The sequence below is a fragment of the Lepisosteus platostomus genome, chromosome 4, assembly GCF_059453375.1.
Source record: "Lepisosteus platostomus isolate fLepPlt1 chromosome 4, fLepPlt1.hap1, whole genome shotgun sequence".
In the NCBI taxonomy this organism is placed as follows: Eukaryota; Metazoa; Chordata; class Actinopteri; order Semionotiformes; family Lepisosteidae; genus Lepisosteus; species Lepisosteus platostomus.
The window spans coordinates 35,496,209-35,784,566 of record NC_142614.1 but is presented as its reverse complement, the minus strand read 5'-3'; positions in this window follow the sequence as shown (position 1 = coordinate 35,784,566).

The window sequence follows — 288,358 nt, the reverse complement described above, 5'->3', positions numbered from 1 at the left end:
TTAACCCCAGTGTGCAGAAAGTGTCAAAACATGATTTTCAGCAGAAATAAACATGTTTCTGCAAGTTTGGTCACCCCCATGTAAGTTATGGGGCAGTAACAGCACACTTTTGAAAACGTGTTTTTCAGCCCGAAATAAACGCGTTTTTTCAGACAACTGAATCCCTATGTAACTGCAAGACTCAGAAGAGCCCACACACTCAGCTCTTAACCCCAGTGTGCAGAAAGTGTCAAAACATGTTTTTCAGCAGAAATAAACATGTTTCTGCAAGTTTGGTCACCCCCATGTAAGTTATGGGGCAGTAACAGCACACTTTTGAAAACGTGTTTTTCAGCCTGAAATAAACACGTTTTTTCAGACAACTGAATCCCTATGTAACTGCAAGACTCAGAAGAGCCAACACACTCAGCTCTTAACCCCAGTGTGCAGAAAGTGTCAAAACATGTTTTTCAGCAGAAATAAACATGTTTCTGCAAGTTTGGTCACCCCCATGTAAGTTATGGGGCAGTAACAGCACACTTTTGAAAACGTGTTTTTCAGCCTGAAATAAACACGTTTTTTCAGACAACTGAATCCCTATGTAACTGCAAGACTCAGAAGAGCCCACACACTCAGCTCTTAACCCCAGTGTGCAGAAAGTGTCAAAACATGTTTTTCAGCAGAAATAAACATGTTTCTGCAAGTTTGGTCACCCCCATGTAAGTTATGGGGCAGTAACAGCACACTTTTGAAAACGTGTTTTTCAGCCTGAAATAAACACGTTTTTTCAGACAACTGAATCCCTATGTAACTGCAAGACTCAGAAGAGCCCACACACTCAGCTCTTAACCCCAGTGTGCAGAAAGTGTCAAAACATGTTTTTCAACAGAAATAAACATGTTTCTGCAAGTTTGGTCACCCCCATGTAAGTTATGGGGCAGTAACAGCACACTTTTGAAAACGTGTTTTTCAGCCCGAAATAAACGCGTTTTTTCAGACAACTGAATCCCTATGTAACTGCAAGGCTCAAAAGAGCCCACACACTCAGCTCTTAACCCCAGTGTGCAGAAAGTGTCGAAACATGTTTTTCAGCAGAAATAAACATGTTTCTGCAAGTTTGGTCACCCCCATGTAAGTTATGGGGCAGTAACAGCACACTTTTGAAAACGTGTTTTTCAGCCCGAAATAAACGCGTTTTTTCAGACAACTGAATCCCTATGTAACTGCAAGACTCAGAAGAGCCCACACACTCAGCTCTTAACCCCAGTGTGCAGAAAGTGACAAAACATGATTTTCAGCAGAAATAAACATGTTTCTGCAAGTTTGGTCACCCCCATGTAAGTTATGGGGCAGTAACAGCACACTTTTGAAAACGTGTTTTTCAGCCCGAAATAAACGCGTTTTTTCAGACAACTGAATCCCTATGTAACTGCAAGACTCAGAAGAGCCCACACACTCAGCTCTTAACCCCAGTGTGCAGAAAGTGTCAAAACGTGTTTTTCAGCAGAAATAAACATGTTTCTGCAAGTTTGGTCACCCCCATGTAAGTTATGGGGCAGTAACAGCACACTTTTGAAAACGTGTTTTTCAGCCTGAAATAAACACGTTTTTTCAGACAACTGAATCCCTATGTAACTGCAAGACTCAGAAGAGCCCACACACTCAGCTCTTAACCCCAGTGTGCAGAAAGTGTCAAAACATGATTTTCAGCAGAAATAAACATGTTTCTGCAAGTTTGGTCAACCCCATGTAAGTTATGGGGCAGTAACAGCACACTTTTGAAAACGTGTTTTTCAGCCCGAAATAAACGCGTTTTTTCAGACAACTGAATCCCTATGTAACTGCAAGGCTCAAAAGAGCCCACACACTCAGCTCTTAACCCCAGTGTGCAGAAAGTGTCAAAACATGTTTTTCAGCAGAAATAAACATGTTTCTGCAAGTTTGGTCACCCCCATGTAAGTTATGGGGCAATAACAGCACACTTTTGAAAACGTGTTTTTCAGCCCGAAATAAACGCGTTTTTTCAGACAACTGAATCCCTATGTAACTGCAAGACTCAGAAGAGCCCACACACTCAGCTCTTAACCCCAGTGTGCAGAAAGTGTCAAAACATGATTTTCAGCAGAAATAAACATGTTTCTGCAAGTTTGGTCACCCCCATGTAAGTTATGGGGCAGTAACAGCACACTTTTGAAAACGTGTTTTTCAGCCTGAAATAAACACGTTTTTTCAGACAACTGAATCCCTATGTAACTGCAAGACTCAGAAGAGCCCACACACTCAGCTCTTAACCCCAGTGTGCAGAAAGTGTCAAAACATGTTTTTCAGCAGAAATAAACATGTTTCTGCAAGTTTGGTCACCCCCATGTAAGTTATGGGGCAGTAACAGCACACTTTTGAAAACGTGTTTTTCAGCCTGAAATAAACACGTTTTTTCAGACAACTGAATCCCTATGTAACTGCAAGACTCAGAAGAGCCCACACACTCAGCTCTTAACCCCAGTGTGCAGAAAGTGTCAAAACATGTTTTTCAGCAGAAATAAACATGTTTCTGCAAGTTTGGTCACCCCCATGTAAGTTATGGGGCAGTAACAGCACACTTTTGAAAACGTGTTTTTCAGCCCGAAATAAACGCGTTTTTTCAGACAACTGAATCCCTATGTAACTGCAAGGCTCAAAAGAGCCCACACACTCAGCTCTTAACCCCAGTGTGCAGAAAGTGTCAAAACATGTTTTTCAGCAGAAATAAACATGTTTCTGCAAGTTTGGTCACCCCCATGTAAATTATGGGGCAGTAACAGCACACTTTTGAAAACGTGTTTTTCAGCCCGAAATAAACGCGTTTTTTCAGACAACTGAATCCCTATGTAACTGCAAGACTCAGAAGAGCCCACACACTCAGCTCTTAACCCCAGTGTGCAGAAAGTGACAAAACATGATTTTCAGCAGAAATAAACATGTTTCTGCAAGTTTGGTCACCCCCATGTAAGTTATGGGGCAGTAACAGCACACTTTTGAAAACGTGTTTTTCAGCCCGAAATAAACGCGTTTTTTCAGACAACTGAATCCCTATGTAACTGCAAGACTCAGAAGAGCCCACACACTCAGCTCTTAACCCCAGTGTGCAGAAAGTGTCAAAACGTGTTTTTCAGCAGAAATAAACATGTTTCTGCAAGTTTGGTCACCCCCATGTAAGTTATGGGGCAGTAACAGCACACTTTTGAAAACGTGTTTTTCAGCCTGAAATAAACACGTTTTTTCAGACAACTGAATCCCTATGTAACTGCAAGACTCAGAAGAGCCCACACACTCAGCTCTTAACCCCAGTGTGCAGAAAGTGTCAAAACATGATTTTCAGCAGAAATAAACATGTTTCTGCAAGTTTGGTCAACCCCATGTAAGTTATGGGGCAGTAACAGCACACTTTTGAAAACGTGTTTTTCAGCCCGAAATAAACGCGTTTTTTCAGACAACTGAATCCCTATGTAACTGCAAGGCTCAAAAGAGCCCACACACTCAGCTCTTAACCCCAGTGTGCAGAAAGTGTCAAAACATGTTTTTCAGCAGAAATAAACATGTTTCTGCAAGTTTGGTCACCCCCATGTAAGTTATGGGGCAGTAACAGCACACTTTTGAAAACGTGTTTTTCAGCCCGAAATAAACGCGTTTTTTCAGACAACTGAATCCCTATGTAACTGCAAGACTCAGAAGAGCCCACACACTCAGCTCTTAACCCCAGTGTGCAGAAAGTGTCAAAACATGATTTTCAGCAGAAATAAACATGTTTCTGCAAGTTTGGTCACCCCCATGTAAGTTATGGGGCAGTAACAGCACACTTTTGAAAACGTGTTTTTCAGCCCGAAATAAACGCGTTTTTTCAGACAACTGAATCCCTATGTAACTGCAAGACTCAGAAGAGCCCACACACTCAGCTCTTAACCCCAGTGTGCAGAAAGTGTCAAAACATGTTTTTCAGCAGAAATAAACATGTTTCTGCAAGTTTGGTCACCCCCATGTAAGTTATGGGGCAGTAACAGCACACTTTTGAAAACGTGTTTTTCAGCCTGAAATAAACACGTTTTTTCAGACAACTGAATCCCTATGTAACTGCAAGACTCAGAAGAGTCCACACACTCAGCTCTTAACCCCAGTGTGCAGAAAGTGTCAACACATGATTTTCAGCAGAAATAAACATGTTTCTGCAAGTTTGGTCAACCCCATGTAAGTTATGGGGCAGTAACAGCACACTTTTGAAAACGTGTTTTTCAGCCCGAAATAAACGCGTTTTTTCAGACAACTGAATCCCTATGTAACTGCAAGGCTCAAAAGAGCCCACACACTCAGCTCTTAACCCCAGTGTGCAGAAAGTGTCAAAACATGTTTTTCAGCAGAAATAAACATGTTTCTGCAAGTTTGGTCACCCCCATGTAAGTTATGGGGCAGTAACAGCACACTTTTGAAAACGTGTTTTTCAGCCCGAAATAAACGCGTTTTTTCAGACAACTGAATCCCTATGTAACTGCAAGACTCAGAAGAGCCCACACACTCAGCTCTTAACCCCAGTGTGCAGAAAGTGTCAAAACGTGATTTTCAGCAGAAATAAACATGTTTCTGCAAGTTTGGTCACCCCCATGTAAGTTATGGGGCAGTAACAGCACACTTTTGAAAACGTGTTTTTCAGCCCGAAATAAACGCGTTTTTTCAGACAACTGAATCCCTATGTAACTGCAAGACTCAGAAGAGCCCACACACTCAGCTCTTAACCCCAGTGTGCAGAAAGTGTCAAAACGTGTTTTTCAGCAGAAATAAACATGTTTCTGCAAGTTTGGTCACCCCCATGTAAGTTATGGGGCAGTAACAGCACACTTTTGAAAACGTGTTTTTCAGCCCGAAATAAACGCGTTTTTTCAGACAACTGAATCCCTATGTAACTGCAAGACTCAGAAGAGCCCACACACTCAGCTCTTAACCCCAGTGTGCAGAAAGTGTCAAAACATGATTTTCAGCAGAAATAAACATGTTTCTGCAAGTTTGGTCACCCCCATGTAAGTTATGGGGCAGTAACAGCACACTTTTGAAAACGTGTTTTTCAGCCCGAAATAAACGCGTTTTTTCAGACAACTGAATCCCTATGTAACTGCAAGACTCAGAAGAGCCCACACACTCAGCTCTTAACCCCAGTGTGCAGAAAGTGTCAAAACGTGTATTTCAGCAGAAATAAACATGTTTCTGCAAGTTTGGTCACCCCCATGTAAGTTATGGGGCAGTAACAGCACACTTTTGAAAACGTGTTTTTCAGCCTGAAATAAACACGTTTTTTCAGACAACTGAATCCCTATGTAACTGCAAGACTCAGAAGAGCCAACACACTCAGCTCTTAACCCCAGTGTGCAGAAAGTGTCAAAACATGTTTTTCAGCAGAAATAAACATGTTTCTGCAAGTTTGGTCACCCCCATGTAAGTTATGGGGCAGTAACAGCACACTTTTGAAAACGTGTTTTTCAGCCTGAAATAAACACGTTTTTTCAGACAACTGAATCCCTATGTAACTGCAAGACTCAGAAGAGCCCACACACTCAGCTCTTAACCCCAGTGTGCAGAAAGTGTCAAAACATGTTTTTCAGCAGAAATAAACATGTTTCTGCAAGTTTGGTCACCCCCATGTAAGTTATGGGGCAGTAACAGCACACTTTTGAAAACGTGTTTTTCAGCCTGAAATAAACACGTTTTTTCAGACAACTGAATCCCTATGTAACTGCAAGACTCAGAAGAGTCCACACACTCAGCTCTTAACCCCAGTGTGCAGAAAGTGTCAACACATGATTTTCAGCAGAAATAAACATGTTTCTGCAAGTTTGGTCAACCCCATGTAAGTTATGGGGCAGTAACAGCACACTTTTGAAAACGTGTTTTTCAGCCCGAAATAAACGCGTTTTTTCAGACAACTGAATCCCTATGTAACTGCAAGGCTCAAAAGAGCCCACACACTCAGCTCTTAACCCCAGTGTGCAGAAAGTGTCAAAACATGTTTTTCAGCAGAAATAAACATGTTTCTGCAAGTTTGGTCACCCCCATGTAAGTTATGGGGCAGTAACAGCACACTTTTGAAAACGTGTTTTTCAGCCCGAAATAAACGCGTTTTTTCAGACAACTGAATCCCTATGTAACTGCAAGACTCAGAAGAGCCCACACACTCAGCTCTTAACCCCAGTGTGCAGAAAGTGTCAAAACGTGATTTTCAGCAGAAATAAACATGTTTCTGCAAGTTTGGTCACCCCCATGTAAGTTATGGGGCAGTAACAGCACACTTTTGAAAACGTGTTTTTCAGCCCGAAATAAACGCGTTTTTTCAGACAACTGAATCCCTATGTAACTGCAAGACTCAGAAGAGCCCACACACTCAGCTCTTAACCCCAGTGTGCAGAAAGTGTCAAAACGTGTTTTTCAGCAGAAATAAACATGTTTCTGCAAGTTTGGTCACCCCCATGTAAGTTATGGGGCAGTAACAGCACACTTTTGAAAACGTGTTTTTCAGCCCGAAATAAACGCGTTTTTTCAGACAACTGAATCCCTATGTAACTGCAAGACTCAGAAGAGCCCACACACTCAGCTCTTAACCCCAGTGTGCAGAAAGTGTCAAAACATGATTTTCAGCAGAAATAAACATGTTTCTGCAAGTTTGGTCACCCCCATGTAAGTTATGGGGCAGTAACAGCACACTTTTGAAAACGTGTTTTTCAGCCCGAAATAAACGCGTTTTTTCAGACAACTGAATCCCTATGTAACTGCAAGACTCAGAAGAGCCCACACACTCAGCTCTTAACCCCAGTGTGCAGAAAGTGTCAAAACATGTTTTTCAGCAGAAATAAACATGTTTCTGCAAGTTTGGTCACCCCCATGTAAGTTATGGGGCAGTAACAGCACACTTTTGAAAACGTGTTTTTCAGCCTGAAATAAACACGTTTTTTCAGACAACTGAATCCCTATGTAACTGCAAGACTCAGAAGAGCCAACACACTCAGCTCTTAACCCCAGTGTGCAGAAAGTGTCAAAACATGTTTTTCAGCAGAAATAAACATGTTTCTGCAAGTTTGGTCACCCCCATGTAAGTTATGGGGCAGTAACAGCACACTTTTGAAAACGTGTTTTTCAGCCTGAAATAAACACGTTTTTTCAGACAACTGAATCCCTATGTAACTGCAAGACTCAGAAGAGCCCACACACTCAGCTCTTAACCCCAGTGTGCAGAAAGTGTCAAAACATGTTTTTCAGCAGAAATAAACATGTTTCTGCAAGTTTGGTCACCCCCATGTAAGTTATGGGGCAGTAACAGCACACTTTTGAAAACGTGTTTTTCAGCCCGAAATAAACGCGTTTTTTCAGACAACTGAATCCCTATGTAACTGCAAGGCTCAAAAGAGCCCACACACTCAGCTCTTAACCCCAGTGTGCAGAAAGTGTCAAAACATGTTTTTCAGCAGAAATAAACATGTTTCTGCAAGTTTGGTCACCCCCATGTAAATTATGGGGCAGTAACAGCACACTTTTGAAAACGTGTTTTTCAGCCCGAAATAAACGCGTTTTTTCAGACAACTGAATCCCTATGTAACTGCAAGACTCAGAAGAGCCCACACACTCAGCTCTTAACCCCAGTGTGCAGAAAGTGACAAAACATGATTTTCAGCAGAAATAAACATGTTTCTGCAAGTTTGGTCACCCCCATGTAAGTTATGGGGCAGTAACAGCACACTTTTGAAAACGTGTTTTTCAGCCCGAAATAAACGCGTTTTTTCAGACAACTGAATCCCTATGTAACTGCAAGACTCAGAAGAGCCCACACACTCAGCTCTTAACCCCAGTGTGCAGAAAGTGTCAAAACGTGTTTTTCAGCAGAAATAAACATGTTTCTGCAAGTTTGGTCACCCCCATGTAAGTTATGGGGCAGTAACAGCACACTTTTGAAAACGTGTTTTTCAGCCTGAAATAAACACGTTTTTTCAGACAACTGAATCCCTATGTAACTGCAAGACTCAGAAGAGCCCACACACTCAGCTCTTAACCCCAGTGTGCAGAAAGTGTCAAAACATGATTTTCAGCAGAAATAAACATGTTTCTGCAAGTTTGGTCAACCCCATGTAAGTTATGGGGCAGTAACAGCACACTTTTGAAAACGTGTTTTTCAGCCCGAAATAAACGCGTTTTTTCAGACAACTGAATCCCTATGTAACTGCAAGGCTCAAAAGAGCCCACACACTCAGCTCTTAACCCCAGTGTGCAGAAAGTGTCAAAACATGTTTTTCAGCAGAAATAAACATGTTTCTGCAAGTTTGGTCACCCCCATGTAAGTTATGGGGCAGTAACAGCACACTTTTGAAAACGTGTTTTTCAGCCCGAAATAAACGCGTTTTTTCAGACAACTGAATCCCTATGTAACTGCAAGACTCAGAAGAGCCCACACACTCAGCTCTTAACCCCAGTGTGCAGAAAGTGTCAAAACATGATTTTCAGCAGAAATAAACATGTTTCTGCAAGTTTGGTCACCCCCATGTAAGTTATGGGGCAGTAACAGCACACTTTTGAAAACGTGTTTTTCAGCCCGAAATAAACGCGTTTTTTCAGACAACTGAATCCCTATGTAACTGCAAGACTCAGAAGAGCCCACACACTCAGCTCTTAACCCCAGTGTGCAGAAAGTGTCAAAACATGTTTTTCAGCAGAAATAAACATGTTTCTGCAAGTTTGGTCACCCCCATGTAAGTTATGGGGCAGTAACAGCACACTTTTGAAAACGTGTTTTTCAGCCTGAAATAAACACGTTTTTTCAGACAACTGAATCCCTATGTAACTGCAAGACTCAGAAGAGTCCACACACTCAGCTCTTAACCCCAGTGTGCAGAAAGTGTCAAAACATGATTTTCAGCAGAAATAAACATGTTTCTGCAAGTTTGGTCAACCCCATGTAAGTTATGGGGCAGTAACAGCACACTTTTGAAAACGTGTTTTTCAGCCCGAAATAAACGCGTTTTTTCAGACAACTGAATCCCTATGTAACTGCAAGGCTCAAAAGAGCCCACACACTCAGCTCTTAACCCCAGTGTGCAGAAAGTGTCAAAACATGTTTTTCAGCAGAAATAAACATGTTTCTGCAAGTTTGGTCACCCCCATGTAAGTTATGGGGCAGTAACAGCACACTTTTGAAAACGTGTTTTTCAGCCCGAAATAAACGCGTTTTTTCAGACAACTGAATCCCTATGTAACTGCAAGACTCAGAAGAGCCCACACACTCAGCTCTTAACCCCAGTGTGCAGAAAGTGTCAAAACGTGATTTTCAGCAGAAATAAACGTTTCTGCAAGTTTGGTCACCCCCATGTAAGTTATGGGGCAGTAACAGCACACTTTTGAAAACGTGTTTTTCAGCCCGAAATAAACGCGTTTTTTCAGACAACTGAATCCCTATGTAACTGCAAGACTCAGAAGAGCCCACACACTCAGCTCTTAACCCCAGTGTGCAGAAAGTGTCAAAACGTGTTTTTCAGCAGAAATAAACATGTTTCTGCAAGTTTGGTCACCCCCATGTAAGTTATGGGGCAGTAACAGCACACTTTTGAAAACGTGTTTTTCAGCCTGAAATAAACACGTTTTTTCAGACAACTGAATCCCTATGTAACTGCAAGACTCAGAAGAGCCCACACACTCAGCTCTTAACCCCAGTGTGCAGAAAGTGTCAAAACATGATTTTCAGCAGAAATAAACATGTTTCTGCAAGTTTGGTCACCCCCATGTAAGTTATGGGGCAGTAACAGCACACTTTTGAAAACGTGTTTTTCAGCCCGAAATAAACGCGTTTTTTCAGACAACTGAATCCCTATGTAACTGCAAGACTCAGAAGAGCCCACACACTCAGCTCTTAACCCCAGTGTGCAGAAAGTGTCAAAACGTGTTTTTCAGCAGAAATAAACATGTTTCTGCAAGTTTGGTCACCCCCATGTAAGTTATGGGGCAGTAACAGCACACTTTTGAAAACGTGTTTTTCAGCCCGAAATCGCGTTTTTTCAGACAACTGAATCCCTATGTAACTGCAAGGCTCAAAAGAGCCCACACACTCAGCTCTTAACCCCAGTGTGCAGAAAGTGTCAAAACATGTTTTTCAGCAGAAATAAACATGTTTCTGCAAGTTTGGTCACCCCCATGTAAGTTATGGGGCAGTAACAGCACACTTTTGAAAACGTGTTTTTCAGCCCGAAATAAACGCGTTTTTTCAGACAACTGAATCCCTATGTAACTGCAAGACTCAGAAGAGCCCACACACTCAGCTCTTAACCCCAGTGTGCAGAAAGTGTCAAAACGTGATTTTCAGCAGAAATAAACGTTTCTGCAAGTTTGGTCACCCCCATGTAAGTTATGGGGCAGTAACAGCACACTTTTGAAAACGTGTTTTTCAGCCCGAAATAAACGCGTTTTTTCAGACAACTGAATCCCTATGTAACTGCAAGACTCAGAAGAGCCCACACACTCAGCTCTTAACCCCAGTGTGCAGAAAGTGTCAAAACGTGTTTTTCAGCAGAAATAAACATGTTTCTGCAAGTTTGGTCACCCCCATGTAAGTTATGGGGCAGTAACAGCACACTTTTGAAAACGTGTTTTTCAGCCTGAAATAAACACGTTTTTTCAGACAACTGAATCCCTATGTAACTGCAAGACTCAGAAGAGCCCACACACTCAGCTCTTAACCCCAGTGTGCAGAAAGTGTCAAAACATGATTTTCAGCAGAAATAAACATGTTTCTGCAAGTTTGGTCACCCCCATGTAAGTTATGGGGCAGTAACAGCACACTTTTGAAAACGTGTTTTTCAGCCCGAAATAAACGCGTTTTTTCAGACAACTGAATCCCTATGTAACTGCAAGACTCAGAAGAGCCCACACACTCAGCTCTTAACCCCAGTGTGCAGAAAGTGTCAAAACGTGTTTTTCAGCAGAAATAAACATGTTTCTGCAAGTTTGGTCACCCCCATGTAAGTTATGGGGCAGTAACAGCACACTTTTGAAAACGTGTTTTTCAGCCCGAAATCGCGTTTTTTCAGACAACTGAATCCCTATGTAACTGCAAGACTCAGAAGAGCCCACACACTCAGCTCTTAACCCCAGTGTGCAGAAAGTGTCAAAACATGATTTTCAGCAGAAATAAACATGTTTCTGCAAGTTTGGTCACCCCCATGTAAGTTATGGGGCAGTAACAGCACACTTTTGAAAACGTGTTTTTCAGCCCGAAATAAACGCGTTTTTTCAGACAACTGAATCCCTATGTAACTGCAAGACTCAGAAGAGCCCACACACTCAGCTCTTAACCCCAGTGTGCAGAAAGTGTCAAAACATGTTTTTCAGCAGAAATAAACATGTTTCTGCAAGTTTGGTCACCCCCATGTAAGTTATGGGGCAGTAACAGCACACTTTTGAAAACGTGTTTTTCAGCCTGAAATAAACACGTTTTTTCAGACAACTGAATCCCTATGTAACTGCAAGACTCAGAAGAGCCAACACACTCAGCTCTTAACCCCAGTGTGCAGAAAGTGTCAAAACATGTTTTTCAGCAGAAATAAACATGTTTCTGCAAGTTTGGTCACCCCCATGTAAGTTATGGGGCAGTAACAGCACACTTTTGAAAACGTGTTTTTCAGCCTGAAATAAACACGTTTTTTCAGACAACTGAATCCCTATGTAACTGCAAGACTCAGAAGAGCCCACACACTCAGCTCTTAACCCCAGTGTGCAGAAAGTGTCAAAACATGTTTTTCAGCAGAAATAAACATGTTTCTGCAAGTTTGGTCACCCCCATGTAAGTTATGGGGCAGTAACAGCACACTTTTGAAAACGTGTTTTTCAGCCTGAAATAAACACGTTTTTTCAGACAACTGAATCCCTATGTAACTGCAAGACTCAGAAGAGCCCACACACTCAGCTCTTAACCCCAGTGTGCAGAAAGTGTCAAAACATGTTTTTCAGCAGAAATAAACATGTTTCTGCAAGTTTGGTCACCCCCATGTAAGTTATGGGGCAGTAACAGCACACTTTTGAAAACGTGTTTTTCAGCCTGAAATAAACACGTTTTTTCAGACAACTGAATCCCTATGTAACTGCAAGACTCAGAAGAGCCCACACACTCAGCTCTTAACCCCAGTGTGCAGAAAGTGTCAAAACATGTTTTTCAGCAGAAATAAACATGTTTCTGCAAGTTTGGTCACCCCCATGTAAGTTATGGGGCAGTAACAGCACACTTTTGAAAACGTGTTTTTCAGCCCGAAATAAACGCGTTTTTTCAGACAACTGAATCCCTATGTAACTGCAAGGCTCAAAAGAGCCCACACACTCAGCTCTTAACCCCAGTGTGCAGAAAGTGTCAAAACATGTTTTTCAGCAGAAATAAACATGTTTCTGCAAGTTTGGTCACCCCCATGTAAGTTATGGGGCAGTAACAGCACACTTTTGAAAACGTGTTTTTCAGCCCGAAATAAACGCGTTTTTTCAGACAACTGAATCCCTATGTAACTGCAAGACTCAGAAGAGCCCACACACTCAGCTCTTAACCCCAGTGTGCAGAAAGTGACAAAACATGATTTTCAGCAGAAATAAACATGTTTCTGCAAGTTTGGTCACCCCCATGTAAGTTATGGGGCAGTAACAGCACACTTTTGAAAACGTGTTTTTCAGCCCGAAATAAACGCGTTTTTTCAGACAACTGAATCCCTATGTAACTGCAAGACTCAGAAGAGCCCACACACTCAGCTCTTAACCCCAGTGTGCAGAAAGTGTCAAAACGTGTTTTTCAGCAGAAATAAACATGTTTCTGCAAGTTTGGTCACCCCCATGTAAGTTATGGGGCAGTAACAGCACACTTTTGAAAACGTGTTTTTCAGCCTGAAATAAACACGTTTTTTCAGACAACTGAATCCCTATGTAACTGCAAGACTCAGAAGAGCCCACACACTCAGCTCTTAACCCCAGTGTGCAGAAAGTGTCAAAACATGATTTTCAGCAGAAATAAACATGTTTCTGCAAGTTTGGTCAACCCCATGTAAGTTATGGGGCAGTAACAGCACACTTTTGACAACGTGTTTTTCAGCCCGAAATAAACGCGTTTTTTCAGACAACTGAATCCCTATGTAACTGCAAGGCTCAAAAGAGCCCACACACTCAGCTCTTAACCCCAGTGTGCAGAAAGTGTCAAAACATGTTTTTCAGCAGAAATAAACATGTTTCTGCAAGTTTGGTCACCCCCATGTAAGTTATGGGGCAATAACAGCACACTTTTGAAAACGTGTTTTTCAGCCCGAAATAAACGCGTTTTTTCAGACAACTGAATCCCTATGTAACTGCAAGACTCAGAAGAGCCCACACACTCAGCTCTTAACCCCAGTGTGCAGAAAGTGTCAAAACATGATTTTCAGCAGAAATAAACATGTTTCTGCAAGTTTGGTCACCCCCATGTAAGTTATGGGGCAGTAACAGCACACTTTTGAAAACGTGTTTTTCAGCCTGAAATAAACACGTTTTTTCAGACAACTGAATCCCTATGTAACTGCAAGACTCAGAAGAGCCCACACACTCAGCTCTTAACCCCAGTGTGCAGAAAGTGTCAAAACATGTTTTTCAGCAGAAATAAACATGTTTCTGCAAGTTTGGTCACCCCCATGTAAGTTATGGGGCAGTAACAGCACACTTTTGAAAACGTGTTTTTCAGCCCGAAATAAACGCGTTTTTTCAGACAACTGAATCCCTATGTAACTGCAAGACTCAGAAGAGCCCACACACTCAGCTCTTAACCCCAGTGTGCAGAAAGTGTCAAAACATGTTTTTCAGCAGAAATAAACATGTTTCTGCAAGTTTGGTCACCCCCATGTAAGTTATGGGGCAGTAACAGCACACTTTTGAAAACGTGTTTTTCAGCCTGAAATAAACACGTTTTTTCAGACAACTGAATCCCTATGTAACTGCAAGACTCAGAAGAGCCAACACACTCAGCTCTTAACCCCAGTGTGCAGAAAGTGTCAAAACATGTTTTTCAGCAGAAATAAACATGTTTCTGCAAGTTTGGTCACCCCCATGTAAGTTATGGGGCAGTAACAGCACACTTTTGAAAACGTGTTTTTCAGCCTGAAATAAACACGTTTTTTCAGACAACTGAATCCCTATGTAACTGCAAGACTCAGAAGAGCCCACACACTCAGCTCTTAACCCCAGTGTGCAGAAAGTGTCAAAACATGTTTTTCAGCAGAAATAAACATGTTTCTGCAAGTTTGGTCACCCCCATGTAAGTTATGGGGCAGTAACAGCACACTTTTGAAAACGTGTTTTTCAGCCCGAAATAAACGCGTTTTTTCAGACAACTGAATCCCTATGTAACTGCAAGGCTCAAAAGAGCCCACACACTCAGCTCTTAACCCCAGTGTGCAGAAAGTGTCAAAACATGTTTTTCAGCAGAAATAAACATGTTTCTGCAAGTTTGGTCACCCCCATGTAAATTATGGGGCAGTAACAGCACACTTTTGAAAACGTGTTTTTCAGCCCGAAATAAACGCGTTTTTTCAGACAACTGAATCCCTATGTAACTGCAAGACTCAGAAGAGCCCACACACTCAGCTCTTAACCCCAGTGTGCAGAAAGTGACAAAACATGATTTTCAGCAGAAATAAACATGTTTCTGCAAGTTTGGTCACCCCCATGTAAGTTATGGGGCAGTAACAGCACACTTTTGAAAACGTGTTTTTCAGCCCGAAATAAACGCGTTTTTTCAGACAACTGAATCCCTATGTAACTGCAAGACTCAGAAGAGCCCACACACTCAGCTCTTAACCCCAGTGTGCAGAAAGTGTCAAAACATGATTTTCAGCAGAAATAAACATGTTTCTGCAAGTTTGGTCAACCCCATGTAAGTTATGGGGCAGTAACAGCACACTTTTGAAAACGTGTTTTTCAGCCCGAAATAAACGCGTTTTTTCAGACAACTGAATCCCTATGTAACTGCAAGGCTCAAAAGAGCCCACACACTCAGCTCTTAACCCCAGTGTGCAGAAAGTGTCAAAACATGTTTTTCAGCAGAAATAAACATGTTTCTGCAAGTTTGGTCACCCCCATGTAAGTTATGGGGCAGTAACAGCACACTTTTGAAAACGTGTTTTTCAGCCCGAAATAAACGCGTTTTTTCAGACAACTGAATCCCTATGTAACTGCAAGACTCAGAAGAGCCCACACACTCAGCTCTTAACCCCAGTGTGCAGAAAGTGTCAAAACATGATTTTCAGCAGAAATAAACATGTTTCTGCAAGTTTGGTCACCCCCATGTAAGTTATGGGGCAGTAACAGCACACTTTTGAAAACGTGTTTTTCAGCCCGAAATAAACGCGTTTTTTCAGACAACTGAATCCCTATGTAACTGCAAGACTCAGAAGAGCCCACACACTCAGCTCTTAACCCCAGTGTGCAGAAAGTGTCAAAACATGTTTTTCAGCAGAAATAAACATGTTTCTGCAAGTTTGGTCACCCCCATGTAAGTTATGGGGCAGTAACAGCACACTTTTGAAAACGTGTTTTTCAGCCTGAAATAAACACGTTTTTTCAGACAACTGAATCCCTATGTAACTGCAAGACTCATAAGAGTCCACACACTCAGCTCTTAACCCCAGTGTGCAGAAAGTGTCAACACATGATTTTCAGCAGAAATAAATATGTTTCTGCAAGTTTGGTCAACCCCATGTAAGTTATGGGGCAGTAACAGCACACTTTTGAAAACGTGTTTTTCAGCCCGAAATAAACGCGTTTTTTCAGACAACTGAATCCCTATGTAACTGCAAGGCTCAAAAGAGCCCACACACTCAGCTCTTAACCCCAGTGTGCAGAAAGTGTCAAAACATGTTTTTCAGCAGAAATAAACATGTTTCTGCAAGTTTGGTCACCCCCATGTAAGTTATGGGGCAGTAACAGCACACTTTTGAAAACGTGTTTTTCAGCCCGAAATAAACGCGTTTTTTCAGACAACTGAATCCCTATGTAACTGCAAGACTCAGAAGAGCCCACACACTCAGCTCTTAACCCCAGTGTGCAGAAAGTGTCAAAACGTGATTTTCAGCAGAAATAAACATGTTTCTGCAAGTTTGGTCACCCCCATGTAAGTTATGGGGCAGTAACAGCACACTTTTGAAAACGTGTTTTTCAGCCCGAAATAAACGCGTTTTTTCAGACAACTGAATCCCTATGTAACTGCAAGACTCAGAAGAGCCCACACACTCAGCTCTTAACCCCAGTGTGCAGAAAGTGTCAAAACGTGTTTTTCAGCAGAAATAAACATGTTTCTGCAAGTTTGGTCACCCCCATGTAAGTTATGGGGCAGTAACAGCACACTTTTGAAAACGTGTTTTTCAGCCTGAAATAAACACGTTTTTTCAGACAACTGAATCCCTATGTAACTGCAAGACTCAGAAGAGCCCACACACTCAGCTCTTAACCCCAGTGTGCAGAAAGTGTCAAAACATGATTTTCAGCAGAAATAAACATGTTTCTGCAAGTTTGGTCACCCCCATGTAAGTTATGGGGCAGTAACAGCACACTTTTGAAAACGTGTTTTTCAGCCCGAAATAAACGCGTTTTTTCAGACAACTGAATCCCTATGTAACTGCAAGACTCAGAAGAGCCCACACACTCAGCTCTTAACCCCAGTGTGCAGAAAGTGTCAAAACGTGTTTTTCAGCAGAAATAAACATGTTTCTGCAAGTTTGGTCACCCCCATGTAAGTTATGGGGCAGTAACAGCACACTTTTGAAAACGTGTTTTTCAGCCCGAAATAAACGCGTTTTTTCAGACAACTGAATCCCTATGTAACTGCAAGACTCAGAAGAGCCCACACACTCAGCTCTTAACCCCAGTGTGCAGAAAGTGTCAAAACATGATTTTCAGCAGAAATAAACATGTTTCTGCAAGTTTGGTCACCCCCATGTAAGTTATGGGGCAGTAACAGCACACTTTTGAAAACGTGTTTTTCAGCCCGAAATAAACGCGTTTTTTCAGACAACTGAATCCCTATGTAACTGCAAGACTCAGAAGAGCCAACACACTCAGCTCTTAACCCCAGTGTGCAGAAAGTGTCAAAACATGTTTTTCAGCAGAAATAAACATGTTTCTGCAAGTTTGGTCACCCCCATGTAAGTTATGGGGCAGTAACAGCACACTTTTGAAAACGTGTTTTTCAGCCTGAAATAAACACGTTTTTTCAGACAACTGAATCCCTATGTAACTGCAAGACTCAGAAGAGCCCACACACTCAGCTCTTAACCCCAGTGTGCAGAAAGTGTCAAAACATGTTTTTCAGCAGAAATAAACATGTTTCTGCAAGTTTGGTCACCCCCATGTAAGTTATGGGGCAGTAACAGCACACTTTTGAAAACGTGTTTTTCAGCCTGAAATAAACACGTTTTTTCAGACAACTGAATCCCTATGTAACTGCAAGACTCAGAAGAGCCCACACACTCAGCTCTTAACCCCAGTGTGCAGAAAGTGTCAAAACATGTTTTTCAGCAGAAATAAACATGTTTCTGCAAGTTTGGTCACCCCCATGTAAGTTATGGGGCAGTAACAGCACACTTTTGAAAACGTGTTTTTCAGCCTGAAATAAACACGTTTTTTCAGACAACTGAATCCCTATGTAACTGCAAGACTCAGAAGAGCCCACACACTCAGCTCTTAACCCCAGTGTGCAGAAAGTGTCAAAACATGATTTTCAGCAGAAATAAACATGTTTCTGCAAGTTTGGTCAACCCCATGTAAGTTATGGGGCAGTAACAGCACACTTTTGAAAACGTGTTTTTCAGCCCGAAATAAACGCGTTTTTTCAGACAACTGAATCCCTATGTAACTGCAAGGCTCAAAAGAGCCCACACACTCAGCTCTTAACCCCAGTGTGCAGAAAGTGTCAAAACATGTTTTTCAGCAGAAATAAACATGTTTCTGCAAGTTTGGTCACCCCCATGTAAGTTATGGGGCAGTAACAGCACACTTTTGAAAACGTGTTTTTCAGCCCGAAATAAACGCGTTTTTTCAGACAACTGAATCCCTATGTAACTGCAAGACTCAGAAGAGCCCACACACTCAGCTCTTAACCCCAGTGTGCAGAAAGTGACAAAACATGATTTTCAGCAGAAATAAACATGTTTCTGCAAGTTTGGTCACCCCCATGTAAGTTATGGGGCAGTAACAGCACACTTTTGAAAACGTGTTTTTCAGCCCGAAATAAACGCGTTTTTTCAGACAACTGAATCCCTATGTAACTGCAAGACTCAGAAGAGCCCACACACTCAGCTCTTAACCCCAGTGTGCAGAAAGTGTCAAAACGTGTTTTTCAGCAGAAATAAACATGTTTCTGCAAGTTTGGTCACCCCCATGTAAGTATGGGGCAGTAACAGCACACTTTTGAAAACGTGTTTTTCAGCCTGAAATAAACACGTTTTTTCAGACAACTGAATCCCTATGTAACTGCAAGACTCAGAAGAGCCCACACACTCAGCTCTTAACCCCAGTGTGCAGAAAGTGTCAAAACATGATTTTCAGCAGAAATAAACATGTTTCTGCAAGTTTGGTCACCCCCATGTAAGTTATGGGGCAGTAACAGCACACTTTTGAAAACGTGTTTTTCAGCCCGAAATAAACGCGTTTTTTCAGACAACTGAATCCCTATGTAACTGCAAGACTCAGAAGAGCCCACACACTCAGCTCTTAACCCCAGTGTGCAGAAAGTGTCAAAACATGTTTTTCAGCAGAAATAAACATGTTTCTGCAAGTTTGGTCATACCCCATGTAAGTTATGGGGCAGTAACAGCACACTTTTGAAAACGTGTTTTTCAGCCCGAAATAAACACGTTTTTTCAGACAACTGAATCCCTATGTAACTGCAAGACTCAGAAGAGTCCACACACTCAGCTCTTAACCCCAGTGTGCAGAAAGTGTCAAAACATGATTTTCAGCAGAAATAAACATGTTTCTGCAAGTTTGGTCAACCCCATGTAAGTTATGGGGCAGTAACAGCACACTTTTGAAAACGTGTTTTTCAGCCCGAAATAAACGCGTTTTTTCAGACAACTGAATCCCTATGTAACTGCAAGGCTCAAAAGAGCCCACACACTCAGCTCTTAACCCCAGTGTGCAGAAAGTGTCAAAACATGTTTTTCAGCAGAAATAAACATGTTTCTGCAAGTTTGGTCACCCCCATGTAAGTTATGGGGCAGTAACAGCACACTTTTGAAAACGTGTTTTTCAGCCCGAAATAGACGCGTTTTTTCAGACAACTGAATCCCTATGTAACTGCAAGACTCAGAAGAGCCCACACACTCAGCTCTTAACCCCAGTGTGCAGAAAGTGTCAAAACGTGATTTTCAGCAGAAATAAACATGTTTCTGCAAGTTTGGTCACCCCCATGTAAGTTATGGGGCAGTAACAGCACACTTTTGAAAACGTGTTTTTCAGCCTGAAATAAACACGTTTTTTCAGACAACTGAATCCCTATGTAACTGCAAGACTCAGAAGAGCCCACACACTCAGCTCTTAACCCCAGTGTGCAGAAAGTGTCAAAACATGTTTTTCAGCAGAAATAAACATGTTTCTGCAAGTTTGGTCACCCCCATGTAAGTTATGGGGCAGTAACAGCACACTTTTGAAAACGTGTTTTTCAGCCTGAAATAAACACGTTTTTTCAGACAACTGAATCCCTATGTAACTGCAAGACTCAGAAGAGCCCACACACTCAGCTCTTAACCCCAGTGTGCAGAAAGTGTCAAAACATGATTTTCAGCAGAAATAAACATGTTTCTGCAAGTTTGGTCAACCCCATGTAAGTTATGGGGCAGTAACAGCACACTTTTGAAAACGTGTTTTTCAGCCCGAAATAAACGCGTTTTTTCAGACAACTGAATCCCTATGTAACTGCAAGGCTCAAAAGAGCCCACACACTCAGCTCTTAACCCCAGTGTGCAGAAAGTGTCAAAACATGTTTTTCAGCAGAAATAAACATGTTTCTGCAAGTTTGGTCACCCCCATGTAAGTTATGGGGCAGTAACAGCACACTTTTGAAAACGTGTTTTTCAGCCCGAAATAAACGCGTTTTTTCAGACAACTGAATCCCTATGTAACTGCAAGACTCAGAAGAGCCCACACACTCAGCTCTTAACCCCAGTGTGCAGAAAGTGACAAAACATGATTTTCAGCAGAAATAAACATGTTTCTGCAAGTTTGGTCACCCCCATGTAAGTTATGGGGCAGTAACAGCACACTTTTGAAAACGTGTTTTTCAGCCTGAAATAAACACGTTTTTTCAGACAACTGAATCCCTATGTAACTGCAAGACTCAGAAGAGCCCACACACTCAGCTCTTAACCCCAGTGTGCAGAAAGTGTCAAAACATGATTTTCAGCAGAAATAAACATGTTTCTGCAAGTTTGGTCAACCCCATGTAAGTTATGGGGCAGTAACAGCACACTTTTGAAAACGTGTTTTTCAGCCCGAAATAAACGCGTTTTTTCAGACAACTGAATCCCTGTGTAACTGCAAGGCTCAAAAGAGCCCACACACTCAGCTCTTAACCCCAGTGTGCAGAAAGTGTCAAAACATGTTTTTCAGCAGAAATAAACATGTTTCTGCAAGTTTGGTCACCCCCATGTAAGTTATGGGGCAGTAACAGCACACTTTTGAAAACGTGTTTTTCAGCCCGAAATAAACGCGTTTTTTCAGACAACTGAATCCCTATGTAACTGCAAGACTCAGAAGAGCCCACACACTCAGCTCTTAACCCCAGTGTGCAGAAAGTGTCAAAACATGTTTTTCAGCAGAAATAAACATGTTTCTGCAAGTTTGGTCATACCCCATGTAAGTTATGGGGCAGTAACAGCACACTTTTGAAAACGTGTTTTTCAGCCCGAAATAAACACGTTTTTTCAGACAACTGAATCCCTATGTAACTGCAAGACTCAGAAGAGTCCACACACTCAGCTCTTAACCCCAGTGTGCAGAAAGTGTCAAAACATGATTTTCAGCAGAAATAAACATGTTTCTGCAAGTTTGGTCAACCCCATGTAAGTTATGGGGCAGTAACAGCACACTTTTGAAAACGTGTTTTTCAGCCCGAAATAAACGCGTTTTTTCAGACAACTGAATCCCTATGTAACTGCAAGGCTCAAAAGAGCCCACACACTCAGCTCTTAACCCCAGTGTGCAGAAAGTGTCAAAACATGTTTTTCAGCAGAAATAAACATGTTTCTGCAAGTTTGGTCACCCCCATGTAAGTTATGGGGCAGTAACAGCACACTTTTGAAAACGTGTTTTTCAGCCCGAAATAGACGCGTTTTTTCAGACAACTGAATCCCTATGTAACTGCAAGACTCAGAAGAGCCCACACACTCAGCTCTTAACCCCAGTGTGCAGAAAGTGTCAAAACGTGATTTTCAGCAGAAATAAACATGTTTCTGCAAGTTTGGTCACCCCCATGTAAGTTATGGGGCAGTAACAGCACACTTTTGAAAACGTGTTTTTCAGCCTGAAATAAACACGTTTTTTCAGACAACTGAATCCCTATGTAACTGCAAGACTCAGAAGAGCCCACACACTCAGCTCTTAACCCCAGTGTGCAGAAAGTGTCAAAACATGATTTTCAGCAGAAATAAACATGTTTCTGCAAGTTTGGTCACCCCCATGTAAGTTATGGGGCAGTAACAGCACACTTTTGAAAACGTGTTTTTCAGCCCGAAATAAACGCGTTTTTTCAGACAACTGAATCCCTATGTAACTGCAAGACTCAGAAGAGCCCACACACTCAGCTCTTAACCCCAGTGTGCAGAAAGTGTCAAAACGTGTTTTTCAGCAGAAATAAACATGTTTCTGCAAGTTTGGTCACCCCCATGTAAGTTATGGGGCAGTAACAGCACACTTTTGAAAACGTGTTTTTCAGCCCGAAATAAACGCGTTTTTTCAGACAACTGAATCCCTATGTAACTGCAAGACTCAGAAGAGCCCACACACTCAGCTCTTAACCCCAGTGTGCAGAAAGTGTCAAAACATGATTTTCAGCAGAAATAAACATGTTTCTGCAAGTTTGGTCACCCCCATGTAAGTTATGGGGCAGTAACAGCACACTTTTGAAAACGTGTTTTTCAGCCCGAAATAAACGCGTTTTTTCAGACAACTGAATCCCTATGTAACTGCAAGACTCAGAAGAGCCCACACACTCAGCTCTTAACCCCAGTGTGCAGAAAGTGTCAAAACATGTTTTTCAGCAGAAATAAACATGTTTCTGCAAGTTTGGTCACCCCCATGTAAGTTATGGGGCAGTAACAGCACACTTTTGAAAACGTGTTTTTCAGCCCGAAATAAACACGTTTTTTCAGACAACTGAATCCCTATGTAACTGCAAGACTCAGAAGAGCCCACACACTCAGCTCTTAACCCCAATGTGCAGAAAGTGTCAAAACATGTTTTTCAGCAGAAATAAACATGTTTCTGCAAGTTTGGTCACCCCCATGTAAGTTATGGGGCAGTAACAGCACACTTTTGAAAACGTGTTTTTCAGCCTGAAATAAACACGTTTTTTCAGACAACTGAATCCCTATGTAACTGCAAGACTCAGAAGAGCCCACACACTCAGCTCTTAACCCCAGTGTGCAGAAAGTGTCAAAACATGTTTTTCAGCAGAAATAAACATGTTTCTGCAAGTTTGGTCACCCCCATGTAAGTTATGGGGCAGTAACAGCACACTTTTGAAAACGTGTTTTTCAGCCCGAAATAAACGCGTTTTTTCAGACAACTGAATCCCTATGTAACTGCAAGACTCAGAAGAGCCCACACACTCAGCTCTTAACCCCAGTGTGCAGAAAGTGTCAAAACATGATTTTCAGCAGAAATAAACATGTTTCTGCAAGTTTGGTCAACCCCATGTAAGTTATGGGGCAGTAACAGCACACTTTTGAAAACGTGTTTTTCAGCCCGAAATAAACGCGTTTTTTCAGACAACTGAATCCCTATGTAACTGCAAGACTCAGAAGAGCCCACACACTCAGCTCTTAACCCCAGTGTGCAGAAAGTGTCAAAACATGTTTTTCAGCAGAAATAAACATGTTTCTGCAAGTTTGGTCACCCCCATGTAAGTTATGGGGCAGTAACAGCACACTTTTGAAAACGTGTTTTTCAGCCTGAAATAAACGCGTTTTTTCAGACAACTGAATCCCTATGTAACTGCAAGACTCAGAAGAGTCCACACACTCAGCTCTTAACCCCAGTGTGCAGAAAGTGTCAAAACATGATTTTCAGCAGAAATAAACATGTTTCTGCAAGTTTGGTCAACCCCATGTAAGTTATGGGGCAGTAACAGCACACTTTTGAAAACGTGTTTTTCAGCCCGAAATAAACGCGTTTTTTCAGACAACTGAATCCCTATGTAACTGCAAGGCTCAAAAGAGCCCACACACTCAGCTCTTAACCCCAGTGTGCAGAAAGTGTCAAAACATGTTTTTCAGCAGAAATAAACATGTTTCTGCAAGTTTGGTCACCCCCATGTAAGTTATGGGGCAGTAACAGCACACTTTTGAAAACGTGTTTTTCAGCCCGAAATAAACGCGTTTTTTCAGACAACTGAATCCCTATGTAACTGCAAGACTCAGAAGAGCCCACACACTCAGCTCTTAACCCCAGTGTGCAGAAAGTGTCAAAACGTGATTTTCAGCAGAAATAAACATGTTTCTGCAAGTTTGGTCACCCCCATGTAAGTTATGGGGCAGTAACAGCACACTTTTGAAAACGTGTTTTTCAGCCTGAAATAAACACGTTTTTTCAGACAACTGAATCCCTATGTAACTGCAAGACTCAGAAGAGCCCACACACTCAGCTCTTAACCCCAGTGTGCAGAAAGTGTCAAAACATGATTTTCAGCAGAAATAAACATGTTTCTGCAAGTTTGGTCACCCCCATGTAAGTTATGGGGCAGTAACAGCACACTTTTGAAAACGTGTTTTTCAGCCCGAAATAAACGCGTTTTTTCAGACAACTGAATCCCTATGTAACTGCAAGACTCAGAAGAGCCCACACACTCAGCTCTTAACCCCAGTGTGCAGAAAGTGTCAAAACGTGTTTTTCAGCAGAAATAAACATGTTTCTGCAAGTTTGGTCACCCCCATGTAAGTTATGGGGCAGTAACAGCACACTTTTGAAAACGTGTTTTTCAGCCCGAAATAAACGCGTTTTTTCAGACAACTGAATCCCTATGTAACTGCAAGACTCAGAAGAGCCCACACACTCAGCTCTTAACCCCAGTGTGCAGAAAGTGTCAAAACATGATTTTCAGCAGAAATAAACATGTTTCTGCAAGTTTGGTCACCCCCATGTAAGTTATGGGGCAGTAACAGCACACTTTTGAAAACGTGTTTTTCAGCCCGAAATAAACGCGTTTTTTCAGACAACTGAATCCCTATGTAACTGCAAGACTCAGAAGAGCCCACACACTCAGCTCTTAACCCCAGTGTGCAGAAAGTGTCAAAACATGTTTTTCAGCAGAAATAAACATGTTTCTGCAAGTTTGGTCACCCCCATGTAAGTTATGGGGCAGTAACAGCACACTTTTGAAAACGTGTTTTTCAGCCCGAAATAAACACGTTTTTTCAGACAACTGAATCCCTATGTAACTGCAAGACTCAGAAGAGCCCACACACTCAGCTCTTAACCCCAATGTGCAGAAAGTGTCAAAACATGTTTTTCAGCAGAAATAAACATGTTTCTGCAAGTTTGGTCACCCCCATGTAAGTTATGGGGCAGTAACAGCACACTTTTGAAAACGTGTTTTTCAGCCTGAAATAAACACGTTTTTTCAGACAACTGAATCCCTATGTAACTGCAAGACTCAGAAGAGCCCACACACTCAGCTCTTAACCCCAGTGTGCAGAAAGTGTCAAAACATGTTTTTCAGCAGAAATAAACATGTTTCTGCAAGTTTGGTCACCCCCATGTAAGTTATGGGGCAGTAACAGCACACTTTTGAAAACGTGTTTTTCAGCCCGAAATAAACGCGTTTTTTCAGACAACTGAATCCCTATGTAACTGCAAGGCTCAAAAGAGCCCACACACTCAGCTCTTAACCCCAGTGTGCAGAAAGTGTCAAAACATGTTTTTCAGCAGAAATAAACATGTTTCTGCAAGTTTGGTCACCCCCATGTAAGTTATGGGGCAGTAACAGCACACTTTTGAAAACGTGTTTTTCAGCCCGAAATAAACGCGTTTTTTCAGACAACTGAATCCCTATGTAACTGCAAGACTCAGAAGAGCCCACACACTCAGCTCTTAACCCCAGTGTGCAGAAAGTGTCAAAACATGATTTTCAGCAGAAATAAACATGTTTCTGCAAGTTTGGTCAACCCCATGTAAGTTATGGGGCAGTAACAGCACACTTTTGAAAACGTGTTTTTCAGCCCGAAATAAACGCGTTTTTTCAGACAACTGAATCCCTATGTAACTGCAAGACTCAGAAGAGCCCACACACTCAGCTCTTAACCCCAGTGTGCAGAAAGTGTCAAAACATGTTTTTCAGCAGAAATAAACATGTTTCTGCAAGTTTGGTCACCCCCATGTAAGTTATGGGGCAGTAACAGCACACTTTTGAAAACGTGTTTTTCAGCCTGAAATAAACGCGTTTTTTCAGACAACTGAATCCCTATGTAACTGCAAGACTCAGAAGAGTCCACACACTCAGCTCTTAACCCCAGTGTGCAGAAAGTGTCAAAACATGATTTTCAGCAGAAATAAACATGTTTCTGCAAGTTTGGTCAACCCCATGTAAGTTATGGGGCAGTAACAGCACACTTTTGAAAACGTGTTTTTCAGCCCGAAATAAACGCGTTTTTTCAGACAACTGAATCCCTATGTAACTGCAAGGCTCAAAAGAGCCCACACACTCAGCTCTTAACCCCAGTGTGCAGAAAGTGTCAAAACATGTTTTTCAGCAGAAATAAACATGTTTCTGCAAGTTTGGTCACCCCCATGTAAGTTATGGGGCAGTAACAGCACACTTTTGAAAACGTGTTTTTCAGCCCGAAATAAACGCGTTTTTTCAGACAACTGAATCCCTATGTAACTGCAAGACTCAGAAGAGCCCACACACTCAGCTCTTAACCCCAGTGTGCAGAAAGTGTCAAAACGTGATTTTCAGCAGAAATAAACATGTTTCTGCAAGTTTGGTCACCCCCATGTAAGTTATGGGGCAGTAACAGCACACTTTTGAAAACGTGTTTTTCAGCCCGAAATAAACGCGTTTTTTCAGACAACTGAATCCCTATGTAACTGCAAGACTCAGAAGAGCCCACACACTCAGCTCTTAACCCCAGTGTGCAGAAAGTGTCAAAACGTGTTTTTCAGCAGAAATAAACATGTTTCTGCAAGTTTGGTCACCCCCATGTAAGTTATGGGGCAGTAACAGCACACTTTTGAAAACGTGTTTTTCAGCCCGAAATAAACGCGTTTTTTCAGACAACTGAATCCCTATGTAACTGCAAGACTCAGAAGAGCCCACACACTCAGCTCTTAACCCCAGTGTGCAGAAAGTGTCAAAACATGATTTTCAGCAGAAATAAACATGTTTCTGCAAGTTTGGTCACCCCCATGTAAGTTATGGGGCAGTAACAGCACACTTTTGAAAACGTGTTTTTCAGCCCGAAATAAACGCGTTTTTTCAGACAACTGAATCCCTATGTAACTGCAAGACTCAGAAGAGCCCACACACTCAGCTCTTAACCCCAGTGTGCAGAAAGTGTCAAAACATGTTTTTCAGCAGAAATAAACATGTTTCTGCAAGTTTGGTCACCCCCATGTAAGTTATGGGGCAGTAACAGCACACTTTTGAAAACGTGTTTTTCAGCCTGAAATAAACACGTTTTTTCAGACAACTGAATCCCTATGTAACTGCAAGACTCAGAAGAGCCAACACACTCAGCTCTTAACCCCAGTGTGCAGAAAGTGTCAAAACATGTTTTTCAGCAGAAATAAACATGTTTCTGCAAGTTTGGTCACCCCCATGTAAGTTATGGGGCAGTAACAGCACACTTTTGAAAACGTGTTTTTCAGCCTGAAATAAACACGTTTTTTCAGACAACTGAATCCCTATGTAACTGCAAGACTCAGAAGAGCCCACACACTCAGCTCTTAACCCCAGTGTGCAGAAAGTGTCAAAACATGTTTTTCAGCAGAAATAAACATGTTTCTGCAAGTTTGGTCACCCCCATGTAAGTTATGGGGCAGTAACAGCACACTTTTGAAAACGTGTTTTTCAGCCTGAAATAAACACGTTTTTTCAGACAACTGAATCCCTATGTAACTGCAAGACTCAGAAGAGCCCACACACTCAGCTCTTAACCCCAGTGTGCAGAAAGTGTCAAAACATGTTTTTCAGCAGAAATAAACATGTTTCTGCAAGTTTGGTCACCCCCATGTAAGTTATGGGGCAGTAACAGCACACTTTTGAAAACGTGTTTTTCAGCCCGAAATAAACGCGTTTTTTCAGACAACTGAATCCCTATGTAACTGCAAGGCTCAAAAGAGCCCACACACTCAGCTCTTAACCCCAGTGTGCAGAAAGTGTCAAAACATGTTTTTCAGCAGAAATAAACATGTTTCTGCAAGTTTGGTCACCCCCATGTAAGTTATGGGGCAGTAACAGCACACTTTTGAAAACGTGTTTTTCAGCCCGAAATAAACGCGTTTTTTCAGACAACTGAATCCCTATGTAACTGCAAGACTCAGAAGAGCCCACACACTTAGCTCTTAACCCCAGTGTGCAGAAAGTGACAAAACATGATTTTCAGCAGAAATAAACATGTTTCTGCAAGTTTGGTCACCCCCATGTAAGTTATGGGGCAGTAACAGCACACTTTTGAAAACGTGTTTTTCAGCCCGAAATAAACGCGTTTTTTCAGACAACTGAATCCCTATGTAACTGCAAGACTCAGAAGAGCCCACACACTCAGCTCTTAACCCCAGTGTGCAGAAAGTGTCAAAACGTGTTTTTCAGCAGAAATAAACATGTTTCTGCAAGTTTGGTCACCCCCATGTAAGTTATGGGGCAGTAACAGCACACTTTTGAAAACGTGTTTTTCAGCCTGAAATAAACACGTTTTTTCAGACAACTGAATCCCTATGTAACTGCAAGACTCAGAAGAGCCCACACACTCAGCTCTTAACCCCAGTGTGCAGAAAGTGTCAAAACATGATTTTCAGCAGAAATAAACATGTTTCTGCAAGTTTGGTCAACCCCATGTAAGTTATGGGGCAGTAACAGCACACTTTTGAAAACGTGTTTTTCAGCCCGAAATAAACGCGTTTTTTCAGACAACTGAATCCCTATGTAACTGCAAGGCTCAAAAGAGCCCACACACTCAGCTCTTAACCCCAGTGTGCAGAAAGTGTCAAAACATGTTTTTCAGCAGAAATAAACATGTTTCTGCAAGTTTGGTCACCCCCATGTAAGTTATGGGGCAATAACAGCACACTTTTGAAAACGTGTTTTTCAGCCCGAAATAAACGCGTTTTTTCAGACAACTGAATCCCTATGTAACTGCAAGACTCAGAAGAGCCCACACACTCAGCTCTTAACCCCAGTGTGCAGAAAGTGTCAAAACATGATTTTCAGCAGAAATAAACATGTTTCTGCAAGTTTGGTCACCCCCATGTAAGTTATGGGGCAGTAACAGCACACTTTTGAAAACGTGTTTTTCAGCCCGAAATAAACGCGTTTTTTCAGACAACTGAATCCCTATGTAACTGCAAGACTCAGAAGAGCCCACACACTCAGCTCTTAACCCCAGTGTGCAGAAAGTGTCAAAACATGTTTTTCGGCAGAAATAAACATGTTTCTGCAAGCTTGGTCACCCCCATGTAAGTTATGGGGCAGTAACAGCACACTTTTGAAAACGTGTTTTTCAGCCTGAAATAAACACGTTTTTTCAGACAACTGAATCCCTATGTAACTGCAAGACTCAGAAGAGTCCACACACTCAGCTCTTAACCCCAGTGTGCAGAAAGTGTCAAAACATGATTTTCAGCAGAAATAAACATGTTTCTGCAAGTTTGGTCACCCCCATGTAAGTTATGGGGCAGTAACAGCACACTTTTGAAAACGTGTTTTTCAGCCCGAAATAAACGCGTTTTTCCAGACAACTGAATCCCTATGTAACTGCAAGGCTCAAAAGAGCCCACACACTCAGCTCTTAACCCCAGTGTGCAGAAAGTGTCAAAACATGTTTTTCAGCAGAAATAAACATGTTTCTGCAAGTTTGGTCACCCCCATGTAAGTTATGGGGCAGTAACAGCACACTTTTGAAAACGTGTTTTTCAGCCCGAAATAAACGCGTTTTTTCAGACAACTGAATCCCTATGTAACTGCAAGACTCAGAAGAGCCCACACACTCAGCTCTTAACCCCAGTGTGCAGAAAGTGTCAAAACGTGATTTTCAGCAGAAATAAACATGTTTCTGCAAGTTTGGTCACCCCCATGTAAGTTATGGGGCAGTAACAGCACACTTTTGAAAACGTGTTTTTCAGCCCGAAATAAACGCGTTTTTTCAGACAACTGAATCCCTATGTAACTGCAAGACTCAGAAGAGCCCACACACTCAGCTCTTAACCCCAGTGTGCAGAAAGTGTCAAAACGTGTTTTTCAGCAGAAATAAACATGTTTCTGCAAGTTTGGTCACCCCCATGTAAGTTATGGGGCAGTAACAGCACACTTTTGAAAACGTGTTTTTCAGCCTGAAATAAACACGTTTTTTCAGACAACTGAATCCCTATGTAACTGCAAGACTCAGAAGAGCCCACACAATCAGCTCTTAACCCCAGTGTGCAGAAAGTGTCAAAACATGATTTTCAGCAGAAATAAACATGTTTCTGCAAGTTTGGTCACCCCCATGTAAGTTATGGGGCAGTAACAGCACACTTTTGAAAACGTGTTTTTCAGCCCGAAATAAACGCGTTTTTTCAGACAACTGAATCCCTATGTAACTGCAAGACTCAGAAGAGCCCACACACTCAGCTCTTAACCCCAGTGTGCAGAAAGTGTCAAAACGTGTTTTTCAGCAGAAATAAACATGTTTCTGCAAGTTTGGTCACCCCCATGTAAGTTATGGGGCAGTAACAGCACACTTTTGAAAACGTGTTTTTCAGCCCGAAATAAACGCGTTTTTTCAGACAACTGAATCCCTATGTAACTGCAAGACTCAGAAGAGCCCACACACTCAGCTCTTAACCCCAGTGTGCAGAAAGTGTCAAAACATGATTTTCAGCAGAAATAAACATGTTTCTGCAAGTTTGGTCACCCCCATGTAAGTTATGGGGCAGTAACAGCACACTTTTGAAAACGTGTTTTTCAGCCCGAAATAAACGCGTTTTTTCAGACAACTGAATCCCTATGTAACTGCAAGACTCAGAAGAGCCCACACACTCAGCTCTTAACCCCAGTGTGCAGAAAGTGTCAAAACATGTTTTTCAGCAGAAATAAACATGTTTCTGCAAGTTTGGTCACCCCCATGTAAGTTATGGGGCAGTAACAGCACACTTTTGAAAACGTGTTTTTCAGCCTGAAATAAACACGTTTTTTCAGACAACTGAATCCCTATGTAACTGCAAGACTCAGAAGAGCCAACACACTCAGCTCTTAACCCCAGTGTGCAGAAAGTGTCAAAACATGTTTTTCAGCAGAAATAAACATGTTTCTGCAAGTTTGGTCACCCCCATGTAAGTTATGGGGCAGTAACAGCACACTTTTGAAAACGTGTTTTTCAGCCTGAAATAAACACGTTTTTTCAGACAACTGAATCCCTATGTAACTGCAAGACTCAGAAGAGCCCACACACTCAGCTCTTAACCCCAGTGTGCAGAAAGTGTCAAAACATGTTTTTCAGCAGAAATAAACATGTTTCTGCAAGTTTGGTCACCCCCATGTAAGTTATGGGGCAGTAACAGCACACTTTTGAAAACGTGTTTTTCAGCCTGAAATAAACACGTTTTTTCAGACAACTGAATCCCTATGTAACTGCAAGACTCAGAAGAGCCCACGCACTCAGCTCTTAACCCCAGTGTGCAGAAAGTGTCAAAACATGTTTTTCAGCAGAAATAAACATGTTTCTGCAAGTTTGGTCACCCCCATTTAAGTTATGGGGCAGTAACAGCACACTTTTGAAAACGTGTTTTTCAGCCTGAAATAAACACGTTTTTTCAGACAACTGAATCCCTATGTAACTGCAAGACTCAGAAGAACCCACACACTCAGCTCTTAACCCCAGTGTGCAGAAAGTGTCAAAACATGATTTTCAGCAGAAATAAACATGTTTCTGCAAGTTTGGTCAACCCCATGTAAGTTATGGGGCAGTAACAGCACACTTTTGAAAACGTGTTTTTCAGCCCGAAATAAACGCGTTTTTTCAGACAACTGAATCCCTATGTAACTGCAAGGCTCAAAAGAGCCCACACACTCAGCTCTTAACCCCAGTGTGCAGAAAGTGTCAAAACATGTTTTTCAGCAGAAATAAACATGTTTCTGCAAGTTTGGTCACCCCCATGTAAGTTATGGGGCAGTAACAGCACACTTTTGAAAACGTGTTTTTCAGCCCGAAATAAACGCGTTTTTTCAGACAACTGAATCCCTATGTAACTGCAAGACTCAGAAGAGCCCACACACTCAGCTCTTAACCCCAGTTGCAGAAAGTGACAAAACATGATTTTCAGCAGAAATAAACATGTTTCTGCAAGTTTGGTCACCCCCATGTAAGTTATGGGGCAGTAACAGCACACTTTTGAAAACGTGTTTTTCAGCCCGAAATAAACGCGTTTTTTCAGACAACTGAATCCCTATGTAACTGCAAGACTCAGAAGAGCCCACACACTCAGCTCTTAACCCCAGTGTGCAGAAAGTGTCAAAACGTGTTTTTCAGCAGAAATAAACATGTTTCTGCAAGTTTGGTCACCCCCATGTAAGTTATGGGGCAGTAACAGCACACTTTTGAAAACGTGTTTTTCAGCCCGAAATAAACGCGTTTTTTCAGACAACTGAATCCCTATGTAACTGCAAGACTCAGAAGAGCCCACACACTCAGCTCTTAACCCCAGTGTGCAGAAAGTGTCAAAACGTGTTTTTCAGCAGAAATAAACATGTTTCTGCAAGTTTGGTCACCCCCATGTAAGTTATGGGGCAGTAACAGCACACTTTTGAAAACGTGTTTTTCAGCCCGAAATAAACGCGTTTTTTCAGACAACTGAATCCCTATGTAACTGCAAGACTCAGAAGAGCCCACACACTCAGCTCTTAACCCCAGTGTGCAGAAAGTGTCAAAACATGTTTTTCAGCAGAAATAAACATGTTTCTGCAAGTTTGGTCACCCCCATGTAAGTTATGGGGCAGTAACAGCACACTTTTGAAAACGTGTTTTTCAGCCTGAAATAAACACGTTTTTTCAGACAACTGAATCCCTATGTAACTGCAAGACTCAGAAGAGTCCACACACTCAGCTCTTAACCCCAGTGTGCAGAAAGTGTCAAAACATGATTTTCAGCAGAAATAAACATGTTTCTGCAAGTTTGGTCAACCCCATGTAAGTTATGGGGCAGTAACAGCATACTTTTGAAAACGTGTTTTTCAGCCCGAAATAAACGCGTTTTTTCAGACAACTGAATCCCTATGTAACTGCAAGGCTCAAAAGAGCCCACACACTCAGCTCTTAACCCCAGTGTGCAGAAAGTGTCAAAACATGTTTTTCAGCAGAAATAAACATGTTTCTGCAAGTTTGGTCACCCCCATGTAAGTTATGGGGCAGTAACAGCACACTTTTGAAAACGTGTTTTTCAGCCCGAAATAAACGCGTTTTTTCAGACAACTGAATCCCTATGTAACTGCAAGACTCAGAAGAGCCCACACACTCAGCTCTTAACCCCAGTGTGCAGAAAGTGTCAAAACGTGATTTTCAGCAGAAATAAACATGTTTCTGCAAGTTTGGTCACCCCCATGTAAGTTATGGGGCAGTAACAGCACACTTTTGAAAACGTGTTTTTCAGCCCGAAATAAACGCGTTTTTTCAGACAACTGAATCCCTATGTAACTGCAAGACTCAGAAGAGCCCACACACTCAGCTCTTAACCCCAGTGTGCAGAAAGTGTCAAAACGTGTTTTTCAGCAGAAATAAACATGTTTCTGCAAGTTTGGTCACCCCCATGTAAGTTATGGGGCAGTAACAGCACACTTTTGAAAACGTGTTTTTCAGCCTGAAATAAACACGTTTTTTCAGACAACTGAATCCCTATGTAACTGCAAGACTCAGAAGAGCCCACACACTCAGCTCTTAACCCCAGTGTGCAGAAAGTGTCAAAACATGATTTTCAGCAGAAATAAACATGTTTCTGCAAGTTTGGTCACCCCCATGTAAGTTATGGGGCAGTAACAGCACACTTTTGAAAACGTGTTTTTCAGCCCGAAATAAACGCGTTTTTTCAGACAACTGAATCCCTATGTAACTGCAAGACTCAGAAGAGCCCACGCACTCAGCTCTTAACCCCAGTGTGCAGAAAGTGTCAAAACGTGTTTTTCAGCAGAAATAAACATGTTTCTGCAAGTTTGGTCACCCCCATGTAAGTTATGGGGCAGTAACAGCACACTTTTGAAAACGTGTTTTTCAGCCCGAAATAAACGCGTTTTTTCAGACAACTGAATCCCTATGTAACTGCAAGACTCAGAAGAGCCCACACACTCAGCTCTTAACCCCAGTGTGCAGAAAGTGTCAAAACATGTTTTTCAGCAGAAATAAACATGTTTCTGCAAGTTTGGTCACCCCCATGTAAGTTATGGGGCAGTAACAGCACACTTTTGAAAACGTGTTTTTCAGCCTGAAATAAACACGTTTTTTCAGACAACTGAATCCCTATGTAACTGCAAGACTCAGAAGAGTCCACACACTCAGCTCTTAACCCCAGTGTGCAGAAAGTGTCAAAACATGATTTTCAGCAGAAATAAACATGTTTCTGCAAGTTTGGTCAACCCCATGTAAGTTATGGGGCAGTAACAGCACACTTTTGAAAACGTGTTTTTCAGCCCGAAATAAACGCGTTTTTTCAGACAACTGAATCCCTATGTAACTGCAAGGCTCAAAAGAGCCCACACACTCAGCTCTTAACCCCAGTGTGCAGAAAGTGTCAAAACATGTTTTTCAGCAGAAATAAACATGTTTCTGCAAGTTTGGTCACCCCCATGTAAGTTATGGGGCAGTAACAGCACACTTTTGAAAACGTGTTTTTCAGCCCGAAATAAACGCGTTTTTTCAGACAACTGAATCCCTATGTAACTGCAAGACTCAGAAGAGCCCACACACTCAGCTCTTAACCCCAGTGTGCAGAAAGTGTCAAAACGTGATTTTCAGCAGAAATAAACATGTTTCTGCAAGTTTGGTCACCCCCATGTAAGTTATGGGGCAGTAACAGCACACTTTTGAAAACGTGTTTTTCAGCCCGAAATAAACGCGTTTTTTCAGACAACTGAATCCCTATGTAACTGCAAGACTCAGAAGAGCCCACACACTCAGCTCTTAACCCCAGTGTGCAGAAAGTGTCAAAACGTGTTTTTCAGCAGAAATAAACATGTTTCTGCAAGTTTGGTCACCCCCATGTAAGTTATGGGGCAGTAACAGCACACTTTTGAAAACGTGTTTTTCAGCCTGAAATAAACACGTTTTTTCAGACAACTGAATCCCTATGTAACTGCAAGACTCAGAAGAGCCCACACACTCAGCTCTTAACCCCAGTGTGCAGAAAGTGTCAAAACGTGTTTTTCAGCAGAAATAAACATGTTTCTGCAAGTTTGGTCACCCCCATGTAAGTTATGGGGCAGTAACAGCACACTTTTGAAAACGTGTTTTTCAGCCCGAAATAAACGCGTTTTTTCAGACAACTGAATCCCTATGTAACTGCAAGACTCAGAAGAGCCCACACACTCAGCTCTTAACCCCAGTGTGCAGAAAGTGTCAAAACGTGTTTTTCAGCAGAAATAAACATGTTTCTGCAAGTTTGGTCACCCCCATGTAAGTATGGGGCAGTAACAGCACACTTTTGAAAACGTGTTTTTCAGCCTGAAATAAACACGTTTTTTCAGACAACTGAATCCCTATGTAACTGCAAGACTCAGAAGAGCCCACACACTCAGCTCTTAACCCCAGTGTGCAGAAAGTGTCAAAACATGATTTTCAGCAGAAATAAACATGTTTCTGCAAGTTTGGTCAACCCCATGTAAGTTATGGGGCAGTAACAGCACACTTTTGAAAACGTGTTTTTCAGCCCGAAATAAACGCGTTTTTTCAGACAACTGAATCCCTGTGTAACTGCAAGGCTCAAAAGAGCCCACACACTCAGCTCTTAACCCCAGTGTGCAGAAAGTGTCAAAACATGTTTTTCAGCAGAAATAAACATGTTTCTGCAAGTTTGGTCACCCCCATGTAAGTTATGGGGCAGTAACAGCACACTTTTGAAAACGTGTTTTTCAGCCCGAAATAAACGCGTTTTTTCAGACAACTGAATCCCTATGTAACTGCAAGACTCAGAAGAGCCCACACACTCAGCTCTTAACCCCAGTGTGCAGAAAGTGTCAAAACATGTTTTTCAGCAGAAATAAACATGTTTCTGCAAGTTTGGTCACCCCCATGTAAGTTATGGGGCAGTAACAGCACACTTTTGAAAACGTGTTTTTCAGCCTGAAATAAACACGTTTTTTCAGACAACTGAATCCCTATGTAACTGCAAAACTCAGAAGAGTCCACACACTCAGCTCTTAACCCCAGTGTGCAGAAAGTGTCAAAACATGATTTTCAGCAGAAATAAACATGTTTCTGCAAGTTTGGTCAACCCCATGTAAGTTATGGGGCAGTAACAGCACACTTTTGAAAACGTGTTTTTCAGCCCGAAATAAACGCGTTTTTTCAGACAACTGAATCCCTATGTAACTGCAAGGCTCAAAAGAGCCCACACACTCAGCTCTTAACCCCAGTGTGCAGAAAGTGTCAAAACATGTTTTTCAGCAGAAATAAACATGTTTCTGCAAGTTTGGTCACCCCCATGTAAGTTATGGGGCAGTAACAGCACACTTTTGAAAACGTGTTTTTCAGCCCGAAATAGACGCGTTTTTTCAGACAACTGAATCCCTATGTAACTGCAAGACTCAGAAGAGCCCACACACTCAGCTCTTAACCCCAGTGTGCAGAAAGTGTCAAAACGTGATTTTCAGCAGAAATAAACATGTTTCTGCAAGTTTGGTCACCCCCATGTAAGTTATGGGGCAGTAACAGCACACTTTTGAAAACGTGTTTTTCAGCCTGAAATAAACACGTTTTTTCAGACAACTGAATCCCTATGTAACTGCAAGACTCAGAAGAGCCCACACACTCAGCTCTTAACCCCAGTGTGCAGAAAGTGTCAAAACATGATTTTCAGCAGAAATAAACATGTTTCTGCAAGTTTGGTCACCCCCATGTAAGTTATGGGGCAGTAACAGCACACTTTTGAAAACGTGTTTTTCAGCCCGAAATAAACGCGTTTTTTCAGACAACTGAATCCCTATGTAACTGCAAGACTCAGAAGAGCCCACACACTCAGCTCTTAACCCCAGTGTGCAGAAAGTGTCAAAACGTGTTTTTCAGCAGAAATAAACATGTTTCTGCAAGTTTGGTCACCCCCATGTAAGTTATGGGGCAGTAACAGCACACTTTTGAAAACGTGTTTTTCAGCCCGAAATAAACGCGTTTTTTCAGACAACTGAATCCCTATGTAACTGCAAGACTCAGAAGAGCCCACACACTCAGCTCTTAACCCCAGTGTGCAGAAAGTGTCAAAACATGATTTTCAGCAGAAATAAACATGTTTCTGCAAGTTTGGTCACCCCCATGTAAGTTATGGGGCAGTAACAGCACACTTTTGAAAACGTGTTTTTCAGCCCGAAATAAACGCGTTTTTTCAGACAACTGAATCCCTATGTAACTGCAAGACTCAGAAGAGCCCACACACTCAGCTCTTAACCCCAGTGTGCAGAAAGTGTCAAAACATGTTTTTCAGCAGAAATAAACATGTTTCTGCAAGTTTGGTCACCCCCATGTAAGTTATGGGGCAGTAACAGCACACTTTTGAAAACGTGTTTTTCAGCCTGAAATAAACACGTTTTTTCAGACAACTGAATCCCTATGTAACTGCAAGACTCAGAAGAGCCCACACACTCAGCTCTTAACCCCAGTGTGCAGAAAGTGTCAAAACATCTTTTTCAGCAGAAATAAACATGTTTCTGCAAGTTTGGTCACCCCCATGTAAGTTATGGGGCAGTAACAGCACACTTTTGAAAACGTGTTTTTCAGCCTGAAATAAACACGTTTTTTCAGACAACTGAATCCCTATGTAACTGCAAGACTCAGAAGAGCCCACACACTCAGCTCTTAACCCCAGTGTGCAGAAAGTGTCAAAACATGTTTTTCAGCAGAAATAAACATGTTTCTGCAAGTTTGGTCACCCCCATGTAAGTTATGGGGCAGTAACAGCACACTTTTGAAAACGTGTTTTTCAGCCTGAAATAAACACGTTTTTTCAGACAACTGAATCCCTATGTAACTGCAAGACTCAGAAGAGCCCACACACTCAGCTCTTAACCCCAGTGTGCAGAAAGTGTCAAAACATGTTTTTCAGCAGAAATAAACATGTTTCTGCAAGTTTGGTCACCCCCATGTAAGTTATGGGGCAGTAACAGCACACTTTTGAAAACGTGTTTTTCAGCCTGAAATAAACACGTTTTTTCAGACAACTGAATCCCTATGTAACTGCAAGACTCAGAAGAGCCCACACACTCAGCTCTTAACCCCAGTGTGCAGAAAGTGTCAAAACATGATTTTCAGCAGAAATAAACATGTTTCTGCAAGTTTGGTCAACCCCATGTAAGTTATGGGGCAGTAACAGCACACTTTTGAAAACGTGTTTTTCAGCCCGAAATAAACGCGTTTTTTCAGACAACTGAATCCCTATGTAACTGCAAGGCTCAAAAGAGCCCACACACTCAGCTCTTAACCCCAGTGTGCAGAAAGTGTCAAAACATGATTTTCAGCAGAAATAAACATGTTTCTGCAAGTTTGGTCACCCCCATGTAAGTTATGGGGCAGTAACAGCACACTTTTGAAAACGTGTTTTTCAGCCCGAAATAAACGCGTTTTTTCAGACAACTGAATCCCTATGTAACTGCAAGACTCAGAAGAGCCCACACACTCAGCTCTTAACCCCAGTGTGCAGAAAGTGTCAAAACGTGTTTTTCAGCAGAAATAAACATGTTTCTGCAAGTTTGGTCACCCCCATGTAAGTTATGGGGGCAGTAACAGCACACTTTTGAAAACGTGTTTTTCAGCCCGAAATAAACGCGTTTTTTCAGACAACTGAATCCCTATGTAACTGCAAGGCTCAAAAGAGCCCACACACTCAGCTCTTAACCCCAGTGTGCAGAAAGTGTCAAAACATGTTTTTCAGCAGAAATAAACATGTTTCTGCAAGTTTGGTCACCCCCATGTAAGTTATGGGGCAGTAACAGCACACTTTTGAAAACGTGTTTTTCAGCCCGAAATAAACGCGTTTTTTCAGACAACTGAATCCCTATGTAACTGCAAGACTCAGAAGAGCCCACACACTCAGCTCTTAACCCCAGTGTGCAGAAAGTGACAAAACATGATTTTCAGCAGAAATAAACATGTTTCTGCAAGTTTGGTCACCCCCATGTAAGTTATGGGGCAGTAACAGCACACTTTTGAAAACGTGTTTTTCAGCCCGAAATAAACGCGTTTTTTCAGACAACTGAATCCCTATGTAACTGCAAGACTCAGAAGAGCCCACACACTCAGCTCTTAACCCCAGTGTGCAGAAAGTGTCAAAACGTGTTTTTCAGCAGAAATAAACATGTTTCTGCAAGTTTGGTCACCCCCATGTAAGTTATGGGGCAGTAACAGCACACTTTTGAAAACGTGTTTTTCAGCCTGAAATAAACACGTTTTTTCAGACAACTGAATCCCTATGTAACTGCAAGACTCAGAAGAGCCCACACACTCAGCTCTTAACCCCAGTGTGCAGAAAGTGTCAAAACATGATTTTCAGCAGAAATAAACATGTTTCTGCAAGTTTGGTCACCCCCATGTAAGTTATGGGGCAGTAACAGCACACTTTTGAAAACGTGTTTTTCAGCCCGAAATAAACGCGTTTTTTCAGACAACTGAATCCCTATGTAACTGCAAGACTCAGAAGAGCCCACACACTCAGCTCTTAACCCCAGTGTGCAGAAAGTGTCAAAACATGATTTTCAGCAGAAATAAACATGTTTCTGCAAGTTTGGTCACCCCCATGTAAGTTATGGGGCAGTAACAGCACACTTTTGAAAACGTGTTTTTCAGCCCGAAATAAACGCGTTTTTTCAGACAACTGAATCCCTATGTAACTGCAAGACTCAGAAGAGCCCACACACTCAGCTCTTAACCCCAGTGTGCAGAAAGTGTCAAAACATGTTTTTCAGCAGAAATAAACATGTTTCTGCAAGTTTGGTCACCCCCATGTAAGTTATGGGGCAGTAACAGCACACTTTTGAAAACGTGTTTTTCAGCCTGAAATAAACACGTTTTTTCAGACAACTGAATCCCTATGTAACTGCAAGACTCAGAAGAGTCCACACACTCAGCTCTTAACCCCAGTGTGCAGAAAGTGTCAAAACATGATTTTCAGCAGAAATAAACATGTTTCTGCAAGTTTGGTCAACCCCATGTAAGTTATGGGGCAGTAACAGCACACTTTTGAAAACGTGTTTTTCAGCCCGAAATAAACGCGTTTTTCAGACAACTGAATCCCTATGTAACTGCAAGGCTCAAAAGAGCCCACACACTCAGCTCTTAACCCCAGTGTGCAGAAAGTGTCAAAACATGTTTTTCAGCAGAAATAAACATGTTTCTGCAAGTTTGGTCACCCCCATGTAAGTTATGGGGCAGTAACAGCACACTTTTGAAAACGTGTTTTTCAGCCCGAAATAAACGCGTTTTTTCAGACAACTGAATCCCTATGTAACTGCAAGACTCAGAAGAGCCCACACACTCAGCTCTTAACCCCAGTGTGCAGAAAGTGTCAAAACGTGATTTTCAGCAGAAATAAACATGTTTCTGCAAGTTTGGTCACCCCCATGTAAGTTATGGGGCAGTAACAGCACACTTTTGAAAACGTGTTTTTCAGCCCGAAATAAACGCGTTTTTTCAGACAACTGAATCCCTATGTAACTGCAAGACTCAGAAGAGCCCACACACTCAGCTCTTAACCCCAGTGTGCAGAAAGTGTCAAAACATGTTTTTCAGCAGAAATAAACATGTTTCTGCAAGTTTGGTCACCCCCATGTAAGTTATGGGGCAGTAACAGCACACTTTTGAAAACGTGTTTTTCAGCCTGAAATAAACACGTTTTTTCAGACAACTGAATCCCTATGTAACTGCAAGACTCAGAAGAGCCCACACACTCAGCTCTTAACCCCAGTGTGCAGAAAGTGTCAAAACATGTTTTTCAGCAGAAATAAACATGTTTCTGCAAGTTTGGTCACCCCCATGTAAGTTATGGGGCAGTAACAGCACACTTTTGAAAACGTGTTTTTCAGCCTGAAATAAACACGTTTTTTCAGACAACTGAATCCCTATGTAACTGCAAGACTCAGAAGAGCCCACACACTCAGCTCTTAACCCCAGTGTGCAGAAAGTGTCAAAACATGATTTTCAGCAGAAATAAACATGTTTCTGCAAGTTTGGTCAACCCCATGTAAGTTATGGGGCAGTAACAGCACACTTTTGAAAACGTGTTTTTCAGCCCGAAATAAACGCGTTTTTTCAGACAACTGAATCCCTATGTAACTGCAAGGCTCAAAAGAGCCCACACACTCAGCTCTTAACCCCAGTGTGCAGAAAGTGTCAAAACATGTTTTTCAGAAAAAATAAACATGTTTCTGCAAGTTTGGTCACCCCCATGTAAGTTATGGGGCAGTAACAGCACACTTTTGAAAACGTGTTTTTCAGCCCGAAATAAACGCGTTTTTTCAGACAACTGAATCCCTAAGTAACTGCAAGGCTCAAAAGAGCCCACACACTCAGCTCTTAACCCCAGTGTGCAGAAAGTGTCAAAACATGATTTTCAGCAGAAATAAACATGTTTCTGCAAGTTTGGTCACCCCCATGTAAGTTATGGGGCAGTAACAGCACACTTTTTAAAACTTGTTTTTCAGCCCGAAATAAACGCGTTTTTTCAGACAACTGAATCCCTATGTAACTGCAAGGCTCAAAAGAGCCCACACACTCAGCTCTTAACCCCAGTGTGCAGAAAGTGTCAAAACATGATTTTCAGCAGAAATAAACATGTTTCTGCAAGTTTGGTCACCCCCATGTAAGTTATGAGGCAGTAACAGCACACTTTTGAAAACGTGTTTTTCAGCCCGAAATAAACGCGTTTTTTCAGACAACTGAATCCCTATGTAACTGCAAGACTCAGAAGAGCCCACACACTCAGCTCTTAACCCCAGTGTGCAGAAAGTGTCAAAACGTGTTTTTCAGCAGAAATAAACATGTTTCTGCAAGTTTGGTCACCCCCATGTAAGTTATGGGGGCAGTAACAGCACACTTTTGAAAACGTGTTTTTCAGCCCGAAATAAACGCGTTTTTTCAGACAACTGAATCCCTATGTAACTGCAAGGCTCAAAAGAGCCCACACACTCAGCTCTTAACCCCAGTGTGCAGAAAGTGTCAAAACATGTTTTTCAGCAGAAATAAACATGTTTCTGCAAGTTTGGTCACCCCCATGTAAGTTATGGGGCAGTAACAGCACACTTTTGAAAACGTGTTTTTCAGCCCGAAATAAACGCGTTTTTTCAGACAACTGAATCCCTATGTAACTGCAAGACTCAGAAGAGCCCACACACTCAGCTCTTAACCCCAGTGTGCAGAAAGTGACAAAACATGATTTTCAGCAGAAATAAACATGTTTCTGCAAGTTTGGTCACCCCCATGTAAGTTATGGGGCAGTAACAGCACACTTTTGAAAACGTGTTTTTCAGCCCGAAATAAACGCGTTTTTTCAGACAACTGAATCCCTATGTAACTGCAAGACTCAGAAGAGCCCACACACTCAGCTCTTAACCCCAGTGTGCAGAAAGTGTCAAAACGTGTTTTTCAGCAGAAATAAACATGTTTCTGCAAGTTTGGTCACCCCCATGTAAGTTATGGGGCAGTAACAGCACACTTTTGAAAACGTGTTTTTCAGCCTGAAATAAACACGTTTTTTCAGACAACTGAATCCCTATGTAACTGCAAGACTCAGAAGAGCCCACACACTCAGCTCTTAACCCCAGTGTGCAGAAAGTGTCAAAACATGATTTTCAGCAGAAATAAACATGTTTCTGCAAGTTTGGTCAACCCCATGTAAGTTATGGGGCAGTAACAGCACACTTTTGAAAACGTGTTTTTCAGCCCGAAATAAACGCGTTTTTTCAGACAACTGAATCCCTATGTAACTGCAAGGCTCAAAAGAGCCCACACACTCAGCTCTTAACCCCAGTGTGCAGAAAGTGTCAAAACATGTTTTTCAGCAGAAATAAACATGTTTCTGCAAGTTTGGTCACCCCCATGTAAGTTATGGGGCAGTAACAGCACACTTTTGAAAACGTGTTTTTCAGCCCGAAATAAACGCGTTTTTTCAGACAACTGAATCCCTATGTAACTGCAAGACTCAGAAGAGCCCACACACTCAGCTCTTAACCCCAGTGTGCAGAAAGTGTCAAAACATGATTTTCAGCAGAAATAAACATGTTTCTGCAAGTTTGGTCACCCCCATGTAAGTTATGGGGCAGTAACAGCACACTTTTGAAAACGTGTTTTTCAGCCCGAAATAAACGCGTTTTTTCAGACAACTGAATCCCTATGTAACTGCAAGACTCAGAAGAGCCCACACACTCAGCTCTTAACCCCAGTGTGCAGAAAGTGTCAAAACATGTTTTTCAGCAGAAATAAACATGTTTCTGCAAGTTTGGTCACCCCCATGTAAGTTATGGGGCAGTAACAGCACACTTTTGAAAACGTGTTTTTCAGCCTGAAATAAACACGTTTTTTCAGACAACTGAATCCCTATGTAACTGCAAGACTCAGAAGAGTCCACACACTCAGCTCTTAACCCCAGTGTGCAGAAAGTGTCAAAACATGATTTTCAGCAGAAATAAACATGTTTCTGCAAGTTTGGTCAACCCCATGTAAGTTATGGGGCAGTAACAGCACACTTTTGAAAACGTGTTTTTCAGCCCGAAATAAACGCGTTTTTTCAGACAACTGAATCCCTATGTAACTGCAAGGCTCAAAAGAGCCCACACACTCAGCTCTTAACCCCAGTGTGCAGAAAGTGTCAAAACATGTTTTTCAGCAGAAATAAACATGTTTCTGCAAGTTTGGTCACCCCCATGTAAGTTATGGGGCAGTAACAGCACACTTTTGAAAACGTGTTTTTCAGCCCGAAATAAACGCGTTTTTTCAGACAACTGAATCCCTATGTAACTGCAAGGCTCAAAAGAGCCCACACACTCAGCTCTTAACCCCAGTGTGCAGAAAGTGTCAAAACATGTTTTTCAGCAGAAATAAACATGTTTCTGCAAGTTTGGTCACCCCCATGTAAGTTATGGGGCAGTAACAGCACACTTTTGAAAACGTGTTTTTCAGCCCGAAATAAACGCGTTTTTTCAGACAACTGAATCCCTATGTAACTGCAAGACTCAGAAGAGCCCACACACTCAGCTCTTAACCCCAGTGTGCAGAAAGTGACAAAACATGATTTTCAGCAGAAATAAACATGTTTCTGCAAGTTTGGTCACCCCCATGTAAGTTATGGGGCAGTAACAGCACACTTTTGAAAACGTGTTTTTCAGCCCGAAATAAACGCGTTTTTTCAGACAACTGAATCCCTATGTAACTGCAAGACTCAGAAGAGCCCACACACTCAGCTCTTAACCCCAGTGTGCAGAAAGTGTCAAAACGTGTTTTTCAGCAGAAATAAACATGTTTCTGCAAGTTTGGTCACCCCCATGTAAGTTATGGGGCAGTAACAGCACACTTTTGAAAACGTGTTTTTCAGCCTGAAATAAACACGTTTTTTCAGACAACTGAATCCCTATGTAACTGCAAGGCTCAAAAGAGCCCACACACTCAGCTCTTAACCCCAGTGTGCAGAAAGTGTCAAAACATGTTTTTCAGCAGAAATAAACATGTTTCTGCAAGTTTGGTCACCCCCATGTAAGTTATGGGGCAGTAACAGCACACTTTTGAAAACGTGTTTTTCAGCCCGAAATAAACGCGTTTTTTCAGACAACTGAATCCCTATGTAACTGCAAGACTCAGAAGAGCCCACACACTCAGCTCTTAACCCCAGTGTGCAGAAAGTGTCAAAACATGATTTTCAGCAGAAATAAACATGTTTCTGCAAGTTTGGTCACCCCCATGTAAGTTATGGGGCAGTAACAGCACACTTTTGAAAACGTGTTTTTCAGCCCGAAATAAACGCGTTTTTTCAGACAACTGAATCCCTATGTAACTGCAAGACTCAGAAGAGCCCACACACTCAGCTCTTAACCCCAGTGTGCAGAAAGTGTCAAAACATGTTTTTCAGCAGAAATAAACATGTTTCTGCAAGTTTGGTCACCCCCATGTAAGTTATGGGGCAGTAACAGCACACTTTTGAAAACGTGTTTTTCAGCCTGAAATAAACACGTTTTTTCAGACAACTGAATCCCTATGTAACTGCAAGACTCAGAAGAGTCCACACACTCAGCTCTTAACCCCAGTGTGCAGAAAGTGTCAAAACATGATTTTCAGCAGAAATAAACATGTTTCTGCAAGTTTGGTCACCCCCATGTAAGTTATGGGGCAGTAACAGCACACTTTTGAAAACGTGTTTTTCAGCCCGAAATAAACGCGTTTTTCCAGACAACTGAATCCCTATGTAACTGCAAGGCTCAAAAGAGCCCACACACTCAGCTCTTAACCCCAGTGTGCAGAAAGTGTCAAAACATGTTTTTCAGCAGAAATAAACATGTTTCTGCAAGTTTGGTCACCCCCATGTAAGTTATGGGGCAGTAACAGCACACTTTTGAAAACGTGTTTTTCAGCCCGAAATAAACGCGTTTTTTCAGACAACTGAATCCCTATGTAACTGCAAGACTCAGAAGAGCCCACACACTCAGCTCTTAACCCCAGTGTGCAGAAAGTGTCAAAACGTGATTTTCAGCAGAAATAAACATGTTTCTGCAAGTTTGGTCACCCCCATGTAAGTTATGGGGCAGTAACAGCACACTTTTGAAAACGTGTTTTTCAGCCCGAAATAAACGCGTTTTTTCAGACAACTGAATCCCTATGTAACTGCAAGACTCAGAAGAGCCCACACACTCAGCTCTTAACCCCAGTGTGCAGAAAGTGTCAAAACATGTTTTTCAGCAGAAATAAACATGTTTCTGCAAGTTTGGTCACCCCCATGTAAGTTATGGGGCAGTAACAGCACACTTTTGAAAACGTGTTTTTCAGCCTGAAATAAACACGTTTTTTCAGACAACTGAATCCCTATGTAACTGCAAGACTCAGAAGAGCCCACACACTCAGCTCTTAACCCCAGTGTGCAGAAAGTGTCAAAACATGATTTTCAGCAGAAATAAACATGTTTCTGCAAGTTTGGTCACCCCCATGTAAGTTATGGGGCAGTAACAGCACACTTTTGAAAACGTGTTTTTCAGCCCGAAATAAACGCGTTTTTTCAGACAACTGAATCCCTATGTAACTGCAAGACTCAGAAGAGCCCACACACTCAGCTCTTAACCCCAGTGTGCAGAAAGTGTCAAAACGTGTTTTTCAGCAGAAATAAACATGTTTCTGCAAGTTTGGTCACCCCCATGTAAGTTATGGGGCAGTAACAGCACACTTTTGAAAACGTGTTTTTCAGCCCGAAATAAACGCGTTTTTTCAGACAACTGAATCCCTATGTAACTGCAAGACTCAGAAGAGCCCACACACTCAGCTCTTAACCCCAGTGTGCAGAAAGTGTCAAAACATGATTTTCAGCAGAAATAAACATGTTTCTGCAAGTTTGGTCACCCCCATGTAAGTTATGGGGCAGTAACAGCACACTTTTGAAAACGTGTTTTTCAGCCTGAAATAAACACGTTTTTTCAGACAACTGAATCCCTATGTAACTGCAAGACTCAGAAGAGCCCACACACTCAGCTCTTAACCCCAGTGTGCAGAAAGTGTCAAAACATGTTTTTCAGCAGAAATAAACATGTTTCTGCAAGTTTGGTCACCCCCATGTAAGTTATGGGGCAGTAACAGCACACTTTTGAAAACGTGTTTTTCAGCCTGAAATAAACACGTTTTTTCAGACAACTGAATCCCTATGTAACTGCAAGACTCAGAAGAGCCCACACACTCAGCTCTTAACCCCAGTGTGCAGAAAGTGTCAAAACATGTTTTTCAGCAGAAATAAACATGTTTCTGCAAGTTTGGTCACCCCCATGTAAGTTATGGGGCAGTAACAGCACACTTTTGAAAACGTGTTTTTCAGCCTGAAATAAACACGTTTTTTCAGACAACTGAATCCCTATGTAACTGCAAGGCTCAAAAGAGCCCACACACTCAGCTCTTAACCCCAGTGTGCAGAAAGTGTCAAAACATGTTTTTCAGCAGAAATAAACATGTTTCTGCAAGTTTGGTCACCCCCATGTAAGTTATGGGGCAGTAACAGCACACTTTTGAAAACGTGTTTTTCAGCCCGAAATAAACGCGTTTTTTCAGACAACTGAATCCCTATGTAACTGCAAGACTCAGAAGAGCCCACACACTCAGCTCTTAACCCCAGTGTGCAGAAAGTGTCAAAACGTGTTTTTCAGCAGAAATAAACATGTTTCTGCAAGTTTGGTCACCCCCATGTAAGTTATGGGGCAGTAACAGCACACTTTTGAAAACGTGTTTTTCAGCCCGAAATAAACGCGTTTTTTCAGACAACTGAATCCCTATGTAACTGCAAGACTCAGAAGAGCCCACACACTCAGCTCTTAACCCCAGTGTGCAGAAAGTGTCAAAACATGATTTTCAGCAGAAATAAACATGTTTCTGCAAGTTTGGTCACCCCCATGTAAGTTATGGGGCAGTAACAGCACACTTTTGAAAACGTGTTTTTCAGCCTGAAATAAACACGTTTTTTCAGACAACTGAATCCCTATGTAACTGCAAGACTCAGAAGAGCCCACACACTCAGCTCTTAACCCCAGTGTGCAGAAAGTGTCAAAACATGTTTTTCAGCAGAAATAAACATGTTTCTGCAAGTTTGGTCACCCCCATGTAAGTTATGGGGCAGTAACAGCACACTTTTGAAAACGTGTTTTTCAGCCTGAAATAAACACGTTTTTTCAGACAACTGAATCCCTATGTAACTGCAAGACTCAGAAGAGCCCACACACTCAGCTCTTAACCCCAGTGTGCAGAAAGTGTCAAAACATGTTTTTCAGCAGAAATAAACATGTTTCTGCAAGTTTGGTCACCCCCATGTAAGTTATGGGGCAGTAACAGCACACTTTTGAAAACGTGTTTTTCAGCCTGAAATAAACACGTTTTTTCAGACAACTGAATCCCTATGTAACTGCAAGACTCAGAAGAGCCCACACACTCAGCTCTTAACCCCAGTGTGCAGAAAGTGTCAAAACATGATTTTCAGCAGAAATAAACATGTTTCTGCAAGTTTGGTCAACCCCATGTAAGTTATGGGGCAGTAACAGCACACTTTTGAAAACGTGTTTTTCAGCCCGAAATAAACGCGTTTTTTCAGACAACTGAATCCCTATGTAACTGCAAGGCTCAAAAGAGCCCACACACTCAGCTCTTAACCCCAGTGTGCAGAAAGTGTCAAAACATGTTTTTCAGCAGAAATAAACATGTTTCTGCAAGTTTGGTCACCCCCATGTAAGTTATGGGGCAGTAACAGCACACTTTTGAAAACGTGTTTTTCAGCCCGAAATAAACGCGTTTTTTCAGACAACTGAATCCCTATGTAACTGCAAGACTCAGAAGAGCCCACACACTCAGCTCTTAACCCCAGTGTGCAGAAAGTGTCAAAACATGTTTTTCAGCAGAAATAAACATGTTTCTGCAAGTTTGGTCACCCCCATGTAAGTATGGGGCAGTAACAGCACACTTTTGAAAACGTGTTTTTCAGCCTGAAATAAACACGTTTTTTCAGACAACTGAATCCCTATGTAACTGCAAGACTCAGAAGAGCCCACACACTCAGCTCTTAACCCCAGTGTGCAGAAAGTGTCAAAACACGATTTTCAGCAGAAATAAACATGTTTCTGCAAGTTTGGTCAACCCCATGTAAGTTATGGGGCAGTAACAGCACACTTTTGAAAACGTGTTTTTCAGCCCGAAATAAACGCGTTTTTTCAGACAACTGAATCCCTGTGTAACTGCAAGGCTCAAAAGAGCCCACACACTCAGCTCTTAACCCCAGTGTGCAGAAAGTGTCAAAACATGTTTTTCAGCAGAAATAAACATGTTTCTGCAAGTTTGGTCACCCCCATGTAAGTTATGGGGCAGTAACAGCACACTTTTGAAAACGTGTTTTTCAGCCCGAAATAAACGCGTTTTTTCAGACAACTGAATCCCTATGTAACTGCAAGACTCAGAAGAGCCCACACACTCAGCTCTTAACCCCAGTGTGCAGAAAGTGTCAAAACATGTTTTTCAGCAGAAATAAACATGTTTCTGCAAGTTTGGTCACCCCCATGTAAGTTATGGGGCAGTAACAGCACACTTTTGAAAACGTGTTTTTCAGCCCGAAATAAACACGTTTTTTCAGACAACTGAATCCCTATGTAACTGCAAGACTCAGAAGAGTCCACACACTCAGCTCTTAACCCCAGTGTGCAGAAAGTGTCAAAACATGATTTTCAGCAGAAATAAACATGTTTCTGCAAGTTTGGTCAACCCCATGTAAGTTATGGGGCAGTAACAGCACACTTTTGAAAACGTGTTTTTCAGCCCGAAATAAACGCGTTTTTTCAGACAACTGAATCCCTATGTAACTGCAAGGCTCAAAAGAGCCCACACACTCAGCTCTTAACCCCAGTGTGCAGAAAGTGTCAAAACATGTTTTTCAGCAGAAATAAACATGTTTCTGCAAGTTTGGTCACCCCCATGTAAGTTATGGGGCAGTAACAGCACACTTTTGAAAACGTGTTTTTCAGCCCGAAATAGACGCGTTTTTTCAGACAACTGAATCCCTATGTAACTGCAAGACTCAGAAGAGCCCACACACTCAGCTCTTAACCCCAGTGTGCAGAAAGTGTCAAAACGTGATTTTCAGCAGAAATAAACATGTTTCTGCAAGTTTGGTCACCCCCATGTAAGTTATGGGGCAGTAACAGCACACTTTTGAAAACGTGTTTTTCAGCCCGAAATAAACGCGTTTTTTCAGACAACTGAATCCCTATGTAACTGCAAGGCTCAAAAGAGCCCACACACTCAGCTCTTAACCCCAGTGTGCAGAAAGTGTCAAAACATGTTTTTCAGAAAAAATAAACATGTTTCTGCAAGTTTGGTCACCCCCATGTAAGTTATGGGGCAGTAACAGCACACTTTTGAAAACGTGTTTTTCAGCCCGAAATAAACGCGTTTTTTCAGACAACTGAATCCCTAAGTAACTGCAAGGCTCAAAAGAGCCCACACACTCAGCTCTTAACCCCAGTGTGCAGAAAGTGTCAAAACATGATTTTCAGCAGAAATAAACATGTTTCTGCAAGTTTGGTCACCCCCATGTAAGTTATGGGGCAGTAACAGCACACTTTTTAAAACTTGTTTTTCAGCCCGAAATAAACGCGTTTTTTCAGACAACTGAATCCCTATGTAACTGCAAGGCTCAAAAGAGCCCACACACTCAGCTCTTAACCCCAGTGTGCAGAAAGTGTCAAAACATGATTTTCAGCAGAAATAAACATGTTTCTGCAAGTTTGGTCACCCCCATGTAAGTTATGAGGCAGTAACAGCACACTTTTGAAAACGTGTTTTTCAGCCCGAAATAAACGCGTTTTTTCAGACAACTGAATCCCTATGTAACTGCAAGACTCAGAAGAGCCCACACACTCAGCTCTTAACCCCAGTGTGCAGAAAGTGTCAAAACGTGTTTTTCAGCAGAAATAAACATGTTTCTGCAAGTTTGGTCACCCCCATGTAAGTTATGGGGGCAGTAACAGCACACTTTTGAAAACGTGTTTTTCAGCCCGAAATAAACGCGTTTTTTCAGACAACTGAATCCCTATGTAACTGCAAGGCTCAAAAGAGCCCACACACTCAGCTCTTAACCCCAGTGTGCAGAAAGTGTCAAAACATGTTTTTCAGCAGAAATAAACATGTTTCTGCAAGTTTGGTCACCCCCATGTAAGTTATGGGGCAGTAACAGCACACTTTTGAAAACGTGTTTTTCAGCCCGAAATAAACGCGTTTTTTCAGACAACTGAATCCCTATGTAACTGCAAGACTCAGAAGAGCCCACACACTCAGCTCTTAACCCCAGTGTGCAGAAAGTGACAAAACATGATTTTCAGCAGAAATAAACATGTTTCTGCAAGTTTGGTCACCCCCATGTAAGTTATGGGGCAGTAACAGCACACTTTTGAAAACGTGTTTTTCAGCCCGAAATAAACGCGTTTTTTCAGACAACTGAATCCCTATGTAACTGCAAGACTCAGAAGAGCCCACACACTCAGCTCTTAACCCCAGTGTGCAGAAAGTGTCAAAACGTGTTTTTCAGCAGAAATAAACATGTTTCTGCAAGTTTGGTCACCCCCATGTAAGTTATGGGGCAGTAACAGCACACTTTTGAAAACGTGTTTTTCAGCCTGAAATAAACACGTTTTTTCAGACAACTGAATCCCTATGTAACTGCAAGACTCAGAAGAGCCCACACACTCAGCTCTTAACCCCAGTGTGCAGAAAGTGTCAAAACATGATTTTCAGCAGAAATAAACATGTTTCTGCAAGTTTGGTCAACCCCATGTAAGTTATGGGGCAGTAACAGCACACTTTTGAAAACGTGTTTTTCAGCCCGAAATAAACGCGTTTTTTCAGACAACTGAATCCCTATGTAACTGCAAGGCTCAAAAGAGCCCACACACTCAGCTCTTAACCCCAGTGTGCAGAAAGTGTCAAAACATGTTTTTCAGCAGAAATAAACATGTTTCTGCAAGTTTGGTCACCCCCATGTAAGTTATGGGGCAGTAACAGCACACTTTTGAAAACGTGTTTTTCAGCCCGAAATAAACGCGTTTTTTCAGACAACTGAATCCCTATGTAACTGCAAGACTCAGAAGAGCCCACACACTCAGCTCTTAACCCCAGTGTGCAGAAAGTGTCAAAACATGATTTTCAGCAGAAATAAACATGTTTCTGCAAGTTTGGTCACCCCCATGTAAGTTATGGGGCAGTAACAGCACACTTTTGAAAACGTGTTTTTCAGCCCGAAATAAACGCGTTTTTTCAGACAACTGAATCCCTATGTAACTGCAAGACTCAGAAGAGCCCACACACTCAGCTCTTAACCCCAGTGTGCAGAAAGTGTCAAAACATGTTTTTCAGCAGAAATAAACATGTTTCTGCAAGTTTGGTCACCCCCATGTAAGTTATGGGGCAGTAACAGCACACTTTTGAAAACGTGTTTTTCAGCCTGAAATAAACACGTTTTTTCAGACAACTGAATCCCTATGTAACTGCAAGACTCAGAAGAGTCCACACACTCAGCTCTTAACCCCAGTGTGCAGAAAGTGTCAAAACATGATTTTCAGCAGAAATAAACATGTTTCTGCAAGTTTGGTCAACCCCATGTAAGTTATGGGGCAGTAACAGCACACTTTTGAAAACGTGTTTTTCAGCCCGAAATAAACGCGTTTTTTCAGACAACTGAATCCCTATGTAACTGCAAGGCTCAAAAGAGCCCACACACTCAGCTCTTAACCCCAGTGTGCAGAAAGTGTCAAAACATGTTTTTCAGCAGAAATAAACATGTTTCTGCAAGTTTGGTCACCCCCATGTAAGTTATGGGGCAGTAACAGCACACTTTTGAAAACGTGTTTTTCAGCCCGAAATAAACGCGTTTTTTCAGACAACTGAATCCCTATGTAACTGCAAGGCTCAAAAGAGCCCACACACTCAGCTCTTAACCCCAGTGTGCAGAAAGTGTCAAAACATGTTTTTCAGCAGAAATAAACATGTTTCTGCAAGTTTGGTCACCCCCATGTAAGTTATGGGGCAGTAACAGCACACTTTTGAAAACGTGTTTTTCAGCCCGAAATAAACGCGTTTTTTCAGACAACTGAATCCCTATGTAACTGCAAGACTCAGAAGAGCCCACACACTCAGCTCTTAACCCCAGTGTGCAGAAAGTGACAAAACATGATTTTCAGCAGAAATAAACATGTTTCTGCAAGTTTGGTCACCCCCATGTAAGTTATGGGGCAGTAACAGCACACTTTTGAAAACGTGTTTTTCAGCCCGAAATAAACGCGTTTTTTCAGACAACTGAATCCCTATGTAACTGCAAGACTCAGAAGAGCCCACACACTCAGCTCTTAACCCCAGTGTGCAGAAAGTGTCAAAACGTGTTTTTCAGCAGAAATAAACATGTTTCTGCAAGTTTGGTCACCCCCATGTAAGTTATGGGGCAGTAACAGCACACTTTTGAAAACGTGTTTTTCAGCCTGAAATAAACACGTTTTTTCAGACAACTGAATCCCTATGTAACTGCAAGGCTCAAAAGAGCCCACACACTCAGCTCTTAACCCCAGTGTGCAGAAAGTGTCAAAACATGTTTTTCAGCAGAAATAAACATGTTTCTGCAAGTTTGGTCACCCCCATGTAAGTTATGGGGCAGTAACAGCACACTTTTGAAAACGTGTTTTTCAGCCCGAAATAAACGCGTTTTTTCAGACAACTGAATCCCTATGTAACTGCAAGACTCAGAAGAGCCCACACACTCAGCTCTTAACCCCAGTGTGCAGAAAGTGTCAAAACATGATTTTCAGCAGAAATAAACATGTTTCTGCAAGTTTGGTCACCCCCATGTAAGTTATGGGGCAGTAACAGCACACTTTTGAAAACGTGTTTTTCAGCCCGAAATAAACGCGTTTTTTCAGACAACTGAATCCCTATGTAACTGCAAGACTCAGAAGAGCCCACACACTCAGCTCTTAACCCCAGTGTGCAGAAAGTGTCAAAACATGTTTTTCAGCAGAAATAAACATGTTTCTGCAAGTTTGGTCACCCCCATGTAAGTTATGGGGCAGTAACAGCACACTTTTGAAAACGTGTTTTTCAGCCTGAAATAAACACGTTTTTTCAGACAACTGAATCCCTATGTAACTGCAAGACTCAGAAGAGTCCACACACTCAGCTCTTAACCCCAGTGTGCAGAAAGTGTCAAAACATGATTTTCAGCAGAAATAAACATGTTTCTGCAAGTTTGGTCACCCCCATGTAAGTTATGGGGCAGTAACAGCACACTTTTGAAAACGTGTTTTTCAGCCCGAAATAAACGCGTTTTTCCAGACAACTGAATCCCTATGTAACTGCAAGGCTCAAAAGAGCCCACACACTCAGCTCTTAACCCCAGTGTGCAGAAAGTGTCAAAACATGTTTTTCAGCAGAAATAAACATGTTTCTGCAAGTTTGGTCACCCCCATGTAAGTTATGGGGCAGTAACAGCACACTTTTGAAAACGTGTTTTTCAGCCCGAAATAAACGCGTTTTTTCAGACAACTGAATCCCTATGTAACTGCAAGACTCAGAAGAGCCCACACACTCAGCTCTTAACCCCAGTGTGCAGAAAGTGTCAAAACGTGATTTTCAGCAGAAATAAACATGTTTCTGCAAGTTTGGTCACCCCCATGTAAGTTATGGGGCAGTAACAGCACACTTTTGAAAACGTGTTTTTCAGCCCGAAATAAACGCGTTTTTTCAGACAACTGAATCCCTATGTAACTGCAAGACTCAGAAGAGCCCACACACTCAGCTCTTAACCCCAGTGTGCAGAAAGTGTCAAAACATGTTTTTCAGCAGAAATAAACATGTTTCTGCAAGTTTGGTCACCCCCATGTAAGTTATGGGGCAGTAACAGCACACTTTTGAAAACGTGTTTTTCAGCCTGAAATAAACACGTTTTTTCAGACAACTGAATCCCTATGTAACTGCAAGACTCAGAAGAGCCCACACACTCAGCTCTTAACCCCAGTGTGCAGAAAGTGTCAAAACATGATTTTCAGCAGAAATAAACATGTTTCTGCAAGTTTGGTCACCCCCATGTAAGTTATGGGGCAGTAACAGCACACTTTTGAAAACGTGTTTTTCAGCCCGAAATAAACGCGTTTTTTCAGACAACTGAATCCCTATGTAACTGCAAGACTCAGAAGAGCCCACACACTCAGCTCTTAACCCCAGTGTGCAGAAAGTGTCAAAACGTGTTTTTCAGCAGAAATAAACATGTTTCTGCAAGTTTGGTCACCCCCATGTAAGTTATGGGGCAGTAACAGCACACTTTTGAAAACGTGTTTTTCAGCCCGAAATAAACGCGTTTTTTCAGACAACTGAATCCCTATGTAACTGCAAGACTCAGAAGAGCCCACACACTCAGCTCTTAACCCCAGTGTGCAGAAAGTGTCAAAACATGATTTTCAGCAGAAATAAACATGTTTCTGCAAGTTTGGTCACCCCCATGTAAGTTATGGGGCAGTAACAGCACACTTTTGAAAACGTGTTTTTCAGCCTGAAATAAACACGTTTTTTCAGACAACTGAATCCCTATGTAACTGCAAGACTCAGAAGAGCCCACACACTCAGCTCTTAACCCCAGTGTGCAGAAAGTGTCAAAACATGTTTTTCAGCAGAAATAAACATGTTTCTGCAAGTTTGGTCACCCCCATGTAAGTTATGGGGCAGTAACAGCACACTTTTGAAAACGTGTTTTTCAGCCTGAAATAAACACGTTTTTTCAGACAACTGAATCCCTATGTAACTGCAAGACTCAGAAGAGCCCACACACTCAGCTCTTAACCCCAGTGTGCAGAAAGTGTCAAAACATGTTTTTCAGCAGAAATAAACATGTTTCTGCAAGTTTGGTCAACCCCATGTAAGTTATGGGGCAGTAACAGCACACTTTTGAAAACGTGTTTTTCAGCCCGAAATAAACGCGTTTTTTCAGACAACTGAATCCCTATGTAACTGCAAGGCTCAAAAGAGCCCACACACTCAGCTCTTAACCCCAGTGTGCAGAAAGTGTCAAAACATGTTTTTCAGCAGAAATAAACATGTTTCTGCAAGTTTGGTCACCCCCATGTAAGTTATGGGGCAGTAACAGCACACTTTTGAAAACGTGTTTTTCAGCCCGAAATAAACGCGTTTTTTCAGACAACTGAATCCCTATGTAACTGCAAGACTCAGAAGAGCCCACACACTCAGCTCTTAACCCCAGTGTGCAGAAAGTGTCAAAACATGATTTTCAGCAGAAATAAACATGTTTCTGCAAGTTTGGTCACCCCCATGTAAGTTATGGGGCAGTAACAGCACACTTTTGAAAACGTGTTTTTCAGCCCGAAATAAACGCGTTTTTTCAGACAACTGAATCCCTATGTAACTGCAAGACTCAGAAGAGCCCACACACTCAGCTCTTAACCCCAGTGTGCAGAAAGTGTCAAAACATGTTTTTCAGCAGAAATAAACATGTTTCTGCAAGTTTGGTCACCCCCATGTAAGTTATGGGGCAGTAACAGCACACTTTTGAAAACGTGTTTTTCAGCCTGAAATAAACACGTTTTTTCAGACAACTGAATCCCTATGTAACTGCAAGACTCAGAAGAGTCCACACACTCAGCTCTTAACCCCAGTGTGCAGAAAGTGTCAAAACATGATTTTCAGCAGAAATAAACATGTTTCTGCAAGTTTGGTCAACCCCATGTAAGTTATGGGGCAGTAACAGCACACTTTTGAAAACGTGTTTTTCAGCCCGAAATAAACGCGTTTTTTCAGACAACTGAATCCCTATGTAACTGCAAGGCTCAAAAGAGCCCACACACTCAGCTCTTAACCCCAGTGTGCAGAAAGTGTCAAAACATGTTTTTCAGCAGAAATAAACATGTTTCTGCAAGTTTGGTCACCCCCATGTAAGTTATGGGGCAGTAACAGCACACTTTTGAAAACGTGTTTTTCAGCCCGAAATAAACGCGTTTTTTCAGACAACTGAATCCCTATGTAACTGCAAGGCTCAAAAGAGCCCACACACTCAGCTCTTAACCCCAGTGTGCAGAAAGTGTCAAAACATGTTTTTCAGCAGAAATAAACATGTTTCTGCAAGTTTGGTCACCCCCATGTAAGTTATGGGGCAGTAACAGCACACTTTTGAAAACGTGTTTTTCAGCCCGAAATAAACGCGTTTTTTCAGACAACTGAATCCCTATGTAACTGCAAGACTCAGAAGAGCCCACACACTCAGCTCTTAACCCCAGTGTGCAGAAAGTGACAAAACATGATTTTCAGCAGAAATAAACATGTTTCTGCAAGTTTGGTCACCCCCATGTAAGTTATGGGGCAGTAACAGCACACTTTTGAAAACGTGTTTTTCAGCCCGAAATAAACGCGTTTTTTCAGACAACTGAATCCCTATGTAACTGCAAGACTCAGAAGAGCCCACACACTCAGCTCTTAACCCCAGTGTGCAGAAAGTGTCAAAACGTGTTTTTCAGCAGAAATAAACATGTTTCTGCAAGTTTGGTCACCCCCATGTAAGTTATGGGGCAGTAACAGCACACTTTTGAAAACGTGTTTTTCAGCCTGAAATAAACACGTTTTTTCAGACAACTGAATCCCTATGTAACTGCAAGGCTCAAAAGAGCCCACACACTCAGCTCTTAACCCCAGTGTGCAGAAAGTGTCAAAACATGTTTTTCAGCAGAAATAAACATGTTTCTGCAAGTTTGGTCACCCCCATGTAAGTTATGGGGCAGTAACAGCACACTTTTGAAAACGTGTTTTTCAGCCCGAAATAAACGCGTTTTTTCAGACAACTGAATCCCTATGTAACTGCAAGACTCAGAAGAGCCCACACACTCAGCTCTTAACCCCAGTGTGCAGAAAGTGTCAAAACATGATTTTCAGCAGAAATAAACATGTTTCTGCAAGTTTGGTCACCCCCATGTAAGTTATGGGGCAGTAACAGCACACTTTTGAAAACGTGTTTTTCAGCCCGAAATAAACGCGTTTTTTCAGACAACTGAATCCCTATGTAACTGCAAGACTCAGAAGAGCCCACACACTCAGCTCTTAACCCCAGTGTGCAGAAAGTGTCAAAACATGTTTTTCAGCAGAAATAAACATGTTTCTGCAAGTTTGGTCACCCCCATGTAAGTTATGGGGCAGTAACAGCACACTTTTGAAAACGTGTTTTTCAGCCTGAAATAAACACGTTTTTTCAGACAACTGAATCCCTATGTAACTGCAAGACTCAGAAGAGTCCACACACTCAGCTCTTAACCCCAGTGTGCAGAAAGTGTCAAAACATGATTTTCAGCAGAAATAAACATGTTTCTGCAAGTTTGGTCACCCCCATGTAAGTTATGGGGCAGTAACAGCACACTTTTGAAAACGTGTTTTTCAGCCCGAAATAAACGCGTTTTTCCAGACAACTGAATCCCTATGTAACTGCAAGGCTCAAAAGAGCCCACACACTCAGCTCTTAACCCCAGTGTGCAGAAAGTGTCAAAACATGTTTTTCAGCAGAAATAAACATGTTTCTGCAAGTTTGGTCACCCCCATGTAAGTTATGGGGCAGTAACAGCACACTTTTGAAAACGTGTTTTTCAGCCCGAAATAAACGCGTTTTTTCAGACAACTGAATCCCTATGTAACTGCAAGACTCAGAAGAGCCCACACACTCAGCTCTTAACCCCAGTGTGCAGAAAGTGTCAAAACGTGATTTTCAGCAGAAATAAACATGTTTCTGCAAGTTTGGTCACCCCCATGTAAGTTATGGGGCAGTAACAGCACACTTTTGAAAACGTGTTTTTCAGCCCGAAATAAACGCGTTTTTTCAGACAACTGAATCCCTATGTAACTGCAAGACTCAGAAGAGCCCACACACTCAGCTCTTAACCCCAGTGTGCAGAAAGTGTCAAAACATGTTTTTCAGCAGAAATAAACATGTTTCTGCAAGTTTGGTCACCCCCATGTAAGTTATGGGGCAGTAACAGCACACTTTTGAAAACGTGTTTTTCAGCCTGAAATAAACACGTTTTTTCAGACAACTGAATCCCTATGTAACTGCAAGACTCAGAAGAGCCCACACACTCAGCTCTTAACCCCAGTGTGCAGAAAGTGTCAAAACATGATTTTCAGCAGAAATAAACATGTTTCTGCAAGTTTGGTCACCCCCATGTAAGTTATGGGGCAGTAACAGCACACTTTTGAAAACGTGTTTTTCAGCCCGAAATAAACGCGTTTTTTCAGACAACTGAATCCCTATGTAACTGCAAGACTCAGAAGAGCCCACACACTCAGCTCTTAACCCCAGTGTGCAGAAAGTGTCAAAACGTGTTTTTCAGCAGAAATAAACATGTTTCTGCAAGTTTGGTCACCCCCATGTAAGTTATGGGGCAGTAACAGCACACTTTTGAAAACGTGTTTTTCAGCCCGAAATAAACGCGTTTTTTCAGACAACTGAATCCCTATGTAACTGCAAGACTCAGAAGAGCCCACACACTCAGCTCTTAACCCCAGTGTGCAGAAAGTGTCAAAACATGATTTTCAGCAGAAATAAACATGTTTCTGCAAGTTTGGTCACCCCCATGTAAGTTATGGGGCAGTAACAGCACACTTTTGAAAACGTGTTTTTCAGCCTGAAATAAACACGTTTTTTCAGACAACTGAATCCCTATGTAACTGCAAGACTCAGAAGAGCCCACACACTCAGCTCTTAACCCCAGTGTGCAGAAAGTGTCAAAACATGTTTTTCAGCAGAAATAAACATGTTTCTGCAAGTTTGGTCACCCCCATGTAAGTTATGGGGCAGTAACAGCACACTTTTGAAAACGTGTTTTTCAGCCTGAAATAAACACGTTTTTTCAGACAACTGAATCCCTATGTAACTGCAAGACTCAGAAGAGCCCACACACTCAGCTCTTAACCCCAGTGTGCAGAAAGTGTCAAAACATGTTTTTCAGCAGAAATAAACATGTTTCTGCAAGTTTGGTCACCCCCATGTAAGTTATGGGGCAGTAACAGCACACTTTTGAAAACGTGTTTTTCAGCCTGAAATAAACACGTTTTTTCAGACAACTGAATCCCTATGTAACTGCAAGGCTCAAAAGAGCCCACACACTCAGCTCTTAACCCCAGTGTGCAGAAAGTGTCAAAACATGTTTTTCAGCAGAAATAAACATGTTTCTGCAAGTTTGGTCACCCCCATGTAAGTTATGGGGCAGTAACAGCACACTTTTGAAAACGTGTTTTTCAGCCCGAAATAAACGCGTTTTTTCAGACAACTGAATCCCTATGTAACTGCAAGACTCAGAAGAGCCCACACACTCAGCTCTTAACCCCAGTGTGCAGAAAGTGTCAAAACGTGTTTTTCAGCAGAAATAAACATGTTTCTGCAAGTTTGGTCACCCCCATGTAAGTTATGGGGCAGTAACAGCACACTTTTGAAAACGTGTTTTTCAGCCCGAAATAAACGCGTTTTTTCAGACAACTGAATCCCTATGTAACTGCAAGACTCAGAAGAGCCCACACACTCAGCTCTTAACCCCAGTGTGCAGAAAGTGTCAAAACATGATTTTCAGCAGAAATAAACATGTTTCTGCAAGTTTGGTCACCCCCATGTAAGTTATGGGGCAGTAACAGCACACTTTTGAAAACGTGTTTTTCAGCCTGAAATAAACACGTTTTTTCAGACAACTGAATCCCTATGTAACTGCAAGACTCAGAAGAGCCCACACACTCAGCTCTTAACCCCAGTGTGCAGAAAGTGTCAAAACATGTTTTTCAGCAGAAATAAACATGTTTCTGCAAGTTTGGTCACCCCCATGTAAGTTATGGGGCAGTAACAGCACACTTTTGAAAACGTGTTTTTCAGCCTGAAATAAACACGTTTTTTCAGACAACTGAATCCCTATGTAACTGCAAGACTCAGAAGAGCCCACACACTCAGCTCTTAACCCCAGTGTGCAGAAAGTGTCAAAACATGTTTTTCAGCAGAAATAAACATGTTTCTGCAAGTTTGGTCACCCCCATGTAAGTTATGGGGCAGTAACAGCACACTTTTGAAAACGTGTTTTTCAGCCTGAAATAAACACGTTTTTTCAGACAACTGAATCCCTATGTAACTGCAAGACTCAGAAGAGCCCACACACTCAGCTCTTAACCCCAGTGTGCAGAAAGTGTCAAAACATGATTTTCAGCAGAAATAAACATGTTTCTGCAAGTTTGGTCAACCCCATGTAAGTTATGGGGCAGTAACAGCACACTTTTGAAAACGTGTTTTTCAGCCCGAAATAAACGCGTTTTTTCAGACAACTGAATCCCTATGTAACTGCAAGGCTCAAAAGAGCCCACACACTCAGCTCTTAACCCCAGTGTGCAGAAAGTGTCAAAACATGTTTTTCAGCAGAAATAAACATGTTTCTGCAAGTTTGGTCACCCCCATGTAAGTTATGGGGCAGTAACAGCACACTTTTGAAAACGTGTTTTTCAGCCCGAAATAAACGCGTTTTTTCAGACAACTGAATCCCTATGTAACTGCAAGACTCAGAAGAGCCCACACACTCAGCTCTTAACCCCAGTGTGCAGAAAGTGTCAAAACATGTTTTTCAGCAGAAATAAACATGTTTCTGCAAGTTTGGTCACCCCCATGTAAGTATGGGGCAGTAACAGCACACTTTTGAAAACGTGTTTTTCAGCCTGAAATAAACACGTTTTTTCAGACAACTGAATCCCTATGTAACTGCAAGACTCAGAAGAGCCCACACACTCAGCTCTTAACCCCAGTGTGCAGAAAGTGTCAAAACACGATTTTCAGCAGAAATAAACATGTTTCTGCAAGTTTGGTCAACCCCATGTAAGTTATGGGGCAGTAACAGCACACTTTTGAAAACGTGTTTTTCAGCCCGAAATAAACGCGTTTTTTCAGACAACTGAATCCCTGTGTAACTGCAAGGCTCAAAAGAGCCCACACACTCAGCTCTTAACCCCAGTGTGCAGAAAGTGTCAAAACATGTTTTTCAGCAGAAATAAACATGTTTCTGCAAGTTTGGTCACCCCCATGTAAGTTATGGGGCAGTAACAGCACACTTTTGAAAACGTGTTTTTCAGCCCGAAATAAACGCGTTTTTTCAGACAACTGAATCCCTATGTAACTGCAAGACTCAGAAGAGCCCACACACTCAGCTCTTAACCCCAGTGTGCAGAAAGTGTCAAAACATGTTTTTCAGCAGAAATAAACATGTTTCTGCAAGTTTGGTCACCCCCATGTAAGTTATGGGGCAGTAACAGCACACTTTTGAAAACGTGTTTTTCAGCCCGAAATAAACACGTTTTTTCAGACAACTGAATCCCTATGTAACTGCAAGACTCAGAAGAGTCCACACACTCAGCTCTTAACCCCAGTGTGCAGAAAGTGTCAAAACATGATTTTCAGCAGAAATAAACATGTTTCTGCAAGTTTGGTCAACCCCATGTAAGTTATGGGGCAGTAACAGCACACTTTTGAAAACGTGTTTTTCAGCCCGAAATAAACGCGTTTTTTCAGACAACTGAATCCCTATGTAACTGCAAGGCTCAAAAGAGCCCACACACTCAGCTCTTAACCCCAGTGTGCAGAAAGTGTCAAAACATGTTTTTCAGCAGAAATAAACATGTTTCTGCAAGTTTGGTCACCCCCATGTAAGTTATGGGGCAGTAACAGCACACTTTTGAAAACGTGTTTTTCAGCCCGAAATAGACGCGTTTTTTCAGACAACTGAATCCCTATGTAACTGCAAGACTCAGAAGAGCCCACACACTCAGCTCTTAACCCCAGTGTGCAGAAAGTGTCAAAACGTGATTTTCAGCAGAAATAAACATGTTTCTGCAAGTTTGGTCACCCCCATGTAAGTTATGGGGCAGTAACAGCACACTTTTGAAAACGTGTTTTTCAGCCTGAAATAAACACGTTTTTTCAGACAACTGAATCCCTATGTAACTGCAAGACTCAGAAGAGCCCACACACTCAGCTCTTAACCCCAGTGTGCAGAAAGTGTCAAAACATGTTTTTCAGCAGAAATAAACATGTTTCTGCAAGTTTGGTCACCCCCATGTAAGTTATGGGGCAGTAACAGCACACTTTTGAAAACGTGTTTTTCAGCCTGAAATAAACACGTTTTTTCAGACAACTGAATCCCTATGTAACTGCAAGACTCAGAAGAGCCCACACACTCAGCTCTTAACCCCAGTGTGCAGAAAGTGTCAAAACATGTTTTTCAGCAGAAATAAACATGTTTCTGCAAGTTTGGTCACCCCCATGTAAGTTATGGGGCAGTAACAGCACACTTTTGAAAACGTGTTTTTCAGCCTGAAATAAACACGTTTTTTCAGACAACTGAATCCCTATGTAACTGCAAGGCTCAAAAGAGCCCACACACTCAGCTCTTAACCCCAGTGTGCAGAAAGTGTCAAAACATGTTTTTCAGCAGAAATAAACATGTTTCTGCAAGTTTGGTCACCCCCATGTAAGTTATGGGGCAGTAACAGCACACTTTTGAAAACGTGTTTTTCAGCCCGAAATAAACGCGTTTTTTCAGACAACTGAATCCCTATGTAACTGCAAGACTCAGAAGAGCCCACACACTCAGCTCTTAACCCCAGTGTGCAGAAAGTGTCAAAACGTGTTTTTCAGCAGAAATAAACATGTTTCTGCAAGTTTGGTCACCCCCATGTAAGTTATGGGGCAGTAACAGCACACTTTTGAAAACGTGTTTTTCAGCCCGAAATAAACGCGTTTTTTCAGACAACTGAATCCCTATGTAACTGCAAGACTCAGAAGAGCCCACACACTCAGCTCTTAACCCCAGTGTGCAGAAAGTGTCAAAACATGATTTTCAGCAGAAATAAACATGTTTCTGCAAGTTTGGTCACCCCCATGTAAGTTATGGGGCAGTAACAGCACACTTTTGAAAACGTGTTTTTCAGCCTGAAATAAACACGTTTTTTCAGACAACTGAATCCCTATGTAACTGCAAGACTCAGAAGAGCCCACACACTCAGCTCTTAACCCCAGTGTGCAGAAAGTGTCAAAACATGTTTTTCAGCAGAAATAAACATGTTTCTGCAAGTTTGGTCACCCCCATGTAAGTTATGGGGCAGTAACAGCACACTTTTGAAAACGTGTTTTTCAGCCTGAAATAAACACGTTTTTTCAGACAACTGAATCCCTATGTAACTGCAAGACTCAGAAGAGCCCACACACTCAGCTCTTAACCCCAGTGTGCAGAAAGTGTCAAAACATGATTTTCAGCAGAAATAAACATGTTTCTGCAAGTTTGGTCAACCCCATGTAAGTTATGGGGCAGTAACAGCACACTTTTGAAAACGTGTTTTTCAGCCCGAAATAAACGCGTTTTTTCAGACAACTGAATCCCTATGTAACTGCAAGGCTCAAAAGAGCCCACACACTCAGCTCTTAACCCCAGTGTGCAGAAAGTGTCAAAACATGTTTTTCAGCAGAAATAAACATGTTTCTGCAAGTTTGGTCACCCCCATGTAAGTTATGGGGCAGTAACAGCACACTTTTGAAAACGTGTTTTTCAGCCCGAAATAAACGCGTTTTTTCAGACAACTGAATCCCTATGTAACTGCAAGACTCAGAAGAGCCCACACACTCAGCTCTTAACCCCAGTGTGCAGAAAGTGTCAAAACATGTTTTTCAGCAGAAATAAACATGTTTCTGCAAGTTTGGTCACCCCCATGTAAGTATGGGGCAGTAACAGCACACTTTTGAAAACGTGTTTTTCAGCCTGAAATAAACACGTTTTTTCAGACAACTGAATCCCTATGTAACTGCAAGACTCAGAAGAGCCCACACACTCAGCTCTTAACCCCAGTGTGCAGAAAGTGTCAAAACACGATTTTCAGCAGAAATAAACATGTTTCTGCAAGTTTGGTCAACCCCATGTAAGTTATGGGGCAGTAACAGCACACTTTTGAAAACGTGTTTTTCAGCCCGAAATAAACGCGTTTTTTCAGACAACTGAATCCCTGAGTAACTGCAAGGCTCAAAAGAGCCCACACACTCAGCTCTTAACCCCAGTGTGCAGAAAGTGTCAAAACATGTTTTTCAGCAGAAATAAACATGTTTCTGCAAGTTTGGTCACCCCCATGTAAGTTATGGGGCAGTAACAGCACACTTTTGAAAACGTGTTTTTCAGCCCGAAATAAACGCGTTTTTTCAGACAACTGAATCCCTATGTAACTGCAAGGCTCAAAAGAGCCCACACACTCAGCTCTTAACCCCAGTGTGCAGAAAGTGTCAAAACATGTTTTTCAGCAGAAATAAACATGTTTCTGCAAGTTTGGTCACCCCCATGTAAGTTATGGGGCAGTAACAGCACACTTTTGAAAACGTGTTTTTCAGCCCGAAATAAACGCGTTTTTTCAGACAACTGAATCCCTATGTAACTGCAAGACTCAGAAGAGCCCACACACTCAGCTCTTAACCCCAGTGTGCAGAAAGTGTCAAAACATGTTTTTCAGCAGAAATAAACATGTTTCTGCAAGTTTGGTCACCCCCATGTAAGTATGGGGCAGTAACAGCACACTTTTGAAAACGTGTTTTTCAGCCTGAAATAAACACGTTTTTTCAGACAACTGAATCCCTATGTAACTGCAAGACTCAGAAGAGCCCACACACTCAGCTCTTAACCCCAGTGTGCAGAAAGTGTCAAAACACGATTTTCAGCAGAAATAAACATGTTTCTGCAAGTTTGGTCAACCCCATGTAAGTTATGGGGCAGTAACAGCACACTTTTGAAAACGTGTTTTTCAGCCCGAAATAAACGCGTTTTTTCAGACAACTGAATCCCTGTGTAACTGCAAGGCTCAAAAGAGCCCACACACTCAGCTCTTAACCCCAGTGTGCAGAAAGTGTCAAAACATGTTTTTCAGCAGAAATAAACATGTTTCTGCAAGTTTGGTCACCCCCATGTAAGTTATGGGGCAGTAACAGCACACTTTTGAAAACGTGTTTTTCAGCCCGAAATAAACGCGTTTTTTCAGACAACTGAATCCCTATGTAACTGCAAGACTCAGAAGAGCCCACACACTCAGCTCTTAACCCCAGTGTGCAGAAAGTGTCAAAACATGTTTTTCAGCAGAAATAAACATGTTTCTGCAAGTTTGGTCACCCCCATGTAAGTTATGGGGCAGTAACAGCACACTTTTGAAAACGTGTTTTTCAGCCCGAAATAAACACGTTTTTTCAGACAACTGAATCCCTATGTAACTGCAAGACTCAGAAGAGTCCACACACTCAGCTCTTAACCCCAGTGTGCAGAAAGTGTCAAAACATGATTTTCAGCAGAAATAAACATGTTTCTGCAAGTTTGGTCAACCCCATGTAAGTTATGGGGCAGTAACAGCACACTTTTGAAAACGTGTTTTTCAGCCCGAAATAAACGCGTTTTTTCAGACAACTGAATCCCTATGTAACTGCAAGGCTCAAAAGAGCCCACACACTCAGCTCTTAACCCCAGTGTGCAGAAAGTGTCAAAACATGTTTTTCAGCAGAAATAAACATGTTTCTGCAAGTTTGGTCACCCCCATGTAAGTTATGGGGCAGTAACAGCACACTTTTGAAAACGTGTTTTTCAGCCCGAAATAGACGCGTTTTTTCAGACAACTGAATCCCTATGTAACTGCAAGACTCAGAAGAGCCCACACACTCAGCTCTTAACCCCAGTGTGCAGAAAGTGTCAAAACGTGATTTTCAGCAGAAATAAACATGTTTCTGCAAGTTTGGTCACCCCCATGTAAGTTATGGGGCAGTAACAGCACACTTTTGAAAACGTGTTTTTCAGCCTGAAATAAACACGTTTTTTCAGACAACTGAATCCCTATGTAACTGCAAGACTCAGAAGAGCCCACACACTCAGCTCTTAACCCCAGTGTGCAGAAAGTGTCAAAACATGATTTTCAGCAGAAATAAACATGTTTCTGCAAGTTTGGTCACCCCCATGTAAGTTATGGGGCAGTAACAGCACACTTTTGAAAACGTGTTTTTCAGCCCGAAATAAACGCGTTTTTTCAGACAACTGAATCCCTATGTAACTGCAAGACTCAGAAGAGCCCACACACTCAGCTCTTAACCCCAGTGTGCAGAAAGTGTCAAAACGTGTTTTTCAGCAGAAATAAACATGTTTCTGCAAGTTTGGTCACCCCCATGTAAGTTATGGGGCAGTAACAGCACACTTTTGAAAACGTGTTTTTCAGCCCGAAATAAACGCGTTTTTTCAGACAACTGAATCCCTATGTAACTGCAAGACTCAGAAGAGCCCACACACTCAGCTCTTAACCCCAGTGTGCAGAAAGTGTCAAAACATGATTTTCAGCAGAAATAAACATGTTTCTGCAAGTTTGGTCACCCCCATGTAAGTTATGGGGCAGTAACAGCACACTTTTGAAAACGTGTTTTTCAGCCTGAAATAAACACGTTTTTTCAGACAACTGAATCCCTATGTAACTGCAAGACTCAGAAGAGCCCACACACTCAGCTCTTAACCCCAGTGTGCAGAAAGTGTCAAAACATGATTTTCAGCAGAAATAAACATGTTTCTGCAAGTTTGGTCACCCCCATGTAAGTTATGGGGCAGTAACAGCACACTTTTGAAAACGTGTTTTTCAGCCCGAAATAAACGCGTTTTTTCAGACAACTGAATCCCTATGTAACTGCAAGACTCAGAAGAGCCCACACACTCAGCTCTTAACCCCAGTGTGCAGAAAGTGTCAAAACGTGTTTTTCAGCAGAAATAAACATGTTTCTGCAAGTTTGGTCACCCCCATGTAAGTTATGGGGCAGTAACAGCACACTTTTGAAAACGTGTTTTTCAGCCCGAAATAAACGCGTTTTTTCAGACAACTGAATCCCTATGTAACTGCAAGACTCAGAAGAGCCCACACACTCAGCTCTTAACCCCAGTGTGCAGAAAGTGTCAAAACATGATTTTCAGCAGAAATAAACATGTTTCTGCAAGTTTGGTCACCCCCATGTAAGTTATGGGGCAGTAACAGCACACTTTTGAAAACGTGTTTTTCAGCCTGAAATAAACACGTTTTTTTCAGACAACTGAATCCCTATGTAACTGCAAGACTCAGAAGAGCCCACACACTCAGCTCTTAACCCCAGTGTGCAGAAAGTGTCAAAACATGTTTTTCAGCAGAAATAAACTTGTTTCTGCAAGTTTGGTCACCCCCATGTAAGTTATGGGGCAGTAACAGCACACTTTTGAAAACGTGTTTTTCAGCCTGAAATAAACACGTTTTTTCAGACAACTGAATCCCTATGTAACTGCAAGACTCAGAAGAGCCCACACACTCAGCTCTTAACCCCAGTGTGCAGAAAGTGTCAAAACATGTTTTTCAGCAGAAATAAACATGTTTCTGCAAGTTTGGTCACCCCCATGTAAGTTATGGGGCAGTAACAGCACACTTTTGAAAACGTGTTTTTCAGCCCGAAATAAACGCGTTTTTTCAGACAACTGAATCCCTATGTAACTGCAAGGCTCAAAAGAGCCCACACACTCAGCTCTTAACCCCAGTGTGCAGAAAGTGTCAAAACATGTTTTTCAGCAGAAATAAACATGTTTCTGCAAGTTTGGTCACCCCCATGTAAGTTATGGGGCAGTAACAGCACACTTTTGAAAACGTGTTTTTCAGCCCGAAATAAACGCGTTTTTTCAGACAACTGAATCCCTATGTAACTGCAAGACTCAGAAGAGCCCACACACTCAGCTCTTAACCCCAGTGTGCAGAAAGTGACAAAACATGATTTTCAGCAGAAATAAACATGTTTCTGCAAGTTTGGTCACCCCCATGTAAGTTATGGGGCAGTAACAGCACACTTTTGAAAACGTGTTTTTCAGCCCGAAATAAACGCGTTTTTTCAGACAACTGAATCCCTATGTAACTGCAAGACTCAGAAGAGCCCACACACTCAGCTCTTAACCCCAGTGTGCAGAAAGTGTCAAAACGTGTTTTTCAGCAGAAATAAACATGTTTCTGCAAGTTTGGTCACCCCCATGTAAGTTATGGGGCAGTAACAGCACACTTTTGAAAACGTGTTTTTCAGCCTGAAATAAACACGTTTTTTCAGACAACTGAATCCCTATGTAACTGCAAGACTCAGAAGAGCCCACACACTCAGCTCTTAACCCCAGTGTGCAGAAAGTGTCAAAACATGATTTTCAGCAGAAATAAACATGTTTCTGCAAGTTTGGTCAACCCCATGTAAGTTATGGGGCAGTAACAGCACACTTTTGAAAACGTGTTTTTCAGCCCGAAATAAACGCGTTTTTTCAGACAACTGAATCCCTATGTAACTGCAAGGCTCAAAAGAGCCCACACACTCAGCTCTTAACCCCAGTGTGCAGAAAGTGTCAAAACATGTTTTTCAGCAGAAATAAACATGTTTCTGCAAGTTTGGTCACCCCCATGTAAGTTATGGGGCAGTAACAGCACACTTTTGAAAACGTGTTTTTCAGCCCGAAATAAACGCGTTTTTTCAGACAACTGAATCCCTATGTAACTGCAAGACTCAGAAGAGCCCACACACTCAGCTCTTAACCCCAGTGTGCAGAAAGTGTCAAAACATGATTTTCAGCAGAAATAAACATGTTTCTGCAAGTTTGGTCACCCCCATGTAAGTTATGGGGCAGTAACAGCACACTTTTGAAAACGTGTTTTTCAGCCCGAAATAAACGCGTTTTTTCAGACAACTGAATCCCTATGTAACTGCAAGACTCAGAAGAGCCCACACACTCAGCTCTTAACCCCAGTGTGCAGAAAGTGTCAAAACATGTTTTTCAGCAGAAATAAACATGTTTCTGCAAGTTTGGTCACCCCCATGTAAGTTATGGGGCAGTAACAGCACACTTTTGAAAACGTGTTTTTCAGCCTGAAATAAACACGTTTTTTCAGACAACTGAATCCCTATGTAACTGCAAGACTCAGAAGAGTCCACACACTCAGCTCTTAACCCCAGTGTGCAGAAAGTGTCAAAACATGATTTTCAGCAGAAATAAACATGTTTCTGCAAGTTTGGTCACCCCCATGTAAGTTATGGGGCAGTAACAGCACACTTTTGAAAACGTGTTTTTCAGCCCGAAATAAACGCGTTTTTCCAGACAACTGAATCCCTATGTAACTGCAAGGCTCAAAAGAGCCCACACACTCAGCTCTTAACCCCAGTGTGCAGAAAGTGTCAAAACATGTTTTTCAGCAGAAATAAACATGTTTCTGCAAGTTTGGTCACCCCCATGTAAGTTATGGGGCAGTAACAGCACACTTTTGAAAACGTGTTTTTCAGCCCGAAATAAACGCGTTTTTTCAGACAACTGAATCCCTATGTAACTGCAAGACTCAGAAGAGCCCACACACTCAGCTCTTAACCCCAGTGTGCAGAAAGTGTCAAAACGTGATTTTCAGCAGAAATAAACATGTTTCTGCAAGTTTGGTCACCCCCATGTAAGTTATGGGGCAGTAACAGCACACTTTTGAAAACGTGTTTTTCAGCCCGAAATAAACGCGTTTTTTTCAGACAACTGAATCCCTATGTAACTGCAAGACTCAGAAGAGCCCACACACTCAGCTCTTAACCCCAGTGTGCAGAAAGTGTCAAAACGTGTTTTTCAGCAGAAATAAACATGTTTCTGCAAGTTTGGTCACCCCCATGTAAGGTATGGGGCAGTAACAGCACACTTTTGAAAACGTGTTTTTCAGCCTGAAATAAACACGTTTTTTCAGACAACTGAATCCCTATGTAACTGCAAGACTCAGAAGAGCCCACACACTCAGCTCTTAACCCCAGTGTGCAGAAAGTGTCAAAACATGATTTTCAGCAGAAATAAACATGTTTCTGCAAGTTTGGTCACCCCCATGTAAGTTATGGGGCAGTAACAGCACACTTTTGAAAACGTGTTTTTCAGCCCGAAATAAACGCGTTTTTTCAGACAACTGAATCCCTATGTAACTGCAAGACTCAGAAGAGCCCACACACTCAGCTCTTAACCCCAGTGTGCATAAAGTGTCAAAACGTGTTTTTCAGCAGAAATAAACATGTTTCTGCAAGTTTGGTCACCCCCATGTAAGTTATGGGGCAGTAACAGCACACTTTTGAAAACGTGTTTTTCAGCCCGAAATAAACGCGTTTTTTCAGACAACTGAATCCCTATGTAACTGCAAGACTCAGAAGAGCCCACACACTCAGCTCTTAACCCCAGTGTGCAGAAAGTGTCAAAACATGATTTTCAGCAGAAATAAACATGTTTCTGCAAGTTTGGTCACCCCCATGTAAGTTATGGGGCAGTAACAGCACACTTTTGAAAACGTGTTTTTCAGCCCGAAATAAACGCGTTTTTTCAGACAACTGAATCCCTATGTAACTGCAAGACTCAGAAGAGCCCACACACTCAGCTCTTAACCCCAGTGTGCAGAAAGTGTCAAAACATGTTTTTCAGCAGAAATAAACATGTTTCTGCAAGTTTGGTCACCCCCATGTAAGTTATGGGGCAGTAACAGCACACTTTTGAAAACGTGTTTTTCAGCCTGAAATAAACACGTTTTTTCAGACAACTGAATCCCTATGTAACTGCAAGACTCAGAAGAGCCAACACACTCAGCTCTTAACCCCAGTGTGCAGAAAGTGTCAAAACATGTTTTTCAGCAGAAATAAACATGTTTCTGCAAGTTTGGTCACCCCCATGTAAGTTATGGGGCAGTAACAGCACACTTTTGAAAACGTGTTTTTCAGCCTGAAATAAACACGTTTTTTCAGACAACTGAATCCCTATGTAACTGCAAGACTCAGAAGAGCCCACACACTCAGCTCTTAACCCCAGTGTGCAGAAAGTGTCAAAACATGTTTTTCAGCAGAAATAAACATGTTTCTGCAAGTTTGGTCACCCCCATGTAAGTTATGGGGCAGTAACAGCACACTTTTGAAAACGTGTTTTTCAGCCTGAAATAAACACGTTTTTTCAGACAACTGAATCCCTATGTAACTGCAAGACTCAGAAGAGCCCACACACTCAGCTCTTAACCCCAGTGTGCAGAAAGTGTCAAAACATGATTTTCAGCAGAAATAAACATGTTTCTGCAAGTTTGGTCAACCCCATGTAAGTTATGGGGCAGTAACAGCACACTTTTGAAAACGTGTTTTTCAGCCCGAAATAAACGCGTTTTTTCAGACAACTGAATCCCTATGTAACTGCAAGGCTCAAAAGAGCCCACACACTCAGCTCTTAACCCCAGTGTGCAGAAAGTGTCAAAACATGTTTTTCAGCAGAAATAAACATGTTTCTGCAAGTTTGGTCACCCCCATGTAAGTTATGGGGCAGTAACAGCACACTTTTGAAAACGTGTTTTTCAGCCCGAAATAAACGCGTTTTTTCAGACAACTGAATCCCTATGTAACTGCAAGACTCAGAAGAGCCCACACACTCAGCTCTTAACCCCAGTGTGCAGAAAGTGACAAAACATGATTTTCAGCAGAAATAAACATGTTTCTGCAAGTTTGGTCACCCCCATGTAAGTTATGGGGCAGTAACAGCACACTTTTGAAAACGTGTTTTTCAGCCCGAAATAAACGCGTTTTTTCAGACAACTGAATCCCTATGTAACTGCAAGACTCAGAAGAGCCCACACACTCAGCTCTTAACCCCAGTGTGCAGAAAGTGTCAAAACGTGTTTTTCAGCAGAAATAAACATGTTTCTGCAAGTTTGGTCACCCCCATGTAAGTTATGGGGCAGTAACAGCACACTTTTGAAAACGTGTTTTTCAGCCCGAAATAAACGCGTTTTTTCAGACAACTGAATCCCTATGTAACTGCAAGACTCAGAAGAGCCCACACACTCAGCTCATAACCCCAGTGTGCAGAAAGTGTCAAAACGTGTTTTTCAGCAGAAATAAACATGTTTCTGCAAGTTTGGTCACCCCCATGTAAGTTATGGGGCAGTAACAGCACACTTTTGAAAACGTGTTTTTCAGCCCGAAATAAACGCGTTTTTTCAGACAACTGAATCCCTATGTAACTGCAAGACTCAGAAGAGCCCACACACTCAGCTCTTAACCCCAGTGTGCAGAAAGTGTCAAAACATGTTTTTCAGCAGAAATAAACATGTTTCTGCAAGTTTGGTCACCCCCATGTAAGTTATGGGGCAGTAACAGCACACTTTTGAAAACGTGTTTTTCAGCCTGAAATAAACACGTTTTTTCAGACAACTGAATCCCTATGTAACTGCAAGACTCAGAAGAGTCCACACACTCAGCTCTTAACCCCAGTGTGCAGAAAGTGTCAAAACATGATTTTCAGCAGAAATAAACATGTTTCTGCAAGTTTGGTCAACCCCATGTAAGTTATGGGGCAGTAACAGCACACTTTTGAAAACGTGTTTTTCAGCCCGAAATAAACGCGTTTTTTCAGACAACTGAATCCCTATGTAACTGCAAGACTCAGAAGAGCCCACACACTCAGCTCTTAACCCCAGTGTGCAGAAAGTGTCAAAACGTGATTTTCAGCAGAAATAAACATGTTTCTGCAAGTTTGGTCACCCCCATGTAAGTTATGGGGCAGTAACAGCACACTTTTGAAAACGTGTTTTTCAGCCCGAAATAAACGCGTTTTTTCAGACAACTGAATCCCTATGTAACTGCAAGACTCAGAAGAGCCCACACACTCAGCTCTTAACCCCAGTGTGCAGAAAGTGTCAAAACATGTTTTTCAGCAGAAATAAACATGTTTCTGCAAGTTTGGTCACCCCCATGTAAGTTATGGGGCAGTAACAGCACACTTTTGAAAACGTGTTTTTCAGCCTGAAATAAACACGTTTTTTCAGACAACTGAATCCCTATGTAACTGCAAGACTCAGAAGAGTCCACACACTCAGCTCTTAACCCCAGTGTGCAGAAAGTGTCAAAACATGATTTTCAGCAGAAATAAACATGTTTCTGCAAGTTTGGTCAACCCCATGTAAGTTATGGGGCAGTAACAGCACATTTTTGAAAACGTGTTTTTCAGCCCGAAATAAACGCGTTTTTTCAGACAACTGAATCCCTATGTAACTGCAAGACTCAGAAGAGCCCACACACTCAGCTCTTAACCCCAGTGTGCAGAAAGTGTCAAAACGTGATTTTCAGCAGAAATAAACATGTTTCTGCAAGTTTGGTCACCCCCATGTAAGTTATGGGGCAGTAACAGCACACTTTTGAAAACGTGTTTTTCAGCCCGAAATAAACGCGTTTTTTCAGACAACTGAATCCCTATGTAACTGCAAGACTCAGAAGAGCCCACACACTCAGCTCTTAACCCCAGTGTGCAGAAAGTGTCAAAACGTGTTTTTCAGCAGAAATAAACATGTTTCTGCAAGTTTGGTCACCCCCATGTAAGTTATGGGGCAGTAACAGCACACTTTTGAAAACGTGTTTTTCAGCCCGAAATAAACGCGTTTTTTCAGACAACTGAATCCCTATGTAACTGCAAGACTCAGAAGAGCCCACACACTCAGCTCTTAACCCCAGTGTGCAGAAAGTGTCAAAACGTGTTTTTCAGCAGAAATAAACATGTTTCTGCAAGTTTGGTCACCCCCATGTAAGTATGGGGCAGTAACAGCACACTTTTGAAAACGTGTTTTTCAGCCTGAAATAAACACGTTTTTTCAGACAACTGAATCCCTATGTAACTGCAAGACTCAGAAGAGCCCACACACTCAGCTCTTAACCCCAGTGTGCAGAAAGTGTCAAAACATGATTTTCAGCAGAAATAAACATGTTTCTGCAAGTTTGGTCAACCCCATGTAAGTTATGGGGCAGTAACAGCACACTTTTGAAAACGTGTTTTTCAGCCCGAAATAAACGCGTTTTTTCAGACAACTGAATCCCTGTGTAACTGCAAGGCTCAAAAGAGCCCACACACTCAGCTCTTAACCCCAGTGTGCAGAAAGTGTCAAAACATGTTTTTCAGCAGAAATAAACATGTTTCTGCAAGTTTGGTCACCCCCATGTAAGTTATGGGGCAGTAACAGCACACTTTTGAAAACGTGTTTTTCAGCCCGAAATAAACGCGTTTTTTCAGACAACTGAATCCCTATGTAACTGCAAGACTCAGAAGAGCCCACACACTCAGCTCTTAACCCCAGTGTGCAGAAAGTGTCAAAACATGTTTTTCAGCAGAAATAAACATGTTTCTGCAAGTTTGGTCACCCCCATGTAAGTTATGGGGCAGTAACAGCACACTTTTGAAAACGTGTTTTTCAGCCTGAAATAAACACGTTTTTTCAGACAACTGAATCCCTATGTAACTGCAAGACTCAGAAGAGTCCACACACTCAGCTCTTAACCCCAGTGTGCAGAAAGTGTCAAAACATGATTTTCAGCAGAAATAAACATGTTTCTGCAAGTTTGGTCAACCCCATGTAAGTTATGGGGCAGTAACAGCACACTTTTGAAAACGTGTTTTTCAGCCCGAAATAAACGCGTTTTTTCAGACAACTGAATCCCTATGTAACTGCAAGGCTCAAAAGAGCCCACACACTCAGCTCTTAACCCCAGTGTGCAGAAAGTGTCAAAACATGTTTTTCAGCAGAAATAAACATGTTTCTGCAAGTTTGGTCACCCCCATGTAAGTTATGGGGCAGTAACAGCACACTTTTGAAAACGTGTTTTTCAGCCCGAAATAGACGCGTTTTTTCAGACAACTGAATCCCTATGTAACTGCAAGACTCAGAAGAGCCCACACACTCAGCTCTTAACCCCAGTGTGCAGAAAGTGTCAAAACATGTTTTTCAGCAGAAATAAACATGTTTCTGCAAGTTTGGTCACCCCCATGTAAGTTATGGGGCAGTAACAGCACACTTTTGAAAACGTGTTTTTCAGCCTGAAATAAACACGTTTTTTCAGACAACTGAATCCCTATGTAACTGCAAGACTCAGAAGAGCCCACACACTCAGCTCTTAACCCCAGTGTGCAGAAAGTGTCAAAACATGTTTTTCAGCAGAAAAAAACATGTTTCTGCAAGTTTGGTCACCCCCATGTAAGTTATGGGGCAGTAACAGCACACTTTTGAAAACGTGTTTTTCAGCCCGAAATAAACACGTTTTTTCAGACAACTGAATCCCTATGTAACTGCAAGACTCAGAAGAGCCCACACACTCAGCTCTTAACCCCAGTGTGCAGAAAGTGTCAAAACATGTTTTTCAGCAGAAATAAACATGTTTCTGCAAGTTTGGTCACCCCCATGTAAGTTATGGGGCAGTAACAGCACACTTTTGAAAACGTGTTTTTCAGCCTGAAATAAACACGTTTTTTCAGACAACTGAATCCCTATGTAACTGCATGACTCAGAAGAGCCCACACACTCAGCTCTTAACCCCAGTGTGCAGAAAGTGTCAAAACATGATTTTCAGCAGAAATAAACATGTTTCTGCAAGTTTGGTCAACCCCATGTAAGTTATGGGGCAGTAACAGCACACTTTTGAAAACGTGTTTTTCAGCCCGAAATAAACGCGTTTTTTCAGACAACTGAATCCCTATGTAACTGCAAGGCTCAAAAGAGCCGACACACTCAGCTCTTAACCCCAGTGTGCAGAAAGTGTCAAAACATGTTTTTCAGCAGAAATAAACATGTTTCTGCAAGTTTGGTCAACCCCATGTAAGTTATGGGGCAGTAACAGCACACTTTTGAAAACGTGTTTTTCAGCCCGAAATAAACGCGTTTTTTCAGACAACTGAATCCCTAAGTAACTGCAAGGCTCAAAAGAGCCCACACACTCAGCTCTTAACCCCAGTGTGCAGAAAGTGTCAAAAACATGATTTTCAGCAGAAATAAACATGTTTCTGCAAGTTTGGTCACCCCCATGTAAGTTATGGGGCAGTAACAGCACACTTTTTAAAACTTGTTTTTCAGCCCGAAATAAACGCGTTTTTTCAGACAACTGAATCCCTATGTAACTGCAAGGCTCAAAAGAGCCCACACACTCAGCTCTTAACCCCAGTGTGCAGAAAGTGTCAAAACATGATTTTCAGCAGAAATAAACATGTTTCTGCAAGTTTGGTCACCCCCATGTAAGTTATGGGGCAGTAACAGCACACTTTTGAAAACGTGTTTTTCAGCCCGAAATAAACGCGTTTTTTCAGACAACTGAATCCCTATGTAACTGCAAGACTCAGAAGAGCCCACACACTCAGCTCTTAACCCCAGTGTGCAGAAAGTGTCAAAACGTGTTTTTCAGCAGAAATAAACATGTTTCTGCAAGTTTGGTCACCCCCATGTAAGTTATGGGGGCAGTAACAGCACACTTTTGAAAACGTGTTTTTCAGCCCGAAATAAACGCGTTTTTTCAGACAACTGAATCCCTATGTAACTGCAAGGCTCAAAAGAGCCCACACACTCAGCTCTTAACCCCAGTGTGCAGAAAGTGTCAAAACATGTTTTTCAGCAGAAATAAACATGTTTCTGCAAGTTTGGTCACCCCCATGTAAGTTATGGGGCAGTAACAGCACACTTTTGAAAACGTGTTTTTCAGCCCGAAATAAACGCGTTTTTTCAGACAACTGAATCCCTATGTAACTGCAAGACTCAGAAGAGCCCACACACTCAGCTCTTAACCCCAGTGTGCAGAAAGTGACAAAACATGATTTTCAGCAGAAATAAACATGTTTCTGCAAGTTTGGTCACCCCCATGTAAGTTATGGGGCAGTAACAGCACACTTTTGAAAACGTGTTTTTCAGCCCGAAATAAACGCGTTTTTTCAGACAACTGAATCCCTATGTAACTGCAAGACTCAGAAGAGCCCACACACTCAGCTCTTAACCCCAGTGTGCAGAAAGTGTCAAAACGTGTTTTTCAGCAGAAATAAACATGTTTCTGCAAGTTTGGTCACCCCCATGTAAGTTATGGGGCAGTAACAGCACACTTTTGAAAACGTGTTTTTCAGCCTGAAATAAACACGTTTTTTCAGACAACTGAATCCCTATGTAACTGCAAGACTCAGAAGAGCCCACACACTCAGCTCTTAACCCCAGTGTGCAGAAAGTGTCAAAACATGATTTTCAGCAGAAATAAACATGTTTCTGCAAGTTTGGTCAACCCCATGTAAGTTATGGGGCAGTAACAGCACACTTTTGAAAACGTGTTTTTCAGCCCGAAATAAACGCGTTTTTTCAGACAACTGAATCCCTATGTAACTGCAAGGCTCAAAAGAGCCCACACACTCAGCTCTTAACCCCAGTGTGCAGAAAGTGTCAAAACATGTTTTTCAGCAGAAATAAACATGTTTCTGCAAGTTTGGTCACCCCCATGTAAGTTATGGGGCAGTAACAGCACACTTTTGAAAACGTGTTTTTCAGCCCGAAATAAACGCGTTTTTTCAGACAACTGAATCCCTATGTAACTGCAAGACTCAGAAGAGCCCACACACTCAGCTCTTAACCCCAGTGTGCAGAAAGTGTCAAAACATGATTTTCAGCAGAAATAAACATGTTTCTGCAAGTTTGGTCACCCCCATGTAAGTTATGGGGCAGTAACAGCACACTTTTGAAAACGTGTTTTTCAGCCCGAAATAAACGCGTTTTTTCAGACAACTGAATCCCTATGTAACTGCAAGACTCAGAAGAGCCCACACACTCAGCTCTTAACCCCAGTGTGCAGAAAGTGTCAAAACATGTTTTTCAGCAGAAATAAACATGTTTCTGCAAGTTTGGTCACCCCCATGTAAGTTATGGGGCAGTAACAGCACACTTTTGAAAACGTGTTTTTCAGCCTGAAATAAACACGTTTTTTCAGACAACTGAATCCCTATGTAACTGCAAGACTCAGAAGAGTCCACACACTCAGCTCTTAACCCCAGTGTGCAGAAAGTGTCAAAACATGATTTTCAGCAGAAATAAACATGTTTCTGCAAGTTTGGTCAACCCCATGTAAGTTATGGGGCAGTAACAGCACACTTTTGAAAACGTGTTTTTCAGCCCGAAATAAACGCGTTTTTTCAGACAACTGAATCCCTATGTAACTGCAAGGCTCAAAAGAGCCCACACACTCAGCTCTTAACCCCAGTGTGCAGAAAGTGTCAAAACATGTTTTTCAGCAGAAATAAACATGTTTCTGCAAGTTTGGTCACCCCCATGTAAGTTATGGGGCAGTAACAGCACACTTTTGAAAACGTGTTTTTCAGCCCGAAATAAACGCGTTTTTTCAGACAACTGAATCCCTATGTAACTGCAAGACTCAGAAGAGCCCACACACTCAGCTCTTAACCCCAGTGTGCAGAAAGTGTCAAAACGTGATTTTCAGCAGAAATAAACATGTTTCTGCAAGTTTGGTCACCCCCATGTAAGTTATGGGGCAGTAACAGCACACTTTTGAAAACGTGTTTTTCAGCCCGAAATAAACGCGTTTTTTCAGACAACTGAATCCCTATGTAACTGCAAGACTCAGAAGAGCCCACACACTCAGCTCTTAACCCCAGTGTGCAGAAAGTGTCAAAACGTGTTTTTCAGCAGAAATAAACATGTTTCTGCAAGTTTGGTCACCCCCATGTAAGTTATGGGGCAGTAACAGCACACTTTTGAAAACGTGTTTTTCAGCCTGAAATAAACACGTTTTTTCAGACAACTGAATCCCTATGTAACTGCAAGACTCAGAAGAGCCCACACACTGAGCTCTTAACCCCAGTGTGCAGAAAGTGTCAAAACATGATTTTCAGCAGAAATAAACATGTTTCTGCAAGTTTGGTCACCCCCATGTAAGTTATGGGGCAGTAACAGCACACTTTTGAAAACGTGTTTTTCAGCCCGAAATAAACGCGTTTTTTCAGACAACTGAATCCCTATGTAACTGCAAGACTCAGAAGAGCCCACACACTCAGCTCTTAACCCCAGTGTGCAGAAAGTGTCAAAACATGTTTTTCAGCAGAAATAAACATGTTTCTGCAAGTTTGGTCACCCCCATGTAAGTTATGGGGCAGTAACAGCACACTTTTGAAAACGTGTTTTTCAGCCTGAAATAAACACGTTTTTTCAGACAATTGAATCCCTATGTAACTGCAAGACTCAGAAGAGCCCACACACTCAGCTCTTAACCCCAGTGTGCAGAAAGTGTCAAAACATGTTTTTCAGCAGAAATAAACATGTTTCTGCAAGTTTGGTCACCCCCATGTAAGTTATGGGGCAGTAACAGCACACTTTTGAAAACGTGTTTTTCAGCCTGAAATAAACACGTTTTTTCAGACAACTGAATCCCTATGTAACTGCAAGACTCAGAAGAGCCCACACACTCAGCTCTTAACCCCAGTGTGCAGAAAGTGTCAAAACATGTTTTTCAGCAGAAATAAACATGTTTCTGCAAGTTTGGTCACCCCCATGTAAGTTATGGGGCAGTAACAGCACACTTTTGAAAACGTGTTTTTCAGCCCGAAATAAACGCGTTTTTTTCAGACAACTGAATCCCTATGTAACTGCAAGGCTCAAAAGAGCCCACACACTCAGCTCTTAACCCCAGTGTGCAGAAAGTGTCAAAACATGTTTTTCAGCAGAAATAAACATGTTTCTGCAAGTTTGGTCACCCCCATGTAAGTTATGGGGCAGTAACAGCACACTTTTGAAAACGTGTTTTTCAGCCCGAAATAAACGCGTTTTTTCAGACAACTGAATCCCTATGTAACTGCAAGACTCAGAAGAGCCCACACACTCAGCTCTTAACCCCAGTGTGCAGAAAGTGACAAAACATGATTTTCAGCAGAAATAAACATGTTTCTGCAAGTTTGGTCACCCCCATGTAAGTTATGGGGCAGTAACAGCACACTTTTGAAAACGTGTTTTTCAGCCCGAAATAAACGCGTTTTTTCAGACAACTGAATCCCTATGTAACTGCAAGACTCAGAAGAGCCCACACACTCAGCTCTTAACCCCAGTGTGCAGAAAGTGTCAAAACGTGTTTTTCAGCAGAAATAAACATGTTTCTGCAAGTTTGGTCACCCCCATGTAAGTTATGGGGCAGTAACAGCACACTTTTGAAAACGTGTTTTTCAGCCTGAAATAAACACGTTTTTTCAGACAACTGAATCCCTATGTAACTGCAAGACTCAGAAGAGCCCACACACTCAGCTCTTAACCCCAGTGTGCAGAAAGTGTCAAAACATGATTTTCAGCAGAAATAAACATGTTTCTGCAAGTTTGGTCAACCCCATGTAAGTTATGGGGCAGTAACAGCACACTTTTGAAAACGTGTTTTTCAGCCCGAAATAAACGCGTTTTTTCAGACAACTGAATCCCTATGTAACTGCAAGGCTCAAAAGAGCCCACACACTCAGCTCTTAACCCCAGTGTGCAGAAAGTGTCAAAACATGTTTTTCAGCAGAAATAAACATGTTTCTGCAAGTTTGGTCACCCCCATGTAAGTTATGGGGCAGTAACAGCACACTTTTGAAAACGTGTTTTTCAGCCCGAAATAAACGCGTTTTTTCAGACAACTGAATCCCTATGTAACTGCAAGACTCAGAAGAGCCCACACACTCAGCTCTTAACCCCAGTGTGCAGAAAGTGTCAAAACATGATTTTCAGCAGAAATAAACATGTTTCTGCAAGTTTGGTCACCCCCATGTAAGTTATGGGGCAGTAACAGCACACTTTTGAAAACGTGTTTTTCAGCCCGAAATAAACGCGTTTTTTCAGACAACTGAATCCCTATGTAACTGCAAGACTCAGAAGAGCCCACACACTCAGCTCTTAACCCCAGTGTGCAGAAAGTGTCAAAACATGTTTTTCAGCAGAAATAAACATGTTTCTGCAAGTTTGGTCACCCCCATGTAAGTTATGGGGCAGTAACAGCACACTTTTGAAAACGTGTTTTTCAGCCTGAAATAAACACGTTTTTTCAGACAACTGAATCCCTATGTAACTGCAAGACTCAGAAGAGTCCACACACTCAGCTCTTAACCCCAGTGTGCAGAAAGTGTCAAAACATGATTTTCAGCAGAAATAAACATGTTTCTGCAAGTTTGGTCAACCCCATGTAAGTTATGGGGCAGTAACAGCACACTTTTGAAAACGTGTTTTTCAGCCCGAAATAAACGCGTTTTTTCAGACAACTGAATCCCTATGTAACTGCAAGACTCAGAAGAGCCCACACACTCAGCTCTTAACCCCAGTGTGCAGAAAGTGTCAAAACGTGATTTTCAGCAGAAATAAACATGTTTCTGCAAGTTTGGTCACCCCCATGTAAGTTATGGGGCAGTAACAGCACACTTTTGAAAACGTGTTTTTCAGCCCGAAATAAACGCGTTTTTTCAGACAACTGAATCCCTATGTAACTGCAAGACTCAGAAGAGCCCACACACTCGGCTCTTAACCCCAGTGTGCAGAAAGTGTCAAAACGTGTTTTTCAGCAGAAATAAACATGTTTCTGCAAGTTTGGTCACCCCCATGTAAGTTATGGGGCAGTAACAGCACACTTTTGAAAACGTGTTTTTCAGCCTGAAATAAACACGTTTTTTCAGACAACTGAATCCCTATGTAACTGCAAGACTCAGAAGAGCCCACACACTCAGCTCTTAACCCCAGTGTGCAGAAAGTGTCAAAACATGATTTTCAGCAGAAATAAACATGTTTCTGCAAGTTTGGTCACCCCCATGTAAGTTATGGGGCAGTAACAGCACACTTTTGAAAACGTGTTTTTCAGCCCGAAATAAACGCGTTTTTTCAGACAACTGAATCCCTATGTAACTGCAAGACTCAGAAGAGCCCACACACTCAGCTCTTAACCCCAGTGTGCAGAAAGTGTCAAAACGTGTTTTTCAGCAGAAATAAACATGTTTCTGCAAGTTTGGTCACCCCCATGTAAGTTATGGGGCAGTAACAGCACACTTTTGAAAACGTGTTTTTCAGCCCGAAATAAACGCGTTTTTTCAGACAACTGAATCCCTATGTAACTGCAAGACTCAGAAGAGCCCACACACTCAGCTCTTAACCCCAGTGTGCAGAAAGTGTCAAAACATGATTTTCAGCAGAAATAAACATGTTTCTGCAAGTTTGGTCACCCCCATGTAAGTTATGGGGCAGTAACAGCACACTTTTGAAAACGTGTTTTTCAGCCCGAAATAAACGCGTTTTTTCAGACAACTGAATCCCTATGTAACTGCAAGACTCAGAAGAGCCCACACACTCAGCTCTTAACCCCAGTGTGCAGAAAGTGTCAAAACATGTTTTTCAGCAGAAATAAACATGTTTCTGCAAGTTTGGTCACCCCCATGTAAGTTATGGTGCAGTAACAGCACACTTTTGAAAACGTGTTTTTCAGCCTGAAATAAACACGTTTTTTCAGACAACTGAATCCCTATGTAACTGCAAGACTCAGAAGAGCCCACACACTCAGCTCTTAACCCCAGTGTGCAGAAAGTGTCAAAACATGTTTTTCAGCAGAAATAAACATGTTTCTGCAAGTTTGGTCACCCCCATGTAAGTTATGGGGCAGTAACAGCACACTTTTGAAAACGTGTTTTTCAGCCTGAAATAAACACGTTTTTTCAGACAACTGAATCCCTATGTAACTGCAAGACTCAGAAGAGCCCACACACTCAGCTCTTAACCCCAGTGTGCAGAAAGTGTCAAAACATGTTTTTCAGCAGAAATAAACATGTTTCTGCAAGTTTGGTCACCCCCATGTAAGTTATGGGGCAGTAACAGCACACTTTTGAAAACGTGTTTTTCAGCCTGAAATAAACGCGTTTTTTCAGACAACTGAATCCCTATGTAACTGCAAGACTCAGAAGAGCCCACACACTGAGCTCTTAACCCCAGTGTGCAGAAAGTGTCAAAACATGATTTTCAGCAGAAATAAACATGTTTCTGCAAGTTTGGTCACCCCCATGTAAGTTATGGGGCAGTAACAGCACACTTTTGAAAACGTGTTTTTCAGCCCGAAATAAACGCGTTTTTTCAGACAACTGAATCCCTATGTAACTGCAAGACTCAGAAGAGCCCACACACTCAGCTCTTAACCCCAGTGTGCAGAAAGTGTCAAAACATGTTTTTCAGCAGAAATAAACATGTTTCTGCAAGTTTGGTCACCCCCATGTAAGTTATGGGGCAGTAACAGCACACTTTTGAAAACGTGTTTTTCAGCCTGAAATAAACACGTTTTTTCAGACAATTGAATCCCTATGTAACTGCAAGACTCAGAAGAGCCCACACACTCAGCTCTTAACCCCAGTGTGCAGAAAGTGTCAAAACATGTTTTTCAGCAGAAATAAACATGTTTCTGCAAGTTTGGTCACCCCCATGTAAGTTATGGGGCAGTAACAGCACACTTTTGAAAACGTGTTTTTCAGCCTGAAATAAACACGTTTTTTCAGACAACTGAATCCCTATGTAACTGCAAGACTCAGAAGAGCCCACACACTCAGCTCTTAACCCCAGTGTGCAGAAAGTGTCAAAACATGTTTTTCAGCAGAAATAAACATGTTTCTGCAAGTTTGGTCACCCCCATGTAAGTTATGGGGCAGTAACAGCACACTTTTGAAAACGTGTTTTTCAGCCCGAAATAAACGCGTTTTTTTCAGACAACTGAATCCCTATGTAACTGCAAGGCTCAAAAGAGCCCACACACTCAGCTCTTAACCCCAGTGTGCAGAAAGTGTCAAAACATGTTTTTCAGCAGAAATAAACATGTTTCTGCAAGTTTGGTCACCCCCATGTAAGTTATGGGGCAGTAACAGCACACTTTTGAAAACGTGTTTTTCAGCCCGAAATAAACGCGTTTTTTCAGACAACTGAATCCCTATGTAACTGCAAGACTCAGAAGAGCCCACACACTCAGCTCTTAACCCCAGTGTGCAGAAAGTGACAAAACATGATTTTCAGCAGAAATAAACATGTTTCTGCAAGTTTGGTCACCCCCATGTAAGTTATGGGGCAGTAACAGCACACTTTTGAAAACGTGTTTTTCAGCCCGAAATAAACGCGTTTTTTCAGACAACTGAATCCCTATGTAACTGCAAGACTCAGAAGAGCCCACACACTCAGCTCTTAACCCCAGTGTGCAGAAAGTGTCAAAACGTGTTTTTCAGCAGAAATAAACATGTTTCTGCAAGTTTGGTCAACCCCATGTAAGTTATGGGGCAGTAACAGCACACTTTTGAAAACGTGTTTTTCAGCCCGAAATAAACGCGTTTTTTCAGACAACTGAATCCCTATGTAACTGCAAGGCTCAAAAGAGCCCACACACTCAGCTCTTAACCCCAGTGTGCAGAAAGTGTCAAAACATGTTTTTCAGCAGAAATAAACATGTTTCTGCAAGTTTGGTCACCCCCATGTAAGTTATGGGGCAGTAACAGCACACTTTTGAAAACGTGTTTTTCAGCCCGAAATAAACGCGTTTTTTCAGACAACTGAATCCCTATGTAACTGCAAGACTCAGAAGAGCCCACACACTCAGCTCTTAACCCCAGTGTGCAGAAAGTGTCAAAACATGATTTTCAGCAGAAATAAACATGTTTCTGCAAGTTTGGTCACCCCCATGTAAGTTATGGGGCAGTAACAGCACACTTTTGAAAACGTGTTTTTCAGCCCGAAATAAACGCGTTTTTTCAGACAACTGAATCCCTATGTAACTGCAAGACTCAGAAGAGCCCACACACTCAGCTCTTAACCCCAGTGTGCAGAAAGTGTCAAAACATGTTTTTCAGCAGAAATAAACATGTTTCTGCAAGTTTGGTCACCCCCATGTAAGTTATGGGGCAGTAACAGCACACTTTTGAAAACGTGTTTTTCAGCCTGAAATAAACACGTTTTTTCAGACAACTGAATCCCTATGTAACTGCAAGACTCAGAAGAGTCCACACACTCAGCTCTTAACCCCAGTGTGCAGAAAGTGTCAAAACATGATTTTCAGCAGAAATAAACATGTTTCTGCAAGTTTGGTCAACCCCATGTAAGTTATGGGGCAGTAACAGCACACTTTTGAAAACGTGTTTTTCAGCCCGAAATAAACGCGTTTTTTCAGACAACTGAATCCCTATGTAACTGCAAGACTCAGAAGAGCCCACACACTCAGCTCTTAACCCCAGTGTGCAGAAAGTGTCAAAACGTGATTTTCAGCAGAAATAAACATGTTTCTGCAAGTTTGGTCACCCCCATGTAAGTTATGGGGCAGTAACAGCACACTTTTGAAAACGTGTTTTTCAGCCCGAAATAAACGCGTTTTTTCAGACAACTGAATCCCTATGTAACTGCAAGACTCAGAAGAGCCCACACACTCGGCTCTTAACCCCAGTGTGCAGAAAGTGTCAAAACGTGTTTTTCAGCAGAAATAAACATGTTTCTGCAAGTTTGGTCACCCCCATGTAAGTTATGGGGCAGTAACAGCACACTTTTGAAAACGTGTTTTTCAGCCTGAAATAAACACGTTTTTTCAGACAACTGAATCCCTATGTAACTGCAAGACTCAGAAGAGCCCACACACTCAGCTCTTAACCCCAGTGTGCAGAAAGTGTCAAAACATGATTTTCAGCAGAAATAAACATGTTTCTGCAAGTTTGGTCACCCCCATGTAAGTTATGGGGCAGTAACAGCACACTTTTGAAAACGTGTTTTTCAGCCCGAAATAAACGCGTTTTTTCAGACAACTGAATCCCTATGTAACTGCAAGACTCAGAAGAGCCCACACACTCAGCTCTTAACCCCAGTGTGCAGAAAGTGTCAAAACGTGTTTTTCAGCAGAAATAAACATGTTTCTGCAAGTTTGGTCACCCCCATGTAAGTTATGGGGCAGTAACAGCACACTTTTGAAAACGTGTTTTTCAGCCCGAAATAAACGCGTTTTTTCAGACAACTGAATCCCTATGTAACTGCAAGACTCAGAAGAGCCCACACACTCAGCTCTTAACCCCAGTGTGCAGAAAGTGTCAAAACATGATTTTCAGCAGAAATAAACATGTTTCTGCAAGTTTGGTCACCCCCATGTAAGTTATGGGGCAGTAACAGCACACTTTTGAAAACGTGTTTTTCAGCCCGAAATAAACGCGTTTTTTCAGACAACTGAATCCCTATGTAACTGCAAGACTCAGAAGAGCCCACACACTCAGCTCTTAACCCCAGTGTGCAGAAAGTGTCAAAACATGTTTTTCAGCAGAAATAAACATGTTTCTGCAAGTTTGGTCACCCCCATGTAAGTTATGGTGCAGTAACAGCACACTTTTGAAAACGTGTTTTTCAGCCTGAAATAAACACGTTTTTTCAGACAACTGAATCCCTATGTAACTGCAAGACTCAGAAGAGCCCACACACTCAGCTCTTAACCCCAGTGTGCAGAAAGTGTCAAAACATGTTTTTCAGCAGAAATAAACATGTTTCTGCAAGTTTGGTCACCCCCATGTAAGTTATGGGGCAGTAACAGCACACTTTTGAAAACGTGTTTTTCAGCCTGAAATAAACACGTTTTTTCAGACAACTGAATCCCTATGTAACTGCAAGACTCAGAAGAGCCCACACACTCAGCTCTTAACCCCAGTGTGCAGAAAGTGTCAAAACATGTTTTTCAGCAGAAATAAACATGTTTCTGCAAGTTTGGTCACCCCCATGTAAGTTATGGGGCAGTAACAGCACACTTTTGAAAACGTGTTTTTCAGCCTGAAATAAACGCGTTTTTTCAGACAACTGAATCCCTATGTAACTGCAAGACTCAGAAGAGCCCACACACTCAGCTCTTAACCCCAGTGTGCAGAAAGTGTCAAAACGTGATTTTCAGCAGAAATAAACATGTTTCTGCAAGTTTGGTCACCCCCATGTAAGTTATGGGGCAGTAACAGCACACTTTTGAAAACGTGTTTTTCAGCCCGAAATAAACGCGTTTTTTCAGACAACTGAATCCCTATGTAACTGCAAGACTCAGAAGAGCCCACACACTCAGCTCTTAACCCCAGTGTGCAGAAAGTGTCAAAACGTGATTTTCAGCAGAAATAAACATGTTTCTGCAAGTTTGGTCACCCCCATGTAAGTTATGGGGCAGTAACAGCACACTTTTGAAAACGTGTTTTTCAGCCCGAAATAAACGCGTTTTTTCAGACAACTGAATCCCTATGTAACTGCAAGACTCAGAAGAGCCCACACACTCAGCTCTTAACCCCAGTGTGCAGAAAGTGTCAAAACGTGTTTTTCAGCAGAAATAAACATGTTTCTGCAAGTTTGGTCACCCCCATGTAAGTTATGGGGCAGTAACAGCACACTTTTGAAAACGTGTTTTTCAGCCTGAAATAAACACGTTTTTTCAGACAACTGAATCCCTATGTAACTGCAAGACTCAGAAGAGCCCACACACTCAGCTCTTAACCCCAGTGTGCAGAAAGTGTCAAAACATGATTTTCAGCAGAAATAAACATGTTTCTGCAAGTTTGGTCACCCCCATGTAAGTTATGGGGCAGTAACAGCACACTTTTGAAAACGTGTTTTTCAGCCCGAAATAAACGCGTTTTTTCAGACAACTGAATCCCTATGTAACTGCAAGACTCAGAAGAGCCCACACACTCAGCTCTTAACCCCAGTGTGCAGAAAGTGTCAAAACGTGTTTTTCAGCAGAAATAAACATGTTTCTGCAAGTTTGGTCACCCCCATGTAAGTTATGGGGCAGTAACAGCACACTTTTGAAAACGTGTTTTTCAGCCCGAAATAAACGCGATTTTTCAGACAACTGAATCCCTATGTAACTGCAAGACTCAGAAGAGCCCACACACTCAGCTCTTAACCCCAGTGTGCAGAAAGTGTCAAAACATGATTTTCAGCAGAAATAAACATGTTTCTGCAAGTTTGGTCACCCCCATGTAAGTTATGGGGCAGTAACAGCACACTTTTGAAAACGTGTTTTTCAGCCCGAAATAAACGCGTTTTTTCAGACAACTGAATCCCTATGTAACTGCAAGACTCAGAAGAGCCCACACACTCAGCTCTTAACCCCAGTGTGCAGAAAGTGACAAAACATGATTTTCAGCAGAAATAAACATGTTTCTGCAAGTTTGGTCACCCCCATGTAAGTTATGGGGCAGTAACAGCACACTTTTGAAAACGTGTTTTTCAGCCCGAAATAAACGCGTTTTTTCAGACAACTGAATCCCTATGTAACTGCAAGACTCAGAAGAGCCCACACACTCAGCTCTTAACCCCAGTGTGCAGAAAGTGTCAAAACGTGTTTTTCAGCAGAAATAAACATGTTTCTGCAAGTTTGGTCACCCCCATGTAAGTTATGGGGCAGTAACAGCACACTTTTGAAAACGTGTTTTTCAGCCTGAAATAAACACGTTTTTTCAGACAACTGAATCCCTATGTAACTGCAAGACTCAGAAGAGCCCACACACTCAGCTCTTAACCCCAGTGTGCAGAAAGTGTCAAAACATGATTTTCAGCAGAAATAAACATGTTTCTGCAAGTTTGGTCAACCCCATGTAAGTTATGGGGCAGTAACAGCACACTTTTGAAAACGTGTTTTTCAGCCCGAAATAAACGCGTTTTTTCAGACAACTGAATCCCTATGTAACTGCAAGGCTCAGAAGAGCCCACACACTCAGCTCTTAACCCCAGTGTGCAGAAAGTGTCAAAACATGATTTTCAGCAGAAATAAACATGTTTCTGCAAGTTTGGTCACCCCCATGTAAGTTATGGGGCAGTAACAGCACACTTTTGAAAACGTGTTTTTCAGCCCGAAATAAACGCGTTTTTTCAGACAACTGAATCCCTATGTAACTGCAAGACTCAGAAGAGCCCACACACTCAGCTCTTAACCCCAGTGTGCAGAAAGTGTCAAAACATGTTTTTCAGCAGAAATAAACATGTTTCTGCAAGTTTGGTCACCCCCATGTAAGTTATGGGGCAGTAACAGCACACTTTTGAAAACGTGTTTTTCAGCCTGAAATAAACACGTTTTTTCAGACAACTGAATCCCTATGTAACTGCAAGACTCAGAAGAGTCCACACACTCAGCTCTTAACCCCAGTGTGCAGAAAGTGTCAAAACATGATTTTCAGCAGAAATAAACATGTTTCTGCAAGTTTGGTCACCCCCATGTAAGTTATGGGGCAGTAACAGCACACTTTTGAAAACGTGTTTTTCAGCCCGAAATAAACACGTTTTTTCAGACAACTGAATCCCTATGTAACTGCAAGGCTCAAAAGAGCCCACACACTCAGCTCTTAACCCCAGTGTGCAGAAAGTGTCAAAACATGTTTTTCAGCAGAAATAAACATGTTTCTGCAAGTTTGGTCACCCCCATGTAAGTTATGGGGCAGTAACAGCACACTTTTGAAAACGTGTTTTTCAGCCCGAAATAAACGCGTTTTTTCAGACAACTGAATCCCTATGTAACTGCAAGACTCAGAAGAGCCCACACACTCAGCTCTTAACCCCAGTGTGCAGAAAGTGTCAAAACGTGATTTTCAGCAGAAATAAACATGTTTCTGCAAGTTTGGTCACCCCCATGTAAGTTATGGGGCAGTAACAGCACACTTTTGAAAACGTGTTTTTCAGCCCGAAATAAACGCGTTTTTTCAGACAACTGAATCCCTATGTAACTGCAAGACTCAGAAGAGCCCACACACTCAGCTCTTAACCCCAGTGTGCAGAAAGTGTCAAAACGTGTTTTTCAGCAGAAATAAACATGTTTCTGCAAGTTTGGTCACCCCCATGTAAGTTATGGGGCAGTAACAGCACACTTTTGAAAACGTGTTTTTCAGCCTGAAATAAACACGTTTTTTCAGACAACTGAATCCCTATGTAACTGCAAGACTCAGAAGAGCCCACACACTCAGCTCTTAACCCCAGTGTGCAGAAAGTGTCAAAACATGATTTTCAGCAGAAATAAACATGTTTCTGCAAGTTTGGTCACCCCCATGTAAGTTATGGGGCAGTAACAGCACACTTTTGAAAACGTGTTTTTCAGCCCGAAATAAACGCGTTTTTTCAGACAACTGAATCCCTATGTAACTGCAAGACTCAGAAGAGCCCACACACTCAGCTCTTAACCCCAGTGTGCAGAAAGTGTCAAAACGTGTTTTTCAGCAGAAATAAACATGTTTCTGCAAGTTTGGTCACCCCCATGTAAGTTATGGGGCAGTAACAGCACACTTTTGAAAACGTGTTTTTCAGCCCGAAATAAACGCGTTTTTTCAGACAACTGAATCCCTATGTAACTGCAAGACTCAGAAGAGCCCACACACTCAGCTCTTAACCCCAGTGTGCAGAAAGTGTCAAAACATGATTTTCAGCAGAAATAAACATGTTTCTGCAAGTTTGGTCACCCCCATGTAAGTTATGGGGCAGTAACAGCACACTTTTGAAAACGTGTTTTTCAGCCCGAAATAAACGCGTTTTTTCAGACAACTGAATCCCTATGTAACTGCAAGACTCAGAAGAGCCCACACACTCAGCTCTTAACCCCAGTGTGCAGAAAGTGTCAAAACATGTTTTTCAGCAGAAATAAACATGTTTCTGCAAGTTTGGTCACCCCCATGTAAGTTATGGGGCAGTAACAGCACACTTTTGAAAACGTGTTTTTCAGCCTGAAATAAACACGTTTTTTCAGACAACTGAATCCCTATGTAACTGCAAGACTCAGAAGAGCCAACACAGTCAGCTCTTAACCCCAGTGTGCAGAAAGTGTCAAAACATGATTTTCAGCAGAAATAAACATGTTTCTGCAAGTTTGGTCACCCCCATGTAAGTTATGGGGCAGTAACAGCACACTTTTGAAAACGTGTTTTTCAGCCCGAAATAAACGCGTTTTTCCAGACAACTGAATCCCTATGTAACTGCAAGGCTCAAAAGAGCCCACACACTCAGCTCTTAACCCCAGTGTGCAGAAAGTGTCAAAACATGTTTTTCAGCAGAAATAAACATGTTTCTGCAAGTTTGGTCACCCCCATGTAAGTTATGGGGCAGTAACAGCACACTTTTGAAAACGTGTTTTTCAGCCCGAAATAAACGCGTTTTTTCAGACAACTGAATCCCTATGTAACTGCAAGACTCAGAAGAGCCCACACACTCAGCTCTTAACCCCAGTGTGCAGAAAGTGTCAAAACGTGATTTTCAGCAGAAATAAACATGTTTCTGCAAGTTTGGTCACCCCCATGTAAGTTATGGGGCAGTAACAGCACACTTTTGAAAACGTGTTTTTCAGCCCGAAATAAACGCGTTTTTTCAGACAACTGAATCCCTATGTAACTGCAAGACTCAGAAGAGCCCACACACTCAGCTCTTAACCCCAGTGTGCAGAAAGTGTCAAAACGTGTTTTTCAGCAGAAATAAACATGTTTCTGCAAGTTTGGTCACCCCCATGTAAGTTATGGGGCAGTAACAGCACACTTTTGAAAACGTGTTTTTCAGCCTGAAATAAACACGTTTTTTCAGACAACTGAATCCCTATGTAACTGCAAGACTCAGAAGAGCCCACACACTCAGCTCTTAACCCCAGTGTGCAGAAAGTGTCAAAACATGATTTTCAGCAGAAATAAACATGTTTCTGCAAGTTTGGTCACCCCCATGTAAGTTATGGGGCAGTAACAGCACACTTTTGAAAACGTGTTTTTCAGCCCGAAATAAACGCGTTTTTTCAGACAACTGAATCCCTATGTAACTGCAAGACTCAGAAGAGCCCACACACTCAGCTCTTAACCCCAGTGTGCAGAAAGTGTCAAAACGTGTTTTTCAGCAGAAATAAACATGTTTCTGCAAGTTTGGTCACCCCCATGTAAGTTATGGGGCAGTAACAGCACACTTTTGAAAACGTGTTTTTCAGCCCGAAATAAACGCGTTTTTTCAGACAACTGAATCCCTATGTAACTGCAAGACTCAGAAGAGCCCACACACTCAGCTCTTAACCCCAGTGTGCAGAAAGTGTCAAAACATGATTTTCAGCAGAAATAAACATGTTTCTGCAAGTTTGGTCACCCCCATGTAAGTTATGGGGCAGTAACAGCACACTTTTGAAAACGTGTTTTTCAGCCCGAAATAAACGCGTTTTTTCAGACAACTGAATCCCTATGTAACTGCAAGACTCAGAAGAGCCCACACACTCAGCTCTTAACCCCAGTGTGCAGAAAGTGTCAAAACATGTTTTTCAGCAGAAATAAACATGTTTCTGCAAGTTTGGTCACCCCCATGTAAGTTATGGGGCAGTAACAGCACACTTTTGAAAACGTGTTTTTCAGCCTGAAATAAACACGTTTTTTCAGACAACTGAATCCCTATGTAACTGCAAGACTCAGAAGAGTCCACACACTCAGCTCTTAACCCCAGTGTGCAGAAAGTGTCAAAACATGATTTTCAGCAGAAATAAACATGTTTCTGCAAGTTTGGTCAACCCCATGTAAGTTATGGGGCAGTAACAGCACACTTTTGAAAACGTGTTTTTCAGCCCGAAATAAACGCGTTTTTTCAGACAACTGAATCCCTATGTAACTGCAAGACTCAGAAGAGCCCACACACTCAGCTCTTAACCCCAGTGTGCAGAAAGTGTCAAAACGTGATTTTCAGCAGAAATAAACATGTTTCTGCAAGTTTGGTCACCCCCATGTAAGTTATGGGGCAGTAACAGCACACTTTTGAAAACGTGTTTTTCAGCCCGAAATAAACGCGTTTTTTCAGACAACTGAATCCCTATGTAACTGCAAGACTCAGAAGAGCCCACACACTCGGCTCTTAACCCCAGTGTGCAGAAAGTGTCAAAACGTGTTTTTCAGCAGAAATAAACATGTTTCTGCAAGTTTGGTCACCCCCATGTAAGTTATGGGGCAGTAACAGCACACTTTTGAAAACGTGTTTTTCAGCCTGAAATAAACACGTTTTTTCAGACAACTGAATCCCTATGTAACTGCAAGACTCAGAAGAGCCCACACACTCAGCTCTTAACCCCAGTGTGCAGAAAGTGTCAAAACATGATTTTCAGCAGAAATAAACATGTTTCTGCAAGTTTGGTCACCCCCATGTAAGTTATGGGGCAGTAACAGCACACTTTTGAAAACGTGTTTTTCAGCCCGAAATAAACGCGTTTTTTCAGACAACTGAATCCCTATGTAACTGCAAGACTCAGAAGAGCCCACACACTCAGCTCTTAACCCCAGTGTGCAGAAAGTGTCAAAACGTGTTTTTCAGCAGAAATAAACATGTTTCTGCAAGTTTGGTCACCCCCATGTAAGTTATGGGGCAGTAACAGCACACTTTTGAAAACGTGTTTTTCAGCCCGAAATAAACGCGTTTTTTCAGACAACTGAATCCCTATGTAACTGCAAGACTCAGAAGAGCCCACACCCTCAGCTCTTAACCCCAGTGTGCAGAAAGTGTCAAAACATGATTTTCAGCAGAAATAAACATGTTTCTGCAAGTTTGGTCACCCCCATGTAAGTTATGGGGCAGTAACAGCACACTTTTGAAAACGTGTTTTTCAGCCCGAAATAAACGCGTTTTTTCAGACAACTGAATCCCTATGTAACTGCAAGACTCAGAAGAGCCCACACACTCAGCTCTTAACCCCAGTGTGCAGAAAGTGTCAAAACGTGATTTTCAGCAGAAATAAACATGTTTCTGCAAGTTTGGTCACCCCCATGTAAGTTATGGGGCAGTAACAGCACACTTTTGAAAACGTGTTTTTCAGCCCGAAATAAACGCGATTTTTCAGACAACTGAATCCCTATGTAACTGCAAGACTCAGAAGAGCCCACACACTCAGCTCTTAACCCCAGTGTGCAGAAAGTGTCAAAACATGATTTTCAGCAGAAATAAACATGTTTCTGCAAGTTTGGTCACCCCCATGTAAGTTATGGGGCAGTAACAGCACACTTTTGAAAACGTGTTTTTCAGCCCGAAATAAACGCGTTTTTTCAGACAACTGAATCCCTATGTAACTGCAAGACTCAGAAGAGCCCACACACTCAGCTCTTAACCCCAGTGTGCAGAAAGTGACAAAACATGATTTTCAGCAGAAATAAACATGTTTCTGCAAGTTTGGTCACCCCCATGTAAGTTATGGGGCAGTAACAGCACACTTTTGAAAACGTGTTTTTCAGCCCGAAATAAACGCGTTTTTTCAGACAACTGAATCCCTATGTAACTGCAAGACTCAGAAGAGCCCACACACTCAGCTCTTAACCCCAGTGTGCAGAAAGTGTCAAAACGTGTTTTTCAGCAGAAATAAACATGTTTCTGCAAGTTTGGTCACCCCCATGTAAGTTATGGGGCAGTAACAGCACACTTTTGAAAACGTGTTTTTCAGCCCGAAATAAACGCGTTTTTTCAGACAACTGAATCCCTATGTAACTGCAAGACTCAGAAGAGCCCACACACTCAGCTCTTAACCCCAGTGTGCAGAAAGTGTCAAAACGTGATTTTCAGCAGAAATAAACATGTTTCTGCAAGTTTGGTCACCCCCATGTAAGTTATGGGGCAGTAACAGCACACTTTTGAAAACGTGTTTTTCAGCCCGAAATAAACGCGATTTTTCAGACAACTGAATCCCTATGTAACTGCAAGACTCAGAAGAGCCCACACACTCAGCTCTTAACCCCAGTGTGCAGAAAGTGTCAAAACATGATTTTCAGCAGAAATAAACATGTTTCTGCAAGTTTGGTCACCCCCATGTAAGTTATGGGGCAGTAACAGCACACTTTTGAAAACGTGTTTTTCAGCCCGAAATAAACGCGTTTTTTCAGACAACTGAATCCCTATGTAACTGCAAGACTCAGAAGAGCCCACACACTCAGCTCTTAACCCCAGTGTGCAGAAAGTGACAAAACATGATTTTCAGCAGAAATAAACATGTTTCTGCAAGTTTGGTCACCCCCATGTAAGTTATGGGGCAGTAACAGCACACTTTTGAAAACGTGTTTTTCAGCCCGAAATAAACGCGTTTTTTCAGACAACTGAATCCCTATGTAACTGCAAGACTCAGAAGAGCCCACACACTCAGCTCTTAACCCCAGTGTGCAGAAAGTGTCAAAACGTGTTTTTCAGCAGAAATAAACATGTTTCTGCAAGTTTGGTCACCCCCATGTAAGTTATGGGGCAGTAACAGCACACTTTTGAAAACGTGTTTTTCAGCCTGAAATAAACACGTTTTTTCAGACAACTGAATCCCTATGTAACTGCAAGACTCAGAAGAGCCCACACACTCAGCTCTTAACCCCAGTGTGCAGAAAGTGTCAAAACATGATTTTCAGCAGAAATAAACATGTTTCTGCAAGTTTGGTCAACCCCATGTAAGTTATGGGGCAGTAACAGCACACTTTTGAAAACGTGTTTTTCAGCCCGAAATAAACGCGTTTTTTCAGACAACTGAATCCCTATGTAACTGCAAGGCTCAGAAGAGCCCACACACTCAGCTCTTAACCCCAGTGTGCAGAAAGTGTCAAAACATGATTTTCAGCAGAAATAAACATGTTTCTGCAAGTTTGGTCACCCCCATGTAAGTTATGGGGCAGTAACAGCACACTTTTGAAAACGTGTTTTTCAGCCCGAAATAAACGCGTTTTTTCAGACAACTGAATCCCTATGTAACTGCAAGACTCAGAAGAGCCCACACACTCAGCTCTTAACCCCAGTGTGCAGAAAGTGTCAAAACATGTTTTTCAGCAGAAATAAACATGTTTCTGCAAGTTTGGTCACCCCCATGTAAGTTATGGGGCAGTAACAGCACACTTTTGAAAACGTGTTTTTCAGCCCGAAATAAACACGTTTTTTCAGACAACTGAATCCCTATGTAACTGCAAGACTCAGAAGAGTCCACACACTCAGCTCTTAACCCCAGTGTGCAGAAAGTGTCAAAACATGATTTTCAGCAGAAATAAACATGTTTCTGCAAGTTTGGTCACCCCCATGTAAGTTATGGGGCAGTAACAGCACACTTTTGAAAACGTGTTTTTCAGCCCGAAATAAACGCGTTTTTCCAGACAACTGAATCCCTATGTAACTGCAAGGCTCAAAAGAGCCCACACACTCAGCTCTTAACCCCAGTGTGCAGAAAGTGTCAAAACATGTTTTTCAGCAGAAATAAACATGTTTCTGCAAGTTTGGTCACCCCCATGTAAGTTATGGGGCAGTAACAGCACACTTTTGAAAACGTGTTTTTCAGCCCGAAATAAACGCGTTTTTTCAGACAACTGAATCCCTATGTAACTGCAAGACTCAGAAGAGCCCACACACTCAGCTCTTAACCCCAGTGTGCAGAAAGTGTCAAAACGTGATTTTCAGCAGAAATAAACATGTTTCTGCAAGTTTGGTCACCCCCATGTAAGTTATGGGGCAGTAACAGCACACTTTTGAAAACGTGTTTTTCAGCCCGAAATAAACGCGTTTTTTCAGACAACTGAATCCCTATGTAACTGCAAGACTCAGAAGAGCCCACACACTCAGCTCTTAACCCCAGTGTGCAGAAAGTGTCAAAACGTGTTTTTCAGCAGAAATAAACATGTTTCTGCAAGTTTGGTCACCCCCATGTAAGTTATGGGGCAGTAACAGCACACTTTTGAAAACGTGTTTTTCAGCCTGAAATAAACACGTTTTTTCAGACAACTGAATCCCTATGTAACTGCAAGACTCAGAAGAGCCCACACACTCAGCTCTTAACCCCAGTGTGCAGAAAGTGTCAAAACATGATTTTCAGCAGAAATAAACATGTTTCTGCAAGTTTGGTCACCCCCATGTAAGTTATGGGGCAGTAACAGCACACTTTTGAAAACGTGTTTTTCAGCCCGAAATAAACGCGTTTTTTCAGACAACTGAATCCCTATGTAACTGCAAGACTCAGAAGAGCCCACACACTCAGCTCTTAACCCCAGTGTGCAGAAAGTGTCAAAACATGATTTTCAGCAGAAATAAACATGTTTCTGCAAGTTTGGTCACCCCCATGTAAGTTATGGGGCAGTAACAGCACACTTTTGAAAACGTGTTTTTCAGCCCGAAATAAACGCGTTTTTTCAGACAACTGAATCCCTATGTAACTGCAAGACTCAGAAGAGCCCACACACTCAGCTCTTAACCCCAGTGTGCAGAAAGTGTCAAAACATGTTTTTCAGCAGAAATAAACATGTTTCTGCAAGTTTGGTCACCCCCATGTAAGTTATGGGGCAGTAACAGCACACTTTTGAAAACGTGTTTTTCAGCCTGAAATAAACACGTTTTTTCAGACAACTGAATCCCTAGTAACTGCAAGACTCAGAAGAGCCAACACAGTCAGCTCTTAACCCCAGTGTGCAGAAAGTGTCAAAACATGATTTTCAGCAGAAATAAACATGTTTCTGCAAGTTTGGTCACCCCCATGTAAGTTATGGGGCAGTAACAGCACACTTTTGAAAACGTGTTTTTCAGCCCGAAATAAACGCGTTTTTCCAGACAACTGAATCCCTATGTAACTGCAAGGCTCAAAAGAGCCCACACACTCAGCTCTTAACCCCAGTGTGCAGAAAGTGTCAAAACATGTTTTTCAGCAGAAATAAACATGTTTCTGCAAGTTTGGTCACCCCCATGTAAGTTATGGGGCAGTAACAGCACACTTTTGAAAACGTGTTTTTCAGCCCGAAATAAACGCGTTTTTTCAGACAACTGAATCCCTATGTAACTGCAAGACTCAGAAGAGCCCACACACTCAGCTCTTAACCCCAGTGTGCAGAAAGTGTCAAAACGTGATTTTCAGCAGAAATAAACATGTTTCTGCAAGTTTGGTCACCCCCATGTAAGTTATGGGGCAGTAACAGCACACTTTTGAAAACGTGTTTTTCAGCCCGAAATAAACGCGTTTTTTCAGACAACTGAATCCCTATGTAACTGCAAGACTCAGAAGAGCCCACACACTCAGCTCTTAACCCCAGTGTGCAGAAAGTGTCAAAACGTGTTTTTCAGCAGAAATAAACATGTTTCTGCAAGTTTGGTCACCCCCATGTAAGTTATGGGGCAGTAACAGCACACTTTTGAAAACGTGTTTTTCAGCCTGAAATAAACACGTTTTTTCAGACAACTGAATCCCTATGTAACTGCAAGACTCAGAAGAGCCCACACACTCAGCTCTTAACCCCAGTGTGCAGAAAGTGTCAAAACATGATTTTCAGCAGAAATAAACATGTTTCTGCAAGTTTGGTCACCCCCATGTAAGTTATGGGGCAGTAACAGCACACTTTTGAAAACGTGTTTTTCAGCCCGAAATAAACGCGTTTTTTCAGACAACTGAATCCCTATGTAACTGCAAGACTCAGAAGAGCCCACACACTCAGCTCTTAACCCCAGTGTGCAGAAAGTGTCAAAACGTGTTTTTCAGCAGAAATAAACATGTTTCTGCAAGTTTGGTCACCCCCATGTAAGTTATGGGGCAGTAACAGCACACTTTTGAAAACGTGTTTTTCAGCCCGAAATAAACGCGTTTTTTCAGACAACTGAATCCCTATGTAACTGCAAGACTCAGAAGAGCCCACACACTCAGCTCTTAACCCCAGTGTGCAGAAAGTGTCAAAACATGATTTTCAGCAGAAATAAACATGTTTCTGCAAGTTTGGTCACCCCCATGTAAGTTATGGGGCAGTAACAGCACACTTTTGAAAACGTGTTTTTCAGCCCGAAATAAACGCGTTTTTTCAGACAACTGAATCCCTATGTAACTGCAAGACTCAGAAGAGCCCACACACTCAGCTCTTAACCCCAGTGTGCAGAAAGTGTCAAAACATGTTTTTCAGCAGAAATAAACATGTTTCTGCAAGTTTGGTCACCCCCATGTAAGTTATGGGGCAGTAACAGCACACTTTTGAAAACGTGTTTTTCAGCCTGAAATAAACACGTTTTTTCAGACAACTGAATCCCTATGTAACTGCAAGACTCAGAAGAGCCAACACAGTCAGCTCTTAACCCCAGTGTGCAGAAAGTGTCAAAACATGTTTTTCAGCAGAAATAAACATGTTTCTGCAAGTTTGGTCACCCCCATGTAAGTTATGGGGCAGTAACAGCACACTTTTGAAAACGTGTTTTTCAGACTGAAATAAACACGTTTTTTCAGACAACTGAATCCCTATGTAACTGCAAGACTCAGAAGAGCCCACACACTCAGCTCTTAACCCCAGTGTGCAGAAAGTGTCAAAACATGATTTTCAGCAGAAATAAACATGTTTCTGCAAGTTTGGTCACCCCCATGTAAGTTATGGGGCAGTAACAGCACACTTTTGAAAACGTGTTTTTCAGCCCGAAATAAACGCGTTTTTTCAGACAACTGAATCCCTATGTAACTGCAAGACTCAGAAGAGCCCACACACTCAGCTCTTAACCCCAGTGTGCAGAAAGTGTCAAAACGTGTTTTTCAGCAGAAATAAACATGTTTCTGCAAGTTTGGTCACCCCCATGTAAGTTATGGGGCAGTAACAGCACACTTTTGAAAACGTGTTTTTCAGCCCGAAATAAACGCGTTTTTTCAGACAACTGAATCCCTATGTAACTGCAAGACTCAGAAGAGCCCACACACTCAGCTCTTAACCCCAGTGTGCAGAAAGTGTCAAAACATGATTTTCAGCAGAAATAAACATGTTTCTGCAAGTTTGGTCACCCCCATGTAAGTTATGGGGCAGTAACAGCACACTTTTGAAAACGTGTTTTTCAGCCCGAAATAAACGCGTTTTTTCAGACAACTGAATCCCTATGTAACTGCAAGACTCAGAAGAGCCCACACACTCAGCTCTTAACCCCAGTGTGCAGAAAGTGTCAAAACATGTTTTTCAGCAGAAATAAACATGTTTCTGCAAGTTTGGTCACCCCCATGTAAGTTATGGGGCAGTAACAGCACACTTTTGAAAACGTGTTTTTCAGCCTGAAATAAACACGTTTTTTCAGACAACTGAATCCCTATGTAACTGCAAGACTCAGAAGAGCCCACACACTCAGCTCTTAACCCCAGTGTGCAGAAAGTGTCAAAACATGTTTTTCAGCAGAAATAAACATGTTTCTGCAAGTTTGGTCACCCCCATGTAAGTTATGGGGCAGTAACAGCACACTTTTGAAAACGTGTTTTTCAGCCCGAAATAAACGCGTTTTTTCAGACAACTGAATCCCTATGTAACTGCAAGGCTCAAAAGAGCCCACACACTCAGCTCTTAACCCCAGTGTGCAGAAAGTGTCAAAACATGTTTTTCAGCAGAAATAAACATGTTTCTGCAAGTTTGGTCACCCCCATGTAAGTTATGGGGCAGTAACAGCACACTTTTGAAAACGTGTTTTTCAGCCCGAAATAAACGCGTTTTTTCAGACAACTGAATCCCTATGTAACTGCAAGACTCAGAAGAGCCCACACACTCAGCTCTTAACCCCAGTGTGCAGAAAGTGTCAAAACATGATTTTCAGCAGAAATAAACATGTTTCTGCAAGTTTGGTCAACCCCATGTAAGTTATGGGGCAGTAACAGCACACTTTTGAAAACGTGTTTTTCAGCCCGAAATAAACGCGTTTTTTCAGACAACTGAATCCCTATGTAACTGCAAGACTCAGAAGAGCCCACACACTCAGCTCTTAACCCCAGTGTGCAGAAAGTGTCAAAACATGTTTTTCAGCAGAAATAAACATGTTTCTGCAAGTTTGGTCACCCCCATGTAAGTTATGGGGCAGTAACAGCACACTTTTGAAAACGTGTTTTTCAGCCTGAAATAAACGCGTTTTTTCAGACAACTGAATCCCTATGTAACTGCAAGACTCAGAAGAGTCCACACACTCAGCTCTTAACCCCAGTGTGCAGAAAGTGTCAAAACATGATTTTCAGCAGAAATAAACATGTTTCTGCAAGTTTGGTCAACCCCATGTAAGTTATGGGGCAGTAACAGCACACTTTTGAAAACGTGTTTTTCAGCCCGAAATAAACGCGTTTTTTCAGACAACTGAATCCCTATGTAACTGCAAGGCTCAAAAGAGCCCACACACTCAGCTCTTAACCCCAGTGTGCAGAAAGTGTCAAAACATGTTTTTCAGCAGAAATAAACATGTTTCTGCAAGTTTGGTCACCCCCATGTAAGCTATGGGGCAGTAACAGCACACTTTTGAAAACGTGTTTTTCAGCCCGAAATAAACGCGTTTTTTCAGACAACTGAATCCCTATGTAACTGCAAGACTCAGAAGAGCCCACACACTCAGCTCTTAACCCCAGTGTGCAGAAAGTGTCAAAACGTGATTTTCAGCAGAAATAAACATGTTTCTGCAAGTTTGGTCACCCCCATGTAAGTTATGGGGCAGTAACAGCACACTTTTGAAAACGTGTTTTTCAGCCCGAAATAAACGCGTTTTTTCAGACAACTGAATCCCTATGTAACTGCAAGACTCAGAAGAGCCCACACACTCAGCTCTTAACCCCAGTGTGCAGAAAGTGTCAAAACGTGATTTTCAGCAGAAATAAACATGTTTCTGCAAGTTTGGTCACCCCCATGTAAGTTATGGGGCAGTAACAGCACACTTTTGAAAACGTGTTTTTCAGCCCGAAATAAACGCGTTTTTTCAGACAACTGAATCCCTATGTAACTGCAAGACTCAGAAGAGCCCACACACTCAGCTCTTAACCCCAGTGTGCAGAAAGTGTCAAAACGTGTTTTTCAGCAGAAATAAACATGTTTCTGCAAGTTTGGTCACCCCCATGTAAGTTATGGGGCAGTAACAGCACACTTTTGAAAACGTGTTTTTCAGCCTGAAATAAACACGTTTTTTCAGACAACTGAATCCCTATGTAACTGCAAGACTCAGAAGAGCCCACACACTCAGCTCTTAACCCCAGTGTGCAGAAAGTGTCAAAACATGATTTTCAGCAGAAATAAACATGTTTCTGCAAGTTTGGTCACCCCCATGTAAGTTATGGGGCAGTAACAGCACACTTTTGAAAACGTGTTTTTCAGCCCGAAATAAACGCGTTTTTTCAGACAACTGAATCCCTATGTAACTGCAAGACTCAGAAGAGCCCACACACTCAGCTCTTAACCCCAGTGTGCAGAAAGTGTCAAAACGTGTTTTTCAGCAGAAATAAACATGTTTCTGCAAGTTTGGTCACCCCCATGTAAGTTATGGGGCAGTAACAGCACACTTTTGAAAACGTGTTTTTCAGCCCGAAATAAACGCGATTTTTCAGACAACTGAATCCCTATGTAACTGCAAGACTCAGAAGAGCCCACACACTCAGCTCTTAACCCCAGTGTGCAGAAAGTGTCAAAACATGATTTTCAGCAGAAATAAACATGTTTCTGCAAGTTTGGTCACCCCCATGTAAGTTATGGGGCAGTAACAGCACACTTTTGAAAACGTGTTTTTCAGCCCGAAATAAACGCGTTTTTTCAGACAACTGAATCCCTATGTAACTGCAAGACTCAGAAGAGCCCACACACTCAGCTCTTAACCCCAGTGTGCAGAAAGTGACAAAACATGATTTTCAGCAGAAATAAACATGTTTCTGCAAGTTTGGTCACCCCCATGTAAGTTATGGGGCAGTAACAGCACACTTTTGAAAACGTGTTTTTCAGCCCGAAATAAACGCGTTTTTTCAGACAACTGAATCCCTATGTAACTGCAAGACTCAGAAGAGCCCACACACTCAGCTCTTAACCCCAGTGTGCAGAAAGTGTCAAAACGTGTTTTTCAGCAGAAATAAACATGTTTCTGCAAGTTTGGTCACCCCCATGTAAGTTATGGGGCAGTAACAGCACACTTTTGAAAACGTGTTTTTCAGCCTGAAATAAACACGTTTTTTCAGACAACTGAATCCCTATGTAACTGCAAGACTCAGAAGAGCCCACACACTCAGCTCTTAACCCCAGTGTGCAGAAAGTGTCAAAACATGATTTTCAGCAGAAATAAACATGTTTCTGCAAGTTTGGTCAACCCCATGTAAGTTATGGGGCAGTAACAGCACACTTTTGAAAACGTGTTTTTCAGCCCGAAATAAACGCGTTTTTTCAGACAACTGAATCCCTATGTAACTGCAAGGCTCAGAAGAGCCCACACACTCAGCTCTTAACCCCAGTGTGCAGAAAGTGTCAAAACATGATTTTCAGCAGAAATAAACATGTTTCTGCAAGTTTGGTCACCCCCATGTAAGTTATGGGGCAGTAACAGCACACTTTTGAAAACGTGTTTTTCAGCCCGAAATAAACGCGTTTTTTCAGACAACTGAATCCCTATGTAACTGCAAGACTCAGAAGAGCCCACACACTCAGCTCTTAACCCCAGTGTGCAGAAAGTGTCAAAACATGTTTTTCAGCAGAAATAAACATGTTTCTGCAAGTTTGGTCACCCCCATGTAAGTTATGGGGCAGTAACAGCACACTTTTGAAAACGTGTATTTCAGCCTGAAATAAACACGTTTTTTCAGACAACTGAATCCCTATGTAACTGCAAGACTCAGAAGAGTCCACACACTCAGCTCTTAACCCCAGTGTGCAGAAAGTGTCAAAACATGATTTTCAGCAGAAATAAACATGTTTCTGCAAGTTTGGTCACCCCCATGTAAGTTATGGGGCAGTAACAGCACACTTTTGAAAACGTGTTTTTCAGCCCGAAATAAACGCGTTTTTCCAGACAACTGAATCCCTATGTAACTGCAAGGCTCAAAAGAGCCCACACACTCAGCTCTTAACCCCAGTGTGCAGAAAGTGTCAAAACATGTTTTTCAGCAGAAATAAACATGTTTCTGCAAGTTTGGTCACCCCCATGTAAGTTATGGGGCAGTAACAGCACACTTTTGAAAACGTGTTTTTCAGCCCGAAATAAACGCGTTTTTTCAGACAACTGAATCCCTATGTAACTGCAAGACTCAGAAGAGCCCACACACTCAGCTCTTAACCCCAGTGTGCAGAAAGTGTCAAAACGTGATTTTCAGCAGAAATAAACATGTTTCTGCAAGTTTGGTCACCCCCATGTAAGTTATGGGGCAGTAACAGCACACTTTTGAAAACGTGTTTTTCAGCCCGAAATAAACGCGTTTTTTCAGACAACTGAATCCCTATGTAACTGCAAGACTCAGAAGAGCCCACACACTCAGCTCTTAACCCCAGTGTGCAGAAAGTGTCAAAACGTGTTTTTCAGCAGAAATAAACATGTTTCTGCAAGTTTGGTCACCCCCATGTAAGTTATGGGGCAGTAACAGCACACTTTTGAAAACGTGTTTTTCAGCCTGAAATAAACACGTTTTTTCAGACAACTGAATCCCTATGTAACTGCAAGACTCAGAAGAGCCCACACACTCAGCTCTTAACCCCAGTGTGCAGAAAGTGTCAAAACATGATTTTCAGCAGAAATAAACATGTTTCTGCAAGTTTGGTCACCCCCATGTAAGTTATGGGGCAGTAACAGCACACTTTTGAAAACGTGTTTTTCAGCCCGAAATAAACGCGTTTTTTCAGACAACTGAATCCCTATGTAACTGCAAGACTCAGAAGAGCCCACACACTCAGCTCTTAACCCCAGTGTGCAGAAAGTGTCAAAACGTGTTTTTCAGCAGAAATAAACATGTTTCTGCAAGTTTGGTCACCCCCATGTAAGTTATGGGGCAGTAACAGCACACTTTTGAAAACGTGTTTTTCAGCCCGAAATAAACGCGTTTTTTCAGACAACTGAATCCCTATGTAACTGCAAGACTCAGAAGAGCCCACACACTCAGCTCTTAACCCCAGTGTGCAGAAAGTGTCAAAACATGATTTTCAGCAGAAATAAACATGTTTCTGCAAGTTTGGTCACCCCCATGTAAGTTATGGGGCAGTAACAGCACACTTTTGAAAACGTGTTTTTCAGCCCGAAATAAACGCGTTTTTTCAGACAACTGAATCCCTATGTAACTGCAAGACTCAGAAGAGCCCACACACTCAGCTCTTAACCCCAGTGTGCAGAAAGTGTCAAAACATGTTTTTCAGCAGAAATAAACATGTTTCTGCAAGTTTGGTCACCCCCATGTAAGTTATGGGGCAGTAACAGCACACTTTTGAAAACGTGTTTTTCAGCCTGAAATAAACACGTTTTTTCAGACAACTGAATCCCTATGTAACTGCAAGACTCAGAAGAGCCAACACAGTCAGCTCTTAACCCCAGTGTGCAGAAAGTGTCAAAACATGTTTTTCAGCAGAAATAAACATGTTTCTGCAAGTTTGGTCACCCCCATGTAAGTTATGGGGCAGTAACAGCACACTTTTGAAAACGTGTTTTTCAGCCTGAAATAAACACGTTTTTTCAGACAACTGAATCCCTATGTAACTGCAAGACTCAGAAGAGCCCACACACTCAGCTCTTAACCCCAGTGTGCAGAAAGTGTCAAAACATGTTTTTCAGCAGAAATAAACATGTTTCTGCAAGTTTGGTCACCCCCATGTAAGTTATGGGGCAGTAACAGCACACTTTTGAAAACGTGTTTTTCAGCCTGAAATAAACACGTTTTTTCAGACAACTGAATCCCTATGTAACTGCAAGACTCAGAAGAGCCCACACACTCAGCTCTTAACCCCAGTGTGCAGAAAGTGTCAAAACATGTTTTTCAGCAGAAATAAACATGTTTCTGCAAGTTTGGTCACCCCCATGTAAGTTATGGGGCAGTAACAGCACACTTTTGAAAACGTGTTTTTCAGCCTGAAATAAACACGTTTTTTCAGACAACTGAATCCCTATGTAACTGCAAGACTCAGAAGAGCCCACACACTCAGCTCTTAACCCCAGTGTGCAGAAAGTGTCAAAACATGATTTTCAGCAGAAATAAACATGTTTCTGCAAGTTTGGTCAACCCCATGTAAGTTATGGGGCAGTAACAGCACACTTTTGAAAACGTGTTTTTCAGCCCGAAATAAACGCGTTTTTTCAGACAACTGAATCCCTATGTAACTGTAAGGCTCAAAAGAGCCCACACACTCAGCTCTTAACCCCAGTGTGCAGAAAGTGTCAAAACATGTTTTTCAGCAGAAATAAACATGTTTCTGCAAGTTTGGTCACCCCCATGTAAGTTATGGGGCAGTAACAGCACACTTTTGAAAACGTGTTTTTCAGCCCGAAATAAACGCGTTTTTTCAGACAACTGAATCCCTATGTAACTGCAAGACTCAGAAGAGCCCACACACTCAGCTCTTAACCCCAGTGTGCAGAAAGTGACAAAACATGATTTTCAGCAGAAATAAACATGTTTCTGCAAGTTTGGTCACCCCCATGTAAGTTATGGGGCAGTAACAGCACACTTTTGAAAACGTGTTTTTCAGCCCGAAATAAACGCGTTTTTTCAGACAACTGAATCCCTATGTAACTGCAAGACTCAGAAGAGCCCACACACTCAGCTCTAAACCCCAGTGTGCAGAAAGTGTCAAAACGTGTTTTTCAGCAGAAATAAACATGTTTCTGCAAGTTTGGTCACCCCCATGTAAGTTATGGGGCAGTAACAGCACACTTTTGAAAACGTGTTTTTCAGCCCGAAATAAACGCGTTTTTTCAGACAACTGAATCCCTATGTAACTGCAAGACTCAGAAGAGCCCACACACTCAGCTCTTAACCCCAGTGTGCAGAAAGTGTCAAAACGTGTTTTTCAGCAGAAATAAACATGTTTCTGCAAGTTTGGTCACCCCCATGTAAGTTATGGGGCAGTAACAGCACACTTTTGAAAACGTGTTTTTCAGCCCGAAATAAACGCGTTTTTTCAGACAACTGAATCCCTATGTAACTGCAAGACTCAGAAGAGCCCACACACTCAGCTCTTAACCCCAGTGTGCAGAAAGTGTCAAAACATGTTTTTCAGCAGAAATAAACATGTTTCTGCAAGTTTGGTCACCCCCATGTAAGTTATGGGGCAGTAACAGCACACTTTTGAAAACGTGTTTTTCAGCCCGAAATAAACGCGTTTTTTCAGACAACTGAATCCCTATGTAACTGCAAGGCTCAAAAGAGCCCACACACTCAGCTCTTAACCCCAGTGTGCAGAAAGTGTCAAAACATGTTTTTCAGCAGAAATAAACATGTTTCTGCAAGTTTGGTCACCCCCATGTAAGTTATGGGGCAGTAACAGCACACTTTTGAAAACGTGTTTTTCAGCCCGAAATAAACGCGTTTTTTCAGACAACTGAATCCCTATGTAACTGCAAGACTCAGAAGAGCCCACACACTCAGCTCTTAACCCCAGTGTGCAGAAAGTGTCAAAACGTGATTTTCAGCAGAAATAAACATGTTTCTGCAAGTTTGGTCACCCCCATGTAAGTTATGGGGCAGTAACAGCACACTTTTGAAAACGTGTTTTTCAGCCCGAAATAAACGCGTTTTTTCAGACAACTGAATCCCTATGTAACTGCAAGACTCAGAAGAGCCCACACACTCAGCTCTTAACCCCAGTGTGCAGAAAGTGTCAAAACGTGTTTTTCAGCAGAAATAAACATGTTTCTGCAAGTTTGGTCACCCCCATGTAAGTTATGGGGCAGTAACAGCACACTTTTGAAAACGTGTTTTTCAGCCCGAAATAAACGCGTTTTTTCAGACAACTGAATCCCTATGTAACTGCAAGACTCAGAAGAGCCCACACACTCAGCTCTTAACCCCAGTGTGCAGAAAGTGTCAAAACATGATTTTCAGCAGAAATAAACATGTTTCTGCAAGTTTGGTCACCCCCATGTAAGTTATGGGGCAGTAACAGCACACTTTTGAAAACGTGTTTTTCAGCCCGAAATAAACGCGTTTTTTCAGACAACTGAATCCCTATGTAACTGCAAGACTCAGAAGAGCCCACACACTCAGCTCTTAACCCCAGTGTGCAGAAAGTGTCAAAACATGTTTTTCAGCAGAAATAAACATGTTTCTGCAAGTTTGGTCACCCCCATGTAAGTTATGGGGCAGTAACAGCACACTTTTGAAAACGTGTTTTTCAGCCTGAAATAAACACGTTTTTTCAGACAACTGAATTCCTATGTAACTGCAAGACTCAGAAGAGCCAACACACTCAGCTCTTAACCCCAGTGTGCAGAAAGTGTCAAAACATGTTTTTCAGCAGAAATAAACATGTTTCTGCAAGTTTGGTCACCCCCATGTAAGTTATGGGGCAGTAACAGCACACTTTTGAAAACGTGTTTTTCAGCCTGAAATAAACACGTTTTTTCAGACAACTGAATCCCTATGTAACTGCAAGACTCAGAAGAGCCCACACACTCAGCTCTTAACCCCAGTGTGCAGAAAGTGACAAAACATGATTTTCAGCAGAAATAAACATGTTTCTGCAAGTTTGGTCACCCCCATGTAAGTTATGGGGCAGTAACAGCACACTTTTGAAAACGTGTTTTTCAGCCCGAAATAAACGCGTTTTTTCAGACAACTGAATCCCTATGTAACTGCAAGACTCAGAAGAGCCCACACACTCAGCTCTTAACCCCAGTGTGCAGAAAGTGTCAAAACGTGTTTTTCAGCAGAAATAAACATGTTTCTGCAAGTTTGGTCACCCCCATGTAAGTTATGGGGCAGTAACAGCACACTTTTGAAAACGTGTTTTTCAGCCTGAAATAAACACGTTTTTTCAGACAACTGAATCCCTATGTAACTGCAAGACTCAGAAGAGCCCACACACTCAGCTCTTAACCCCAGTGTGCAGAAAGTGTCAAAACATGATTTTCAGCAGAAATAAACATGTTTCTGCAAGTTTGGTCAACCCCATGTAAGTTATGGGGCAGTAACAGCACACTTTTGAAAACGTGTTTTTCAGCCCGAAATAAACGCGTTTTTTCAGACAACTGAATCCCTATGTAACTGCAAGGCTCAAAAGAGCCCACACACTCAGCTCTTAACCCCAGTGTGCAGAAAGTGTCAAAACATGTTTTTCAGCAGAAATAAACATGTTTCTGCAAGTTTGGTCACCCCCATGTAAGTTATGGGGCAGTAACAGCACACTTTTGAAAACGTGTTTTTCAGCCCGAAATAAACGCGTTTTTTCAGACAACTGAATCCCTATGTAACTGCAAGACTCAGAAGAGCCCACACACTCAGCTCTTAACCCCACTGTGCAGAAAGTGTCAAAACATGATTTTCAGCAGAAATAAACATGTTTCTGCAAGTTTGGTCACCCCCATGTAAGTTATGGGGCAGTAACAGCACACTTTTGAAAACGTGTTTTTCAGCCCGAAATAAACGCGTTTTTTCAGACAACTGAATCCCTATGTAACTGCAAGACTCAGAAGAGCCCACACACTCAGCTCTTAACCCCAGTGTGCAGAAAGTGTCAAAACATGTTTTTCAGCAGAAATAAACATGTTTCTGCAAGTTTGGTCACCCCCATGTAAGTTATGGGGCAGTAACAGCACACTTTTGAAAACGTGTTTTTCAGCCTGAAATAAACACGTTTTTTCAGACAACTGAATCCCTATGTAACTGCAAGACTCAGAAGAGTCCACACACTCAGCTCTTAACCCCAGTGTGCAGAAAGTGTCAAAACATGATTTTCAGCAGAAATAAACATGTTTCTGCAAGTTTGGTCAACCCCATGTAAGTTATGGGGCAGTAACAGCACACTTTTGAAAACGTGTTTTTCAGCCCGAAATAAACGCGTTTTTCCAGACAACTGAATCCCTATGTAACTGCAAGGCTCAAAAGAGCCCACACACTCAGCTCTTAACCCCAGTGTGCAGAAAGTGTCAAAACATGTTTTTCAGCAGAAATAAACATGTTTCTGCAAGTTTGGTCACCCCCATGTAAGTTATGGGGCAGTAACAGCACACTTTTGAAAACGTGTTTTTCAGCCCGAAATAAACGCGTTTTTTCAGACAACTGAATCCCTATGTAACTGCAAGACTCAGAAGAGCCCACACACTCAGCTCTTAACCCCAGTGTGCAGAAAGTGTCAAAACGTGATTTTCAGCAGAAATAAACATGTTTCTGCAAGTTTGGTCACCCCCATGTAAGTTATGGGGCAGTAACAGCACACTTTTGAAAACGTGTTTTTCAGCCCGAAATAAACGCGTTTTTTCAGACAACTGAATCCCTATGTAACTGCAAGACTCAGAAGAGCCCACACACTCAGCTCTTAACCCCAGTGTGCAGAAAGTGTCAAAACGTGTTTTTCAGCAGAAATAAACATGTTTCTGCAAGTTTGGTCACCCCCATGTAAGTTATGGGGCAGTAACAGCACACTTTTGAAAACGTGTTTTTCAGCCTGAAATAAACACGTTTTTTCAGACAACTGAATCCCTATGTAACTGCAAGACTCAGAAGAGCCCACACACTCAGCTCTTAACCCCAGTGTGCAGAAAGTGTCAAAACATGATTTTCAGCAGAAATAAACATGTTTCTGCAAGTTTGGTCACCCCCATGTAAGTTATGGGGCAGTAACAGCACACTTTTGAAAACGTGTTTTTCAGCCCGAAATAAACGCGTTTTTTCAGACAACTGAATCCCTATGTAACTGCAAGACTCAGAAGAGCCCACACACTCAGCTCTTAACCCCAGTGTGCAGAAAGTGTCAAAACGTGTTTTTCAGCAGAAATAAACATGTTTCTGCAAGTTTGGTCACCCCCATGTAAGTTATGGGGCAGTAACAGCACACTTTTGAAAACGTGTTTTTCAGCCCGAAATAAACGCGTTTTTTCAGACAACTGAATCCCTATGTAACTGCAAGACTCAGAAGAGCCCACACACTCAGCTCTTAACTCCAGTGTGCAGAAAGTGTCAAAACATGATTTTCAGCAGAAATAAACATGTTTCTGCAAGTTTGGTCACCCCCATGTAAGTTATGGGGCAGTAACAGCACACTTTTGAAAACGTGTTTTTCAGCCCGAAATAAACGCGTTTTTTCAGACAACTGAATCCCTATGTAACTGCAAGACTCAGAAGAGCCCACACACTCAGCTCTTAACCCCAGTGTGCAGAAAGTGTCAAAACATGTTTTTCAGCAGAAATAAACATGTTTCTGCAAGTTTGGTCACCCCCATGTAAGTTATGGGGCAGTAACAGCACACTTTTGAAAACGTGTTTTTCAGCCTGAAATAAACACGTTTTTTCAGACAACTGAATCCCTATGTAACTGCAAGACTCAGAAGAGCCAACACACTCAGCTCTTAACCCCAGTGTGCAGAAAGTGTCAAAACTTTTTTTTCAGCAGAAATAAACATGTTTCTGCAAGTTTGGTCACCCCTATGTAAGTTATGGGGCAGTAACAGCACACTTTTGAAAACGTGTTTTTCAGCCTGAAATAAACACGTTTTTTCAGACAACTGAATCCCTATGTAACTGCAAGACTCAGAAGAGCCCACACACTCAGCTCTTAACCCCAGTGTGCAGAAAGTGTCAAAACATGTTTTTCAGCAGAAATAAACATGTTTCTGCAAGTTTGGTCACCCCCATGTAGGTTATGGGGCAGTAACAGCACACTTTTGAAAACGTGTTTTTCAGCCTGAAATAAACACGTTTTTTCAGACAACTGAATCCCTATGTAACTGCAAGACTCAGAAGAGCCCACACACTCAGCTCTTAACCCCAGTGTGCAGAAAGTGTCAAAACATGTTTTTCAGCAGAAATAAACATGTTTCTGCAAGTTTGGTCACCCCCATGTAAGTTATGGGGCAGTAACAGCACACTTTTGAAAACGTGTTTTTCAGCCTGAAATAAACACGTTTTTTCAGACAACTGAATCCCTATGTAACTGCAAGACTCAGAAGAGCCCACACACTCAGCTCTTAACCCCAGTGTGCAGAAAGTGTCAAAACATGTTTTTCAGCAGAAATAAACATGTTTCTGCAAGTTTGGTCACCCCCATGTAAGTTATGGGGCAGTAACAGCACACTTTTGAAAACGTGTTTTTCAGCCCGAAATAAACGCGTTTTTTCAGACAACTGAATCCCTATGTAACTGCAAGACTCAGAAGAGCCCACACACTCAGCTCTTAACCCCAGTGTGCAGAAAGTGACAAAACATGATTTTCAGCAGAAATAAACATGTTTCTGCAAGTTTGGTCACCCCCATGTAAGTTATGGGGCAGTAACAGCACACTTTTGAAAACGTGTTTTTCAGCCCGAAATAAACGCGTTTTTTCAGACAACTGAATCCCTATGTAACTGCAAGACTCAGAAGAGCCCACACACTCAGCTCTTAACCCCAGTGTGCAGAAAGTGTCAAAACATGTTTTTCAGCAGAAATAAACATGTTTCTGCAAGTTTGGTCACCCCCATGTAAGTTATGGGGCAGTAACAGCACACTTTTGAAAACGTGTTTTTCAGCCTGAAATAAACACGTTTTTTCAGACAACTGAATCCCTATGTAACTGCAAGACTCAGAAGAGCCAACACACTCAGCTCTTAACCCCAGTGTGCAGAAAGTGTCAAAACTTTTTTTTCAGCAGAAATAAACATGTTTCTGCAAGTTTGGTCACCCCTATGTAAGTTATGGGGCAGTAACAGCACACTTTTGAAAACGTGTTTTTCAGCCTGAAATAAACACGTTTTTTCAGACAACTGAATCCCTATGTAACTGCAAGACTCAGAAGAGCCCACACACTCAGCTCTTAACCCCAGTGTGCAGAAAGTGTCAAAACATGTTTTTCAGCAGAAATAAACATGTTTCTGCAAGTTTGGTCACCCCCATGTAGGTTATGGGGCAGTAACAGCACACTTTTGAAAACGTGTTTTTCAGCCTGAAATAAACACGTTTTTTCAGACAACTGAATCCCTATGTAACTGCAAGACTCAGAAGAGCCCACACACTCAGCTCTTAACCCCAGTGTGCAGAAAGTGTCAAAACATGTTTTTCAGCAGAAATAAACATGTTTCTGCAAGTTTGGTCACCCCCATGTAAGTTATGGGGCAGTAACAGCACACTTTTGAAAACGTGTTTTTCAGCCTGAAATAAACACGTTTTTTCAGACAACTGAATCCCTATGTAACTGCAAGACTCAGAAGAGCCCACACACTCAGCTCTTAACCCCAGTGTGCAGAAAGTGTCAAAACATGTTTTTCAGCAGAAATAAACATGTTTCTGCAAGTTTGGTCACCCCCATGTAAGTTATGGGGCAGTAACAGCACACTTTTGAAAACGTGTTTTTCAGCCCGAAATAAACGCGTTTTTTCAGACAACTGAATCCCTATGTAACTGCAAGACTCAGAAGAGCCCACACACTCAGCTCTTAACCCCAGTGTGCAGAAAGTGACAAAACATGATTTTCAGCAGAAATAAACATGTTTCTGCAAGTTTGGTCACCCCCATGTAAGTTATGGGGCAGTAACAGCACACTTTTGAAAACGTGTTTTTCAGCCCGAAATAAACGCGTTTTTTCAGACAACTGAATCCCTATGTAACTGCAAGACTCAGAAGAGCCCACACACTCAGCTCTTAACCCCAGTGTGCAGAAAGTGTCAAAACGTGTTTTTCAGCAGAAATAAACATGTTTCTGCAAGTTTGGTCACCCCCATGTAAGTTATGGGGCAGTAACAGCACACTTTTGAAAACGTGTTTTTCAGCCCGAAATAAACGCGTTTTTTCAGACAACTGAATCCCTATGTAACTGCAAGACTCAGAAGAGCCCACACACTCAGCTCTTAACCCCAGTGTGCAGAAAGTGTCAAAACATGTTTTTCAGCAGAAATAAACATGTTTCTGCAAGTTTGGTCACCCCCATGTAAGTTATGGGGCAGTAACAGCACACTTTTGAAAACGTGTTTTTCAGCCCGAAATAAACGCGTTTTTTCAGACAACTGAATCCCTATGTAACTGCAAGGCTCAAAAGAGCCCACACACTCAGCTCTTAACCCCAGTGTGCAGAAGTTATGGGGCAGTAACAGCACACTTTTGAAAACGTGTTTTTCAGCCCGAAATAAACGCGTTTTTTCAGACAACTGAATCCCTATGTAACTGAAAGACTCAGAAGAGCCCACACACTCAGCTCTTAACCCCAGTGTGCAGAAAGTGTCAAAACATGTTTTTCAGCAGAAATAAACATGTTTCTGCAAGTTTGGTCACCCCCATGTAAGTTATGGGGCAGTAACAGCACACTTTTGAAAACGTGTTTTTCAGCCTGAAATAAACACGTTTTTTCAGACAACTGAATCCCTATGTAACTGCAAGACTCAGAAGAGCCCACACACTCAGCTCTTAACCCCAGTGTGCAGAAAGTGTCAAAACATGATTTTCAGCAGAAATAAACATGTTTCTGCAAGTTTGGTCACCCCCATGTAAGTTATGGGGCAGTAACAGCACACTTTTGAAAACGTGTTTTTCAGCCCGAAATAAACGCGTTTTTTCAGACAACTGAATCCCTATGTAACTGCAAGACTCAGAAGAGCCCACACACTCAGCTCTTAACCCCAGTGTGCAGAAAGTGTCAAAACGTGTTTTTCAGCAGAAATAAACATGTTTCTGCAAGTTTGGTCACCCCCATGTAAGTTATGGGGCAGTAACAGCACACTTTTGAAAACGTGTTTTTCAGCCCGAAATAAACGCGTTTTTTCAGACAACTGAATCCCTATGTAACTGCAAGACTCAGAAGAGCCCACACACTCTGCTCTTTACCCCAGTGTGCAGAAAGTGTCAAAACATGATTTTCAGCAGAAATAAACATGTTTCTGCAAGTTTGGTCAACCCCATGTAAGTTATGGGGCAGTAACAGCACACTTTTGAAAACGTGTTTTTCAGCCCGAAATAAACGCGTTTTTTCAGACAACTGAATCCCTATGTAACTGCAAGGCTCAAAAGAGCCCACACACTCAGCTCTTAACCCCAGTGTGCAGAAAGTGTCAAAACATGTTTTTCAGCAGAAATAAACATGTTTCTGCAAGTTTGGTCACCCCCATGTAAGTTATGGGGCAGTAACAGCACACTTTTGAAAACGTGTTTTTCAGCCCGAAATAAACGCGTTTTTTCAGACAACTGAATCCCTATGTAACTGCAAGACTCAGAAGAGCCCACACACTCAGCTCTTAACCCCAGTGTGCAGAAAGTGTCAAAACGTGATTTTCAGCAGAAATAAACATGTTTCTGCAAGTTTGGTCACCCCCATGTAAGTTATGGGGCAGTAACAGCACACTTTTGAAAACGTGTTTTTCAGCCCGAAATAAACGCGTTTTTTCAGACAACTGAATCCCTAAGTAACTGCAAGACTCAGAAGAGCCCACACACTCAGCTCTTAACCCCAGTGTGCAGAAAGTGTCAAAACGTGTTTTTCAGCAGAAATAAACATGTTTCTGCAAGTTTGATCACCCCCATGTAAGTTATGGGGCAGTAACAGCACACTTTTGAAAACGTGTTTTTCAGCCTGAAATAAACACGTTTTTTCAGACAACTGAATCCCTATGTAACTGCAAGACTCAGAAGAGCCCACACACTCAGCTCTTAACCCCAGTGTGCAGAAAGTGTCAAAACATGATTTTCAGCAGAAATAAACATGTTTCTGCAAGTTTGGTCACCCCCATGTAAGTTATGGGGCAGTAACAGCACACTTTTGAAAACGTGTTTTTCAGCCCGAAATAAACGCGTTTTTTCAGACAACTGAATCCCTATGTAACTGCAAGACTCAGAAGAGCCCACACACTCAGCTCTTAACCCCAGTGTGCAGAAAGTGTCAAAACGTGTTTTTCAGCAGAAATAAACATGTTTCTGCAAGTTTGGTCACCCCCATGTAAGTTATGGGGCAGTAACAGCACACTTTAGAAAACGTGTTTTTCAGCCCGAAATAAACGCGTTTTTTCAGACAACTGAATCCCTATGTAACTGCAAGACTCAGAAGAGCCCACACACTCAGCTCTTAACCCCAGTGTGCAGAAAGTGTCAAAACATGATTTTCAGCAGAAATAAACATGTTTCTGCAAGTTTGGTCACCCCCATGTAAGTTATGGGGCAGTAACAGCACACTTTTGAAAACGTGTTTTTCAGCCCGAAATAAACGCGTTTTTTCAGACAACTGAATCCCTATGTAACTGCAAGACTCAGAAGAGCCCACACACTCAGCTCTTAACCCCAGTGTGCAGAAAGTGACAAAACATGATTTTCAGCAGAAATAAACATGTTTCTGCAAGTTTGGTCACCCCCATGTAAGTTATGGGGCAGTAACAGCACACTTTTGAAAACGTGTTTTTCAGCCCGAAATAAACGCGTTTTTTCAGACAACTGAATCCCTATGTAACTGCAAGACTCAGAAGAGCCCACACACTCAGCTCTTAACCCCAGTGTGCAGAAAGTGTCAAAACGTGTTTTTCAGCAGAAATAAACATGTTTCTGCAAGTTTGGTCACCCCCATGTAAGTTATGGGGCAGTAACAGCACACTTTTGAAAACGTGTTTTTCAGCCTGAAATAAACACGTTTTTTCAGACAACTGAATCCCTAGGTAACTGCAAGACTCAGAAGAGCCCACACACTCAGCTCTTAACCCCAGTGTGCAGAAAGTGTCAAAACATGATTTTCAGCAGAAATAAACATGTTTCTGCAAGTTTGGTCAACCCCATGTAAGTTATGGGGCAGTAACAGCACACTTTTGAAAACGTGTTTTTCAGCCCGAAATAAACACGTTTTTTCAGACAACTGAATCCCTATGTAACTGCAAGGCTCAAAAGAGCCCACACACTCAGCTCTTAACCCCAGTGTGCAGAAAGTGTCAAAACATGTTTTTCAGCAGAAATAAACATGTTTCTGCAAGTTTGGTCACCCCCATGTAAGTTATGGGGCAGTAACAGCACACTTTTGAAAACGTGTTTTTCAGCCCGAAATAAACGCGTTTTTTCAGACAACTGAATCCCTATGTAACTGCAAGACTCAGAAGAGCCCACACACTCAGCTCTTAACCCCAGTGTGCAGAAAGTGTCAAAACATGATTTTCAGCAGAAATAAACATGTTTCTGCAAGTTTGGTCACCCCCATGTAAGTTATGGGGCAGTAACAGCACACTTTTGAAAACGTGTTTTTCAGCCCGAAATAAACGCGTTTCTTCAGACAACTGAATCCCTATGTAACTGCAAGACTCAGAAGAGCCCACACACTCAGCTCTTAACCCCAGTGTGCAAAAAGTGTCAAAACATGTTTTTCAGCCGAAATAAACATGTTTCTGCAAGTTTGGTCACCCCCATGTAAGTTATGGGGCAGTAACAGCACACTTTTGAAAACGTGTTTTTCAGCCTGAAATAAACACGTTTTTTCAGACAACTGAATCCCTATGTAACTGCAAGACTCAGAAGAGTCCACACACTCAGCTCTTAACCCCAGTGTGCAGAAAGTGTCAAAACATGATTTTCAGCAGAAATAAACATGTTTCTGCAAGTTTGGTCAACCCCATGTAAGTTATGGGGCAGTAACAGCACACTTTTGAAAACGTGTTTTTCAGCCCGAAATAAACGCGTTTTTTCAGACAACTGAATCCCTATGTAACTGCAAGACTCAGAAGAGCCCACACACTCAGCTCTTAACCCCAGTGTGCAGAAAGTGTCAAAACGTGTTTTTCCGCAGAAATAAACATGTTTCTGCAAGTTTGGTCACCCCCATGTAAGTTATGGGGCAGTAACAGCACACTTTTGAAAACGTGTTTTTCAGCCCGAAATAAACGCGTTTTTTCAGACAACTGAATCCCTATGTAACTGCAAGACTCAGAAGAGCCCACACACTCAGCTCTTAACTCCAGTGTGCAGAAAGTGTCAAAACATGATTTTCAGCAGAAATAAACATGTTTCTGCAAGTTTGGTCACCCCCATGTAAGTTATGGGGCAGTAACAGCACACTTTTGAAAACGTGTTTTTCAGCCCGAAATAAACGCGTTTTTTCAGACAACTGAATCCCTATGTAACTGCAAGACTCAGAAGAGCCCACACACTCAGCTCTTAACCCCAGTGTGCAGAAAGTGTCAAAACATGTTTTTCAGCAGAAATAAACATGTTTCTGCAAGTTTGGTCACCCCCATGTAAGTTATGGGGCAGTAACAGCACACTTTTGAAAACGTGTTTTTCAGCCTGAAATAAACACGTTTTTTCAGACAACTGAATCCCTATGTAACTGCAAGACTCAGAAGAGCCAACACACTCAGCTCTTAACCCCAGTGTGCAGAAAGTGTCAAAACTTTTTTTTCAGCAGAAATAAACATGTTTCTGCAAGTTTGGTCACCCCCATGTAAGTTATGGGGCAGTAACAGCACACTTTTGAAAACGTGTTTTTCAGCCTGAAATAAACACGTTTTTTCAGACAACTGAATCCCTATGTAACTGCAAGACTCAGAAGAGCCCACACACTCAGCTCTTAACCCCAGTGTGCAGAAAGTGTCAAAACATGTTTTTCAGCAGAAATAAACATGTTTCTGCAAGTTTGGTCACCCCCATGTAAGTTATGGGGCAGTAACAGCACACTTTTGAAAACGTGTTTTTCAGCCTGAAATAAACACGTTTTTTCAGACAACTGAATCCCTATGTAACTGCAAGACTCAGAAGAGCCCACACACTCAGCTCTTAACCCCAGTGTGCAGAAAGTGTCAAAACATGTTTTTCAGCAGAAATAAACATGTTTCTGCAAGTTTGGTCACCCCCATGTAAGTTATGGGGCAGTAACAGCACACTTTTGAAAACGTGTTTTTCAGCCTGAAATAAACACGTTTTTTCAGACAACTGAATCCCTATGTAACTGCAAGACTCAGAAGAGCCCACACACTCAGCTCTTAACCCCAGTGTGCAGAAAGTGTCAAAACATGATTTTCAGCAGAAATAAACATGTTTCTGCAAGTTTGGTCAACCCCATGTAAGTTATGGGGCAGTAACAGCACACTTTTGAAAACGTGTTTTTCAGCCCGAAATAAACGCGTTTTTTCAGACAACTGAATCCCTATGTAACTGCAAGGCTCAAAAGAGCCCACACACTCAGCTCTTAACCCCAGTGTGCAGAAAGTGTCAAAACATGTTTTTCAGCAGAAATAAACATGTTTCTGCAAGTTTGGTCACCCCCATGTAAGTTATGGGGCAGTAACAGCACACTTTTGAAAACGTGTTTTTCAGCCCGAAATAAACGCGTTTTTTCAGACAACTGAATCCCTATGTAACTGCAAGACTCAGAAGAGCCCACACACTCAGCTCTTAACCCCAGTGTGCAGAAAGTGACAAAACATGATTTTCAGCAGAAATAAACATGTTTCTGCAAGTTTGGTCACCCCCATGTAAGTTATGGGGCAGTAACAGCACACTTTTGAAAACGTGTTTTTCAGCCCGAAATAAACGCGTTTTTTCAGACAACTGAATCCCTATGTAACTGCAAGACTCAGAAGAGCCCACACACTCAGCTCTTAACCCCAGTGTGCAGAAAGTGTCAAAACGTGTTTTTCAGCAGAAATAAACATGTTTCTGCAAGTTTGGTCACCCCCATGTAAGTTATGGGGCAGTAACAGCACACTTTTGAAAACGTGTTTTTCAGCCCGAAATAAACGCGTTTTTTCAGACAACTGAATCCCTATGTAACTGCAAGACTCAGAAGAGCCCACACACTCAGCTCTTAACCCCAGTGTGCAGAAAGTGTCAAAACATGTTTTTCAGCAGAAATAAACATGTTTCTGCAAGTTTGGTCACCCCCATGTAAGTTATGGGGCAGTAACAGCACACTTTTGAAAACGTGTTTTTCAGCCCGAAATAAACGCGTTTTTTCAGACAACTGAATCCCTATGTAACTGCAAGGCTCAAAAGAGCCCACACACTCAGCTCTTAACCCCAGTGTGCAGAAGTTATGGGGCAGTAACAGCACACTTTTGAAAACGTGTTTTTCAGCCCGAAATAAACGCGTTTTTTCAGACAACTGAATCCCTATGTAACTGAAAGACTCAGAAGAGCCCACACACTCAGCTCTTAACCCCAGTGTGCAGAAAGTGTCAAAACATGTTTTTCAGCAGAAATAAACATGTTTCTGCAAGTTTGGTCACCCCCATGTAAGTTATGGGGCAGTAACAGCACACTTTTGAAAACGTGTTTTTCAGCCTGAAATAAACACGTTTTTTCAGACAACTGAATCCCTATGTAACTGCAAGACTCAGAAGAGCCCACACACTCAGCTCTTAACCCCAGTGTGCAGAAAGTGTCAAAACATGATTTTCAGCAGAAATAAACATGTTTCTGCAAGTTTGGTCACCCCCATGTAAGTTATGGGGCAGTAACAGCACACTTTTGAAAACGTGTTTTTCAGCCCGAAATAAACGCGTTTTTTCAGACAACTGAATCCCTATGTAACTGCAAGACTCAGAAGAGCCCACACACTCAGCTCTTAACCCCAGTGTGCAGAAAGTGTCAAAACGTGTTTTTCAGCAGAAATAAACATGTTTCTGCAAGTTTGGTCACCCCCATGTAAGTTATGGGGCAGTAACAGCACACTTTTGAAAACGTGTTTTTCAGCCCGAAATAAACGCGTTTTTTCAGACAACTGAATCCCTATGTAACTGCAAGACTCAGAAGAGCCCACACACTCTGCTCTTAACCCCAGTGTGCAGAAAGTGTCAAAACATGATTTTCAGCAGAAATAAACATGTTTCTGCAAGTTTGGTCAACCCCATGTAAGTTATGGGGCAGTAACAGCACACTTTTGAAAACGTGTTTTTCAGCCCGAAATAAACGCGTTTTTTCAGACAACTGAATCCCTATGTAACTGCAAGGCTCAAAAGAGCCCACACACTCAGCTCTTAACCCCAGTGTGCAGAAAGTGTCAAAACATGTTTTTCAGCAGAAATAAACATGTTTCTGCAAGTTTGGTCACCCCCATGTAAGTTATGGGGCAGTAACAGCACACTTTTGAAAACGTGTTTTTCAGCCCGAAATAAACGCGTTTTTTCAGACAACTGAATCCCTATGTAACTGCAAGACTCAGAAGAGCCCACACACTCAGCTCTTAACCCCAGTGTGCAGAAAGTGTCAAAACGTGATTTTCAGCAGAAATAAACATGTTTCTGCAAGTTTGGTCACCCCCATGTAAGTTATGGGGCAGTAACAGCACACTTTTGAAAACGTGTTTTTCAGCCCGAAATAAACGCGTTTTTTCAGACAACTGAATCCCTAAGTAACTGCAAGACTCAGAAGAGCCCACACACTCAGCTCTTAACCCCAGTGTGCAGAAAGTGTCAAAACGTGTTTTTCAGCAGAAATAAACATGTTTCTGCAAGTTTGATCACCCCCATGTAAGTTATGGGGCAGTAACAGCACACTTTTGAAAACGTGTTTTTCAGCCTGAAATAAACACGTTTTTTCAGACAACTGAATCCCTATGTAACTGCAAGACTCAGAAGAGCCCACACACTCAGCTCTTAACCCCAGTGTGCAGAAAGTGTCAAAACATGATTTTCAGCAGAAATAAACATGTTTCTGCAAGTTTGGTCACCCCCATGTAAGTTATGGGGCAGTAACAGCACACTTTTGAAAACGTGTTTTTCAGCCCGAAATAAACGCGTTTTTTCAGACAACTGAATCCCTATGTAACTGCAAGACTCAGAAGAGCCCACACACTCAGCTCTTAACCCCAGTGTGCAGAAAGTGTCAAAACGTGTTTTTCAGCAGAAATAAACATGTTTCTGCAAGTTTGGTCACCCCCATGTAAGTTATGGGGCAGTAACAGCACACTTTTGAAAACGTGTTTTTCAGCCCGAAATAAACGCGTTTTTTCAGACAACTGAATCCCTATGTAACTGCAAGACTCAGAAGAGCCCACACACTCAGCTCTTAACCCCAGTGTGCAGAAAGTGTCAAAACATGATTTTCAGCAGAAATAAACATGTTTCTGCAAGTTTGGTCACCCCCATGTAAGTTATGGGGCAGTAACAGCACACTTTTGAAAACGTGTTTTTCAGCCCGAAATAAACGCGTTTTTTCAGACAACTGAATCCCTATGTAACTGCAAGACTCAGAAGAGCCCACACACTCAGCTCTTAACCCCAGTGTGCAGAAAGTGACAAAACATGATTTTCAGCAGAAATAAACATGTTTCTGCAAGTTTGGTCACCCCCATGTAAGTTATGGGGCAGTAACAGCACACTTTTGAAAACGTGTTTTTCAGCCCGAAATAAACGCGTTTTTTCAGACAACTGAATCCCTATGTAACTGCAAGACTCAGAAGAGCCCACACACTCAGCTCTTAACCCCAGTGTGCAGAAAGTGTCAAAACGTGTTTTTCAGCAGAAATAGACATGTTTCTGCAAGTTTGGTCACCCCCATGTAAGTTATGGGGCAGTAACAGCACACTTTTGAAAACGTGTTTTTCAGCCTGAAATAAACACGTTTTTTCAGACAACTGAATCCCTATGTAACTGCAAGACTCAGAAGAGCCCACACACTCAGCTCTTAACCCCAGTGTGCAGAAAGTGTCAAAACATGATTTTCAGCAGAAATAAACATGTTTCTGCAAGTTTGGTCAACCCCATGTAAGTTATGGGGCAGTAACAGCACACTTTTGAAAACGTGTTTTTCAGCCCGAAATAAACACGTTTTTTCAGACAACTGAATCCCTATGTAACTGCAAGGCTCAAAAGAGCCCACACACTCAGCTCTTAACCCCAGTGTGCAGAAAGTGTCAAAACATGTTTTTCAGCAGAAATAAACATGTTTCTGCAAGTTTGGTCACCCCCATGTAAGTTATGGGGCAGTAACAGCACACTTTTGAAAACGTGTTTTTCAGCCCGAAATAAACGCGTTTTTTCAGACAACTGAATCCCTATGTAACTGCAAGACTCAGAAGAGCCCACACACTCAGCTCTTAACCCCAGTGTGCAGAAAGTGTCAAAACATGATTTTCAGCAGAAATAAACATGTTTCTGCAAGTTTGGTCACCCCCATGTAAGTTATGGGGCAGTAACAGCACACTTTTGAAAACGTGTTTTTCAGCCCGAAATAAACGCGTTTCTTCAGACAACTGAATCCCTATGTAACTGCAAGACTCAGAAGAGCCCACACACTCAGCTCTTAACCCCAGTGTGCAAAAAGTGTCAAAACATGTTTTTCAGCAGAAATAAACATGTTTCTGCAAGTTTGGTCACCCCCATGTAAGTTATGGGGCAGTAACAGCACACTTTTGAAAACGTGTTTTTCAGCCTGAAATAAACACGTTTTTTCAGACAACTGAATCCCTATGTAACTGCAAGACTCAGAAGAGTCCACACACTCAGCTCTTAACCCCAGTGTGCAGAAAGTGTCAAAACATGATTTTCAGCAGAAATAAACATGTTTCTGCAAGTTTGGTCAACCCCATGTAAGTTATGGGGCAGTAACAGCACACTTTTGAAAACGTGTTTTTCAGCCCGAAATAAACGCGTTTTTTCAGACAACTGAATCCCTATGTAACTGCAAGACTCAGAAGAGCCCACACACTCAGCTCTTAACCCCAGTGTGCAGAAAGTGTCAAAACGTGTTTTTCCGCAGAAATAAACATGTTTCTGCAAGTTTGGTCACCCCCATGTAAGTTATGGGGCAGTAACAGCACACTTTTGAAAACGTGTTTTTCAGCCCGAAATAAACGCGTTTTTTCAGACAACTGAATCCCTATGTAACTGCAAGACTCAGAAGAGCCCACACACTCAGCTCTTAACCCCAGTGTGCAGAAAGTGTCAAAACATGTTTTTCAGCAGAAATAAACATGTTTCTGCAAGTTTGGTCACCCCCATGTAAGTTATGGGGCAGTAACAGCACACTTTTGAAAACGTGTTTTTCAGCCTGAAATAAACACGTTTTTTCAGACAACTGAATCCCTATGTAACTGCAAGACTCAGAAGAGCCCACACACTCAGCTCTTAACCCCAGTGTGCAGAAAGTGTCAAAACATGTTTTTCAGCAGAAATAAACATGTTTCTGCAAGTTTGGTCACCCCCATGTAAGTTATGGGGCAGTAACAGCACACTTTTGAAAACGTGTTTTTCAGCCTGAAATAAACACGTTTTTTCAGACAACTGAATCCCTATGTAACTGCAAGACTCAGAAGAGCCCACACACTCAGCTCTTAACCCCAGTGTGCAGAAAGTGTCAAAACATGTTTTTCAGCAGAAATAAACATGTTTCTGCAAGTTTGGTCACCCCCATGTAAGTTATGGGGCAGTAACAGCACACTTTTGAAAACGTGTTTTTCAGCCTGAAATAAACACGTTTTTTCAGACAACTGAATCCCTATGTAACTGCAAGACTCAGAAGAGCCCACACACTCAGCTCTTAACCCCAGTGTGCAGAAAGTGTCAAAACATGATTTTCAGCAGAAATAAACATGTTTCTGCAAGTTTGGTCAACCCCATGTAAGTTATGGGGCAGTAACAGCACACTTTTGAAAACGTGTTTTTCAGCCCGAAATAAACGCGTTTTTTCAGACAACTGAATCCCTATGTAACTGCAAGGCTCAAAAGAGCCCACACACTCAGCTCTTAACCCCAGTGTGCAGAAAGTGTCAAAACATGTTTTTCAGCAGAAATAAACATGTTTCTGCAAGTTTGGTCACCCCCATGTAAGTTATGGGGCAGTAACAGCACACTTTTGAAAACGTGTTTTTCAGCCCGAAATAAACGCGTTTTTTCAGACAACTGAATCCCTATGTAACTGCAAGACTCAGAAGAGCCCACACACTCAGCTCTTAACCCCAGTGTGCAGAAAGTGACAAAACATGATTTTCAGCAGAAATAAACATGTTTCTGCAAGTTTGGTCACCCCCATGTAAGTTATGGGGCAGTAACAGCACACTTTTGAAAACGTGTTTTTCAGCCCGAAATAAACGCGTTTTTTCAGACAACTGAATCCCTATGTAACTGCAAGACTCAGAAGAGCCCACACACTCAGCTCTTAACCCCAGTGTGCAGAAAGTGTCAAAACGTGTTTTTCAGCAGAAATAAACATGTTTCTGCAAGTTTGGTCACCCCCATGTAAGTTATGGGGCAGTAACAGCACACTTTTGAAAACGTGTTTTTCAGCCCGAAATAAACGCGTTTTTTCATACAACTGAATCCCTATGTAACTGCAAGACTCAGAAGAGCCCACACACTCAGCTCTTAACCCCAGTGTGCAGAAAGTGACAAAACATGATTTTCAGCAGAAATAAACATGTTTCTGCAAGTTTGGTCACCCCCATGTAAGTTATGGGGCAGTAACAGCACACTTTTGAAAACGTGTTTTTCAGCCCGAAATAAACGCGTTTTTTCAGACAACTGAATCCCTATGTAACTGCAAGACTCAGAAGAGCCCACACACTCAGCTCTTAACCCCAGTGTGCAGAAAGTGTCAAAACGTGTTTTTCAGCAGAAATAAACATGTTTCTGCAAGTTTGGTCACCCCCATGTAAGTTATGGGGCAGTAACAGCACACTTTTGAAAACGTGTTTTTCAGCCTGAAATAAACACGTTTTTTAAGACAACTGAATCCCTATGTAACTGCAAGACTCAGAAGAGCCCACACACTCAGCTCTTAACCCCAGTGTGCAGAAAGTGTCAAAACATGATTTTCAGCAGAAATAAACATGTTTCTGCAAGTTTGGTCAACCCCATGTAAGTTATGGGGCAGTAACAGCACACTTTTGAAAACGTGTTTTTCAGCCCGAAATAAACGCGTTTTTTCAGACAACTGAATCCCTATGTAACTGCAAGGCTCAAAAGAGCCCACACACTCAGCTCTTAACCCCAGTGTGCAGAAAGTGTCAAAACATGTTTTTCAGCAGAAATAAACATGTTTCTGCAAGTTTGGTCACCCCCATGTAAGTTATGGGGCAGTAACAGCACACTTTTGAAAACGTGTTTCTCAGCCCGAAATAAACGCGTTTTTTCAGACAACTGAATCCCTATGTAACTGCAAGACTCAGAAGAGCCCACACACTCAGCTCTTAACCCCACTGTGCAGAAAGTGTCAAAACATGATTTTCAGCAGAAATAAACATGTTTCTGCAAGTTTGGTCACCCCCATGTAAGTTATGGGGCAGTAACAGCACACTTTTGAAAACGTGTTTTTCAGCCCGAAATAAACGCGTTTTTTCAGACAACTGAATCCCTATGTAACTGCAAGACTCAGAAGAGCCCACACACTCAGCTCTTAACCCCAGTGTGCAGAAAGTGTCAAAACATGATTTTCAGCAGAAATAAACATGTTTCTGCAAGTTTGGTCACCCCCATGTAAGTTATGGGGCAGTAACAGCACACTTTTGAAAACGTGTTTTTCAGCCCGAAATAAACGCGTTTTTTCAGACAACTGAATCCCTATGTAACTGCAAGACTCAGAAGAGCCCACACACTCAGCTCTTAACCCCAGTGTGCAGAAAGTGTCAAAACGTGTTTTTCAGCAGAAATAAACATGTTTCTGCAAGTTTGGTCACCCCCATGTAAGTTATGGGGCAGTAACAGCACACTTTTGAAAACGTGTTTTTCAGCCCGAAATAAACGCGTTTTTTCAGACAACTGAATCCCTATGTAACTGCAAGACTCAGAAGAGCCCACACACTCTGCTCTTAACCCCAGTGTGCAGAAAGTGTCAAAACATGATTTTCAGCAGAAATAAACATGTTTCTGCAAGTTTGGTCAACCCCATGTAAGTTATGGGGCAGTAACAGCACACTTTTGAAAACGTGTTTTTCAGCCCGAAATAAACGCGTTTTTTCAGACAACTGAATCCCTATGTAACTGCAAGGCTCAAAAGAGCCCACACACTCAGCTCTTAACCCCAGTGTGCAGAAAGTGTCAAAACATGTTTTTCAGCAGAAATAAACATGTTTCTGCAAGTTTGGTCACCCCCATGTAAGTTATGGGGCAGTAACAGCACACTTTTGAAAACGTGTTTTTCAGCCCGAAATAAACGCGTTTTTTCAGACAACTGAATCCCTATGTAACTGCAAGACTCAGAAGAGCCCACACACTCAGCTCTTAACCCCAGTGTGCAGAAAGTGTCAAAACGTGATTTTCAGCAGAAATAAACATGTTTCTGCAAGTTTGGTCACCCCCATGTAAGTTATGGGGCAGTAACAGCACACTTTTGAAAACGTGTTTTTCAGCCCGAAATAAACGCGTTTTTTCAGACAACTGAATCCCTAAGTAACTGCAAGACTCAGAAGAGCCCACACACTCAGCTCTTAACCCCAGTGTGCAGAAAGTGTCAAAACGTGTTTTTCAGCAGAAATAAACATGTTTCTGCAAGTTTGATCACCCCCATGTAAGTTATGGGGCAGTAACAGCACACTTTTGAAAACGTGTTTTTCAGCCTGAAATAAACACGTTTTTTCAGACAACTGAATCCCTATGTAACTGCAAGACTCAGAAGAGCCCACACACTCAGCTCTTAACCCCAGTGTGCAGAAAGTGTCAAAACATGATTTTCAGCAGAAATAAACATGTTTCTGCAAGTTTGGTCACCCCCATGTAAGTTATGGGGCAGTAACAGCACACTTTTGAAAACGTGTTTTTCAGCCCGAAATAAACGCGTTTTTTCAGACAACTGAATCCCTATGTAACTGCAAGACTCAGAAGAGCCCACACACTCAGCTCTTAACCCCAGTGTGCAGAAAGTGTCAAAACGTGTTTTTCAGCAGAAATAAACATGTTTCTGCAAGTTTGGTCACCCCCATGTAAGTTATGGGGCAGTAACAGCACACTTTTGAAAACGTGTTTTTCAGCCCGAAATAAACGCGTTTTTTCAGACAACTGAATCCCTATGTAACTGCAAGACTCAGAAGAGCCCACACACTCAGCTCTTAACCCCAGTGTGCAGAAAGTGTCAAAACATGATTTTCAGCAGAAATAAACATGTTTCTGCAAGTTTGGTCACCCCCATGTAAGTTATGGGGCAGTAACAGCACACTTTTGAAAACGTGTTTTTCAGCCCGAAATAAACGCGTTTTTTCAGACAACTGAATCCCTATGTAACTGCAAGACTCAGAAGAGCCCACACACTCAGCTCTTAACCCCAGTGTGCAGAAAGTGACAAAACATGATTTTCAGCAGAAATAAACATGTTTCTGCAAGTTTGGTCACCCCCATGTAAGTTATGGGGCAGTAACAGCACACTTTTGAAAACGTGTTTTTCAGCCCGAAATAAACGCGTTTTTTCAGACAACTGAATCCCTATGTAACTGCAAGACTCAGAAGAGCCCACACACTCAGCTCTTAACCCCAGTGTGCAGAAAGTGTCAAAACGTGTTTTTCAGCAGAAATAAACATGTTTCTGCAAGTTTGGTCACCCCCATGTAAGTTATGGGGCAGTAACAGCACACTTTTGAAAACGTGTTTTTCAGCCTGAAATAAACACGTTTTTTCAGACAACTGAATCCCTATGTAACTGCAAGACTCAGAAGAGCCCACACACTCAGCTCTTAACCCCAGTGTGCAGAAAGTGTCAAAACATGATTTTCAGCAGAAATAAACATGTTTCTGCAAGTTTGGTCAACCCCATGTAAGTTATGGGGCAGTAACAGCACACTTTTGAAAACGTGTTTTTCAGCCCGAAATAAACACGTTTTTTCAGACAACTGAATCCCTATGTAACTGCAAGGCTCAAAAGAGCCCACACACTCAGCTCTTAACCCCAGTGTGCAGAAAGTGTCAAAACATGTTTTTCAGCAGAAATAAACATGTTTCTGCAAGTTTGGTCACCCCCATGTAAGTTATGGGGCAGTAACAGCACACTTTTGAAAACGTGTTTTTCAGCCCGAAATAAACGCGTTTTTTCAGACAACTGAATCCCTATGTAACTGCAAGACTCAGAAGAGCCCACACACTCAGCTCTTAACCCCAGTGTGCAGAAAGTGTCAAAACATGATTTTCAGCAGAAATAAACATGTTTCTGCAAGTTTGGTCACCCCCATGTAAGTTATGGGGCAGTAACAGCACACTTTTGAAAACGTGTTTTTCAGCCCGAAATAAACGCGTTTCTTCAGACAACTGAATCCCTATGTAACTGCAAGACTCAGAAGAGCCCACACACTCAGCTCTTAACCCCAGTGTGCAAAAAGTGTCAAAACATGTTTTTCAGCAGAAATAAACATGTTTCTGCAAGTTTGGTCACCCCCATGTAAGTTATGGGGCAGTAACAGCACACTTTTGAAAACGTGTTTTTCAGCCTGAAATAAACACGTTTTTTCAGACAACTGAATCCCTATGTAACTGCAAGACTCAGAAGAGTCCACACACTCAGCTCTTAACCCCAGTGTGCAGAAAGTGTCAAAACATGATTTTCAGCAGAAATAAACATGTTTCTGCAAGTTTGGTCAACCCCATGTAAGTTATGGGGCAGTAACAGCACACTTTTGAAAACGTGTTTTTCAGCCCGAAATAAACGCGTTTTTTCAGACAACTGAATCCCTATGTAACTGCAAGACTCAGAAGAGCCCACACACTCAGCTCTTAACCCCAGTGTGCAGAAAGTGTCAAAACGTGTTTTTCCGCAGAAATAAACATGTTTCTGCAAGTTTGGTCACCCCCATGTAAGTTATGGGGCAGTAACAGCACACTTTTGAAAACGTGTTTTTCAGCCCGAAATAAACGCGTTTTTTCAGACAACTGAATCCCTATGTAACTGCAAGACTCAGAAGAGCCCACACACTCAGCTCTTAACCCCAGTGTGCAGAAAGTGTCAAAACATGTTTTTCAGCAGAAATAAACATGTTTCTGCAAGTTTGGTCACCCCCATGTAAGTTATGGGGCAGTAACAGCACACTTTTGAAAACGTGTTTTTCAGCCTGAAATAAACACGTTTTTTCAGACAACTGAATCCCTATGTAACTGCAAGACTCAGAAGAGCCCACACACTCAGCTCTTAACCCCAGTGTGCAGAAAGTGTCAAAACATGTTTTTCAGCAGAAATAAACATGTTTCTGCAAGTTTGGTCACCCCCATGTAAGTTATGGGGCAGTAACAGCACACTTTTGAAAACGTGTTTTTCAGCCCGAAATAAACGCGTTTTTTCAGACAACTGAATCCCTATGTAACTGCAAGACTCAGAAGAGCCCACACACTCAGCTCTTAACCCCAGTGTGCAGAAAGTGTCAAAACGTGTTTTTCCGCAGAAATAAACATGTTTCTGCAAGTTTGGTCACCCCCATGTAAGTTATGGGGCAGTAACAGCACACTTTTGAAAACGTGTTTTTCAGCCCGAAATAAACGCGTTTTTTCAGACAACTGAATCCCTATGTAACTGCAAGACTCAGAAGAGCCCACACACTCAGCTCTTAACCCCAGTGTGCAGAAAGTGTCAAAACATGTTTTTCAGCAGAAATAAACATGTTTCTGCAAGTTTGGTCACCCCCATGTAAGTTATGGGGCAGTAACAGCACACTTTTGAAAACGTGTTTTTCAGCCTGAAATAAACACGTTTTTTCAGACAACTGAATCCCTATGTAACTGCAAGACTCAGAAGAGCCCACACACTCAGCTCTTAACCCCAGTGTGCAGAAAGTGTCAAAACATGTTTTTCAGCAGAAATAAACATGTTTCTGCAAGTTTGGTCACCCCCATGTAAGTTATGGGGCAGTAACAGCACACTTTTGAAAACGTGTTTTTCAGCCTGAAATAAACACGTTTTTTCAGACAACTGAATCCCTATGTAACTGCAAGACTCAGAAGAGCCCACACACTCAGCTCTTAACCCCAGTGTGCAGAAAGTGTCAAAACATGTTTTTCAGCAGAAATAAACATGTTTCTGCAAGTTTGGTCACCCCCATGTAAGTTATGGGGCAGTAACAGCACACTTTTGAAAACGTGTTTTTCAGCCTGAAATAAACACGTTTTTTCAGACAACTGAATCCCTATGTAACTGCAAGACTCAGAAGAGCCCACACACTCAGCTCTTAACCCCAGTGTGCAGAAAGTGTCAAAACATGATTTTCAGCAGAAATAAACATGTTTCTGCAAGTTTGGTCAACCCCATGTAAGTTATGGGGCAGTAACAGCACACTTTTGAAAACGTGTTTTTCAGCCCGAAATAAACGCGTTTTTTCAGACAACTGAATCCCTATGTAACTGCAAGGCTCAAAAGAGCCCACACACTCAGCTCTTAACCCCAGTGTGCAGAAAGTGTCAAAACATGTTTTTCAGCAGAAATAAACATGTTTCTGCAAGTTTGGTCACCCCCATGTAAGTTATGGGGCAGTAACAGCACACTTTTGAAAACGTGTTTTTCAGCCCGAAATAAACGCGTTTTTTCAGACAACTGAATCCCTATGTAACTGCAAGACTCAGAAGAGCCCACACACTCAGCTCTTAACCCCAGTGTGCAGAAAGTGACAAAACATGATTTTCAGCAGAAATAAACATGTTTCTGCAAGTTTGGTCACCCCCATGTAAGTTATGGGGCAGTAACAGCACACTTTTGAAAACGTGTTTTTCAGCCCGAAATAAACGCGTTTTTTCAGACAACTGAATCCCTATGTAACTGCAAGACTCAGAAGAGCCCACACACTCAGCTCTTAACCCCAGTGTGCAGAAAGTGTCAAAACGTGTTTTTCAGCAGAAATAAACATGTTTCTGCAAGTTTGGTCACCCCCATGTAAGTTATGGGGCAGTAACAGCACACTTTTGAAAACGTGTTTTTCAGCCCGAAATAAACGCGTTTTTTCATACAACTGAATCCCTATGTAACTGCAAGACTCAGAAGAGCCCACACACTCAGCTCTTAACCCCAGTGTGCAGAAAGTGACAAAACATGATTTTCAGCAGAAATAAACATGTTTCTGCAAGTTTGGTCACCCCCATGTAAGTTATGGGGCAGTAACAGCACACTTTTGAAAACGTGTTTTTCAGCCCGAAATAAACGCGTTTTTTCAGACAACTGAATCCCTATGTAACTGCAAGACTCAGAAGAGCCCACACACTCAGCTCTTAACCCCAGTGTGCAGAAAGTGTCAAAACGTGTTTTTCAGCAGAAATAAACATGTTTCTGCAAGTTTGGTCACCCCCATGTAAGTTATGGGGCAGTAACAGCACACTTTTGAAAACGTGTTTTTCAGCCTGAAATAAACACGTTTTTTCAGACAACTGAATCCCTATGTAACTGCAAGGCTCAAAAGAGCCCACACACTCAGCTCTTAACCCCAGTGTGCAGAAAGTGACAAAACATGATTTTCAGCAGAAATAAACATGTTTCTGCAAGTTTGGTCACCCCCATGTAAGTTATGGGGCAGTAACAGCACACTTTTGAAAACGTGTTTTTCAGCCCGAAATAAACGCGTTTTTTCAGACAACTGAATCCCTATGTAACTGCAAGACTCAGAAGAGCCCACACACTCAGCTCTTAACCCCAGTGTGCAGAAAGTGTCAAAACGTGTTTTTCAGCAGAAATAAACATGTTTCTGCAAGTTTGGTCACCCCCATGTAAGTTATGGGGCAGTAACAGCACACTTTTGAAAACGTGTTTTTCAGCCCGAAATAAACGCGTTTTTTCATACAACTGAATCCCTATGTAACTGCAAGACTCAGAAGAGCCCACACACTCAGCTCTTAACCCCAGTGTGCAGAAAGTGACAAAACATGATTTTCAGCAGAAATAAACATGTTTCTGCAAGTTTGGTCACCCCCATGTAAGTTATGGGGCAGTAACAGCACACTTTTGAAAACGTGTTTTTCAGCCCGAAATAAACGCGTTTTTTCAGACAACTGAATCCCTATGTAACTGCAAGACTCAGAAGAGCCCACACACTCAGCTCTTAACCCCAGTGTGCAGAAAGTGTCAAAACGTGTTTTTCAGCAGAAATAAACATGTTTCTGCAAGTTTGGTCACCCCCATGTAAGTTATGGGGCAGTAACAGCACACTTTTGAAAACGTGTTTTTCAGCCTGAAATAAACACGTTTTTTCAGACAACTGAATCCCTATGTAACTGCAAGACTCAGAAGAGCCCACACACTCAGCTCTTAACCCCAGTGTGCAGAAAGTGTCAAAACATGATTTTCAGCAGAAATAAACATGTTTCTGCAAGTTTGGTCAACCCCATGTAAGTTATGGGGCAGTAACAGCACACTTTTGAAAACGTGTTTTTCAGCCCGAAATAAACGCGTTTTTTCAGACAACTGAATCCCTATGTAACTGCAAGGCTCAAAAGAGCCCACACACTCAGCTCTTAACCCCAGTGTGCAGAAAGTGTCAAAACATGTTTTTCAGCAGAAATAAACATGTTTCTGCAAGTTTGGTCACCCCCATGTAAGTTATGGGGCAGTAACAGCACACTTTTGAAAACGTGTTTTTCAGCCCGAAATAAACGCGTTTTTTCAGACAACTGAATCCCTATGTAACTGCAAGACTCAGAAGAGCCCACACACTCAGCTCTTAACCCCAGTGTGCAGAAAGTGTCAAAACATGTTTTTCAGCAGAAATAAACATGTTTCTGCAAGTTTGGTCACCCCCATGTAAGTTATGGGGCAGTAACAGCACACTTTTGAAAACGTGTTTTTCAGCCTGAAATAAACACGTTTTTTCAGACAACTGAATCCCTATGTAACTGCAAGACTCAGAAGAGTCCACACACTCAGCTCTTAACCCCAGTGTGCAGAAAGTGTCAAAACATGATTTTCAGCAGAAATAAACATGTTTCTGCAAGTTTGGTCAACCCCATGTAAGTTATGGGGCAGTAACAGCACACTTTTGAAAACGTGTTTTTCAGCCCGAAATAAACGCGTTTTTCCAGACAACTGAATCCCTATGTAACTGCAAGGCTCAAAAGAGCCCACACACTCAGCTCTTAACCCCAGTGTGCAGAAAGTGTCAAAACGTGTTTTTCAGCAGAAATAAACATGTTTCTGCAAGTTTGGTCACCCCCATGTAAGTTATGGGGCAGTAACAGCACACTTTTGAAAACGTGTTTTTCAGCCCGAAATAAACACGTTTTTTCAGACAACTGAATCCCTATGTAACTGCAAGACTCAGAAGAGCCCACACACTCAGCTCTTAACCCCAGTGTGCAGAAAGTGTCAAAACATGATTTTCAGCAGAAATAAACATGTTTCTGCAAGTTTGGTCACCCCCATGTAAGTTATGGGGCAGTAACAGCACACTTTTGAAAACGTGTTTTTCAGCCCGAAATAAACGCGTTTTTTCAGACAACTGAATCCCTATGTAAGTGCAAGACTCAGAAGAGCCCACACACTCAGCTCTTAACCCCAGTGTGCAGAAAGTGTCAAAACGTGTTTTTCAGCAGAAATAAACATGTTTCTGCAAGTTTGGTCACCCCCATGTAAGTTATGGGGCAGTAACAGCACACTTTTGAAAACGTGTTTTTCAGCCCGAAATAAACGCGTTTTTTCAGACAACTGAATCCCTATGTAACTGCAAGACTCAGAAGAGCCCACACACTCAGCTCTTAACCCCAGTGTGCAGAAAGTGTCAAAACATGTTTTTCAGCAGAAATAAACATGTTTCTGCAAGTTTGGTCACCCCCATGTAAGTTATGGGGCAGTAACAGCACACTTTTGAAAACGTGTTTTTCAGCCTGAAATAAACACGTTTTTTCAGACAACTGAATCCCTATGTAACTGCAAGACTCAGAAGAGCCCACACACTCAGCTCTTAACCCCAGTGTGCAGAAAGTGTCAAAACATGTTTTTCAGCAGAAATAAACATGTTTCTGCAAGTTTGGTCACCCCCATGTAAGTTATGGGGCAGTAACAGCACACTTTTGAAAACGTGTTTTTCAGCCTGAAATAAACACGTTTTTTCAGACAACTGAATCCCTATGTAACTGCAAGACTCAGAAGAGCCCACACACTCAGCTCTTAACCCCAGTGTGCAGAAAGTGTCAAAACATGTTTTTCAGCAGAAATAAACATGTTTCTGCAAGTTTGGTCACCCCGATGTAAGTTATGGGGCAGTAACAGCACACTTTTGAAAACGTGTTTTTCAGCCTGAAATAAACACGTTTTTTCAGACAACTGAATCCCTATGTAACTGCAAGACTCAGAAGAGCCCACACACTCAGCTCTTAACCCCAGTGTGCAGAAAGTGTCAAAACATGATTTTCAGCAGAAATAAACATGTTTCTGCAAGTTTGGTCAACCCCATGTAAGTTATGGGGCAGTAACAGCACACTTTTGAAAACGTGTTTTTCAGCCCGAAATAAACGCGTTTTTTCAGACAACTGAATCCCTATGTAACTGCAAGGCTCAAAAGAGCCCAGACACTCAGCTCTTAACCCCAGTGTGCAGAAAGTGTCAAAACATGTTTTTCAGCAGAAATAAACATGTTTCTGCAAGTTTGGTCACCCCCATGTAAGTTATGGGGCAGTAACAGCACACTTTTGAAAACGTGTTTTTCAGCCCGAAATAAACGCGTTTTTTCAGACAACTGAATCCCTATGTAACTGCAAGACTCAGAAGAGCCCACACACTCAGCTCTTAACCCCAGTGTGCAGAAAGTGTCAAAACATGATTTTCAGCAGAAATAAACATGTTTCTGCAAGTTTGGTCACCCCCATGTAAGTTATGGGGCAGTAACAGCACACTTTTGAAAACGTGTTTTTCAGCCCGAAATAAACGCGTTTTTTCAGACAACTGAATCCCTATGTAACTGCAAGACTCAGAAGAGCCCACACACTCAGCTCTTAACCCCAGTGTGCAGAAAGTGTCAAAACATGTTTTTCAGCAGAAATAAACATGTTTCTGCAAGTTTGGTCACCCCCATGTAAGTTATGGGGCAGTAACAGCACACTTTTGAAAACGTGTTTTTCAGCCCGAAATAAACGCGTTTTTTCAGACAACTGAATCCCTATGTAACTGCAAGACTCAGAAGAGCCCACACACTCAGCTCTTAACCCCAGTGTGCAGAAAGTGACAAAACATGATTTTCAGCAGAAATAAACATGTTTCTGCAAGTTTGGTCACCCCCATGTAAGTTATGGGGCAGTAACAGCACACTTTTGAAAACGTGTTTTTCAGCCCGAAATAAACGCGTTTTTTCAGACAACTGAATCCCTATGTAACTGCAAGACTCAGAAGAGCCCACACACTCAGCTCTTAACCCCAGTGTGCAGAAAGTGTCAAAACGTGTTTTTCAGCAGAAATAAACATGTTTCTGCAAGTTTGGTCACCCCCATGTAAGTTATGGGGCAGTAACAGCACACTTTTGAAAACGTGTTTTTCAGCCTGAAATAAACGCGTTTTTTCAGACAACTGAATCCCTATGTAACTGCAAGACTCAGAAGAGCCCACACACTCAGCTCTTAACCCCAGTGTGCAGAAAGTGTCAAAACATGATTTTCAGCAGAAATAAACATGTTTCTGCAAGTTTGGTCACCCCCATGTAAGTTATGGGGCAGTAACAGCACACTTTTGAAAACGTGTTTTTCAGCCCGAAATAAACGCGTTTTTTCAGACAACTGAATCCCTATGTAACTGCAAGACTCAGAAGAGCCCACACACTCAGCTCTTAACCCCAGTGTGCAGAAAGTGTCAAAACATGTTTTTCAGCAGAAATAAACATGTTTCTGCAAGTTTGGTCACCCCCATGTAAGTTATGGGGCAGTAACAGCACACTTTTGAAAACGTGTTTTTCAGCCTGAAATAAACACGTTTTTTCAGACAACTGAATCCCTATGTAACTGCAAGACTCAGAAGAGCCCACACACTCAGCTCTTAACCCCAGTGTGCAGAAAGTGTCAAAACATGTTTTTCAGCAGAAATAAACATGTTTCTGCAAGTTTGGTCACCCCCATGTAAGTTATGGGGCAGTAACAGCACACTTTTGAAAACGTGTTTTTCAGCCCGAAATAAACGCGTTTTTTCAGACAACTGAATCCCTATGTAACTGCAAGGCTCAAAAGAGCCCACACACTCAGCTCTTAACCCCAGTGTGCAGAAAGAGTCAAAACGTGTTTTTCAGCAGAAATAAACATGTTTCTGCAAGTTTGGTCACCCCCATGTAAGTTATGGGGCAGTAACAGCACACTTTTGAAAACGTGTTTTTCAGCCCGAAATAAACGCGTTTTTTCAGACAACTGAATCCCTATGTAACTGCAAGACTCAGAAGAGCCCACACACTCAGCTCTTAACCCCAGTGTGCAGAAAGTGTCAAAACATGATTTTCAGCAGAAATAAACATGTTTCTGCAAGTTTGGTCACCCCCATGTAAGTTATGGGGCAGTAACAGCACACTTTTGAAAACGTGTTTTTCAGCCCGAAATAAACGCGTTTTTTCAGACAACTGAATCCCTATGTAACTGCAAGACTCAGAAGAGCCCACACACTCAGCTCTTAACCCCAGTGTGCAGAAAGTGTCAAAACGTGTTTTTCAGCAGAAATAAACATGTTTCTGCAAGTTTGGTCACCCCCATGTAAGTTATGGGGCAGTAATAGCACACTTTTGAAAACGTGTTTTTCAGCCCGAAATAAACGCGTTTTTTCAGACAACTGAATCCCTATGTAACTGCAAGACTCAGAAGAGCCCACACACTCAGCTCTTAACCCCAGTGTGCAGAAAGTGTCAAAACATGATTTTCAGCAGAAATAAACATGTTTCTGCAAGTTTGGTCACCCCCATGTAAGTTATGGGGCAGTAACAGCACACTTTTGAAAACGTGTTTTTCAGCCCGAAATAAACGCGTTTTTTCAGACAACTGAATCCATATGTAACTGCAAGGCTCAAAAGAGCCCACACACTCAGCTCTTAACCCCAGTGTGCAGAAAGTGTCAAAACATGATTTTCAGCAGAAATAAACATGTTTCTGCAAGTTTGGTCACCCCCATGTAAGTTATGGGGCAGTAACAGCACACTTTTGAAAACGTGTTTTTCAGCCCGAAATAAACGCGTTTTTTCAGACAACTGAATCCCTATGTAACTGCAAGACTCAGAAGAGCCCACACACTCAGCTCTTAACCCCAGTGTGCAGAAAGAGTCAAAACATGATTTTCAGCAGAAATAAACATGTTTCTGCAAGTTTGGTCACCCCCATGTAAGTTATGGGGCAGTAACAGCACACTTTTTAAAACGTGTTTTTCAGCCCGAAATAAACGCGTTTTTTCAGACAACTGAATCCCTATGTAACTGCAAGGCTCAAAAGAGCCCACACACTCAGCTCTTAACCCCAGTGTGCAGAAAGTGTCAAAACATGATTTTCAGCAGAAATAAACATGTTTCTGCAAGTTTGGTCACCCCCATGTAAGTTATGGGGCAGTAACAGCACACTTTTGAAAACGTGTTTTTCAGCCCGAAATAAACGCGTTTTTTCAGACAACTGAATCCCTATGTAACTGCAAGACTCAGAAGAGCCCACACACTCAGCTCTTAACCCCAGTGTGCAGAAAGTGTCAAAACGTGTTTTTCAGCAGAAATAAACATGTTTCTGCAAGTTTGGTCACCCCCATGTAAGTTATGGGGCAGTAACAGCACACTTTTGAAAACGTGTTTTTCAGCCCGAAATAAACACGTTTTTTCAGACAACTGAATCCATATGTAACTGCAAGGCTCAAAAGAGCCCACACACTCAGCTCTTAACCCCAGTGTGCAGAAAGTGTCAAAACATGATTTTCAGCAGAAATAAACATGTTTCTGCAAGTTTGGTCACCCCCATGTAAGTTATGGGGCAGTAACAGCACACTTTTTAAAACTTGTTTTTCAGCCCGAAATAAACGCGTTTTTTCAGACAACTGAATCCCAATGTAACTGCAAGACTCAGAAGAGCCCACACACTCAGCTCTTAACCCCAGTGTGCAGAAAGTGACAAAACGTGTTTTTCAGCAGAAATAAACATGTTTCTGCAAGTTTGGTCACCCCCATGTAAGTTATGGGGCAGTAACAGCACACTTTTGAAAACGTGTTTTTCAGCCCGAAATAAACGCGTTTTTTCAGACAACTGAATCCCTATGTAACTGCAAGACTCAGAAGAGCCCACACACTCAGCTCTTAACCCCAGTGTGCAGAAAGTGTCAAAACGTGTTTTTCAGCAGAAATAAACATGTTTCTGCAAGTTTGGTCACCCCCATGTAAGTTATGGGGCAGTAACAGCACACTTTTGAAAACGTGTTTTTCAGCCTGAAATAAACACGTTTTTTCAGACAACTGAATCCCTATGTAACTGCAAGACTCAGAAGAGCCCACACACTCAGCTCTTAACCCCAGTGTGCAGAAAGTGTCAAAACATGATTTTCAGCAGAAATAAACATGTTTCTGCAAGTTTGGTCAACCCCATGTAAGTTATGGGGCAGTAACAGCACACTTTTGAAAACGTGTTTTTCAGCCCGAAATAAACGCGTTTTTTCAGACAACTGAATCCCTATGTAACTGCAAGGCTCAAAAGAGCCCACACACTCAGCTCTTAACCCCAGTGTGCAGAAAGTGTCAAAACATGTTTTTCAGCAGAAATAAACATGTTTCTGCAAGTTTGGTCACCCCCATGTAAGTTATGGGGCAGTAACAGCACACTTTTGAAAACGTGTTTTTCAGCCCGAAATAAACGCGTTTTTTCAGACAACTGAATCCCTATGTAACTGCAAGACTCAGAAGAGCCCACACACTCAGCTCTTAACCCCAGTGTGCAGAAAGTGACAAAACATGATTTTCAGCAGAAATAAACATGTTTCTGCAAGTTTGGTCACCCCCATGTAAGTTATGGGGCAGTAACAGCACACTTTTGAAAACGTGTTTTTCAGCCCGAAATAAACGCGTTTTTTCAGACAACTGAATCCCTATGTAACTGCAAGACTCAGAAGAGCCCACACACTCAGCTCTTAACCCCAGTGTGCAGAAAGTGTCAAAACGTGTTTTTCAGCAGAAATAAACATGTTTCTGCAAGTTTGGTCACCCCCATGTAAGTTATGGGGCAGTAACAGCACACTTTTGAAAACGTGTTTTTCAGCCCGAAATAAACGCGTTTTTTCATACAACTGAATCCCTATGTAACTGCAAGACTCAGAAGAGCCAACACAGTCAGCTCTTAACCCCAGTGTGCAGAAAGTGTCAAAACATGTTTTTCAGCAGAAATAAACATGTTTCTGCAAGTTTGGTCACCCCCATGTAAGTTATGGGGCAGTAACAGCACACTTTTGAAAACGTGTTTTTCAGCCTGAAATAAACACGTTTTTTCAGACAACTGAATCCCTATGTAACTGCAAGACTCAGAAGAGCCCACACACTCAGCTCTTAACCCCAGTGTGCAGAAAGTGTCAAAACATGTTTTTCAGCAGAAATAAACATGTTTCTGCAAGTTTGGTCACCCCCATGTAAGTTATGGGGCAGTAACAGCACACTTTTGAAAACGTGTTTTTCAGCCTGAAATAAACACGTTTTTTCAGACAACTGAATCCCTATGTAACTGCAAGACTCAGAAGAGCCCACACACTCAGCTCTTAACCCCAGTGTGCAGAAAGTGTCAAAACATGTTTTTCAGCAGAAATAAACATGTTTCTGCAAGTTTGGTCACCCCCATGTAAGTTATGGGGCAGTAACAGCACACTTTTGAAAACGTGTTTTTCAGCCTGAAATAAACACGTTTTTTCAGACAACTGAATCCCTATGTAACTGCAAGACTCAGAAGAGCCCACACACTCAGCTCTTAACCCCAGTGTGCAGAAAGTGTCAAAACATGATTTTCAGCAGAAATAAACATGTTTCTGCAAGTTTGGTCAACCCCATGTAAGTTATGGGGCAGTAACAGCACACTTTTGAAAACGTGTTTTTCAGCCCGAAATAAACGCGTTTTTTCAGACAACTGAATCCCTATGTAACTGTAAGGCTCAAAAGAGCCCACACACTCAGCTCTTAACCCCAGTGTGCAGAAAGTGTCAAAACATGTTTTTCAGCAGAAATAAACATGTTTCTGCAAGTTTGGTCACCCCCATGTAAGTTATGGGGCAGTAACAGCACACTTTTGAAAACGTGTTTTTCAGCCCGAAATAAACGCGTTTTTTCAGACAACTGAATCCCTATGTAACTGCAAGACTCAGAAGAGCCCACACACTCAGCTCTTAACCCCAGTGTGCAGAAAGTGACAAAACATGATTTTCAGCAGAAATAAACATGTTTCTGCAAGTTTGGTCACCCCCATGTAAGTTATGGGGCAGTAACAGCACACTTTTGAAAACGTGTTTTTCAGCCCGAAATAAACGCGTTTTTTCAGACAACTGAATCCCTATGTAACTGCAAGACTCAGAAGAGCCCACACACTCAGCTCTAAACCCCAGTGTGCAGAAAGTGTCAAAACGTGTTTTTCAGCAGAAATAAACATGTTTCTGCAAGTTTGGTCACCCCCATGTAAGTTATGGGGCAGTAACAGCACACTTTTGAAAACGTGTTTTTCAGCCCGAAATAAACGCGTTTTTTCAGACAACTGAATCCCTATGTAACTGCAAGACTCAGAAGAGCCCACACACTCAGCTCTTAACCCCAGTGTGCAGAAAGTGTCAAAACGTGTTTTTCAGCAGAAATAAACATGTTTCTGCAAGTTTGGTCACCCCCATGTAAGTTATGGGGCAGTAACAGCACACTTTTGAAAACGTGTTTTTCAGCCCGAAATAAACGCGTTTTTTCAGACAACTGAATCCCTATGTAACTGCAAGACTCAGAAGAGCCCACACACTCAGCTCTTAACCCCAGTGTGCAGAAAGTGTCAAAACATGTTTTTCAGCAGAAATAAACATGTTTCTGCAAGTTTGGTCACCCCCATGTAAGTTATGGGGCAGTAACAGCACACTTTTGAAAACGTGTTTTTCAGCCTGAAATAAACACGTTTTTTCAGACAACTGAATCCCTATGTAACTGCAAGACTCAGAAGAGTCCACACACTCAGCTCTTAACCCCAGTGTGCAGAAAGTGTCAAAACATGATTTTCAGCAGAAATAAACATGTTTCTGCAAGTTTGGTCAACCCCATGTAAGTTATGGGGCAGTAACAGCACACTTTTGAAAACGTGTTTTTCAGCCCGAAATAAACGCGTTTTTTCAGACAACTGAATCCCTATGTAACTGCAAGGCTCAAAAGAGCCCACACACTCAGCTCTTAACCCCAGTGTGCAGAAAGTGTCAAAACATGTTTTTCAGCAGAAATAAACATGTTTCTGCAAGTTTGGTCACCCCCATGTAAGTTATGGGGCAGTAACAGCACACTTTTGAAAACGTGTTTTTCAGCCCGAAATAAACGCGTTTTTTCAGACAACTGAATCCCTATGTAACTGCAAGACTCAGAAGAGCCCACACACTCAGCTCTTAACCCCAGTGTGCAGAAAGTGTCAAAACGTGATTTTCAGCAGAAATAAACATGTTTCTGCAAGTTTGGTCACCCCCATGTAAGTTATGGGGCAGTAACAGCACACTTTTGAAAACGTGTTTTTCAGCCCGAAATAAACGCGTTTTTTCAGACAACTGAATCCCTATGTAACTGCAAGACTCAGAAGAGCCCACACACTCAGCTCTTAACCCCAGTGTGCAGAAAGTGTCAAAACATGATTTTCAGCAGAAATAAACATGTTTCTGCAAGTTTGGTCACCCCCATGTAAGTTATGGGGCAGTAACAGCACACTTTTGAAAACGTGTTTTTCAGCCCGAAATAAACGCGTTTTTTCAGACAACTGAATCCCTATGTAACTGCAAGACTCAGAAGAGCCCACACACTCAGCTCTTAACCCCAGTGTGCAGAAAGTGTCAAAACATGTTTTTCAGCAGAAATAAACATGTTTCTGCAAGTTTGGTCACCCCCATGTAAGTTATGGGGCAGTAACAGCACACTTTTGAAAACGTGTTTTTCAGCCTGAAATAAACACGTTTTTTCAGACAACTGAATTCCTATGTAACTGCAAGACTCAGAAGAGCCAACACACTCAGCTCTTAACCCCAGTGTGCAGAAAGTGTCAAAACATGTTTTTCAGCAGAAATAAACATGTTTCTGCAAGTTTGGTCACCCCCATGTAAGTTATGGGGCAGTAACAGCACACTTTTGAAAACGTGTTTTTCAGCCTGAAATAAACACGTTTTTTCAGACAACTGAATCCCTATGTAACTGCAAGACTCAGAAGAGCCCACACACTCAGCTCTTAACCCCAGTGTGCAGAAAGTGTCAAAACATGTTTTTCAGCAGAAATAAACATGTTTCTGCAAGTTTGGTCACCCCCATGTAAGTTATGGGGCAGTAACAGCACACTTTTGAAAACGTGTTTTTCAGCCTGAAATAAACACGTTTTTTCAGACAACTGAATCCCTATGTAACTGCAAGACTCAGAAGAGCCCACACACTCAGCTCTTAACCCCAGTGTGCAGAAAGTGTCAAAACATGTTTTTCAGCAGAAATAAACATGTTTCTGCAAGTTTGGTCACCCCCATGTAAGTTATGGGGCAGTAACAGCACACTTTTGAAAACGTGTTTTTCAGCCCGAAATAAACGCGTTTTTTCAGACAACTGAATCCCTATGTAACTGCAAGGCTCAAAAGAGCCCACACACTCAGCTCTTAACCCCAGTGTGCAGAAAGTGTCAAAACATGTTTTTCAGCAGAAATAAACATGTTTCTGCAAGTTTGGTCACCCCCATGTAAGTTATGGGGCAGTAACAGCACACTTTTGAAAACGTGTTTTTCAGCCCGAAATAAACGCGTTTTTTCATACAACTGAATCCCTATGTAACTGCAAGACTCAGAAGAGCCCACACACTCAGCTCTTAACCCCAGTGTGCAGAAAGTGACAAAACATGATTTTCAGCAGAAATAAACATGTTTCTGCAAGTTTGGTCACCCCCATGTAAGTTATGGGGCAGTAACAGCACACTTTTGAAAACGTGTTTTTCAGCCCGAAATAAACGCGTTTTTTCAGACAACTGAATCCCTATGTAACTGCAAGACTCAGAAGAGCCCACACACTCAGCTCTTAACCCCAGTGTGCAGAAAGTGTCAAAACGTGTTTTTCAGCAGAAATAAACATGTTTCTGCAAGTTTGGTCACCCCCATGTAAGTTATGGGGCAGTAACAGCACACTTTTGAAAACGTGTTTTTCAGCCTGAAATAAACACGTTTTTTCAGACAACTGAATCCCTATGTAACTGCAAGACTCAGAAGAGCCCACACACTCAGCTCTTAACCCCAGTGTGCAGAAAGTGTCAAAACATGATTTTCAGCAGAAATAAACATGTTTCTGCAAGTTTGGTCAACCCCATGTAAGTTATGGGGCAGTAACAGCACACTTTTGAAAACGTGTTTTTCAGCCCGAAATAAACGCGTTTTTTCAGACAACTGAATCCCTATGTAACTGCAAGGCTCAAAAGAGCCCACACACTCAGCTCTTAACCCCAGTGTGCAGAAAGTGTCAAAACATGTTTTTCAGCAGAAATAAACATGTTTCTGCAAGTTTGGTCACCCCCATGTAAGTTATGGGGCAGTAACAGCACACTTTTGAAAACGTGTTTTTCAGCCCGAAATAAACGCGTTTTTTCAGACAACTGAATCCCTATGTAACTGCAAGACTCAGAAGAGCCCACACACTCAGCTCTTAACCCCACTGTGCAGAAAGTGTCAAAACATGATTTTCAGCAGAAATAAACATGTTTCTGCAAGTTTGGTCACCCCCATGTAAGTTATGGGGCAGTAACAGCACACTTTTGAAAACGTGTTTTTCAGCCCGAAATAAACGCGTTTTTTCAGACAACTGAATCCCTATGTAACTGCAAGACTCAGAAGAGCCCACACACTCAGCTCTTAACCCCAGTGTGCAGAAAGTGTCAAAACATGTTTTTCAGCAGAAATAAACATGTTTCTGCAAGTTTGGTCACCCCCATGTAAGTTATGGGGCAGTAACAGCACACTTTTGAAAACGTGTTTTTCAGCCTGAAATAAACACGTTTTTTCAGACAACTGAATCCCTATGTAACTGCAAGACTCAGAAGAGTCCACACACTCAGCTCTTAACCCCAGTGTGCAGAAAGTGTCAAAACATGATTTTCAGCAGAAATAAACATGTTTCTGCAAGTTTGGTCAACCCCATGTAAGTTATGGGGCAGTAACAGCACACTTTTGAAAACGTGTTTTTCAGCCCGAAATAAACGCGTTTTTCCAGACAACTGAATCCCTATGTAACTGCAAGGCTCAAAAGAGCCCACACACTCAGCTCTTAACCCCAGTGTGCAGAAAGTGTCAAAACATGTTTTTCAGCAGAAATAAACATGTTTCTGCAAGTTTGGTCACCCCCATGTAAGTTATGGGGCAGTAACAGCACACTTTTGAAAACGTGTTTTTCAGCCCGAAATAAACGCGTTTTTTCAGACAACTGAATCCCTATGTAACTGCAAGACTCAGAAGAGCCCACACACTCAGCTCTTAACCCCAGTGTGCAGAAAGTGTCAAAACGTGATTTTCAGCAGAAATAAACATGTTTCTGCAAGTTTGGTCACCCCCATGTAAGTTATGGGGCAGTAACAGCACACTTTTGAAAACGTGTTTTTCAGCCCGAAATAAACGCGTTTTTTCAGACAACTGAATCCCTATGTAACTGCAAGACTCAGAAGAGCCCACACACTCAGCTCTTAACCCCAGTGTGCAGAAAGTGTCAAAACGTGTTTTTCAGCAGAAATAAACATGTTTCTGCAAGTTTGGTCACCCCCATGTAAGTTATGGGGCAGTAACAGCACACTTTTGAAAACGTGTTTTTCAGCCTGAAATAAACACGTTTTTTCAGACAACTGAATCCCTATGTAACTGCAAGACTCAGAAGAGCCCACACACTCAGCTCTTAACCCCAGTGTGCAGAAAGTGTCAAAACATGATTTTCAGCAGAAATAAACATGTTTCTGCAAGTTTGGTCACCCCCATGTAAGTTATGGGGCAGTAACAGCACACTTTTGAAAACGTGTTTTTCAGCCCGAAATAAACGCGTTTTTTCAGACAACTGAATCCCTATGTAACTGCAAGACTCAGAAGAGCCCACACACTCAGCTCTTAACCCCAGTGTGCAGAAAGTGTCAAAACGTGTTTTTCAGCAGAAATAAACATGTTTCTGCAAGTTTGGTCACCCCCATGTAAGTTATGGGGCAGTAACAGCACACTTTTGAAAACGTGTTTTTCAGCCCGAAATAAACGCGTTTTTTCAGACAACTGAATCCCTATGTAACTGCAAGACTCAGAAGAGCCCACACACTCAGCTCTTAACCCCAGTGTGCAGAAAGTGTCAAAACATGATTTTCAGCAGAAATAAACATGTTTCTGCAAGTTTGGTCACCCCCATGTAAGTTATGGGGCAGTAACAGCACACTTTTGAAAACGTGTTTTTCAGCCCGAAATAAACGCGTTTTTTCAGACAACTGAATCCCTATGTAACTGCAAGACTCAGAAGAGCCCACACACTCAGCTCTTAACCCCAGTGTGCAGAAAGTGTCAAAACATGTTTTTCAGCAGAAATAAACATGTTTCTGCAAGTTTGGTCACCCCCATGTAAGTTATGGGGCAGTAACAGCACACTTTTGAAAACGTGTTTTTCAGCCTGAAATAAACACGTTTTTTCAGACAACTGAATCCCTATGTAACTGCAAGACTCAGAAGAGCCAACACACTCAGCTCTTAACCCCAGTGTGCAGAAAGTGTCAAAACATGTTTTTCAGCAGAAATAAACATGTTTCTGCAAGTTTGGTCACCCCCATGTAAGTTATGGGGCAGTAACAGCACACTTTTGAAAACGTGTTTTTCAGCCTGAAATAAACACGTTTTTTCAGACAACTGAATCCCTATGTAACTGCAAGACTCAGAAGAGCCCACACACTCAGCTCTTAACCCCAGTGTGCAGAAAGTGTCAAAACATGTTTTTCAGCAGAAATAAACATGTTTCTGCAAGTTTGGTCACCCCCATGTAAGTTATGGGGCAGTAACAGCACACTTTTGAAAACGTGTTTTTCAGCCTGAAATAAACACGTTTTTTCAGACAACTGAATCCCTATGTAACTGCAAGACTCAGAAGAGCCCACACACTCAGCTCTTAACCCCAGTGTGCAGAAAGTGTCAAAACATGTTTTTCAGCAGAAATAAACATGTTTCTGCAAGTTTGGTCACCCCCATGTAAGTTATGGGGCAGTAACAGCACACTTTTGAAAACGTGTTTTTCAGCCTGAAATAAACACGTTTTTTCAGACAACTGAATCCCTATGTAACTGCAAGACTCAGAAGAGCCCACACACTCAGCTCTTAACCCCAGTGTGCAGAAAGTGTCAAAACATGATTTTCAGCAGAAATAAACATGTTTCTGCAAGTTTGGTCAACCCCATGTAAGTTATGGGGCAGTAACAGCACACTTTTGAAAACGTGTTTTTCAGCCCGAAATAAACGCGTTTTTTCAGACAACTGAATCCCTATGTAACTGCAAGGCTCAAAAGAGCCCACACACTCAGCTCTTAACCCCAGTGTGCAGAAAGTGTCAAAACATGTTTTTCAGCAGAAATAAACATGTTTCTGCAAGTTTGGTCACCCCCATGTAAGTTATGGGGCAGTAACAGCACACTTTTGAAAACGTGTTTTTCAGCCCGAAATAAACGCGTTTTTTCAGACAACTGAATCCCTATGTAACTGCAAGACTCAGAAGAGCCCACACACTCAGCTCTTAACCCCAGTGTGCAGAAAGTGACAAAACATGATTTTCAGCAGAAATAAACATGTTTCTGCAAGTTTGGTCACCCCCATGTAAGTTATGGGGCAGTAACAGCACACTTTTGAAAACGTGTTTTTCAGCCCGAAATAAACGCGTTTTTTCAGACAACTGAATCCCTATGTAACTGCAAGACTCAGAAGAGCCCACACACTCAGCTCTTAACCCCAGTGTGCAGAAAGTGTCAAAACGTGTTTTTCAGCAGAAATAAACATGTTTCTGCAAGTTTGGTCACCCCCATGTAAGTTATGGGGCAGTAACAGCACACTTTTGAAAACGTGTTTTTCAGCCCGAAATAAACGCGTTTTTTCAGACAACTGAATCCCTATGTAACTGCAAGACTCAGAAGAGCCCACACACTCAGCTCTTAACCCCAGTGTGCAGAAAGTGTCAAAACGTGTTTTTCAGCAGAAATAAACATGTTTCTGCAAGTTTGGTCACCCCCATGTAAGTTATGGGGCAGTAACAGCACACTTTTGAAAACGTGTTTTTCAGCCCGAAATAAACGCGTTTTTTCAGACAACTGAATCCCTATGTAACTGAAAGACTCAGAAGAGCCCACACACTCAGCTCTTAACCCCAGTGTGCAGAAAGTGTCAAAACATGTTTTTCAGCAGAAATAAACATGTTTCTGCAAGTTTGGTCACCCCCATGTAAGTTATGGGGCAGTAACAGCACACTTTTGAAAACGTGTTTTTCAGCCTGAAATAAACACGTTTTTTCAGACAACTGAATCCCTATGTAACTGCAAGACTCAGAAGAGCCCACACACTCAGCTCTTAACCCCAGTGTGCAGAAAGTGTCAAAACATGATTTTCAGCAGAAATAAACATGTTTCTGCAAGTTTGGTCACCCCCATGTAAGTTATGGGGCAGTAACAGCACACTTTTGAAAACGTGTTTTTCAGCCCGAAATAAACGCGTTTTTTCAGACAACTGAATCCCTATGTAACTGCAAGACTCAGAAGAGCCCACACACTCAGCTCTTAACCCCAGTGTGCAGAAAGTGTCAAAACGTGTTTTTCAGCAGAAATAAACATGTTTCTGCAAGTTTGGTCACCCCCATGTAAGTTATGGGGCAGTAACAGCACACTTTTGAAAACGTGTTTTTCAGCCCGAAATAAACGCGTTTTTTCAGACAACTGAATCCCTATGTAACTGCAAGACTCAGAAGAGCCCACACACTCTGCTCTTAACCCCAGTGTGCAGAAAGTGTCAAAACATGATTTTCAGCAGAAATAAACATGTTTCTGCAAGTTTGGTCAACCCCATGTAAGTTATGGGGCAGTAACAGCACACTTTTGAAAACGTGTTTTTCAGCCCGAAATAAACGCGTTTTTTCAGACAACTGAATCCCTATGTAACTGCAAGGCTCAAAAGAGCCCACACACTCAGCTCTTAACCCCAGTGTGCAGAAAGTGTCAAAACATGTTTTTCAGCAGAAATAAACATGTTTCTGCAAGTTTGGTCACCCCCATGTAAGTTATGGGGCAGTAACAGCACACTTTTGAAAACGTGTTTTTCAGCCCGAAATAAACGCGTTTTTTCAGACAACTGAATCCCTATGTAACTGCAAGACTCAGAAGAGCCCACACACTCAGCTCTTAACCCCAGTGTGCAGAAAGTGTCAAAACGTGATTTTCAGCAGAAATAAACATGTTTCTGCAAGTTTGGTCACCCCCATGTAAGTTATGGGGCAGTAACAGCACACTTTTGAAAACGTGTTTTTCAGCCCGAAATAAACGCGTTTTTTCAGACAACTGAATCCCTAAGTAACTGCAAGACTCAGAAGAGCCCACACACTCAGCTCTTAACCCCAGTGTGCAGAAAGTGTCAAAACGTGTTTTTCAGCAGAAATAAACATGTTTCTGCAAGTTTGATCACCCCCATGTAAGTTATGGGGCAGTAACAGCACACTTTTGAAAACGTGTTTTTCAGCCTGAAATAAACACGTTTTTTCAGACAACTGAATCCCTATGTAACTGCAAGACTCAGAAGAGCCCACACACTCAGCTCTTAACCCCAGTGTGCAGAAAGTGTCAAAACATGATTTTCAGCAGAAATAAACATGTTTCTGCAAGTTTGGTCACCCCCATGTAAGTTATGGGGCAGTAACAGCACACTTTTGAAAACGTGTTTTTCAGCCCGAAATAAACGCGTTTTTTCAGACAACTGAATCCCTATGTAACTGCAAGACTCAGAAGAGCCCACACACTCAGCTCTTAACCCCAGTGTGCAGAAAGTGTCAAAACGTGTTTTTCAGCAGAAATAAACATGTTTCTGCAAGTTTGGTCACCCCCATGTAAGTTATGGGGCAGTAACAGCACACTTTTGAAAACGTGTTTTTCAGCCCGAAATAAACGCGTTTTTTCAGACAACTGAATCCCTATGTAACTGCAAGACTCAGAAGAGCCCACACACTCAGCTCTTAACCCCAGTGTGCAGAAAGTGTCAAAACATGATTTTCAGCAGAAATAAACATGTTTCTGCAAGTTTGGTCACCCCCATGTAAGTTATGGGGCAGTAACAGCACACTTTTGAAAACGTGTTTTTCAGCCCGAAATAAACGCGTTTTTTCAGACAACTGAATCCCTATGTAACTGCAAGACTCAGAAGAGCCCACACACTCAGCTCTTAACCCCAGTGTGCAGAAAGTGACAAAACATGATTTTCAGCAGAAATAAACATGTTTCTGCAAGTTTGGTCACCCCCATGTAAGTTATGGGGCAGTAACAGCACACTTTTGAAAACGTGTTTTTCAGCCCGAAATAAACGCGTTTTTTCAGACAACTGAATCCCTATGTAACTGCAAGACTCAGAAGAGCCCACACACTCAGCTCTTAACCCCAGTGTGCAGAAAGTGTCAAAACGTGTTTTTCAGCAGAAATAAACATGTTTCTGCAAGTTTGGTCACCCCCATGTAAGTTATGGGGCAGTAACAGCACACTTTTGAAAACGTGTTTTTCAGCCTGAAATAAACACGTTTTTTCAGACAACTGAATCCCTATGTAACTGCAAGACTCAGAAGAGCCCACACACTCAGCTCTTAACCCCAGTGTGCAGAAAGTGTCAAAACATGATTTTCAGCAGAAATAAACATGTTTCTGCAAGTTTGGTCAACCCCATGTAAGTTATGGGGCAGTAACAGCACACTTTTGAAAACGTGTTTTTCAGCCCGAAATAAACACGTTTTTTCAGACAACTGAATCCCTATGTAACTGCAAGGCTCAAAAGAGCCCACACACTCAGCTCTTAACCCCAGTGTGCAGAAAGTGTCAAAACATGTTTTTCAGCAGAAATAAACATGTTTCTGCAAGTTTGGTCACCCCCATGTAAGTTATGGGGCAGTAACAGCACACTTTTGAAAACGTGTTTTTCAGCCCGAAATAAACGCGTTTTTTCAGACAACTGAATCCCTATGTAACTGCAAGACTCAGAAGAGCCCACACACTCAGCTCTTAACCCCAGTGTGCAGAAAGTGTCAAAACATGATTTTCAGCAGAAATAAACATGTTTCTGCAAGTTTGGTCACCCCCATGTAAGTTATGGGGCAGTAACAGCACACTTTTGAAAACGTGTTTTTCAGCCCGAAATAAACGCGTTTCTTCAGACAACTGAATCCCTATGTAACTGCAAGACTCAGAAGAGCCCACACACTCAGCTCTTAACCCCAGTGTGCAAAAAGTGTCAAAACATGTTTTTCAGCAGAAATAAACATGTTTCTGCAAGTTTGGTCACCCCCATGTAAGTTATGGGGCAGTAACAGCACACTTTTGAAAACGTGTTTTTCAGCCTGAAATAAACACGTTTTTTCAGACAACTGAATCCCTATGTAACTGCAAGACTCAGAAGAGTCCACACACTCAGCTCTTAACCCCAGTGTGCAGAAAGTGTCAAAACATGATTTTCAGCAGAAATAAACATGTTTCTGCAAGTTTGGTCAACCCCATGTAAGTTATGGGGCAGTAACAGCACACTTTTGAAAACGTGTTTTTCAGCCCGAAATAAACGCGTTTTTTCAGACAACTGAATCCCTATGTAACTGCAAGACTCAGAAGAGCCCACACACTCAGCTCTTAACCCCAGTGTGCAGAAAGTGTCAAAACGTGTTTTTCCGCAGAAATAAACATGTTTCTGCAAGTTTGGTCACCCCCATGTAAGTTATGGGGCAGTAACAGCACACTTTTGAAAACGTGTTTTTCAGCCCGAAATAAACGCGTTTTTTCAGACAACTGAATCCCTATGTAACTGCAAGACTCAGAAGAGCCCACACACTCAGCTCTTAACCCCAGTGTGCAGAAAGTGTCAAAACATGTTTTTCAGCAGAAATAAACATGTTTCTGCAAGTTTGGTCACCCCCATGTAAGTTATGGGGCAGTAACAGCACACTTTTGAAAACGTGTTTTTCAGCCTGAAATAAACACGTTTTTTCAGACAACTGAATCCCTATGTAACTGCAAGACTCAGAAGAGCCCACACACTCAGCTCTTAACCCCAGTGTGCAGAAAGTGTCAAAACATGTTTTTCAGCAGAAATAAACATGTTTCTGCAAGTTTGGTCACCCCCATGTAAGTTATGGGGCAGTAACAGCACACTTTTGAAAACGTGTTTTTCAGCCTGAAATAAACACGTTTTTTCAGACAACTGAATCCCTATGTAACTGCAAGACTCAGAAGAGCCCACACACTCAGCTCTTAACCCCAGTGTGCAGAAAGTGTCAAAACATGTTTTTCAGCAGAAATAAACATGTTTCTGCAAGTTTGGTCACCCCCATGTAAGTTATGGGGCAGTAACAGCACACTTTTGAAAACGTGTTTTTCAGCCTGAAATAAACACGTTTTTTCAGACAACTGAATCCCTATGTAACTGCAAGACTCAGAAGAGCCCACACACTCAGCTCTTAACCCCAGTGTGCAGAAAGTGTCAAAACATGATTTTCAGCAGAAATAAACATGTTTCTGCAAGTTTGGTCAACCCCATGTAAGTTATGGGGCAGTAACAGCACACTTTTGAAAACGTGTTTTTCAGCCCGAAATAAACGCGTTTTTTCAGACAACTGAATCCCTATGTAACTGCAAGGCTCAAAAGAGCCCACACACTCAGCTCTTAACCCCAGTGTGCAGAAAGTGTCAAAACATGTTTTTCAGCAGAAATAAACATGTTTCTGCAAGTTTGGTCACCCCCATGTAAGTTATGGGGCAGTAACAGCACACTTTTGAAAACGTGTTTTTCAGCCCGAAATAAACGCGTTTTTTCAGACAACTGAATCCCTATGTAACTGCAAGACTCAGAAGAGCCCACACACTCAGCTCTTAACCCCAGTGTGCAGAAAGTGACAAAACATGATTTTCAGCAGAAATAAACATGTTTCTGCAAGTTTGGTCACCCCCATGTAAGTTATGGGGCAGTAACAGCACACTTTTGAAAACGTGTTTTTCAGCCCGAAATAAACGCGTTTTTTCAGACAACTGAATCCCTATGTAACTGCAAGACTCAGAAGAGCCCACACACTCAGCTCTTAACCCCAGTGTGCAGAAAGTGTCAAAACGTGTTTTTCAGCAGAAATAAACATGTTTCTGCAAGTTTGGTCACCCCCATGTAAGTTATGGGGCAGTAACAGCACACTTTTGAAAACGTGTTTTTCAGCCTGAAATAAACACGTTTTTTAAGACAACTGAATCCCTATGTAACTGCAAGACTCAGAAGAGCCCACACACTCAGCTCTTAACCCCAGTGTGCAGAAAGTGTCAAAACATGATTTTCAGCAGAAATAAACATGTTTCTGCAAGTTTGGTCAACCCCATGTAAGTTATGGGGCAGTAACAGCACACTTTTGAAAACGTGTTTTTCAGCCCGAAATAAACGCGTTTTTTCAGACAACTGAATCCCTATGTAACTGCAAGGCTCAAAAGAGCCCACACACTCAGCTCTTAACCCCAGTGTGCAGAAAGTGTCAAAACATGTTTTTCAGCAGAAATAAACATGTTTCTGCAAGTTTGGTCACCCCCATGTAAGTTATGGGGCAGTAACAGCACACTTTTGAAAACGTGTTTTTCAGCCCGAAATAAACGCGTTTTTTCAGACAACTGAATCCCTATGTAACTGCAAGACTCAGAAGAGCCCACACACTCAGCTCTTAACCCCACTGTGCAGAAAGTGTCAAAACATGATTTTCAGCAGAAATAAACATGTTTCTGCAAGTTTGGTCACCCCCATGTAAGTTATGGGGCAGTAACAGCACACTTTTGAAAACGTGTTTTTCAGCCCGAAATAAACGCGTTTTTTCAGACAACTGAATCCCTATGTAACTGCAAGACTCAGAAGAGCCCACACACTCAGCTCTTAACCCCAGTGTGCAGAAAGTGTCAAAACATGATTTTCAGCAGAAATAAACATGTTTCTGCAAGTTTGGTCACCCCCATGTAAGTTATGGGGCAGTAACAGCACACTTTTGAAAACGTGTTTTTCAGCCCGAAATAAACGCGTTTTTTCAGACAACTGAATCCCTATGTAACTGCAAGACTCAGAAGAGCCCACACACTCAGCTCTTAACCCCAGTGTGCAGAAAGTGTCAAAACGTGTTTTTCAGCAGAAATAAACATGTTTCTGCAAGTTTGGTCACCCCCATGTAAGTTATGGGGCAGTAACAGCACACTTTTGAAAACGTGTTTTTCAGCCCGAAATAAACGCGTTTTTTCAGACAACTGAATCCCTATGTAACTGCAAGACTCAGAAGAGCCCACACACTCTGCTCTTAACCCCAGTGTGCAGAAAGTGTCAAAACATGATTTTCAGCAGAAATAAACATGTTTCTGCAAGTTTGGTCAACCCCATGTAAGTTATGGGGCAGTAACAGCACACTTTTGAAAACGTGTTTTTCAGCCCGAAATAAACGCGTTTTTTCAGACAACTGAATCCCTATGTAACTGCAAGGCTCAAAAGAGCCCACACACTCAGCTCTTAACCCCAGTGTGCAGAAAGTGTCAAAACATGTTTTTCAGCAGAAATAAACATGTTTCTGCAAGTTTGGTCACCCCCATGTAAGTTATGGGGCAGTAACAGCACACTTTTGAAAACGTGTTTTTCAGCCCGAAATAAACGCGTTTTTTCAGACAACTGAATCCCTATGTAACTGCAAGACTCAGAAGAGCCCACACACTCAGCTCTTAACCCCAGTGTGCAGAAAGTGTCAAAACGTGATTTTCAGCAGAAATAAACATGTTTCTGCAAGTTTTGTCACCCCCATGTAAGTTATGGGGCAGTAACAGCACACTTTTGAAAACGTGTTTTTCAGCCCGAAATAAACGCGTTTTTTCAGACAACTGAATCCCTAAGTAACTGCAAGACTCAGAAGAGCCCACACACTCAGCTCTTAACCCCAGTGTGCAGAAAGTGTCAAAACGTGTTTTTCAGCAGAAATAAACATGTTTCTGCAAGTTTGATCACCCCCATGTAAGTTATGGGGCAGTAACAGCACACTTTTGAAAACGTGTTTTTCAGCCTGAAATAAACACGTTTTTTCAGACAACTGAATCCCTATGTAACTGCAAGACTCAGAAGAGCCCACACACTCAGCTCTTAACCCCAGTGTGCAGAAAGTGTCAAAACATGATTTTCAGCAGAAATAAACATGTTTCTGCAAGTTTGGTCACCCCCATGTAAGTTATGGGGCAGTAACAGCACACTTTTGAAAACGTGTTTTTCAGCCCGAAATAAACGCGTTTTTTCAGACAACTGAATCCCTATGTAACTGCAAGACTCAGAAGAGCCCACACACTCAGCTCTTAACCCCAGTGTGCAGAAAGTGTCAAAACGTGTTTTTCAGCAGAAATAAACATGTTTCTGCAAGTTTGGTCACCCCCATGTAAGTTATGGGGCAGTAACAGCACACTTTTGAAAACGTGTTTTTCAGCCCGAAATAAACGCGTTTTTTCAGACAACTGAATCCCTATGTAACTGCAAGACTCAGAAGAGCCCACACACTCAGCTCTTAACCCCAGTGTGCAGAAAGTGTCAAAACATGATTTTCAGCAGAAATAAACATGTTTCTGCAAGTTTGGTCACCCCCATGTAAGTTATGGGGCAGTAACAGCACACTTTTGAAAACGTGTTTTTCAGCCCGAAATAAACGCGTTTTTTCAGACAACTGAATCCCTATGTAACTGCAAGACTCAGAAGAGCCCACACACTCAGCTCTTAACCCCAGTGTGCAGAAAGTGACAAAACATGATTTTCAGCAGAAATAAACATGTTTCTGCAAGTTTGGTCACCCCCATGTAAGTTATGGGGCAGTAACAGCACACTTTTGAAAACGTGTTTTTCAGCCCGAAATAAACGCGTTTTTTCAGACAACTGAATCCCTATGTAACTGCAAGACTCAGAAGAGCCCACACACTCAGCTCTTAACCCCAGTGTGCAGAAAGTGTCAAAACGTGTTTTTCAGCAGAAATAAACATGTTTCTGCAAGTTTGGTCACCCCCATGTAAGTTATGGGGCAGTAACAGCACACTTTTGAAAACGTGTTTTTCAGCCTGAAATAAACACGTTTTTTCAGACAACTGAATCCCTATGTAACTGCAAGACTCAGAAGAGCCCACACACTCAGCTCTTAACCCCAGTGTGCAGAAAGTGTCAAAACATGATTTTCAGCAGAAATAAACATGTTTCTGCAAGTTTGGTCAACCCCATGTAAGTTATGGGGCAGTAACAGCACACTTTTGAAAACGTGTTTTTCAGCCCGAAATAAACACGTTTTTTCAGACAACTGAATCCCTATGTAACTGCAAGGCTCAAAAGAGCCCACACACTCAGCTCTTAACCCCAGTGTGCAGAAAGTGTCAAAACATGTTTTTCAGCAGAAATAAACATGTTTCTGCAAGTTTGGTCACCCCCATGTAAGTTATGGGGCAGTAACAGCACACTTTTGAAAACGTGTTTTTCAGCCCGAAATAAACGCGTTTTTTCAGACAACTGAATCCCTATGTAACTGCAAGACTCAGAAGAGCCCACACACTCAGCTCTTAACCCCAGTGTGCAGAAAGTGTCAAAACATGATTTTCAGCAGAAATAAACATGTTTCTGCAAGTTTGGTCACCCCCATGTAAGTTATGGGGCAGTAACAGCACACTTTTGAAAACGTGTTTTTCAGCCCGAAATAAACGCGTTTCTTCAGACAACTGAATCCCTATGTAACTGCAAGACTCAGAAGAGCCCACACACTCAGCTCTTAACCCCAGTGTGCAAAAAGTGTCAAAACATGTTTTTCAGCAGAAATAAACATGTTTCTGCAAGTTTGGTCACCCCCATGTAAGTTATGGGGCAGTAACAGCACACTTTTGAAAACGTGTTTTTCAGCCTGAAATAAACACGTTTTTTCAGACAACTGAATCCCTATGTAACTGCAAGACTCAGAAGAGTCCACACACTCAGCTCTTAACCCCAGTGTGCAGAAAGTGTCAAAACATGATTTTCAGCAGAAATAAACATGTTTCTGCAAGTTTGGTCAACCCCATGTAAGTTATGGGGCAGTAACAGCACACTTTTGAAAACGTGTTTTTCAGCCCGAAATAAACGCGTTTTTTCAGACAACTGAATCCCTATGTAACTGCAAGACTCAGAAGAGCCCACACACTCAGCTCTTAACCCCAGTGTGCAGAAAGTGTCAAAACGTGTTTTTCCGCAGAAATAAACATGTTTCTGCAAGTTTGGTCACCCCCATGTAAGTTATGGGGCAGTAACAGCACACTTTTGAAAACGTGTTTTTCAGCCCGAAATAAACGCGTTTTTTCAGACAACTGAATCCCTATGTAACTGCAAGACTCAGAAGAGCCCACACACTCAGCTCTTAACCCCAGTGTGCAGAAAGTGTCAAAACATGTTTTTCAGCAGAAATAAACATGTTTCTGCAAGTTTGGTCACCCCCATGTAAGTTATGGGGCAGTAACAGCACACTTTTGAAAACGTGTTTTTCAGCCTGAAATAAACACGTTTTTTCAGACAACTGAATCCCTATGTAACTGCAAGACTCAGAAGAGCCCACACACTCAGCTCTTAACCCCAGTGTGCAGAAAGTGTCAAAACATGTTTTTCAGCAGAAATAAACATGTTTCTGCAAGTTTGGTCACCCCCATGTAAGTTATGGGGCAGTAACAGCACACTTTTGAAAACGTGTTTTTCAGCCTGAAATAAACACGTTTTTTCAGACAACTGAATCCCTATGTAACTGCAAGACTCAGAAGAGCCCACACACTCAGCTCTTAACCCCAGTGTGCAGAAAGTGTCAAAACATGTTTTTCAGCAGAAATAAACATGTTTCTGCAAGTTTGGTCACCCCCATGTAAGTTATGGGGCAGTAACAGCACACTTTTGAAAACGTGTTTTTCAGCCTGAAATAAACACGTTTTTTCAGACAACTGAATCCCTATGTAACTGCAAGACTCAGAAGAGCCCACACACTCAGCTCTTAACCCCAGTGTGCAGAAAGTGTCAAAACATGATTTTCAGCAGAAATAAACATGTTTCTGCAAGTTTGGTCAACCCCATGTAAGTTATGGGGCAGTAACAGCACACTTTTGAAAACCTGTTTTTCAGCCCGAAATAAACGCGTTTTTTCAGACAACTGAATCCCTATGTAACTGCAAGGCTCAAAAGAGCCCACACACTCAGCTCTTAACCCCAGTGTGCAGAAAGTGTCAAAACATGTTTTTCAGCAGAAATAAACATGTTTCTGCAAGTTTGGTCACCCCCATGTAAGTTATGGGGCAGTAACAGCACACTTTTGAAAACGTGTTTTTCAGCCCGAAATAAACGCGTTTTTTCAGACAACTGAATCCCTATGTAACTGCAAGACTCAGAAGAGCCCACACACTCAGCTCTTAACCCCAGTGTGCAGAAAGTGACAAAACATGATTTTCAGCAGAAATAAACATGTTTCTGCAAGTTTGGTCACCCCCATGTAAGTTATGGGGCAGTAACAGCACACTTTTGAAAACGTGTTTTTCAGCCCGAAATAAACGCGTTTTTTCAGACAACTGAATCCCTATGTAACTGCAAGACTCAGAAGAGCCCACACACTCAGCTCTTAACCCCAGTGTGCAGAAAGTGTCAAAACGTGTTTTTCAGCAGAAATAAACATGTTTCTGCAAGTTTGGTCACCCCCATGTAAGTTATGGGGCAGTAACAGCACACTTTTGAAAACGTGTTTTTCAGCCCGAAATAAACGCGTTTTTTCATACAACTGAATCCCTATGTAACTGCAAGACTCAGAAGAGCCCACACACTCAGCTCTTAACCCCAGTGTGCAGAAAGTGACAAAACATGATTTTCAGCAGAAATAAACATGTTTCTGCAAGTTTGGTCACCCCCATGTAAGTTATGGGGCAGTAACAGCACACTTTTGAAAACGTGTTTTTCAGCCCGAAATAAACGCGTTTTTTCAGACAACTGAATCCCTATGTAACTGCAAGACTCAGAAGAGCCCACACACTCAGCTCTTAACCCCAGTGTGCAGAAAGTGTCAAAACGTGTTTTTCAGCAGAAATAAACATGTTTCTGCAAGTTTGGTCACCCCCATGTAAGTTATGGGGCAGTAACAGCACACTTTTGAAAACGTGTTTTTCAGCCTGAAATAAACACGTTTTTTCAGACAACTGAATCCCTATGTAACTGCAAGGCTCAAAAGAGCCCACACACTCAGCTCTTAACCCCAGTGTGCAGAAAGTGACAAAACATGATTTTCAGCAGAAATAAACATGTTTCTGCAAGTTTGGTCACCCCCATGTAAGTTATGGGGCAGTAACAGCACACTTTTGAAAACGTGTTTTTCAGCCCGAAATAAACGCGTTTTTTCAGACAACTGAATCCCTATGTAACTGCAAGACTCAGAAGAGCCCACACACTCAGCTCTTAACCCCAGTGTGCAGAAAGTGTCAAAACGTGTTTTTCAGCAGAAATAAACATGTTTCTGCAAGTTTGGTCACCCCCATGTAAGTTATGGGGCAGTAACAGCACACTTTTGAAAACGTGTTTTTCAGCCCGAAATAAACGCGTTTTTTCATACAACTGAATCCCTATGTAACTGCAAGACTCAGAAGAGCCCACACACTCAGCTCTTAACCCCAGTGTGCAGAAAGTGACAAAACATGATTTTCAGCAGAAATAAACATGTTTCTGCAAGTTTGGTCACCCCCATGTAAGTTATGGGGCAGTAACAGCACACTTTTGAAAACGTGTTTTTCAGCCCGAAATAAACGCGTTTTTTCAGACAACTGAATCCCTATGTAACTGCAAGACTCAGAAGAGCCCACACACTCAGCTCTTAACCCCAGTGTGCAGAAAGTGTCAAAACGTGTTTTTCAGCAGAAATAAACATGTTTCTGCAAGTTTGGTCACCCCCATGTAAGTTATGGGGCAGTAACAGCACACTTTTGAAAACGTGTTTTTCAGCCTGAAATAAACACGTTTTTTCAGACAACTGAATCCCTATGTAACTGCAAGACTCAGAAGAGCCCACACACTCAGCTCTTAACCCCAGTGTGCAGAAAGTGTCAAAACATGATTTTCAGCAGAAATAAACATGTTTCTGCAAGTTTGGTCAACCCCATGTAAGTTATGGGGCAGTAACAGCACACTTTTGAAAACGTGTTTTTCAGCCCGAAATAAACGCGTTTTTTCAGACAACTGAATCCCTATGTAACTGCAAGGCTCAAAAGAGCCCACACACTCAGCTCTTAACCCCAGTGTGCAGAAAGTGTCAAAACATGTTTTTCAGCAGAAATAAACATGTTTCTGCAAGTTTGGTCACCCCCATGTAAGTTATGGGGCAGTAACAGCACACTTTTGAAAACGTGTTTTTCAGCCCGAAATAAACGCGTTTTTTCAGACAACTGAATCCCTATGTAACTGCAAGACTCAGAAGAGCCCACACACTCAGCTCTTAACCCCAGTGTGCAGAAAGTGTCAAAACATGTTTTTCAGCAGAAATAAACATGTTTCTGCAAGTTTGGTCACCCCCATGTAAGTTATGGGGCAGTAACAGCACACTTTTGAAAACGTGTTTTTCAGCCTGAAATAAACACGTTTTTTCAGACAACTGAATCCCTATGTAACTGCAAGACTCAGAAGAGTCCACACACTCAGCTCTTAACCCCAGTGTGCAGAAAGTGTCAAAACATGATTTTCAGCAGAAATAAACATGTTTCTGCAAGTTTGGTCAACCCCATGTAAGTTATGGGGCAGTAACAGCACACTTTTGAAAACGTGTTTTTCAGCCCGAAATAAACGCGTTTTTCCAGACAACTGAATCCCTATGTAACTGCAAGGCTCAAAAGAGCCCACACACTCAGCTCTTAACCCCAGTGTGCAGAAAGTGTCAAAACGTGTTTTTCAGCAGAAATAAACATGTTTCTGCAAGTTTGGTCACCCCCATGTAAGTTATGGGGCAGTAACAGCACACTTTTGAAAACGTGTTTTTCAGCCCGAAATAAACGCGTTTTTTCAGACAACTGAATCCCTATGTAACTGCAAGACTCAGAAGAGCCCACACACTCAGCTCTTAACCCCAGTGTGCAGAAAGTGTCAAAACGTGATTTTCAGCAGAAATAAACATGTTTCTGCAAGTTTGGTCACCCCCATGTAAGTTATGGGGCAGTAACAGCACACTTTTGAAAACGTGTTTTTCAGCCCGAAATAAACGCGTTTTTTCAGACAACTGAATCCCTATGTAACTGCAAGACTCAGAAGAGCCCACACACTCAGCTCTTAACCCCAGTGTGCAGAAAGTGTCAAAACGTGTTTTTCAGCAGAAATAAACATGTTTCTGCAAGTTTGGTCACCCCCATGTAAGTTATGGGGCAGTAACAGCACACTTTTGAAAACGTGTTTTTCAGCCTGAAATAAACACGTTTTTTCAGACAACTGAATCCCTATGTAACTGCAAGACTCAGAAGAGCCCACACACTCAGCTCTTAACCCCAGTGTGCAGAAAGTGTCAAAACATGATTTTCAGCAGAAATAAACATGTTTCTGCAAGTTTGGTCACCCCCATGTAAGTTATGGGGCAGTAACAGCACACTTTTGAAAACGTGTTTTTCAGCCCGAAATAAACGCGTTTTTTCAGACAACTGAATCCCTATGTAAGTGCAAGACTCAGAAGAGCCCACACACTCAGCTCTTAACCCCAGTGTGCAGAAAGTGTCAAAACGTGTTTTTCAGCAGAAATAAACATGTTTCTGCAAGTTTGTTCACCCCCATGTAAGTTATGGGGCAGTAACAGCACACTTTTGAAAACGTGTTTTTCAGCCCGAAATAAACGCGTTTTTTCAGACAACTGAATCCCTATGTAACTGCAAGACTCAGAAGAGCCCACACACTCAGCTCTTAACCCCAGTGTGCAGAAAGTGTCAAAACATGTTTTTCAGCAGAAATAAACATGTTTCTGCAAGTTTGGTCACCCCCATGTAAGTTATGGGGCAGTAACAGCACACTTTTGAAAACGTGTTTTTCAGCCTGAAATAAACACGTTTTTTCAGACAACTGAATCCCTATGTAACTGCAAGACTCAGAAGAGCCCACACACTCAGCTCTTAACCCCAGTGTGCAGAAAGTGTCAAAACATGTTTTTCAGCAGAAATAAACATGTTTCTGCAAGTTTGGTCACCCCCATGTAAGTTATGGGGCAGTAACAGCACACTTTTGAAAACGTGTTTTTCAGCCTGAAATAAACACGTTTTTTCAGACAACTGAATCCCTATGTAACTGCAAGACTCAGAAGAGCCCACACACTCAGCTCTTAACCCCAGTGTGCAGAAAGTGTCAAAACATGTTTTTCAGCAGAAATAAACATGTTTCTGCAAGTTTGGTCACCCCCATGTAAGTTATGGGGCAGTAACAGCACACTTTTGAAAACGTGTTTTTCAGCCTGAAATAAACACGTTTTTTCAGACAACTGAATCCCTATGTAACTGCAAGACTCAGAAGAGCCCACACACTCAGCTCTTAACCCCAGTGTGCAGAAAGTGTCAAAACATGATTTTCAGCAGAAATAAACATGTTTCTGCAAGTTTGGTCAACCCCATGTAAGTTATGGGGCAGTAACAGCACACTTTTGAAAACGTGTTTTTCAGCCCGAAATAAACGCGTTTTTTCAGACAACTGAATCCCTATGTAACTGCAAGGCTCAAAAGAGCCCAGACACTCAGCTCTTAACCCCAGTGTGCAGAAAGTGTCAAAACATGTTTTTCAGCAGAAATAAACATGTTTCTGCAAGTTTGGTCACCCCCATGTAAGTTATGGGGCAGTAACAGCACACTTTTGAAAACGTGTTTTTCAGCCCGAAATAAACGCGTTTTTTCAGACAACTGAATCCCTATGTAACTGCAAGACTCAGAAGAGCCCACACACTCAGCTCTTAACCCCAGTGTGCAGAAAGTGTCAAAACATGATTTTCAGCAGAAATAAACATGTTTCTGCAAGTTTGGTCACCCCCATGTAAGTTATGGGGCAGTAACAGCACACTTTTGAAAACGTGTTTTTCAGCCCGAAATAAACGCGTTTTTTCAGACAACTGAATCCCTATGTAACTGCAAGACTCAGAAGAGCCCACACACTCAGCTCTTAACCCCAGTGTGCAGAAAGTGTCAAAACATGTTTTTCAGCAGAAATAAACATGTTTCTGCAAGTTTGGTCACCCCCATGTAAGTTATGGGGCAGTAACAGCACACTTTTGAAAACGTGTTTTTCAGCCTGAAATAAACACGTTTTTTCAGACAACTGAATCCCTATGTAACTGCAAGACTCAGAAGAGCCCACACACTCAGCTCTTAACCCCAGTGTGCAGAAAGTGTCAAAACATGTTTTTCAGCAGAAATAAACATGTTTCTGCAAGTTTGGTCACCCCCATGTAAGTTATGGGGCAGTAACAGCACACTTTTGAAAACGTGTTTTTCAGCCTGAAATAAACACGTTTTTTCAGACAACTGAATCCCTATGTAACTGCAAGACTCAGAAGAGCCCACACACTCAGCTCTTAACCCCAGTGTGCAGAAAGTGTCAAAACATGATTTTCAGCAGAAATAAACATGTTTCTGCAAGTTTGGTCAACCCCATGTAAGTTATGGGGCAGTAACAGCACACTTTTGAAAACGTGTTTTTCAGCCCGAAATAAACGCGTTTTTTCAGACAACTGAATCCCTATGTAACTGCAAGGCTCAAAAGAGCCCACACACTCAGCTCTTAACCCCAGTGTGCAGAAAGTGTCAAAACATGTTTTTCAGCAGAAATAAACATGTTTCTGCAAGTTTGGTCACCCCCATGTAAGTTATGGGGCAGTAACAGCACACTTTTGAAAACGTGTTTTTCAGCCCGAAATAAACGCGTTTTTTCAGACAACTGAATCCCTATGTAACTGCAAGACTCAGAAGAGCCCACACACTCAGCTCTTAACCCCAGTGTGCAGAAAGTGACAAAACATGATTTTCAGCAGAAATAAACATGTTTCTGCAAGTTTGGTCACCCCCATGTAAGTTATGGGGCAGTAACAGCACACTTTTGAAAACGTGTTTTTCAGCCCGAAATAAACGCGTTTTTTCAGACAACTGAATCCCTATGTAACTGCAAGACTCAGAAGAGCCCACACACTCAGCTCTTAACCCCAGTGTGCAGAAAGTGTCAAAACGTGTTTTTCAGCAGAAATAAACATGTTTCTGCAAGTTTGGTCACCCCCATGTAAGTTATGGGGCAGTAACAGCACACTTTTGAAAACGTGTTTTTCAGCCCGAAATAAACGCGTTTTTTCAGACAACTGAATCCCTATGTAACTGCAAGACTCAGAAGAGCCCACACACTCAGCTCTTAACCCCAGTGTGCAGAAAGTGTCAAAACATGATTTTCAGCAGAAATAAACATGTTTCTGCAAGTTTGGTCACCCCCATGTAAGTTATGGGGCAGTAACAGCACACTTTTGAAAACGTGTTTTTCAGCCCGAAATAAACGCGTTTTTTCAGACAACTGAATCCCTATGTAACTGCAAGACTCAGAAGAGCCCACACACTCAGCTCTTAACCCCAGTGTGCAGAAAGTGTCAAAACATGTTTTTCAGCAGAAATAAACATGTTTCTGCAAGTTTGGTCACCCCCATGTAAGTTATGGGGCAGTAACAGCACACTTTTGAAAACGTGTTTTTCAGCCTGAAATAAACACGTTTTTTCAGACAACTGAATCCCTATGTAACTGCAAGACTCAGAAGAGCCCACACACTCAGCTCTTAACCCCAGTGTGCAGAAAGTGTCAAAACATGTTTTTCAGCAGAAATAAACATGTTTCTGCAAGTTTGGTCACCCCCATGTAAGTTATGGGGCAGTAACAGCACACTTTTGAAAACGTGTTTTTCAGCCCGAAATAAACGCGTTTTTTCAGACAACTGAATCCCTATGTAACTGCAAGGCTCAAAAGAGCCCACACACTCAGCTCTTAACCCCAGTGTGCAGAAAGAGTCAAAACGTGTTTTTCAGCAGAAATAAACATGTTTCTGCAAGTTTGGTCACCCCCATGTAAGTTATGGGGCAGTAACAGCACACTTTTGAAAACGTGTTTTTCAGCCCGAAATAAACGCGTTTTTTCAGACAACTGAATCCCTATGTAACTGCAAGACTCAGAAGAGCCCACACACTCAGCTCTTAACCCCAGTGTGCAGAAAGTGTCAAAACATGATTTTCAGCAGAAATAAACATGTTTCTGCAAGTTTGGTCACCCCCATGTAAGTTATGGGGCAGTAACAGCACACTTTTGAAAACGTGTTTTTCAGCCCGAAATAAACGCGTTTTTTCAGACAACTGAATCCCTATGTAACTGCAAGACTCAGAAGAGCCCACACACTCAGCTCTTAACCCCAGTGTGCAGAAAGTGTCAAAACGTGTTTTTCAGCAGAAATAAACATGTTTCTGCAAGTTTGGTCACCCCCATGTAAGTTATGGGGCAGTAATAGCACACTTTTGAAAACGTGTTTTTCAGCCCGAAATAAACGCGTTTTTTCAGACAACTGAATCCCTATGTAACTGCAAGACTCAGAAGAGCCCACACACTCAGCTCTTAACCCCAGTGTGCAGAAAGTGTCAAAACATGATTTTCAGCAGAAATAAACATGTTTCTGCAAGTTTGGTCACCCCCATGTAAGTTATGGGGCAGTAACAGCACACTTTTGAAAACGTGTTTTTCAGCCCGAAATAAACGCGTTTTTTCAGACAACTGAATCCATATGTAACTGCAAGGCTCAAAAGAGCCCACACACTCAGCTCTTAACCCCAGTGTGCAGAAAGTGTCAAAACATGATTTTCAGCAGAAATAAACATGTTTCTGCAAGTTTGGTCACCCCCATGTAAGTTATGGGGCAGTAACAGCACACTTTTGAAAACGTGTTTTTCAGCCCGAAATAAACGCGTTTTTTCAGACAACTGAATCCCTATGTAACTGCAAGACTCAGAAGAGCCCACACACTCAGCTCTTAACCCCAGTGTGCAGAAAGAGTCAAAACATGATTTTCAGCAGAAATAAACATGTTTCTGCAAGTTTGGTCACCCCCATGTAAGTTATGGGGCAGTAACAGCACACTTTTTAAAACGTGTTTTTCAGCCCGAAATAAACGCGTTTTTTCAGACAACTGAATCCCTATGTAACTGCAAGGCTCAAAAGAGCCCACACACTCAGCTCTTAACCCCAGTGTGCAGAAAGTGTCAAAACATGATTTTCAGCAGAAATAAACATGTTTCTGCAAGTTTGGTCACCCCCATGTAAGTTATGGGGCAGTAACAGCACACTTTTGAAAACGTGTTTTTCAGCCCGAAATAAACGCGTTTTTTCAGACAACTGAATCCCTATGTAACTGCAAGACTCAGAAGAGCCCACACACTCAGCTCTTAACCCCAGTGTGCAGAAAGTGTCAAAACGTGTTTTTCAGCAGAAATAAACATGTTTCTGCAAGTTTGGTCACCCCCATGTAAGTTATGGGGCAGTAACAGCACACTTTTGAAAACGTGTTTTTCAGCCCGAAATAAACACGTTTTTTCAGACAACTGAATCCATATGTAACTGCAAGGCTCAAAAGAGCCCACACACTCAGCTCTTAACCCCAGTGTGCAGAAAGTGTCAAAACATGATTTTCAGCAGAAATAAACATGTTTCTGCAAGTTTGGTCACCCCCATGTAAGTTATGGGGCAGTAACAGCACACTTTTTAAAACTTGTTTTTCAGCCCGAAATAAACGCGTTTTTTCAGACAACTGAATCCCAATGTAACTGCAAGACTCAGAAGAGCCCACACACTCAGCTCTTAACCCCAGTGTGCAGAAAGTGTCAAAACGTGTTTTTCAGCAGAAATAAACATGTTTCTGCAAGTTTGGTCACCCCCATGTAAGTTATGGGGCAGTAACAGCACACTTTTGAAAACGTGTTTTTCAGCCCGAAATAAACGCGTTTTTTCAGACAACTGAATCCCTATGTAACTGCAAGACTCAGAAGAGCCCACACACTCAGCTCTTAACCCCAGTGTGCAGAAAGTGTCAAAACGTGTTTTTCAGCAGAAATAAACATGTTTCTGCAAGTTTGGTCACCCCCATGTAAGTTATGGGGCAGTAACAGCACACTTTTGAAAACGTGTTTTTCAGCCTGCAATAAACACGTTTTTTCAGACAACTGAATCCCTATGTAACTGCAAGACTCAGAAGAGCCCACACACTCAGCTCTTAACCCCAGTGTGCAGAAAGTGTCAAAACATGATTTTCAGCAGAAATAAACATGTTTCTGCAAGTTTGGTCAACCCCATGTAAGTTATGGGGCAGTAACAGCACACTTTTGAAAACGTGTTTTTCAGCCCGAAATAAACGCGTTTTTTCAGACAACTGAATCCCTATGTAACTGCAAGGCTCAAAAGAGCCCACACACTCAGCTCTTAACCCCAGTGTGCAGAAAGTGTCAAAACATGTTTTTCAGCAGAAATAAACATGTTTCTGCAAGTTTGGTCACCCCCATGTAAGTTATGGGGCAGTAACAGCACACTTTTGAAAACGTGTTTTTCAGCCCGAAATAAACGCGTTTTTTCAGACAACTGAATCCCTATGTAACTGCAAGGCTCAAAAGAGCCCACACACTCAGCTCTTAACCCCAGTGTGCAGAAAGTGTCAAAACATGATTTTCAGCAGAAATAAACATGTTTCTGCAAGTTTGGTCACCCCCATGTAAGTTATGGGGCAGTAACAGCACACTTTTGAAAACGTGTTTTTCAGCCCGAAATAAACGCGTTTTTTCAGACAACTGAATCCCTATGTAACTGCAAGACTCAGAAGAGCCCACACACTCAGCTCTTAACCCCAGTGTGCAGAAAGAGTCAAAACATGATTTTCAGCAGAAATAAACATGTTTCTGCAAGTTTGGTCACCCCCATGTAAGTTATGGGGCAGTAACAGCACACTTTTTAAAACGTGTTTTTCAGCCCGAAATAAACGCGTTTTTTCAGACAACTGAATCCCTATGTAACTGCAAGGCTCAAAAGAGCCCACACACTCAGCTCTTAACCCCAGTGTGCAGAAAGTGTCAAAACATGATTTTCAGCAGAAATAAACATGTTTCTGCAAGTTTGGTCACCCCCATGTAAGTTATGGGGCAGTAACAGCACACTTTTGAAAACGTGTTTTTCAGCCCGAAATAAACGCGTTTTTTCAGACAACTGAATCCCTATGTAACTGCAAGACTCAGAAGAGCCCACACACTCAGCTCTTAACCCCAGTGTGCAGAAAGTGTCAAAACGTGTTTTTCAGCAGAAATAAACATGTTTCTGCAAGTTTGGTCACCCCCATGTAAGTTATGGGGCAGTAACAGCACACTTTTGAAAACGTGTTTTTCAGCCCGAAATAAACACGTTTTTTCAGACAACTGAATCCCTATGTAACTGCAAGGCTCAAAAGAGCCCACACACTCAGCTCTTAACCCCAGTGTGCAGAAAGTGTCAAAACATGATTTTCAGCAGAAATAAACATGTTTCTGCAAGTTTGGTCACCCCCATGTAAGTTATGGGGCAGTAACAGCACACTTTTTAAAACTTGTTTTTCAGCCCGAAATAAACGCGTTTTTTCAGACAACTGAATCCCTATGTAACTGCAAGACTCAGAAGAGCCCACACACTCAGCTCTTAACCCCAGTGTGCAGAAAGTGTCAAAACATGTTTTTCAGCAGAAATAAACATGTTTCTGCAAGTTTGGTCACCCCCATGTAAGTTATGGGGCAGTAACAGCACACTTTTGAAAACGTGTTTTTCAGCCTGAAATAAACACGTTTTTTCAGACAACTGAATCCCTATGTAACTGCAAGACTCAGAAGAGCCCACACACTCAGCTCTTAACCCCAGTGTGCAGAAAGTGTCAAAACGTGTTTTTCAGCAGAAATAAACATGTTTCTGCAAGTTTGGTCACCCCCATGTAAGTTATGGGGCAGTAACAGCACACTTTTGAAAACGTGTTTTTCAGCCTGAAATAAACACGTTTTTTCAGACAACTGAATCCCTATGTAACTGCAAGACTCAGAAGAGCCCACACACTCAGCTCTTAACCCCAGTGTGCAGAAAGTGTCAAAACATGATTTTCAGCAGAAATAAACATGTTTCTGCAAGTTTGGTCAACCCCATGTAAGTTATGGGGCAGTAACAGCACACTTTTGAAAACGTGTTTTTCAGCCCGAAATAAACGCGTTTTTTCAGACAACTGAATCCCTATGTAACTGCAAGGCTCAAAAGAGCCCACACACTCAGCTCTTAACCCCAGTGTGCAGAAAGTGTCAAAACATGTTTTTCAGCAGAAATAAACATGTTTCTGCAAGTTTGGTCACCCCCATGTAAGTTATGGGGCAGTAACAGCACACTTTTGAAAACGTGTTTTTCAGCCCGAAATAAACGCGTTTTTTCAGACAACTGAATCCCTATGTAACTGCAAGGCTCAAAAGAGCCCACACACTCAGCTCTTAACCCCAGTGTGCAGAAAGTGTCAAAACATGATTTTCAGCAGAAATAAACATGTTTCTGCAAGTTTGGTCACCCCCATGTAAGTTATGGGGCAGTAACAGCACACTTTTGAAAACGTGTTTTTCAGCCCGAAATAAACGCGTTTTTTCAGACAACTGAATCCCTATGTAACTGCAAGACTCAGAAGAGCCCACACACTCAGCTCTTAACCCCAGTGTGCAGAAAGAGTCAAAACATGATTTTCAGCAGAAATAAACATGTTTCTGCAAGTTTGGTCACCCCCATGTAAGTTATGGGGCAGTAACAGCACACTTTTTAAAACGTGTTTTTCAGCCCGAAATAAACGCGTTTTTTCAGACAACTGAATCCCTATGTAACTGCAAGGCTCAAAAGAGCCCACACACTCAGCTCTTAACCCCAGTGTGCAGAAAGTGTCAAAACATGATTTTCAGCAGAAATAAACATGTTTCTGCAAGTTTGGTCACCCCCATGTAAGTTATGGGGCAGTAACAGCACACTTTTGAAAACGTGTTTTTCAGCCCGAAATAAACGCGTTTTTTCAGACAACTGAATCCCTATGTAACTGCAAGACTCAGAAGAGCCCACACACTCAGCTCTTAACCCCAGTGTGCAGAAAGTGTCAAAACGTGTTTTTCAGCAGAAATAAACATGTTTCTGCAAGTTTGGTCACCCCCATGTAAGTTATGGGGCAGTAACAGCACACTTTTGAAAACGTGTTTTTCAGCCCGAAATAAACACGTTTTTTCAGACAACTGAATCCCTATGTAACTGCAAGGCTCAAAAGAGCCCACACACTCAGCTCTTAACCCCAGTGTGCAGAAAGTGTCAAAACATGATTTTCAGCAGAAATAAACATGTTTCTGCAAGTTTGGTCACCCCCATGTAAGTTATGGGGCAGTAACAGCACACTTTTTAAAACTTGTTTTTCAGCCCGAAATAAACGCGTTTTTTCAGACAACTGAATCCCTATGTAACTGCAAGACTCAGAAGAGCCCACACACTCAGCTCTTAACCCCAGTGTGCAGAAAGTGTCAAAACATGATTTTCAGCAGAAATAAACATGTTTCTGCAAGTTTGGTCAACCCCATGTAAGTTATGGGGCAGTAACAGCACACTTTTGAAAACGTGTTTTTCAGCCCGAAATAAACGCGTTTTTTCAGACAACTGAATCCCTATGTAACTGCAAGGCTCAAAAGAGCCCACACACTCAGCTCTTAACCCCAGTGTGCAGAAAGTGTCAAAACATGTTTTTCAGCAGAAATAAACATGTTTCTGCAAGTTTGGTCACCCCCATGTAAGTTATGGGGCAGTAACAGCACACTTTTGAAAACATGTTTTTCAGCCCGAAATAAACGCGTTTTTTCAGACAACTGAATCCCTATGTAACTGCAAGGCTCAAAAGAGCCCACACACTCAGCTCTTAACCCCAGTGTGCAGAAAGTGTCAAAACATGATTTTCAGCAGAAATAAACATGTTTCTGCAAGTTTGGTCACCCCCATGTAAGTTATGGGGCAGTAACAGCACACTTTTGAAAACGTGTTTTTCAGCCCGAAATAAACGCGTTTTTTCAGACAACTGAATCCCTATGTAACTGCAAGACTCAGAAGAGCCCACACACTCAGCTCTTAACCCCAGTGTGCAGAAAGAGTCAAAACATGATTTTCAGCAGAAATAAACATGTTTCTGCAAGTTTGGTCACCCCCATGTAAGTTATGGGGCAGTAACAGCACACTTTTTAAAACGTGTTTTTCAGCCCGAAATAAACGCGTTTTTTCAGACAACTGAATCCCTATGTAACTGCAAGGCTCAAAAGAGCCCACACACTCAGCTCTTAACCCCAGTGTGCAGAAAGTGTCAAAACATGATTTTCAGCAGAAATAAACATGTTTCTGCAAGTTTGGTCACCCCCATGTAAGTTATGGGGCAGTAACAGCACACTTTTGAAAACGTGTTTTTCAGCCCGAAATAAACGCGTTTTTTCAGACAACTGAATCCCTATGTAACTGCAAGACTCAGAAGAGCCCACACACTCAGCTCTTAACCCCAGTGTGCAGAAAGTGTCAAAACGTGTTTTTCAGCAGAAATAAACATGTTTCTGCAAGTTTGGTCACCCCCATGTAAGTTATGGGGCAGTAACAGCACACTTTTGAAAACGTGTTTTTCAGCCTGAAATAAACACGTTTTTTCAGACAACTGAATCCCTATGTAACTGCAAGGCTCAAAAGAGCCCACACACTCAGCTCTTAACCCCAGTGTGCAGAAAGTGTCAAAACATGATTTTCAGCAGAAATAAACATGTTTCTGCAAGTTTGGTCACCCCCATGTAAGTTATGGGGCAGTAACAGCACACTTTTTAAAACTTGTTTTTCAGCCCGAAATAAACGCGTTTTTTCAGACAACTGAATCCCTATGTAACTGCAAGACTCAGAAGAGCCCACACACTCAGCTCTTAACCCCAGTGTGCAGAAAGTGTCAAAACGTGTTTTTCAGCAGAAATAAACATGTTTCTGCAAGTTTGGTCACCCCCATGTAAGTTATGGGGCAGTAACAGCACACTTTTGAAAACGTGTTTTTCAGCCTGAAATAAACACGTTTTTTCAGACAACTGAATCCCTATGTAACTGCAAGACTCAGAAGAGCCCACACACTCAGCTCTTAACCCCAGTGTGCAGAAAGTGTCAAAACATGATTTTCAGCAGAAATAAACATGTTTCTGCAAGTTTAGTCACCCCCATGTAAGTTATGGGGCAGTAACAGCACACTTTTGAAAACGTGTTTTTCAGCCTGAAATAAACACGTTTTTTCAGACAACTGAATCCCTATGTAACTGCAAGACTCAGAAGAGCCCACACACTCAGCTCTTAACCCCAGTGTGCAGAAAGTGTCAAAACATGATTTTCAGCAGAAATAAACATGTTTCTGCAAGTTTGGTCACCCCCATGTAAGTTATGGGGCAGTAACAGCACACTTTTGAAAACGTGTTTTTCAGCCCGAAATAAACGCGTTTTTTCAGACAACTGAATCCCTATGTAACTGCAAGACTCAGAAGAGCCCACACACTCAGCTCTTAACCCCAGTGTGCAGAAAGTGACAAAACATGATTTTCAGCAGAAATAAACATGTTTCTGCAAGTTTGGTCACCCCCATGTAAGTTATGGGGCAGTAACAGCACACTTTTGAAAACGTGTTTTTCAGCCCGAAATAAACGCGTTTTTTCAGACAACTGAATCCCTATGTAACTGCAAGACTCAGAAGAGCCCACACACTCAGCTCTTAACCCCAGTGTGCAGAAAGTGTCAAAACGTGTTTTTCAGCAGAAATAAACATGTTTCTGCAAGTTTGGTCACCCCCATGTAAGTTATGGGGCAGTAACAGCACACTTTTGAAAACGTGTTTTTCAGCCCGAAATAAACGCGTTTTTTCATACAACTGAATCCCTATGTAACTGCAAGACTCAGAAGAGCCCACACACTCAGCTCTTAACCCCAGTGTGCAGAAAGTGACAAAACATGATTTTCAGCAGAAATAAACATGTTTCTGCAAGTTTGGTCACCCCCATGTAAGTTATGGGGCAGTAACAGCACACTTTTGAAAACGTGTTTTTCAGCCCGAAATAAACGCGTTTTTTCAGACAACTGAATCCCTATGTAACTGCAAGACTCAGAAGAGCCCACACACTCAGCTCTTAACCCCAGTGTGCAGAAAGTGTCAAAACGTGTTTTTCAGCAGAAATAAACATGTTTCTGCAAGTTTGGTCACCCCCATGTAAGTTATGGGGCAGTAACAGCACACTTTTGAAAACGTGTTTTTCAGCCTGAAATAAACACGTTTTTTCAGACAACTGAATCCCTATGTAACTGCAAGACTCAGAAGAGCCCACACACTCAGCTCTTAACCCCAGTGTGCAGAAAGTGTCAAAACATGATTTTCAGCAGAAATAAACATGTTTCTGCAAGTTTGGTCAACCCCATGTAAGTTATGGGGCAGTAACAGCACACTTTTGAAAACGTGTTTTTCAGCCCGAAATAAACGCGTTTTTTCAGACAACTGAATCCCTATGTAACTGCAAGGCTCAAAAGAGCCCACACACTCAGCTCTTAACCCCAGTGTGCAGAAAGTGTCAAAACATGTTTTTCAGCAGAAATAAACATGTTTCTGCAAGTTTGGTCACCCCCATGTAAGTTATGGGGCAGTAACAGCACACTTTTGAAAACGTGTTTTTCAGCCCGAAATAAACGCGTTTTTTCAGACAACTGAATCCCTATGTAACTGCAAGACTCAGAAGAGCCCACACACTCAGCTCTTAACCCCACTGTGCAGAAAGTGTCAAAACATGATTTTCAGCAGAAATAAACATGTTTCTGCAAGTTTGGTCACCCCCATGTAAGTTATGGGGCAGTAACAGCACACTTTTGAAAACGTGTTTTTCAGCCCGAAATAAACGCGTTTTTTCAGACAACTGAATCCCTATGTAACTGCAAGACTCAGAAGAGCCCACACACTCAGCTCTTAACCCCAGTGTGCAGAAAGTGTCAAAACATGTTTTTCAGCAGAAATAAACATGTTTCTGCAAGTTTGGTCACCCCCATGTAAGTTATGGGGCAGTAACAGCACACTTTTGAAAACGTGTTTTTCAGCCTGAAATAAACACGTTTTTTCAGACAACTGAATCCCTATGTAACTGCAAGACTCAGAAGAGTCCACACACTCAGCTCTTAACCCCAGTGTGCAGAAAGTGTCAAAACATGATTTTCAGCAGAAATAAACATGTTTCTGCAAGTTTGGTCAACCCCATGTAAGTTATGGGGCAGTAACAGCACACTTTTGAAAACGTGTTTTTCAGCCCGAAATAAACGCGTTTTTCCAGACAACTGAATCCCTATGTAACTGCAAGGCTCAAAAGAGCCCACACACTCAGCTCTTAACCCCAGTGTGCAGAAAGTGTCAAAACATGTTTTTCAGCAGAAATAAACATGTTTCTGCAAGTTTGGTCACCCCCATGTAAGTTATGGGGCAGTAACAGCACACTTTTGAAAACGTGTTTTTCAGCCCGAAATAAACGCGTTTTTTCAGACAACTGAATCCCTATGTAACTGCAAGACTCAGAAGAGCCCACACACTCAGCTCTTAACCCCAGTGTGCAGAAAGTGTCAAAACGTGATTTTCAGCAGAAATAAACATGTTTCTGCAAGTTTGGTCACCCCCATGTAAGTTATGGGGCAGTAACAGCACACTTTTGAAAACGTGTTTTTCAGCCCGAAATAAACGCGTTTTTTCAGACAACTGAATCCCTATGTAACTGCAAGACTCAGAAGAGCCCACACACTCAGCTCTTAACCCCAGTGTGCAGAAAGTGTCAAAACGTGTTTTTCAGCAGAAATAAACATGTTTCTGCAAGTTTGGTCACCCCCATGTAAGTTATGGGGCAGTAACAGCACACTTTTGAAAACGTGTTTTTCAGCCTGAAATAAACACGTTTTTTCAGACAACTGAATCCCTATGTAACTGCAAGACTCAGAAGAGCCCACACACTCAGCTCTTAACCCCAGTGTGCAGAAAGTGTCAAAACATGATTTTCAGCAGAAATAAACATGTTTCTGCAAGTTTGGTCACCCCCATGTAAGTTATGGGGCAGTAACAGCACACTTTTGAAAACGTGTTTTTCAGCCCGAAATAAACGCGTTTTTTCAGACAACTGAATCCCTATGTAAGTGCAAGACTCAGAAGAGCCCACACACTCAGCTCTTAACCCCAGTGTGCAGAAAGTGTCAAAACGTGTTTTTCAGCAGAAATAAACATGTTTCTGCAAGTTTGGTCACCCCCATGTAAGTTATGGGGCAGTAACAGCACACTTTTGAAAACGTGTTTTTCAGCCCGAAATAAACGCGTTTTTTCAGACAACTGAATCCCTATGTAACTGCAAGACTCAGAAGAGCCCACACACTCAGCTCTTAACCCCAGTGTGCAGAAAGTGTCAAAACATGTTTTTCAGCAGAAATAAACATGTTTCTGCAAGTTTGGTCACCCCCATGTAAGTTATGGGGCAGTAACAGCACACTTTTGAAAACGTGTTTTTCAGCCTGAAATAAACACGTTTTTTCAGACAACTGAATCCCTATGTAACTGCAAGACTCAGAAGAGCCCACACACTCAGCTCTTAACCCCAGTGTGCAGAAAGTGTCAAAACATGTTTTTCAGCAGAAATAAACATGTTTCTGCAAGTTTGGTCACCCCCATGTAAGTTATGGGGCAGTAACAGCACACTTTTGAAAACGTGTTTTTCAGCCTGAAATAAACACGTTTTTTCAGACAACTGAATCCCTATGTAACTGCAAGACTCAGAAGAGCCCACACACTCAGCTCTTAACCCCAGTGTGCAGAAAGTGTCAAAACATGTTTTTCAGCAGAAATAAACATGTTTCTGCAAGTTTGGTCACCCCCATGTAAGTTATGGGGCAGTAACAGCACACTTTTGAAAACGTGTTTTTCAGCCTGAAATAAACACGTTTTTTCAGACAACTGAATCCCTATGTAACTGCAAGACTCAGAAGAGCCCACACACTCAGCTCTTAACCCCAGTGTGCAGAAAGTGTCAAAACATGATTTTCAGCAGAAATAAACATGTTTCTGCAAGTTTGGTCAACCCCATGTAAGTTATGGGGCAGTAACAGCACACTTTTGAAAACGTGTTTTTCAGCCCGAAATAAACGCGTTTTTTCAGACAACTGAATCCCTAGTAACTGCAAGGCTCAAAAGAGCCCAGACACTCAGCTCTTAACCCCAGTGTGCAGAAAGTGTCAAAACATGTTTTTCAGCAGAAATAAACATGTTTCTGCAAGTTTGGTCACCCCCATGTAAGTTATGGGGCAGTAACAGCACACTTTTGAAAACGTGTTTTTCAGCCCGAAATAAACGCGTTTTTTCAGACAACTGAATCCCTATGTAACTGCAAGACTCAGAAGAGCCCACACACTCAGCTCTTAACCCCAGTGTGCAGAAAGTGTCAAAACATGATTTTCAGCAGAAATAAACATGTTTCTGCAAGTTTGGTCACCCCCATGTAAGTTATGGGGCAGTAACAGCACACTTTTGAAAACGTGTTTTTCAGCCCGAAATAAACGCGTTTTTTCAGACAACTGAATCCCTATGTAACTGCAAGACTCAGAAGAGCCCACACACTCAGCTCTTAACCCCAGTGTGCAGAAAGTGTCAAAACATGTTTTTCAGCAGAAATAAACATGTTTCTGCAAGTTTGGTCACCCCCATGTAAGTTATGGGGCAGTAACAGCACACTTTTGAAAACGTGTTTTTCAGCCTGAAATAAACACGTTTTTTCAGACAACTGAATCCCTATGTAACTGCAAGACTCAGAAGAGCCCACACACTCAGCTCTTAACCCCAGTGTGCAGAAAGTGTCAAAACATGTTTTTCAGCAGAAATAAACATGTTTCTGCAAGTTTGGTCACCCCCATGTAAGTTATGGGGCAGTAACAGCACACTTTTGAAAACGTGTTTTTCAGCCTGAAATAAACACGTTTTTTCAGACAACTGAATCCCTATGTAACTGCAAGACTCAGAAGAGCCCACACACTCAGCTCTTAACCCCAGTGTGCAGAAAGTGTCAAAACATGATTTTCAGCAGAAATAAACATGTTTCTGCAAGTTTGGTCAACCCCATGTAAGTTATGGGGCAGTAACAGCACACTTTTGAAAACGTGTTTTTCAGCCCGAAATAAACGCGTTTTTTCAGACAACTGAATCCCTATGTAACTGCAAGGCTCAAAAGAGCCCACACACTCAGCTCTTAACCCCAGTGTGCAGAAAGTGTCAAAACATGTTTTTCAGCAGAAATAAACATGTTTCTGCAAGTTTGGTCACCCCCATGTAAGTTATGGGGCAGTAACAGCACACTTTTGAAAACGTGTTTTTCAGCCCGAAATAAACGCGTTTTTTCAGACAACTGAATCCCTATGTAACTGCAAGACTCAGAAGAGCCCACACACTCAGCTCTTAACCCCAGTGTGCAGAAAGTGACAAAACATGATTTTCAGCAGAAATAAACATGTTTCTGCAAGTTTGGTCACCCCCATGTAAGTTATGGGGCAGTAACAGCACACTTTTGAAAACGTGTTTTTCAGCCCGAAATAAACGCGTTTTTTCAGACAACTGAATCCCTATGTAACTGCAAGACTCAGAAGAGCCCACACACTCAGCTCTTAACCCCAGTGTGCAGAAAGTGTCAAAACGTGTTTTTCAGCAGAAATAAACATGTTTCTGCAAGTTTGGTCACCCCCATGTAAGTTATGGGGCAGTAACAGCACACTTTTGAAAACGTGTTTTTCAGCCCGAAATAAACGCGTTTTTTCAGACAACTGAATCCCTATGTAACTGCAAGACTCAGAAGAGCCCACACACTCAGCTCTTAACCCCAGTGTGCAGAAAGTGTCAAAACATGATTTTCAGCAGAAATAAACATGTTTCTGCAAGTTTGGTCACCCCCATGTAAGTTATGGGGCAGTAACAGCACACTTTTGAAAACGTGTTTTTCAGCCCGAAATAAACGCGTTTTTTCAGACAACTGAATCCCTATGTAACTGCAAGACTCAGAAGAGCCCACACACTCAGCTCTTAACCCCAGTGTGCAGAAAGTGTCAAAACATGTTTTTCAGCAGAAATAAACATGTTTCTGCAAGTTTGGTCACCCCCATGTAAGTTATGGGGCAGTAACAGCACACTTTTGAAAACGTGTTTTTCAGCCTGAAATAAACACGTTTTTTCAGACAACTGAATCCCTATGTAACTGCAAGACTCAGAAGAGCCCACACACTCAGCTCTTAACCCCAGTGTGCAGAAAGTGTCAAAACATGTTTTTCAGCAGAAATAAACATGTTTCTGCAAGTTTGGTCACCCCCATGTAAGTTATGGGGCAGTAACAGCACACTTTTGAAAACGTGTTTTTCAGCCCGAAATAAACGCGTTTTTTCAGACAACTGAATCCCTATGTAACTGCAAGGCTCAAAAGAGCCCACACACTCAGCTCTTAACCCCAGTGTGCAGAAAGAGTCAAAACGTGTTTTTCAGCAGAAATAAACATGTTTCTGCAAGTTTGGTCACCCCCATGTAAGTTATGGGGCAGTAACAGCACACTTTTGAAAACGTGTTTTTCAGCCCGAAATAAACGCGTTTTTTCAGACAACTGAATCCCTATGTAACTGCAAGACTCAGAAGAGCCCACACACTCAGCTCTTAACCCCAGTGTGCAGAAAGTGTCAAAACATGATTTTCAGCAGAAATAAACATGTTTCTGCAAGTTTGGTCACCCCCATGTAAGTTATGGGGCAGTAACAGCACACTTTTGAAAACGTGTTTTTCAGCCCGAAATAAACGCGTTTTTTCAGACAACTGAATCCCTATGTAACTGCAAGACTCAGAAGAGCCCACACACTCAGCTCTTAACCCCAGTGTGCAGAAAGTGTCAAAACGTGTTTTTCAGCAGAAATAAACATGTTTCTGCAAGTTTGGTCACCCCCATGTAAGTTATGGGGCAGTAATAGCACACTTTTGAAAACGTGTTTTTCAGCCCGAAATAAACGCGTTTTTTCAGACAACTGAATCCCTATGTAACTGCAAGACTCAGAAGAGCCCACACACTCAGCTCTTAACCCCAGTGTGCAGAAAGTGTCAAAACATGATTTTCAGCAGAAATAAACATGTTTCTGCAAGTTTGGTCACCCCCATGTAAGTTATGGGGCAGTAACAGCACACTTTTGAAAACGTGTTTTTCAGCCCGAAATAAACGCGTTTTTTCAGACAACTGAATCCATATGTAACTGCAAGGCTCAAAAGAGCCCACACACTCAGCTCTTAACCCCAGTGTGCAGAAAGTGTCAAAACACGATTTTCAGCAGAAATAAACATGTTTCTGCAAGTTTGGTCACCCCCATGTAAGTTATGGGGCAGTAACAGCACACTTTTGAAAACGTGTTTTTCAGCCCGAAATAAACGCGTTTTTTCAGACAACTGAATCCCTATGTAACTGCAAGACTCAGAAGAGCCCACACACTCAGCTCTTAACCCCAGTGTGCAGAAAGAGTCAAAACATGATTTTCAGCAGAAATAAACATGTTTCTGCAAGTTTGGTCACCCCCATGTAAGTTATGGGGCAGTAACAGCACACTTTTTAAAACGTGTTTTTCAGCCCGAAATAAACGCGTTTTTTCAGACAACTGAATCCCTATGTAACTGCAAGGCTCAAAAGAGCCCACACACTCAGCTCTTAACCCCAGTGTGCAGAAAGTGTCAAAACATGATTTTCAGCAGAAATAAACATGTTTCTGCAAGTTTGGTCACCCCCATGTAAGTTATGGGGCAGTAACAGCACACTTTTGAAAACGTGTTTTTCAGCCCGAAATAAACGCGTTTTTTCAGACAACTGAATCCCTATGTAACTGCAAGACTCAGAAGAGCCCACACACTCAGCTCTTAACCCCAGTGTGCAGAAAGTGTCAAAACGTGTTTTTCAGCAGAAATAAACATGTTTCTGCAAGTTTGGTCACCCCCATGTAAGTTATGGGGCAGTAACAGCACACTTTTGAAAACGTGTTTTTCAGCCCGAAATAAACACGTTTTTTCAGACAACTGAATCCCTATGTAACTGCAAGGCTCAAAAGAGCCCACACACTCAGCTCTTAACCCCAGTGTGCAGAAAGTGTCAAAACATGATTTTCAGCAGAAATAAACATGTTTCTGCAAGTTTGGTCACCCCCATGTAAGTTATGGGGCAGTAACAGCACACTTTTTAAAACTTGTTTTTCAGCCCGAAATAAACGCGTTTTTTCAGACAACTGAATCCCAATGTAACTGCAAGACTCAGAAGAGCCCACACACTCAGCTCTTAACCCCAGTGTGCAGAAAGTGTCAAAACGTGTTTTTCAGCAGAAATAAACATGTTTCTGCAAGTTTGGTCACCCCCATGTAAGTTATGGGGCAGTAACAGCACACTTTTGAAAACGTGTTTTTCAGCCCGAAATAAACGCGTTTTTTTAGACAACTGAATCCCTATGTAACTGCAAGACTCAGAAGAGCCCACACACTCAGCTCTTAACCCCAGTGTGCAGAAAGTGTCAAAACGTGTTTTTCAGCAGAAATAAACATGTTTCTGCAAGTTTGGTCACCCCCATGTAAGTTATGGGGCAGTAACAGCACACTTTTGAAAACGTGTTTTTCAGCCTGAAATAAACACGTTTTTTCAGACAACTGAATCCCTATGTAACTGCAAGACTCAGAAGAGCCCACACACTCAGCTCTTAACCCCAGTGTGCAGAAAGTGTCAAAACATGATTTTCAGCAGAAATAAACATGTTTCTGCAAGTTTGGTCAACCCCATGTAAGTTATGGGGCAGTAACAGCACACTTTTGAAAACGTGTTTTTCAGCCCGAAATAAACGCGTTTTTTCAGACAACTGAATCCCTATGTAACTGCAAGGCTCAAAAGAGCCCACACACTCAGCTCTTAACCCCAGTGTGCAGAAAGTGTCAAAACATGTTTTTCAGCAGAAATAAACATGTTTCTGCAAGTTTGGTCACCCCCATGTAAGTTATGGGGCAGTAACAGCACACTTTTGAAAACGTGTTTTTCAGCCCGAAATAAACGCGTTTTTTCAGACAACTGAATCCCTATGTAACTGCAAGGCTCAAAAGAGCCCACACACTCAGCTCTTAACCCCAGTGTGCAGAAAGTGTCAAAACATGATTTTCAGCAGAAATAAACATGTTTCTGCAAGTTTGGTCACCCCCATGTAAGTTATGGGGCAGTAACAGCACACTTTTGAAAACGTGTTTTTCAGCCCGAAATAAACGCGTTTTTTCAGACAACTGAATCCCTATGTAACTGCAAGACTCAGAAGAGCCCACACACTCAGCTCTTAACCCCAGTGTGCAGAAAGAGTCAAAACATGATTTTCAGCAGAAATAAACATGTTTCTGCAAGTTTGGTCACCCCCATGTAAGTTATGGGGCAGTAACAGCACACTTTTTAAAACGTGTTTTTCAGCCCGAAATAAACGCGTTTTTTCAGACGACTGAATCCCTATGTAACTGCAAGGCTCAAAAGAGCCCACACACTCAGCTCTTAACCCCAGTGTGCAGAAAGTGTCAAAACATGATTTTCAGCAGAAATAAACATGTTTCTGCAAGTTTGGTCACCCCCATGTAAGTTATGGGGCAGTAACAGCACACTTTTGAAAACGTGTTTTTCAGCCCGAAATAAACGCGTTTTTTCAGACAACTGAATCCCTATGTAACTGCAAGACTCAGAAGAGCCCACACACTCAGCTCTTAACCCCAGTGTGCAGAAAGTGTCAAAACGTGTTTTTCAGCAGAAATAAACATGTTTCTGCAAGTTTGGTCACCCCCATGTAAGTTATGGGGCAGTAACAGCACACTTTTGAAAACGTGTTTTTCAGCCCGAAATAAACACGTTTTTTCAGACAACTGAATCCCTATGTAACTGCAAGGCTCAAAAGAGCCCACACACTCAGCTCTTAACCCCAGTGTGCAGAAAGTGTCAAAACATGATTTTCAGCAGAAATAAACATGTTTCTGCAAGTTTGGTCACCCCCATGTAAGTTATGGGGCAGTAACAGCACACTTTTTAAAACTTGTTTTTCAGCCCGAAATAAACGCGTTTTTTCAGACAACTGAATCCCTATGTAACTGCAAGACTCAGAAGAGCCCACACACTCAGCTCTTAACCCCAGTGTGCAGAAAGTGTCAAAACATGTTTTTCAGCAGAAATAAACATGTTTCTGCAAGTTTGGTCACCCCCATGTAAGTTATGGGGCAGTAACAGCACACTTTTGAAAACGTGTTTTTCAGCCTGAAATAAACACGTTTTTTCAGACAACTGAATCCCTATGTAACTGCAAGACTCAGAAGAGCCCACACACTCAGCTCTTAACCCCAGTGTGCAGAAAGTGTCAAAACGTGTTTTTCAGCAGAAATAAACATGTTTCTGCAAGTTTGGTCACCCCCATGTAAGTTATGGGGCAGTAACAGCACACTTTTGAAAACGTGTTTTTCAGCCTGAAATAAACACGTTTTTTCAGACAACTGAATCCCTATGTAACTGCAAGACTCAGAAGAGCCCACACACTCAGCTCTTAACCCCAGTGTGCAGAAAGTGTCAAAACATGATTTTCAGCAGAAATAAACATGTTTCTGCAAGTTTGGTCAACCCCATGTAAGTTATGGGGCAGTAACAGCACACTTTTGAAAACGTGTTTTTCAGCCCGAAATAAACGCGTTTTTTCAGACAACTGAATCCCTATGTAACTGCAAGGCTCAAAAGAGCCCACACACTCAGCTCTTAACCCCAGTGTGCAGAAAGTGTCAAAACATGTTTTTCAGCAGAAATAAACATGTTTCTGCAAGTTTGGTCACCCCCATGTAAGTTATGGGGCAGTAACAGCACACTTTTGAAAACGTGTTTTTCAGCCCGAAATAAACGCGTTTTTTCAGACAACTGAATCCCTATGTAACTGCAAGGCTCAAAAGAGCCCACACACTCAGCTCTTAACCCCAGTGTGCAGAAAGTGTCAAAACATGATTTTCAGCAGAAATAAACATGTTTCTGCAAGTTTGGTCACCCCCATGTAAGTTATGGGGCAGTAACAGCACACTTTTGAAAACGTGTTTTTCAGCCCGAAATAAACGCGTTTTTTCAGACAACTGAATCCCTATGTAACTGCAAGACTCAGAAGAGCCCACACACTCAGCTCTTAACCCCAGTGTGCAGAAAGAGTCAAAACATGATTTTCAGCAGAAATAAACATGTTTCTGCAAGTTTGGTCACCCCCATGTAAGTTATGGGGCAGTAACAGCACACTTTTTAAAACGTGTTTTTCAGCCCGAAATAAACGCGTTTTTTCAGACAACTGAATCCCTATGTAACTGCAAGGCTCAAAAGAGCCCACACACTCAGCTCTTAACCCCAGTGTGCAGAAAGTGTCAAAACATGATTTTCAGCAGAAATAAACATGTTTCTGCAAGTTTGGTCACCCCCATGTAAGTTATGGGGCAGTAACAGCACACTTTTGAAAACGTGTTTTTCAGCCCGAAATAAACGCGTTTTTTCAGACAACTGAATCCCTATGTAACTGCAAGACTCAGAAGAGCCCACACACTCAGCTCTTAACCCCAGTGTGCAGAAAGTGTCAAAACGTGTTTTTCAGCAGAAATAAACATGTTTCTGCAAGTTTGGTCACCCCCATGTAAGTTATGGGGCAGTAACAGCACACTTTTGAAAACGTGTTTTTCAGCCCGAAATAAACACGTTTTTTCAGACAACTGAATCCCTATGTAACTGCAAGGCTCAAAAGAGCCCACACACTCAGCTCTTAACCCCAGTGTGCAGAAAGTGTCAAAACATGATTTTCAGCAGAAATAAACATGTTTCTGCAAGTTTGGTCACCCCCATGTAAGTTATGGGGCAGTAACAGCACACTTTTTAAAACTTGTTTTTCAGCCCGAAATAAACGCGTTTTTTCAGACAACTGAATCCCTATGTAACTGCAAGACTCAGAAGAGCCCACACACTCAGCTCTTAACCCCAGTGTGCAGAAAGTGTCAAAACATGTTTTTCAGCAGAAATAAACATGTTTCTGCAAGTTTGGTCACCCCCATGTAAGTTATGGGGCAGTAACAGCACACTTTTGAAAACGTGTTTTTCAGCCTGAAATAAACACGTTTTTTCAGACAACTGAATCCCTATGTAACTGCAAGACTCAGAAGAGCCCACACACTCAGCTCTTAACCCCAGTGTGCAGAAAGTGTCAAAACATGTTTTTCAGCAGAAATAAACATGTTTCTGCAAGTTTGGTCACCCCCATGTAAGTTATGGGGCAGTAACAGCACACTTTTGAAAACGTGTTTTTCAGCCCGAAATAAACGCGTTTTTTCAGACAACTGAATCCCTATGTAACTGCAAGGCTCAAAAGAGCCCACACACTCAGCTCTTAACCCCAGTGTGCAGAAAGTGTCAAAACATGATTTTCAGCAGAAATAAACATGTTTCTGCAAGTTTGGTCACCCCCATGTAAGTTATGGGGCAGTAACAGCACACTTTTGAAATCGTGTTTTTCAGCCCGAAATAAACGCGTTTTTTCAGACAACTGAATCCCTATGTAACTGCAAGACTCAGAAGAGCCCACACACTCAGCTCTTAACCCCAGTGTGCAGAAAGTGTCAAAACGTGTTTTTCAGCAGAAATAAACATGTTTCTGCAAGTTTGGTCACCCCCATGTAAGTTATGGGGCAGTAACAGCACACTTTTGAAAACGTGTTTTTCAGCCTGAAATAAACACGTTTTTTCAGACAACTGAATCCCTATGTAACTGCAAGACTCAGAAGAGCCCACACACTCAGCTCTTAACCCCAGTGTGCAGAAAGTGTCAAAACATGATTTTCAGCAGAAATAAACATGTTTCTGCAAGTTTGGTCAACCCCATGTAAGTTATGGGGCAGTAACAGCACACTTTTGAAAACGTGTTTTTCAGCCCGAAATAAACGCGTTTTTTCAGACAACTGAATCCCTATGTAACTGCAAGGCTCAAAAGAGCCCACACACTCAGCTCTTAACCCCAGTGTGCAGAAAGTGTCAAAACATGTTTTTCAGCAGAAATAAACATGTTTCTGCAAGTTTGGTCACCCCCATGTAAGTTATGGGGCAGTAACAGCACACTTTTGAAAACGTGTTTTTCAGCCCGAAATAAACGCGTTTTTTCAGACAACTGAATCCCTATGTAACTGCAAGGCTCAAAAGAGCCCACACACTCAGCTCTTAACCCCAGTGTGCAGAAAGTGTCAAAACATGATTTTCAGCAGAAATAAACATGTTTCTGCAAGTTTGGTCACCCCCATGTAAGTTATGGGGCAGTAACAGCACACTTTTGAAAACGTGTTTTTCAGCCCGAAATAAACGCGTTTTTTCAGACAACTGAATCCCTATGTAACTGCAAGACTCAGAAGAGCCCACACACTCAGCTCTTAACCCCAGTGTGCAGAAAGAGTCAAAACATGATTTTCAGCAGAAATAAACATGTTTCTGCAAGTTTGGTCACCCCCATGTAAGTTATGGGGCAGTAACAGCACACTTTTTAAAACGTGTTTTTCAGCCCGAAATAAACGCGTTTTTTCAGACAACTGAATCCCTATGTAACTGCAAGGCTCAAAAGAGCCCACACACTCAGCTCTTAACCCCAGTGTGCAGAAAGTGTCAAAACATGATTTTCAGCAGAAATAAACATGTTTCTGCAAGTTTGGTCACCCCCATGTAAGTTATGGGGCAGTAACAGCACACTTTTGAAAACGTGTTTTTCAGCCCGAAATAAACGCGTTTTTTCAGACAACTGAATCCCTATGTAACTGCAAGACTCAGAAGAGCCCACACACTCAGCTCTTAACCCCAGTGTGCAGAAAGTGTCAAAACGTGTTTTTCAGCAGAAATAAACATGTTTCTGCAAGTTTGGTCACCCCCATGTAAGTTATGGGGCAGTAACAGCACACTTTTGAAAACGTGTTTTTCAGCCTGAAATAAACACGTTTTTTCAGACAACTGAATCCCTATGTAACTGCAAGGCTCAAAAGAGCCCACACACTCAGCTCTTAACCCCAGTGTGCAGAAAGTGTCAAAACATGATTTTCAGCAGAAATAAACATGTTTCTGCAAGTTTGGTCACCCCCATGTAAGTTATGGGGCAGTAACAGCACACTTTTTAAAACTTGTTTTTCAGCCCGAAATAAACGCGTTTTTTCAGACAACTGAATCCCTATGTAACTGCAAGACTCAGAAGAGCCCACACACTCAGCTCTTAACCCCAGTGTGCAGAAAGTGTCAAAACGTGTTTTTCAGCAGAAATAAACATGTTTCTGCAAGTTTGGTCACCCCCATGTAAGTTATGGGGCAGTAACAGCACACTTTTGAAAACGTGTTTTTCAGCCTGAAATAAACACGTTTTTTCAGACAACTGAATCCCTATGTAACTGCAAGACTCAGAAGAGCCCACACACTCAGCTCTTAACCCCAGTGTGCAGAAAGTGTCAAAACATGATTTTCAGCAGAAATAAACATGTTTCTGCAAGTTTAGTCACCCCCATGTAAGTTATGGGGCAGTAACAGCACACTTTTGAAAACGTGTTTTTCAGCCTGAAATAAACACGTTTTTTCAGACAACTGAATCCCTATGTAACTGCAAGACTCAGAAGAGCCCACACACTCAGCTCTTAACCCCAGTGTGCAGAAAGTGTCAAAACATGATTTTCAGCAGAAATAAACATGTTTCTGCAAGTTTGGTCACCCCCATGTAAGTTATGGGGCAGTAACAGCACACTTTTGAAAACGTGTTTTTCAGCCCGAAATAAACGCGTTTTTTCAGACAACATGAATCCCTATGTAACTGCAAGACTCAGAAGAGCCCACACACTCAGCTCTTAACCCCAGTGTGCAGAAAGTGTCAAAACATGTTTTTCAGCAGAAATAAACATGTTTCTGCAAGCTTGGTCACCCCCATGTAAGTTATGGGGCAGTAACAGCTCACTTTTGAAAACGTGTTTTTCAGCCCGAAATAAAGGCGTTTTTTCAGACAACTGAATCCCTATGTAACTGCAAGGCTCAAAAGAGCCCACACACTCAGCTCTTAACCCCAGTGTGCAGAAAGTGTCAAAACATGTTTTTCAGCAGAAATAAACATGTTTCTGCAAGCTTGGTCACCCCCATGTAAGTTATGGGGCAGTAACAGCTCACTTTTGAAAACGTGTTTTTCAGCCCGAAATAAACGCGTTTTTTCAGACAACTGAATCCCTATGTAACTGCAAGGCTCAAAAGAGCCCACACACTCAGCTCTTAACCCCAGTGTGCAGAAAGTGTCAAAACATGATTTTCAGCAGAAATAAACATGTTTCTGCAAGTTTGGTCACCCCCATGTAAGTTATGGGGCAGTAACAGCACACTTTTGAAAACGTGTTTTTCAGCCCGAAATAAACGCGTTTTTTCAGACAACTGAATCCCTATGTAACTGCAAGACTCAGAAGAGCCCACACACTCAGCTCTTAACCCCAGTGTGCAGAAAGAGTCAAAACATGATTTTCAGCAGAAATAAACATGTTTCTGCAAGTTTGGTCACCCCCATGTAAGTTATGGGGCAGTAACAGCACACTTTTTAAAACGTGTTTTTCAGCCCGAAATAAACGCGTTTTTTCAGACAACTGAATCCCTATGTAACTGAAAGGCTCAAAAGAGCCCACACACTCAGCTCTTAACCCCAGTGTGCAGAAAGTGTCAAAACATGATTTTCAGCAGAAATAAACATGTTTCTGCAAGTTTGGTCACCCCCATGTAAGTTATGGGGCAGTAACAGCACACTTTTGAAAACGTGTTTTTCAGCCCGAAATAAACGCGTTTTTTCAGACAACATGAATCCCTATGTAACTGCAAGACTCAGAAGAGCCCACACACTCAGCTCTTAACCCCAGTGTGCAGAAAGTGTCAAAACGTGTTTTTCAGCAGAAATAAACATGTTTCTGCAAGTTTGGTCACCCCCATGTAAGTGATGGGGCAGTAACAGCACACTTTTGAAAACGTGTTTTTCAGCCCGAAATAAACACGTTTTTTCAGACAACTGAATCCCTATGTAACTGCAAGGCTCAAAAGAGCCCACACACTCAGCTCTTAACCCCAGTGTGCAGAAAGTGTCAAAACATGATTTTCAGCAGAAATAAACATGTTTCTGCAAGTTTGGTCACCCCCATGTAAGTTATGGGGCAGTAACAGCACACTTTTTAAAACTTGTTTTTCAGCCCGAAATAAACGCGTTTTTTCAGACAACTGAATCCCTAAGTAACTGCAAGACTCAGAAGAGCCCACACACTCAGCTCTTAACCCCAGTGTGCAGAAAGTGTCAAAACGTGTTTTTCAGCAGAAATAAACATGTTTCTGCAAGTTTGGTCACCCCCATGTAAGTTATGGGGCAGTAACAGCACACTTTTGAAAACGTGTTTTTCAGCCTGAAATAAACACGTTTTTTCAGACAACTGAATCCCTATGTAACTGCAAGACTCAGAAGAGCCCACACACTCAGCTCTTAACCCCAGTGTGCAGAAAGTGTCAAAACATGATTTTCAGCAGAAATAAACATGTTTCTGCAAGTTTGGTCACCCCCATGTAAGTTATGGGGCAGTAACAGCACACTTTTGAAAACGTGTTTTTCAGCCCGAAATAAACGCGTTTTTTCAGACAACTGAATCCCTATGTAACTGCAAGACTCAGAAGAGCCCACACACTCAGCTCTTAACCCCAGTGTGCAGAAAGTGTCAAAACGTGTTTTTCAGCAGAAATAAACATGTTTCTGCAAGTTTGGTCAACCCCATGTAAGTTATGGGGCAGTAACAGCACACTTTTGAAAACGTGTTTTTCAGCCCGAAATAAACGCGTTTTTTCAGACAACTGAATCCCTATGTAACTGCAAGACTCAGAAGAGCCCACACACTCAGCTCTTAACCCCAGTGTGCAGAAAGTGTCAAAACGTGTTTTTCAGCAGAAATAAACATGTTTCTGCAAGTTTGGTCACCCCCATGTAAGTTATGGGGCAGTAACAGCACACTTTTGAAAACGTGTTTTTCAGCCCGAAATAAACGCGTTTTTTCAGACAACTGAATCCCTATGTAACTGCAAGACTCAGAAGAGCCCACACACTCAGCTCTTAACCCCAGTGTGCAGAAAGTGTCAAAACATGATTTTCAGCAGAAATAAACATGTTTCTGCAAGTTTGGTCACCCCCATGTAAGTTATGGGGCAGTAACAGCACACTTTTGAAAACGTGTTTTTCAGCCCGAAATAAACGCGTTTTTTCAGACAACTGAATCCCTATGTAACTGCAAGACTCAGAAGAGCCCACACACTCAGCTCTTAACCCCAGTGTGCAGAAAGTGTCAAAACATGTTTTTCAGCAGAAATAAACATGTTTCTGCAAGTTTGGTCACCCCCATGTAAGTTATGGGGCAGTAACAGCACACTTTTGAAAACGTGTTTTTCAGCCTGAAATAAACACGTTTTTTCAGACAACTGAATCCCTATGTAACTGCAAGACTCAGAAGAGTCCACACACTCAGCTCTTAACCCCAGTGTGCAGAAAGTGTCAAAACATGATTTTCAGCAGAAATAAACATGTTTCTGCAAGTTTGGTCAACCCCATGTAAGTTATGGGGCAGTAACAGCACACTTTTGAAAACGTGTTTTTCAGCCCGAAATAAACGCGTTTTTTCAGACAACTGAATCCCTATGTAACTGCAAGGCTCAAAAGAGCCCACACACTCAGCTCTTAACCCCAGTGTGCAGAAAGTGTCAAAACATGTTTTTCAGCAGAAATAAACATGTTTCTGCAAGTTTGGTCACCCCCATGTAAGTTATGGGGCAGTAACAGCACACTTTTGAAAACGTGTTTTTCAGCCCGAAATAAACGCGTTTTTTCAGACAACTGAATCCCTATGTAACTGCAAGACTCAGAAGAGCCCACACACTCAGCTCTTAACCCCAGTGTGCAGAAAGTGTCAAAACATGTTTTTCAGCAGAAATAAACATGTTTCTGCAAGTTTGGTCACCCCCATGTAAGTTATGGGGCAGTAACAGCACACTTTTGAAAACGTGTTTTTCAGCCCGAAATAAACGCGTTTTTTCAGACAACTGAATCCCTATGTAACTGCAAGACTCAGAAGAGCCCACACACTCAGCTCTTAACCCCAGTGTGCAGAAAGTGTCAAAACGTGATTTTCAGCAGAAATAAACATGTTTCTGCAAGTTTGGTCACCCCCATGTAAGTTATGGGGCAGTAACAGCACACTTTTGAAAACGTGTTTTTCAGCCCGAAATAAACGCGTTTTTTCAGACAACTGAATCCCTATGTAACTGCAAGACTCAGAAGAGCCCACACACTCAGCTCTTAACCCCAGTGTGCAGAAAGTGTCAAAACGTGTTTTTCAGCAGAAATAAACATGTTTCTGCAAGTTTGGTCACCCCCATGTAAGTTATGTGGCAGTAACAGCACACTTTTGAAAACGTGTTTTTCAGCCTGAAATAAACACGTTTTTTCAGACAACTGAATCCCTATGTAACTGCAAGACTCAGAAGAGCCCACACACTCAGCAATTAACCCCAGTGTGCAGAAAGTGTCAAAACATGATTTTCAGCAGAAATAAACATGTTTCTGCAAGTTTGGTCACCCCCATGTAAGTTATGGGGCAGTAACAGCACACTTTTGAAAACGTGTTTTTCAGCCCGAAATAAACGCGTTTTTTCAGACAACTGAATCCCTATGTAACTGCAAGACTCAGAAGAGCCCACACACTCAGCTCTTAACCCCAGTGTGCAGAAAGTGTCAAAACGTGTTTTTCAGCAGAAATAAACATGTTTCTGCAAGTTTGGTCACCCCCATGTAAGTTATGGGGCAGTAACAGCACACTTTTGAAAACGTGTTTTTCAGCCCGAAATAAACGCGTTTTTTCAGACAACTGAATCCCTATGTAACTGCAAGACTCAGAAGAGCCCACACACTCAGCTCTTAACCCCAGTGTGCAGAAAGTGTCAAAACATGATTTTCAGCAGAAATAAACATGTTTCTGCAAGTTTGGTCACCCCCATGTAAGTTATGGGGCAGTAACAGCACACTTTTGAAAACGTGTTTTTCAGCCCGAAATAAACGCGTTTTTTCAGACAACTGAATCCCTATGTAACTGCAAGACTCAGAAGAGCCCACACACTCAGCTCTTAACCCCAGTGTGCAGAAAGTGTCAAAACATGATTTTCAGCAGAAATAAACATGTTTCTGCAAGTTTGGTCACCCCCATGTAAGTTATGGGGCAGTAACAGCACACTTTTGAAAACGTGTTTTTCAGCCTGAAATAAACACGTTTTTTCAGACAACTGAATCCCTATGTAACTGCAAGACTCAGAAGAGCCCACACACACAGCTCTTAACCCCAGTGTGCAGAAAGTGTCAAAACATGTTTTTCAGCAGAAATAAACATGTTTCTGCAAGTTTGGTCACCCCCATGTAAGTTATGGGGCAGTAACAGCACACTTTTGAAAACGTGTTTTTCAGCCTGAAATAAACACGTTTTTTCAGACAACTGAATCCCTATGTAACTGCAAGACTCAGAAGAGCCCACACACTCAGCTCTTAACCCCAGAGTGCAGAAAGTGTCAAAACATGTTTTTCAGCAGAAATAAACATGTTTCTGCAAGTTTGGTCACCCCCATGTAAGTTATGGGGCAGTAACAGCACACTTTTGAAAACGTGTTTTTCAGCCTGAAATAAACACGTTTTTTCAGACAACTGAATCCCTATGTAACTGCAAGACTCAGAAGAGCCCACACACTCAGCTCTTAACCCCAGTGTGCAGAAAGTGTCAAAACATGTTTTTCAGCAGAAATAAACATGTTTCTGCAAGTTTGGTCACCCCCATGTAAGTTATGGGGCAGTAACAGCACACTTTTGAAAACGTGTTTTTCAGCCTGAAATAAACACGTTTTTTCAGACAACTGAATCCCTATGTAACTGCAAGACTCAGAAGAGCCCACACACTCAGCTCTTAACCCCAGTGTGCAGAAAGTGTCAAAACATGATTTTCAGCAGAAATAAACATGTTTCTGCAAGTTTGGTCAACCCCATGTAAGTTATGGGGCAGTAACAGCACACTTTTGAAAACGTGTTTTTCAGCCCGAAATAAACGCGTTTTTTCAGACAACTGAATCCCTATGTAACTGCAAGGCTCAAAAGAGCCCACACACTCAGCTCTTAACCCCAGTGTGCAGAAAGTGTCAAAACATGTTTTTCAGCAGAAATAAACATGTTTCTGCAAGTTTGGTCACCCCCATGTAAGTTATGGGGCAGTAACAGCACACTTTTGAAAACGTGTTTTTCAGCCCGAAATAAACGCGTTTTTTCAGACAACTGAATCCCTATGTAACTGCAAGACTCAGAAGAGCCCACACACTCAGCTCTTAACCCCAGTGTGCAGAAAGTGACAAAACATGATTTTCAGCAGAAATAAACATGTTTCTGCAAGTTTGGTCACCCCCATGTAAGTTATGGGGCAGTAACAGCACACTTTTGAAAACGTGTTTTTCAGCCCGAAATAAACGCGTTTTTTTCAGACAACTGAATCCCTATGTAACTGCAAGACTCAGAAGAGCCCACACACTCAGCTCTTAACCCCAGTGTGCAGAAAGTGTCAAAACGTGTTTTTCAGCAGAAATAAACATGTTTCTGCAAGTTTGGTCACCCCCATGTAAGTTATGGGGCAGTAACAGCACACTTTTGAAAACGTGTTTTTCAGCCCGAAATAAACGCGTTTTTTCATACAACTGAATCCCTATGTAACTGCAAGACTCAGAAGAGCCCACACACTCAGCTCTTAACCCCAGTGTGCAGAAAGTGACAAAACATGATTTTCAGCAGAAATAAACATGTTTCTGCAAGTTTGGTCACCCCCATGTAAGTTATGGGGCAGTAACAGCACACTTTTGAAAACGTGTTTTTCAGCCCGAAATAAACGCGTTTTTTCAGACAACTGAATCCCTATGTAACTGCAAGACTCAGAAGAGCCCACACACTCAGCTCTTAACCCCAGTGTGCAGAAAGTGTCAAAACGTGTTTTTCAGCAGAAATAAACATGTTTCTGCAAGTTTGGTCACCCCCATGTAAGTTATGGGGCAGTAACAGCACACTTTTGAAAACGTGTTTTTCAGCCTGAAATAAACACGTTTTTTCAGACAACTGAATCCCTATGTAACTGCAAGACTCAGAAGAGCCCACACACTCAGCTCTTAACCCCAGTGTGCAGAAAGTGTCAAAACGTGTTTTTCAGCAGAAATAAACATGTTTCTGCAAGTTTGGTCACCCCCATGTAAGTTATGGGGCAGTAACAGCACACTTTTGAAAACGTGTTTTTCAGCCTGAAATAAACACGTTTTTTCAGACAACTGAATCCCTATGTAACTGCAAGGCTCAAAAGAGCCCACACACTCAGCTCTTAACCCCAGTGTGCAGAAAGTGACAAAACATGATTTTCAGCAGAAATAAACATGTTTCTGCAAGTTTGGTCACCCCCATGTAAGTTATGGGGCAGTAACAGCACACTTTTGAAAACGTGTTTTTCAGCCCGAAATAAACGCGTTTTTTCAGACAACTGAATCCCTATGTAACTGCAAGACTCAGAAGAGCCCACACACTCAGCTCTTAACCCCAGTGTGCAGAAAGTGTCAAAACGTGTTTTTCAGCAGAAATAAACATGTTTCTGCAAGTTTGGTCACCCCCATGTAAGTTATGGGGCAGTAACAGCACACTTTTGAAAACGTGTTTTTCAGCCCGAAATAAACGCGTTTTTTCATACAACTGAATCCCTATGTAACTGCAAGACTCAGAAGAGCCCACACACTCAGCTCTTAACCCCAGTGTGCAGAAAGTGACAAAACATGATTTTCAGCAGAAATAAACATGTTTCTGCAAGTTTGGTCACCCCCATGTAAGTTATGGGGCAGTAACAGCACACTTTTGAAAACGTGTTTTTCAGCCCGAAATAAACGCGTTTTTTCAGACAACTGAATCCCTATGTAACTGCAAGACTCAGAAGAGCCCACACACTCAGCTCTTAACCCCAGTGTGCAGAAAGTGTCAAAACGTGTTTTTCAGCAGAAATAAACATGTTTCTGCAAGTTTGGTCACCCCCATGTAAGTTATGGGGCAGTAACAGCACACTTTTGAAAACGTGTTTTTCAGCCTGAAATAAACACGTTTTTTCAGACAACTGAATCCCTATGTAACTGCAAGACTCAGAAGAGCCCACACACTCAGCTCTTAACCCCAGTGTGCAGAAAGTGTCAAAACATGATTTTCAGCAGAAATAAACATGTTTCTGCAAGTTTGGTCAACCCCATGTAAGTTATGGGGCAGTAACAGCACACTTTTGAAAACGTGTTTTTCAGCCCGAAATAAACGCGTTTTTTCAGACAACTGAATCCCTATGTAACTGCAAGGCTCAAAAGAGCCCACACACTCAGCTCTTAACCCCAGTGTGCAGAAAGTGTCAAAACATGTTTTTCAGCAGAAATAAACATGTTTCTGCAAGTTTGGTCACCCCCATGTAAGTTATGGGGCAGTAACAGCACACTTTTGAAAACGTGTTTTTCAGCCCGAAATAAACGCGTTTTTTCAGACAACTGAATCCCTATGTAACTGCAAGACTCAGAAGAGCCCACACACTCAGCTCTTAACCCCAGTGTGCAGAAAGTGTCAAAACATGTTTTTCAGCAGAAATAAACATGTTTCTGCAAGTTTGGTCACCCCCATGTAAGTTATGGGGCAGTAACAGCACACTTTTGAAAACGTGTTTTTCAGCCTGAAATAAACACGTTTTTTCAGACAACTGAATCCCTATGTAACTGCAAGACTCAGAAGAGTCCACACACTCAGCTCTTAACCCCAGTGTGCAGAAAGTGTCAAAACATGATTTTCAGCAGAAATAAACATGTTTCTGCAAGTTTGGTCAACCCCATGTAAGTTATGGGGCAGTAACAGCACACTTTTGAAAACGTGTTTTTCAGCCCGAAATAAACGCGTTTTTCCAGACAACTGAATCCCTATGTAACTGCAAGGCTCAAAAGAGCCCACACACTCAGCTCTTAACCCCAGTGTGCAGAAAGTGTCAAAACGTGTTTTTCAGCAGAAATAAACATGTTTCTGCAAGTTTGGTCACCCCCATGTAAGTTATGGGGCAGTAACAGCACACTTTTGAAAACGTGTTTTTCAGCCCGAAATAAACGCGTTTTTTCAGACAACTGAATCCCTATGTAACTGCAAGACTCAGAAGAGCCCACACACTCAGCTCTTAACCCCAGTGTGCAGAAAGTGTCAAAACGTGATTTTCAGCAGAAATAAACATGTTTCTGCAAGTTTGGTCACCCCCATGTAAGTTATGGGGCAGTAACAGCACACTTTTGAAAACGTGTTTTTCAGCCCGAAATAAACGCGTTTTTTCAGACAACTGAATCCCTATGTAACTGCAAGACTCAGAAGAGCCCACACACTCAGCTCTTAACCCCAGTGTGCAGAAAGTGTCAAAACGTGTTTTTCAGCAGAAATAAACATGTTTCTGCAAGTTTGGTCACCCCCATGTAAGTTATGGGGCAGTAACAGCACACTTTTGAAAACGTGTTTTTCAGCCTGAAATAAACACGTTTTTTCAGACAACTGAATCCCTATGTAACTGCAAGACTCAGAAGAGCCCACACACTCAGCTCTTAACCCCAGTGTGCAGAAAGTGTCAAAACATGATTTTCAGCAGAAATAAACATGTTTCTGCAAGTTTGGTCACCCCCATGTAAGTTATGGGGCAGTAACAGCACACTTTTGAAAACGTGTTTTTCAGCCCGAAATAAACGCGTTTTTTCAGACAACTGAATCCCTATGTAAGTGCAAGACTCAGAAGAGCCCACACACTCAGCTCTTAACCCCAGTGTGCAGAAAGTGTCAAAACGTGTTTTTCAGCAGAAATAAACATGTTTCTGCAAGTTTGGTCACCCCCATGTAAGTTATGGGGCAGTAACAGCACACTTTTGAAAACGTGTTTTTCAGCCCGAAATAAACGCGTTTTTTCAGACAACTGAATCCCTATGTAACTGCAAGACTCAGAAGAGCCCACACACTCAGCTCTTAACCCCAGTGTGCAGAAAGTGTCAAAACATGTTTTTCAGCAGAAATAAACATGTTTCTGCAAGTTTGGTCACCCCCATGTAAGTTATGGGGCAGTAACAGCACACTTTTGAAAACGTGTTTTTCAGCCTGAAATAAACACGTTTTTTCAGACAACTGAATCCCTATGTAACTGCAAGACTCAGAAGAGCCCACACACTCAGCTCTTAACCCCAGTGTGCAGAAAGTGTCAAAACATGTTTTTCAGCAGAAATAAACATGTTTCTGCAAGTTTGGTCACCCCCATGTAAGTTATGGGGCAGTAACAGCACACTTTTGAAAACGTGTTTTTCAGCCTGAAATAAACACGTTTTTTCAGACAACTGAATCCCTATGTAACTGCAAGACTCAGAAGAGCCCACACACTCAGCTCTTAACCCCAGTGTGCAGAAAGTGTCAAAACATGTTTTTCAGCAGAAATAAACATGTTTCTGCAAGTTTGGTCACCCCCATGTAAGTTATGGGGCAGTAACAGCACACTTTTGAAAACGTGTTTTTCAGCCTGAAATAAACACGTTTTTTCAGACAACTGAATCCCTATGTAACTGCAAGACTCAGAAGAGCCCACACACTCAGCTCTTAACCCCAGTGTGCAGAAAGTGTCAAAACATGATTTTCAGCAGAAATAAACATGTTTCTGCAAGTTTGGTCAACCCCATGTAAGTTATGGGGCAGTAACAGCACACTTTTGAAAACGTGTTTTTCAGCCCGAAATAAACGCGTTTTTTCAGACAACTGAATCCCTATGTAACTGCAAGGCTCAAAAGAGCCCAGACACTCAGCTCTTAACCCCAGTGTGCAGAAAGTGTCAAAACATGTTTTTCAGCAGAAATAAACATGTTTCTGCAAGTTTGGTCACCCCCATGTAAGTTATGGGGCAGTAACAGCACACTTTTGAAAACGTGTTTTTCAGCCCGAAATAAACGCGTTTTTTCAGACAACTGAATCCCTATGTAACTGCAAGACTCAGAAGAGCCCACACACTCAGCTCTTAACCCCAGTGTGCAGAAAGTGTCAAAACATGATTTTCAGCAGAAATAAACATGTTTCTGCAAGTTTGGTCACCCCCATGTAAGTTATGGGGCAGTAACAGCACACTTTTGAAAACGTGTTTTTCAGCCCGAAATAAACGCGTTTTTTCAGACAACTGAATCCCTATGTAACTGCAAGACTCAGAAGAGCCCACACACTCAGCTCTTAACCCCAGTGTGCAGAAAGTGTCAAAACATGTTTTTCAGCAGAAATAAACATGTTTCTGCAAGTTTGGTCACCCCCATGTAAGTTATGGGGCAGTAACAGCACACTTTTGAAAACGTGTTTTTCAGCCTGAAATAAACACGTTTTTTCAGACAACTGAATCCCTATGTAACTGCAAGACTCAGAAGAGCCCACACACTCAGCTCTTAACCCCAGTGTGCAGAAAGTGTCAAAACATGTTTTTCAGCAGAAATAAACATGTTTCTGCAAGTTTGGTCACCCCCATGTAAGTTATGGGGCAGTAACAGCACACTTTTGAAAACGTGTTTTTCAGCCTGAAATAAACACGTTTTTTCAGACAACTGAATCCCTATGTAACTGCAAGACTCAGAAGAGCCCACACACTCAGCTCTTAACCCCAGTGTGCAGAAAGTGTCAAAACATGATTTTCAGCAGAAATAAACATGTTTCTGCAAGTTTGGTCAACCCCATGTAAGTTATGGGGCAGTAACAGCACACTTTTGAAAACGTGTTTTTCAGCCCGAAATAAACGCGTTTTTTCAGACAACTGAATCCCTATGTAACTGCAAGGCTCAAAAGAGCCCACACACTCAGCTCTTAACCCCAGTGTGCAGAAAGTGTCAAAACATGTTTTTCAGCAGAAATAAACATGTTTCTGCAAGTTTGGTCACCCCCATGTAAGTTATGGGGCAGTAACAGCACACTTTTGAAAACGTGTTTTTCAGCCCGAAATAAACGCGTTTTTTCAGACAACTGAATCCCTATGTAACTGCAAGACTCAGAAGAGCCCACACACTCAGCTCTTAACCCCAGTGTGCAGAAAGTGACAAAACATGATTTTCAGCAGAAATAAACATGTTTCTGCAAGTTTGGTCACCCCCATGTAAGTTATGGGGCAGTAACAGCACACTTTTGAAAACGTGTTTTTCAGCCCGAAATAAACGCGTTTTTTCAGACAACTGAATCCCTATGTAACTGCAAGACTCAGAAGAGCCCACACACTCAGCTCTTAACCCCAGTGTGCAGAAAGTGTCAAAACGTGTTTTTCAGCAGAAATAAACATGTTTCTGCAAGTTTGGTCACCCCCATGTAAGTTATGGGGCAGTAACAGCACACTTTTGAAAACGTGTTTTTCAGCCCGAAATAAACGCGTTTTTTCAGACAACTGAATCCCTATGTAACTGCAAGACTCAGAAGAGCCCACACACTCAGCTCTTAACCCCAGTGTGCAGAAAGTGTCAAAACATGATTTTCAGCAGAAATAAACATGTTTCTGCAAGTTTGGTCACCCCCATGTAAGTTATGGGGCAGTAACAGCACACTTTTGAAAACGTGTTTTTCAGCCCGAAATAAACGCGTTTTTTCAGACAACTGAATCCCTATGTAACTGCAAGACTCAGAAGAGCCCACACACTCAGCTCTTAACCCCAGTGTGCAGAAAGTGTCAAAACATGTTTTTCAGCAGAAATAAACATGTTTCTGCAAGTTTGGTCACCCCCATGTAAGTTATGGGGCAGTAACAGCACACTTTTGAAAACGTGTTTTTCAGCCTGAAATAAACACGTTTTTTCAGACAACTGAATCCCTATGTAACTGCAAGACTCAGAAGAGCCCACACACTCAGCTCTTAACCCCAGTGTGCAGAAAGTGTCAAAACATGTTTTTCAGCAGAAATAAACATGTTTCTGCAAGTTTGGTCACCCCCATGTAAGTTATGGGGCAGTAACAGCACACTTTTGAAAACGTGTTTTTCAGCCCGAAATAAACGCGTTTTTTCAGACAACTGAATCCCTATGTAACTGCAAGGCTCAAAAGAGCCCACACACTCAGCTCTTAACCCCAGTGTGCAGAAAGAGTCAAAACGTGTTTTTCAGCAGAAATAAACATGTTTCTGCAAGTTTGGTCACCCCCATGTAAGTTATGGGGCAGTAACAGCACACTTTTGAAAACGTGTTTTTCAGCCCGAAATAAACGCGTTTTTTCAGACAACTGAATCCCTATGTAACTGCAAGACTCAGAAGAGCCCACACACTCAGCTCTTAACCCCAGTGTGCAGAAAGTGTCAAAACATGATTTTCAGCAGAAATAAACATGTTTCTGCAAGTTTGGTCACCCCCATGTAAGTTATGGGGCAGTAACAGCACACTTTTGAAAACGTGTTTTTCAGCCCGAAATAAACGCGTTTTTTCAGACAACTGAATCCCTATGTAACTGCAAGACTCAGAAGAGCCCACACACTCAGCTCTTAACCCCAGTGTGCAGAAAGTGTCAAAACGTGTTTTTCAGCAGAAATAAACATGTTTCTGCAAGTTTGGTCACCCCCATGTAAGTTATGGGGCAGTAATAGCACACTTTTGAAAACGTGTTTTTCAGCCCGAAATAAACGCGTTTTTTCAGACAACTGAATCCCTATGTAACTGCAAGACTCAGAAGAGCCCACACACTCAGCTCTTAACCCCAGTGTGCAGAAAGTGTCAAAACATGATTTTCAGCAGAAATAAACATGTTTCTGCAAGTTTGGTCACCCCCATGTAAGTTATGGGGCAGTAACAGCACACTTTTGAAAACGTGTTTTTCAGCCCGAAATAAACGCGTTTTTTCAGACAACTGAATCCCTATGTAACTGCAAGACTCAGAAGAGCCCACACACTCAGCTCTTAACCCCAGTGTGCAGAAAGTGTCAAAACATGTTTTTCAGCAGAAATAAACATGTTTCTGCAAGTTTGGTCACCCCCATGTAAGTTATGGGGCAGTAACAGCACACTTTTGAAAACGTGTTTTTCAGCCTGAAATAAACACGTTTTTTCAGACAACTGAATCCCTATGTAACTGCAAGACTCAGAAGAGCCCACACACTCAGCTCTTAACCCCAGTGTGCAGAAAGTGTCAAAACATGTTTTTCAGCAGAAATAAACATGTTTCTGCAAGTTTGGTCACCCCCATGTAAGTTATGGGGCAGTAACAGCACACTTTTGAAAACGTGTTTTTCAGCCTGAAATAAACACGTTTTTTCAGACAACTGAATCCCTATGTAACTGCAAGACTCAGAAGAGCCCACACACTCAGCTCTTAACCCCAGTGTGCAGAAAGTGTCAAAACATGATTTTCAGCAGAAATAAACATGTTTCTGCAAGTTTGGTCAACCCCATGTAAGTTATGGGGCAGTAACAGCACACTTTTGAAAACGTGTTTTTCAGCCCGAAATAAACGCGTTTTTTCAGACAACTGAATCCCTATGTAACTGCAAGGCTCAAAAGAGCCCACACACTCAGCTCTTAACCCCAGTGTGCAGAAAGTGTCAAAACATGTTTTTCAGCAGAAATAAACATGTTTCTGCAAGTTTGGTCACCCCCATGTAAGTTATGGGGCAGTAACAGCACACTTTTGAAAACGTGTTTTTCAGCCCGAAATAAACGCGTTTTTTCAGACAACTGAATCCCTATGTAACTGCAAGACTCAGAAGAGCCCACACACTCAGCTCTTAACCCCAGTGTGCAGAAAGTGACAAAACATGATTTTCAGCAGAAATAAACATGTTTCTGCAAGTTTGGTCACCCCCATGTAAGTTATGGGGCAGTAACAGCACACTTTTGAAAACGTGTTTTTCAGCCCGAAATAAACGCGTTTTTTCAGACAACTGAATCCCTATGTAACTGCAAGACTCAGAAGAGCCCACACACTCAGCTCTTAACCCCAGTGTGCAGAAAGTGTCAAAACGTGTTTTTCAGCAGAAATAAACATGTTTCTGCAAGTTTGGTCACCCCCATGTAAGTTATGGGGCAGTAACAGCACACTTTTGAAAACGTGTTTTTCAGCCCGAAATAAACGCGTTTTTTCAGACAACTGAATCCCTATGTAACTGCAAGACTCAGAAGAGCCCACACACTCAGCTCTTAACCCCAGTGTGCAGAAAGTGTCAAAACATGATTTTCAGCAGAAATAAACATGTTTCTGCAAGTTTGGTCACCCCCATGTAAGTTATGGGGCAGTAACAGCACACTTTTGAAAACGTGTTTTTCAGCCCGAAATAAACGCGTTTTTTCAGACAACTGAATCCCTATGTAACTGCAAGACTCAGAAGAGCCCACACACTCAGCTCTTAACCCCAGTGTGCAGAAAGTGTCAAAACATGTTTTTCAGCAGAAATAAACATGTTTCTGCAAGTTTGGTCACCCCCATGTAAGTTATGGGGCAGTAACAGCACACTTTTGAAAACGTGTTTTTCAGCCTGAAATAAACACGTTTTTTCAGACAACTGAATCCCTATGTAACTGCAAGACTCAGAAGAGCCCACACACTCAGCTCTTAACCCCAGTGTGCAGAAAGTGTCAAAACAAGTTTTTCAGCAGAAATAAACATGTTTCTGCAAGTTTGGTCACCCCCATGTAAGTTATGGGGCAGTAACAGCACACTTTTGAAAACGTGTTTTTCAGCCCGAAATAAACGCGTTTTTTCAGACAACTGAATCCCTATGTAACTGCAAGGCTCAAAAGAGCCCACACACTCAGCTCTTAACCCCAGTGTGCAGAAAGAGTCAAAACGTGTTTTTCAGCAGAAATAAACATGTTTCTGCAAGTTTGGTCACCCCCATGTAAGTTATGGGGCAGTAACAGCACACTTTTGAAAACGTGTTTTTCAGCCCGAAATAAACGCGTTTTTTCAGACAACTGAATCCCTATGTAACTGCAAGACTCAGAAGAGCCCACACACTCAGCTCTTAACCCCAGTGTGCAGAAAGTGTCAAAACATGATTTTCAGCAGAAATAAACATGTTTCTGCAAGTTTGGTCACCCCCATGTAAGTTATGGGGCAGTAACAGCACACTTTTGAAAACGTGTTTTTCAGCCCGAAATAAACGCGTTTTTTCAGACAACTGAATCCCTATGTAACTGCAAGACTCAGAAGAGCCCACACACTCAGCTCTTAACCCCAGTGTGCAGAAAGTGTCAAAACGTGTTTTTCAGCAGAAATAAACATGTTTCTGCAAGTTTGGTCACCCCCATGTAAGTTATGGGGCAGTAATAGCACACTTTTGAAAACGTGTTTTTCAGCCCGAAATAAACGCGTTTTTTCAGACAACTGAATCCCTATGTAACTGCAAGACTCAGAAGAGCCCACACACTCAGCTCTTAACCCCAGTGTGCAGAAAGTGTCAAAACATGATTTTCAGCAGAAATAAACATGTTTCTGCAAGTTTGGTCACCCCCATGTAAGTTATGGGGCAGTAACAGCACACTTTTGAAAACGTGTTTTTCAGCCCGAAATAAACGCGTTTTTTCAGACAACTGAATCCATATGTAACTGCAAGGCTCAAAAGAGCCCACACACTCAGCTCTTAACCCCAGTGTGCAGAAAGTGTCAAAACATGATTTTCAGCAGAAATAAACATGTTTCTGCAAGTTTGGTCACCCCCATGTAAGTTATGGGGCAGTAACAGCACACTTTTGAAAACGTGTTTTTCAGCCCGAAATAAACGCGTTTTTTCAGACAACTGAATCCCTATGTAACTGCAAGACTCAGAAGAGCCCACACACTCAGCTCTTAACCCCAGTGTGCAGAAAGAGTCAAAACATGATTTTCAGCAGAAATAAACATGTTTCTGCAAGTTTGGTCACCCCCATGTAAGTTATGGGGCAGTAACAGCACACTTTTTAAAACGTGTTTTTCAGCCCGAAATAAACGCGTTTTTTCAGACAACTGAATCCCTATGTAACTGCAAGGCTCAAAAGAGCCCACACACTCAGCTCTTAACCCCAGTGTGCAGAAAGTGTCAAAACATGATTTTCAGCAGAAATAAACATGTTTCTGCAAGTTTGGTCACCCCCATGTAAGTTATGGGGCAGTAACAGCACACTTTTGAAAACGTGTTTTTCAGCCCGAAATAAACGCGTTTTTTCAGACAACTGAATCCCTATGTAACTGCAAGACTCAGAAGAGCCCACACACTCAGCTCTTAACCCCAGTGTGCAGAAAGTGTCAAAACGTGTTTTTCAGCAGAAATAAACATGTTTCTGCAAGTTTGGTCACCCCCATGTAAGTTATGGGGCAGTAACAGCACACTTTTGAAAACGTGTTTTTCAGCCCGAAATAAACACGTTTTTTCAGACAACTGAATCCATATGTAACTGCAAGGCTCAAAAGAGCCCACACACTCAGCTCTTAACCCCAGTGTGCAGAAAGTGTCAAAACATGATTTTCAGCAGAAATAAACATGTTTCTGCAAGTTTGGTCACCCCCATGTAAGTTATGGGGCAGTAACAGCACACTTTTTAAAACTTGTTTTTCAGCCCGAAATAAACGCGTTTTTTCAGACAACTGAATCCCAATGTAACTGCAAGACTCAGAAGAGCCCACACACTCAGCTCTTAACCCCAGTGTGCAGAAAGTGTCAAAACGTGTTTTTCAGCAGAAATAAACATGTTTCTGCAAGTTTGGTCACCCCCATGTAAGTTATGGGGCAGTAACAGCACACTTTTGAAAACGTGTTTTTCAGCCCGAAATAAACGCGTTTTTTCAGACAACTGAATCCCTATGTAACTGCAAGACTCAGAAGAGCCCACACACTCAGCTCTTAACCCCAGTGTGCAGAAAGTGTCAAAACGTGTTTTTCAGCAGAAATAAACATGTTTCTGCAAGTTTGGTCACCCCCATGTAAGTTATGGGGCAGTAACAGCACACTTTTGAAAACGTGTTTTTCAGCCTGAAATAAACACGTTTTTTCAGACAACTGAATCCCTATGTAACTGCAAGACTCAGAAGAGCCCACACACTCAGCTCTTAACCCCAGTGTGCAGAAAGTGTCAAAACATGATTTTCAGCAGAAATAAACATGTTTCTGCAAGTTTGGTCAACCCCATGTAAGTTATGGGGCAGTAACAGCACACTTTTGAAAACGTGTTTTTCAGCCCGAAATAAACGCGTTTTTTCAGACAACTGAATCCCTATGTAACTGCAAGGCTCAAAAGAGCCCACACACTCAGCTCTTAACCCCAGTGTGCAGAAAGTGTCAAAACATGTTTTTCAGCAGAAATAAACATGTTTCTGCAAGTTTGGTCACCCCCATGTAAGTTATGGGGCAGTAACAGCACACTTTTGAAAACGTGTTTTTCAGCCCGAAATAAACGCGTTTTTTCAGACAACTGAATCCCTATGTAACTGCAAGGCTCAAAAGAGCCCACACACTCAGCTCTTAACCCCAGTGTGCAGAAAGTGTCAAAACATGATTTTCAGCAGAAATAAACATGTTTCTGCAAGTTTGGTCACCCCCATGTAAGTTATGGGGCAGTAACAGCACACTTTTGAAAACGTGTTTTTCAGCCCGAAATAAACGCGTTTTTTCAGACAACTGAATCCCTATGTAACTGCAAGACTCAGAAGAGCCCACACACTCAGCTCTTAACCCCAGTGTGCAGAAAGAGTCAAAACATGATTTTCAGCAGAAATAAACATGTTTCTGCAAGTTTGGTCACCCCCATGTAAGTTATGGGGCAGTAACAGCACACTTTTTAAAACGTGTTTTTCAGCCCGAAATAAACGCGTTTTTTCAGACAACTGAATCCCTATGTAACTGCAAGGCTCAAAAGAGCCCACACACTCAGCTCTTAACCCCAGTGTGCAGAAAGTGTCAAAACATGATTTTCAGCAGAAATAAACATGTTTCTGCAAGTTTGGTCACCCCCATGTAAGTTATGGGGCAGTAACAGCACACTTTTGAAAACGTGTTTTTCAGCCCGAAATAAACGCGTTTTTTCAGACAACTGAATCCCTATGTAACTGCAAGACTCAGAAGAGCCCACACACTCAGCTCTTAACCCCAGTGTGCAGAAAGTGTCAAAACGTGTTTTTCAGCAGAAATAAACATGTTTCTGCAAGTTTGGTCACCCCCATGTAAGTTATGGGGCAGTAACAGCACACTTTTGAAAACGTGTTTTTCAGCCCGAAATAAACACGTTTTTTCAGACAACTGAATCCCTATGTAACTGCAAGGCTCAAAAGAGCCCACACACTCAGCTCTTAACCCCAGTGTGCAGAAAGTGTCAAAACATGATTTTCAGCAGAAATAAACATGTTTCTGCAAGTTTGGTCACCCCCATGTAAGTTATGGGGCAGTAACAGCACACTTTTTAAAACTTGTTTTTCAGCCCGAAATAAACGCGTTTTTTCAGACAACTGAATCCCTATGTAACTGCAAGACTCAGAAGAGCCCACACACTCAGCTCTTAACCCCAGTGTGCAGAAAGTGTCAAAACATGTTTTTCAGCAGAAATAAACATGTTTCTGCAAGTTTGGTCACCCCCATGTAAGTTATGGGGCAGTAACAGCACACTTTTGAAAACGTGTTTTTCAGCCTGAAATAAACACGTTTTTTCAGACAACTGAATCCCTATGTAACTGCAAGACTCAGAAGAGCCCACACACTCAGCTCTTAACCCCAGTGTGCAGAAAGTGTCAAAACATGTTTTTCAGCAGAAATAAACATGTTTCTGCAAGTTTGGTCACCCCCATGTAAGTTATGGGGCAGTAACAGCACACTTTTGAAAACGTGTTTTTCAGCCCGAAATAAACGCGTTTTTTCAGACAACTGAATCCCTATGTAACTGCAAGGCTCAAAAGAGCCCACACACTCAGCTCTTAACCCCAGTGTGCAGAAAGTGTCAAAACATGATTTTCAGCAGAAATAAACATGTTTCTGCAAGTTTGGTCACCCCCATGTAAGTTATGGGGCAGTAACAGCACACTTTTGAAATCGTGTTTTTCAGCCCGAAATAAACGCGTTTTTTCAGACAACTGAATCCCTATGTAACTGCAAGACTCAGAAGAGCCCACACACTCAGCTCTTAACCCCAGTGTGCAGAAAGTGTCAAAACGTGTTTTTCAGCAGAAATAAACATGTTTCTGCAAGTTTGGTCACCCCCATGTAAGTTATGGGGCAGTAACAGCACACTTTTGAAAACGTGTTTTTCAGCCTGAAATAAACACGTTTTTTCAGACAACTGAATCCCTATGTAACTGCAAGACTCAGAAGAGCCCACACACTCAGCTCTTAACCCCAGTGTGCAGAAAGTGTCAAAACATGATTTTCAGCAGAAATAAACATGTTTCTGCAAGTTTGGTCAACCCCATGTAAGTTATGGGGCAGTAACAGCACACTTTTGAAAACGTGTTTTTCAGCCCGAAATAAACGCGTTTTTTCAGACAACTGAATCCCTATGTAACTGCAAGGCTCAAAAGAGCCCACACACTCAGCTCTTAACCCCAGTGTGCAGAAAGTGTCAAAACATGTTTTTCAGCAGAAATAAACATGTTTCTGCAAGTTTGGTCACCCCCATGTAAGTTATGGGGCAGTAACAGCACACTTTTGAAAACGTGTTTTTCAGCCCGAAATAAACGCGTTTTTTCAGACAACTGAATCCCTATGTAACTGCAAGGCTCAAAAGAGCCCACACACTCAGCTCTTAACCCCAGTGTGCAGAAAGTGTCAAAACATGATTTTCAGCAGAAATAAACATGTTTCTGCAAGTTTGGTCACCCCCATGTAAGTTATGGGGCAGTAACAGCACACTTTTGAAAACGTGTTTTTCAGCCCGAAATAAACGCGTTTTTTCAGACAACTGAATCCCTATGTAACTGCAAGACTCAGAAGAGCCCACACACTCAGCTCTTAACCCCAGTGTGCAGAAAGAGTCAAAACATGATTTTCAGCAGAAATAAACATGTTTCTGCAAGTTTGGTCACCCCCATGTAAGTTATGGGGCAGTAACAGCACACTTTTTAAAACGTGTTTTTCAGCCCGAAATAAACGCGTTTTTTCAGACAACTGAATCCCTATGTAACTGCAAGGCTCAAAAGAGCCCACACACTCAGCTCTTAACCCCAGTGTGCAGAAAGTGTCAAAACATGATTTTCAGCAGAAATAAACATGTTTCTGCAAGTTTGGTCACCCCCATGTAAGTTATGGGGCAGTAACAGCACACTTTTGAAAACGTGTTTTTCAGCCCGAAATAAACGCGTTTTTTCAGACAACTGAATCCCTATGTAACTGCAAGACTCAGAAGAGCCCACACACTCAGCTCTTAACCCCAGTGTGCAGAAAGTGTCAAAACGTGTTTTTCAGCAGAAATAAACATGTTTCTGCAAGTTTGGTCACCCCCATGTAAGTTATGGGGCAGTAACAGCACACTTTTGAAAACGTGTTTTTCAGCCCGAAATAAACACGTTTTTTCAGACAACTGAATCCCTATGTAACTGCAAGGCTCAAAAGAGCCCACACACTCAGCTCTTAACCCCAGTGTGCAGAAAGTGTCAAAACATGATTTTCAGCAGAAATAAACATGTTTCTGCAAGTTTGGTCACCCCCATGTAAGTTATGGGGCAGTAACAGCACACTTTTTAAAACTTGTTTTTCAGCCCGAAATAAACGCGTTTTTTCAGACAACTGAATCCCTATGTAACTGCAAGACTCAGAAGAGCCCACACACTCAGCTCTTAACCCCAGTGTGCAGAAAGTGTCAAAACATGATTTTCAGCAGAAATAAACATGTTTCTGCAAGTTTGGTCAACCCCATGTAAGTTATGGGGCAGTAACAGCACACTTTTGAAAACGTGTTTTTCAGCCCGAAATAAACGCGTTTTTTCAGACAACTGAATCCCTATGTAACTGCAAGGCTCAAAAGAGCCCACACACTCAGCTCTTAACCCCAGTGTGCAGAAAGTGTCAAAACATGTTTTTCAGCAGAAATAAACATGTTTCTGCAAGTTTGGTCACCCCCATGTAAGTTATGGGGCAGTAACAGCACACTTTTGAAAACGTGTTTTTCAGCCCGAAATAAACGCGTTTTTTCAGACAACTGAATCCCTATGTAACTGCAAGGCTCAAAAGAGCCCACACACTCAGCTCTTAACCCCAGTGTGCAGAAAGTGTCAAAACATGATTTTCAGCAGAAATAAACATGTTTCTGCAAGTTTGGTCACCCCCATGTAAGTTATGGGGCAGTAACAGCACACTTTTGAAAACGTGTTTTTCAGCCCGAAATAAACGCGTTTTTTCAGACAACTGAATCCCTATGTAACTGCAAGACTCAGAAGAGCCCACACACTCAGCTCTTAACCCCAGTGTGCAGAAAGAGTCAAAACATGATTTTCAGCAGAAATAAACATGTTTCTGCAAGTTTGGTCACCCCCATGTAAGTTATGGGGCAGTAACAGCACACTTTTTAAAACGTGTTTTTCAGCCCGAAATAAACGCGTTTTTTCAGACAACTGAATCCCTATGTAACTGCAAGGCTCAAAAGAGCCCACACACTCAGCTCTTAACCCCAGTGTGCAGAAAGTGTCAAAACATGATTTTCAGCAGAAATAAACATGTTTCTGCAAGTTTGGTCACCCCCATGTAAGTTATGGGGCAGTAACAGCACACTTTTGAAAACGTGTTTTTCAGCCCGAAATAAACGCGTTTTTTCAGACAACTGAATCCCTATGTAACTGCAAGACTCAGAAGAGCCCACACACTCAGCTCTTAACCCCAGTGTGCAGAAAGTGTCAAAACGTGTTTTTCAGCAGAAATAAACATGTTTCTGCAAGTTTGGTCACCCCCATGTAAGTTATGGGGCAGTAACAGCACACTTTTGAAAACGTGTTTTTCAGCCTGAAATAAACACGTTTTTTCAGACAACTGAATCCCTATGTAACTGCAAGGCTCAAAAGAGCCCACACACTCAGCTCTTAACCCCAGTGTGCAGAAAGTGTCAAAACATGATTTTCAGCAGAAATAAACATGTTTCTGCAAGTTTGGTCACCCCCATGTAAGTTATGGGGCAGTAACAGCACACTTTTTAAAACTTGTTTTTCAGCCCGAAATAAACGCGTTTTTTCAGACAACTGAATCCCTATGTAACTGCAAGACTCAGAAGAGCCCACACACTCAGCTCTTAACCCCAGTGTGCAGAAAGTGTCAAAACGTGTTTTTCAGCAGAAATAAACATGTTTCTGCAAGTTTGGTCACCCCCATGTAAGTTATGGGGCAGTAACAGCACACTTTTGAAAACGTGTTTTTCAGCCTGAAATAAACACGTTTTTTCAGACAACTGAATCCCTATGTAACTGCAAGACTCAGAAGAGCCCACACACTCAGCTCTTAACCCCAGTGTGCAGAAAGTGTCAAAACATGATTTTCAGCAGAAATAAACATGTTTCTGCAAGTTTAGTCACCCCCATGTAAGTTATGGGGCAGTAACAGCACACTTTTGAAAACGTGTTTTTCAGCCTGAAATAAACACGTTTTTTCAGACAACTGAATCCCTATGTAACTGCAAGACTCAGAAGAGCCCACACACTCAGCTCTTAACCCCAGTGTGCAGAAAGTGTCAAAACATGATTTTCAGCAGAAATAAACATGTTTCTGCAAGTTTGGTCACCCCCATGTAAGTTATGGGGCAGTAACAGCACACTTTTGAAAACGTGTTTTTCAGCCCGAAATAAACGCGTTTTTTCAGACAACTGAATCCCTATGTAACTGCAAGACTCAGAAGAGCCCACACACTCAGCTCTTAACCCCAGTGTGCAGAAAGTGACAAAACATGATTTTCAGCAGAAATAAACATGTTTCTGCAAGTTTGGTCACCCCCATGTAAGTTATGGGGCAGTAACAGCACACTTTTGAAAACGTGTTTTTCAGCCCGAAATAAACGCGTTTTTTCAGACAACTGAATCCCTATGTAACTGCAAGACTCAGAAGAGCCCACACACTCAGCTCTTAACCCCAGTGTGCAGAAAGTGTCAAAACGTGTTTTTCAGCAGAAATAAACATGTTTCTGCAAGTTTGGTCACCCCCATGTAAGTTATGGGGCAGTAACAGCACACTTTTGAAAACGTGTTTTTCAGCCCGAAATAAACGCGTTTTTTCATACAACTGAATCCCTATGTAACTGCAAGACTCAGAAGAGCCCACACACTCAGCTCTTAACCCCAGTGTGCAGAAAGTGACAAAACATGATTTTCAGCAGAAATAAACATGTTTCTGCAAGTTTGGTCACCCCCATGTAAGTTATGGGGCAGTAACAGCACACTTTTGAAAACGTGTTTTTCAGCCCGAAATAAACGCGTTTTTTCAGACAACTGAATCCCTATGTAACTGCAAGACTCAGAAGAGCCCACACACTCAGCTCTTAACCCCAGTGTGCAGAAAGTGTCAAAACGTGTTTTTCAGCAGAAATAAACATGTTTCTGCAAGTTTGGTCACCCCCATGTAAGTTATGGGGCAGTAACAGCACACTTTTGAAATCGTGTTTTTCAGCCTGAAATAAACACGTTTTTTCAGACAACTGAATCCCTATGTAACTGCAAGACTCAGAAGAGCCCACACACTCAGCTCTTAACCCCAGTGTGCAGAAAGTGTCAAAACATGATTTTCAGCAGAAATAAACATGTTTCTGCAAGTTTGGTCAACCCCATGTAAGTTATGGGGCAGTAACAGCACACTTTTGAAAACGTGTTTTTCAGCCCGAAATAAACGCGTTTTTTCAGACAACTGAATCCCTATGTAACTGCAAGGCTCAAAAGAGCCCACACACTCAGCTCTTAACCCCAGTGTGCAGAAAGTGTCAAAACATGTTTTTCAGCAGAAATAAACATGTTTCTGCAAGTTTGGTCACCCCCATGTAAGTTATGGGGCAGTAACAGCACACTTTTGAAAACGTGTTTTTCAGCCCGAAATAAACGCGTTTTTTCAGACAACTGAATCCCTATGTAACTGCAAGACTCAGAAGAGCCCACACACTCAGCTCTTAACCCCACTGTGCAGAAAGTGTCAAAACATGATTTTCAGCAGAAATAAACATGTTTCTGCAAGTTTGGTCACCCCCATGTAAGTTATGGGGCAGTAACAGCACACTTTTGAAAACGTGTTTTTCAGCCCGAAATAAACGCGTTTTTTCAGACAACTGAATCCCTATGTAACTGCAAGACTCAGAAGAGCCCACACACTCAGCTCTTAACCCCAGTGTGCAGAAAGTGTCAAAACATGTTTTTCAGCAGAAATAAACATGTTTCTGCAAGTTTGGTCACCCCCATGTAAGTTATGGGGCAGTAACAGCACACTTTTGAAAACGTGTTTTTCAGCCTGAAATAAACACGTTTTTTCAGACAACTGAATCCCTATGTAACTGCAAGACTCAGAAGAGTCCACACACTCAGCTCTTAACCCCAGTGTGCAGAAAGTGTCAAAACATGATTTTCAGCAGAAATAAACATGTTTCTGCAAGTTTGGTCAACCCCATGTAAGTTATGGGGCAGTAACAGCACACTTTTGAAAACGTGTTTTTCAGCCCGAAATAAACGCGTTTTTCCAGACAACTGAATCCCTATGTAACTGCAAGGCTCAAAAGAGCCCACACACTCAGCTCTTAACCCCAGTGTGCAGAAAGTGTCAAAACATGTTTTTCAGCAGAAATAAACATGTTTCTGCAAGTTTGGTCACCCCCATGTAAGTTATGGGGCAGTAACAGCACACTTTTGAAAACGTGTTTTTCAGCCCGAAATAAACGCGTTTTTTCAGACAACTGAATCCCTATGTAACTGCAAGACTCAGAAGAGCCCACACACTCAGCTCTTAACCCCAGTGTGCAGAAAGTGTCAAAACGTGATTTTCAGCAGAAATAAACATGTTTCTGCAAGTTTGGTCACCCCCATGTAAGTTATGGGGCAGTAACAGCACACTTTTGAAAACGTGTTTTTCAGCCCGAAATAAACGCGTTTTTTCAGACAACTGAATCCCTATGTAACTGCAAGACTCAGAAGAGCCCACACACTCAGCTCTTAACCCCAGTGTGCAGAAAGTGTCAAAACGTGTTTTTCAGCAGAAATAAACATGTTTCTGCAAGTTTGGTCACCCCCATGTAAGTTATGGGGCAGTAACAGCACACTTTTGAAAACGTGTTTTTCAGCCTGAAATAAACACGTTTTTTCAGACAACTGAATCCCTATGTAACTGCAAGACTCAGAAGAGCCCACACACTCAGCTCTTAACCCCAGTGTGCAGAAAGTGTCAAAACATGATTTTCAGCAGAAATAAACATGTTTCTGCAAGTTTGGTCACCCCCATGTAAGTTATGGGGCAGTAACAGCACACTTTTGAAAACGTGTTTTTCAGCCCGAAATAAACGCGTTTTTTCAGACAACTGAATCCCTATGTAAGTGCAAGACTCAGAAGAGCCCACACACTCAGCTCTTAACCCCAGTGTGCAGAAAGTGTCAAAACGTGTTTTTCAGCAGAAATAAACATGTTTCTGCAAGTTTGGTCACCCCCATGTAAGTTATGGGGCAGTAACAGCACACTTTTGAAAACGTGTTTTTCAGCCCGAAATAAACGCGTTTTTTCAGACAACTGAATCCCTATGTAACTGCAAGACTCAGAAGAGCCCACACACTCAGCTCTTAACCCCAGTGTGCAGAAAGTGTCAAAACATGTTTTTCAGCAGAAATAAACATGTTTCTGCAAGTTTGGTCACCCCCATGTAAGTTATGGGGCAGTAACAGCACACTTTTGAAAACGTGTTTTTCAGCCTGAAATAAACACGTTTTTTCAGACAACTGAATCCCTATGTAACTGCAAGACTCAGAAGAGCCCACACACTCAGCTCTTAACCCCAGTGTGCAGAAAGTGTCAAAACATGTTTTTCAGCAGAAATAAACATGTTTCTGCAAGTTTGGTCACCCCCATGTAAGTTATGGGGCAGTAACAGCACACTTTTGAAAACGTGTTTTTCAGCCTGAAATAAACACGTTTTTTCAGACAACTGAATCCCTATGTAACTGCAAGACTCAGAAGAGCCCACACACTCAGCTCTTAACCCCAGTGTGCAGAAAGTGTCAAAACATGTTTTTCAGCAGAAATAAACATGTTTCTGCAAGTTTGGTCACCCCCATGTAAGTTATGGGGCAGTAACAGCACACTTTTGAAAACGTGTTTTTCAGCCTGAAATAAACACGTTTTTTCAGACAACTGAATCCCTATGTAACTGCAAGACTCAGAAGAGCCCACACACTCAGCTCTTAACCCCAGTGTGCAGAAAGTGTCAAAACATGATTTTCAGCAGAAATAAACATGTTTCTGCAAGTTTGGTCAACCCCATGTAAGTTATGGGGCAGTAACAGCACACTTTTGAAAACGTGTTTTTCAGCCCGAAATAAACGCGTTTTTTCAGACAACTGAATCCCTATGTAACTGCAAGGCTCAAAAGAGCCCAGACACTCAGCTCTTAACCCCAGTGTGCAGAAAGTGTCAAAACATGTTTTTCAGCAGAAATAAACATGTTTCTGCAAGTTTGGTCACCCCCATGTAAGTTATGGGGCAGTAACAGCACACTTTTGAAAACGTGTTTTTCAGCCCGAAATAAACGCGTTTTTTCAGACAACTGAATCCCTATGTAACTGCAAGACTCAGAAGAGCCCACACACTCAGCTCTTAACCCCAGTGTGCAGAAAGTGTCAAAACATGATTTTCAGCAGAAATAAACATGTTTCTGCAAGTTTGGTCACCCCCATGTAAGTTATGGGGCAGTAACAGCACACTTTTGAAAACGTGTTTTTCAGCCCGAAATAAACGCGTTTTTTCAGACAACTGAATCCCTATGTAACTGCAAGACTCAGAAGAGCCCACACACTCAGCTCTTAACCCCAGTGTGCAGAAAGTGTCAAAACATGTTTTTCAGCAGAAATAAACATGTTTCTGCAAGTTTGGTCACCCCCATGTAAGTTATGGGGCAGTAACAGCACACTTTTGAAAACGTGTTTTTCAGCCTGAAATAAACACGTTTTTTCAGACAACTGAATCCCTATGTAACTGCAAGACTCAGAAGAGCCCACACACTCAGCTCTTAACCCCAGTGTGCAGAAAGTGTCAAAACATGTTTTTCAGCAGAAATAAACATGTTTCTGCAAGTTTGGTCACCCCCATGTAAGTTATGGGGCAGTAACAGCACACTTTTGAAAACGTGTTTTTCAGCCTGAAATAAACACGTTTTTTCAGACAACTGAATCCCTATGTAACTGCAAGACTCAGAAGAGCCCACACACTCAGCTCTTAACCCCAGTGTGCAGAAAGTGTCAAAACATGATTTTCAGCAGAAATAAACATGTTTCTGCAAGTTTGGTCAACCCCATGTAAGTTATGGGGCAGTAACAGCACACTTTTGAAAACGTGTTTTTCAGCCCGAAATAAACGCGTTTTTTCAGACAACTGAATCCCTATGTAACTGCAAGGCTCAAAAGAGCCCACACACTCAGCTCTTAACCCCAGTGTGCAGAAAGTGTCAAAACATGTTTTTCAGCAGAAATAAACATGTTTCTGCAAGTTTGGTCACCCCCATGTAAGTTATGGGGCAGTAACAGCACACTTTTGAAAACGTGTTTTTCAGCCCGAAATAAACGCGTTTTTTCAGACAACTGAATCCCTATGTAACTGCAAGACTCAGAAGAGCCCACACACTCAGCTCTTAACCCCAGTGTGCAGAAAGTGACAAAACATGATTTTCAGCAGAAATAAACATGTTTCTGCAAGATTGGTCACCCCCATGTAAGTTATGGGGCAGTAACAGCACACTTTTGAAAACGTGTTTTTCAGCCCGAAATAAACGCGTTTTTTCAGACAACTGAATCCCTATGTAACTGCAAGACTCAGAAGAGCCCACACACTCAGCTCTTAACCCCAGTGTGCAGAAAGTGTCAAAACGTGTTTTTCAGCAGAAATAAACATGTTTCTGCAAGTTTGGTCACCCCCATGTAAGTTATGGGGCAGTAACAGCACACTTTTGAAAACGTGTTTTTCAGCCCGAAATAAACGCGTTTTTTCAGACAACTGAATCCCTATGTAACTGCAAGACTCAGAAGAGCCCACACACTCAGCTCTTAACCCCAGTGTGCAGAAAGTGTCAAAACATGATTTTCAGCAGAAATAAACATGTTTCTGCAAGTTTGGTCACCCCCATGTAAGTTATGGGGCAGTAACAGCACACTTTTGAAAACGTGTTTTTCAGCCCGAAATAAACGCGTTTTTTCAGACAACTGAATCCCTATGTAACTGCAAGACTCAGAAGAGCCCACACACTCAGCTCTTAACCCCAGTGTGCAGAAAGTGTCAAAACATGTTTTTCAGCAGAAATAAACATGTTTCTGCAAGTTTGGTCACCCCCATGTAAGTTATGGGGCAGTAACAGCACACTTTTGAAAACGTGTTTTTCAGCCTGAAATAAACACGTTTTTTCAGACAACTGAATCCCTATGTAACTGCAAGACTCAGAAGAGCCCACACACTCAGCTCTTAACCCCAGTGTGCAGAAAGTGTCAAAACATGTTTTTCAGCAGAAATAAACATGTTTCTGCAAGTTTGGTCACCCCCATGTAAGTTATGGGGCAGTAACAGCACACTTTTGAAAACGTGTTTTTCAGCCCGAAATAAACGCGTTTTTTCAGACAACTGAATCCCTATGTAACTGCAAGGCTCAAAAGAGCCCACACACTCAGCTCTTAACCCCAGTGTGCAGAAAGAGTCAAAACGTGTTTTTCAGCAGAAATAAACATGTTTCTGCAAGTTTGGTCACCCCCATGTAAGTTATGGGGCAGTAACAGCACACTTTTGAAAACGTGTTTTTCAGCCCGAAATAAACGCGTTTTTTCAGACAACTGAATCCCTATGTAACTGCAAGACTCAGAAGAGCCCACACACTCAGCTCTTAACCCCAGTGTGCAGAAAGTGTCAAAACATGATTTTCAGCAGAAATAAACATGTTTCTGCAAGTTTGGTCACCCCCATGTAAGTTATGGGGCAGTAACAGCACACTTTTGAAAACGTGTTTTTCAGCCCGAAATAAACGCGTTTTTTCAGACAACTGAATCCCTATGTAACTGCAAGACTCAGAAGAGCCCACACACTCAGCTCTTAACCCCAGTGTGCAGAAAGTGTCAAAACGTGTTTTTCAGCAGAAATAAACATGTTTCTGCAAGTTTGGTCACCCCCATGTAAGTTATGGGGCAGTAATAGCACACTTTTGAAAACGTGTTTTTCAGCCCGAAATAAACGCGTTTTTTCAGACAACTGAATCCCTATGTAACTGCAAGACTCAGAAGAGCCCACACACTCAGCTCTTAACCCCAGTGTGCAGAAAGTGTCAAAACATGATTTTCAGCAGAAATAAACATGTTTCTGCAAGTTTGGTCACCCCCATGTAAGTTATGGGGCAGTAACAGCACACTTTTGAAAACGTGTTTTTCAGCCCGAAATAAACGCGTTTTTTCAGACAACTGAATCCATATGTAACTGCAAGGCTCAAAAGAGCCCACACACTCAGCTCTTAACCCCAGTGTGCAGAAAGTGTCAAAACATGATTTTCAGCAGAAATAAACATGTTTCTGCAAGTTTGGTCACCCCCATGTAAGTTATGGGGCAGTAACAGCACACTTTTGAAAACGTGTTTTTCAGCCCGAAATAAACGCGTTTTTTCAGACAACTGAATCCCTATGTAACTGCAAGACTCAGAAGAGCCCACACACTCAGCTCTTAACCCCAGTGTGCAGAAAGAGTCAAAACATGATTTTCAGCAGAAATAAACATGTTTCTGCAAGTTTGGTCACCCCCATGTAAGTTATGGGGCAGTAACAGCACACTTTTTAAAACGTGTTTTTCAGCCCGAAATAAACGCGTTTTTTCAGACAACTGAATCCCTATGTAACTGCAAGGCTCAAAAGAGCCCACACACTCAGCTCTTAACCCCAGTGTGCAGAAAGTGTCAAAACATGATTTTCAGCAGAAATAAACATGTTTCTGCAAGTTTGGTCACCCCCATGTAAGTTATGGGGCAGTAACAGCACACTTTTGAAAACGTGTTTTTCAGCCCGAAATAAACGCGTTTTTTCAGACAACTGAATCCCTATGTAACTGCAAGACTCAGAAGAGCCCACACACTCAGCTCTTAACCCCAGTGTGCAGAAAGTGTCAAAACGTGTTTTTCAGCAGAAATAAACATGTTTCTGCAAGTTTGGTCACCCCCATGTAAGTTATGGGGCAGTAACAGCACACTTTTGAAAACGTGTTTTTCAGCCCGAAATAAACACGTTTTTTCAGACAACTGAATCCCTATGTAACTGCAAGGCTCAAAAGAGCCCACACACTCAGCTCTTAACCCCAGTGTGCAGAAAGTGTCAAAACATGATTTTCAGCAGAAATAAACATGTTTCTGCAAGTTTGGTCACCCCCATGTAAGTTATGGGGCAGTAACAGCACACTTTTTAAAACTTGTTTTTCAGCCCGAAATAAACGCGTTTTTTCAGACAACTGAATCCCAATGTAACTGCAAGACTCAGAAGAGCCCACACACTCAGCTCTTAACCCCAGTGTGCAGAAAGTGTCAAAACGTGTTTTTCAGCAGAAATAAACATGTTTCTGCAAGTTTGGTCACCCCCATGTAAGTTATGGGGCAGTAACAGCACACTTTTGAAAACGTGTTTTTCAGCCCGAAATAAACGCGTTTTTTTAGACAACTGAATCCCTATGTAACTGCAAGACTCAGAAGAGCCCACACACTCAGCTCTTAACCCCAGTGTGCAGAAAGTGTCAAAACGTGTTTTTCAGCAGAAATAAACATGTTTCTGCAAGTTTGGTCACCCCCATGTAAGTTATGGGGCAGTAACAGCACACTTTTGAAAACGTGTTTTTCAGCCCGAAATAAACACGTTTTTTCAGACGACTGAATCCCTATGTAACTGCAAGGCTCAAAAGAGCCCACACACTCAGCTCTTAACCCCAGTGTGCAGAAAGTGTCAAAACATGATTTTCAGCAGAAATAAACATGTTTCTGCAAGTTTGGTCACCCCCATGTAAGTTATGGGGCAGTAACAGCACACTTTTGAAAACGTGTTTTTCAGCCCGAAATAAACGCGTTTTTTCAGACAACTGAATCCCTATGTAACTGCAAGACTCAGAAGAGCCCACACACTCAGCTCTTAACCCCAGTGTGCAGAAAGTGTCAAAACGTGTTTTTCAGCAGAAATAAACATGTTTCTGCAAGTTTGGTCACCCCCATGTAAGTTATGGGGCAGTAACAGCACACTTTTGAAAACGTGTTTTTCAGCCCGAAATAAACACGTTTTTTCAGACAACTGAATCCCTATGTAACTGCAAGGCTCAAAAGAGCCCACACACTCAGCTCTTAACCCCAGTGTGCAGAAAGTGTCAAAACATGATTTTCAGCAGAAATAAACATGTTTCTGCAAGTTTGGTCACCCCCATGTAAGTTATGGGGCAGTAACAGCACACTTTTTAAAACTTGTTTTTCAGCCCGAAATAAACGCGTTTTTTCAGACAACTGAATCCCTATGTAACTGCAAGACTCAGAAGAGCCCACACACTCAGCTCTTAACCCCAGTGTGCAGAAAGTGTCAAAACATGTTTTTCAGCAGAAATAAACATGTTTCTGCAAGTTTGGTCACCCCCATGTAAGTTATGGGGCAGTAACAGCACACTTTTGAAAACGTGTTTTTCAGCCCGAAATAAACGCGTTTTTTCAGACAACTGAATCCCTATGTAACTGCAAGACTCAGAAGAGCCCACACACTCAGCTCTTAACCCCAGTGTGCAGAAAGTGTCAAAACATGTTTTTCAGCAGAAATAAACATGTTTCTGCAAGTTTGGTCACCCCCATGTAAGTTATGGGGCAGTAACAGCACACTTTTGAAAACGTGTTTTTCAGCCTGAAATAAACACGTTTTTTCAGACAACTGAATCCCTATGTAACTGCAAGACTCAGAAGAGCCCACACACTCAGCTCTTAACCCCAGTGTGCAGAAAGTGTCAAAACATGTTTTTCAGCAGAAATAAACATGTTTCTGCAAGTTTGGTCACCCCCATGTAAGTTATGGGGCAGTAACAGCACACTTTTGAAAACGTGTTTTTCAGCCCGAAATAAACGCGTTTTTTCAGACAACTGAATCCCTATGTAACTGCAAGGCTCAAAAGAGCCCACACACTCAGCTCTTAACCCCAGTGTGCAGAAAGAGTCAAAACGTGTTTTTCAGCAGAAATAAACATGTTTCTGCAAGTTTGGTCACCCCCATGTAAGTTATGGGGCAGTAACAGCACACTTTTGAAAACGTGTTTTTCAGCCCGAAATAAACGCGTTTTTTCAGACAACTGAATCCCTATGTAACTGCAAGACTCAGAAGAGCCCACACACTCAGCTCTTAACCCCAGTGTGCAGAAAGTGTCAAAACATGATTTTCAGCAGAAATAAACATGTTTCTGCAAGTTTGGTCACCCCCATGTAAGTTATGGGGCAGTAACAGCACACTTTTGAAAACGTGTTTTTCAGCCCGAAATAAACGCGTTTTTTCAGACAACTGAATCCCTATGTAACTGCAAGACTCAGAAGAGCCCACACACTCAGCTCTTAACCCCAGTGTGCAGAAAGTGTCAAAACGTGTTTTTCAGCAGAAATAAACATGTTTCTGCAAGTTTGGTCACCCCCATGTAAGTTATGGGGCAGTAATAGCACACTTTTGAAAACGTGTTTTTCAGCCCGAAATAAATGCGTTTTTTCAGACAACTGAATCCCTATGTAACTGCAAGACTCAGAAGAGCCCACACACTCAGCTCTTAACCCCAGTGTGCAGAAAGTGTCAAAACATGATTTTCAGCAGAAATAAACATGTTTCTGCAAGTTTGGTCACCCCCATGTAAGTTATGGGGCAGTAACAGCACACTTTTGAAAACGTGTTTTTCAGCCCGAAATAAACGCGTTTTTTCAGACAACTGAATCCATATGTAACTGCAAGGCTCAAAAGAGCCCACACACTCAGCTCTTAACCCCAGTGTGCAGAAAGTGTCAAAACATGATTTTCAGCAGAAATAAACATGTTTCTGCAAGTTTGGTCACCCCCATGTAAGTTATGGGGCAGTAACAGCACACTTTTGAAAACGTGTTTTTCAGCCCGAAATAAACGCGTTTTTTCAGACAACTGAATCCCTATGTAACTGCAAGACTCAGAAGAGCCCACACACTCAGCTCTTAACCCCAGTGTGCAGAAAGAGTCAAAACATGATTTTCAGCAGAAATAAACATGTTTCTGCAAGTTTGGTCACCCCCATGTAAGTTATGGGGCAGTAACAGCACACTTTTTAAAACGTGTTTTTCAGCCCGAAATAAACGCGTTTTTTCAGACAACTGAATCCCTATGTAACTGCAAGGCTCAAAAGAGCCCACACACTCAGCTCTTAACCCCAGTGTGCAGAAAGTGTCAAAACATGATTTTCAGCAGAAATAAACATGTTTCTGCAAGTTTGGTCACCCCCATGTAAGTTATGGGGCAGTAACAGCACACTTTTGAAAACGTGTTTTTCAGCCCGAAATAAACGCGTTTTTTCAGACAACTGAATCCCTATGTTACTGCAAGACTCAGAAGAGCCCACACACTCAGCTCTTAACCCCAGTGTGCAGAAAGTGTCAAAACGTGTTTTTCAGCAGAAATAAACATGTTTCTGCAAGTTTGGTCACCCCCATGTAAGTTATGGGGCAGTAACAGCACACTTTTGAAAACGTGTTTTTCAGCCCGAAATAAACACGTTTTTTCAGACAACTGAATCCCTATGTAACTGCAAGGCTCAAAAGAGCCCACACACTCAGCTCTTAACCCCAGTGTGCAGAAAGTGTCAAAACATGATTTTCAGCAGAAATAAACATGTTTCTGCAAGTTTGGTCACCCCCATGTAAGTTATGGGGCAGTAACAGCACACTTTTTAAAACTTGTTTTTCAGCCCGAAATAAACGCGTTTTTTCAGACAACTGAATCCCAATGTAACTGCAAGACTCAGAAGAGCCCACACACTCAGCTCTTAACCCCAGTGTGCAGAAAGTGTCAAAACGTGTTTTTCAGCAGAAATAAACATGTTTCTGCAAGTTTGGTCACCCCCATGTAAGTTATGGGGCAGTAACAGCACACTTTTGAAAACGTGTTTTTCAGCCCGAAATAAACGCGTTTTTTTAGACAACTGAATCCCTATGTAACTGCAAGACTCAGAAGAGCCCACACACTCAGCTCTTAACCCCAGTGTGCAGAAAGTGTCAAAACGTGTTTTTCAGCAGAAATAAACATGTTTCTGCAAGTTTGGTCACCCCCATGTAAGTTATGGGGCAGTAACAGCACACTTTTGAAAACGTGTTTTTCAGCCTGAAATAAACACGTTTTTTCAGACAACTGAATCCCTATGTAACTGCAAGACTCAGAAGAGCCCACACACTCAGCTCTTAACCCCAGTGTGCAGAAAGTGTCAAAACATGATTTTCAGCAGAAATAAACATGTTTCTGCAAGTTTGGTCAACCCCATGTAAGTTATGGGGCAGTAACAGCACACTTTTGAAAACGTGTTTTTCAGCCCGAAATAAACGCGTTTTTTCAGACAACTGAATCCCTATGTAACTGCAAGGCTCAAAAGAGCCCACACACTCAGCTCTTAACCCCAGTGTGCAGAAAGTGTCAAAACATGTTTTTCAGCAGAAATAAACATGTTTCTGCAAGTTTGGTCACCCCCATGTAAGTTATGGGGCAGTAACAGCACACTTTTGAAAACGTGTTTTTCAGCCCGAAATAAACGCGTTTTTTCAGACAACTGAATCCCTATGTAACTGCAAGGCTCAAAAGAGCCCACACACTCAGCTCTTAACCCCAGTGTGCAGAAAGTGTCAAAACATGATTTTCAGCAGAAATAAACATGTTTCTGCAAGTTTGGTCACCCCCATGTAAGTTATGGGGCAGTAACAGCACACTTTTGAAAACGTGTTTTTCAGCCCGAAATAAACGCGTTTTTTCAGACAACTGAATCCCTATGTAACTGCAAGACTCAGAAGAGCCCACACACTCAGCTCTTAACCCCAGTGTGCAGAAAGAGTCAAAACATGATTTTCAGCAGAAATAAACATGTTTCTGCAAGTTTGGTCACCCCCATGTAAGTTATGGGGCAGTAACAGCAAACTTTTTAAAACGTGTTTTTCAGCCCGAAATAAACGCGTTTTTTCAGACGACTGAATCCCTATGTAACTGCAAGGCTCAAAAGAGCCCACACACTCAGCTCTTAACCCCAGTGTGCAGAAAGTGTCAAAACATGATTTTCAGCAGAAATAAACATGTTTCTGCAAGTTTGGTCACCCCCATGTAAGTTATGGGGCAGTAACAGCACACTTTTGAAAACGTGTTTTTCAGCCCGAAATAAACGCGTTTTTTCAGACAACTGAATCCCTATGTAACTGCAAGACTCAGAAGAGCCCACACACTCAGCTCTTAACCCCAGTGTGCAGAAAGTGTCAAAACGTGTTTTTCAGCAGAAATAAACATGTTTCTGCAAGTTTGGTCACCCCCATGTAAGTTATGGGGCAGTAACAGCACACTTTTGAAAACGTGTTTTTCAGCCCGAAATAAACACGTTTTTTCAGACAACTGAATCCCTATGTAACTGCAAGGCTCAAAAGAGCCCACACACTCAGCTCTTAACCCCAGTGTGCAGAAAGTGTCAAAACATGATTTTCAGCAGAAATAAACATGTTTCTGCAAGTTTGGTCACCCCCATGTAAGTTATGGGGCAGTAACAGCACACTTTTTAAAACTTGTTTTTCAGCCCGAAATAAACGCGTTTTTTCAGACAACTGAATCCCTATGTAACTGCAAGACTCAGAAGAGCCCACACACTCAGCTCTTAACCCCAGTGTGCAGAAAGTGTCAAAACATGTTTTTCAGCAGAAATAAACATGTTTCTGCAAGTTTGGTCACCCCCATGTAAGTTATGGGGCAGTAACAGCACACTTTTGAAAACGTGTTTTTCAGCCCGAAATAAACACGTTTTTTCAGACAACTGAATCCCTATGTAACTGCAAGGCTCAAAAGAGCCCACACACTCAGCTCTTAACCCCAGTGTGCAGAAAGTGTCAAAACATGATTTTCAGCAGAAATAAACATGTTTCTGCAAGTTTGGTCACCCCCATGTAAGTTATGGGGCAGTAACAGCACACTTTTTAAAACTTGTTTTTCAGCCCGAAATAAACGCGTTTTTTCAGACAACTGAATCCCTATGTAACTGCAAGACTCAGAAGAGCCCACACACTCAGCTCTTAACCCCAGTGTGCAGAAAGTGTCAAAACATGTTTTTCAGCAGAAATAAACATGTTTCTGCAAGTTTGGTCACCCCCATGTAAGTTATGGGGCAGTAACAGCACACTTTTGAAAACGTGTTTTTCAGCCTGAAATAAACACGTTTTTTCAGACAACTGAATCCCTATGTAACTGCAAGACTCAGAAGAGCCCACACACTCAGCTCTTAACCCCAGTGTGCAGAAAGTGTCAAAACGTGTTTTTCAGCAGAAATAAACATGTTTCTGCAAGTTTGGTCACCCCCATGTAAGTTATGGGGCAGTAACAGCACACTTTTGAAAACGTGTTTTTCAGCCTGAAATAAACACGTTTTTTCAGACAACTGAATCCCTATGTAACTGCAAGACTCAGAAGAGCCCACACACTCAGCTCTTAACCCCAGTGTGCAGAAAGTGTCAAAACATGATTTTCAGCAGAAATAAACATGTTTCTGCAAGTTTGGTCAACCCCATGTAAGTTATGGGGCAGTAACAGCACACTTTTGAAAACGTGTTTTTCAGCCCGAAATAAACGCGTTTTTTCAGACAACTGAATCCCTATGTAACTGCAAGGCTCAAAAGAGCCCACACACTCAGCTCTTAACCCCAGTGTGCAGAAAGTGTCAAAACATGTTTTTCAGCAGAAATAAACATGTTTCTGCAAGTTTGGTCACCCCCATGTAAGTTATGGGGCAGTAACAGCACACTTTTGAAAACGTGTTTTTCAGCCCGAAATAAACGCGTTTTTTCAGACAACTGAATCCCTATGTAACTGCAAGGCTCAAAAGAGCCCACACACTCAGCTCTTAACCCCAGTGTGCAGAAAGTGTCAAAACATGATTTTCAGCAGAAATAAACATGTTTCTGCAAGTTTGGTCACCCCCATGTAAGTTATGGGGCAGTAACAGCACACTTTTGAAAACGTGTTTTTCAGCCCGAAATAAACGCGTTTTTTCAGACAACTGAATCCCTATGTAACTGCAAGACTCAGAAGAGCCCACACACTCAGCTCTTAACCCCAGTGTGCAGAAAGAGTCAAAACATGATTTTCAGCAGAAATAAACATGTTTCTGCAAGTTTGGTCACCCCCATGTAAGTTATGGGGCAGTAACAGCACACTTTTTAAAACGTGTTTTTCAGCCCGAAATAAACGCGTTTTTTCAGACAACTGAATCCCTATGTAACTGCAAGGCTCAAAAGAGCCCACACACTCAGCTCTTAACCCCAGTGTGCAGAAAGTGTCAAAACATGATTTTCAGCAGAAATAAACATGTTTCTGCAAGTTTGGTCACCCCCATGTAAGTTATGGGGCAGTAACAGCACACTTTTGAAAACGTGTTTTTCAGCCCGAAATAAACGCGTTTTTTCAGACAACTGAATCCCTATGTAACTGCAAGACTCAGAAGAGCCCACACACTCAGCTCTTAACCCCAGTGTGCAGAAAGTGTCAAAACGTGTTTTTCAGCAGAAATAAACATGTTTCTGCAAGTTTGGTCACCCCCATGTAAGTTATGGGGCAGTAACAGCACACTTTTGAAAACGTGTTTTTCAGCCCGAAATAAACACGTTTTTTCAGACAACTGAATCCCTATGTAACTGCAAGGCTCAAAAGAGCCCACACACTCAGCTCTTAACCCCAGTGTGCAGAAAGTGTCAAAACATGATTTTCAGCAGAAATAAACATGTTTCTGCAAGTTTGGTCACCCCCATGTAAGTTATGGGGCAGTAACAGCACACTTTTTAAAACTTGTTTTTCAGCCCGAAATAAACGCGTTTTTTCAGACAACTGAATCCCTATGTAACTGCAAGACTCAGAAGAGCCCACACACTCAGCTCTTAACCCCAGTGTGCAGAAAGTGTCAAAACATGTTTTTCAGCAGAAATAAACATGTTTCTGCAAGTTTGGTCACCCCCATGTAAGTTATGGGGCAGTAACAGCACACTTTTGAAAACGTGTTTTTCAGCCTGAAATAAACACGTTTTTTCAGACAACTGAATCCCTATGTAACTGCAAGACTCAGAAGAGCCCACACACTCAGCTCTTAACCCCAGTGTGCAGAAAGTGTCAAAACATGTTTTTCAGCAGAAATAAACATGTTTCTGCAAGTTTGGTCACCCCCATGTAAGTTATGGGGCAGTAACAGCACACTTTTGAAAACGTGTTTTTCAGCCTGAAATAAACACGTTTTTTCAGACAACTGAATCCCTATGTAACTGCAAGACTCAGAAGAGCCCACACACTCAGCTCTTAACCCCAGTGTGCAGAAAGTGTCAAAACATGTTTTTCAGCAGAAATAAACATGTTTCTGCAAGTTTGGTCACCCCCATGTAAGTTATGGGGCAGTAACAGCACACTTTTGAAAACGTGTTTTTCAGCCTGAAATAAACACGTTTTTTCAGACAACTGAATCCCTATGTAACTGCAAGACTCAGAAGAGCCCACACACTCAGCTCTTAACCCCAGTGTGCAGAAAGTGTCAAAACATGATTTTCAGCAGAAATAAACATGTTTCTGCAAGTTTGGTCAACCCCATGTAAGTTATGGGGCAGTAACAGCACACTTTTGAAAACGTGTTTTTCAGCCCGAAATAAACGCGTTTTTTCAGACAACTGAATCCCTATGTAACTGCAAGGCTCAAAAGAGCCCAGACACTCAGCTCTTAACCCCAGTGTGCAGAAAGTGTCAAAACATGTTTTTCAGCAGAAATAAACATGTTTCTGCAAGTTTGGTCACCCCCATGTAAGTTATGGGGCAGTAACAGCACACTTTTGAAAACGTGTTTTTCAGCCCGAAATAAACGCGTTTTTTCAGACAACTGAATCCCTATGTAACTGCAAGAGTCAGAAGAGCCCACACACTCAGCTCTTAACCCCAGTGTGCAGAAAGTGTCAAAACATGATTTTCAGCAGAAATAAACATGTTTCTGCAAGTTTGGTCACCCCCATGTAAGTTATGGGGCAGTAACAGCACACTTTTGAAAACGTGTTTTTCAGCCCGAAATAAACGCGTTTTTTCAGACAACTGAATCCCTATGTAACTGCAAGACTCAGAAGAGCCCACACACTCAGCTCTTAACCCCAGTGTGCAGAAAGTGTCAAAACATGTTTTTCAGCAGAAATAAACATGTTTCTGCAAGTTTGGTCACCCCCATGTAAGTTATGGGGCAGTAACAGCACACTTTTGAAAACGTGTTTTTCAGCCTGAAATAAACACGTTTTTTCAGACAACTGAATCCCTATGTAACTGCAAGACTCAGAAGAGCCCACACACTCAGCTCTTAACCCCAGTGTGCAGAAAGTGTCAAAACATGTTTTTCAGCAGAAATAAACATGTTTCTGCAAGTTTGGTCACCCCCATGTAAGTTATGGGGCAGTAACAGCACACTTTTGAAAACGTGTTTTTCAGCCTGAAATAAACACGTTTTTTCAGACAACTGAATCCCTATGTAACTGCAAGACTCAGAAGAGCCCACACACTCAGCTCTTAACCCCAGTGTGCAGAAAGTGTCAAAACATGATTTTCAGCAGAAATAAACATGTTTCTGCAAGTTTGGTCAACCCCATGTAAGTTATGGGGCAGTAACAGCACACTTTTGAAAACGTGTTTTTCAGCCCGAAATAAACGCGTTTTTTCAGACAACTGAATCCCTATGTAACTGCAAGGCTCAAAAGAGCCCACACACTCAGCTCTTAACCCCAGTGTGCAGAAAGTGTCAAAACATGTTTTTCAGCAGAAATAAACATGTTTCTGCAAGTTTGGTCACCCCCATGTAAGTTATGGGGCAGTAACAGCACACTTTTGAAAACGTGTTTTTCAGCCCGAAATAAACGCGTTTTTTCAGACAACTGAATCCCTATGTAACTGCAAGACTCAGAAGAGCCCACACACTCAGCTCTTAACCCCAGTGTGCAGAAAGTGACAAAACATGATTTTCAGCAGAAATAAACATGTTTCTGCAAGATTGGTCACCCCCATGTAAGTTATGGGGCAGTAACAGCACACTTTTGAAAACGTGTTTTTCAGCCCGAAATAAACGCGTTTTTTCAGACAACTGAATCCCTATGTAACTGCAAGACTCAGAAGAGCCCACACACTCAGCTCTTAACCCCAGTGTGCAGAAAGTGTCAAAACGTGTTTTTCAGCAGAAATAAACATGTTTCTGCAAGTTTGGTCACCCCCATGTAAGTTATGGGGCAGTAACAGCACACTTTTGAAAACGTGTTTTTCAGCCCGAAATAAACGCGTTTTTTCAGACAACTGAATCCCTATGTAACTGCAAGACTCAGAAGAGCCCACACACTCAGCTCTTAACCCCAGTGTGCAGAAAGTGTCAAAACATGATTTTCAGCAGAAATAAACATGTTTCTGCAAGTTTGGTCACCCCCATGTAAGTTATGGGGCAGTAACAGCACACTTTTGAAAACGTGTTTTTCAGCCCGAAATAAACGCGTTTTTTCAGACAACTGAATCCCTATGTAACTGCAAGACTCAGAAGAGCCCACACACTCAGCTCTTAACCCCAGTGTGCAGAAAGTGTCAAAACATGTTTTTCAGCAGAAATAAACATGTTTCTGCAAGTTTGGTCACCCCCATGTAAGTTATGGGGCAGTAACAGCACACTTTTGAAAACGTGTTTTTCAGCCCGAAATAAACGCGTTTTTTCAGACAACTGAATCCCTATGTAACTGCAAGGCTCAAAAGAGCCCACACACTCAGCTCTTAACCCCAGTGTGCAGAAAGAGTCAAAACGTGTTTTTCAGCAGAAATAAACATGTTTCTGCAAGTTTGGTCACCCCCATGTAAGTTATGGGGCAGTAACAGCACACTTTTGAAAACGTGTTTTTCAGCCCGAAATAAACGCGTTTTTTCAGACAACTGAATCCCTATGTAACTGCAAGACTCAGAAGAGCCCACACACTCAGCTCTTAACCCCAGTGTGCAGAAAGTGTCAAAACATGATTTTCAGCAGAAATAAACATGTTTCTGCAAGTTTGGTCACCCCCATGTAAGTTATGGGGCAGTAACAGCACACTTTTGAAAACGTGTTTTTCAGCCCGAAATAAACGCGTTTTTTCAGACAACTGAATCCCTATGTAACTGCAAGACTCAGAAGAGCCCACACACTCAGCTCTTAACCCCAGTGTGCAGAAAGTGTCAAAACGTGTTTTTCAGCAGAAATAAACATGTTTCTGCAAGTTTGGTCACCCCCATGTAAGTTATGGGGCAGTAATAGCACACTTTTGAAAACGTGTTTTTCAGCCCGAAATAAACGCGTTTTTTCAGACAACTGAATCCCTATGTAACTGCAAGACTCAGAAGAGCCCACACACTCAGCTCTTAACCCCAGTGTGCAGAAAGTGTCAAAACATGATTTTCAGCAGAAATAAACATGTTTCTGCAAGTTTGGTCACCCCCATGTAAGTTATGGGGCAGTAACAGCACACTTTTGAAAACGTGTTTTTCAGCCCGAAATAAACGCGTTTTTTCAGACAACTGAATCCATATGTAACTGCAAGGCTCAAAAGAGCCCACACACTCAGCTCTTAACCCCAGTGTGCAGAAAGTGTCAAAACATGATTTTCAGCAGAAATAAACATGTTTCTGCAAGTTTGGTCACCCCCATGTAAGTTATGGGGCAGTAACAGCACACTTTTGAAAACGTGTTTTTCAGCCCGAAATAAACGCGTTTTTTCAGACAACTGAATCCCTATGTAACTGCAAGACTCAGAAGAGCCCACACACTCAGCTCTTAACCCCAGTGTGCAGAAAGAGTCAAAACATGATTTTCAGCAGAAATAAACATGTTTCTGCAAGTTTGGTCACCCCCATGTAAGTTATGGGGCAGTAACAGCACACTTTTTAAAACGTGTTTTTCAGCCCGAAATAAACGCGTTTTTTCAGACAACTGAATCCCTATGTAACTGCAAGGCTCAAAAGAGCCCACACACTCAGCTCTTAACCCCAGTGTGCAGAAAGTGTCAAAACATGATTTTCAGCAGAAATAAACATGTTTCTGCAAGTTTGGTCACCCCCATGTAAGTTATGGGGCAGTAACAGCACACTTTTGAAAACGTGTTTTTCAGCCCGAAATAAACGCGTTTTTTCAGACAACTGAATCCCTATGTAACTGCAAGACTCAGAAGAGCCCACACACTCAGCTCTTAACCCCAGTGTGCAGAAAGTGTCAAAACGTGTTTTTCAGCAGAAATAAACATGTTTCTGCAAGTTTGGTCACCCCCATGTAAGTTATGGGGCAGTAACAGCACACTTTTGAAAACGTGTTTTTCAGCCCGAAATAAACACGTTTTTTCAGACAACTGAATCCCTATGTAACTGCAAGGCTCAAAAGAGCCCACACACTCAGCTCTTAACCCCAGTGTGCAGAAAGTGTCAAAACATGATTTTCAGCAGAAATAAACATGTTTCTGCAAGTTTGGTCACCCCCATGTAAGTTATGGGGCAGTAACAGCACACTTTTTAAAACTTGTTTTTCAGCCCGAAATAAACGCGTTTTTTCAGACAACTGAATCCCAATGTAACTGCAAGACTCAGAAGAGCCCACACACTCAGCTCTTAACCCCAGTGTGCAGAAAGTGTCAAAACGTGTTTTTCAGCAGAAATAAACATGTTTCTGCAAGTTTGGTCACCCCCATGTAAGTTATGGGGCAGTAACAGCACACTTTTGAAAACGTGTTTTTCAGCCCGAAATAAACGCGTTTTTTTAGACAACTGAATCCCTATGTAACTGCAAGACTCAGAAGAGCCCACACACTCAGCTCTTAACCCCAGTGTGCAGAAAGTGTCAAAACGTGTTTTTCAGCAGAAATAAACATGTTTCTGCAAGTTTGGTCACCCCCATGTAAGTTATGGGGCAGTAACAGCACACTTTTGAAAACGTGTTTTTCAGCCTGAAATAAACACGTTTTTTCAGACAACTGAATCCCTATGTAACTGCAAGACTCAGAAGAGCCCACACACTCAGCTCTTAACCCCAGTGTGCAGAAAGTGTCAAAACATGATTTTCAGCAGAAATAAACATGTTTCTGCAAGTTTGGTCAACCCCATGTAAGTTATGGGGCAGTAACAGCACACTTTTGAAAACGTGTTTTTCAGCCCGAAATAAACGCGTTTTTTCAGACAACTGAATCCCTATGTAACTGCAAGGCTCAAAAGAGCCCACACACTCAGCTCTTAACCCCAGTGTGCAGAAAGTGTCAAAACATGTTTTTCAGCAGAAATAAACATGTTTCTGCAAGTTTGGTCACCCCCATGTAAGTTATGGGGCAGTAACAGCACACTTTTGAAAACGTGTTTTTCAGCCCGAAATAAACGCGTTTTTTCAGACAACTGAATCCCTATGTAACTGCAAGGCTCAAAAGAGCCCACACACTCAGCTCTTAACCCCAGTGTGCAGAAAGTGTCAAAACATGATTTTCAGCAGAAATAAACATGTTTCTGCAAGTTTGGTCACCCCCATGTAAGTTATGGGGCAGTAACAGCACACTTTTGAAAACGTGTTTTTCAGCCCGAAATAAACGCGTTTTTTCAGACAACTGAATCCCTATGTAACTGCAAGACTCAGAAGAGCCCACACACTCAGCTCTTAACCCCAGTGTGCAGAAAGAGTCAAAACATGATTTTCAGCAGAAATAAACATGTTTCTGCAAGTTTGGTCACCCCCATGTAAGTTATGGGGCAGTAACAGCACACTTTTTAAAACGTGTTTTTCAGCCCGAAATAAACGCGTTTTTTCAGACGACTGAATCCCTATGTAACTGCAAGGCTCAAAAGAGCCCACACACTCAGCTCTTAACCCCAGTGTGCAGAAAGTGTCAAAACATGATTTTCAGCAGAAATAAACATGTTTCTGCAAGTTTGGTCACCCCCATGTAAGTTATGGGGCAGTAACAGCACACTTTTGAAAACGTGTTTTTCAGCCCGAAATAAACGCGTTTTTTCAGACAACTGAATCCCTATGTAACTGCAAGACTCAGAAGAGCCCACACACTCAGCTCTTAACCCCAGTGTGCAGAAAGTGTCAAAACGTGTTTTTCAGCAGAAATAAACATGTTTCTGCAAGTTTGGTCACCCCCATGTAAGTTATGGGGCAGTAACAGCACACTTTTGAAAACGTGTTTTTCAGCCCGAAATAAACACGTTTTTTCAGACAACTGAATCCCTATGTAACTGCAAGGCTCAAAAGAGCCCACACACTCAGCTCTTAACCCCAGTGTGCAGAAAGTGTCAAAACATGATTTTCAGCAGAAATAAACATGTTTCTGCAAGTTTGGTCACCCCCATGTAAGTTATGGGGCAGTAACAGCACACTTTTTAAAACTTGTTTTTCAGCCCGAAATAAACGCGTTTTTTCAGACAACTGAATCCCTATGTAACTGCAAGACTCAGAAGAGCCCACACACTCAGCTCTTAACCCCAGTGTGCAGAAAGTGTCAAAACATGTTTTTCAGCAGAAATAAACATGTTTCTGCAAGTTTGGTCACCCCCATGTAAGTTATGGGGCAGTAACAGCACACTTTTGAAAACGTGTTTTTCAGCCCGAAATAAACACGTTTTTTCAGACAACTGAATCCCTATGTAACTGCAAGGCTCAAAAGAGCCCACACACTCAGCTCTTAACCCCAGTGTGCAGAAAGTGTCAAAACATGATTTTCAGCAGAAATAAACATGTTTCTGCAAGTTTGGTCACCCCCATGTAAGTTATGGGGCAGTAACAGCACACTTTTTAAAACTTGTTTTTCAGCCCGAAATAAACGCGTTTTTTCAGACAACTGAATCCCTATGTAACTGCAAGACTCAGAAGAGCCCACACACTCAGCTCTTAACCCCAGTGTGCAGAAAGTGTCAAAACATGTTTTTCAGCAGAAATAAACATGTTTCTGCAAGTTTGGTCACCCCCATGTAAGTTATGGGGCAGTAACAGCACACTTTTGAAAACGTGTTTTTCAGCCTGAAATAAACACGTTTTTTCAGACAACTGAATCCCTATGTAACTGCAAGACTCAGAAGAGCCCACACACTCAGCTCTTAACCCCAGTGTGCAGAAAGTGTCAAAACGTGTTTTTCAGCAGAAATAAACATGTTTCTGCAAGTTTGGTCACCCCCATGTAAGTTATGGGGCAGTAACAGCACACTTTTGAAAACGTGTTTTTCAGCCTGAAATAAACACGTTTTTTCAGACAACTGAATCCCTATGTAACTGCAAGACTCAGAAGAGCCCACACACTCAGCTCTTAACCCCAGTGTGCAGAAAGTGTCAAAACATGATTTTCAGCAGAAATAAACATGTTTCTGCAAGTTTGGTCAACCCCATGTAAGTTATGGGGCAGTAACAGCACACTTTTGAAAACGTGTTTTTCAGCCCGAAATAAACGCGTTTTTTCAGACAACTGAATCCCTATGTAACTGCAAGGCTCAAAAGAGCCCACACACTCAGCTCTTAACCCCAGTGTGCAGAAAGTGTCAAAACATGTTTTTCAGCAGAAATAAACATGTTTCTGCAAGTTTGGTCACCCCCATGTAAGTTATGGGGCAGTAACAGCACACTTTTGAAAACGTGTTTTTCAGCCCGAAATAAACGCGTTTTTTCAGACAACTGAATCCCTATGTAACTGCAAGGCTCAAAAGAGCCCACACACTCAGCTCTTAACCCCAGTGTGCAGAAAGTGTCAAAACATGATTTTCAGCAGAAATAAACATGTTTCTGCAAGTTTGGTCACCCCCATGTAAGTTATGGGGCAGTAACAGCACACTTTTGAAAACGTGTTTTTCAGCCCGAAATAAACGCGTTTTTTCAGACAACTGAATCCCTATGTAACTGCAAGACTCAGAAGAGCCCACACACTCAGCTCTTAACCCCAGTGTGCAGAAAGAGTCAAAACATGATTTTCAGCAGAAATAAACATGTTTCTGCAAGTTTGGTCACCCCCATGTAAGTTATGGGGCAGTAACAGCACACTTTTTAAAACGTGTTTTTCAGCCCGAAATAAACGCGTTTTTTCAGACAACTGAATCCCTATGTAACTGCAAGGCTCAAAAGAGCCCACACACTCAGCTCTTAACCCCAGTGTGCAGAAAGTGTCAAAACATGATTTTCAGCAGAAATAAACATGTTTCTGCAAGTTTGGTCACCCCCATGTAAGTTATGGGGCAGTAACAGCACACTTTTGAAAACGTGTTTTTCAGCCCGAAATAAACGCGTTTTTTCAGACAACTGAATCCCTATGTAACTGCAAGACTCAGAAGAGCCCACACACTCAGCTCTTAACCCCAGTGTGCAGAAAGTGTCAAAACGTGTTTTTCAGCAGAAATAAACATGTTTCTGCAAGTTTGGTCACCCCCATGTAAGTTATGGGGCAGTAACAGCACACTTTTGAAAACGTGTTTTTCAGCCCGAAATAAACACGTTTTTTCAGACAACTGAATCCCTATGTAACTGCAAGGCTCAAAAGAGCCCACACACTCAGCTCTTAACCCCAGTGTGCAGAAAGTGTCAAAACATGATTTTCAGCAGAAATAAACATGTTTCTGCAAGTTTGGTCACCCCCATGTAAGTTATGGGGCAGTAACAGCACACTTTTTAAAACTTGTTTTTCAGCCCGAAATAAACGCGTTTTTTCAGACAACTGAATCCCTATGTAACTGCAAGACTCAGAAGAGCCCACACACTCAGCTCTTAACCCCAGTGTGCAGAAAGTGTCAAAACATGTTTTTCAGCAGAAATAAACATGTTTCTGCAAGTTTGGTCACCCCCATGTAAGTTATGGGGCAGTAACAGCACACTTTTGAAAACGTGTTTTTCAGCCTGAAATAAACACGTTTTTTCAGACAACTGAATCCCTATGTAACTGCAAGACTCAGAAGAGCCCACACACTCAGCTCTTAACCCCAGTGTGCAGAAAGTGTCAAAACATGTTTTTCAGCAGAAATAAACATGTTTCTGCAAGTTTGGTCACCCCCATGTAAGTTATGGGGCAGTAACAGCACACTTTTGAAAACGTGTTTTTCAGCCCGAAATAAACGCGTTTTTTCAGACAACTGAATCCCTATGTAACTGCAAGGCTCAAAAGAGCCCACACACTCAGCTCTTAACCCCAGTGTGCAGAAAGTGTCAAAACATGATTTTCAGCAGAAATAAACATGTTTCTGCAAGTTTGGTCACCCCCATGTAAGTTATGGGGCAGTAACAGCACACTTTTGAAATCGTGTTTTTCAGCCCGAAATAAACGCGTTTTTTCAGACAACTGAATCCCTATGTAACTGCAAGACTCAGAAGAGCCCACACACTCAGCTCTTAACCCCAGTGTGCAGAAAGTGTCAAAACGTGTTTTTCAGCAGAAATAAACATGTTTCTGCAAGTTTGGTCACCCCCATGTAAGTTATGGGGCAGTAACAGCACACTTTTGAAAACGTGTTTTTCAGCCTGAAATAAACACGTTTTTTCAGACAACTGAATCCCTATGTAACTGCAAGACTCAGAAGAGCCCACACACTCAGCTCTTAACCCCAGTGTGCAGAAAGTGTCAAAACATGATTTTCAGCAGAAATAAACATGTTTCTGCAAGTTTGGTCAACCCCATGTAAGTTATGGGGCAGTAACAGCACACTTTTGAAAACGTGTTTTTCAGCCCGAAATAAACGCGTTTTTTCAGACAACTGAATCCCTATGTAACTGCAAGGCTCAAAAGAGCCCACACACTCAGCTCTTAACCCCAGTGTGCAGAAAGTGTCAAAACATGTTTTTCAGCAGAAATAAACATGTTTCTGCAAGTTTGGTCACCCCCATGTAAGTTATGGGGCAGTAACAGCACACTTTTGAAAACGTGTTTTTCAGCCCGAAATAAACGCGTTTTTTCAGACAACTGAATCCCTATGTAACTGCAAGGCTCAAAAGAGCCCACACACTCAGCTCTTAACCCCAGTGTGCAGAAAGTGTCAAAACATGATTTTCAGCAGAAATAAACATGTTTCTGCAAGTTTGGTCACCCCCATGTAAGTTATGGGGCAGTAACAGCACACTTTTGAAAACGTGTTTTTCAGCCCGAAATAAACGCGTTTTTTCAGACAACTGAATCCCTATGTAACTGCAAGACTCAGAAGAGCCCACACACTCAGCTCTTAACCCCAGTGTGCAGAAAGAGTCAAAACATGATTTTCAGCAGAAATAAACATGTTTCTGCAAGTTTGGTCACCCCCATGTAAGTTATGGGGCAGTAACAGCACACTTTTTAAAACGTGTTTTTCAGCCCGAAATAAACGCGTTTTTTCAGACAACTGAATCCCTATGTAACTGCAAGGCTCAAAAGAGCCCACACACTCAGCTCTTAACCCCAGTGTGCAGAAAGTGTCAAAACATGATTTTCAGCAGAAATAAACATGTTTCTGCAAGTTTGGTCACCCCCATGTAAGTTATGGGGCAGTAACAGCACACTTTTGAAAACGTGTTTTTCAGCCCGAAATAAACGCGTTTTTTCAGACAACTGAATCCCTATGTAACTGCAAGACTCAGAAGAGCCCACACACTCAGCTCTTAACCCCAGTGTGCAGAAAGTGTCAAAACGTGTTTTTCAGCAGAAATAAACATGTTTCTGCAAGTTTGGTCACCCCCATGTAAGTTATGGGGCAGTAACAGCACACTTTTGAAAACGTGTTTTTCAGCCTGAAATAAACACGTTTTTTCAGAAAACTGAATCCCTATGTAACTGCAAGGCTCAAAAGAGCCCACACACTCAGCTCTTAACCCCAGTGTGCAGAAAGTGTCAAAACATGATTTTCAGCAGAAATAAACATGTTTCTGCAAGTTTGGTCACCCCCATGTAAGTTATGGGGCAGTAACAGCACACTTTTTAAAACTTGTTTTTCAGCCCGAAATAAACGCGTTTTTTCAGACAACTGAATCCCTATGTAACTGCAAGACTCAGAAGAGCCCACACACTCAGCTCTTAACCCCAGTGTGCAGAAAGTGTCAAAACGTGTTTTTCAGCAGAAATAAACATGTTTCTGCAAGTTTGGTCACCCCCATGTAAGTTATGGGGCAGTAACAGCACACTTTTGAAAACGTGTTTTTCAGCCTGAAATAAACACGTTTTTTCAGACAACTGAATCCCTATGTAACTGCAAGACTCAGAAGAGCCCACACACTCAGCTCTTAACCCCAGTGTGCAGAAAGTGTCAAAACATGATTTTCAGCAGAAATAAACATGTTTCTGCAAGTTTAGTCACCCCCATGTAAGTTATGGGGCAGTAACAGCACACTTTTGAAAACGTGTTTTTCAGCCTGAAATAAACACGTTTTTTCAGACAACTGAATCCCTATGTAACTGCAAGACTCAGAAGAGCCCACACACTCAGCTCTTAACCCCAGTGTGCAGAAAGTGTCAAAACATGATTTTCAGCAGAAATAAACATGTTTCTGCAAGTTTGGTCAACCCCATGTAAGTTATGGGGCAGTAACAGCACACTTTTGAAAACGTGTTTTTCAGCCCGAAATAAAGGCGTTTTTTCAGACAACTGAATCCCTATGTAACTGCAAGGCTCAAAAGAGCCCACACACTCAGCTCTTAACCCCAGTGTGCAGAAAGTGTCAAAACATGTTTTTCAGCAGAAATAAACATGTTTCTGCAAGCTTGGTCACCCCCATGTAAGTTATGGGGCAGTAACAGCTCACTTTTGAAAACGTGTTTTTCAGCCCGAAATAAACGCGTTTTTTCAGACAACTGAATCCCTATGTAACTGCAAGGCTCAAAAGAGCCCACACACTCAGCTCTTAACCCCAGTGTGCAGAAAGTGTCAAAACATGATTTTCAGCAGAAATAAACATGTTTCTGCAAGTTTGGTCACCCCCATGTAAGTTATGGGGCAGTAACAGCACACTTTTGAAAACGTGTTTTTCAGCCCGAAATAAACGCGTTTTTTCAGACAACTGAATCCCTATGTAACTGCAAGACTCAGAAGAGCCCACACACTCAGCTCTTAACCCCAGTGTGCAGAAAGAGTCAAAACATGATTTTCAGCAGAAATAAACATGTTTCTGCAAGTTTGGTCACCCCCATGTAAGTTATGGGGCAGTAACAGCACACTTTTTAAAACGTGTTTTTCAGCCCGAAATAAACGCGTTTTTTCAGACAACTGAATCCCTATGTAACTGAAAGGCTCAAAAGAGCCCACACACTCAGCTCTTAACCCCAGTGTGCAGAAAGTGTCAAAACATGATTTTCAGCAGAAATAAACATGTTTCTGCAAGTTTGGTCACCCCCATGTAAGTTATGGGGCAGTAACAGCACACTTTTGAAAACGTGTTTTTCAGCCCGAAATAAACGCGTTTTTTCAGACAACATGAATCCCTATGTAACTGCAAGACTCAGAAGAGCCCACACACTCAGCTCTTAACCCCAGTGTGCAGAAAGTGTCAAAACGTGTTTTTCAGCAGAAATAAACATGTTTCTGCAAGTTTGGTCACCCCCATGTAAGTGATGGGGCAGTAACAGCACACTTTTGAAAACGTGTTTTTCAGCCCGAAATAAACACGTTTTTTCAGACAACTGAATCCCTATGTAACTGCAAGGCTCAAAAGAGCCCACACACTCAGCTCTTAACCCCAGTGTGCAGAAAGTGTCAAAACATGATTTTCAGCAGAAATAAACATGTTTCTGCAAGTTTGGTCACCCCCATGTAAGTTATGGGGCAGTAACAGCACACTTTTTAAAACTTGTTTTTCAGCCCGAAATAAACGCGTTTTTTCAGACAACTGAATCCCTAAGTAACTGCAAGACTCAGAAGAGCCCACACACTCAGCTCTTAACCCCAGTGTGCAGAAAGTGTCAAAACGTGTTTTTCAGCAGAAATAAACATGTTTCTGCAAGTTTGGTCACCCCCATGTAAGTTATGGGGCAGTAACAGCACACTTTTGAAAACGTGTTTTTCAGCCTGAAATAAACACGTTTTTTCAGACAACTGAATCCCTATGTAACTGCAAGACTCAGAAGAGCCCACACACTCAGCTCTTAACCCCAGTGTGCAGAAAGTGTCAAAACATGATTTTCAGCAGAAATAAACATGTTTCTGCAAGTTTGGTCACCCCCATGTAAGTTATGGGGCAGTAACAGCACACTTTTGAAAACGTGTTTTTCAGCCCGAAATAAACGCGTTTTTTCAGACAACTGAATCCCTATGTAACTGCAAGACTCAGAAGAGCCCACACACTCAGCTCTTAACCCCAGTGTGCAGAAAGTGTCAAAACGTGTTTTTCAGCAGAAATAAACATGTTTCTGCAAGTTTGGTCAACCCCATGTAAGTTATGGGGCAGTAACAGCACACTTTTGAAAACGTGTTTTTCAGCCCGAAATAAACACGTTTTTTCAGACAACTGAATCCCTATGTAACTGCAAGGCTCAAAAGAGCCCACACACTCAGCTCTTAACCCCAGTGTGCAGAAAGTGTCAAAACATGATTTTCAGCAGAAATAAACATGTTTCTGCAAGTTTGGTCACCCCCATGTAAGTTATGGGGCAGTAACAGCACACTTTTTAAAACTTGTTTTTCAGCCCGAAATAAACGCGTTTTTTCAGACAACTGAATCCCTATGTAACTGCAAGACTCAGAAGAGCCCACACACTCAGCTCTTAACCCCAGTGTGCAGAAAGTGTCAAAACATGTTTTTCAGCAGAAATAAACATGTTTCTGCAAGTTTGGTCACCCCCATGTAAGTTATGGGGCAGTAACAGCACACTTTTGAAAACGTGTTTTTCAGCCTGAAATAAACACGTTTTTTCAGACAACTGAATCCCTATGTAACTGCAAGACTCAGAAGAGCCCACACACTCAGCTCTTAACCCCAGTGTGCAGAAAGTGTCAAAACATGTTTTTCAGCAGAAATAAACATGTTTCTGCAAGTTTGGTCACCCCCATGTAAGTTATGGGGCAGTAACAGCACACTTTTGAAAACGTGTTTTTCAGCCTGAAATAAACACGTTTTTTCAGACAACTGAATCCCTATGTAACTGCAAGACTCAGAAGAGCCCACACACTCAGCTCTTAACCCCAGTGTGCAGAAAGTGTCAAAACATGTTTTTCAGCAGAAATAAACATGTTTCTGCAAGTTTGGTCACCCCCATGTAAGTTATGGGGCAGTAACAGCACACTTTTGAAAACGTGTTTTTCAGCCTGAAATAAACACGTTTTTTCAGACAACTGAATCCCTATGTAACTGCAAGACTCAGAAGAGCCCACACACTCAGCTCTTAACCCCAGTGTGCAGAAAGTGTCAAAACATGATTTTCAGCAGAAATAAACATGTTTCTGCAAGTTTGGTCAACCCCATGTAAGTTATGGGGCAGTAACAGCACACTTTTGAAAACGTGTTTTTCAGCCCGAAATAAACGCGTTTTTTCAGACAACTGAATCCCTATGTAACTGCAAGGCTCAAAAGAGCCCAGACACTCAGCTCTTAACCCCAGTGTGCAGAAAGTGTCAAAACATGTTTTTCAGCAGAAATAAACATGTTTCTGCAAGTTTGGTCACCCCCATGTAAGTTATGGGGCAGTAACAGCACACTTTTGAAAACGTGTTTTTCAGCCCGAAATAAACGCGTTTTTTCAGACAACTGAATCCCTATGTAACTGCAAGAGTCAGAAGAGCCCACACACTCAGCTCTTAACCCCAGTGTGCAGAAAGTGTCAAAACATGATTTTCAGCAGAAATAAACATGTTTCTGCAAGTTTGGTCACCCCCATGTAAGTTATGGGGCAGTAACAGCACACTTTTGAAAACGTGTTTTTCAGCCCGAAATAAACGCGTTTTTTCAGACAACTGAATCCCTATGTAACTGCAAGACTCAGAAGAGCCCACACACTCAGCTCTTAACCCCAGTGTGCAGAAAGTGTCAAAACATGTTTTTCAGCAGAAATAAACATGTTTCTGCAAGTTTGGTCACCCCCATGTAAGTTATGGGGCAGTAACAGCACACTTTTGAAAACTTGTTTTTCAGCCTGAAATAAACACGTTTTTTCAGACAACTGAATCCCTATGTAACTGCAAGACTCAGAAGAGCCCACACACTCAGCTCTTAACCCCAGTGTGCAGAAAGTGTCAAAACATGTTTTTCAGCAGAAATAAACATGTTTCTGCAAGTTTGGTCACCCCCATGTAAGTTATGGGGCAGTAACAGCACACTTTTGAAAACGTGTTTTTCAGCCTGAAATAAACACGTTTTTTCAGACAACTGAATCCCTATGTAACTGCAAGACTCAGAAGAGCCCACACACTCAGCTCTTAACCCCAGTGTGCAGAAAGTGTCAAAACATGATTTTCAGCAGAAATAAACATGTTTCTGCAAGTTTGGTCAACCCCATGTAAGTTATGGGGCAGTAACAGCACACTTTTGAAAACGTGTTTTTCAGCCCGAAATAAACGCGTTTTTTCAGACAACTGAATCCCTATGTAACTGCAAGGCTCAAAAGAGCCCACACACTCAGCTCTTAACCCCAGTGTGCAGAAAGTGTCAAAACATGTTTTTCAGCAGAAATAAACATGTTTCTGCAAGTTTGGTCACCCCCATGTAAGTTATGGGGCAGTAACAGCACACTTTTGAAAACGTGTTTTTCAGCCCGAAATAAACGCGTTTTTTCAGACAACTGAATCCCTATGTAACTGCAAGACTCAGAAGAGCCCACACACTCAGCTCTTAACCCCAGTGTGCAGAAAGTGACAAAACATGATTTTCAGCAGAAATAAACATGTTTCTGCAAGATTGGTCACCCCCATGTAAGTTATGGGGCAGTAACAGCACACTTTTGAAAACGTGTTTTTCAGCCCGAAATAAACGCGTTTTTTCAGACAACTGAATCCCTATGTAACTGCAAGACTCAGAAGAGCCCACACACTCAGCTCTTAACCCCAGTGTGCAGAAAGTGTCAAAACGTGTTTTTCAGCAGAAATAAACATGTTTCTGCAAGTTTGGTCACCCCCATGTAAGTTATGGGGCAGTAACAGCACACTTTTGAAAACGTGTTTTTCAGCCCGAAATAAACGCGTTTTTTCAGACAACTGAATCCCTATGTAACTGCAAGACTCAGAAGAGCCCACACACTCAGCTCTTAACCCCAGTGTGCAGAAAGTGTCAAAACATGATTTTCAGCAGAAATAAACATGTTTCTGCAAGTTTGGTCACCCCCATGTAAGTTATGGGGCAGTAACAGCACACTTTTGAAAACGTGTTTTTCAGCCCGAAATAAACGCGTTTTTTCAGACAACTGAATCCCTATGTAACTGCAAGACTCAGAAGAGCCCACACACTCAGCTCTTAACCCCAGTGTGCAGAAAGTGTCAAAACATGTTTTTCAGCAGAAATAAACATGTTTCTGCAAGTTTGGTCACCCCCATGTAAGTTATGGGGCAGTAACAGCACACTTTTGAAAACGTGTTTTTCAGCCCGAAATAAACGCGTTTTTTCAGACAACTGAATCCCTATGTAACTGCAAGGCTCAAAAGAGCCCACACACTCAGCTCTTAACCCCAGTGTGCAGAAAGAGTCAAAACGTGTTTTTCAGCAGAAATAAACATGTTTCTGCAAGTTTGGTCACCCCCATGTAAGTTATGGGGCAGTAACAGCACACTTTTGAAAACGTGTTTTTCAGCCCGAAATAAACGCGTTTTTTCAGACAACTGAATCCCTATGTAACTGCAAGACTCAGAAGAGCCCACACACTCAGCTCTTAACCCCAGTGTGCAGAAAGTGTCAAAACATGATTTTCAGCAGAAATAAACATGTTTCTGCAAGTTTGGTCACCCCCATGTAAGTTATGGGGCAGTAACAGCACACTTTTGAAAACGTGTTTTTCAGCCCGAAATAAACGCGTTTTTTCAGACAACTGAATCCCTATGTAACTGCAAGACTCAGAAGAGCCCACACACTCAGCTCTTAACCCCAGTGTGCAGAAAGTGTCAAAACGTGTTTTTCAGCAGAAATAAACATGTTTCTGCAAGTTTGGTCACCCCCATGTAAGTTATGGGGCAGTAATAGCACACTTTTGAAAACGTGTTTTTCAGCCCGAAATAAACGCGTTTTTTCAGACAACTGAATCCCTATGTAACTGCAAGACTCAGAAGAGCCCACACACTCAGCTCTTAACCCCAGTGTGCAGAAAGTGTCAAAACATGATTTTCAGCAGAAATAAACATGTTTCTGCAAGTTTGGTCACCCCCATGTAAGTTATGGGGCAGTAACAGCACACTTTTGAAAACGTGTTTTTCAGCCCGAAATAAACGCGTTTTTTCAGACAACTGAATCCATATGTAACTGCAAGGCTCAAAAGAGCCCACACACTCAGCTCTTAACCCCAGTGTGCAGAAAGTGTCAAAACATGATTTTCAGCAGAAATAAACATGTTTCTGCAAGTTTGGTCACCCCCATGTAAGTTATGGGGCAGTAACAGCACACTTTTGAAAACGTGTTTTTCAGCCCGAAATAAACGCGTTTTTTCAGACAACTGAATCCCTATGTAACTGCAAGACTCAGAAGAGCCCACACACTCAGCTCTTAACCCCAGTGTGCAGAAAGAGTCAAAACATGATTTTCAGCAGAAATAAACATGTTTCTGCAAGTTTGGTCACCCCCATGTAAGTTATGGGGCAGTAACAGCACACTTTTTAAAACGTGTTTTTCAGCCCGAAATAAACGCGTTTTTTCAGACAACTGAATCCCTATGTAACTGCAAGGCTCAAAAGAGCCCACACACTCAGCTCTTAACCCCAGTGTGCAGAAAGTGTCAAAACATGATTTTCAGCAGAAATAAACATGTTTCTGCAAGTTTGGTCACCCCCATGTAAGTTATGGGGCAGTAACAGCACACTTTTGAAAACGTGTTTTTCAGCCCGAAATAAACGCGTTTTTTCAGACAACTGAATCCCTATGTAACTGCAAGACTCAGAAGAGCCCACACACTCAGCTCTTAACCCCAGTGTGCAGAAAGTGTCAAAACGTGTTTTTCAGCAGAAATAAACATGTTTCTGCAAGTTTGGTCACCCCCATGTAAGTTATGGGGCAGTAACAGCACACTTTTGAAAACGTGTTTTTCAGCCCGAAATAAACACGTTTTTTCAGACAACTGAATCCCTATGTAACTGCAAGGCTCAAAAGAGCCCACACACTCAGCTCTTAACCCCAGTGTGCAGAAAGTGTCAAAACATGATTTTCAGCAGAAATAAACATGTTTCTGCAAGTTTGGTCACCCCCATGTAAGTTATGGGGCAGTAACAGCACACTTTTTAAAACTTGTTTTTCAGCCCGAAATAAACGCGTTTTTTCAGACAACTGAATCCCAATGTAACTGCAAGACTCAGAAGAGCCCACACACTCAGCTCTTAACCCCAGTGTGCAGAAAGTGTCAAAACGTGTTTTTCAGCAGAAATAAACATGTTTCTGCAAGTTTGGTCACCCCCATGTAAGTTATGGGGCAGTAACAGCACACTTTTGAAAACGTGTTTTTCAGCCCGAAATAAACGCGTTTTTTTAGACAACTGAATCCCTATGTAACTGCAAGACTCAGAAGAGCCCACACACTCAGCTCTTAACCCCAGTGTGCAGAAAGTGTCAAAACGTGTTTTTCAGCAGAAATAAACATGTTTCTGCAAGTTTGGTCACCCCCATGTAAGTTATGGGGCAGTAACAGCACACTTTTGAAAACGTGTTTTTCAGCCTGAAATAAACACGTTTTTTCAGACAACTGAATCCCTATGTAACTGCAAGACTCAGAAGAGCCCACACACTCAGCTCTTAACCCCAGTGTGCAGAAAGTGTCAAAACATGATTTTCAGCAGAAATAAACATGTTTCTGCAAGTTTGGTCAACCCCATGTAAGTTATGGGGCAGTAACAGCACACTTTTGAAAACGTGTTTTTCAGCCCGAAATAAACGCGTTTTTTCAGACAACTGAATCCCTATGTAACTGCAAGGCTCAAAAGAGCCCACACACTCAGCTCTTAACCCCAGTGTGCAGAAAGTGTCAAAACATGTTTTTCAGCAGAAATAAACATGTTTCTGCAAGTTTGGTCACCCCCATGTAAGTTATGGGGCAGTAACAGCACACTTTTGAAAACGTGTTTTTCAGCCCGAAATAAACGCGTTTTTTCAGACAACTGAATCCCTATGTAACTGCAAGGCTCAAAAGAGCCCACACACTCAGCTCTTAACCCCAGTGTGCAGAAAGTGTCAAAACATGATTTTCAGCAGAAATAAACATGTTTCTGCAAGTTTGGTCACCCCCATGTAAGTTATGGGGCAGTAACAGCACACTTTTGAAAACGTGTTTTTCAGCCCGAAATAAACGCGTTTTTTCAGACAACTGAATCCCTATGTAACTGCAAGACTCAGAAGAGCCCACACACTCAGCTCTTAACCCCAGTGTGCAGAAAGAGTCAAAACATGATTTTCAGCAGAAATAAACATGTTTCTGCAAGTTTGGTCACCCCCATGTAAGTTATGGGGCAGTAACAGCACACTTTTTAAAACGTGTTTTTCAGCCCGAAATAAACGCGTTTTTTCAGACGACTGAATCCCTATGTAACTGCAAGGCTCAAAAGAGCCCACACACTCAGCTCTTAACCCCAGTGTGCAGAAAGTGTCAAAACATGATTTTCAGCAGAAATAAACATGTTTCTGCAAGTTTGGTCACCCCCATGTAAGTTATGGGGCAGTAACAGCACACTTTTGAAAACGTGTTTTTCAGCCCGAAATAAACGCGTTTTTTCAGACAACTGAATCCCTATGTAACTGCAAGACTCAGAAGAGCCCACACACTCAGCTCTTAACCCCAGTGTGCAGAAAGTGTCAAAACGTGTTTTTCAGCAGAAATAAACATGTTTCTGCAAGTTTGGTCACCCCCATGTAAGTTATGGGGCAGTAACAGCACACTTTTGAAAACGTGTTTTTCAGCCCGAAATAAACACGTTTTTTCAGACAACTGAATCCCTATGTAACTGCAAGGCTCAAAAGAGCCCACACACTCAGCTCTTAACCCCAGTGTGCAGAAAGTGTCAAAACATGATTTTCAGCAGAAATAAACATGTTTCTGCAAGTTTGGTCACCCCCATGTAAGTTATGGGGCAGTAACAGCACACTTTTTAAAACTTGTTTTTCAGCCCGAAATAAACGCGTTTTTTCAGACAACTGAATCCCTATGTAACTGCAAGACTCAGAAGAGCCCACACACTCAGCTCTTAACCCCAGTGTGCAGAAAGTGTCAAAACATGTTTTTCAGCAGAAATAAACATGTTTCTGCAAGTTTGGTCACCCCCATGTAAGTTATGGGGCAGTAACAGCACACTTTTGAAAACGTGTTTTTCAGCCCGAAATAAACACGTTTTTTCAGACAACTGAATCCCTATGTAACTGCAAGGCTCAAAAGAGCCCACACACTCAGCTCTTAACCCCAGTGTGCAGAAAGTGTCAAAACATGATTTTCAGCAGAAATAAACATGTTTCTGCAAGTTTGGTCACCCCCATGTAAGTTATGGGGCAGTAACAGCACACTTTTTAAAACTTGTTTTTCAGCCCGAAATAAACGCGTTTTTTCAGACAACTGAATCCCTATGTAACTGCAAGACTCAGAAGAGCCCACACACTCAGCTCTTAACCCCAGTGTGCAGAAAGTGTCAAAACATGTTTTTCAGCAGAAATAAACATGTTTCTGCAAGTTTGGTCACCCCCATGTAAGTTATGGGGCAGTAACAGCACACTTTTGAAAACGTGTTTTTCAGCCTGAAATAAACACGTTTTTTCAGACAACTGAATCCCTATGTAACTGCAAGACTCAGAAGAGCCCACACACTCAGCTCTTAACCCCAGTGTGCAGAAAGTGTCAAAACGTGTTTTTCAGCAGAAATAAACATGTTTCTGCAAGTTTGGTCACCCCCATGTAAGTTATGGGGCAGTAACAGCACACTTTTGAAAACGTGTTTTTCAGCCTGAAATAAACACGTTTTTTCAGACAACTGAATCCCTATGTAACTGCAAGACTCAGAAGAGCCCACACACTCAGCTCTTAACCCCAGTGTGCAGAAAGTGTCAAAACATGATTTTCAGCAGAAATAAACATGTTTCTGCAAGTTTGGTCAACCCCATGTAAGTTATGGGGCAGTAACAGCACACTTTTGAAAACGTGTTTTTCAGCCCGAAATAAACGCGTTTTTTCAGACAACTGAATCCCTATGTAACTGCAAGGCTCAAAAGAGCCCACACACTCAGCTCTTAACCCCAGTGTGCAGAAAGTGTCAAAACATGTTTTTCAGCAGAAATAAACATGTTTCTGCAAGTTTGGTCACCCCCATGTAAGTTATGGGGCAGTAACAGCACACTTTTGAAAACGTGTTTTTCAGCCCGAAATAAACGCGTTTTTTCAGACAACTGAATCCCTATGTAACTGCAAGGCTCAAAAGAGCCCACACACTCAGCTCTTAACCCCAGTGTGCAGAAAGTGTCAAAACATGATTTTCAGCAGAAATAAACATGTTTCTGCAAGTTTGGTCACCCCCATGTAAGTTATGGGGCAGTAACAGCACACTTTTGAAAACGTGTTTTTCAGCCCGAAATAAACGCGTTTTTTCAGACAACTGAATCCCTATGTAACTGCAAGACTCAGAAGAGCCCACACACTCAGCTCTTAACCCCAGTGTGCAGAAAGAGTCAAAACATGATTTTCAGCAGAAATAAACATGTTTCTGCAAGTTTGGTCACCCCCATGTAAGTTATGGGGCAGTAACAGCACACTTTTTAAAACGTGTTTTTCAGCCCGAAATAAACGCGTTTTTTCAGACAACTGAATCCCTATGTAACTGCAAGGCTCAAAAGAGCCCACACACTCAGCTCTTAACCCCAGTGTGCAGAAAGTGTCAAAACATGATTTTCAGCAGAAATAAACATGTTTCTGCAAGTTTGGTCACCCCCATGTAAGTTATGGGGCAGTAACAGCACACTTTTGAAAACGTGTTTTTCAGCCCGAAATAAACGCGTTTTTTCAGACAACTGAATCCCTATGTAACTGCAAGACTCAGAAGAGCCCACACACTCAGCTCTTAACCCCAGTGTGCAGAAAGTGTCAAAACGTGTTTTTCAGCAGAAATAAACATGTTTCTGCAAGTTTGGTCACCCCCATGTAAGTTATGGGGCAGTAACAGCACACTTTTGAAAACGTGTTTTTCAGCCCGAAATAAACACGTTTTTTCAGACAACTGAATCCCTATGTAACTGCAAGGCTCAAAAGAGCCCACACACTCAGCTCTTAACCCCAGTGTGCAGAAAGTGTCAAAACATGATTTTCAGCAGAAATAAACATGTTTCTGCAAGTTTGGTCACCCCCATGTAAGTTATGGGGCAGTAACAGCACACTTTTTAAAACTTGTTTTTCAGCCCGAAATAAACGCGTTTTTTCAGACAACTGAATCCCTATGTAACTGCAAGACTCAGAAGAGCCCACACACTCAGCTCTTAACCCCAGTGTGCAGAAAGTGTCAAAACATGTTTTTCAGCAGAAATAAACATGTTTCTGCAAGTTTGGTCACCCCCATGTAAGTTATGGGGCAGTAACAGCACACTTTTGAAAACGTGTTTTTCAGCCTGAAATAAACACGTTTTTTCAGACAACTGAATCCCTATGTAACTGCAAGACTCAGAAGAGCCCACACACTCAGCTCTTAACCCCAGTGTGCAGAAAGTGTCAAAACATGTTTTTCAGCAGAAATAAACATGTTTCTGCAAGTTTGGTCACCCCCATGTAAGTTATGGGGCAGTAACAGCACACTTTTGAAAACGTGTTTTTCAGCCCGAAATAAACGCGTTTTTTCAGACAACTGAATCCCTATGTAACTGCAAGGCTCAAAAGAGCCCACACACTCAGCTCTTAACCCCAGTGTGCAGAAAGTGTCAAAACATGATTTTCAGCAGAAATAAACATGTTTCTGCAAGTTTGGTCACCCCCATGTAAGTTATGGGGCAGTAACAGCACACTTTTGAAATCGTGTTTTTCAGCCCGAAATAAACGCGTTTTTTCAGACAACTGAATCCCTATGTAACTGCAAGACTCAGAAGAGCCCACACACTCAGCTCTTAACCCCAGTGTGCAGAAAGTGTCAAAACGTGTTTTTCAGCAGAAATAAACATGTTTCTGCAAGTTTGGTCACCCCCATGTAAGTTATGGGGCAGTAACAGCACACTTTTGAAAACGTGTTTTTCAGCCTGAAATAAACACGTTTTTTCAGACAACTGAATCCCTATGTAACTGCAAGACTCAGAAGAGCCCACACACTCAGCTCTTAACCCCAGTGTGCAGAAAGTGTCAAAACATGATTTTCAGCAGAAATAAACATGTTTCTGCAAGTTTGGTCAACCCCATGTAAGTTATGGGGCAGTAACAGCACACTTTTGAAAACGTGTTTTTCAGCCCGAAATAAACGCGTTTTTTCAGACAACTGAATCCCTATGTAACTGCAAGGCTCAAAAGAGCCCACACACTCAGCTCTTAACCCCAGTGTGCAGAAAGTGTCAAAACATGTTTTTCAGCAGAAATAAACATGTTTCTGCAAGTTTGGTCACCCCCATGTAAGTTATGGGGCAGTAACAGCACACTTTTGAAAACGTGTTTTTCAGCCCGAAATAAACGCGTTTTTTCAGACAACTGAATCCCTATGTAACTGCAAGGCTCAAAAGAGCCCACACACTCAGCTCTTAACCCCAGTGTGCAGAAAGTGTCAAAACATGATTTTCAGCAGAAATAAACATGTTTCTGCAAGTTTGGTCACCCCCATGTAAGTTATGGGGCAGTAACAGCACACTTTTGAAAACGTGTTTTTCAGCCCGAAATAAACGCGTTTTTTCAGACAACTGAATCCCTATGTAACTGCAAGACTCAGAAGAGCCCACACACTCAGCTCTTAACCCCAGTGTGCAGAAAGAGTCAAAACATGATTTTCAGCAGAAATAAACATGTTTCTGCAAGTTTGGTCACCCCCATGTAAGTTATGGGGCAGTAACAGCACACTTTTTAAAACGTGTTTTTCAGCCCGAAATAAACGCGTTTTTTCAGACAACTGAATCCCTATGTAACTGCAAGGCTCAAAAGAGCCCACACACTCAGCTCTTAACCCCAGTGTGCAGAAAGTGTCAAAACATGATTTTCAGCAGAAATAAACATGTTTCTGCAAGTTTGGTCACCCCCATGTAAGTTATGGGGCAGTAACAGCACACTTTTGAAAACGTGTTTTTCAGCCCGAAATAAACGCGTTTTTTCAGACAACTGAATCCCTATGTAACTGCAAGACTCAGAAGAGCCCACACACTCAGCTCTTAACCCCAGTGTGCAGAAAGTGTCAAAACGTGTTTTTCAGCAGAAATAAACATGTTTCTGCAAGTTTGGTCACCCCCATGTAAGTTATGGGGCAGTAACAGCACACTTTTGAAAACGTGTTTTTCAGCCTGAAATAAACACGTTTTTTCAGACAACTGAATCCCTATGTAACTGCAAGGCTCAAAAGAGCCCACACACTCAGCTCTTAACCCCAGTGTGCAGAAAGTGTCAAAACATGATTTTCAGCAGAAATAAACATGTTTCTGCAAGTTTGGTCACCCCCATGTAAGTTATGGGGCAGTAACAGCACACTTTTTAAAACTTGTTTTTCAGCCCGAAATAAACGCGTTTTTTCAGACAACTGAATCCCTATGTAACTGCAAGACTCAGAAGAGCCCACACACTCAGCTCTTAACCCCAGTGTGCAGAAAGTGTCAAAACGTGTTTTTCAGCAGAAATAAACATGTTTCTGCAAGTTTGGTCACCCCCATGTAAGTTATGGGGCAGTAACAGCACACTTTTGAAAACGTGTTTTTCAGCCTGAAATAAACACGTTTTTTCAGACAACTGAATCCCTATGTAACTGCAAGACTCAGAAGAGCCCACACACTCAGCTCTTAACCCCAGTGTGCAGAAAGTGTCAAAACATGATTTTCAGCAGAAATAAACATGTTTCTGCAAGTTTAGTCACCCCCATGTAAGTTATGGGGCAGTAACAGCACACTTTTGAAAACGTGTTTTTCAGCCTGAAATAAACACGTTTTTTCAGACAACTGAATCCCTATGTAACTGCAAGACTCAGAAGAGCCCACACACTCAGCTCTTAACCCCAGTGTGCAGAAAGTGTCAAAACATGATTTTCAGCAGAAATAAACATGTTTCTGCAAGTTTGGTCAACCCCATGTAAGTTATGGGGCAGTAACAGCACACTTTTGAAAACGTGTTTTTCAGCCCGAAATAAAGGCGTTTTTTCAGACAACTGAATCCCTATGTAACTGCAAGGCTCAAAAGAGCCCACACACTCAGCTCTTAACCCCAGTGTGCAGAAAGTGTCAAAACATGTTTTTCAGCAGAAATAAACATGTTTCTGCAAGCTTGGTCACCCCCATGTAAGTTATGGGGCAGTAACAGCTCACTTTTGAAAACGTGTTTTTCAGCCCGAAATAAACGCGTTTTTTCAGACAACTGAATCCCTATGTAACTGCAAGGCTCAAAAGAGCCCACACACTCAGCTCTTAACCCCAGTGTGCAGAAAGTGTCAAAACATGATTTTCAGCAGAAATAAACATGTTTCTGCAAGTTTGGTCACCCCCATGTAAGTTATGGGGCAGTAACAGCACACTTTTGAAAACGTGTTTTTCAGCCCGAAATAAACGCGTTTTTTCAGACAACTGAATCCCTATGTAACTGCAAGACTCAGAAGAGCCCACACACTCAGCTCTTAACCCCAGTGTGCAGAAAGAGTCAAAACATGATTTTCAGCAGAAATAAACATGTTTCTGCAAGTTTGGTCACCCCCATGTAAGTTATGGGGCAGTAACAGCACACTTTTTAAAACGTGTTTTTCAGCCCGAAATAAACGCGTTTTTTCAGACAACTGAATCCCTATGTAACTGAAAGGCTCAAAAGAGCCCACACACTCAGCTCTTAACCCCAGTGTGCAGAAAGTGTCAAAACATGATTTTCAGCAGAAATAAACATGTTTCTGCAAGTTTGGTCACCCCCATGTAAGTTATGGGGCAGTAACAGCACACTTTTGAAAACGTGTTTTTCAGCCCGAAATAAACGCGTTTTTTCAGACAACATGAATCCCTATGTAACTGCAAGACTCAGAAGAGCCCACACACTCAGCTCTTAACCCCAGTGTGCAGAAAGTGTCAAAACGTGTTTTTCAGCAGAAATAAACATGTTTCTGCAAGTTTGGTCACCCCCATGTAAGTGATGGGGCAGTAACAGCACACTTTTGAAAACGTGTTTTTCAGCCCGAAATAAACACGTTTTTTCAGACAACTGAATCCCTATGTAACTGCAAGGCTCAAAAGAGCCCACACACTCAGCTCTTAACCCCAGTGTGCAGAAAGTGTCAAAACATGATTTTCAGCAGAAATAAACATGTTTCTGCAAGTTTGGTCACCCCCATGTAAGTTATGGGGCAGTAACAGCACACTTTTTAAAACTTGTTTTTCAGCCCGAAATAAACGCGTTTTTTCAGACAACTGAATCCCTAAGTAACTGCAAGACTCAGAAGAGCCCACACACTCAGCTCTTAACCCCAGTGTGCAGAAAGTGTCAAAACGTGTTTTTCAGCAGAAATAAACATGTTTCTGCAAGTTTGGTCACCCCCATGTAAGTTATGGGGCAGTAACAGCACACTTTTGAAAACGTGTTTTTCAGCCTGAAATAAACACGTTTTTTCAGACAACTGAATCCCTATGTAACTGCAAGACTCAGAAGAGCCCACACACTCAGCTCTTAACCCCAGTGTGCAGAAAGTGTCAAAACATGATTTTCAGCAGAAATAAACATGTTTCTGCAAGTTTGGTCACCCCCATGTAAGTTATGGGGCAGTAACAGCACACTTTTGAAAACGTGTTTTTCAGCCCGAAATAAACGCGTTTTTTCAGACAACTGAATCCCTATGTAACTGCAAGACTCAGAAGAGCCCACACACTCAGCTCTTAACCCCAGTGTGCAGAAAGTGTCAAAACGTGTTTTTCAGCAGAAATAAACATGTTTCTGCAAGTTTGGTCAACCCCATGTAAGTTATGGGGCAGTAACAGCACACTTTTGAAAACGTGTTTTTCAGCCCGAAATAAACGCGTTTTTTCAGACAACTGAATCCCTATGTAACTGCAAGACTCAGAAGAGCCCACACACTCAGCTCTTAACCCCAGTGTGCAGAAAGTGTCAAAACGTGTTTTTCAGCAGAAATAAACATGTTTCTGCAAGTTTGGTCACCCCCATGTAAGTTATGGGGCAGTAACAGCACACTTTTGAAAACGTGTTTTTCAGCCCGAAATAAACGCGTTTTTTCAGACAACTGAATCCCTATGTAACTGCAAGACTCAGAAGAGCCCACACACTCAGCTCTTAACCCCAGTGTGCAGAAAGTGTCAAAACATGATTTTCAGCAGAAATAAACATGTTTCTGCAAGTTTGGTCACCCCCATGTAAGTTATGGGGCAGTAACAGCACACTTTTGAAAACGTGTTTTTCAGCCCGAAATAAACGCGTTTTTTCAGACAACTGAATCCCTATGTAACTGCAAGACTCAGAAGAGCCCACACACTCAGCTCTTAACCCCAGTGTGCAGAAAGTGTCAAAACATGTTTTTCAGCAGAAATAAACATGTTTCTGCAAGTTTGGTCACCCCCATGTAAGTTATGGGGCAGTAACAGCACACTTTTGAAAACGTGTTTTTCAGCCTGAAATAAACACGTTTTTTCAGACAACTGAATCCCTATGTAACTGCAAGACTCAGAAGAGTCCACACACTCAGCTCTTAACCCCAGTGTGCAGAAAGTGTCAAAACATGATTTTCAGCAGAAATAAACATGTTTCTGCAAGTTTGGTCAACCCCATGTAAGTTATGGGGCAGTAACAGCACACTTTTGAAAACGTGTTTTTCAGCCCGAAATAAACGCGTTTTTTCAGACAACTGAATCCCTATGTAACTGCAAGGCTCAAAAGAGCCCACACACTCAGCTCTTAACCCCAGTGTGCAGAAAGTGTCAAAACATGTTTTTCAGCAGAAATAAACATGTTTCTGCAAGTTTGGTCACCCCCATGTAAGTTATGGGGCAGTAACAGCACACTTTTGAAAACGTGTTTTTCAGCCCGAAATAAACGCGTTTTTTCAGACAACTGAATCCCTATGTAACTGCAAGACTCAGAAGAGCCCACACACTCAGCTCTTAACCCCAGTGTGCAGAAAGTGTCAAAACATGTTTTTCAGCAGAAATAAACATGTTTCTGCAAGTTTGGTCACCCCCATGTAAGTTATGGGGCAGTAACAGCACACTTTTGAAAACGTGTTTTTCAGCCCGAAATAAACGCGTTTTTTCAGACAACTGAATCCCTATGTAACTGCAAGACTCAGAAGAGCCCACACACTCAGCTCTTAACCCCAGTGTGCAGAAAGTGTCAAAACGTGATTTTCAGCAGAAATAAACATGTTTCTGCAAGTTTGGTCACCCCCATGTAAGTTATGGGGCAGTAACAGCACACTTTTGAAAACGTGTTTTTCAGCCCGAAATAAACGCGTTTTTTCAGACAACTGAATCCCTATGTAACTGCAAGACTCAGAAGAGCCCACACACTCAGCTCTTAACCCCAGTGTGCAGAAAGTGTCAAAACGTGTTTTTCAGCAGAAATAAACATGTTTCTGCAAGTTTGGTCACCCCCATGTAAGTTATGGGGCAGTAACAGCACACTTTTGAAAACGTGTTTTTCAGCCTGAAATAAACACGTTTTTTCAGACAACTGAATCCCTATGTAACTGCAAGACTCAGAAGAGCCCACACACTCAGCAATTAACCCCAGTGTGCAGAAAGTGTCAAAACATGATTTTCAGCAGAAATAAACATGTTTCTGCAAGTTTGGTCACCCCCATGTAAGTTATGGGGCAGTAACAGCACACTTTTGAAAACGTGTTTTTCAGCCCGAAATAAACGCGTTTTTTCAGACAACTGAATCCCTATGTAACTGCAAGACTCAGAAGAGCCCACACACTCAGCTCTTAACCCCAGTGTGCAGAAAGTGTCAAAACGTGTTTTTCAGCAGAAATAAACATGTTTCTGCAAGTTTGGTCACCCCCATGTAAGTTATGGGGCAGTAACAGCACACTTTTGAAAACGTGTTTTTCAGCCCGAAATAAACGCGTTTTTTCAGACAACTGAATCCCTATGTAACTGCAAGACTCAGAAGAGCCCACACACTCAGCTCTTAACCCCAGTGTGCAGAAAGTGTCAAAACATGATTTTCAGCAGAAATAAACATGTTTCTGCAAGTTTGGTCACCCCCATGTAAGTTATGGGGCAGTAACAGCACACTTTTGAAAACGTGTTTTTCAGCCCGAAATAAACGCGTTTTTTCAGACAACTGAATCCCTATGTAACTGCAAGACTCAGAAGAGCCCACACACTCAGCTCTTAACCCCAGTGTGCAGAAAGTGTCAAAACATGATTTTCAGCAGAAATAAACATGTTTCTGCAAGTTTGGTCACCCCCATGTAAGTTATGGGGCAGTAACAGCACACTTTTGAAAACGTGTTTTTCAGCCTGAAATAAACACGTTTTTTCAGACAACTGAATCCCTATGTAACTGCAAGACTCAGAAGAGCCCACACACTCAGCTCTTAACCCCAGTGTGCAGAAAGTGTCAAAACATGTTTTTCAGCAGAAATAAACATGTTTCTGCAAGTTTGGTCACCCCCATGTAAGTTATGGGGCAGTAACAGCACACTTTTGAAAACGTGTTTTTCAGCCTGAAATAAACACGTTTTTTCAGACAACTGAATCCCTATGTAACTGCAAGACTCAGAAGAGCCCACACACTCAGCTCTTAACCCCAGAGTGCAGAAAGTGTCAAAACATGTTTTTCAGCAGAAATAAACATGTTTCTGCAAGTTTGGTCACCCCCATGTAAGTTATGGGGCAGTAACAGCACACTTTTGAAAACGTGTTTTTCAGCCTGAAATAAACACGTTTTTTCAGACAACTGAATCCCTATGTAACTGCAAGACTCAGAAGAGCCCACACACTCAGCTCTTAACCCCAGTGTGCAGAAAGTGTCAAAACATGTTTTTCAGCAGAAATAAACATGTTTCTGCAAGTTTGGTCACCCCCATGTAAGTTATGGGGCAGTAACAGCACACTTTTGAAAACGTGTTTTTCAGCCTGAAATAAACACGTTTTTTCAGACAACTGAATCCCTATGTAACTGCAAGACTCAGAAGAGCCCACACACTCAGCTCTTAACCCCAGTGTGCAGAAAGTGTCAAAACATGATTTTCAGCAGAAATAAACATGTTTCTGCAAGTTTGGTCAACCCCATGTAAGTTATGGGGCAGTAACAGCACACTTTTGAAAACGTGTTTTTCAGCCCGAAATAAACGCGTTTTTTCAGACAACTGAATCCCTATGTAACTGCAAGGCTCAAAAGAGCCCACACACTCAGCTCTTAACCCCAGTGTGCAGAAAGTGTCAAAACATGTTTTTCAGCAGAAATAAACATGTTTCTGCAAGTTTGGTCACCCCCATGTAAGTTATGGGGCAGTAACAGCACACTTTTGAAAACGTGTTTTTCAGCCCGAAATAAACGCGTTTTTTCAGACAACGGAATCCCTATGTAACTGCAAGACTCAGAAGAGCCCACACACTCAGCTCTTAACCCCAGTGTGCAGAAAGTGACAAAACATGATTTTCAGCAGAAATAAACATGTTTCTGCAAGTTTGGTCACCCCCATGTAAGTTATGGGGCAGTAACAGCACACTTTTGAAAACGTGTTTTTCAGCCCGAAATAAACGCGTTTTTTCAGACAACTGAATCCCTATGTAACTGCAAGACTCAGAAGAGCCCACACACTCAGCTCTTAACCCCAGTGTGCAGAAAGTGTCAAAACGTGTTTTTCAGCAGAAATAAACATGTTTCTGCAAGTTTGGTCACCCCCATGTAAGTTATGGGGCAGTAACAGCACACTTTTGAAAACGTGTTTTTCAGCCCGAAATAAACGCGTTTTTTCATACAACTGAATCCCTATGTAACTGCAAGACTCAGAAGAGCCCACACACTCAGCTCTTAACCCCAGTGTGCAGAAAGTGACAAAACATGATTTTCAGCAGAAATAAACATGTTTCTGCAAGTTTGGTCACCCCCATGTAAGTTATGGGGCAGTAACAGCACACTTTTGAAAACGTGTTTTTCAGCCCGAAATAAACGCGTTTTTTCAGACAACTGAATCCCTATGTAACTGCAAGACTCAGAAGAGCCCACACACTCAGCTCTTAACCCCAGTGTGCAGAAAGTGTCAAAACGTGTTTTTCAGCAGAAATAAACATGTTTCTGCAAGTTTGGTCACCCCCATGTAAGTTATGGGGCAGTAACAGCACACTTTTGAAAACGTGTTTTTCAGCCTGAAATAAACACGTTTTTTCAGACAACTGAATCCCTATGTAACTGCAAGACTCAGAAGAGCCCACACACTCAGCTCTTAACCCCAGTGTGCAGAAAGTGTCAAAACATGATTTTCAGCAGAAATAAACATGTTTCTGCAAGTTTGGTCAACCCCATGTAAGTTATGGGGCAGTAACAGCACACTTTTGAAAACGTGTTTTTCAGCCCGAAATAAACGCGTTTTTTCAGACAACTGAATCCCTATGTAACTGCAAGGCTCAAAAGAGCCCACACACTCAGCTCTTAACCCCAGTGTGCAGAAAGTGTCAAAACATGTTTTTCAGCAGAAATAAACATGTTTCTGCAAGTTTGGTCACCCCCATGTAAGTTATGGGGCAGTAACAGCACACTTTTGAAAACGTGTTTTTCAGCCCGAAATAAACGCGTTTTTTCAGACAACTGAATCCCTATGTAACTGCAAGACTCAGAAGAGCCCACACACTCAGCTCTTAACCCCACTGTGCAGAAAGTGTCAAAACATGATTTTCAGCAGAAATAAACATGTTTCTGCAAGTTTGGTCACCCCCATGTAAGTTATGGGGCAGTAACAGCACACTTTTGAAAACGTGTTTTTCAGCCCGAAATAAACGCGTTTTTTCAGACAACTGAATCCCTATGTAACTGCAAGACTCAGAAGAGCCCACACACTCAGCTCTTAACCCCAGTGTGCAGAAAGTGTCAAAACATGTTTTTCAGCAGAAATAAACATGTTTCTGCAAGTTTGGTCACCCCCATGTAAGTTATGGGGCAGTAACAGCACACTTTTGAAAACGTGTTTTTCAGCCTGAAATAAACACGTTTTTTCAGACAACTGAATCCCTATGTAACTGCAAGACTCAGAAGAGTCCACACACTCAGCTCTTAACCCCAGTGTGCAGAAAGTGTCAAAACATGATTTTCAGCAGAAATAAACATGTTTCTGCAAGTTTGGTCAACCCCATGTAAGTTATGGGGCAGTAACAGCACACTTTTGAAAACGTGTTTTTCAGCCCGAAATAAACGCGTTTTTCCAGACAACTGAATCCCTATGTAACTGCAAGGCTCAAAAGAGCCCACACACTCAGCTCTTAACCCCAGTGTGCAGAAAGTGTCAAAACATGTTTTTCAGCAGAAATAAACATGTTTCTGCAAGTTTGGTCACCCCCATGTAAGTTATGGGGCAGTAACAGCACACTTTTGAAAACGTGTTTTTCAGCCCGAAATAAACGCGTTTTTTCAGACAACTGAATCCCTATGTAACTGCAAGACTCAGAAGAGCCCACACACTCAGCTCTTAACCCCAGTGTGCAGAAAGTGTCAAAACGTGATTTTCAGCAGAAATAAACATGTTTCTGCAAGTTTGGTCACCCCCATGTAAGTTATGGGGCAGTAACAGCACACTTTTGAAAACGTGTTTTTCAGCCCGAAATAAACGCGTTTTTTCAGACAACTGAATCCCTATGTAACTGCAAGACTCAGAAGAGCCCACACACTCAGCTCTTAACCCCAGTGTGCAGAAAGTGTCAAAACGTGTTTTTCAGCAGAAATAAACATGTTTCTGCAAGTTTGGTCACCCCCATGTAAGTTATGGGGCAGTAACAGCACACTTTTGAAAACGTGTTTTTCAGCCTGAAATAAACACGTTTTTTCAGACAACTGAATCCCTATGTAACTGCAAGACTCAGAAGAGCCCACACACTCAGCTCTTAACCCCAGTGTGCAGAAAGTGTCAAAACATGATTTTCAGCAGAAATAAACATGTTTCTGCAAGTTTGGTCACCCCCATGTAAGTTATGGGGCAGTAACAGCACACTTTTGAAAACGTGTTTTTCAGCCCGAAATAAACGCGTTTTTTCAGACAACTGAATCCCTATGTAAGTGCAAGACTCAGAAGAGCCCACACACTCAGCTCTTAACCCCAGTGTGCAGAAAGTGTCAAAACGTGTTTTTCAGCAGAAATAAACATGTTTCTGCAAGTTTGGTCACCCCCATGTAAGTTATGGGGCAGTAACAGCACACTTTTGAAAACGTGTTTTTCAGCCCGAAATAAACGCGTTTTTTCAGACAACTGAATCCCTATGTAACTGCAAGACTCAGAAGAGCCCACACACTCAGCTCTTAACCCCAGTGTGCAGAAAGTGTCAAAACATGTTTTTCAGCAGAAATAAACATGTTTCTGCAAGTTTGGTCACCCCCATGTAAGTTATGGGGCAGTAACAGCACACTTTTGAAAACGTGTTTTTCAGCCTGAAATAAACACGTTTTTTCAGACAACTGAATCCCTATGTAACTGCAAGACTCAGAAGAGCCCACACACTCAGCTCTTAACCCCAGTGTGCAGAAAGTGTCAAAACATGTTTTTCAGCAGAAATAAACATGTTTCTGCAAGTTTGGTCACCCCCATGTAAGTTATGGGGCAGTAACAGCACACTTTTGAAAACGTGTTTTTCAGCCTGAAATAAACACGTTTTTTCAGACAACTGAATCCCTATGTAACTGCAAGACTCAGAAGAGCCCACACACTCAGCTCTTAACCCCAGTGTGCAGAAAGTGTCAAAACATGTTTTTCAGCAGAAATAAACATGTTTCTGCAAGTTTGGTCACCCCCATGTAAGTTATGGGGCAGTAACAGCACACTTTTGAAAACGTGTTTTTCAGCCTGAAATAAACACGTTTTTTCAGACAACTGAATCCCTATGTAACTGCAAGACTCAGAAGAGCCCACACACTCAGCTCTTAACCCCAGTGTGCAGAAAGTGTCAAAACATGATTTTCAGCAGAAATAAACATGTTTCTGCAAGTTTGGTCAACCCCATGTAAGTTATGGGGCAGTAACAGCACACTTTTGAAAACGTGTTTTTCAGCCCGAAATAAACGCGTTTTTTCAGACAACTGAATCCCTATGTAACTGCAAGGCTCAAAAGAGCCCAGACACTCAGCTCTTAACCCCAGTGTGCAGAAAGTGTCAAAACATGTTTTTCAGCAGAAATAAACATGTTTCTGCAAGTTTGGTCACCCCCATGTAAGTTATGGGGCAGTAACAGCACACTTTTGAAAACGTGTTTTTCAGCCCGAAATAAACGCGTTTTTTCAGACAACTGAATCCCTATGTAACTGCAAGACTCAGAAGAGCCCACACACTCAGCTCTTAACCCCAGTGTGCAGAAAGTGACAAAACATGATTTTCAGCAGAAATAAACATGTTTCTGCAAGTTTGGTCACCCCCATGTAAGTTATGGGGCAGTAACAGCACACTTTTGAAAACGTGTTTTTCAGCCCGAAATAAACGCGTTTTTTCAGACAACTGAATCCCTATGTAACTGCAAGACTCAGAAGAGCCCACACACTCAGCTCTTAACCCCAGTGTGCAGAAAGTGTCAAAACGTGTTTTTCAGCAGAAATAAACATGTTTCTGCAAGTTTGGTCACCCCCATGTAAGTTATGGGGCAGTAACAGCACACTTTTGAAAACGTGTTTTTCAGCCCGAAATAAACGCGTTTTTTCAGACAACTGAATCCCTATGTAACTGCAAGACTCAGAAGAGCCCACACACTCAGCTCTTAACCCCAGTGTGCAGAAAGTGTCAAAACATGATTTTCAGCAGAAATAAACATGTTTCTGCAAGTTTGGTCACCCCCATGTAAGTTATGGGGCAGTAACAGCACACTTTTGAAAACGTGTTTTTCAGCCCGAAATAAACGCGTTTTTTCAGACAACTGAATCCCTATGTAACTGCAAGACTCAGAAGAGCCCACACACTCAGCTCTTAACCCCAGTGTGCAGAAAGTGTCAAAACATGTTTTTCAGCAGAAATAAACATGTTTCTGCAAGTTTGGTCACCCCCATGAAGTTATGGGGCAGTAACAGCACACTTTTGAAAACGTGTTTTTCAGCCTGAAATAAACACGTTTTTTCAGACAACTGAATCCCTATGTAACTGCAAGACTCAGAAGAGCCCACACACTCAGCTCTTAACCCCAGTGTGCAGAAAGTGTCAAAACATGTTTTTCAGCAGAAATAAACATGTTTCTGCAAGTTTGGTCACCCCCATGTAAGTTATGGGGCAGTAACAGCACACTTTTGAAAACGTGTTTTTCAGCCCGAAATAAACGCGTTTTTTCAGACAACTGAATCCCTATGTAACTGCAAGGCTCAAAAGAGCCCACACACTCAGCTCTTAACCCCAGTGTGCAGAAAGAGTCAAAACGTGTTTTTCAGCAGAAATAAACATGTTTTTGCAAGTTTGGTCACCCCCATGTAAGTTATGGGGCAGTAACAGCACACTTTTGAAAACGTTTTTCAGCCCGAAATAAACGCGTTTTTTCAGACAACTGAATCCCTATGTAACTGAAAGACTCAGAAGAGCCCACACACTCAGCTCTTAACCCCAGTGTGCAGAAAGTGTCAAAACATGATTTTCAGCAGAAATAAACATGTTTCTGCAAGTTTGGTCACCCCCATGTAAGTTATGGGGCAGTAACAGCACACTTTTGAAAACGTGTTTTTCAGCCCGAAATAAACGCGTTTTTTCAGACAACTGAATCCCTATGCAACTGCAAGACTCAGAAGAGCCCACACACTCAGCTCTTAACCCCAGTGTGCAGAAAGTGTCAAAACGTGTTTTTCAGCAGAAATAAACATGTTTCTGCAAGTTTGGTCACCCCCATGTAAGTTATGGGGCAGTAATAGCACACTTTTGAAAACGTGTTTTTCAGCCCGAAATAAACGCGTTTTTTCAGACAACTGAATCCCTATGTAACTGCAAGACTCAGAAGAGCCCACACACTCAGCTCTTAACCCCAGTGTGCAGAAAGTGTCAAAACATGATTTTCAGCAGAAATAAACATGTTTCTGCAAGTTTGGTCACCCCCATGTAAGTTATGGGGCAGTAACAGCACACTTTTGAAAACGTGTTTTTCAGCCCGAAATAAACGCGTTTTTTCAGACAACTGAATCCCTATGTAACTGCAAGGCTCAAAAGAGCCCACACACTCAGCTCTTAACCCCAGTGTGCAGAAAGTGTCAAAACATGATTTTCAGCAGAAATAAACATGTTTCTGCAAGTTTGGTCACCCCCATGTAAGTTATGGGGCAGTAACAGCACACTTTTGAAAACGTGTTTTTCAGCCCGAAATAAACGCGTTTTTTCAGACAACTGAATCCCTATGTAACTGCAAGACTCAGAAGAGCCCACACACTCAGCTCTTAACCCCAGTGTGCAGAAAGAGTCAAAACATGATTTTCAGCAGAAATAAACATGTTTCTGCAAGTTTGGTCACCCCCATGTAAGTTATGGGGCAGTAACAGCACACTTTTTAAAACGTGTTTTTCAGCCCGAAATAAACGCGTTTTTTCAGACAACTGAATCCCTATGTAACTGCAAGGCTCAAAAGAGCCCACACACTCAGCTCTTAACCCCAGTGTGCAGAAAGTGTCAAAACATGATTTTCAGCAGAAATAAACATGTTTCTGCAAGTTTGGTCACCCCCATGTAAGTTATGGGGCAGTAACAGCACACTTTTGAAAACGTGTTTTTCAGCCCGAAATAAACGCGTTTTTTCAGACAACTGAATCCCTATGTAACTGCAAGACTCAGAAGAGCCCACACACTCAGCTCTTAACCCCAGTGTGCAGAAAGTGTCAAAACATGTTTTTCAGCAGAAATAAACATGTTTCTGCAAGTTTGGTCACCCCCATGAAGTTATGGGGCAGTAACAGCACACTTTTGAAAACGTGTTTTTCAGCCTGAAATAAACACGTTTTTTCAGACAACTGAATCCCTATGTAACTGCAAGACTCAGAAGAGCCCACACACTCAGCTCTTAACCCCAGTGTGCAGAAAGTGTCAAAACATGATTTTCAGCAGAAATAAACATGTTTCTGCAAGTTTGGTCAACCCCATGTAAGTTATGGGGCAGTAACAGCACACTTTTGAAAACGTGTTTTTCAGCCCGAAATAAACGCGTTTTTTCAGACAACTGAATCCCTATGTAACTGCAAGGCTCAAAAGAGCCCACACACTCAGCTCTTAACCCCAGTGTGCAGAAAGTGTCAAAACATGTTTTTCAGCAGAAATAAACATGTTTCTGCAAGTTTGGTCACCCCCATGTAAGTTATGGGGCAGTAACAGCACACTTTTGAAAACGTGTTTTTCAGCCCGAAATAAACGCGTTTTTTCAGACAACTGAATCCCTATGTAACTGCAAGACTCAGAAGAGCCCACACACTCAGCTCTTAACCCCACTGTGCAGAAAGTGTCAAAACATGATTTTCAGCAGAAATAAACATGTTTCTGCAAGTTTGGTCACCCCCATGTAAGTTATGGGGCAGTAACAGCACACTTTTGAAAACGTGTTTTTCAGCCCGAAATAAACGCGTTTTTTCAGACAACTGAATCCCTATGTAACTGCAAGACTCAGAAGAGCCCACACACTCAGCTCTTAACCCCAGTGTGCAGAAAGTGTCAAAACATGTTTTTCAGCAGAAATAAACATGTTTCTGCAAGTTTGGTCACCCCCATGTAAGTTATGGGGCAGTAACAGCACACTTTTGAAAACGTGTTTTTCAGCCTGAAATAAACACGTTTTTTCAGACAACTGAATCCCTATGTAACTGCAAGACTCAGAAGAGTCCACACACTCAGCTCTTAACCCCAGTGTGCAGAAAGTGTCAAAACATGATTTTCAGCAGAAATAAACATGTTTCTGCAAGTTTGGTCAACCCCATGTAAGTTATGGGGCAGTAACAGCACACTTTTGAAAACGTGTTTTTCAGCCCGAAATAAACGCGTTTTTCCAGACAACTGAATCCCTATGTAACTGCAAGGCTCAAAAGAGCCCACACACTCAGCTCTTAACCCCAGTGTGCAGAAAGTGTCAAAACATGTTTTTCAGCAGAAATAAACATGTTTCTGCAAGTTTGGTCACCCCCATGTAAGTTATGGGGCAGTAACAGCACACTTTTGAAAACGTGTTTTTCAGCCCGAAATAAACGCGTTTTTTCAGACAACTGAATCCCTATGTAACTGCAAGACTCAGAAGAGCCCACACACTCAGCTCTTAACCCCAGTGTGCAGAAAGTGTCAAAACGTGATTTTCAGCAGAAATAAACATGTTTCTGCAAGTTTGGTCACCCCCATGTAAGTTATGGGGCAGTAACAGCACACTTTTGAAAACGTGTTTTTCAGCCCGAAATAAACGCGTTTTTTCAGACAACTGAATCCCTATGTAACTGCAAGACTCAGAAGAGCCCACACACTCAGCTCTTAACCCCAGTGTGCAGAAAGTGTCAAAACGTGTTTTTCAGCAGAAATAAACATGTTTCTGCAAGTTTGGTCACCCCCATGTAAGTTATGGGGCAGTAACAGCACACTTTTGAAAACGTGTTTTTCAGCCTGAAATAAACACGTTTTTTCAGACAACTGAATCCCTATGTAACTGCAAGACTCAGAAGAGCCCACACACTCAGCTCTTAACCCCAGTGTGCAGAAAGTGTCAAAACATGATTTTCAGCAGAAATAAACATGTTTCTGCAAGTTTGGTCACCCCCATGTAAGTTATGGGGCAGTAACAGCACACTTTTGAAAACGTGTTTTTCAGCCCGAAATAAACGCGTTTTTTCAGACAACTGAATCCCTATGTAAGTGCAAGACTCAGAAGAGCCCACACACTCAGCTCTTAACCCCAGTGTGCAGAAAGTGTCAAAACGTGTTTTTCAGCAGAAATAAACATGTTTCTGCAAGTTTGGTCACCCCCATGTAAGTTATGGGGCAGTAACAGCACACTTTTGAAAACGTGTTTTTCAGCCCGAAATAAACGCGTTTTTTCAGACAACTGAATCCCTATGTAACTGCAAGACTCAGAAGAGCCCACACACTCAGCTCTTAACCCCAGTGTGCAGAAAGTGTCAAAACATGTTTTTCAGCAGAAATAAACATGTTTCTGCAAGTTTGGTCACCCCCATGTAAGTTATGGGGCAGTAACAGCACACTTTTGAAAACGTGTTTTTCAGCCTGAAATAAACACGTTTTTTCAGACAACTGAATCCCTATGTAACTGCAAGACTCAGAAGAGCCCACACACTCAGCTCTTAACCCCAGTGTGCAGAAAGTGTCAAAACATGTTTTTCAGCAGAAATAAACATGTTTCTGCAAGTTTGGTCACCCCCATGTAAGTTATGGGGCAGTAACAGCACACTTTTGAAAACGTGTTTTTCAGCCTGAAATAAACACGTTTTTTCAGACAACTGAATCCCTATGTAACTGCAAGACTCAGAAGAGCCCACACACTCAGCTCTTAACCCCAGTGTGCAGAAAGTGTCAAAACATGTTTTTCAGCAGAAATAAACATGTTTCTGCAAGTTTGGTCACCCCCATGTAAGTTATGGGGCAGTAACAGCACACTTTTGAAAACGTGTTTTTCAGCCTGAAATAAACACGTTTTTTCAGACAACTGAATCCCTATGTAACTGCAAGACTCAGAAGAGCCCACACACTCAGCTCTTAACCCCAGTGTGCAGAAAGTGTCAAAACATGATTTTCAGCAGAAATAAACATGTTTCTGCAAGTTTGGTCAACCCCATGTAAGTTATGGGGCAGTAACAGCACACTTTTGAAAACGTGTTTTTCAGCCCGAAATAAACGCGTTTTTTCAGACAACTGAATCCCTATGTAACTGCAAGGCTCAAAAGAGCCCAGACACTCAGCTCTTAACCCCAGTGTGCAGAAAGTGTCAAAACATGTTTTTCAGCAGAAATAAACATGTTTCTGCAAGTTTGGTCACCCCCATGTAAGTTATGGGGCAGTAACAGCACACTTTTGAAAACGTGTTTTTCAGCCCGAAATAAACGCGTTTTTTCAGACAACTGAATCCCTATGTAACTGCAAGACTCAGAAGAGCCCACACACTCAGCTCTTAACCCCAGTGTGCAGAAAGTGACAAAACATGATTTTCAGCAGAAATAAACATGTTTCTGCAAGTTTGGTCACCCCCATGTAAGTTATGGGGCAGTAACAGCACACTTTTGAAAACGTGTTTTTCAGCCCGAAATAAACGCGTTTTTTCAGACAACTGAATCCCTATGTAACTGCAAGACTCAGAAGAGCCCACACACTCAGCTCTTAACCCCAGTGTGCAGAAAGTGTCAAAACGTGTTTTTCAGCAGAAATAAACATGTTTCTGCAAGTTTGGTCACCCCCATGTAAGTTATGGGGCAGTAACAGCACACTTTTGAAAACGTGTTTTTCAGCCCGAAATAAACGCGTTTTTTCAGACAACTGAATCCCTATGTAACTGCAAGACTCAGAAGAGCCCACACACTCAGCTCTTAACCCCAGTGTGCAGAAAGTGTCAAAACATGATTTTCAGCAGAAATAAACATGTTTCTGCAAGTTTGGTCACCCCCATGTAAGTTATGGGGCAGTAACAGCACACTTTTGAAAACGTGTTTTTCAGCCCGAAATAAACGCGTTTTTTCAGACAACTGAATCCCTATGTAACTGCAAGACTCAGAAGAGCCCACACACTCAGCTCTTAACCCCAGTGTGCAGAAAGTGTCAAAACATGTTTTTCAGCAGAAATAAACATGTTTCTGCAAGTTTGGTCACCCCCATGAAGTTATGGGGCAGTAACAGCACACTTTTGAAAACGTGTTTTTCAGCCTGAAATAAACACGTTTTTTCAGACAACTGAATCCCTATGTAACTGCAAGACTCAGAAGAGCCCACACACTCAGCTCTTAACCCCAGTGTGCAGAAAGTGTCAAAACATGTTTTTCAGCAGAAATAAACATGTTTCTGCAAGTTTGGTCACCCCCATGTAAGTTATGGGGCAGTAACAGCACACTTTTGAAAACGTGTTTTTCAGCCCGAAATAAACGCGTTTTTTCAGACAACTGAATCCCTATGTAACTGCAAGGCTCAAAAGAGCCCACACACTCAGCTCTTAACCCCAGTGTGCAGAAAGAGTCAAAACGTGTTTTTCAGCAGAAATAAACATGTTTTTGCAAGTTTGGTCACCCCCATGTAAGTTATGGGGCAGTAACAGCACACTTTTGAAAACGTTTTTCAGCCCGAAATAAACGCGTTTTTTCAGACAACTGAATCCCTATGTAACTGAAAGACTCAGAAGAGCCCACACACTCAGCTCTTAACCCCAGTGTGCAGAAAGTGTCAAAACATGATTTTCAGCAGAAATAAACATGTTTCTGCAAGTTTGGTCACCCCCATGTAAGTTATGGGGCAGTAACAGCACACTTTTGAAAACGTGTTTTTCAGCCCGAAATAAACGCGTTTTTTCAGACAACTGAATCCCTATGCAACTGCAAGACTCAGAAGAGCCCACACACTCAGCTCTTAACCCCAGTGTGCAGAAAGTGTCAAAACGTGTTTTTCAGCAGAAATAAACATGTTTCTGCAAGTTTGGTCACCCCCATGTAAGTTATGGGGCAGTAATAGCACACTTTTGAAAACGTGTTTTTCAGCCCGAAATAAACGCGTTTTTTCAGACAACTGAATCCCTATGTAACTGCAAGACTCAGAAGAGCCCACACACTCAGCTCTTAACCCCAGTGTGCAGAAAGTGTCAAAACATGATTTTCAGCAGAAATAAACATGTTTCTGCAAGTTTGGTCACCCCCATGTAAGTTATGGGGCAGTAACAGCACACTTTTGAAAACGTGTTTTTCAGCCCGAAATAAACGCGTTTTTTCAGACAACTGAATCCCTATGTAACTGCAAGGCTCAAAAGAGCCCACACACTCAGCTCTTAACCCCAGTGTGCAGAAAGTGTCAAAACATGATTTTCAGCAGAAATAAACATGTTTCTGCAAGTTTGGTCACCCCCATGTAAGTTATGGGGCAGTAACAGCACACTTTTGAAAACGTGTTTTTCAGCCCGAAATAAACGCGTTTTTTCAGACAACTGAATCCCTATGTAACTGCAAGACTCAGAAGAGCCCACACACTCAGCTCTTAACCCCAGTGTGCAGAAAGAGTCAAAACATGATTTTCAGCAGAAATAAACATGTTTCTGCAAGTTTGGTCACCCCCATGTAAGTTATGGGGCAGTAACAGCACACTTTTTAAAACGTGTTTTTCAGCCCGAAATAAACGCGTTTTTTCAGACAACTGAATCCCTATGTAACTGCAAGGCTCAAAAGAGCCCACACACTCAGCTCTTAACCCCAGTGTGCAGAAAGTGTCAAAACATGATTTTCAGCAGAAATAAACATGTTTCTGCAAGTTTGGTCACCCCCATGTAAGTTATGGGGCAGTAACAGCACACTTTTGAAAACGTGTTTTTCAGCCCGAAATAAACGCGTTTTTTCAGACAACTGAATCCCTATGTAACTGCAAGACTCAGAAGAGCCCACACACTCAGCTCTTAACCCCAGTGTGCAGAAAGTGTCAAAACGTGTTTTTCAGCAGAAATAAACATGTTTCTGCAAGTTTGGTCACCCCCATGTAAGTTATGGGGCAGTAACAGCACACTTTTGAAAACGTGTTTTTCAGCCCGAAATAAACACGTTTTTTCAGACAACTGAATCCCTATGTAACTGCAAGGCTCAAAAGAGCCCACACACTCAGCTCTTAACCCCAGTGTGCAGAAAGTGTCAAAACATGATTTTCAGCAGAAATAAACATGTTTCTGCAAGTTTGGTCACCCCCATGTAAGTTATGGGGCAGTAACAGCACACTTTTTAAAACTTGTTTTTCAGCCCGAAATAAACGCGTTTTTTCAGACAACTGAATCCCAATGTAACTGCAAGACTCAGAAGAGCCCACACACTCAGCTCTTAACCCCAGTGTGCAGAAAGTGTCAAAACGTGTTTTTCAGCAGAAATAAACATGTTTCTGCAAGTTTGGTCACCCCCATGTAAGTTATGGGGCAGTAACAGCACACTTTTGAAAACGTGTTTTTCAGCCCGAAATAAACGCGTTTTTTCAGACAACTGAATCCCTATGTAACTGCAAGACTCAGAAGAGCCCACACACTCAGCTCTTAACCCCAGTGTGCAGAAAGTGTCAAAACGTGTTTTTCAGCAGAAATAAACATGTTTCTGCAAGTTTGGTCACCCCCATGTAAGTTATGGGGCAGTAACAGCACACTTTTGAAAACGTGTTTTTCAGCCCGAAATAAACGCGTTTTTTCAGACAACTGAATCCCTATGTAACTGCAAGGCTCAAAAGAGCCCACACACTCAGCTCTTAACCCCAGTGTGCAGAAAGTGTCAAAACATGTTTTTCAGCAGAAATAAACATGTTTCTGCAAGTTTGGTCACCCCCATGTAAGTTATGGGGCAGTAACAGCACACTTTTGAAAACGTGTTTTTCAGCCCGAAATAAACGCGTTTTTTCAGACAACTGAATCCCTATGTAACTGCAAGGCTCAAAAGAGCCCACACACTCAGCTCTTAACCCCAGTGTGCAGAAAGTGTCAAAACATGATTTTCAGCAGAAATAAACATGTTTCTGCAAGTTTGGTCACCCCCATGTAAGTTATGGGGCAGTAACAGCACACTTTTGAAAACGTGTTTTTCAGCCCGAAATAAACGCGTTTTTTCAGACAACTGAATCCCTATGTAACTGCAAGACTCAGAAGAGCCCACACACTCAGCTCTTAACCCCAGTGTGCAGAAAGAGTCAAAACATGATTTTCAGCAGAAATAAACATGTTTCTGCAAGTTTGGTCACCCCCATGTAAGTTATGGGGCAGTAACAGCACACTTTTGAAAACGTGTTTTTCAGCCCGAAATAAACGCGTTTTTTCAGACAACTGAATCCCTATGTAACTGCAAGACTCAGAAGAGCCCACACACTCAGCTCTTAACCCCAGTGTGCAGAAAGTGTCAAAACGTGTTTTTCAGCAGAAATAAACATGTTTCTGCAAGTTTGGTCACCCCCATGTAAGTTATGGGGCAGTAACAGCACACTTTTTAAAACTTGTTTTTCAGCCCGAAATAAACGCGTTTTTTCAGACAACTGAATCCCTATGTAACTGCAAGACTCAGAAGAGCCCACACACTCAGCTCTTAACCCCAGTGTGCAGAAAGTGTCAAAACATGTTTTTCAGCAGAAATAAACATGTTTCTGCAAGTTTGGTCACCCCCATGTAAGTTATGGGGCAGTAACAGCACACTTTTGAAAACGTGTTTTTCAGCCTGAAATAAACACGTTTTTTCAGACAACTGAATCCCTATGTAACTGCAAGACTCAGAAGAGCCCACACACTCAGCTCTTAACCCCAGTGTGCAGAAAGTGTCAAAACATGTTTTTCAGCAGAAATAAACATGTTTCTGCAAGTTTGGTCACCCCCATGTAAGTTATGGGGCAGTAACAGCACACTTTTGAAAACGTGTTTTTCAGCCCGAAATAAACGCGTTTTTTCAGACAACTGAATCCCTATGTAACTGCAAGGCTCAAAAGAGCCCACACACTCAGCTCTTAACCCCAGTGTGCAGAAAGTGTCAAAACATGATTTTCAGCAGAAATAAACATGTTTCTGCAAGTTTGGTCACCCCCATGTAAGTTATGGGGCAGTAACAGCACACTTTTGAAATCGTGTTTTTCAGCCCGAAATAAACGCGTTTTTTCAGACAACTGAATCCCTATGTAACTGCAAGACTCAGAAGAGCCCACACACTCAGCTCTTAACCCCAGTGTGCAGAAAGTGTCAAAACGTGTTTTTCAGCAGAAATAAACATGTTTCTGCAAGTTTGGTCACCCCCATGTAAGTTATGGGGCAGTAACAGCACACTTTTGAAAACGTGTTTTTCAGCCTGAAATAAACACGTTTTTTCAGACAACTGAATCCCTATGTAACTGCAAGACTCAGAAGAGCCCACACACTCAGCTCTTAACCCTAGTGTGCAGAAAGTGTCAAAACATGATTTTCAGCAGAAATAAACATGTTTCTGCAAGTTTGGTCAACCCCATGTAAGTTATGGGGCAGTAACAGCACACTTTTGAAAACGTGTTTTTCAGCCCGAAATAAACGCGTTTTTTCAGACAACTGAATCCCTATGTAACTGCAAGGCTCAAAAGAGCCCACACACTCAGCTCTTAACCCCAGTGTGCAGAAAGTGTCAAAACATGTTTTTCAGCAGAAATAAACATGTTTCTGCAAGTTTGGTCACCCCCATGTAAGTTATGGGGCAGTAACAGCACACTTTTGAAAACGTGTTTTTCAGCCCGAAATAAACGCGTTTTTTCAGACAACTGAATCCCTATGTAACTGCAAGGCTCAAAAGAGCCCACACACTCAGCTCTTAACCCCAGTGTGCAGAAAGTGTCAAAACATGATTTTCAGCAGAAATAAACATGTTTCTGCAAGTTTGGTCACCCCCATGTAAGTTATGGGGCAGTAACAGCACACTTTTGAAAACGTGTTTTTCAGCCCGAAATAAACGCGTTTTTTCAGACAACTGAATCCCTATGTAACTGCAAGACTCAGAAGAGCCCACACACTCAGCTCTTAACCCCAGTGTGCAGAAAGTGTCAAAACGTGTTTTTCAGCAGAAATAAACATGTTTCTGCAAGTTTGGTCACCCCCATGTAAGTTATGGGGCAGTAACAGCACACTTTTGAAAACGTGTTTTTCAGCCTGAAATAAACACGTTTTTTCAGACAACTGAATCCCTATGTAACTGCAAGACTCAGAAGAGCCCACACACTCAGCTCTTAACCCCAGTGTGCAGAAAGTGTCAAAACATGATTTTCAGCAGAAATAAACATGTTTCTGCAAGTTTGGTCACCCCCATGTAAGTTATGGGGCAGTAACAGCACACTTTTGAAAACGTGTTTTTCAGACCGAAATAAACGCGTTTTTTCAGACAACTGAATCCCTATGTAAGTGCAAGACTCAGAAGAGCCCACACACTCAGCTCTTAACCCCAGTGTGCAGAAAGTGTCAAAACGTGTTTTTCAGCAGAAATAAACATGTTTCTGCAAGTTTGGTCACCCCCATGTAAGTTATGGGGCAGTAACAGCACACTTTTGAAAACGTGTTTTTCAGCCCGAAATAAACGCGTTTTTTCAGACAACTGAATCCCTATGTAACTGCAAGACTCAGAAGAGCCCACACACTCAGCTCTTAACCCCAGTGTGCAGAAAGTGTCAAAACATGTTTTTCAGCAGAAATAAACATGTTTCTGCAAGTTTGGTCACCCCCATGTAAGTTATGGGGCAGTAACAGCACACTTTTGAAAACGTGTTTTTCAGCCTGAAATAAACACGTTTTTTCAGACAACTGAATCCCTATGTAACTGCAAGACTCAGAAGAGCCCACACACTCAGCTCTTAACCCCAGTGTGCAGAAAGTGTCAAAACATGTTTTTCAGCAGAAATAAACATGTTTCTGCAAGTTTGGTCACCCCCATGTAAGTTATGGGGCAGTAACAGCACACTTTTGAAAACGTGTTTTTCAGCCTGAAATAAACACGTTTTTTCAGACAACTGAATCCCTATGTAACTGCAAGACTCAGAAGAGCCCACACACTCAGCTCTTAACCCCAGTGTGCAGAAAGTGTCAAAACATGTTTTTCAGCAGAAATAAACATGTTTCTGCAAGTTTGGTCACCCCCATGTAAGTTATGGGGCAGTAACAGCACACTTTTGAAAACGTGTTTTTCAGCCTGAAATAAACACGTTTTTTCAGACAACTGAATCCCTATGTAACTGCAAGACTCAGAAGAGCCCACACACTCAGCTCTTAACCCCAGTGTGCAGAAAGTGTCAAAACATGATTTTCAGCAGAAATAAACATGTTTCTGCAAGTTTGGTCAACCCCATGTAAGTTATGGGGCAGTAACAGCACACTTTTGAAAACGTGTTTTTCAGCCCGAAATAAACGCGTTTTTTCAGACAACTGAATCCCTATGTAACTGCAAGGCTCAAAAGAGCCCAGACACTCAGCTCTTAACCCCAGTGTGCAGAAAGTGTCAAAACATGTTTTTCAGCAGAAATAAACATGTTTCTGCAAGTTTGGTCACCCCCATGTAAGTTATGGGGCAGTAACAGCACACTTTTGAAAACGTGTTTTTCAGCCCGAAATAAACGCGTTTTTTCAGACAACTGAATCCCTATGTAACTGCAAGACTCAGAAGAGCCCACACACTCAGCTCTTAACCCCAGTGTGCAGAAAGTGACAAAACATGATTTTCAGCAGAAATAAACATGTTTCTGCAAGTTTGGTCACCCCCATGTAAGTTATGGGGCAGTAACAGCACACTTTTGAAAACGTGTTTTTCAGCCCGAAATAAACGCGTTTTTTCAGACAACTGAATCCCTATGTAACTGCAAGACTCAGAAGAGCCCACACACTCAGCTCTTAACCCCAGTGTGCAGAAAGTGTCAAAACGTGTTTTTCAGCAGAAATAAACATGTTTCTGCAAGTTTGGTCACCCCCATGTAAGTTATGGGGCAGTAACAGCACACTTTTGAAAACGTGTTTTTCAGCCCGAAATAAACGCGTTTTTTCAGACAACTGAATCCCTATGTAACTGCAAGACTCAGAAGAGCCCACACACTCAGCTCTTAACCCCAGTGTGCAGAAAGTGTCAAAACATGATTTTCAGCAGAAATAAACATGTTTCTGCAAGTTTGGTCACCCCCATGTAAGTTATGGGGCAGTAACAGCACACTTTTGAAAACGTGTTTTTCAGCCCGAAATAAACGCGTTTTTTCAGACAACTGAATCCCTATGTAACTGCAAGACTCAGAAGAGCCCACACACTCAGCTCTTAACCCCAGTGTGCAGAAAGTGTCAAAACATGTTTTTCAGCAGAAATAAACATGTTTCTGCAAGTTTGGTCACCCCCATGTAAGTTATGGGGCAGTAACAGCACACTTTTGAAAACGTGTTTTTCAGCCTGAAATAAACACGTTTTTTCAGACAACTGAATCCCTATGTAACTGCAAGACTCAGAAGAGCCCACACACTCAGCTCTTAACCCCAGTGTGCAGAAAGTGTCAAAACATGTTTTTCAGCAGAAATAAACATGTTTCTGCAAGTTTGGTCACCCCCATGTAAGTTATGGGGCAGTAACAGCACACTTTTGAAAACGTGTTTTTCAGCCCGAAATAAACGCGTTTTTTCAGACAACTGAATCCCTATGTAACTGCAAGGCTCAAAAGAGCCCACACACTCAGCTCTTAACCCCAGTGTGCAGAAAGAGTCAAAACGTGTTTTTCAGCAGAAATAAACATGTTTCTGCAAGTTTGGTCACCCCCATGTAAGTTATGGGGCAGTAACAGCACACTTTTGAAAACGTTTTTCAGCCCGAAATAAACGCGTTTTTTCAGACAACTGAATCCCTATGTAACTGAAAGACTCAGAAGAGCCCACACACTCAGCTCTTAACCCCAGTGTGCAGAAAGTGTCAAAACATGATTTTCAGCAGAAATAAACATGTTTCTGCAAGTTTGGTCACCCCCATGTAAGTTATGGGGCAGTAACAGCACACTTTTGAAAACGTGTTTTTCAGCCCGAAATAAACGCGTTTTTTCAGACAACTGAATCCCTATGCAACTGCAAGACTCAGAAGAGCCCACACACTCAGCTCTTAACCCCAGTGTGCAGAAAGTGTCAAAACGTGTTTTTCAGCAGAAATAAACATGTTTCTGCAAGTTTGGTCACCCCCATGTAAGTTATGGGGCAGTAATAGCACACTTTTGAAAACGTGTTTTTCAGCCCGAAATAAACGCGTTTTTTCAGACAACTGAATCCCTATGTAACTGCAAGACTCAGAAGAGCCCACACACTCAGCTCTTAACCCCAGTGTGCAGAAAGTGTCAAAACATGATTTTCAGCAGAAATAAACATGTTTCTGCAAGTTTGGTCACCCCCATGTAAGTTATGGGGCAGTAACAGCACACTTTTGAAAACGTGTTTTTCAGCCCGAAATAAACGCGTTTTTTCAGACAACTGAATCCCTATGTAACTGCAAGGCTCAAAAGAGCCCACACACTCAGCTCTTAACCCCAGTGTGCAGAAAGTGTCAAAACATGATTTTCAGCAGAAATAAACATGTTTCTGCAAGTTTGGTCACCCCCATGTAAGTTATGGGGCAGTAACAGCACACTTTTGAAAACGTGTTTTTCAGCCCGAAATAAACGCGTTTTTTCAGACAACTGAATCCCTATGTAACTGCAAGACTCAGAAGAGCCCACACACTCAGCTCTTAACCCCAGTGTGCAGAAAGAGTCAAAACATGATTTTCAGCAGAAATAAACATGTTTCTGCAAGTTTGGTCACCCCCATGTAAGTTATGGGGCAGTAACAGCACACTTTTTAAAACGTGTTTTTCAGCCCGAAATAAACGCGTTTTTTCAGACAACTGAATCCCTATGTAACTGCAAGGCTCAAAAGAGCCCACACACTCAGCTCTTAACCCCAGTGTGCAGAAAGTGTCAAAACATGATTTTCAGCAGAAATAAACATGTTTCTGCAAGTTTGGTCACCCCCATGTAAGTTATGGGGCAGTAACAGCACACTTTTGAAAACGTGTTTTTCAGCCCGAAATAAACGCGTTTTTTCAGACAACTGAATCCCTATGTAACTGCAAGACTCAGAAGAGCCCACACACTCAGCTCTTAACCCCAGTGTGCAGAAAGTGTCAAAACGTGTTTTTCAGCAGAAATAAACATGTTTCTGCAAGTTTGGTCACCCCCATGTAAGTTATGGGGCAGTAACAGCACACTTTTGAAAACGTGTTTTTCAGCCCGAAATAAACACGTTTTTTCAGACAACTGAATCCCTATGTAACTGCAAGGCTCAAAAGAGCCCACACACTCAGCTCTTAACCCCAGTGTGCAGAAAGTGTCAAAACATGATTTTCAGCAGAAATAAACATGTTTCTGCAAGTTTGGTCACCCCCATGTAAGTTATGGGGCAGTAACAGCACACTTTTTAAAACTTGTTTTTCAGCCCGAAATAAACGCGTTTTTTCAGACAACTGAATCCCAATGTAACTGCAAGACTCAGAAGAGCCCACACACTCAGCTCTTAACCCCAGTGTGCAGAAAGTGTCAAAACGTGTTTTTCAGCAGAAATAAACATGTTTCTGCAAGTTTGGTCACCCCCATATAAGTTATGGGGCAGTAACAGCACACTTTTGAAAACGTGTTTTTCAGCCCGAAATAAACGCGTTTTTTCAGACAACTGAATCCCTATGTAACTGCAAGACTCAGAAGAGCCCACACACTCAGCTCTTAACCCCAGTGTGCAGAAAGTGTCAAAACGTGTTTTTCAGCAGAAATAAACATGTTTCTGCAAGTTTGGTCACCCCCATGTAAGTTATGGGGCAGTAACAGCACACTTTTGAAAACGTGTTTTTCAGCCTGAAATAAACACGTTTTTTCAGACAACTGAATCCCTATGTAACTGCAAGACTCAGAAGAGCCCACACACTCAGCTCTTAACCCCAGTGTGCAGAAAGTGTCAAAACATGATTTTCAGCAGAAATAAACATGTTTCTGCAAGTTTGGTCAACCCCATGTAAGTTATGGGGCAGTAACAGCACACTTTTGAAAACGTGTTTTTCAGCCCGAAATAAACGCGTTTTTTCAGACAACTGAATCCCTATGTAACTGCAAGGCTCAAAAGAGCCCACACACTCAGCTCTTAACCCCAGTGTGCAGAAAGTGTCAAAACATGTTTTTCAGCAGAAATAAACATGTTTCTGCAAGTTTGGTCACCCCCATGTAAGTTATGGGGCAGTAACAGCACACTTTTGAAAACGTGTTTTTCAGCCCGAAATAAACGCGTTTTTTCAGACAACTGAATCCCTATGTAACTGCAAGGCTCAAAAGAGCCCACACACTCAGCTCTTAACCCCAGTGTGCAGAATGTGTCAAAACATGATTTTCAGCAGAAATAAACATGTTTCTGCAAGTTTGGTCACCCCCATGTAAGTTATGGGGCAGTAACAGCACACTTTTTAAAACGTGTTTTTCAGCCCGAAATAAACGCGTTTTTTCAGACAACTGAATCCCTATGTAACTGCAAGGCTCAAAAGAGCCCACACACTCAGCTCTTAACCCCAGTGTGCAGAAAGTGTCAAAACATGATTTTCAGCAGAAATAAACATGTTTCTGCAAGTTTGGTCACCCCCATGTAAGTTATGGGGCAGTAACAGCACACTTTTGAAAACGTGTTTTTCAGCCCGAAATAAACGCGTTTTTTCAGACAACTGAATCCCTATGTAACTGCAAGACTCAGAAGAGCCCACACACTCAGCTCTTAACCCCAGTGTGCAGAAAGTGTCAAAACGTGTTTTTCAGCAGAAATAAACATGTTTCTGCAAGTTTGGTCACCCCCATGTAAGTTATGGGGCAGTAACAGCACACTTTTGAAAACGTGTTTTTCAGCCCGAAATAAACACGTTTTTTCAGACAACTGAATCCCTATGTAACTGCAAGGCTCAAAAGAGCCCACACACTCAGCTCTTAACCCCAGTGTGCAGAAAGTGTCAAAACATGATTTTCAGCAGAAATAAACATGTTTCTGCAAGTTTGGTCACCCCCATGTAAGTTATGGGGCAGTAACAGCACACTTTTTAAAACTTGTTTTTCAGCCCGAAATAAACGCGTTTTTTCAGACAACTGAATCCCAATGTAACTGCAAGACTCAGAAGAGCCCACACACTCAGCTCTTAACCCCAGTGTGCAGAAAGTGTCAAAACGTGTTTTTCAGCAGAAATAAACATGTTTCTGCAAGTTTGGTCACCCCCATGTAAGTTATGGGGCAGTAACAGCACACTTTTGAAAACGTGTTTTTCAGCCCGAAATAAACGCGTTTTTTCAGACAACTGAATCCCTATGTAACTGCAAGACTCAGAAGAGCCCACACACTCAGCTCTTAACCCCAGTGTGCAGAAAGTGTCAAAACGTGTTTTTCAGCAGAAATAAACATGTTTCTGCAAGTTTGGTCACCCCCATGTAAGTTATGGGGCAGTAACAGCACACTTTTGAAAACGTGTTTTTCAGCCTGAAATAAACACGTTTTTTCAGACAACTGAATCCCTATGTAACTGCAAGACTCAGAAGAGCCCACACACTCAGCTCTTAACCCCAGTGTGCAGAAAGTGTCAAAACATGATTTTCAGCAGAAATAAACATGTTTCTGCAAGTTTGGTCAACCCCATGTAAGTTATGGGGCAGTAACAGCACACTTTTGAAAACGTGTTTTTCAGCCCGAAATAAACGCGTTTTTTCAGACAACTGAATCCCTATGTAACTGCAAGGCTCAAAAGAGCCCACACACTCAGCTCTTAACCCCAGTGTGCAGAAAGTGTCAAAACATGTTTTTCAGCAGAAATAAACATGTTTCTGCAAGTTTGGTCACCCCCATGTAAGTTATGGGGCAGTAACAGCACACTTTTGAAAACGTGTTTTTCAGCCCGAAATAAACGCGTTTTTTCAGACAACTGAATCCCTATGTAACTGCAAGGCTCAAAAGAGCCCACACACTCAGCTCTTAACCCCAGTGTGCAGAATGTGTCAAAACATGATTTTCAGCAGAAATAAACATGTTTCTGCAAGTTTGGTCACCCCCATGTAAGTTATGGGGCAGTAACAGCACACTTTTGAAAACGTGTTTTTCAGCCCGAAATAAACGCGTTTTTTCAGACAACTGAATCCCTATGTAACTGCAAGACTCAGAAGAGCCCACACACTCAGCTCTTAACCCCAGTGTGCAGAAAGAGTCAAAACATGATTTTCAGCAGAAATAAACATGTTTCTGCAAGTTTGGTCACCCCCATGTAAGTTATGGGGCAGTAACAGCACACTTTTTAAAACGTGTTTTTCAGCCCGAAATAAACGCGTTTTTTCAGACAACTGAATCCCTATGTAACTGCAAGGCTCAAAAGAGCCCACACACTCAGCTCTTAACCCCAGTGTGCAGAAAGTGTCAAAACATGATTTTCAGCAGAAATAAACATGTTTCTGCAAGTTTGGTCACCCCCATGTAAGTTATGGGGCAGTAACAGCACACTTTTGAAAACGTGTTTTTCAGCCCGAAATAAACGCGTTTTTTCAGACAACTGAATCCCTATGTAACTGCAAGACTCAGAAGAGCCCACACACTCAGCTCTTAACCCCAGTGTGCAGAAAGTGTCAAAACGTGTTTTTCAGCAGAAATAAACATGTTTCTGCAAGTTTGGTCACCCCCATGTAAGTTATGGGGCAGTAACAGCACACTTTTGAAAACGTGTTTTTCAGCCCGAAATAAACACGTTTTTTCAGACAACTGAATCCCTATGTAACTGCAAGGCTCAAAAGAGCCCACACACTCAGCTCTTAACCCCAGTGTGCAGAAAGTGTCAAAACATGATTTTCAGCAGAAATAAACATGTTTCTGCAAGTTTGGTCACCCCCATGTAAGTTATGGGGCAGTAACAGCACACTTTTTAAAACTTGTTTTTCAGCCCGAAATAAACGCGTTTTTTCAGACAACTGAATCCCTATGTAACTGCAAGACTCAGAAGAGCCCACACACTCAGCTCTTAACCCCAGTGTGCAGAAAGTGTCAAAACATGTTTTTCAGCAGAAATAAACATGTTTCTGCAAGTTTGGTCACCCCCATGTAAGTTATGGGGCAGTAACAGCACACTTTTGAAAACGTGTTTTTCAGCCTGAAATAAACACGTTTTTTCAGACAACTGAATCCCTATGTAACTGCAAGACTCAGAAGAGCCCACACACTCAGCTCTTAACCCCAGTGTGCAGAAAGTGTCAAAACATGTTTTTCAGCAGAAATAAACATGTTTCTGCAAGTTTGGTCACCCCCATGTAAGTTATGGGGCAGTAACAGCACACTTTTGAAAACGTGTTTTTCAGCCCGAAATAAACGCGTTTTTTCAGACAACTGAATCCCTATGTAACTGCAAGGCTCAAAAGAGCCCACACACTCAGCTCTTAACCCCAGTGTGCAGAAAGTGTCAAAACATGATTTTCAGCAGAAATAAACATGTTTCTGCAAGTTTGGTCACCCCCATGTAAGTTATGGGGCAGTAACAGCACACTTTTGAAATCGTGTTTTTCAGCCCGAAATAAACGCGTTTTTTCAGACAACTGAATCCCTATGTAACTGCAAGACTCAGAAGAGCCCACACACTCAGCTCTTAACCCCAGTGTGCAGAAAGTGTCAAAACGTGTTTTTCAGCAGAAATAAACATGTTTCTGCAAGTTTGGTCACCCCCATGTAAGTTATGGGGCAGTAACAGCACACTTTTGAAAACGTGTTTTTCAGCCTGAAATAAACACGTTTTTTCAGACAACTGAATCTCTATGTAACTGCAAGACTCAGAAGAGCCCACACACTCAGCTCTTAACCCCAGTGTGCAGAAAGTGTCAAAACATGATTTTCAGCAGAAATAAACATGTTTCTGCAAGTTTGGTCAACCCCATGTAAGTTATGGGGCAGTAACAGCACACTTTTGAAAACGTGTTTTTCAGCCCGAAATAAACGCGTTTTTTCAGACAACTGAATCCCTATGTAACTGCAAGGCTCAAAAGAGCCCACACACTCAGCTCTTAACCCCAGTGTGCAGAAAGTGTCAAAACATGTTTTTCAGCAGAAATAAACATGTTTCTGCAAGTTTGGTCACCCCCATGTAAGTTATGGGGCAGTAACAGCACACTTTTGAAAACGTGTTTTTCAGCCCGAAATAAACGCGTTTTTTCAGACAACTGAATCCCTATGTAACTGCAAGGCTCAAAAGAGCCCACACACTCAGCTCTTAACCCCAGTGTGCAGAAAGTGTCAAAACATGATTTTCAGCAGAAATAAACATGTTTCTGCAAGTTTGGTCACCCCCATGTAAGTTATGGGGCAGTAACAGCACACTTTTGAAAACGTGTTTTTCAGCCCGAAATAAACGCGTTTTTTCAGACAACTGAATCCGTATGTAACTGCAAGACTCAGAAGAGCCCACACACTCAGCTCTTAACCCCAGTGTGCAGAAAGAGTCAAAACATGATTTTCAGCAGAAATAAACATGTTTCTGCAAGTTTGGTCACCCCCATGTAAGTTATGGGGCAGTAACAGCACACTTTTTAAAACGTGTTTTTCAGCCCGAAATAAACGCGTTTTTTCAGACAACTGAATCCCTATGTAACTGCAAGACTCAGAAGAGCCCACACACTCAGCTCTTAACCCCAGTGTGCAGAAAGTGTCAAAACGTGTTTTTCAGCAGAAATAAACATGTTTCTGCAAGTTTGGTCAACCCCATGTAAGTTATGGGGCAGTAACAGCACACTTTTGAAAACGTGTTTTTCAGCCCGAAATAAACGCGTTTTTTCAGACAACTGAATCCCTATGTAACTGCAAGACTCAGAAGAGCCCACACACTCAGCTCTTAACCCCAGTGTGCAGAAAGTGTCAAAACGTGTTTTTCAGCAGAAATAAACATGTTTCTGCAAGTTTGGTCACCCCCATGTAAGTTATGGGGCAGTAACAGCACACTTTTGAAAACGTGTTTTTCAGCCCGAAATAAACGCGTTTTTTCAGACAACTGAATCCCTATGTAACTGCAAGACTCAGAAGAGCCCACACACTCAGCTCTTAACCCCAGTGTGCAGAAAGTGTCAAAACATGATTTTCAGCAGAAATAAACATGTTTCTGCAAGTTTGGTCACCCCCATGTAAGTTATGGGGCAGTAACAGCACACTTTTGAAAACGTGTTTTTCAGCCCGAAATAAACGCGTTTTTTCAGACAACTGAATCCCTATGTAACTGCAAGACTCAGAAGAGCCCACACACTCAGCTCTTAACCCCAGTGTGCAGAAAGTGTCAAAACATGTTTTTCAGCAGAAATAAACATGTTTCTGCAAGTTTGGTCACCCCCATGTAAGTTATGGGGCAGTAACAGCACACTTTTGAAAACGTGTTTTTCAGCCTGAAATAAACACGTTTTTTCAGACAACTGAATCCCTATGTAACTGCAAGACTCAGAAGAGCCCACACACTCAGCTCTTAACCCCAGTGTGCAGAAAGTGTCAAAACATGTTTTTCAGCAGAAATAAACATGTTTCTGCAAGTTTGGTCACCCCCATGTAAGTTATGGGGCAGTAACAGCACACTTTTGAAAACGTGTTTTTCAGCCCGAAATAAACGCGTTTTTTCAGACAACTGAATCCCTATGTAACTGCAAGGCTCAAAAGAGCCCACACACTCAGCTCTTAACCCCAGTGTGCAGAAAGAGTCAAAACGTGTTTTTCAGCAGAAATAAACATGTTTCTGCAAGTTTGGTCACCCCCATGTAAGTTATGGGGCAGTAACAGCACACTTTTGAAAACGTTTTTCAGCCCGAAATAAACGCGTTTTTTCAGACGACTGAATCCCTATGTAACTGAAAGACTCAGAAGAGCCCACACACTCAGCTCTTAACCCCAGTGTGCAGAAAGTGTCAAAACATGATTTTCAGCAGAAATAAACATGTTTCTGCAAGTTTGGTCACCCCCATGTAAGTTATGGGGCAGTAACAGCACACTTTTGAAAACGTGTTTTTCAGCCCGAAATAAACGCGTTTTTTCAGACAACTGAATCCCTATGCAACTGCAAGACTCAGAAGAGCCCACACACTCAGCTCTTAACCCCAGTGTGCAGAAAGTGTCAAAACGTGTTTTTCAGCAGAAATAAACATGTTTCTGCAAGTTTGGTCACCCCCATGTAAGTTATGGGGCAGTAATAGCACACTTTTGAAAACGTGTTTTTCAGCCCGAAATAAACGCGTTTTTTCAGACAACTGAATCCCTATGTAACTGCAAGACTCAGAAGAGCCCACACACTCAGCTCTTAACCCCAGTGTGCAGAAAGTGTCAAAACATGATTTTCAGCAGAAATAAACATGTTTCTGCAAGTTTGGTCACCCCCATGTAAGTTATGGGGCAGTAACAGCACACTTTTGAAAACGTGTTTTTCAGCCCGAAATAAACGCGTTTTTTCAGACAACTGAATCCCTATGTAACTGCAAGGCTCAAAAGAGCCCACACACTCAGCTCTTAACCCCAGTGTGCAGAAAGTGTCAAAACATGATTTTCAGCAGAAATAAACATGTTTCTGCAAGTTTGGTCACCCCCATGTAAGTTATGGGGCAGTAACAGCACACTTTTGAAAACGTGTTTTTCAGCCCGAAATAAACGCGTTTTTTCAGACAACTGAATCCCTATGTAACTGCAAGACTCAGAAGAGCCCACACACTCAGCTCTTAACCCCAGTGTGCAGAAAGTGTCAAAACGTGTTTTTCAGCAGAAATAAACATGTTTCTGCAAGTTTGGTCACCCCCATGTAAGTTATGGGGCAGTAACAGCACACTTTTGAAAACGTGTTTTTCAGCCTGAAATAAACACGTTTTTTCAGACAACTGAATCCCTATGTAACTGCAAGACTCAGAAGAGCCCACACACTCAGCTCTTAACCCCAGTGTGCAGAAAGTGTCAAAACATGATTTTCAGCAGAAATAAACATGTTTCTGCAAGTTTGGTCACCCCCATGTAAGTTATGGGGCAGTAACAGCACACTTTTGAAAACGTGTTTTTCAGACCGAAATAAACGCGTTTTTTCAGACAACTGAATCCCTATGTAAGTGCAAGACTCAGAAGAGCCCACACACTCAGCTCTTAACCCCAGTGTGCAGAAAGTGTCAAAACGTGTTTTTCAGCAGAAATAAACATGTTTCTGCAAGTTTGGTCACCCCCATGTAAGTTATGGGGCAGTAACAGCACACTTTTGAAAACGTGTTTTTCAGCCCGAAATAAACGCGTTTTTTCAGACAACTGAATCCCTATGTAACTGCAAGACTCAGAAGAGCCCACACACTCAGCTCTTAACCCCAGTGTGCAGAAAGTGTCAAAACATGTTTTTCAGCAGAAATAAACATGTTTCTGCAAGTTTGGTCACCCCCATGTAAGTTATGGGGCAGTAACAGCACACTTTTGAAAACGTGTTTTTCAGCCTGAAATAAACACGTTTTTTCAGACAACTGAATCCCTATGTAACTGCAAGACTCAGAAGAGCCCACACACTCAGCTCTTAACCCCAGTGTGCAGAAAGTGTCAAAACATGTTTTTCAGCAGAAATAAACATGTTTCTGCAAGTTTGGTCACCCCCATGTAAGTTATGGGGCAGTAACAGCACACTTTTGAAAACGTGTTTTTCAGCCTGAAATAAACACGTTTTTTCAGACAACTGAATCCCTATGTAACTGCAAGACTCAGAAGAGCCCACACACTCAGCTCTTAACCCCAGTGTGCAGAAAGTGTCAAAACATGTTTTTCAGCAGAAATAAACATGTTTCTGCAAGTTTGGTCACCCCCATGTAAGTTATGGGGCAGTAACAGCACACTTTTGAAAACGTGTTTTTCAGCCTGAAATAAACACGTTTTTTCAGACAACTGAATCCCTATGTAACTGCAAGACTCAGAAGAGCCCACACACTCAGCTCTTAACCCCAGTGTGCAGAAAGTGTCAAAACATGATTTTCAGCAGAAATAAACATGTTTCTGCAAGTTTGGTCAACCCCATGTAAGTTATGGGGCAGTAACAGCACACTTTTGAAAACGTGTTTTTCAGCCCGAAATAAACGCGTTTTTTCAGACAACTGAATCCCTATGTAACTGCAAGGCTCAAAAGAGCCCAGACACTCAGCTCTTAACCCCAGTGTGCAGAAAGTGTCAAAACATGTTTTTCAGCAGAAATAAACATGTTTCTGCAAGTTTGGTCACCCCCATGTAAGTTATGGGGCAGTAACAGCACACTTTTGAAAACGTGTTTTTCAGCCCGAAATAAACGCGTTTTTTCAGACAACAGAATCCCTATGTAACTGCAAGACTCAGAAGAGCCCACACACTCAGCTCTTAACCCCAGTGTGCAGAAAGTGTCAAAACGTGTTTTTCAGCAGAAATAAACATGTTTCTGCAAGTTTGGTCACCCCCATGTAAGTTATGGGGCAGTAACAGCACACTTTTGAAAACGTGTTTTTCAGCCCGAAATAAACGCGTTTTTTCAGACAACTGAATCCCTATGTAACTGCAAGACTCAGAAGAGCCCACACACTCAGCTCTTAACCCCAGTGTGCAGAAAGTGTCAAAACATGATTTTCAGCAGAAATAAACATGTTTCTGCAAGTTTGGTCACCCCCATGTAAGTTATGGGGCAGTAACAGCACACTTTTGAAAACGTGTTTTTCAGCCCGAAATAAACGCGTTTTTTCAGACAACTGAATCCCTATGTAACTGCAAGACTCAGAAGAGCCCACACACTCAGCTCTTAACCCCAGTGTGCAGAAAGTGTCAAAACATGTTTTTCAGCAGAAATAAACATGTTTCTGCAAGTTTGGTCACCCCCATGTAAGTTATGGGGCAGTAACAGCACACTTTTGAAAACGTGTTTTTCAGCCTGAAATAAACACGTTTTTTCAGACAACTGAATCCCTATGTAACTGCAAGACTCAGAAGAGCCCACACACTCAGCTCTTAACCCCAGTGTGCAGAAAGTGTCAAAACATGTTTTTCAGCAGAAATAAACATGTTTCTGCAAGTTTGGTCACCCCCATGTAAGTTATGGGGCAGTAACAGCACACTTTTGAAAACGTGTTTTTCAGCCCGAAATAAACGCGTTTTTTCAGACAACTGAATCCCTATGTAACTGCAAGGCTCAAAAGAGCCCACACACTCAGCTCTTAACCCCAGTGTGCAGAAAGAGTCAAAACGTGTTTTTCAGCAGAAATAAACATGTTTCTGCAAGTTTGGTCACCCCCATGTAAGTTATGGGGCAGTAACAGCACACTTTTGAAAACGTTTTTCAGCCCGAAATAAACGCGTTTTTTCAGACAACTGAATCCCTATGTAACTGAAAGACTCAGAAGAGCCCACACACTCAGCTCTTAACCCCAGTGTGCAGAAAGTGTCAAAACATGATTTTCAGCAGAAATAAACATGTTTCTGCAAGTTTGGTCACCCCCATGTAAGTTATGGGGCAGTAACAGCACACTTTTGAAAACGTGTTTTTCAGCCCGAAATAAACGCGTTTTTTCAGACAACTGAATCCCTATGCAACTGCAAGACTCAGAAGAGCCCACACACTCAGCTCTTAACCCCAGTGTGCAGAAAGTGTCAAAACGTGTTTTTCAGCAGAAATAAACATGTTTCTGCAAGTTTGGTCACCCCCATGTAAGTTATGGGGCAGTAATAGCACACTTTTGAAAACGTGTTTTTCAGCCCGAAATAAACGCGTTTTTTCAGACAACTGAATCCCTATGTAACTGCAAGACTCAGAAGAGCCCACACACTCAGCTCTTAACCCCAGTGTGCAGAAAGTGTCAAAACATGATTTTCAGCAGAAATAAACATGTTTCTGCAAGTTTGGTCACCCCCATGTAAGTTATGGGGCAGTAACAGCACACTTTTGAAAACGTGTTTTTCAGCCCGAAATAAACGCGTTTTTTCAGACAACTGAATCCCTATGTAACTGCAAGGCTCAAAAGAGCCCACACACTCAGCTCTTAACCCCAGTGTGCAGAAAGTGTCAAAACATGATTTTCAGCAGAAATAAACATGTTTCTGCAAGTTTGGTCACCCCCATGTAAGTTATGGGGCAGTAACAGCACACTTTTGAAAACGTGTTTTTCAGCCCGAAATAAACGCGTTTTTTCAGACAACTGAATCCCTATGTAACTGCAAGACTCAGAAGAGCCCACACACTCAGCTCTTAACCCCAGTGTGCAGAAAGAGTCAAAACATGATTTTCAGCAGAAATAAACATGTTTCTGCAAGTTTGGTCACCCCCATGTAAGTTATGGGGCAGTAACAGCACACTTTTTAAAACGTGTTTTTCAGCCCGAAATAAACGCGTTTTTTCAGACAACTGAATCCCTATGTAACTGCAAGGCTCAAAAGAGCCCACACACTCAGCTCTTAACCCCAGTGTGCAGAAAGTGTCAAAACGTGTTTTTCAGCAGAAATAAACATGTTTCTGCAAGTTTGGTCACCCCCATATAAGTTATGGGGCAGTAACAGCACACTTTTGAAAACGTGTTTTTCAGCCCGAAATAAACGCGTTTTTTCAGACAACTGAATCCCTATGTAACTGCAAGACTCAGAAGAGCCCACACACTCAGCTCTTAACCCCAGTGTGCAGAAAGTGTCAAAACGTGTTTTTCAGCAGAAATAAACATGTTTCTGCAAGTTTGGTCACCCCCATGTAAGTTATGGGGCAGTAACAGCACACTTTTGAAAACGTGTTTTTCAGCCTGAAATAAACACGTTTTTTCAGACAACTGAATCCCTATGTAACTGCAAGACTCAGAAGAGCCCACACACTCAGCTCTTAACCCCAGTGTGCAGAAAGTGTCAAAACATGATTTTCAGCAGAAATAAACATGTTTCTGCAAGTTTGGTCAACCCCATGTAAGTTATGGGGCAGTAACAGCACACTTTTGAAAACGTGTTTTTCAGCCCGAAATAAACGCGTTTTTTCAGACAACTGAATCCCTATGTAACTGCAAGGCTCAAAAGAGCCCACACACTCAGCTCTTAACCCCAGTGTGCAGAAAGTGTCAAAACATGTTTTTCAGCAGAAATAAACATGTTTCTGCAAGTTTGGTCACCCCCATGTAAGTTATGGGGCAGTAACAGCACACTTTTGAAAACGTGTTTTTCAGCCCGAAATAAACGCGTTTTTTCAGACAACTGAATCCCTATGTAACTGCAAGGCTCAAAAGAGCCCACACACTCAGCTCTTAACCCCAGTGTGCAGAATGTGTCAAAACATGATTTTCAGCAGAAATAAACATGTTTCTGCAAGTTTGGTCACCCCCATGTAAGTTATGGGGCAGTAACAGCACA